The sequence below is a fragment of the Coregonus lavaretus genome, assembly GCF_964263955.1.
Source record: "Coregonus lavaretus genome assembly, chromosome: 11".
NCBI classification, from domain to species: Eukaryota; Metazoa; Chordata; class Actinopteri; order Salmoniformes; family Salmonidae; genus Coregonus; species Coregonus lavaretus.
The window spans coordinates 12,533,562-12,742,612 of record NC_139998.1 but is presented as its reverse complement, the minus strand read 5'-3'; the positions used below and the strand labels follow the sequence as shown (position 1 = coordinate 12,742,612).

At 43.1% G+C, this 209,051-nt stretch overlaps 2 protein-coding genes across 4 annotated transcripts; one reads left to right on the top strand and one right to left on the bottom strand.

The window, feature by feature from the left end:
• The first annotated feature begins 1,741 nt into the window (after positions 1-1,741).
• Positions 1,742-174,792, top strand: LOC311137134 (mitochondrial inner membrane protease subunit 2-like). Of its 3 annotated transcripts, XM_084171476.1 has the most exons (6): positions 1,742-1,778; positions 43,614-43,751; positions 45,920-46,026; positions 152,984-153,049; positions 156,234-156,336; positions 172,964-174,792. In XM_084171476.1, exons 2-6 carry the CDS (start codon positions 43,617-43,619, stop codon positions 173,102-173,104), a joined length of 552 nt encoding a protein of 183 aa, XP_084027602.1. In that variant the 5' UTR covers positions 1,742-1,778; positions 43,614-43,616; the 3' UTR covers positions 173,105-174,792. The 3 variants fall into 3 exon arrangements, 2 of the variants coding, with proteins under 2 accessions (XP_084027602.1, XP_084027603.1); XM_084171477.1 differs by lacking the exons at positions 152,984-153,049; positions 156,234-156,336; positions 172,964-174,792 and adding an exon at positions 46,618-46,924 and having other exon boundaries at positions 1,746-1,778; XR_014613917.1 differs by lacking the exons at positions 1,742-1,778; positions 43,614-43,751; positions 45,920-46,026; positions 152,984-153,049; positions 156,234-156,336 and adding an exon at positions 158,365-158,513 and having other exon boundaries at positions 172,964-173,048.
• LOC311137131 (leucine-rich repeat neuronal protein 3-like) lies at positions 132,078-148,909 on the bottom strand. Its single transcript, XM_084171473.1, has 2 exons — positions 148,691-148,909; positions 132,078-135,529 (listed from the first exon to the last, which is right to left on the bottom strand). The coding sequence occupies exon 2, from the start codon at positions 135,151-135,153 to the stop codon at positions 133,036-133,038; it is 2,118 nt and encodes a 705-aa protein (XP_084027599.1). The 5' UTR covers positions 135,154-135,529; positions 148,691-148,909; the 3' UTR covers positions 132,078-133,035.
• Positions 174,793-209,051: the final 34,259 nt, after the last annotated feature.

Below are 209,051 nucleotides of genomic sequence, written 5' to 3'. Positions count from 1 at the left end.
TTATCGTTTAGCGTTCATTAGTGTGTCCTATAAGTTCTCGTTTTGTTAGTCATGTGGTATGTGTGATTGCGCTTACTGTCGACTAGACTGTGCTTCGTTTCCTCCTCTGTTTTGGAGAGGTTTTTCGCACTTGTTGTGCGCGTTTGTATTTTCATGTTTGGTTTACGCCTGTGTGCGTAATCGCTTGTCTCAAGGCTCTTTTGGATCGTGTTTGAGTTTTGGATTACTAAAGTCTGTTGGACTGAGCTTCTGCGTCCTGCGCTTGATTTCCTGCACCACATCTACACACAGCACCTTCTGACATCTAGCTATTAATTGGCACATTTACTTCTGCATACTTCATTAAATAGTTTCGTTATCGCCCATTTCACCCTCTCTGTTAAGAAGTTCTTATTTGACACCCAGGCCTCCAATATGCTGTAGCTGTGAGGCTCAATTTCTCATTTTAAATGGTTTAAGGAGTCAGGATGAAAGTGCTGTGTGAGTAATAATTCACTCATTTTGTATTTCCATAGCTCTAAGCATGTGAATGAGGAGATATTGTAGCCAATACCCAATTTATCTTCATAGGCCATTTAAGACATTCAGCTGAGAGTACAGTATGTTCTGTCCCAAAAGAGATAAGAATGATAGTGTCCTGCTCTGAGCGCTCTTCAATCTGTTCCTTATTAAACCCATAAGTATCTGCCCAAATTAAACCACCACTAGTTCAAAAGCTTTTGATAACTTTCTAGCAATAGAAAACACATGAACCCAAAATCAGCATGTTTGTAGATTCACCAATACAACAATACATTCTAGGGTTTATAAATGTTAAAGCTGTGTGTTCAGCTGCAGTATATTGGAGACCCCTCTGGCAAGAATGCGGTCTTTTTGTTTGTAGATTTGAACACAATTTCCGATAAACCCCGTTCTCACAGGTAGTCGGCTGAGGCCTAATGCAGCCATTTTTATCTCAATATCAAATCATTTCTGGGTAACAATTAAGTACCCTACTGGGATTTTTTTCAATTAAAAATGTTTAAAAAATGCTTCTTAGCAAAGAGCATTTTCTCAAGCAAGAATTTAGCTAGGACTGTCTGGGATTGGTCTGAGGGAGGGGAAAACTGAAAACTTGCTGTTATTGGCAGAGAGGTTTGGAACTCTCTTTCTTATTGGTCTATTGGGATGTAGCTCAGTTGGTAGAGCATGGCGTTTGCAACGCCAGGGTTGTGGGTTCGATTCCCACGTGTATGAAAAATAAAATAATGTATGCACTCACTCACTGTAAATCGCTCTGGATAAGAGCGTCTGCTAAAATGTAAATGTCTATTGACTAATTTACAGCCTGGTGATGTCACCACGCGGGCCAAAGCTCCGCCCCACCAGAACAGGCTGAAATTTCAGTTGGTCTTTTCAAACATCTCACACTAAAAGGGCATTATCATCATTTTCACAATTTCCCAATATTATTCCAACCTCATTATGTGGAAATGTACATAAAACACGGGGAAATCACGTTTTTGACAGCACTTGGCCTTTAATATAGAGGAGAAAAGTTGTATTTTTATGATCAGATCAAGCACCCATATATGAAGTAAAGTCAATATAGCAGCCTACTGACAAATATGAGATTCTGGGGCAACCCCTATTATACAGTCAATAGGGGGGCCAACAGAGGAGACAGGAAGAAAATGGCACGCACAAAACCAAATTGGCTCTCGCTAGGACCTGGAGGAGCGCCGGTGGGTGTTCCAGACGTGACAGAGTGGAGCACGAGCACGGAAGTCACATTTCTGGTAGGTGAAATGAATGTAGGCTGCTGTTGAGTGAGAACGAAGGATTTTAAGAGGAATAGAAAGTCTCAAAGAGAAGGATGTGTGTTATATTTTTACCTGTTTTAGTAGTAGAAGATTGGCGTTGTTTGCTTTCATGCACATTGGCAACTAGTGCACGCGAGAACCTTGGCTAGCTAGTTAGCTAGCTAGCTAACGTGACATAATCCGTGCAGGGATGACGAGGTGACGGGGTTCGTTTATTTCAAACGTGGCACAAATATATGAAATAACTATATTTCTTTGTAATAAAAGTCTGTCGCACACATGTTGAGCACAGTGCTGCAGACCAAGACAGGGGACTCTCTGGCACATTGTTTACCATTGGAGAGTCTACCCACCGACACAAATGTAAACAATGGTGCATTCATGATATTTTCACAATCAAATGCAAATAGCACGTGATGGCTATGTTGTGGTGGTCACAGCTCAATGAATGCCATTCCAAGTTTCCCATGACAACAACATTGGATAGTGTACTTATTTTTTTCGTGTTAAGGTAAACGTGATCCATTTCATTATTTTAAAAAAACAAGGCACTCTTCACACTAAAACGCCCTATTGCAGTAGTGTAGCATAAAAAACGCACCAGTGGTGAGTGAACATCTAGCCGATTAAACTCAACTCCACGATTTACGATGGATTAGTGCGGTGACTAGTGTGGGCGGACTGGAACTCCGAATCAAATTGTATTGCCGGGGTAGCGAAATGGTTGTGTTCCGAGCTCCAGCAGTGCAGTAATATGTAACAATACACAACAATAAACATTAGGACGAGCAATGTCCGGAGTGTGTGTGTATGTACGGGATGTATACACAAAATATGAACAGTATATGGATAGAATATGTAGTATATCTGAAGAGTAGTATACAGTGCCTTTGGAAAGTATTCAGACCACTTGATTTTTCCACATTTTGTTACGTTACAGCCTTATTCTAAAATGGATAAAAAATATATATATATCCTCAGCAATCTACACACAATACCCCATAATGACAAAGCAAAAACATTTTTTTTTGCAAATGTATTACAAATAAAAAACGATACCTTATTTACATAAGTATTCAGACCCTTTGCTATGAGACTCGAAATTGAGCTCATGTGCATCCTGTTTCCATTGATCATCCTTGAGATGTTTCTACAACTTCATTGGAGTCCACCTGTGGTAAATTCAATTGATTGGACATTATTTGGAAATGCACACACCTGTCTATATAAGGTCCCACAGTTTACAGTGCATGTCAGAGCAAATACCAAGCCATGAGGTCGAAGGAATTGTCCGTAGAGCTCCGAGAAAGGATTGTGTCGAGTCACAGATCTGGGGAAGGGTACCAAAACATTTCTGCAGAATTGAAGGTCCCCAAGAACACAGTGGCCTCCATCATTCTTAAATGGAAGTAGTTTGAAAGACTCTTCCTAGAGCTGGCAGCCCAGCCAAACTGAGCAATCGGGGGAGAAAGGCCTTGGACAGGGAGGTGACCAAGAACCTGATGGTCACTCTGACAGAGTTCCTCTGTGGAGATGGGAGAACCTTCCAGAAGGACAACCATCCCAGCAGCACTCCACCATTCAGGCCTTTATGGTAGAGTGGCCAGACGGAAGCCACTCATCAGTAAAAGGCACATGACAGCCCGCTTGGAGTTTGCCAAAAGGCACCTAAAGGACCCGCAGACCATGAGAAACAAGATTCCCTGGTCTGTTGAAACCAAGATTGAACTCTTTGGCCTGAATGCCAAGCGTCACGTCTGGAGGAAACCTGGCACCATCCCTACCGTGAAGCATGGTGGTGGAAGCATCATGCGCTGGGGATGTTTTTCAGCGGCAGGCACTGGGAGACTAGTCAGGATCGAGGCAAAGATGAACAGAGCAAAGTACAGAGAGATCCTTGATGAAAACCTGCTCCAGAGCGGTCAGGACCTCAGCCTGTGGCGAAGGTTCACCTTCCAACAGGACAACAACCCTAAGCACACAGCCAAGACAATGCAGGAGTGGCTTCGGGACAAGTCTCTTAATGTCCTTGAGTGGGCCAGCCAGAGCCCGGATTTGAACCCTGCGTCTCTGGAGAGACTTGAAAATAGCTGTGCAGCAACGCTCCCCATCCAACCTGACAGAGCTTGAGAGGATCTGCAGAGAAGAATGGGGAAAAGCTCCCCAAATACAGGTGTGCCCAGCTTGTAGTGTCATACCCAAGAAGACTCGAGGCTGTAATTGCTGCCAACGGTGCTTCAACAAAGTACTGAGTAAAGGGTCTGAATACTTATGTAAATGTGATATTTCCATTTATTTTATAAATTAGCAAACAATTATTAAAACCTGTTTTTGCTTTGTCATTATGGGTATTGTGTGTAGGTTGATGAGGAGGAAAAAACTATTTAATAAATGTTACAATAAGGCTGTAACCTAACAAAATGTGGAAAAAGTCAAGGAGTCTGAATACTTTCCGAAGGCACTGTATGTACAGCAATAGTTAAATAGGATAGGCCTTGACTAGAAAACAGTAAATACAGTTGAAGTCGGAAGTTTACATACACCTTAGCCAAATACATTTAAACTGTTTTTCACAATTCCTGACATTTCATCCTAGTAATAATTCCCTGTTTTAGGTCAGTTAGGATCACCACTTTATTTTAAGAATGTGAAATGTCAGAATAATAGTAGAGAGAATGATTTATTTCAGCTTTTATTTCTTTCATCACATTCCCAGTGGGTCAGAAGTTTACATACACTCAATTAGTATTTGGTAACATTGCCTTTAAATTGTTTAACTTGTGTCAAACTTTCAGGTAGCCTTCCACAAGCTTCCCACAATAAGTTGGGTGAATTTTGGGCCATTCCTCCTGACAGAGCTGGTGTAACTGAGTGAGGTTTGTAGGCCTCCTTGCTCGCACACGCTTTTTCAGTTCTGCCCACACATTTTCTATAGGATTGAGGTCAGGGCTTTGTGATGGCCACTCCAATACCTTGACTTTGTTGTCCTTAAGCCATTTTGTCACAACTATGGGAGTATGCTTGGGGTCATTGTCCATTTGGAAGACCCATTTGCGACCAAGCTTTAACTTCCTTTTTCCTTTGCAAGCAACCCCCTTTTTCCTCCAAACATAACGATGGTCATTATGGCCAACCAGTTCTATTTTTGTTTCATCAAACTAGAGGACATTTCTCCAAAAAGTACGATCTTTGTCCCCATGTGCAGTTGCAAACTGTAGTCTGGCTTTTTTATGGCGGTTTTGGAGCAGTGGATTCTTCCTTGCTGAGCGGCCTTTCAGGTTATGTCTATATAGGACTTGTTTTACTGTGGATATAGATACTTTTGTTCCTGTTTCCTCCAGCATATTCACAAGGTCCTTTGCTGTTGTTCTGGGATTGATTTGCACTTTTCGCACCAAAGTACATTCATCTCTAGGAGACAGAACACGTCTCCTTCTTGAGCTGTATGACGGCTGCGTGGTCCCATGGTGTTTATACTTGCGTACTATTGTTTGTACAGATGAATGTGGTACCTTCAGGCATTTGGAAATTGCTCCAAAGGATGAACCAGGCTTGTGGAGGTCTACAATATTTTATCTGAGGTCTTGGCTGATTTCTTTTGATTTTCCCATGATGTCAAGCATAGAGGCACTGAGTTTGAAGGTAGGCCTTGAAATACATCCACAGGTATACCTCCAGTTGACTCAAATGATGTCAATTAGCCTATCAGAAGCTTCTAAAGCATGACATCATTTTCTGGAATTTGCCTAGCTGTTTAAAGGCACTGTCAACTTAGTGGATGTAAACTTCTGACCCACTGGAATTGTGATACAGTGAAATCATCTGTCTGTAAACAATTGTTGGAAAAAAATTACTTGTGTCATGCACAAAGTAGATGTCCTAACCGACTTGCCAAAACTATAGTTTGTTAAAAAGAAATTTGTGGAGAGGTTGAAAAACGAGTTTTAATGACTCCAACCTAAGTGCATGTAAACTTCCAACTTCAACTGTACATATGAAGTGGGTAAAACAGTATGTGAACATTATTAAAGTGACCCGTGTTCCGTGACTATGTACATAGGGCAGCAGCCTCTATGGTGCATGTTAAGAGTAGCTGGGTGGTAGCTGGCTAGTGACAGTGACTAATTAACAGTCTGATGGCCTTGAGATTAAAAAACAGCTTCTATCTCTTGGTCCTTGCTTTGATGCACCTGTACTGACCTCGCCTTCTGGATTGTAGCGGGATGAACCGGCCGTGGATCGGGTGGCTGAGGTCATTGATGATCATCTTGGCCTTCCGACATCACAATTACAAACAACATTGTTCTGTGTAATTGGGGGCCATTCTTTGTGTGCTGAAATCAGTAGTTTTTGATTAAAAACTTCATTTTATGTGACATCGGAGATCCAGTCTGCCCACACTAGTCGCCGCTCAACTCCATCGTAAATCGTGGAGTTGAGTTTAGTCGGCTAGTAAACATCATGCAATGATCAAGTGGGCTAATTCACAAGAAAGTATTTATGTACCTGGCCGCAGCAGCAAACGATCAGATTGTTTCCTCTGGCATTACTTCCCTGCTGCATTTATCTTTTATTTTATTTTACCTTTATTTAACTAGGCAAGTCAGTTAAGAACAAATTCTTATTTACAATGACGGCCTACACCGGCCAAACCCGGACGACGCTGGGCCAATTGTGCGCCACCCTATGGGACTCCTAATCACGGCCGGTTGTGATACAGCCTGGAATCGAACCAGGGGGTCTGTAGTGACGCCTCAAGCACTGAGATGCAGTGCCTTAGACCGCTGCGCCACTCGGGAGCTGCATGAATAATGACTGAGGGTACATTTGTGACCGACCGCCTCGATTCAGTCTTATGTAGCAAAATTTTGTTTTGTTTTTTACATTGGATAAAGGTAGAGACTCAAAACTAGAACATGGTATATCATAAACTGTAGTTAAGGAACAATAGGAAAGTAATTCAGCTTTGATAGTTGAGGAACTTGTAACCACACTTTTGAGAAAATGGCCCTTGAATGTTTTGGTACACCTACTGGAGAGCTCTTCTTTGTCTACAACCATTCAGCATTGTTCACACCCTCTTATGCCTTAGCCCCACCCATCTTTTTAAGGATTCACATGTGAGGCCATTTGTTAAACACACGCTATATCAAATAAAATCTACGTTTATTTGTCACATGCACAGGATACAGAAGGTCTAAACGTTACAGTGAAGTGGTTACTTGCATAGTAGCAATATCAAAAACAGAAAGTGTCCAGATACAAATATTTTATAAATATTTTATCATTATTAGATGACGCTTACCCGACACACTTGTCTAAATTGATGGGTCATGTGAAGGAAATTCTATAACCACCCCCCAGCCACACATCGAGCTAAATGGATGGGTTGCTATTGTCTAGACATGTACACATGTTCATGAAATACAATAGATGGCCATAATCACCCCCAGACACACTTGGCTAATTTGATGGGTTATGTAATAATCCGTCCGAAGTGGTCTTTTGTTTAGACATGTAGCTAGCTAGGTAGCTAGCTAGCTAAACACTGAACCTGGCATAATCCTGCCGCTTTCAAGGAGCTATGACTATGTGATCACGCTCTCCGTAGCCGATGTGAGTAAGACTTTTAAGCAGGTCAACATTCACAAGGCCGCAGGGCCAGACGGATTACCAAGACGTGTACTCCGAGCATGTGCTGACCAACTGGCAAGTGTCTTCACTGACATTTTCAACATGTCCCTGACTTAGTCTGTAATACCAAAATGTTTCAAGCAGACCACCATAGTCCCTGTGCTCAAGGACACTAAGATAACCTGCCTAAATGACTACCGACCCGTAGCACTCGCGTCTGTAGCCATGAAGTGCTTTGAAAAGCTGGTCATGGCTCACATCAACACCATTATCCCAGAAACCCTAGACCCACTCCAATTTGCATACCGCCCCAACAGATCCACAGATGATGCAATCTCTATTGCACGCCACACTGCCCTTTCCCACCTGGACAAGAGGAACACCTACGTGAGAATGCTATTCATTGACTACAGCTCAGCGTTCAACACCATAGTGCCCTCAAAGTTCATCACTAAGCTAAGGATCCTGGGACTAAACACCTCCCTCTGCAACTGGATCCTGGACTTCCTGACGGGCCGCCCCCAGGTGGTAAGGGTAGGTAACAACACGTCTGCCACGCTGATCCTCAACACGGGGGACCCTCAGGGGTGCGTGCTCAGTCCCCTCCTGTACTCCCTGTTCACCCATGACTGCATGGCCAGGCACGACTCCAACACCATCATTAAAGTTTGCCGACGACACAACAGTGGTAGGCCTGATCACTGACAACAATGAGACAGCCTATAGGGAGGAGGTCAGAGACCTGGCCGTGTGGTGCCAGGATAACAACCTCTCCCTCAACGTGATCAAGACAAAGGAGATGATTGTGGACTACAGGAAAAAAAAGAGGACTGAGCACGCCCCCATTCTCATCGACGGGGCTGGAGTGGAACTGGTTGAGAGCTTCAAGTTCCTTGGTGTCCTCATTACCAACGAACTATCATTGTCCAAACACACCAAGACAGTCATGAAGAGGGCATGACAAAACGTATTCCCCCTCAGGAGACTGAAAAGATTTGGCATGGGTCCTCAGATCCTCAAAAAGTTCTACAGCTACACCATTGAGAGCATCCTGACTAGTTGCATCACCGCCTGGTATGGCAACTGCTCGGCCTCCGACCGCAAGGCACTACAGAGGGTAGTGCGTACGGCCCAGTACATCACTGGGGTCAAGCTTCCTGCCATCCAGGACCTCTATTCCAAACCGGTGTCAGAGGAAGGCCCTAAAAATTGTCAAAGACTCAAGCCACCCTAGTCATAGACTGTTCTCTCTGCTACCGCACGGTAAGCGGTACCGGAGCGCCAAGTCTAGGTCCAAAAGGCTTCTCAACAGCTTCTACCCCCAAGCCATAAGACTCCTGAGCAGCTAATCATGGCTACCCAGACTATTTGCATTTACGCTGCTGCTACTCTGTTTACTATTTATGCATAGTCACTTTAACTCTACCCACATGTACATATGACCTCAATTACCTCGACTAGCCGGTGCCCCCACACATTGACTCTGTACCGGTACCCCCCTGTATACAGGCTCCCTACTGCTATTTTATTTTACTGCTGCTCTTTAGCTATTTGCTTTTTATTTTTCTTAATTAACACTTATTTTTTCATTTTTCTTTAAAAAACTGCATTGTTGGTTAAGGGCTTGTAAGTGAGCATTTCACTGTATTGTCTCCACCTGTTGTATTTGGCACATGTGGCAAATAAAATGTGATTTGATTTGATTTGATCCCAACTCATACTACTACCAATCCTAACATTATCATAGCTGTATTACGAAGCTGCAGGTAGCTAAAGCTAACAAACTAGGTTCAATGTTAGCTAGCTAACATTAGGCTATAACTAGTAATGCAAATGGATTTCTGATTTGAATAATATTACTACCCAGATCATACACATAATGTTAGCTAGCGAGCCAGCAAGCTAATGTTTGCTAGCTAACTAAGAGTAAGCTTTAACTTGCAATAAAAACAGCTTTCTGACAACATTTGAAACGTATATCTGAAAATGTAGCTAGACTCTTACCCGCATACATGGACGAGCGCTTCACGGCAAAATTTTGTTTGTTAGTAGCTACATCTTGTTTGGCCAGCGTTGTGTCGAGTCACTCCGGTTCACACTGACCGTGGCGTGTGCAGAAAGTAGCTCATCACTTTTTCCAACTGATCTGTCTATAGCGCCTGCTAAATTCAGGGCATCAATGTTGAGAAAAGTAGCGAAACATTTGTAGTTCTTGATGGCTAACGTTATATCTTTCAAAAATGGCGTGGTAGAAAGGACTGTCAACACATACTGAACAGCTCACGGTCTAGACAGAAGCGTGCTACATGGCAGACCAATCCAAACTCATCTCCCGGCATGTCCAGCCCATCCATTATCTCAGCCAATCATGGCTAGTGGGAAGGTTCCTGTCTTTTTCTGTGGCTATGCCAACTAGGCTTGTAATTTAACAATTTTCTTTGTTTTTTTTATGGATTGAATACAAGTTTGTTATTAAGGAACATGAAAGTTCACATGTTCCTGAAGGCAATTCTGCCAAAAAATGCATTTTGATAAAAAATACATGTTTACGTTCAAATGCCGCTCCTGTGAAGTAGTGACGTACGCCTAGTTTCCTGAAACAAGTTACATTTGATTTATTCTTCACTTCTGAGTTGCAGTTACAGTATTATGTCTCTAAATAAGTAGGCTATACCCTTCAAAGTGATTTAGCCTCCATTGTCACTGACTTCAAACTCTCCATTGAATAGCCAAGGTCATCAGAAGCAGGGATTTGTTATAATGCTCATTCTAGGTGCAGGCAGACAGTGAGTCTGATGTTCTTCTTGAAAGATAAATCCCATTTGTGGGCCTGGGCAGTACCCATGAGTTTACAGTCAAAAACTGACACCACTCCAATAATCACCTTAGTTTTGGCTGAGCGACCATGGTCATGCCCTGCATCACACTAGGCTGCTCAGCGTCTGGAGGAGATGAATAAACAGTGATTAGGGTAAAGGGATTAGTCAGTATACAACTTATTTTATACAACCTTTGAAGACTTCTGAAGACTATCCCACCACCCAGCCTAACTACTCAAAATAGATTGTAATACAGTATATGAATCACAAAGAAAAAATATGAATTAATAATATGGAGTCAGCATAGCAGACATTTCCCCCCTTCTTCGAGGAAGGATACATCTGCCATGCGCCATTTCACACAGCTCGCCGTGTGGACTGGCCACATGGACCCTGCCTGCTGAGCAGAGCTATAGCGGTAGTCACAGACGGAGGCAGTGAGGTGCTACTTCTCCATCTGCGGAGGACTCTTGTCTTTAATTAAGCACTCATCAGGAAAAATCTGCTGCTCGCTGGCTGGCACTCAGTGGTGTGCTGTCTCTCTCTCTCTCTCTGGGCTCTCTCATGGAAAAAAGGGTATCTCATATTGATAATGGGATTCTCTAATTGGTGCTTTAGTCCTGTAGTTGGTGAAGAGATGGGGAGAAAAAAAGAGACAGAGAGCACACCGGACAAAGTTGACTTATTTGTTTGTTGCTTGTTATGAGCCTGTTACTTTCGGTGTAGTCCCTGCAGAATACGGTCTTCTTAGCCTATTAACCAAATAGTTACTGTTTTTATTTTCATAAGTTGACTATTTTTGTAAGCCATGAACTTTTAAACTGTGGGACCCCAGAGGCATGCTAATACCCATGATTACAGTAGTCTAGTAGTGGGCACTGGTCTGCTTGCTACATCTATGTATCTTCATCTGTGTATTCATGAATGTTCCCTTGATGGAACTGCTTGAGCCTTAGCTAAAACAGACCAGAGATGAGCAGCGATTCTAGCCCTGCGTGTGGTAGAGGTCATCTGTTTATGCTGTGCTCCAACGTTCACGTTTCCCAATGCAACATACTGTAGGCATGGCATATTGAGAGAGCATCTGGTGCTTGGCTGGATTCTTCTGCTTGTAGGTAGGCTACTGACTTCATAACTCGCATCAGTGTTTGTTTGCTGCTATTCCTGTAGCCTAAATGTCATCCAAAGAAATTATTAATAATTATGAGGTTATTTGACCTTAGAGCATTCATTGCCTACATTTAATTGATTCTGAAGTTTGATACATCGCTCATTATTATGTATGGTCTTGACATTGTAAAGTCTTGGTTGGTACCCTGCCCTTTTCTCCAGTTCATTCTGTTGCTACAGCCAAGCTATGGCTCTCTAAAGATCCAATCAAGCCCTTTCTCTGGGTCATGGGTTTTGTGGGGATTGGAATGCTTTCCGGTAAAGCTGAGGAGAAATGCTGCGATGGCAGAACTGCAAAGAGTTTGGGGAAAGCTAGTGACGTCTGGCTGTAATCAGTATCCCTTGGTGCCGTAGTGTATCATCCCTGGTGGATTTATTGGTCTGAGATGCCTTTACTGTGTGAACATTACTCATTGGCTGATATGATACACGGAGCCCTGGAAATCCAATCCAGCAAAATAGAACTCATCATTTGATGTAGGCTAGAGACAATGGGGAAAAAACTAAAACAACTGATCTACTTTATCATGCATCTGAATATGGGGCCTTTGTGAAATGGATTTGTTGTGTGTGCCCAATGATCTTTATGGTAACTTTTATATTGGCCTATAACCTAAATACAGTGCCTTCGATAGGTTTTCAGACCCTTTGCTATGAGACTCGTGCATCCTGTTTCTTTTGATAATTCTTGAGATGTTTCTACAACTTGATTGGAGTCCAACTGTGGTAAATTCAATTGATTGGACATGATTTGGAAAGGCACATACTTATATATACACTGCTCAAAAAAATAAAGGGAACACTAAAATAACACATCCTAGATCTGAATGAATGAAATAATCTTATTAAATACTTTTTTCTTTACATAGTTGAATGTGCTGACAACAAAATCACACAAAAATTATCAATGGAAATCAAATGTATCAACCCATGGAGGTCTGGATTTGGAGTCACCCTCAAAATTAAAGTGGAAAACCACACTACAGGCTGATCCAACTTTGATGTAATGTCCTTAAAACAAGTCAAAATGAGGCTCAGTAGTGTGTGTGGCCTCCACGTGCCTGTATGACCTCCCTACAACACCTGGGCATGCTCCTGGACAGTCTGTGGTGCAACGTGGCGTTGGTGGATGGAGCGAGACATGATGTCCCAGATGTGCTCAATTGGATTCAGGTCTGGGGAACGGGCGGGCCAGTCCATAGCATCAATGCCTTCCTCTTGCAGGAACTGCTGACACACTCCAGCCACATGAGGTCTAGCATTGTCTTGCATTAGGAGGAACCCAGGGCCAACCGCACCAGCATATGGTCTCACAAGGGGTCTGAGGATCTCATCTCGGTACCTAATGGCAGTCAGGCTACCTCTGGCGAAAACATGGAGGGCTGTGCGGCCCCCCAAAGAAATGCCACCCCACACCATGACTGACCCACCGCCAAACCGGTCATGCTGGAGGGTGTTGCAGGCAGCAGAACGTTCTCCACGGCATCTCCAGACTCTGTCACGTTTGTCACGTGCTCAGTGTGAACCTGCTTTCATCTGTGAAGAGCACAGGGCGCCAGTGGCGAATTTGCCAATCTTGGTGTTCTCTGGCAAATGCCAAATGTCCTGCACGGTGTTGGGCTGTAAGCACAACCCCCACCTGTGGACGTCGGGCCCTCATACCACCCTCATGGAGTCTGTTTCTGACCGTTTGAGCAGACACATGCACATTTGTGGCCTGCTGGAGGTCATTTTGCAGGGCTCTGGCAGTGCTCCTCCTGCTCCTCCTTGCACAAAGGCGGAGGTAGCAGTCCTGCTGCTGGGTTGTTGCCCTCCTACAGCCTCCTCCACGTCTCCTGATGTACTGGCCTGTCTCCTGGTAGCACCTCCATGCTCTAGACACTACGCTGACAGACACAGCAAACCTTCTTGCCACAGCTCGCATTGATGTGCCATCCTGGATGAGCTGCACTACCTGAGCCACTTGTGTGGGTTGTAGACACCGTCTCATGCTACCACTAGAGTGAAAGCACCGCCAGCATTCAAAAGTGACCAAAACATCAGCCAGGAAGCATAGGAACTGAGAAGTGGTCTGTGGTCACCACCTGCAAAACCAGTCCTTTATTGCTAATTGCCTATAATTTCCACCTGTTGTCTATTCCATTTGCACAACAGCATGTGAAATTTGTCAATCAGTGTTGCTTCCTAAGTGGACAGTTTGATTTCACAGAAGTGTGATTGACTTGGACTTACATTGTTGTTTAAGTGTTCCCTTTATTTTTTTGAGCAGTGTATATAAGGTCCCACAGTTGACCGTGCATGTCAGAGCAAAATCCAAGCCATGAGGTCGAGGAATTGTCCGTAGAGCTCCGAGACAGGATTGTGTCGAGGCACAGATCTTGGGAAGGGTACCAAAAAATGTCTGCAGCATTGAAGGTCCCCAAGAACACAGTGGCCTCCATCATTCTTAAATGGAAGAAGTTTGGAACAACCAAGACTTTTCCAAGAGCTGGCCGCCCAGCCAAGTACAGAGAGATCCTTGATGAAAACCTGCTCCAGAGTGCTCAGGACCTCAGACTGGGGCGAAGGTTCACCTTCCAACAGGACAACGACCATAAGCACACAGCCAAGATAACGCAGGAGTGGCTTCGGGACAAAAACACATTTACTGGAAGAAGTGTGCAGATGCAAAGTTTGGTAACAGAATTACAGTAAAATCTCCCTCAGGTGTTTATGCTACCACATTTTCCAAAAATATCTGCGCCGAATTATGATTCAAAGATGACTGCAGAAAGAATGGGGTGTCAGTTATGACGTGACACCTTGAGTTTGAAAACAATTATTTTGGTTATTGAACTACAGTAGATGAAGTGGATTTACAGCCGGTAATGGAATTACGGTAACAGAGTTACATCCCTGATCTGTACTATACAGAAATGCATAATTATGGATATGAATATCATTATTTTCATGGTGAGTATTCTGAATAGGCACACAAAGGTAGAAATATGCAATATCCTTCTTTTGCATATTTGAGTGTTATTCTACACACTGGCTATTATTCTAATGAGCTCCGCCCCCGAACAAGAGCACATTTTGGTCTGGACTAGACCAAATCTGAACCAATCATAGACACCTATGTTTCACAAGTTTGGACATCACAGCACTGTAGAGTAAAGTAGATATGTACAGTCCAGTATTATACTGTACTTTAGTGTGCTATACTGTACTGAACTATACTGTACAGTACTGTGCTGCCCAAACTTGTTAAACATAGACGTCTATGATTGGTTCAGACTTGGTCAGGCGAGGGCGAGCTGACAATTTCAACTACTTTTCAGCGTCCATGGACGTCCGGTGTCGGTCGGTGCTCAGTGGGTGAGAATGCTTGTTACAGTAAATGAAAAGAGGGTACTGTAGGTGTCTGTGTCATGGTAGGTGTCAGTCAGAGCTGGGAGAAGTGACATCAACTGGAGAGAGAGAGAAGAGAGAGGGAGAGAGCTGCAAAGAGTGGCAGAGAGAGAGAGAGTGAGAGGGAGGGGTTGTCCAGACTGTTTTCAGACTTGTTTGACCACCAGATGACCGAAAGAGAAAGAAAACCGTTGAAGTTGAAGTTCTAGTAATGCAAATTTCGGTCAATTTTACTGCCGACTAACCGACCCCTAATAACCGGTTAACAAACGGTTAAATTCGTTCCAAATAGTAAAATTATGTGACCAACGGAAAATATGGGTACAAGGAAATGGGTGCATGGGTACAAGGAACAGACATGTTTCATTAAGAGCTTTAAAAAATTATAATGCGACAATTGCAAGCCTATCATATTATTATTATTATTAACTACCGTAGCCTGGTTGCCATCTCTGTTCAGCTATTACATCCCACTCCTTGCCACTCCTGTCATTTGGCAAATGACAGGAGTGGCAAGGAGTGGAATGTTAGTAAAAAAGGACTGGTACCCAGACGACAACTATGTAATGAAGCAGCAGGTGTTGGTACCAAAACTATTTTCCAATCGTTTCATTCTGGTAAAATAGCCTTTACACAGCCTGGAGGTGTGTTGGGTCATTGTCCTGTTGAAAAACAAGTGATAGTCCCACTAAGCCCAAACCAGATGGGATGGTGTATCGCTGCAGAATGCTGTGGTAGCCATGCTGGTTAAGTGTGCCTTGAATTCTAAATAAATCACAAACAGTGTCACCAGCAAAGCACCCCCACACCATCACACCTCCTCCTCCATGCTTTACGGTGGGAAATACACATGCAGAGGTCATCCGTTCACCCACACCGCGTCTCACAAAGACATGGCGGTTGGAACCAAAAATCTCCAATTTGGACTCCAGAACAAAGGACACATTTCCACAGGTCTAATGTCCATTGCTCGTGTTTCTTGGCCCAATGAAGTCACTTCTTCTTATCCTTTAGTAGTGGTTTCTTTGCAGCGATTCGATCATGAAGGCCTGTTTCACACAGTCTCCTCTGAACAGTTGATCTTGTGATGTGTCTGTTACTTGAACTCTGTGAAGCATTTATTTGGGCTGCAATTGCTGAGGGTGGTAACTCTACTGAACTTATCCTCTGCAGCAGAGGTAACTCTGGGTCTTCCATTCCTGTGGCGGTCCTCATGAGAGCCAGTTTCATCATAGCGCTTGATGGTTTTTGCGACTGCACTTGTAGAAACGTTCAAAGTTCTTGAAATTTTCCGTATTGACTGACCTTCATGTCTTAAAGTAATGATGGACTGTCGTTTCTCTTTGCTTATTTGAACTGTTCTTGACAAAATATGGACTTGGTCTTTTACCAAATAGAGCTATCTTCTGTATACCCCCCCCCCCCCCCCCCCCCTACCTTGTCACAACACAACTGATTGGTTCAAATGCATTAAGAAGGAAATAAATTATTCAAATTAACTTTTAAGAAGGCACACCTGTTAGTTGAAATCCATTCCAGGTGACTACCTCATGAAGCTGGTTGAGAGAATGCCAAGCGTGTGCAAAGGGTGGCTATTTGAAGAATCTCAAATATAAAACATATTTTGATTTGTTTAACACTTTTTTGGTTACGACATGATTCCATATGTGTTATTTCATAGTTTTGATGTCTAAACTGTTATTCTACAATGTAGAAAATAGTAAAAATAAAGAAAAACCCTTGAATGAGTAGGTGTTCTAAAACTTTTGACCAGTAGTGTATATCTTTTTTTGTGTGTGTATTTTACCCCCTTTTTCTCCCCAATTTCTAGCTTGTCTCATCACTGCAACTTTAAAACTTTTGACCGGTAGTGTATGTGGCAGGGACTCCAGACAATCATGGATTAAGCTAAACACCTCCTTCGCCCACTTTTGAGGATAACACAGTGCCACCAACGCGGGCCGCTCCCGAGGACTGTGAGCTCTCGTTCTCCGTGGCCGACGTGAGTAAGACATTTAAGCGTGTTAACCCTCACAAGGCTGCCGGCCCAGACAGCATCCCTAGCTGTGTCCTCAGAGCATGCCCAGACCAGCTGGCTGGAGTGTTTACAGACATTCATTCTCTCCCTATCCCAGTCTGCTGTCCCCACTTGCTTCAAGATGTCCACCATTGTTCCTGTACAGAAGAAAGCAATGGTAGCTGAACTTAATGACGATTGCCCCGAAGCACTCACTTCTGTCATCATGAAGTGCTTTGAGAGGCTAGTTAAGGATCATATCACCTCCACCTTACCCGACACTCTGGACCCACTGCAATTTGCTTACCGCCCCAATAGATCCACGGATGATGCAATCGCCATCGCACTGCACACTGCCCTATCCCATCTGGACAAGAGGAATACCTATGTAAGAATGCTGTTCATTGACTACAGCTCAGCCTTCAACACCATAGTACCCTCCAAGCTCATCATTAAGCTCAGGACCCTGGGTCTGAACCCCGCCCTGTGCAACTATGTCCTGGACTTCCTGACGGGCCGCCACCAGGTGTTGAAGGTGGGCAACAACACCTCCACTACACTGATCCTTAACACAGGGGCCCCACAAAGGTGTGTGCTCAGCCCCCTCCTTTACTCCCTGTTCACCCATGACTGCATGGCCACGCACGCCTCCAACTCAATCATCAAGTTTGCAGACGACACAACAGTGGTAGGCCTGATTACCAACAACGACGAGACAGCCTACAGGGAGGAGGTGAGGGCCCTGGTGGAGTGGTGCCAGGAAAATAACCTTAACGTCAACTAAACGAAGGAGCTGATCAGGGACTTCAGGAGACGGCAATGGGAGCACGCCCCCATCCACATCGACGGGGCCGCAGTGGAGAAGGTGAAAAAGCTTCAAGTTCCTCACTGACAATCTGAAATGTCCAGCCACACACAGTGTGGTGAAGAAGGCGCAACAGCGCCTCTTTAACCTTAGGAGGCTGAAGAAATTTGGCATGGCACCTAAGACCCTCACAAACCTTTACATATGCACCATTGAGAGCATCCTGTCGGGAAGTACCACCCCCTGGTATGGCAACTGCACCATCTGCAACCGTAGGGCTCTCCAGAGGGTGGTGTGGTCTGCCCAACGTATTACTGGGGGCACACTGCCTGCCCTCCACGACATCTATAGCACCCGGTGTCACAGGAAGGTCAAGAAGATCATCAAGGACCTCAGCCACCCGAACCTGTTCACTCTGCTATCATCCAGAAGGTGCATCAAAGCTGGGACCAAGAGACTGAAAAACAGCTTCTATCTCAAGGCCATCAGACTGTTAAATAGCCATCACTAGTACCCTGCCCTGAATTTAGTCACTGTCACTGTCACTAGCCAGCCACCACCCATTACTCAACCCTGCATCTTACATGCTGACCACACCGCCTGCGTCGCGTCAACGAGCGTCTGCGTAGCCAGGCGCTAAAATATAACTTGTAGCCAGGCGCTAAAATAGAACTTGGTTCTATTTGTGACGCTTGACGCGAATCAAGTCCCGTCTCTCCCATCTCGCCATTGCTTTTTAGGAGCATATACCCACGTAGGTGATTGAAATATGAACTGAGGTCCACACTCCAGTCCAGTTGGTGGTGGTAATGCACCTTAAAGTTGGTTGCCAACCACCATATAAAGTCCAAAGAAGAAGAAGAAGCCTGAAGGAGGAGAGATTACTAGAAACAAACTTGGTTTACCCTTTTATCTGTGGATTAATTGTCGGAGTAGAGGACCTTGTGCATTTCAGGTAAAATAACAACCCAATGTTTATATCCCAGGACAAATTAGCTAGCAACAGCAAGCTAGCTAGTTAAATTGCCATAAATGTTTCATGCTTTTCGACCTGTCCCCAAATTAATATAGTTGGTTCAGAGTTCATTTTGATATTTCAACCTGCGTGTCTTGATCGCGTCTGGTGTGGGTGGACAAAATCAACATGCGCGCGATGGCGCACGCACATGCTTGCGTTGTGGTCAGTATGTTAGATGCTGCTGCCCTATGTACATATACATGGAACACTGGTCACTTTAATAATAGAACACTGGTCACATTAATAATGTTTACATACTGTTTTATAGGGCTGACCCCATTTTCTTGACAGGTCGATTGTTTGGTTGATTGGCTGTTGGTCGACCAAGATTATTTTTAGTCGAGCAATGGGAAATGTATACAGTACCAGTCAAAGGTTTGGACACACCTACTCATTCCAGGGTTTTTCTTTATTTGTACTATTTTCTTCATTGTAGAATAATAGTGAAGACATCAAAACTATAAAATAACACATATGGAATCATGTAGTAACCAAAAAAGTATTAAACAAATCAAAATATATTTTAGATTCCTCAAATATCCACCATTTGCCTTGATGACAGCTTTGCACACTCTTGGCATTCTCTCAACCAGCTTCATGAGGTAGTCACCTGGAATGCATTTCAATTAACAGGTGTGCCTTCTTAAAAGTTAATTTGTGGAATTTCTTTCCTTCTTAATGCGTTTGAGCCAATCAGTTGTGTTGTGACAAGGTGTGGGGGTATACAGAAGTTAACCCTATTTGGTAAAAGACCAAGTCCATATTATTGCAATAACAGCTCAAAAAAGCAAAGAGAAATGACAGTCCATCATTACTTTTAAGACATGAATGTCAGTCAATACGGAACATTTCAATAACTTTTGAAGTTTCTTCAAGTGCAGTAGCAAAAACCATCAAACTCTATGATGAAACTGGCTCTCAGGTGACAGGAATGGAAGACCCAAAGTTAACTCTGCTGCAGAGTATAAGTTCATTAGAGTTACCAGCCTCAGAAATTGCAGCCCAAATGAATGCTTCACAGAGTTCAAATAACAGACACATCTCAACATTAACTGTTCAGAGGAGACTGTGTGAATCAGGCATTCATGGTCGAAATGCTGCAAAGAAACCACTACTAAAGGACACCAATAATAAGAGACCTGTTTGGGCCAAGAAACACGAATGATGGACATTAGACCTGTGGAAATTTGTCCTTTGGTCTGGAGTCCAAATTTGAGATTTTTGGTTCCAACCGCAGTGTCTTTGTGAGACGCGGTGTGGGTGAACGGATGATCTCCGCATGTGTATTTCCCACTGTAAAGCATGGAGGAGGAGGTGTTATGGTGTGGGTGTGCTTTGCTGGTGACACTGTGATTTATTTAGAATTCAAGGCACACTTAACCAGCATGGCTACCACAGCATTCTACAGCAATATGCCATCCCATCTGATTTGGGCTTAGTGGGACTCTCATTTCTTTTTCAACGGGACCATGACCCAACACCTCCAGGCTGTGTAAGGGCTGGTTGGGAGAATGATAGTGTGCAAAGCTGTCATCAAGGCAAAGGGTGGCTATTTGAAGATTCTCAAATCTAAAATATACTTCGATTTGTTTAACACTTTTTTTTATTTACTACATGATTCCATATGTGTTATTTCATAGTTTTGATGTCTTCACTATTATTCTATAATGTAAAAAATAGTAAAAATAAAGAAAAACCCTTGAATGAGTAGGTGTGTCCAAACTTTTGACTGGTAGTGTATATACAAAAAATATGGCACACGAGACACCTGATTCACGCCTGTCTGAGTGGACTAATCCATTGCGGAGGCTGCGGAGATGGCACACCTGTATCACCAGTAGTACATTTACCGTTAATTACCATAATTTATAATCTACAATGTTTGTTTGGTTACGGTAATTTCTGTTAACGCATTCAATATATTATTATTATTATTATTGTTTACAGAGTGCACAACCAAGGCTACACTTGTGAGGAAAAAGCTTTGGTTTATTTCATTCCATTAAAGAGTTTATTCATTGTCTTTTGTTTGGATCGCTCCTGTGAATCTTGAGTAAGGACGTGCACCTGATAACGCATAGAACTAGTACTAGGCTTCCTGGCCTGCGCACAAATGTAGGCTTATAAATGTGCCCATTTGGGGATCTGATACTATTTCTGATTGTCTTAACTCACCATCACTGTGGAGCTTCTCAGTAATTTTTTCATCGCCTCAGAAAGCAAGTAAATTAAGTCTATTTTTACATCCATTGAGATTGACAATAGTTCCTTAACGTAGCCTGTTTGAAAAATCTTTCGATAACCACTAAGGCCTACCAAATTACTTATTATCCTTGCGCAAATAGCCTACAGCTGTGTCTGTCTGTCAGGAGCTCACTGACGTGGGAAACTTTTTGCAAGTGTGCTAGCATGCAGACTCAAGTTAATAGTTGATACAATGTTTCAAGTTCCTTGCAGACAGGCCATGCAAAGCCAATGTGATTTATCAGGATATTTTTTACCTGCTGGCTGCAATGTTTTTATTTGTTGGCTTTATGTTTTTTTATTATTATTTTTTTTTTTATAAAACTGAAATATCTCATTTACATAAGTATTCAGACCCTTTACTCAGTACTTTGTTGAAGCACCTTTGGCAGCTATTATGGCCTCGAGTCTTCTTGGGTATGATGCTACAAGCTTGGCACACCTGTATTTGGGGAGTTTCTCCCATTCTTCTCTGCAGATCCTCTCAAGCGCTGTCAGATTGATTGGGGAGTGACGATCAGGTTCTTTGTCACTTCCCTTACCAAGGCCCTTCTCCCCCGATTGCTCAGTTTGGCTGGGCGGCCAGCTCTAGGAAGAGTCTTGGTGGTTCCGAACTTCTTCCATTTATGAATGATGGAGGCCACTGTGTTCTTGGGGACCTTCAAAGCTGGCAAAATGTACTTACCCTTCCCCAGATCTGTGCCTCGTCACAATCCTGTCTCGGAGCGCTACTGACAATTCCTTCGACCTCATGGCTTGGTTTTTGCTCTGACATGCACTGTCAACTGTGGGACCTGATATAGACAGGTGTGTGCCTTTCCAAATCATATCCAATAAATTGAATTTACCACAGGTGGACTCCAATCAAGTTGTAGAAACATCTCAAGCAGGATCAATGGAAACAGGATGCACATGAGCTCAATTTAGTGTCTCATATCAAAGAGTCTGAATACTTATGTAAAATAAGGTATTTCTGTTATTTAGTTTTATTAAATTTGCTAACATTTCTAAAAACCTGTTTTCGCTTTGTCATTATGGGGTATTGTGTGTAGGTTATTGAGGAAAACATTTTATTTACGCAATTTTAGAATGAGGCTGTAACCTAACAAAATGTGGAAAAAGTCAAGGGGTCTGAATACTTTCCAAATTTACTGTATATTGTATTCTAGTCAAGGCCATCCTATTCAACTATTGCTCCAAAAGGCTTCTTAACAGCTTCTACCCCCAAGCCATAAGACTGCTGAAGAGCTAATCAAATGGTTACCCAGACTATTTGTATATTCTCTACTTTTGCATATTCTTGATACTGAATGTTATCAGATCTTCAACCAAAACCTAATATTAGATAAAGGGATCCTGAGTGAACAAATAACACAACAATTACATACATACTTATTTTATTTACTTCATTAACAAAGTTATGCAACACCCAATGCCCCTGTGTGAAAAAGTAGTTGCCCCCTTACACTCAATAACTTGTTGTGCCACCTTTAGCTGCAATGACTCCAACCAAATGCTTCCTGTAGTTGTTTATCAGTCTCTCACGTTGCTGTCGAGGAACTTTGTCCCAGTCTTCGATTCAGAACTGCTTTAACTCAGCAACATTTGTGGGTTTTCAAGCATGAACTGCTCGTTTCAAGTCCTGCCACAACATCTCAATTGGGATTAGGTCTGGACTTTGACTAGGCCATTCCAAAACTTCAAATTTGTTGCTTTTTAGCCATTTTCATGTAGACTTGATTATGTGTTTTGGATCATTGTCTTGCTTCATGACCCAGAGGCGCAGCGCTTTAGCTTCAGCTCACAGACGGATGGCCTGACATTCTCCTGTAGAATTCTCTGATACAGAGCAGAATTCATGGTTCCTTCTATTAAGGCAAGTCGTCCAGCTCCTGAGGCAGCAAAGCATCCCCAAACCATCACACTACAACCACCATGCTTGACCGTTGGTATGAGGTTCTTACTGTGGAATGCAGTGTTTGGTTTTCACCAGGCATAATGAACAAACATATAAACGCAACAATTTCAAAGATTTTACTGAGTTACAGTTCATATAAGGAAATTGGTCAATTGAAATATATTCATTAGGCCCTAATCTATTGATTTCACATGACTGGGAATATAGATATGCATCTGTTGGTCACAGATACCTTAAAAAAAGGTAGGGGTGTGGATCAGAAAACAAGTCAGTATCTGGTGTGACCACCATTTGCTTCATCTCCTTTGCATAGAGTTGATCAGGCTGTTGATTGTGGCCTGTGGAAGGTTGTCCCACTCCTCTTCAATGGCTGTGCGATGATGCTGGATATTGGCGGGAACTGAAACACGCTGTCGTACACGTCGATCCAGAGCATCCCAAACATGCTCAATGGGTGACATGTCTGGTGAGTATGCAGGCCATGGAATAACTGGGAAAATTTCAGCTTCCAGGAATTGTGTACAGATCCTTGCGTCATAGGGTCATGCATTTATCATGCTGAAACATTAAGTTATGGTGGTGGATGAATGGCACGACAATGGGCCTCAGGATCTCGTCACGGTATCTCTGTGCATTCAAATTGCCATCGATAAATTGCAATTGTGTTTGTTGTCCGTAGCTTATGCCTACCCATATCATAACCCCACCGCCACCGTGGGGCACTCTGTTCACAACGCTGACATCAGCAAACCGCTCACCCACACGATGTCATACACGTGGTCTGAGGTTCTGAGGCCGGTTGGATGTACTGCCAAATTCTCTAAAACAACATTGGAGGTGGCTTATGGTAGATAAATGAACATTAAATTATCTGGCAACATCTCTGGTGGACATTCCTGCAGTCAGCATGCCAATTGCCCACTCCCTCAAAATTTTAGACATCATGTGGCATTGTGTTGTGTGACAAAACTGCACATTTTAGAGTGGCCTTTTATTGTCCCCAGCACAAGGTGCACCTGTGTAATGATCATGCTGTTTAATCAGCTTCTTGATATGCCACACCTGTCAGGTGAAAGGATTATCTTGGCAAAAGAGAGATGCTCACTAACAGGGATGTAAATACATTTTTGCTCAACATTTTGGGGGAAATATGCTTTTTGGGGCTTTTTAATTTATCCCATGAAACATGGGACCAAGTCTTTTACATGTTGCGTTTATATTTTTGTTCAGTGTATATTTAAAAAATATCTCTAAATGAGCTTTGTTGTACAATTTAAAGGTCAAATACACTGCATTTCAAACAGTCAGCAATAATCTAATGTATTTAGGGCTTGTGAAATTATACCTAAACTAAATATAATCCTTCCACAACCGTAAGACCCACTAATTATTATATTATTTTATCAAAATAGTTTAACCTGCTTTTTTGCAAAAATCACTGATCTGGCTTTCAAGTCTGTCTATGAAAATGCCCTTTTTGTTACAAATGTAACCAGATCCATGCATAATGCACATTCACTAATAATGACTAACTTTTTTTAGCAGGCATTATAGAAAATGAACACCGGTCTCATAAACAATCTCTCAAGCACAAGCCCATGTGCTAGTGAGTAGCCTACGTGGATTTATTTGCTAGCTAACAAGGCAGAACAGTTGAATTGTTATGAACACACCCTTCTGTCTGTCTCCAACTGTTTGAACACCATGCTAGCATGTCCGCTTTGTTCATTTTGAAATCAAGTGGCCTACCTTATTTCACAAAATGAGAACGAGTTGCCAATTCCTAATATAATTGTGTTTTATGCCTATTGCATATTTATGGATAAGAGCGTCTGCTAAATGACTAAAATGTAAATGTAAATAAAATACTAGACAGCTAGTATAACAGTCTTTGGCTAAAATGCTGCTAGCAGTACTGCAATGCCGCTCGTGACAAACAGAGCATACATTTTCCAGAGTCAATGTTCATTGATACTCCCGTTTCAGTAGTATCTTCTCTGCGTGCAATTTGAGGAGTTGAGACATAAAGAGTGTATCGTTAGATTATCGGGATTATGTCTCTGTGTTGAGTATAAAGGAAGTTGGAGGTAGTTTTGCGAGCCAATGCTAACTAGCATTAGCGCAATGATTTGAATTCTATGGATATCTGCTAGCATGCTAGTAGATACCCATAGACTTCTAGTCATTGCCACAAGTTCATCTTACTCTGGGGAAGTAGATAAAGGGCCTTATTACGAAAATCCCGAAAGTATCCCTTTAAGTTCTTCTCTTTTACAGTAAAATAATGTCTCAGTAAAATAATGTCTCAATGTGTTTCAGTGTCCATATGCTCGATTCTGTTGCTAATGCAAATAGTGAGTTGAAACCGCTTGTCAGAGAGGAAGAAGTGATCTCTAATTTTTGTTGTTGTGAGTGGCATGGGTAGGGGCTTGGTGTGTGTGTGTGTGTGTGTGTGTGTAAACAGAGGAAGAGGAGAAGCGAGAGGTTTCACTCTCGCCAAAATCTGTCCAAAATAAGCCCAATGTGTGGGTTTATTTTGGACCTAAGCTTGTCGCTTGCCTTCCGGCCTTTGGGACAACGACTCCGATTTGTTAGGGCGGAGACTTGAGCAACTTGTCATTATATACAGATCTCTGGTGTAAGTGGGAATGTGCACTCAGTACAGAAGGCACGAAGGAGATGAGACCAAAAAGACAACATGAGAACAAGCGGACATAAACGCTCAGAAAACCCCCCAAAAAATAAGTAAATAGATTCTTGCGAAACAGGCATTTGGATATCATGCAAAAACATACATTCTAATGTAGGCTACACCCGCACTGTATCTGCCAGCTGTTGGTGAGAGCACGCCTGCCAATACCAGAGTGGGCACATTCGCTATATAACGCAAACATTTTTGTAACAAAACCATCAGTAGAGTTGAAAATGTGATGGGAACCCATTTAACTATTTTTTTATTCAGTACAAGGGAATTTAACCGCAAAAGTTATTTTTATGTGCATTATGTCTTAATGCACAGACATTTATCCCCAACAACTAAATTTGATGGAAACACATCTCTGGTGGAAATATTTGCATATTTATTTTTGCATATTTGAAACTATTCGCATGAAAATCTGTCACCAATTGGATGGAAACCTAACTAGTGTAATACATCATTTTCGAACATTTGCCAAATTGCAATTTGAAGGAAAACACTGTTCTAAAAGACGCACCTGATGTGAGCGGTTTTATCAGGGCCGGCGTTATGGAGCGGGCCCGCCCCTACCGTACCTCCTTGCCCATCCAAATAAAATATAGAAATATTGATAATTTATTTGACTGAGACGCGCGTCGACAGAAAGACGCATCAATCTCAGATGAAGCATCTGAGCGAGCAAAACAGCGCCCCTCTGTCTCAGTATGTGTAGACCATGGATCTGATACTGTCTGGACAAAAAGAGTATGGCATGTCATACTATTTCTGACCAGACCGCATCAGATAGATGGGCTACATATAGTTAGACAGAGGGGCGCTGTTTCGCTCGCTCGGATGCTTTCTCCGGTGAGATAGTTTCAGCAGAGAGGAAGATCTTTCCAGAATAACCCCAATGCATTTCTATGGGCTTAATATGCAGACCTAAGCTGGTTGCCTGCCTTCCTGCCTTTGGGACAACAACTACCATTGTTAGGGCGGAGACATGAGCATCTCGTCATTATATACAGATCTCTGGTTTCAGCCACTTGCAAATTGGAAAAGAAAGTTGGCGGGTGCACAATGCACAGTTCGGATGCTAGCTTGACCTAAAGCAAATTGATGTTTTGCCAGAATTATATAATAACTCCAGTCTAAATAAAAACATTCAACATACTTCACCAGAGAGCATGACTTGGCCACAGAGGATCATTAGCTTTTTTTTTTTTATGCTGTGGATTGTTTCAAATCACAAGCACGTAGGCCTATTTGGGAAGCATGCAATTTGGGCAGTGCTCATGTCAATGGGCCTTTCTGATTATTGAGTTGCGTCTGTCAGTGAAAAGCATCTAAAATATGTGTGAAGATTGTGTTTTGAGTTTAATTTAAAATGTTGAGTCAAGAAGAAGGGGAGGGGTGTCTAGCTTTTTTGGGGCCCTAAGCGTGATTTAGTTGGGGGGCCACCCCCCACCACCTCACAGGCAAAACATTTTAGTGCCCCCCCTTTACGGCGGATATATATATATATATATATATATATATATATATTTTTTTTTTTTTGAAGTTATTTCCTGCAATTCTACACATTTTGCCATGAGGTGAAGATAACATTTTGCAATGTTATAACACATTTCATGCAATTCTACTCATTTTGCCATGAGGCAGAGATTTTATTTTGCAGTTTTACAGCCAATTTACAATTTGCCATGGGGTGGAGAGATGTGTTTTGCAAATTTCCTGCAATTCTACACATTTTGCCAAGACTTATGCCATGTTAATGATATCTGAGTTAGTGACTATTAGGGTTGGGCGGTATCCAGATTTTCATACCGTCCTTCTCTCATCCCGGGAGTTACGGTATTACCTGCTTTAGTACACGAGGGGGTGCCAAAAAACACCCCCCAAAAAACATTAGGTGTCTACAGTGAGGGAAAAAAGTATTTGATCCCCTGCTGATTTTGTACGTTTGCCCACTGACAAATAAATAATAATAATAATAATAATATGCCATTTAGCAGACGCTTTTATCCAAAGCGAATTACAGTCATGCGTGCATACATTTTTTTGTGTATGGGTGGTCCCGGGGATCGAACCCACTACCTTGGCGTTACAAGCGCCGTGCTCTACCAGTCTATAATTTTAATGGTAGGTTTATTTGAACAGTGAGAGACAGAATAACAACAACAAAAATGTTATAAATTGATTTGGACTTTAATGAGGGAAATAAGTATTTGACCCCTTCTCAATCAGAAAGATATCTGGCTCCCAGGTGTCTTTTATACAGGTAACGAGCTGATATTAGGAGCACACTCTTAAAGGGAGTGCTCCTAATCTCAGCTTGTTACCTGTATAAAAGATACCTCTCCACAGAAGCAATCAATCAATCAGATTCCAAACTCTCCACCATGGCCAAGACCAAAGAGCTCTCCAGGGATGTCAGGGACAAGATTGTAGACCTACACAAGGCTGGAATGGGCTACAAGACCATCGCCAAGCAACTTGGTGAGAAGGTGACAACAGTTGGTGCGATTATTCGCAAATGGAAGAAACACAAAATAACTGTCAATCTCCCTCGGCCTGGGGCTCCATGCAAGATCTCACCTCGTGAAGTTGCAATGATCATGAGAACGGTGAGGAATCAGCCCAGAACTACACGGGAGGATCTTGTCAATGATCTCAAGGCAGCTGGGACCATAGTCACCAAGAAAACAATTGGTAACAGACTACGCCGTGAAGGACTGAAATCCTGCAGCGCCCGCAAGGTCCCCCTGCTCAAGAAAGCACATATACAGGGCCGTCTGAAGTTTGCCAATGAACATCTGAATGATTCAGAGGAGAACTGGGTGAAAATGTTGTGGTCAGATGAGACCAAAATCGAGCTCTTTGGCATCAACTCAACTCGCCGTGTTTGGAGGAGGAGGAATGCTGCCTATGACCCCAAGAACACCATCCCCACCGTCAAACATGGAGGTGGAAACATTATGCTTTGGGGGTGTTTTTCTGCTAAGGGGACAGGACAACTTCACCGCATCAAAGGGACGATGGACAGGGCCATGTACCGTCAAATCTTGGGTGAGAACCTCCTTCCCTCAGCCAGGGCATTGAAAATGGGTCGTGGATGGGTATTCCAGCATGACATTGACCCAAAACACACGGCCAAGACAACAAAGGAGTGGCTCAAGAAGAAGTACATTAAGGTCCTGGAGTGGCCTAGCCAGTCTCCAGACCTTAATCCCATAGAAAATCTGTGGAGGGAGCTGAAGGTTCGAGTTGCCAAACATCAGCCTCGAAACCTTAATGACTTGGAGAAGATCTGCAAAAGGAGTGGAACAAAATCCCTCCTGAGATGTGTGCAAACCTGGTGGCCAACTACAAGAAACGTCTGACCTCTGTGATTGCCAACAAGGGTTTTGCCACCAAGTACTAAGTCATGTTTTGCAGAGGAGTCAAATACTTATTTCCCTCATTAAAATGCATATCAATTTATAACATTTTTGACATGCGTTTTTCTGGATTTTTTTGTTGTTATTCTGTCTCTCACTGTTCAAATAAACCTACCATTAAAATTATAGACTGATCATGTCTTTGTCAGTGGATCAAATACATTTTTCCCTCACTGTATTACCGGAATGTTAACAAAATTAGCACAATAATAGTAAATTTCAATGGAGGCTGCTAGCTAAATAGGCTAACGAGCGCAAACGAAACTAAGCAAATTGCAAAGACAGGCAATCCAGCTCATAAAGTTATACATATATAGAGTGGGGGAAAAAAGTATTTAGTCAGCCACCAATTGTGCAAGTTCTCCCACTTAAAAAGTTGAGAGAGGCCTGTAATTTTCATCATAGGTACACGTCAACTATGACAGACAAAATGAGGAAAAAAAATCCAGAAAATCACATTGTAGGATATTTTATGAATTTATTTGCAAATTATGGTGGAAAATAAGTATTTGGTCAATAACAAAAGTTTCTCAATACTTTGTTATATACCCTTTGTTGGCAATGACACAGGTCAAACGTTTTCTGTAAGTCTTCACAAGGTTTTCACACACTGTTGCTGGTATTTTGGCCCATTCCTCCATGCAGATCTCCTCTAGAGCAGTGATGTTTTGGGGCTGTCGCTGGGCAACACAGACTTTCAACTCCCTCCAAAGGTTTTCTATGGGGTTGAGATCTGGAGACTGGCTAGGCCACTCCAGGACCTTGAAATGCTTCTTACGAAGCCACTCCTTCGTTGCCCGGGCGGTGTGTTTGGGATCATTGTCATGCTGAAAGCCCCAGCCACGTTTAATCTTCAATGCCCTTGCTGATGGAAGGAGGTTTTCACTCAAAATCTCACGATACATGGCCCCATTCATTCTTTCCTTTACACGGATCAGTCGTCCTGGTCCCTTTGCAGAAAAACAGCCCCAAAGCATGATGTTTCCACCCCCATGCTTCACAGTATGTATGGTGTTCTTTGGAGGCTTTTTTACCAAAAAGTTATATTTTGGTGTCATCTGACCATATGACATTCTCCCAATCCTCTTCTGGATCATCCAAATGCACTCTAGCAAACTTCAGACGGGCCTGGACATGTACTGGCTTAAGCAGGGGGACACGTCTGGCACTGCAGGATTTGAGTCCCTGGCGGTGTAGTGTGTTACTGATGGTAGGCTTTGTTACTTTGGTCCCAGCTCTCTGCAGGTCATTCACTAGGTCCCCCCATGTGGTTCTGGGATTTTTGCTCACCATTCTTGTGATCATTTTGACCCCACGGGGTGAGATCTTGCGTGGAGCCCCAGATCGAGGGAGATTATCAGCGGTCTTGTATGTCTTCCATTTCCTAATAATTGCTCCCACAGTTGATTTCTTCAAACCAAGCTGCTTACCTATTGCAGATTCAGTCTTCCCAGCCTGGTGCAGGTCTACAATTTTGTTTCTGGTGTCCTTTGACAGCTCTTTGGTCTTGGCCATAGTGGAGTTTGGAGTGTGACTGTTTGAGGTTGTGGACAGGTGTCTTTTATACTGATAACAAGTTCAAACAGGAGCCATTAATACAGGTAACGAGTGGAGGACAGAGGAGCCTCTTAAAGAAGAAGTTACAGGTCTGTGAGAGCCAGAAATCTTGCTTGTTTGTAGGTGACCAAATACTTATTTTCCACCATAATTTGCAAATAAATTCATAAAAAATCCTACAATGTGATTTTCTGGAAAAAGAAAATCTCAATTTGTCTGTCATAGTTGACGTGTACCTATGATGAAAATTACAGGCCTCTTTCATCTTTTTAAGTGGGAGAACTTGCACAATTGGTGGCTGACTAAATACTTTTTTTCCCCACTGTAGGTAGGAGCTACTAAATTACATTTTTGGTGAGTTTGGACATTTACAAACAAATGTGAACGAGAGACATTGTGCAAATTAACATAGTTTGATGCAAAGTTTTGACAGTACTGGCTCTCCAGCAGCATGTCTACATGCTGTGTCTGTCTGGAGTTGCTAGGGCAACGGGCCTGCCTGCTCTGCATTGAGAAGAGGGGGAGGAGCAGACAGGCCAAGAACTGAGAGGAGTGCAAGGAAATCAAGATAGCAGTAGCAGCTTTACAAATAACTAATCCAAAGGCTTCTTAAACACAGCAGAAAGCTAACACAATATGATGCCCCGTCACCTTATTAATTCAGCCACATACTTAGATACCGAGTTAAATTTAGGGGTCGTGTTAATGCAGAATTATGTGTTTTTCACTAGATGTTAGAAAATTGCTGCAGGGACTCGGAGTCGGTGTTCCAATTCATCCCAAAGGTATTAGATGGGGTTGAGGTTGGCTCTGTGCAGGCCAGTTAAATTCTTCCACACTGATCTCGACAAACCATTTCTGTATGGACCTCGCTTTGTGCACGGGTCATTGTCATGCTGAAACAGGAAAGGGCCTTCCCCAAACTGTTGCCACAAATTTGGAAGCACAGAATTGTCTAGAATGTCGTTTTGTGCTGTAGCGTTAAGATTTCCCTTCACTGAAACTAAGGGGCCTATCCCGAACCATGAAGGCCATTCTACTGCCAATGTTTGGCTATGGAGATTGCATGGCTGTGTGCTCGATTTTATACACTTGTCAGCAACAGGTGTGGCTGAAATAGCTGAATCCACTCATTTGAAAGGATGTCCACATACTTTTGTTATATAGAAATAATCATAACTGGCACGCAGATCGGTAGAAATGGTAGGATAAATTGTAAGCTTCCCCAAACTTAAAACTCACGTGCCGATTATGGTATTTTCTATAACAACCATTAAAAAAAATTGTGCAAGCGTGTGCACACATGAGGTTCCATAGTTCCCCCCCCTGTGGAAATTGAATGCCCGTCCAACTGATTCGTTCTGCCGCTGGCCCTGGGTTTCATGTGACAGAGATCAACATCTCCGTTAGAAACTTAGAAAGAGGGGAAATCGAAATATGCAAGAACTAGGATGAGTGGTTAATATGACTAGATAATGCTTTTGGACAACAAAAGGAAGTTGATACAAAAACCTGTAGAACAGGAGAGAAAATTCTGAAGAACTTTATCGGTTTCTAGCTTAGCTGTTGTTAGCTGCTGCGTGCTGCTCCTCTCTGTCTCTCCCTCTGCTCCACTGCTCCCTTGACTGCTGCAGCCTGCATCTGTGAGTTGCCTAGCAATGAGTCTCCACTCTGGCTTGTTCATGGCTCACTCTGAGCCATCTTTAGTTGACGTTAAGCAAGCTACTTTCTAAATCTATAAACTCACTGTACATTACTGTCTTCGGCAAAATAATAATTCCGGTTGACTCCGACACTGTTCCAGTTTTATGACTGACAAGATTTGTTAAATTCTGACACCATTTTAATTCCATTAAATTATGCAAATTATCTATAGACTGATAAGCATGACCATTACATTGATTTTCGGTGGTTAACCATTTAACATCCCTAAGATGAACATAACAGTATGCCAGTGGAAAGGAGGACAGTAGCAGGTGGTCAGAACTATGGTTTGTAACTATTATGATTTCCAATTGTAGACAATTCCGTTCCAGAATTACAAGTTTTAATCACTTAATAATTCATAAACAAACTTTATATCAGTAAAACAACTATAACTAATTAGTAGGTCTACCTTTACTTGTTACTTCTGTGAACTTTCATTATCCTCCCTCCTTTTAGTAACCAAAAAAGTGTTAAACAAATCAAAATATATTTTATATTCTTCAAATAGCCACCCTTTGCCTTGATGATAGCTTTGCACACTCTTGGCATTCTCTCAACCAGCTTCATGAGGTAGTCATCGGGAAATCATTTATTTATTTCTTAATGTGTTTGAGCTTATCAGTTGTGTTGTGACAAGGTTGTGTTGTGACAAGATAGCCCTATTTGGTAAAAGACCAAGTCCATATTATGGCAAGAACAGCTCAAAGCTAAAGCTTAGGCCTATGCTAGTTCCAATCTTAGTTCCAATGTATTTTTGGAAATTTTCAGACACGGGCTTCATAAAGTGATTACTTGAGTAGCTACACTGTCAATACTTTGTAACTACAGTCCATTGTCTTTCTCATCAACAAAATCTCAGATGCCCGCTTTTTCGGAGCAGCACAATAGAATAACATCACCAGATAAATGCTAGTTTATGATAACCTGTTTAGTGTATTGCTACAGCTTGTTACAGAGTTTGCTCCTGCACATTTAGGTATTGACATGAATAGAAATGCTCAAAGAGAGATGTAATGCAAAAAATCTTGTCACCGTGTGTCGACAGTATTAATGCATTTGCCTCAGCCTTGATTAAAGGCTTTTTGCCTCAGTGGAGCTCACTTTAATGTGCTTGAGTGCAGTTGTCACATCACAGTAAACAATGGCACGCTAAGGCGCGCCGTGCACAATTGATAGGCCTACAGATAATACAATAACTTGGCAGTACTGTAAAGGAAGATGTTTCGAGCCAGTGGCAGAAAACGCAAAACCTAGGTTGAGGGTGGTTGGTCATGGTTCAGTGTGGGGAGGAAAAGTTGATTCCCCATGCATTAGCCTATGCACACACACACATATGCTCACACACACACCGTGTGTTACCTTGACATATCATCAGCCAACTCCGGTACCTCGGGCTATACCTCAAGCTGTATAACCTCTGTCTCACTCTTTCTTTGATACTGCATTCACGCTCTCTCCTCGATCCGTAGTCTTGTCATGGCTGAATGGAGAAAACACAATTTACAGTGAGAAACTAGACTTTTAGTTTCCAGATACCAGGTAATGTGGTGGTAATGGTCTCCCGAGTGGCGCAGTGGTCTAAGGCACTGCATCGTGCTAGCTGTGCCACTAGAGATCCTGGTTCGAATCCAGGCTCTGTCGTAGCCGGCCGCGACTGGGAGACCCATGGGGCGGCGCACAATTGGCCCAGCGTCGTCCAGGGTATGGGAGGGAATGGCTGGCAGGGATGTAGCTCAGTTGGTAGAGCATGGCGTTTGCAACGCCAGGGTTGTGGGTTCGATTCCCACGGGGGGCCAGTATGAAAAAAATAAAATAATAATAATAAATAAATTATAATAATGTAAGTCGCTCTGGATAAGAGCGTCTGCTAAATGACTAAAATGTAAATGTAATGTAAAATGTAATAGTATCCTAATGGGTTTACAGATCTATACAGTTTTACTGTATTGTCTAGTAGTGATGAGGGGGAAAAAATCAATACTGCTACATATCGCATTATGATTATTATAATTCTTGCTACTGAAGGTAGCGTTAGCTAGCGTTAGTCGGCTGTACCTGCGCCAAAACTCTGGTATTTTTCATCCTATAGCTTGTTCTCCATCTTCTTTTTAAATAGTGAGCCAACATCTTTTCAGCACTTTTATTTCCCTGACTGATCAAAACTCGTTTACTCATGCTCTCTCTCTCTGCAGCAGACATATAGTGAGCAATATATTTGGAATATCAAATTGCTAATAAAATCGCAGTATCGAATCGCAATACATATAGAATCGTGAGAATTGCAATACTTATCGTATTGGCACCTAAGTATCGTGATCGTATCGTGAGGTCCCTGGCAATTCCCAGCCCTATTGGCTAGGGGTTGATATGAATCAATGAAAGGTTGTCAGTTACCATGAACACAACTCTGCAAGACGTCAGCACAGGAGGAAAGCCGGCCTATTGCAGCACAGCTGCTCTGTGCCACCTTCGCACATCACTGAAGCGCTCTATAAGCCTTATGCAATTCAATTTGTTTTGATATGGATTATGTACTCTATTAAAGTGTAAGAATGGCAATATGTTCGTGTCAGGATGGATTGTTATGCTACAATGGATTTTCTGCCAACCATGCTGGAGTGCCTCTCCCTCTAGCACATGGTAACTGATGTCTTACAATATCCTATGGTGGGTTCGGAAAATAGATTACTGTGTTTAATAGGACGTAAAAAATATACAGGGGTGCGGAAATTGCTCACTTGTTAGGGGTGGATGCTGTAGGGCTCTGTGCTATGTGCACATGCGTGCGCAGGCTATGTAATGTGTGTAGGCTACATACCCACTGGGCACACCACTTCATTTCAATGTGGTGAATAGGGTAATATTTCGTTGATATGTTGATCAATGAGATTACAACCTATTTTCACCTTCTCAAAAAAACAGCCAGAAGTTAATTGAATTCCCAATGTGTTCAACCATCTAAAAGTACAACCAAATTCCAATAGAAAATCAATGTCTGATTTTTGGTTTAGTTGTTACCTAAATGTGTTATCACTGTGCATTTAACCATCTAAAAGCACAACAAAGTTCAAATGGGAAAACAATGTCAGATATTTTGTTTTATTTATTCAACAACTTAATGTGTTATCACTGTGCTTCATCTAATAGCACAACCAAATTACCTGGATTTCAGTTGAGATTACATTAAAGTACATGGTGCAAGGGATCAATGCCGTTGCAGATTATTATAGCATTTGTGAAGATTTCCACATACCTGTGACCTTTGCATGCTATCTTGAACATGCACGCTTTCTATGATTACATAAGAATACATTTGCTACAGTAACCTCAATGTGGCCATGATGTGTTACTCATTTTAAGGTCTAATAAATACTGTTACATTAGTTTGTAAGATAGCCTTAAAGGAAAGGTTCACCCATTTTGAATGTTATATTGTTTTTGTGCATCTCTGAGTGATGTTCTATCGATTCTCTGGGTAATTTCGTGTTTTCATGTGTATCTGAGTTATTGGCGTTCAAGCAGGCAGAAATCCGCCCGATATGACGTAGCACCGTGATGAAGTCGCTCTCACTACACTGGAAGTTAATAGGAATATGACTTTTAGATCGAGAAAACGTCTATTATACATGTCAGATTTCAGTACTGGCCGATGTCATAACTTGGGAGGATGTCTTCTCTCGAATGAGCCATTGATCATATTTCTGCGATATTCCTACCTCTAGAAATGTGTAATTTAACGGAGGGTCTAGCACATTTTTCCTATTTGTCTGCCTTTAGTCCAGGGTGCATTGCATGGTGCCGTTGCCAGAGATATTATAGAAAGGAGATAGGAATCCAATGAACGAGGGAACGTGTAACGCCCCACCCAGCAGACTGTTGACCAATCACGTTCACGTTGTCATGCTGCGTCACGCGGTTGCTAAGCTAATCGTCACGCAATCCCTTCTCAAAGTCAGTGTATATATCGACGTGCCTATTTTCTTCAAATGTACGTAATGTCATGCTTCCAAAACTATACGATACTACAGATAGCAAGTTAATTATCTCACATCTCTGAAAATATTTGTAATCTTGCACTTCTTGTTGACGAGATTTGTGCTAATGTTGGGTTTTTGACCTTGCGCCCAATAGACTCCCATTCACTCCTTGAAGGAGAGCGCGCCTTGTCCCAGAATCGCCCAGATTGCACCGTTCGGCCCATTGACGTAGCATGGGCAACGTTTCCCATCTCCTCAAAAGTATATCTGCCGTTGCGAATGTTAGACTCTACTCTGTGAGGCACATTTATTTTTTATTTTTTATTTTTTAGTTATTTAGCAGACGCTCTTATCCAGAGCGACTTACATGAGCAATTAGGGTTAAGTGCCTTGCTTAAGGGCACATCGACAGATTTTTCACCTAGTCGGCTCGGGGATTAGAACCAGCGACCTTTCGGTTACTGGCACAACGCTCTTACCCACTAAGCTACCGGTTGAATATGGTGACATTGTAGACTGTGGTGCAGTTTGTTTAGGCTAAGTTACATGCTGATGTTGTCTTTGGTATTATTGTGTGTAGCTACGTTTGCTAGCTAGCTAGCCAGCCAGCCCATAGAGAGAGCATTGCATTGTGGATTTTGTAGTTGACTTAAGCTGCAACAGATTTCCACAATGATTTTCCATGTTGCTACCAACATTATTATAACGCCAAAATGAAACATTTGTTCACAAAAATCTTGTTCTCACATATTCGTGTTAACACTGTAAATGAAAATAATTAGTGGTTATGGGTGTTAAAAAAATAAAATAATTGTAGACTATTTACTGTATTACAAAGGTAATATTGAGTTTGGTTGTATTTGGTTGACAACTCAACCAAATATCAACATTTAAAGGAGATGTATCTACTTTTTGGATAGTTCCATCTGAGCCACTGGCTTAATCATATTCTTTAACTTTTGTTTTTGGTTGAGATGGAGAATTGAATCAAACATTTTTACTGTATTGTAAAAGGGATATTGAATCTTGTTTGGCTGTCAATGCAACCAAATATCAATGTTTGAAGGAGATGTATCTTCTGCTTGCATAGTTCCATCTGTGCCACTGAGTCTGGCTTTAATTCCAGTTTGTCTACAAATTAATAACGAAGATGTTGGATTCACGTCTCCATTTCAACCAAGCATCTAAGTTAAAGAATGTGACTAAATCAAATCAAACTTTAAATGCACTTTAAATACAGTTTGATATGATTTAGTCCTATTCTTTAACTTAGATTTTTGTTTGAGATGGAGACGTGAATCCAACATATTTGTTATTTACTTGTACAGTGAGGGGAAAAAAGTATTTGATGCCCTGCTGATTTTGTACGTTTGCCCACTGACAAAGACATGATCAGTCTATAATTTTAATGGTAGGTTTATTTGAACAGTGAGAGACAGAATAACAACAAAAAAATCCAGAAACACGCATGTCAAAAATGTTATAAATTGATTTGCATTTTAATGAGGGAAATAAGTATTTGACCCCTCTGCAAAACATGACTTAGTACTTGGTGGCAAATCCCTTGTTGGCAATCACAGAGGGCAGACGTTTCTTGTAGTTGGCCACCAGGTTTGCACACATCTCAGGAGGGATTTTGTTCCACTCCTCTTTGCAGATCTTCTCCAAGTCATTAAGGTTTCGAGGATGACGTTTGGCAACTCGAACCTTCAGCTCCCTCCACAGATTTTCTATGGGATTAAGGTCTGGAGACTGGCTAGGCCACTCCAGGACCTTAATGTGCTTCTTCTTGAGCCACTCCTTTGTTGCCTTGGCCGTGTGTTTTGGGTCATTGTCATGCTGAAATACCCATCCACGACCCATTTTCAATGCCCTGGCTGAGGGAAGGAGGTTCTCACCCAAGATTTAACGGTACATGGCCCTGTCCATCGTCCCTTTGATGCGGTGAAGTTGTCCTGTCCCCTTAGCAGAAAAACCCCCAAAGCATAATGTTTCCACCTCCATGTTTGACGGTGGGGATGGTGTTCTTGGGGTCATAGGCAGCATTCCTCCTCCTCCAAACACGGCGAGTTGAGTTGATGCCAAAGAGCTCGATTTTGGCCTCATTTGACCACAACACTTTCACCCAGTTCTCCTCTGAATCATTCATTTACATTTACATTTTAGTCATTTAGCAGACGCTCTTATCCAGAGCGACTTACAGTTAGCACATACATTATTTTATCGAACCCACAACCCTGGCGTTGCAAACGCCATGCTCTACCAACTGAGCTACATCCCCTGCCGGCCATCCCCTCCCCTACCCTGGACGACGCTGGGCTAATTGTGCGCCGCCCCGTGGGTCTCCCAGTCGCGGCCGGCTACGACAGAGCCTGGATTCGAACCAGGATCTCTAGTGGCACAGCTAGCACTGCGATGCAGTGCCTTAGACCATCATTGGCAAACTTCAGACGGCCCTGTACAGTGGGGAAAAAAAGTATTTAGTCAGCCACCAATTGTGCAAGTTCTCCCACTTAAAAAGATGAGAGAGGCCTGTAATTTTCATCATAGGTACACGTCAACTATGACAGACAAAATGAGAAAAAAAAATCCAGAAAATCACATTGTAGGATTTTTAATGAATTTATTTGCAAATTATGGTGGAAAATAAGTATTTGGTCAATAACAAAAGTTTCTCAATACTTTGTTATATACCCTTTGTTGGCAATGACACAGGTCAAACGTTTTCTGTAAGTCTTCACAAGGTTTTCACACACTGTTGCTGGTATTTTGGCCCATTCCTCCATGCAGATCTCCTCTAGAGCAGTGATGTTTTGGGGCTGTCGCTGGGCAACACGGAGTTTCAACTCCCTCCAAAGATTTTCTATGGGGTTGAGATCTGGAGACTGGCTAGGCCACTCCAGGACCTTGAAATGCTTCTTACGAAGCCACTCCTTCGTTGCCCGGGCGGTGTGTTTGGGATCATTGTCATGCTGAAAGACACAGCCACGTTTAATCTTCAATGCCCTTTCTGATGGAAGGAGGTTTTCACTCAAAATCTCACGATACATGGCCCCATTCATTCTTTCCTTTACACGGATCAGTCGTCCTGGTCCCTTTGCAGAAAAACAGCCCCAAAGCATGATGTTTACACCCCCATGCTTCACAGTAGGTATGGTGTTCTTTGGATGCAACTCAGCATTCTTTGTCCTCCTAACACGACGAGTTGAGTTTTTACCAAAAAGTTATATTTTTGTTTCATCTGACCATATGACATTCTCCCAATCCTCTTCTGGATCATCCAAATGCACTCTAGCAAACTTCAGACGGGCCTGGACATGTACTGGCTTAAGCAGGGGGACACATCTGGCACTGCAGGATTTGAGTCCCTGGCGGCGTAGTGTGTTACTGATGGTAGGCTTTGTTACTTTGGTCCCAGCTCTCAGCAGGTCATTCACTAGGTCCCCCCGTGTGGTTCTGGGATTTTTGCTCACCGTTCTTGTGATCATTTTGACCCCACGGGGTGAGATCTTGCGTGGAGCCCCAGATTGAGGGAGATTATCAGTGGTCTAGTATGTCTTCCATTTCCTAATAATTGCTCCCACAGTTGATTTCTTCAAACCAAGCTGTTGCAGATTCAGTCTTCCCAGCCTGGTGCAGGTCTACAATTTTGTTTCTGGTGTCCTTTGACAGCTCTTTGGTCTTGGCCATAGTGGAGTTTGGAGTATGACTGTTTGAGGTTGTGGACAGGTGTCTTTTATACTGATAACAAGTTCAAACAGGTGCCATTAATACAGGTAACGAGTGGAGGACAGAGGAGCCTCTTAAAGAAGAAGTTACAGGTCTGTGAGAGCCAGAAATCTTGCTTGTTTGTAGGTGACTAAATACTTATTTTCCACCATAATTTGCAAATAAATTCATTAAAAATCCTACAATGTGATTTTCTGGATTTTTTTGTTGTTGACGTGTACCTATGATGAACATTACAGGCCTCTCATCTTTTTAAGTGGGAGAACTTGCGCAATTGGTGGCTGACTAAATACTTTTTTCCCCCACTGTACAATCTTGTCCCTGACATCCTTGGAGAGCTCTTTGGTCTTGGCCATGGTGGAGAGTTTGGAATCTGATTGATTGATTGCTTCTGTGGACATGTGTCTTTTATACAGGTAACAAGCTGAGATTAGGAGCACTCCCTTTAAGAGTGTGCTCCTAATCTCAGCTTGTTACCTGTATAAAAGACACCTGGGAGCCAGAAATCTTTCTGATTGAGAGGGGGTCAAATACTTATTTCCCTCATTAAAATGCAAATCAATTTATAACATTTTGAACATGCGTTGTTCTGGATTTTTTTGTTGTTATTCTGTCTCTCACTGTTCAAATAAACCTACCATTAAAATTATAGACTGATAATTTCTTTGTCAGTGGGCAAATGTACAAAATCAGCAGGGGATCAAAAATGTTTTTCCCTCACTGTAAATTCCATTTAAAATCAACCAAAGGTTGAAACCCTAGGCCGATAGGAACTGTTTATAACATATTTCAACCACATAATCCTGTGGTTGAAATTTCACAAAACAACATTGATTACTTATTTTCCGATGTATTTTCCATGTAGATTCCACCTCACAATGTGTTGAATAATTAAGTTGAAACAACATTGATTTAACCAATTTGTGGCCAGTGGGTAGTGTGTGTGTTCCCTCAGCCCTGTGTATGTGTGAGTGCCATGGGTGCAGGTTGACTCCACCTGCTCTGTGCTTGGACTTTTAAAGCTGCAATATGTCACATTTTGGGCGACCTTACCAAATTCACATAGAAATCTGAGTTACAGATCTGTCATTCTTATTGAAAGCAAGTCTAAGAAGCTGTAGATATGCTCTGAGTGCGATATTTCTATGCTTTCCGTTTTTAAGTTTTGTTTTTGCGTCTTTTACACCAGCTTCAAACAGCTGAAAATACAATCGTTTTTGTTATGGAAAATATATCTCACAGCGGTTTAGATGGTACAATGATTCTCTACACGATAGTTGCTTGTTTTGTCACAAACTGAAATTAGGCAAACTATATTGTTTTTTCAAAGCAATAGCCACTAGTGTTGTCATGATACCAGAATTTTGATTTCGAAACCGATACCAGGTTTAGTGTATTTTTCCATATAAAGAATTATACACTATGTTTGAATAAAATCAACAATATGTAGGCTACTTTGCCTGATGCTTTAAGCACTACAATTAAAAATGAAGACACACAAATTACTAAAAAGTGAGCCAGAGATCAATATAGCCTAACCAGAAGAAAAAAAAAAAAGATCCCTACCCGACCCTGCTCCTTCCACTGCCCGCTGCTGCTGGCCTTCACAGATTCTGCCATTATGCTCCTGAAGTTGCCGGTAATAGGCTACACCAGCTTTCGGCAACCTTTTCCATTTGGAGTGCCAAGTAATCGTACCATTTCTTTCTACTGATCTGCATGCCAGTTATGATTTTCATATGCACATTTTCGTGGAACAGTTTCATTTAATTTATAATAAAGTCTTCATATCTCAAAATCAATGTCATGTGGTTATTCAAAATTCTATCTAAATGAAAATGATACTTTTAGATTTGTAACTTCTATTGCCTTTGCGAATTTGTAAAAATAGCCTACATAAAGCCAACAAATAATAACATTGTAGAAAATAGCCTGATAAAGCACCAATTTGTAAGTCGCTCTGGATAAGAGCGTCTGCTAAATGATGTAAATGTAAGGGCTATTTGACCAAGAAGGAGAGTGATGGAGTGCTGCATCAGATGACCTGGCCTCCATAATCTCCCGACCTCAGTTGACCAACAGCCTATCGATCAAACAGTCCAATATCATTACATACTTTTTTTTTTTATGTCAATATTTTTCAGAGACAGCCATTTATGATTAATTAATAAATTATACAATCATACAATGATCTTGACTTTGGTTAAAACAATCTAACTACATAACAACGTAATGGTAATCATTTATTTGAATGGTAAATCTCTATTGATAAACTGGGTAAATCAAGATGTAGCCTAGGCCTATACACAATACAGGTGTGCATGCATGAGTTATTGAGCTTCTTTTGGCTGATTTAATGGGGCTACAGATGACAAACAATCAGTTTCTATTCCATGTCGGACTTATTTAATTGGAATGATCAACAACATTTGCATAGAAGTAGCTTATTTTATAAAAATGTGTCTTTAACCGTCATTCACGAGGGTAGGAGCACAGTCAATTCGATGACACAATAGATCATCTTTGGGAGAGATGTGAGAGAGACACCGAAATAAGGGAATTAATTCAGTTTACTGTGTTAATCAGCATATTTTGTGTAATGGTTTGCATATTATCATAAAGTACTAGGGTAGTGAATTGATGTTAGCTTTAGCTGTCAGTTAGCAAAGAAAGTTAGCCTACAAAGTTGGAAGCTACCGGTATCTTATTTCATTGTAAAGTGTTCTTGCTTGTATGGACATTTTTTTGCGAACAGTAATTAACAGTTTTAACATTTCTACATGCTGTTCATATTAAAGTATGTGAACTTCTGTGCAGCATGAGTGGGGAGCTAACATAATGTAGCCCAGACTCCCAGTGCAGGCTAGCAATGGGTAAGTGGAGCAGGTACGGTGCATGCTATAATAAGGGATCGGCTGCGCTGACAGACAGGCTTGATCCGTGAGACACATTTGACAGAAGTACTGACATTTTTTTTTTTATGTACCGAGACTGTTATATCTAGCCTAGCTGTAGAAGAACGCACATCTGCACAGTTTCATAACAACGTACAGTACGATGTACAGCACGTCGTACCATACATAACAGAGACGTTATTCATGTTCTAGTATAGAAAAGTACAGAAGTTTCGGTATAACGTGCAACAATAATAGCCACTGCTATGTCTCGATATGTGTTTTGTTTTGACTAGCATTTCAGACAGCCAAAACCCCCTGTGGGAGAAATACTATCAATCTTTCATCTCGACTTCATTTGAAATTCTTACAAATGGGTGCTAGGTTTTCTGAGTTCACGCTTATTAAGGATAGGAAAGGACATGATACCACCAAGGAATACTTGACGCGCCTCTGAAGCATAAACTTTTTAAAGTATCTCACGATCACAATCAGTAACAACAAAATTTGAGTATCTGCCTGGTGGTTGTGTTATTTAAAGCCACTGATGCATTAGCCTGTCTAGGGTCTTTGGTCTGTCACTCTGTTATTTCACACTTGTTTGGCTGTCCTGCTGTCCTCTCTGAGGACAGAGGAGGATGAAAAATGCCTGCATGCAATATGTGCTCTCTCTCTGAGTGAGAAATAACTGAAATTACATTCTGTTCTTGCCAATACAAACTCCCTACTATCTGATTCTCCATTGGCTGTTGCATGCTGAGTTCTTATGACCGTGTTCCAATTCTGATGGCTGAACTGTGTTCTTCTGTCCCTAGGTGATGGCTCAGCAGGCCGGGGCTGGGCGCAGGTATATCCGGGCGTTTGTGAGCGGCTTCTTCGTGGCAGTGCCCGTCACTGTCACTGTTCTGGACCGCTTTGCCTATGTAGCACGAGTAGAAGGAGCCTCAATGCAGGTGAGACACATGCTTTCTACTTTTCTATCTCTCTCCCCCTCTCCATGCTTTCTCCATCAATTCCTACTGATGTTGTTGTACTTTTACAAAGCCCCACTTTCCATTTGTAGCAGAGTTAATTTTATCTAGGTATCTATCATACAGTACAGAGAGGGAGAGGTTCTCTTGAATGTAATCAATTGGCCTTACCCCACCCCCTACAATTGCCAATATCACAGAAGACATTTAGCCTTACTGAGATTCAGAAGCCATACAATACAACATATGTCATACTTCATGGCCTGGGTTGACACTTAGCGTGATGAAATACATCAAATGTATCTCACAGCTTTTCTCACATTAAGAAAACATAAACACTTGTTTTAAACCTCTATATTTAATGCACATCCATCTTTCATTCTGCTGTCAAACAGAGTTAATCTGGTATACACATGTAGCTATAAGTCAGTCGGGCAACCAAGACCCATTGGTTTCACCTCATTGGCTGGGTTTTGTCCTCCGTGTTGACAGTGTTGGATGGCAGTTTAGCTTCTTGGGAATGGTTGACTAGAGAAGCCATACAGCGTGATATTGTAACATGGGAGCTGAAGGGTTTTATAGAAGCTCTAACACAGCTAAAGAAAGTTAAATTTCTTTGGAATAATCCTAAATAAAGAGATCTTTCAGTCATAGTTTTGTTTGTACCATCCCATATGACGTAATTAGCATCCTAGTATATTTACATGGTTTTCTAAGAAAGTAAGAAAAGTAACAACAAATGTTTGTCTGAAGAAGATCGTTATTGATCTCCCTCCTCCTCCTCCTCCTCCTCCTCCTCCTCCCATACTACTACTTAGTAAGTCAATACATTCAGATACTGAAGGCTGTTTACATTGTTGGAGTTGTTCAGATTTCTCTATGTTATAGTTGTGTAGACAGACAGTTGCCTCACTTTGCCTCTCCTCCTACAAGACCGTGATAGTTTAAACTAGATTCCTTACAAAACCCCTGCATTGTCTTGCCTTAGGCTGCAGTCTTCACAAGATTGAATTGTTGACCAGACAATCTTATTTGATTGAACTTTCCTTGTCTCCTGTGTTTTTTTTTTCTTCTGTTTTCATTAATTCTAGGGCGCTTTCAAGCTAGCAAGATATACATTTTTGAAACAATACAGCATGTAATATGGTAAAATATGACTGAAAGTGAAAATGATAATGTATCCAACTGTATCAGATAAATTCCGCGGCTGGCAGCACTCGTATGGGATATTTATTTTCGTCAGATGGATAAGAGATATTCTGTCAATTACCCTGGCAAGCGTGAAATGGCCTGTGCACATTCTGTTTAATGAATCATTCTGCCTGTGTCATGTCACCCGCCGCTTGGAGCGGGGCTTCGTCACACACTAGCTCTTCGATAAAGTGACACAGTTGTAAGAATAAATTATTTATGTTGGGGGATTTCACAGACTATAGGCCTACTATACAGTGTACGATAGAGTTACAGTCATGGTTGTTGAGAAACCCTCTTGCGTTTCCCATTGAGGGTGAAATTGTTAATTTTGTGGACTCACTGGGTAAGGAGAGAGTTATACTGGGGCATGTTCACAAGGTACAAAACTGAGGGAAACTTGAAGGTACTAAACTTGTCCAACCCTGATGTACTCTGTAAGGGACTGTAGGAATTATGTGCATCATCTTGTTTGTGTTGTTGTTTAGATTATTGACCTCTGTACTGACCCTTGCCCCGAGACATGGCTGTTGACTTCTATGGCTTTAGACTCTATAGTTAGTTAGCCTACAGCCACGTCTCAGGGCAACCCTTCCACTCCAATAGATTTAAAGGTATGACGTGTGTTTCACCCATATCTGTCGGTGTGAATCTGTAGACACAGGAAGACATACAGGTAGGCTAGATACAGAATTTAGCTCAGTATGGCAGGAGCCCGCTTCACTTCTTTAAGAGGAATATGTCATTCTGAATATGTCACTCTTGGAGGAATATGTAATTCTGTGGTGTTCAGTCTGTCTTCTGTTCCCTGGTTGCCCTCTGCTTGGCCCTTGTTGCTGTTCTTCTGTCCAGGACACTAATGACAATGTTGCTCGTTTCCCCTGTTCCTTGTTTCTTTCTGATGTGAAACAGACATAGACTCACCTTTTTTGTGTTTGTGTGTGTGTGTGTCTCCTCAGCCCTCCCTGAATCCTGAGGGGAATGTGACAGGGTCTGACGTGGTGCTCCTGAACCGCTGGAGTGTGAGGAACTACCAAGTACGACGAGGTGACATCGTATCAGTCCTGCAAGTAACCAAGTTTTAACCACGTTTACATCGACTTTTGTTTGTTTGTTTGCTGTCAGACAAGCTGGGACCTTGTTAGTTGCTAAGATCAAGTGGATTTGGATAAACACTCTCTCCCGTTCTGTCCCTCTTTCTCTCTCTCTCTCCCTCCACCTCTGGAGTAGGCCCCTCTGCCCACGGCTGACTGAGCAGTGACGTTCTGCTCCCCTATAACTCCCCTGTGCCGTTTTTAAAATAGAGAACCTGTTGACACTGTTGGCTCCACAGCCGAGACAGAGGAGGGAGGGAGGGAGGGAGGGAGAGAGATATTACCAAGACTCCAATTAGAGCACCACACAGCCACGTCAAGGCTCCCTGCTTTCAGACATACTCTTTGTTCTGAAGCACCGTGGAAAGCCAAATGTGGCCCTGGCTGCTAATGAAAAAGACTCTCTCAGAAATGGCATCATATTCCCGATATAGTGCACTACCTTTGACCATAGGGCTCTGGCCAAAAGCACTACACTATGTCGGAAATAGGGTGTTATTTGGGATGCAGTTAAAATCTCCCCTGAAATAAAGTATTTTCTCTCTCTTTCTCTCTCCTCGTAGGCTCAAGTCCCTGGTCGCAGTTATCCCAGACTACTTATCTCAGTCTTTGTTTTTGCAATGGCTGCTGAGACATCATTGTGTGATAACGCAGCTGTCTGATGCATTTGTGTTGCCTTGATGGGATTCAGGTTTGATGTTGTTTGATGCAGAAGAGCAGAGCAGAGGTCATGAATAGGCAGACATAGAGGTACGGTCAAGGAATATAACTGCATTATGTATTTTCTGTGTTCATTAGTTAAACTGGGTTTGACAACCTCAGGGTAAAGTTTTGCAATGACTGATTTATTTGGGTTCTACATTACTATTGTAATTCAGCACGGATGTCCACAAACCACCCATCAATGCAGGTCTCCCTTAGAAAATAGGTATTCTGACTTCAATGGTGCTACCTGGTTAAATATAATAAAAATAATTTAAAAAATGCTATTAAATGCACCTAATTGCTGCTGTGGGGTTTGATGTGATGTGGGTTCAGACAGACAGCGGCAGGCAGGATAAATCCCTCTTCCATAATTACCCCAAGATGGCAGCCTCTCCCTTCCCTTCCCTGCAGGGGACGTGTTGTGCTTGTGAACAGGATGTTCAGCCATTATGAAGCACTATTCCTGGCAGAGCGGAGTGAAGGAGAAGGGGGAGAAAGAGGGAAGGAGAGAGGGAGAGGGGGAAGTGATAGAAAGAGAGAGTGAGAGAGAGAGAGAGAGCTAGTGTGGAATGCTAATCTAAGGAAATCTGACAGTGGCTTTGACACAAACTAAGTTGTAAGAATAAATGATTTCTGTGGGGGGATTTCACAGACTATAGGCCTACTATACTGTGTCATGGTTGTTGAGAAACCCTCTTGCGTTTCCCATTGAGGGTGAAATTGTTAATTTTGTGGACTCACTGGGAAGGAGAGAGTTATACTGGGGCATGTTCACAAGGTACAAAACTGAGGGAAACTTGAAGGTACTAAACTTGTCCAACCCTGATGTACTCTGTAAGGTACTGTAGGAGTTATGTGCATCATCTTGCTTGTGTTGTTGTTTAGATTATTGACCTCTGTACTGACCCTTGCCCTGAGACATGGCTGTTGACTTCTATGGTTAGTTAGCCTACAGCCATGTCTCAGGGCAACCCTTTCACTCGAATAGATTTAAAGGTATGATGTGTGTTTCACCCATATCTGTCGGTGTGAATCTGTAGACACAGGAAGACATACAGGTAGGCTAGATGCACCAATTAACCTGCATGCTTTTGAGAATGCTTTTTCTAAAGCAAGATTTATGAGGAAGGGCAACATGTCAAGTAGATCTGTATCAACAGCTGTTGTCGGGTGGGATTTCATAAAATAATCAAAAGCGTATTTCTCATCTGCCAAAGAATTTCACCCTGGCCTGTACTGTATTTACATGTCAAATGTGATATTGGACTACTGCTACGGCAAGGCAGACTGAATTCCCTCTTCTAATTGGTACTCATTTTAAAAGCAAATTGTCCAAGGCAATATTCTGGGCCTCTGAGTAATTTCTTATTTACAGAATAGAATACTCCTCGTTTCAGGGCCATAGTTGTGGATGAGGAAAATGGTTCTGTCACCGTGTTTATGAGTGCATATATGGAAAGTTATCTGCCACATTGGGTATTTGTCATGCTTTCAGTGCAGCCTATTACAAAGCTGATTGATTTTATGTTTTGCTGTAAACATAACCATATGGTTTTGAGCAGCCCCAGAAACAGATTTCTGCTAAACAGAATTTTCTTGTGGAAGAGGAGAAATGCTTTTCTCCGGGTTATAAATAGGTGTCATAACAGATTAATAAATCCCCTTTTTCTGGCACCGTGCTTTTGTTTATGACAAGGTTTTAGGATTACCATCCTGGTACAAGACAATAGAAAAACAGATGTTGAAAGTTTTGACTTGTACGTTTTTTACACGTTTATTAAAAATGTGGATGAGTATTCATGGTATGCACAGCAGCAGCTATGTAAACCTTCAAAAGTCTGTCGTTTCTTCTATTCCCGCTTGTTCAGTTGGACTATACTGACTTTGTGTAATTAGCATCAACAGAATCCAGTTGAGCTGTGTTTTAGCCAGCCGTGACCAAGGCCCATTGTTTTGGGATTGGTCTTACAAAAAAAGTGAAGACAGAGGGGAAAAAAGGCAAGCAAAAACCTCAGATGCTTAATCTAGGAGACTCTGAGCTGACAATCTCTCCTCTGCAGACATGTTGCTCGGGAAACAGCGGAACGCGGTCTGTGGAGTTAGGAGTTCCTTCTTGGACACAGGAACAGGGGAGCTGACTGGCCTGGCCACCCTTCCATGAGCCATTAGGTCCCTGTGGGGCACACTCTGACCCCCGGGGAGGGGAGGGCAGGGGAGAAGAGGGGAAGGAATGGGTGGCCAAGGGAGAGGAGGGGAAGGGAGGCAAGGGGAGCAGAGGGAAATGGAGGAGAGGAGAGGGGAAGGTCCTAGAATGGGATGGGAGCAGAGAGCATGTGGGATGTTAATAGGGTTTGTTTTGCCAAAAGGGATCGCTTCAGTCTGTCTCCTATCTAACAGATAGATAGGGATATTTTGACATGTCTGCTGCCTGGTGGTCGCTGGCTGTAATAGTGTTATTATCTGTCATTTGTGTGATTTCAGCTGCGTGATGGCTGGGTAATGGCCTCTGTTAAAAGCAGGACATTGGCCTCTTGAGCTAAGAATCCCTCTCTGCGAACACACACACACACACACACACACACACACACACACACAGATAGTGCTCAGAGCACACACACAGATAGTGCTCAGAGCACACACACCTGCATTCAAAATATGTTTAATTTTATCTTAAATGTTCGATAAAGGTTGGCGTTCCCTCCAACCTGCTTAGAGGCAGCCATTTCATTCAACATGTAAATAAGAATTAACTTAATTAGTAAATTAATTTATTGCCCTGTGAAATCAAATTGAATGTAATTTGTCACATGCTTCGTAGACAACAAGTGTAGACTAACAGTGAAATGCTTACTTACGGGTGTATTTCCAAAAATGCAGAGTTAAAGATAAAAATACAAAATAGAATAAATATATAAACAGAAATAGTGACATGAGGAATTAATACATAATGGAAACAAGTAAAAATAACATGGCTATATAAAGGGAGTAGAAAATAACATGCCTATATACAGGGAGTACCAGTACCAAGTCGATTTGCATGGGTACCAGGTAATTGAGGTAACTATGTAATAGTGATTTGCGGGTTTACTCATAACCCACAGTCCCCGCGGTTATATCTGCAGGGCGGGCGGGTTTAGGGTCATGAAATATTGTGTGGATGAAGGGCGGGTGGCGGGCGGGTTGAATAAAGGAAAACAATACCTTAGAAATCCATAAATGTATAATTCTAGTGCAATTTATATCTATAGGCTACATTGAAGTTTTTCTTTCAGTATTTTAAGCTATCTGACATTAGTGCGTAAGCCTAAGCTTTAGGGCCAACTATACGCTCACCGAATAGCCTACACGGCAATCGCCAAATGCTTATGGGAACAGGCAGAAAAATCGATCTACGGAGGCAAAAAGGACGATGTCGGAGTTTAATTCAATAAGAGAAAAGCTGGGAAATGGATAGTTGAAAATAAAGACAAGGGAGGGAAAGATTTGGTCAAGTGGTAAAAGATGATGATGATGGCAGTGTTATGTGAGATGATTGTGAGGCGCTATGCAAATTGACAGTCACAAGACGGGGACTTCAAATAGGCCTTTGGCACGTCAAGGGAACTGTATCCTTCTGTTCAGATGGGTTAAATGGAAACTGAAATCTGGACACTGACTGTAGGTCTATAACCTCTCACATAGCCTTAATATTAACTCCTGCATAATTAAGCATTTCTTGCAGTAAAATGAGTCATCAAATGTAGGCATTATTTTGACTCGGGTACAGGAGTGGAGAAATATGATTTATTTCTTTCAGCATCTTGAGAGAATGCAAATGCACAGTTAGTTACCATCTGTAGAGGTGCTGTCTTTATCAGCATCATAAAAACGGATTAGTATTTCAACCACATAATATATGCATCCAAGCCGAACTGAAATCTTATCAGAAACATGTTGGGTTGTTTTCAGAGCATTCTATTTCCTTACAGCTGGTCAAACTGATGTCATTTTGTAAATTTAGCACAAAAAAATCGTTCCATATTTATTTTTATTTTTTTATTGCATTTTCTCCCTGGTCCACCCAACGTCTTTGCTCCACGAAGGAAGCAGAGATCACAGAGAGAACTTTACCGATGTCAACTAGATTGAATCATTCATTCTATCGATTTATGACATTCTGGTGAGCAAGGTTTTTTTTTAGTCTTCTAGGGCAACATATAATGACAGGAGAGAAGCCGCATGTATCTAATTATAGACAAGTTGACTAACAAATAGCCTTCCAAAATGTCGGAAATTACACTGAGTATACAAAACATTAAGGACACCTGCTCTTTCCATGACATATACTGACCTGGTGAATCCAGTCAAAATGTATGATCTCTTATTGATGTAACTTCAATCAGTGTAGATGAAGGGAAGGATACTTTTTTGAAGCCTTGAGACAATTCACATCAAATCAAATCACATTTTATTTTTCACATACACGTGTTTAGCAGATGTTATTATGGGTGTAGTGAAATGCTTGTGCTTCTAGCTCCAACAGTGCAGTAATATCTAACAAGTAATATCTAACAATTTCACAACATATACCCAATACACACAAATCTAAGTAAGGAATGGAATTAAGAATATATACAGTACCAGTCAACAGTTTGGACACACCTACTCATTCAAGGGTTGTTCTTTATTTTTACTATTTTCTACATTGTAGAATAATAGTGAAGACATCAAAACTATGAAATAACACATATGGAATCATGTAGTAACCAAAAAAGTGTTAAACAAATCAAAATATATTTTATCAAAAAGCCACCCTTTGCCATGATGAAAGCTTTGCACACTCTTGGCATTCTCTCAACCAGCTTCACCTGGAATGCTTTTCCAACAGTCTTGAAGGAGTTCCCACATATGCTGAGCACTTGTTGGCTGCTTTTCCTTCACTCCGACTCATCCCAAACCATCTCAATTGGGTTGAGGTTGGGGGATTATGGAGGCCAGGTCATCTGATGCAGCACTCCATCACTCTCCTTCTTGGTCAAATAGCCCTTACATTTACATCATTTAGCAGACACTCTTATCCAGAGCAACTTACAAATTGGTGCATTCAACTTATGATAGCCAGTGGGACAACCACTTTTTTTTTTATTATATATATATATATATATATATATTTTTATGGGGGTTGGTGGAAGAAGGATTACTTTATACTATTCCAGGTATTCCTTAAAGAGGTAGGGTTTCAAGTGTCTCCGGAAGGTGGTCAGTGACACCGCTGTCCTGGCGTCGTGGGGGAGCTTGTTCCACCATTGGGGTGCCAGAGCAGCGAATAGCTTTGACTGGGCTGAGCGGGAACTGTGCTTCCGTAGAGGTAGGGGAGCTAGCAGGCCAGAGGTGGATAAACGTAGTGCCCTCATTTGGGTGTAGGGTCTGATCAGAGCCTGAAGGTAAGGAGGTGCCGTTCCCCTCACAGCTCCGTAGGCAAGCACCATGGTCTTGTAGTAGATGCGAACCTCAACTGGAAGCCAGTGGAGTGTGCGGAGGAGCGGGGTGACATGAGAGAACTTTGGAAGGTTGAACACCAGACGGGCTGCAGCGTTCTGGATAAGTTGTTGGGGTTTAATGACACAGGCAGGGAGCCCAGCCAACAGCGAGTTGCAGTAATCCAGACGGAAGATGACAAGTGCCTGGATTAGGACCTGTGCCGCTATCTGTGTAAGGTAGGGTCGTACTTTGGGAATGTTGTACAGCATGAACCTGCAGGATCGGATCACCACTTTGATGTTAGCGGAGAACGACAGGGTGTTGTCCAGGGTCACGCCAAGGTTCTTTGCACTCTGGGAGGAGGACACAATGGAGTTGTCAACCGTGATGGCGAGATCATGGAGCGGGCAGTCATGGAGCGGGAGGAAGATCAGCTCTGTCTTGCCCAGGTTCAGCTTGAGGTGGTGATCCGACATCCAGAATATGAGAGGGCCTAGAACTGAGCCCTGGGGGACACCAGTGGTGAGAGCACGTGGTGCGGAGACAGATTCTCGCCACGCCACCTGGTAGGAGCGACCTGTCAGGTAGGACGCAATCCAAGAGTGAGCAGCGCCGGAGATGCCCAACTCGGAGAGGGTGGAGAGGAGAATCTGATGGTTCACAATATCAAAGGCAGCGGATAGGTCTAGAAGGGTAAGAGCAGAGGAGAGAGAGTTAGCTTTAGCAGTGCGGAGAGCCTCCGTGACACAGAGAAGAGCAGTCTCAGTTGAATGACCAGTCTTGAAACCTGACTGGTTTGGATCAAGAAGGTCATTCTGAGAGCGATAGCAGGAGAGTTGGCTAGAGACTGCATGCTCAAGAGTTTTGGAGAGAAAAGAAAGAAGGGATACTGGTCTGTAGTTGTTGACATCAGAGGGATCGAGTGTAGGTTTTTTGAGGAGGGGTGCAACTTTCGCTCTCTTGAAGACGGAAGGGACATGGCCAACGGTCAAGGATGAGTTGATGAGCGAGGTTAGGTAAGGGAGAAGGTCTCCGGAAATGGTCTGGAAAAGAGAGGAGGGGATAGGGTCAAGCGGGCAGGTTGTTGGGCGGCCGGCCGTCACAAGTCGCAAGAATTCATCTGGAGAGAGAGGGGAGAAACAAGTCAAAGCATAGGGTAGGGCAGTGTGAGCAGGACCAGCGGTGTTATTTGACTTAATAAATGAGGATCGGATGTCGTCAATCTTCTTTTCAAAATGGTTGACGAAGTCATCCACGAGGAGGGAGGGGGAGGAGGAGGAAGATTCAGCAGGGAGGAGAAGGCGGCAAAGAGCTTCCTAGGGTTAGAGGCAGAGGCTTGAAATTTAGAGTGGTAGAAAGGGCTTTAGCAGCGGAAACAGAGGAAGAGAATGTAGAGAGGAGGGAGTGAAAAGATGACAGGTCCGCAGGGAGTCTAGTTTTCCTCCATTTCCGCTCGGCTGCCTGGAGCCCTCTTCTGTGAGCTCGCAATGAGTCGTCAAGCCACGGAGCAGGAGGGGAGGACCAAGCCGGCCGGGAGGATAGGGGACATAGAGGGTCAAAAGATGCAGAAAGGGAGGAGAGGAGGGTTGAGGAGGCAGAATCAGGAGATCGGAGGGAGAAGGATTTAGCAGAGGGAAGAGATGATAGGATGGAAGAGGAGAGAGTAGCGGGAGCGAGAGAGCGCGAGCGAAGGTTGCGACGGCAAATTACCATCTGAGTAGGGGCAGAGTGAGTAGTGTTGGAGAAAAGGATACAAAGTAGTGGTCGGAGACTTGGAGGGGAGTTGCAGTGAGATTAGTAGAAGAACAGCATCTAGTAAAGATGAGGTCAAGCGTATTGCCTGCCTTGTGAGTAGGGGGGGGGGGGTGAGAGGGTGAGGTCAAAAGAGGAAAGGAGTGGAAAGAAGGAGGCAGAGAGAAATGAGTCAAAGGCAGACGTAGGGAGGTTAAAGTCACCCAGAATTGTGAGGGGTGAGCCATCCTCAGGAAAGGAATTTACCAAGGCATCAAGCTCATTGATGAACTCTCCAAGGGAACCTGGAGGGCGATAAATGACAAGGATGTTAAGCTTGAATGGGCTAGTGACTGTGACAGCATGGAATTCAAATGAGGAGATAGACAGATGGGTCAGGGGAAAAGAGAGAATGTCCACTTGGGAGAGATGAAGATTCCTGTGCCACCGTCGCGCTGACCAGATGCTCTTGGGGTATGCGAGAACACATGGTCAGACGAGGAAAGAGCAGTAGGAGTAGCAGTGTTTTCTGTGGTAATCCATGTTTCCGTCAGCGCCAAGAAGTCGAGGGACTGGAGGGTAGCATAGGTTGAATGAACTCTGCCTTGTTGGCCGCAGAACGACAGTTTCAGAGGCTGCCAGAGACCTGGAACTCCACATGAGTCGTGCGCGCAGGGACCACCAGATTATAGTGGCAGCAGCCACGCGGTGTGAAGCGTTTGTATGGCCTGTGCAGAGAGGAGAGAACAGGGATAGACAGACACATAGTTGACAGGCTACAGAAAAAGGCTACAATAATGCAAAGGAGATCGGAATGAAATGAACTTAACATCTGGGAAAGCGAGAGAGCGGGGCCTCCCTCACTTACGTTTCACTGAAACACTCAAATATGACTCTCCCAACTTCCACTTTAGAAATTATAATTCTTGGAAACTACAGTGGTTCAATGTTTTCTAGGAATAGACTCTAACTTAGTTTATTCAGCTAGCTAAGTTGGTACAGTATTCTTCAGTGAAAACCGTCCAGGGCACCGAATCCTATGACGCCATAGCCAACTAGCATGCCAGCCTCCAAAAACACGGTTTAGCACCAATACTCGGTTACATCAAACCACCAGTATGTTAACACGCCAAACAGATCATTCGTGTCTGTGTCTAACGTTGTGTACAGTTTTGGGTTCGTTTTCACAGTTTGAGTGAGTACGTCATCAATTTATTCAGCCAGTTAGTTAGCTAGAATAGTTAGCATACTAGCTAGCCATTACTCTCTGCCAACGAACCAACCTCTCCTCCCACGGCACAAGAGCCAAGCTAACGTTAACTAGTCACCCATGTCCCGAATTCCCTTGAACGACTCTAGTTACCAGTATGTAAAAACAAAACAAAAATAATTGTAGGTTATAACTTACCCTTAGTAGCTACTGTTAGCCAGTTAAGTGCAAAGCTAGCCACTGAATCGATTCAGCCAGTTCGCGTCTGTCCCAACAGAGAGAAAGTGTCTCCAAATATTACAGCTAGGTCGTTCCAGCTATTGTTTAGTTAGCTATCCAGGTAGCAACAAGCTAGCTACATTTCGAGTACAGTAGCTACTAACTACCTAACGTTAACGCTTCAGATAATGAGGATAGAAAAACAGCTGAATGGCATAATTACAGGTACTCTTAAGGGTGAAATAACATTGGAAACAACTATCCACAGTTGCTAATAGTTACCAGTAGCTACCCGCTAGCTAGCTAGCTTTATTGGTCCAGGTAGTGGGTTAGCTAGCCTCGTGCTTCACCGGGCTCAGCCGAATACAATACTTACCTACAATAATTAACTACAATAACCTACAATAACTACCTAGATAAACTGCCTACAATACCTAACTACAATACCTACCTACAATCTAAATACATGGTTTAAGCTTTACTCGACACCATATAAGAAGCCAAGCTTACCTCCCGCTAGAGAAACACAACACAACCTGGAGGTGTGTTGGGTCATTGTCCTGTTGAAAAACAAATGATAGTCCCACTAAGCCCAAACCAGATGGGATGGCGTATCTCTGCAGAATGCTGTGGTAGCCATGCTGGTTAAGTGTGCCTTGAATTCTAAATAAATCACAGACAGTGTCACCAGCAAAGCACACCCACACCATAAAACCTCCTCCTCCATGCTTTACGGTGGGAACTACACATGCGGAGATCATCCGTTCACCCACACCGCGTCTCACAAAGACACTGTGGTTTGAACCAAAAATCTCACATTTTGACTCCAAACCAAAGGACACATTTCCACCGGTCTAATGTCCATTGCTCGTGTTTCATGGCCCAAGCAGGTCTCTTCTTATTGGTGTCCTTTAGTAGTGGTTTCTTTGCAGCAATCCGACCATGAAGGCCTGATTCACACAGTCCCCTCTGAACAGTTGATGTTGAGATGTGTCTGTTACTTGAACTCTGTGAAGAATTTATTTGGGCTGCAATTTCTGAGGCTGGTAACTCTAATGAACTTATCCTCTGCAGCAGAGGTAACTCTGGGTCTTCCATTCCTGTGGCAGTCCTCATGAGAGCCAGTTACATCATAGCGCTTGATGGTTTTTGCAACTGCATTTGAAGAAACTTTCAAATTCTTGAAATGTTCCGTATTGACTGACCTTCATGTCTTAAAGTAATGATGGACTGTCGTTTCTCTTTGCTTATTTGAACTGTTCTTGCCATGATATGTACTTGGTCTTTTACCAAATAGGGCTACCTTCTGTATACCTCCCCTAGCTTGTCACAACACAACTGATTGGCTCAAACGCATTAAGAAGGAAAGAAATTCCACAAATTAACTTTTAAGAAGGCACACCTCTTAATTGAAATGCATTCCAGGTGACTACCTCATGAAGCTGGTTGAGAGAATGACAACCGTGTGCAAAGCTGTCATCAAGGCAAAGGGTGGCTATTTGAAAAATCTCAAATATAAAATATATTTCGATTTGTTTAACACTTGTTTGGTTACTACATGATTCCAGATGTGTTATTTCATAGTTTTGATGTCTTCACTATTCTACAATGTAAAAAATTCTAAAAATAAAGAACAACCCTTGAATGAGTAGGTGTGTCCAAACTTTTGACTGGTATTGTACATATATGGACGAGCAATGACAGAGCGGCATGGACTAAGAGTTTATTCCCCTCTAGTTGCACAGGTGATGTGGGTAGAAATTCGGATTTCAGTTTTCCTGCATTAAAATCACTGGCAACTAGGATCGCTGTGTCTGAATGAGCGTTTTCTTGTTGGCTTAAGGCCCTATATAGATTGTTGAGTGCGGTCTTAGTGCCAGCATCGGTTTGTGGTGGTAAGTAGACAGCTACGAAAAATATACTATAGATGAAAACTCTGTTGGTAAATAGTATGGTCTACAGGTTATCATGAGGTATTCTAACTCAGGCGATCAGAACCTCGAGACTTCCTTAATATTAGAGATTGCACACCAGCTGTAACAAAGAGAGACACACCCCCGCCCTTGAGTTTACCAGAGACGCTGCCATTCTGTCCTGCCGATGCATTGAAAAAACAGCTAGATTTATATTAACCATGTCCTCGTTCAGCCACGACTCTGTGAAGCATAGGATATTACAGTTCTTCAGGTCCCGTTGATAGGATAGTCTCGAACAGAGCTTGTCTAGTTTGTTCTCCAGTGATTATACATTCACCAATAGAACAGAAGCTAGAGGCGGTTTATTCACTTGCCGCCGTAGTTTCATCAGGGTGCCACCACGTCGGCCTCTATATCGTCGTCTTTTACTCTTCAGAGTGTCGGGGATTAGGGCCTATTTGAATTCTTCATCCAAATCGAGGTTAGTGATCGCTGTTCTGATGTCCAGAAGTTATTTTTGGTCATAGGAAACAATGGTGGAAACATTATGTACAGAAAAAGTCAGCGCAAAAAAACATAAAATAGCATAATTGATCAGGAGCCCGTAAAACGTCCGTTCTACATGCCAGCGCCATTCCTTGTCAAATCTCATCACTCTACTAATAAAAATAAATTTATACATTCCTGTTCATCAGAGCATTAAAGGGTAGGAAGCATGAGTTTTTACTCACCAATGTAACAACACAGTGTGGTCTAAGACTTTGTAACTTAGTTTTAGTCATGATCTGGTTACCCATAAGTACAAACATAGTTATGTTTTTGGGTTATTTATTAACTCATTTCCGGATAACTTCTTAATTACCCACAATGCTCTATTTCTCAATGTCATATGGAGGATCTACACTGCTACTGAGTTCGTATGCTAGCTCGGTAGCTAGCTCAAGCTGGCTAACGTTAGCCACTAGCCATGCTAGCATGTTATTACATTCCAGATCAAGTGTTGGCAGTGGTGAGCTACAATCCACCAATCACAGGAAGTGTGATGTAAATAATAATAATATGCCATTTAGCAGACGCTTTTATCCAAAGCGACTTACAGTCATGTGTGTATACATTTTTACGTATGGATGGTCCCGGGGATAGTAGTGGGTAAATAAGAAGCAGATGCAGCATGATCTTCTAGTGGGAACCCGTTAGCACGGCAGGCTCTGGTGTCTTCTTCCCGTGGGCTCAAAATGAAAGAGAGAAAATCATACTAAAACAAATGTGTACCTTGTCTTTTCTCCTTTTATTTTTTATTTTCTACAAACGTTTTGTAACTTTTTCCACATCTGGAATCTATCTATTTGGGATTTCCTTGACTCTGCATCGGCCGGTGAAGCCGCATTTCCCTGGCTTTGGTAGCTAACTCAGCCTGCACACTTTTAAAAGTTCTACCATCGGATGGGCCGCAGGTCTCTGCTATCTCTTTGCTTTGATCTGTTATTATGTTTTAGTTGTGTTGTTAGTTGTGTTCTAGCTGGTCTCCAGTAGTTGGGCTCTAGCTTACAGACCATAACAGTGGTGGTTGGCTAGGCTGACTAGGCTAATAGATAGCTAACATTAGCTGGCTGGCTAGCTTACTGGCTAAGATAACTTCATATAGCTAACATTCTTTAGTAACTGGTTAGATGGCATTATGTATTTTTAAAACTTGGTTTACTTTAATGTAGCTGTAAGCTCTGTAGCTCAGCTGGTAGAGCACGGCGCTTGTAACGCCAAGGTAGTGGGTTCGATCCCCAGGACCACCCATACACAAAAAATGTATGCACGCATGACTGTAAGTCGCTTTGGATAAAAGCGTCTGCTAAAATGGCATATTATTATTATTTATTATTAAGCTAGGTGTTGATAGCAACTGGCTGACTCATGTAGTGCTAACGTAACATTAGCAGGCTAGTAGGGGTAATGTTAGCAGGCTAGGTGGCTAACAACCTTGCAAGTTGATTTGTAACAATAAATTCATTAATTTATTGATTGTAAGTTTGCATAAAATTTTAATCAGTAGTCAAACGATTTGGTTTAATTTGAAGTTATACATTTGAAGTTATTTCTGTTGGAGTTTACATTATAGGGAATAGGCTGGCTTGCCGGGTCCTCACCCTCAGTGGAAAAAAAATTCTGACATGACTTCGTTATTCTTCGGAATTCTGATTGGTTTTATGTAATAACTCGAAAAATAGAAAAGTGAGGTGTAACTTTGCATTGGGACTTTTGATACGTATACGAATGCAAATCCATATGTTACATGTGGGGACATTTATGCTACCCACCCTTTAAAGATATTCTCTGGTACCTTTGTCTACTTTTTAGCCACTAGTTCTGAAAGTAGCAGCCACGAGCCAAAATGGGTTGCCGAAAATTGCGTACTACAGTACTTCACAAATATGCAGATATGTGCACCATGTCATTGCTCTCTCGCTCTGCTGTGTGTGCATCTTGCTAGCTGTCACTCAAATGGCGAGGGGCTGAAGTTCATTGGCTGAAACTCGAATTGCTAGGGGACTGGCCCATGTGGGGGTGAATGTAGGGAAAATGGCGCCGAACAGCTTCCAGAAAACAGTCGCTTTCAAACTAGGGACTACGTGGCTAATTGAGGTAAGACAGTATTTCTGCTCATAGATTATCCATGTATGAACTACACATTGACACATCCAGCCCAAAGCGGATGTTTTATTGAAATAGTCTTCAAACTCAACACAAAATTGTATTTACATTTTTCACTACTTTGGTGTCAATAGTCTGTCACCATTCAATACATACAGTATTTATTTCTCTCTCATTCTGTGAAATAGATTGGACTCAACTGAATGAACTGACCTCATATATCACAGGCCATCCTCTTTTTATAGTCAATTATCTGATGCAGTACTACCATTAACATTTAGGATTGGTTAAGATCCACCCCTTCTTTGTACTTTATAGGCCTGTCTCCACCGGACCCCCATAGTACTGTATACATTATTTTAACAGGTTTCATCTGACTTGTGAATTCCAAGATGTGCTTCAATGAAAGTGGGTTGGGTCATGGTGCTGATAACACCAGGGTTGGGGGTTTGATTCCAGCATGGGCCGCATATACTGAATACTTGTACAGTGCATTCGGAAAGTATTCTGACCACATTTTACAGCCTTATTCTAAAATGGATTCAATCGTTTTTTTCCATCATCAATCTACACGCAATACTCCACAATGACAAAGCAAAAACAGGTTTTTATAAACATTTTCACATTTGTAAAAAAACAACAACTGAAATATCACATTTATATATGTATTCAGACCCTTTACTCAGTACTTTGTTGGAGCACCTTTGGCAGCGATTACAGCCTCAAATCTTCATGGGTATAAGTCTACAAGCTTGGCACACCTGTATTTAGGGAGTTTCTCCCATTCTTCTCTGAAGATTCTCTCTAGCTCTGTCAGGTTGAATGAGGTGCGTCGATGCACAGCTATTTTCAGGTTTCTCCAGAGATGTTCGATTTGGTTCAAGTCCGGGCTCTGGCTGGGCCACTCAAGGACATTCAGAGACTTGTCCCGAAGCCACGCCTGCGTTGTCTTGGCTGTGTGCTTATGGTCGTTGTCCTGTTGGAAGGTGAACCTTCGCCCCAGTCTGAGGTCCTGAGTGCTCTGGAGCAGGTTTTCATCAAGGATCTCTCTGTACTTTGCTCTGTTCATCTTTCCCTCGATCCTGATTAGTCTCTCTGCTGCTGAAAAAGATCCCCACAGCATGATGCTGCCACCACCATGCTTCACCGTAGGGATTGTGCCAGGTTTCCTCCAGATGTGACGCTTGGCATTCAGGCGAAAGAGTTCGATCTTGATTTCATCAGACCAGAGAATCTTGTTTCTCATGATCTGAGAGTCCTTTAGGTGCCTTTTTGGCGAACTCCAATCGGGCTGTCATGTGCCTTTTACTGAGGAGTGGCTTCCGTCTGGCCACTCTACCATAAAGGCCTGATTGGTGGAGTGCTTCAGAGATGGGAGAACCTTCCAGAAAGACAACCATCTCCACAGAGGAACTCTGGAGCTCTGTCAGCGTGACCATCGGGTTCTCGGTCACCTCCCTGACCAAGGCCCTTCTCCCCCGATTGCTCAGTTTGGCTGGGCGGCCAGCTCTAGGAAGAGTCTTGGTGGTTCCAAACTTCTTCCATTTAAGAGTGATGGAGGCCACTGTGTTCTTGGGGACCTTCAATGCTGCAGACATTTTTTGGTAACCTTCTCCAGATCTGTGCCTCGACACAATTTACCACATGTGGACTCCTATCAAGTTGTAGAAACATCTCAAGGATGTTCAATGGAAACAGGATGCACCTTAGCTCAATTTCGAGTCTCATAGCAATAGAATACTTATGTAAATATAAAAACCTTTTTTCGCTTTTTCAGTATGGGGTGTTGTGTGTAGATTGATGAGGATTTTTTTTTTTAATAACAATTTTAGAATAAGGCTGTAACGTAACAATGTGGAAAAAGTCAAGGGGTCTGAATACTTTTAGAATGCACTGTATGTGTCACTATAAACTGTAAGTCTGGATAAAAGCGTCTGCTAGCTAAATTATCATATTACACAGGGCTGACCCTGGGCTGACCAGCCTGTGCTCATAGCATCCATTTCAATTGCATTTCAGTAGCATGCAGTTCAGTAGTACGCATCCTCACTGTCCCTGTGGCAGAATGTATTCACAACATGGACATTGACTTCTAAAACTGCTGGCAGAGAGAGAGAGCGAGAGCGGGACCAACAGCAGTTCTATTTCATGGAGATTTAGTTGTCCTGAACCTGGCCCTGCTTCTTCTTACTGGAGAGCAAATTATGATTATATCAAATCAAATTTTATTTGTCACATGCGCTGAATACAACAGGTGTAGATCTTACCGTGAAATGCTTACTTACAAGCCCTTAACCAACAATTCAGTTTTAAGAAAAATAAGAGTTAAGAAAAATATTTAATAAATAAATTAAAGTAAAAAATAAAAGAGCAACAATAAAATAACAATAACAAGGGGGAACAGGTTAGTCGAGGTAATTGAGGTAACCGCTTGCCGTGTGGTAGCAGAGAGAACAGTCTATGATTAGGGTGGCTGGAGTCTTTGTCAATGTTTAGGGCCTTCCTCTGACACCGACTGGTATAGAGGTCCTGGATGGCAGGAAGCTTGGCCCCAGTGATGTACTGGGCCGTACGCACTACCCTCTGTAGTGCCTCGTGGTTGGAGGCCTGCCAGTTGCCATACCAGGCGGTGATGCAACCAGTCAGGATGCTCTCGATGGTGCAGCTGTATAACTTTTTGAGGATCTGAGGACCCATGAGAAATCTTTTCAGTCTCCTGAGGGGGAATAGGCGTTGTTGTGCCCTCTTTACGACTGTCTTGGTCTGTTTGGACCATGATAGTTTGTTGGTGATGTGGACACCAAGGAATTTGAAGCTTTAACCTGCTCCACTACAGCCCCGTCGATGAGAATGGGGGCGTGCTCGGCCTTCCTTTTCCTGTAGTCCACGATCATCTCTTTTTGTCTTGATCACATTGAGGGAGAGGTTATTGTCCTAGCACCACACTGCCAGGTCTCTGACCTCCTCCCTATAGGCTGTCTCATCGTCGGCGGTGATCAGGCCGACCACCGTTGTGTCATCGGCAAACTTAATGATTATGTTAGAGTCGTGCTTGGCCACGCAGTCATGGATGAACAGGGAGTACAGGGGGTGACTAAGCACGCACCCCTGAGGGGCCGCGTGTTGAGGATCAGCGTGGCAGAGGTGTTGTTGCCTATCCTTACCACCTGGGGGCGGCCCGTCAGGAAGTCCAGGATCCAGTTGCAGAGAGAGGTGTCTAGTCCCAATGTCCTTAGCTTAGGGATGAGCTTTGAGGGCACTATGGTGTTGAACGCTGAGCTGTTGTCTATGAACGGCATTCTCACATAGGTGTTCCTTTTGTCCAGGTGGGAAAGGGCGGTGTGGAGTGCGATTAGAGATTGCGTCATCTGTGGATGTATGCAAATTAGGGTGGTTCTAGGGTTTCTGGGATGATGGTGTTGATGTGAGCCATGACCACCCTTTCAAAGCACTTCATGGCTATAGATGTGAGTGCTACGGGTTGGTTGTCATTTAGGCATGTTACCTTCGCTTTCTTGGGCACAGGGACTATGGTGGTCTGCTTGAAACATGTAGGTATTACAGATTTGGCCAGGGACAGGTTGAAAATGTAATTGAAGACACTTGCCAGTTGGTCAGCGCATGCTCGGCGTACACGTCCTGGTAATCCATCTGGCCCTGCGGCCTTGTGAATGCTGACCTGTTTAAAGGTCTTACTTACATCAGCTATGACGAGCGTGATCACATAGTCATCCGGAACAGCTGGTGCTCTCATGCATGCTTCAGTGTTGCTTGCCTCGAAGTGCGCATAGAAGTCGTTTAGTTAGTCTGGTAGGCTTGTGTCACTGGGCAGCTCGCGGCTGGGCTTGCCTTTTGTAAATCGTAATAGTTTGCAAGCCCTGCCACATCCGACGAGCGTCGGAGCCGGTGTAGTAGGATTCAATCTTAGTCCTGCATTTACACTTTGCCTGTTTGATGGTTTGTCTGAGGGCATAGCTGGATTTCTTATGAGTATCCGGATGAAAGTCCCGCTCCTTGACAGTGGCAGCTCTACCCTTTAGCTCAGTGCGGATGTTGCCTGTAATCCATGGCTTCTGGTTGGGGTATGTACGTACGTACGCACCGTCACTGTGGGAATGACGTCATCAATGCACTTATTGATGAAGCCAGTGACTTATGTGGTATACTCCTCAATGGCATCGGAAGAATCCCGGAACATATTCCAATCTGTGCTAGCAAAACAGTCCTGTAGCTTAGCATCTGCGTTATCTGACCACTTCCGTATTGAGTGAGTCACTGGTAGTTCCTGCTTTAGTTTTTGCTTGTAAGCAGGAATCAGGAGGATAGAATTATGATCAGATTTGCCAAATGGAGGGCGAGAGAGAGCTTTGTATGCGTCTGTGTGTGGAGTAAAGGTGGTTTAGAGTTTTATGTTTAAAATTGTTCGAAGAAGTGGATTTGTTTTGTGTCTGCAAGGCTGCACTTCTAATTCGTGCATGCATTGGGCTCTGAAACTAATTTTCACTACATCTCTATCTTGCTGCTACACTAATTAAATAGGCCCATAGAGGTTAGCACTTTTTCTCAATTAGGAATTATCCCTCATACTGTAGTATACTGTAACTGTGATAGAGTACAGCTGTTGGTGTACAGATGTTATAGAGAATATTTTGGAGACCTATATGCTATTTTTCACATTGAGGTATCCTTTAATCAGGTAGACCTCTCAACGTTACTACAGTACAAGGATGTCAGGAGTAAACAACACAGCACACTACTATTTTTCCCTCTACCTCAGCCTTTTCGCCTCTCTCGTTGCAGGGCTGTTGTCCCTCAATGAGTCAAATGGGCAACCTATGTAAACCTCTTTACTTACTACAGTACAAGGATTTTGAGGTTTAAACAACAGACTACTACTTTTCTCACTACCTCAGCCCTCTGCCTTTCTCCTGTAGGGACGTTCTCCCTCATCCCCTCTCACAAAGTAACTCAGCTTCCTGTTCCATTCCATTTATCAGATGTGATGAATGAATGCGTCCACCTCTGGTAAATGTCAACGTTTAGATAGCTCGACTTGAACTCAGATGTGCCTCTGAAAAGTTGATTGGGGTAAAATTCTGCAGTAAAGAAAAAGAGAGAAATTTCTGAGAGCCATTTAGTGGTTGTATGTGTCAACATGAGCTATGAAGGACGAGAGCAGCAGCAAGCCAGTGTAATAAGAACCTCAGAGAGAGAGAGAGAGAGGCGCAGCGAGCAGATTGAAGCAGGGCTGCTTGGGTGGAATGAGCTATGGGTTTGGGGTTCAGTTCATCAGAACTGCTGCAAGTATATCTACAATGATACGTGCCATAGTCCTAATAATAGGATTGTACTGTAAATCAGAATCTATATATGATAAAACATTGGGCTTGCATAAACACAATGAGGTAGGGTTGCATTCAGAGGGAACCACATAGATGGCAGGTTTTCATGGAATGTGGGAAATACCCACTTGGCTGTGGTGATCTGTTTTCAGCTTAATTTCTTTCAGCCATCCCTTGCTTCCTGGCTTCGTGTCCCTCTCTCTCTCTCCCTTCCTCCTGGTGATTTTCCTGATGTTCCTGTTCAGAACCTGCCTTCACAAGGAGACAACGTGGTTGAGGAGAAAAACACAAATTATGTTTTTCATTACATGGGAGCCCTGTCATCAGCCCCAGCGGGTACTTTGGTTATGCAGCAAGGAGATATTCCTCTTATTCAGCCACCGTGTAATTGTACAAACATCAAAGCTGCTTTCCTGGCATTCACATCCATCAGCAGGCATGCGATGAAATGGGAATGACCTCGACATGAAATATTCCCTCATTTCTCCATTTAACAGAAGCAGCAGCAGCTTGGAAAGCACCCTGCCGATACAGAGTGAGCTGAGCGCAGTGGGCAGGTTACTCACTTGACACATTGAGGGCATAAAAGCTTTAAATTAAAATTGGGCTCTGGATGGAAGGAAATTGGTGTTTCAAATGCCACAGGGACAGGATTTATTATTTAGGCTGTTACAGTGACACATTTCCAAGTCAGAGATGGTATTAGCATTATACCCATGCCCTAAATGAAGGATGGTTAAGGAACCAAACCAAACTAGTTGTGACCTGAGGAACCTTGAGTTCACTTGCTTCCGTAGTAGGGGTAGGCCTACAAACTAAGAAAAATGTGTGACTCCTTGAGGGTAGAGTTCTAAACAAATAACCATTTAATGACACAGTACATTTTGAATCCCCATTGATTTACATATCTTATCCAGTTAAAATGTGCCGTTTTAAACAAGAATTCATCCAAGCTTATTTTCAGCGCTCGACTGCTCTGTGGACTATTTGAGCAATGGCTGATGGTTTATGGTTGTCCCACATGCTACCCACAGGGCTGTGTGTTAAATGTCCTGTCACACACACACACACACGCACACACACACACAGGACTATGTTAAATTGGCTGTCAGTGGCATTTTAGCACAGTTATGCAAATTGGGCTGAGGGTTAGCATAGCGGCGGTGTCAGACCCGTGTGGTGTTTTGAGGGCTACAGATTAAGACACAGCCAACCACTGTCAACACACTAAGCATGTTAATAAGGACCTCACCCTGGATATGACTTGAGGAAGAGAGCAGTCAGAGCAAGGCAGTGTGTGGGTGGATGGGAGAAGAGAGGATGTGGGGGAATGTGTGTGTGTGTGTTTCAGGTGTGAGTGTGTGTATCCGTGTGAGTGTTTGTCATCTTACTTCTCTCATACTTGTTACACTAATGCAGGTCAGGGCCAGACAACATCACCTTGCCCTGTGGTAGCAGAAAGGTGAGAAGGTATGATTATAGCAACATGAATGTTCTTTCCTCTGGCAACAAAGTGCAAAACAAGAACAGCGTTATCAGTAGGTAGGAGAAGGATGATTAATCCCTGTCATTTAGCTAAACTATGCCTCTTCAATGTTCAATGTTTCTTGCTTTGTGAAGTGCTTCTCCTCCAATAGCTAAGGCTTACTGCTCTCTCTCTTTCTTTCTCTCTCTCTCCCTCCCTCCCTTTCCCTCTCAATTTCTCTCTCTCTGCCAGTTTGGCAGGCATACATGAACTTAAAAATAGATTGTATCGCTGTGCATTGGCAGTGGCACATCATTCCAGTGATAATGGTTTTTTCATCTAGCCTCACATGGATCATGGATGTTCATGCACGTGTCCCAGTCACACCACTGGTAACAGCTAGACCTATACAGCTCGCTATAGGGTAGAAAATACACATAAAACAGATATACAGTCAATCTTCAGAGAATGGTCGTCTCTGCCAGGAAAACCTCATTTTTTTCAGAATTATGCCTGAAAGTGAACCTTGGGTCCACGTGTAGCAGAACTGTTTGAGGGCGGCTTTACATTACATTCAGTATCTGTGGGAAAAATGTGTATCAGTGCTAGGGATTAGTACTGATACCCATATAGTATTGTATGTAGCCTAAATGATTCTATATGGAATAGTTTATCGTAGACAGGGTTCTATCTCTATGTATTTTATATTATTCTTTTGTTATCATTCTAGTTGAGGGGCCTGTTTTGGAGCTAGTGGTGTTAACTATAGCGATGGGTGGCAGCAGGCAGGCCTCTCACTTTTAGTCCAGACGTGGGTATTTATAAACCGTCATTGAGGGAGATGGATGGTTCGTCCTCAGGTGGCTGAGCTCCGATACACTTTTTGGGGGGGCGAGGAGTGAAGTTGATGCTCTCCCTCCCTTGCAGAGGACAGGAGCAGCCAGCCTGGCTGTCATTTTAGGTCTGGGGGGGGGGGGGGGCCTGGGAAGGCAGGGGCGTAGTACCCCCCCCTTCTGTATTCATGACTTTGTGAGGACTTCTGGTTGTGAGGACAAATAGAATCCCGCAGGTGAGCTGCGTTTCGGCCACCGAAGGTGACAGCGGCAGGGGGGGGGAGGGGGAGGGGGTGGGGGGGGGGTTAAGTAAGCATTCAGCATGCCTTCTTCCAATCGGCCCTATCTGTCACTGGAGTCACTGACCCAGACGCCCCCTGGGCTGACTTAACCCATTTTTCATCTCACCTCCGCTCAGGGGAAATGGAGGGAGATGAAATCTGCTATGCAGCAGTCAACGGCCCATCGATGAATAGGAATTAAATGTATGAATTCAGCAGCTCTTTTGACAGGTTTTCATTTTTAGCTCAATTTTTTTTTGCTGCACAAATATAAGACATTCTGAAATGCACGTACCTTTTCATGGAGTAACTAGTTTTGACCTATCACAGTTTATTTGGTGAATTGATAATGCGGTCTATTAAAGTACGTTTTTGGCAGGTATTCGTATGCCATTAGTACATTTTATATAATAGGGGCCCTCCACCTTCTGAATAGGTGGACTTCACAGTCTGTGAACTGTGGTTAACCTACAGGCCACTTAACCGTTTCTCATGTTGTTGACTTGCCATTGAATTTACTGCAGAGCTAACTCAGTGTTACACACCCTGACCCCCTCAAAAACAAGATTGTATCGGTTTTTATTATGTCAATAAAGATAAATGATAAGGAGAGGAGACCTGCAACCAAGGTTATAGCCTACCAACGCTGTTAACACACTCCCCTCCCTGCTCTCAGGCTAAAGCTTGTAAACTACATGGTCAGTGTGTGCTTACTGCTCGGGGTGTGGTCCCGAGACTGACTCAATGGAGTGTGTGATGAACAGACTCCTCCAACACCACTGCTAGGCAGACCTGGGTCCTAATATTATTTGAAATCATTTCAAAATACGTTATCTGTGCTTGTTTAAGCATGCCTAGCACAATGGACCAATAGAATAGTCCCAAAACTGCAAACCCTGCCCATATGGCAGGTTACAGCTAACGCTCAAAGTATTTGAACGATCTCAAATAGTATTTGAACCCACGTCTACTGTTAGGGGATCTCTGTTATCTCTCATCTCAGCTGGGCAGCAGATCCAGCCAAGCAGCAGAGGGGAGGAGAAGAGAGGAAGATGACCCATAGCCTTAGGCTGGGGTGTCTGATCCAAATCCACTGCTCAGGACCAGGGACGAGCTCCCACAGCGGCCCTGCTTTAAAGATTATAAATTACAGGCACACCAAGGGTAGCCCCTCGATAACGTGAGGACCCAGGTATCGGCTGAGGAATAATGTTTCAATAAATGTGATGTTCTGTGACACGGATTTCCAATGGCTTCTATAACTCAGAATGTACACTTACAGTACATTGGTTTCATTTCAATAAAATGGAATAAGGTTGTTATTCAATGGGTTTCTCAAACTGTATTATGCATAATAGTTGTGAATCACTTATGTGCCTTATACTCGATTGGGACTCCAGTGACAGTCAAGAAATGGCTGGAGGAATTGACTCTGGTCAGTGAAAAATATTCTGAAATCTTGCATGTTGTCATGTAGCACCCTCTCCTCTCTACCTAACCCTGTGTGTGTGTGTGTGTGTGTGTGTGTGTGTGTGTGTGTGTCCCCGTTGTCGTCTCTTCTATCTTAACTCTGAACCACTCTATGCAAACTGCCACTTCCACTTACTGTTGTTTGTAACATTTCTGTCAGTCATGTCACACATGATGCATCCAGCAGCCAACCTAACCTGCCTGTCTGTCACAACCGCCTCCCTCACTGGAGGACTAGGCCTACTTCTTCTGCCTGCGGATTCACACGTTGCTATGGTAACAAGTGGAAGTTGTGGCTGTGCTACTATCTGCCATCTCTACCTCCATCCATGGATTACTTTTTTCATATGTCACACCCAAATTTGGTGTGCATGTACAGATTGTAGCCATTTAATGCAAATTGGAAAGGCAACGATGATTATGGAGGTGACATTTGAATGAATAGGACTGGAGGGCTGCAATTGACATCAGGAAATTCCAATGCAAAAAAAAAAAAAACTTCACACAACTACCATTTCTTATTTAAATACAGCATTATCTTTAAGCAGGCAGATATTCTGTTTAATTTTTAATTCGAACGTGAACTAGGATTCAATGATTTTAGTTTAGTTTAGTTTTTTTTTTACAGGGAAGTGATAACAACACATTACCTATACAAGCAGTGTGTTAATAAGATATTTCAGCACAATAGATTTCCCCCTTTTCTGTTGAGCTTTTTATTATGGGTAAATGTTATGGTCTCTAGACTCAGTATGACAACAGTAATATAATATGCCATTTAGCAGACACTTTTATCCAAAGCGACTTACAGTCATGCGTGCATACATTTTTGCATATGGGTGGTCCCGGGGATCGAACCTACTACCTTGGCGTTACAAGCGCCGTGCTCTACCAGCTGAGCTACAGAGGACCACACACATTTTGTCATATGACTGAAAATGGCTGGAAATGTGTGCATTATGATTCTATAAAACGTATTGAGTATGATGGTGACATAGGCCTATATGGTCAAACTAACACAATACCATGTAAGGGTACAGTCAGCGGTTTAAATGTTGTTCATACATCACCTTTTCCAGAGGTGTGTCTTATACTGGCATTACTACATCCTGCTCTTGTTCCATTGATTTTCATTTGCATACTTATTTGTAGATGGACACGAAGCCATTTGTTATCTGCTAATTAGACGTAGCTAGGGTCCTTTGAGTTCAAGACAGGAGCAAAACATAAGCTGTGTCAAACAGTGAATTTTCCAGGTTTGCAGTTTGATGTGTCTGTATTTTGACAGGACTGAGTCATACAGTCACTTCTTACTCCAATGTGGATATCTTATGTTAGGCCTAGATGTAATGAAACAACATCAAAAGTGTCCTCCTCAAACATAATGTAAGCGTCTGGCATACATAGATATTCATAGATAAAATCAAAAGATTTTCTCCGGTAACCGTTCTTTGATATGTCAATCATTGTCTTTATGATATGGTTTCCTGTCACAGCCGGCTAGGAATATGAATATTTTCCTTTTTTTAATTGAGCGAAAAACAGTCCTGTGGAGAAAGATTTTGCCCATGAAAGCAGCCTGTTCTTTTTACAGAAACCCTGATCTCCCCCAGGAATAGCCCAGATATCTTATATTTCTTGTATTTTTTAAAATCTATTTAGGGGCCTGTCAAAGACCAATGTCCTTTTCCAGACCTGTGCTTCAAAGGGAGTGTCCTGTTCACAGAATGCTCAGGTGTATTCAGTGGGCTCTGTGTCACTCAAGCACCAAAGTAATTTGGCACTGGATCAAATGTTTGGTCTTAATTAGTAAAATATTTAGTCAACCCTTTATCCTTTTGCTCTGTTTTTTGCCTTGTTGTGTATGCAATAATTATTTCAAATGAATTTTGCATGAGTGAGAGGAGGAAGCACTCATTTATATTTCAAGCACAGCAAGCAAGCACACAGTGCAAATGAATCTTACATTATAATAGGTCACTGAATTCATTTTCTAAATGGCAATTGGTGTGATTTCTCCCGGGAAAAGTGACTGGCGTGTTGGCCTGGCTGGTGTATTGCTCCACCTGTAGGTGTGAATTTCAAGTTATGAGGAGGAGTAGATCAGATGCAGTCGACTCAACATGCTTTGACACAAATCACACCCTGTTCCCTTTATAGTGTCCTATGGACCCTGGTCAAAAGTAGTGAACTATATAGAGAATAGGGTGCCATTTGGGACGTAGCCTAACATGCTATGTCTGTCGGGGAGATGCAGGCAGCCTAGTGTCTAATTGAAATGGTAACCCAGAACCGGAGACTACTGACTGAAATGGCTGCTCTCTGCTCAGCTGAGTCCTGGTCACTCACTCAGTTCTGTCCTGAAAGGAATCGACAGGAAGATATAACGTGCTGTAAAACATTGTGAGTTGGTGGGTGTGGAATTTATGAGGCTGTGATGTAATAGAGTGAAGTGGATGCACCTTGAAAGCCCTAATTTAAACCAGAGCAGTAGTGGTAGACCTATTCACTATTCACCTTTTAGTCAGTCACTGAGGACGGACCGGATGTTTCTGATGGTTTTATTTTCTCCCGTTTACTTAATTAATAAATTAATGGATTGATTGGTCAGAGAGGTCAATCACCAATCTCATAACCTGGTTTCCCATGCAGGTCTTATTCAGTTGCTGATATAGAATAAAAACAAATTCCTATGCCGTGAAGCTAGACTACAATTCTCTTGATGATCCTGTTGAGACACAACAATTTGCCCCCTGTAGCTTTGTAACATTTGCTGAGGTAAACTGTTTATCCATTGAACCGTAGGAGACCATTAGGAGACCGGTGTGAAAAATGAGTGGATGTGACTTTGACTAATTGCCTCAAATGAGTAAGGTGGGAAGTTCAGGATTGTTTCCACTGATTAAACTTCAGCTGCTAAGTAATTGTTTCTCAGAGACTGAGAGGTCTGTAAGTTACGATAACTGTTCTCTGGCCTCCATATTGGAAACACAGCAAATGCCCCAAACAGCATCTTTGGACTAGCAGAACAACTCCAAAAGCCTTGAAGTATTCTCCACCAGTAAACAAAGCTATTACCTCACAAACCCACTCACTACTCCAGCCATGACTGTAACAGGGCATGGCTATATTATTTCCCCCAGCATGTAACTACTATTGCCATGGGACAGTTTGTGTTACTTGTGTACTTAAATCTTTGGAGACCCTTCTGAAATCAATGGGAAGTACCAGCATAAAACACAGCCATTGAGCTGGACACAGTCCTGTGTAGAATGCCATGGAAAGAAACAGCACGGCTTGCTGCAGATATTTTGGATCCCAAATGACACCCTATTCCCTTTATAGTGCACTACTTTTGACCAGGGCCGATGGGGCTAAATAGGTACTAGGGTGTCATTTGGGACGTAGCCATTACTTACCAATGACTGAACAGAAGAGGCCTTGGGAGGATTCTAGAACTAGAACATCCCAGGAGGCTGATGTCATCATTTTAAGGCCATTTGACATAAATCAATCAAGTGTGACCTCTTCCTTTTGAAAATCAGTGGGCCTTTGTACAGGTTGTTGCCATTACACAGGCAATTAAGCCTGTGGTGTTACCTCTATTATTGTAGTGCAGTCTCCCAGCCTGTTCACCTTTAATCAAGGCCCGTTTTGGGAAATGAGTATTGTTCGTAGTTACCGCATGCTAATTTTCAGTAGACTAAAAGATCTAAGATCTGCTGTTACTTGTCAATGCTACTGATTATACTGTTCATCATATACATTTAATGCAAGCTTAGTACATTGTGCTCCAAGCCGAGACTAAGATCCAATGGATCCAGTTCAGTACGACCAGCTTTTTGTCAACGAGGGCTATGTCCCAAATGCCACCCTATTCCATATATTGTGCACTCTAGGTAATGGGGTGGCATTTGGGAGACATCCTTTATATACTCCTATCTAGAGCAGGAGATGTGCCACTGTGCCAATAACGTCACTGGACCTTAGTTTCAAATGCATGCAAATGCAACGCTCTAGTCTGTTTTGGATTAAATATTCATCCTGTAAGGCATGGAAAAACATGTCTATTTTCTCCCTAGAAAGGCTCATTTGAATTTTAGTGTGTCATATTATTGTCTGTTTGGTTCCCTGTTTCTGGGTGTATAGCCCAGTGGCAGGTCATTATGCACCTGTCTGGACTGGGATGCATCCGCAATGGCAGCCTATTCCCTACATAGTGCTCTAATTTTGACCAGAATGCTATGCAAGCCCTGGTCAAAGTAGCACACTATGTAGGGATTAGGGTACCGTTGGTGATGTAGCCCAGAATGTGAGCTGACTCTGAGCAGTCTGACAGGATGTTGTAAGAATAGTTTTGGCATGACTGTGGTTATGTGAAGCTGACTGTGTGGCTGTCTTGACTGTGGTTATGTGAAGCTGACTGTGTGGCTGTCTGACTGTGGTTATGTGAAGGTGCCTGTGTGGCTGTCTGACTGTGGTTATGTGAAGGTGGCTGTCTGACTGTGGTTATGTGAAGCTGACTGTGTGGCTGTCTTGACTGTGGTTATGTGAAGCTGACTGTGTGGCTGTCTTGACTGTGGTTATGTGAAGCTGACTGTGTGGCTGTCTTGACTGTGGTTATGTGAAGCTGACTGTGTGGCTGTCTTGACTGTGGTTATGTGAAGCTGTCTGTGTGGCTGTCTGACTGTGGTTATGTGAAGCTGTCTGTGTGGCTGTCTGACTGTGGTTATGTGAAGCTGTCTGTGTGGCTGTCTGACTGTGGTTATGTGAAGGTGCCTGTGTGGCTGTCTGACTGTGGTTATGTGAAGGTGCCTGTGTGGCTGTCTGACTGTGGTTATGTGAAGGTGCCTGTGTGGCTGTCTTGACTGTGGTTATGTGAAGCTGTCTGTGTGGCTGTCTGACTGTGGTTATGTGAAGGTGCCTGTGTGGCTGTCTGACTGTGGTTATGTGAAGGTGCCTGTGTGGCTGTCTGACTGTGGTTATGTGAAGGTGGCTGTCTGGAGTCTCGTCTGCCTTCATACAGTGACAGGCCTAGTTTACTACCCTGCCCCAGGGATAGTTCTGTTCTAGACTCAATGTTAGCCTTTCAGAGGAATAGACTGGAGCCAGTGGATCATAGACACCATGCATCCTCCTTATAAATTAGATTCCTCTGCTTGTTTTGGCTCCCAAGTGGTTTCTGATCACTAACTCACACTGATAAATGATTACACTATTCCCTTTATTGCAGTACATTGTACCAGGGCCCATAGGGCTCTGATCTAGAGTGGAGCTGTGGAGATTGTGTTAAAATAACGCTTGGTCTGCCTGTTTTTGCATCCTTTTAAAAGCTGCTCCTCAGATTGCTATGCTTGACTCGTAATCATTTCATCATTTCATCAGTGTGAGTTAGTGATCAGAAACCACTTGGGAGCCAAAACAAGCAGAGGAATCTAATTTATAAGGAGGATGCATGGTGTCTATGATCCACTGGCTGCTGTGCTGTGTCTTCAGGCTGAATTCTAAATGGCACCCTATTCCCTATAGGCTAGTGCACTACTTTTGACCAGGGCCCTGACCAAAGCCTATGGGCCCTGGTCAAAAGAAGTGCACTATGTAGGGAATAGGGTGCCATTTGGGACATATCCATAACCTTTGCGCACCATGATAAATGTGATTCTGATAGCTATTAGAGACATTGTGATGCAGAGAGGAGGACAGGAAATGTGGCTTCTAACTAGTGTTTTGTGATGTGATCCATCTCCCACGAGGACTCTGGCTGACTCATGTTTAAGCATGTTTGAGTTCCCAGGCAGTCTGATTTATGGAAGTGGTCTTATTTCGCTGCAGACGGAGACTAGGTCCCAAATGGCACCCTATTCTCTATTAAAGTGCACTACTTTTGACCAGAGACATATGGGCCCTAATGCACTGAATAGGGTGCCATTTGGGATACAGACTGAGAGAGAGCGCTCATCTGGGCCGGCCAGAAGGAAGTCTCTCTGTGAATCTTGATAACGGAGACTGAGACTAAGACTGCAGCTGGAGAATCAGATTGCAGCTGCTGCTGTTCTGTTCTTTTTGGAGGCGTCTCTGTTGGAGCCTGAACACCTCATCTGACTTTCTCTTTCTGTTTGATAGAGTTAGCCTGTTGGCTGCTCAGGACTCTTTCAGCCAAGAAGTGTATTCTGTTTGATATTTCATGTTCTCCTTTTTGGTTTTTTGAACCCGGGGATGTTGTAACTTAATAGTTCCCTCTGGAGTTTATTTATATCTGTCGATCTGAGATTCAGAGTGTTGGTTTGTTTTGTCTCTCGTAGTTGTGTTTGTAGGGGTCGGTCGTAAGTCACGCTGCCTTTGTGTTGTGTCTCATCTACACCCTGTTGGACAGTCTGCACTGTTAATTATTTACTATTCCAAATTTCATATTCCCTTCCCTATTCACGTTCCCTATTCCCTCTTCCCTAGTCCGAGATGAGACGCCATCGAGGAGATATAACATCATCTGTCACAGCGAGCCCAGTAGCAAGGCGTAGCGGGGATGGCTTCCCGCGATAAGACGGCAGAATGAGACGACGGGCCTCTCCTGAGAGGCACTGTTTATGAGTCTGAGACGTCTTACAATGTAATGTCTTTTTAAGGGCCTGTTTTTAGTAACTCTCTAACACAGATCATCTATCGCTGTCATACATCTAGGTGTACTCCCTCCCATGGTTTGTTTCTGTCTGCCAGACTTCATTGTGATTGATATGATGCTGTGTGATGTAATGTTTATGTCTCTTGCCTCGGCCACAAAAGTGTCCATTCTTTCAGGCAGGTGGACAGATAAACCTTGATATATTTACTTACAGTAATCTTTATTTAGCCAGGCAAGCCAATTAGATCAAATTCTTATTTACAATGACACCTGATGTTTTCCTGAATTGAACTGATATTGACACGTTTTGGTAGTATATCAATTAGCTGGTTTCCTGACATTAACGTGGAGTTGGTTTGAACTGTGTGGTTGATAGCACACTACAAATGACTTGATTAGTGTAGAACATGGGTCGTCGAAACAGGCCTCATTAGTATGAAGATAGCATTCTGTTTGTTTGGCAAATTGCTCTTCAGAACTCTATTTACGGTCGTGGTGAAGGTAGATATGAACAGCCTCTGAAGTTTCTGTTTTAAATGTGAGACCATTACACCCTGTGATGCTTGTAATATTTGTCTTCATTTACCGTTTATCCCAGAAGGTAACCAAATGGAAGGGTGCTTGTCTCTGAATCGTGATGAAATTCTGTATCATACAGCGGCGGGCTTATTGAACTCCATTCCCCATCAGTCAGAATCTACAGTATGCAACCAACCGTTGACTCTGGGTGAGAGAAGTCAAGCTAGGCAACACTGTGCCCACTTCAGGCCAGGACACAGGCAAGTAAAGCTAACACTCCTAGTGAGTGGACATTCTGATCGGTTGTCCTTAAGAATCTGTAGTACGTAACCAACCGTTGTAACCGACCGTTGACTCTTGCTGAGAGGAGTCAAGCTACACTGTGTCCAGTCCACATAAGGCCAGGGCACAGACAAGTAAAGTAGAGCTAACACTCTGGTATCCCAGTGAGTGGACGTTACATATGGTTGTCCTTCAGAATCTATTCCACAGTGTGCAACCGACCATTGAGAGGAGTCAAGCTACACTGTGTCCAACTGTCCATGTCAGGCCACACAGGTACTTCAGCAAGTAAAACTACCACACTGTTATCCCAGTGAGTGGTCATTATCTATGGTTGGTGACATAGGGTCGTCCATCTCTGAGTCCGAGCAGTGCTGGGTCTCTCAGGGCTTTAGTGCCGGTCCTTGCTGGCACCCCCACCCACAGTGATTTTTAAATTATGTTAAGTGCCAGGCTGTGGACGCAAGGGCCCAGTCAGAGAGATATGATACTTTTTTAAATTGCGGCTGCCCTTTTTGTCACTGGTTCTAATTTTAATTAGACAAAGGGAGATGCGAGAGAGAGGGAGGAAGAGAGACGGGGAGAGAGAGGGGGCGAGACAGAGATGAGAGCGGTAGTGGGGAGGAAGAGAGAGAGAGAGAGAGAGCGAGGGAGAGGTAGTGGGGAGGGGGAGGGAGGGAGACAGGGAGAGAGAGAAAGAGAGATGGTTTGTAGGTTTTTTGATAACATAGTGGAGGACAGTGATGGGATGAATAAGAGGCTGGTTGGACTTTGTGTTGCGAGCAAACATGACCTACCTGGAGAAATACTCCCTTCACTGCCTTACAGCATTCTATCCTATCCAGTGTATTTTATGACTGTAGTATTATTAGATGCATGCAGAACCATACTGCTAGCAACATGAAAATCGTATGCAGTCTGGTGGTGTCTGGTATAGAAAGTGTAGGCTACAGTACAGAACTGTGTTGTGTGTGCACACATGAGTATTCATGTCAGTGTTTTTTAGAGTCATTAACAGATGTACACACAGGATGAGGTTGATACAAATCAAACCTGTTCTGTAGTACGAGACTCTGCTGCACAGCTGTCAGATGCAAAGAAGCCAAAGAAGTCTGTTAAACGGTTCCCCAGGAAACGCTCCAGTGGCTTTACTTTTATGTTCTCTCTCTCTCTCTCTCTCTCTCTCTCTCTCTCTCTCTCTCTCTCTCTCTCTCTCTCTCTCTCTCTCTCTCTCTCTCTCTCTCTCTCTCTCTCTCTCTCTCTCTCTCTCTCTCTCTCTCTCTCTCTCTCTCTCTCTCTCTCTCTCTCTCTCTCTCTCTCTCTCTCTCTCTCTCTCTCTCTCTCTCTCTCTCTCTCTCTCTCTCTCTCTCTCCTGTATAATCTAGCTCCACAACTAGCCTACGTTTCTTTTTTTCCCCACCAGACACCTGCAGACTCTCTCCAATCTCTGTCTCAAATTGGCTCATGTCTCCAAATACTGATGTCTGTTATGGTAGGAACAGTGGAAGAGAGGAGGATAAAATGACAAAGTGAACTGTCCCTGTTGAATTAATGGTCTGGTGTGCCGCAGTACTGTGTGTGAGCTTGCTTATGTGTGTGCAAGAGAGTATGTCGTGTGTGTACATGGCAGAGGGAGAGGAAAAAGAAAGAAAGAAAGAAAGAAAGAAGGAGAAGGGTTAGCTGCTGATAGTGTGTGACAGGGTCTGAACCCATAGTTTGTTAATGATGGCGAGGCGCGTCTACGGGCCCTGCTCTACAGATGAAGGATGGGGGCGACTGGAGGACAAACAGAGCAGCCCAATGCTTTAATTCACTACCTCCCACTCCATCTATCTCTCTCTCTCTTCTCTCTCGCTTTGCCCTTTCCCTATCTTTCTCCCCTTTTCTCTATTTCTCTCTCGCTCTCCCTCTCTCTCCTTTCTTCATTCTTTCTCCCATTTCTTCTCTCTCTTCTCTACACTCTCTCACTCTCCCTTTTCCTCTCTCTGTCCCCCTCTCTCTCTCCCCCTCTTTCATTGCTCTACGCTCCCCGCCTCTCTCCTCTCCCGTCTCTCTGCTGAATGAGACTATATTTCTATGGTTTTATAGTTTGGCCTTGGATGGACGCTATGAGCCCTGTGTGTGGGAGGGTGGGTGTGTGTATAGAGACAAACTCGCTTTGGATCTGAAAGGATCGTGATTGGCCTTGTGGTCTCTTGTACCATCTCTCTGATGACACAATACCAGTAGCCTGTTTTCTGAGGTCTATCCTTTGTATGAGCATCTTCTGACTTTGTTGAGGGAGCAGCTGGAGGGCTCCTTCCTTATGCCCCTTTGGGTGTACACTCTATCCAAGAGCTAGTCAGAAAATAGCTCCTTTTGACATGAAAGTATTTGTACATGCTGTATTTTTAGTGTTTAAGATTTTTATCAATATATGATGTGCTTTCAAGATGCGTCCTTTGCTTTGACGAAGTAAACAACCCTTTAAAGTGTCAAATGTTGAAAGATGTAAATTATGACAAGATGCAAGCAGTGCTTGTTATTTTTAGAGTTGGACTGAACCTTTAATTTATATGTGCCATCTTTATGTTACGCAACTAACGCAATTCTATCAGGCCAGCCAGTAGTTCGACAACACGTTTCTTGAACATTACTCAGAGAACAGACTTTCATGTTTCTCTCTCTCTCTCTCTCTCTTGCTCTCTCTTTGTCTCTCGCTGTTGCTTTTCCATTAACGGGGGAACTTTTCTAAATGTCAGTGTGAAATTAGGCCACCTAATTGGCAGGCTAATGAGCAGATAGACGAGCATTAAGTGCATTACTATGCAGCCGTAGCCATTTTAGGCACGCTCCCCCAATTGATGCCTGCCTGCTGTCTTCTCCTCTTTACATCATGATTTCCCTCTGTCGTTGGGTCGGACAGGAGGATACCGTCAAAGAGAGCAGTGCCTCACCGTATGGATGGAGATGAACAGGCTGTTTTGACACAATGGTTTTGAGAAACAAAAAGAGGGGACTAGCAAGAGCAAAGGGAAGAAGAAAAAAAACTATTCTCCATTTTTACTGTCTGTGTTGCATGAAGGAGCAGCGCTCTGCGACATTGGATTTCAGGAGCCATGGGCAGAATGCTAACCTGGTGTCCCCGGTGTTCTAAAGCAGTGGTTCTATATATATATATATATATTACAGCTCTGGAAAAAATTAAGAGACCACTGCAAAAATATAAGTTTCTCTGGTTTTACTATTTATAGGTGTGTGTTTGGGTGAAATTAACATTTTTGTTTTATTCTATAAACTACTGACAACATTTCCCCCAAATTCCCCCAAACTGGTAAAAATAACAAAAAAGATGCAGTGTTGTCAGACCTCGAATAATGCAAAGAAAATAAGTTCATGTTCATTTTTAAACAACACAATACTAATGTTTTAACTTAGGAAGAGTTCAGAAATCAATATTTGGTGGAATAACCCTGATTTTCAATCACAGCTTTCATGCGTCTTGGCATGCTCTCCACCAGTCTTTCATAATGATGTTGGGTGACTTTATGCCACTCCTGGCGCAAAAATTCAAGCAGCTCGGCTTTGTTTGATGGCTTGTGACCATCCATCTTCCTCTTGATCACATTCCAGAAGTTTTCAATGGGGTTCAGGTCTGGAGATTGGGCTGGCCATGACTGGGTCTTGATCTGGTGGTCCTCCATCCACACCTTGATTGACCTGGCTGTGTGGCATGGCGCATTGTCCTGCTGGAAAAACCAATCCTCAGAGTTGGGGAACAATGTCAGAGCAAAAGGAAGCAAGTTTTCTTCCAGGACAACCTTGTACGTGGCTTGATTCATGCGTCCTTCACAAAGACAAATCTGCCCGATTCCAGCCTTGCTGAAGCACCCCCAGATCATCACCGATCCTCCACCAAATTTCACAGTGGGTGCGAGACACTGGCTTGTAGGCCTCTCCAGGTCTCTGTCTAACCATTAGACGACCAGGTGTTGGGCAAAGCTGAAAATTGGACTCATCAGAGAAAATGACCTTACTCCAGTCATCTACGGTCCAATCCTTATGGTCTTTTGCAAACCTCAGCCTGGCTCTTCTTTGCTTCTCATTGATGAAGGGCTTTTTTCTAGCTTTGCACGACTTCAGCCCTGCCCCTAGGAGCCTGTTTCGAACCGTCCTCGTCGTGCACTTCACCCCAGCTGCCGTTTGCCATTCTTTTTGTAGGTCACTTGATGTCATCCTACGGTTGTTGAGTGACATTCGAATGAGTTGGCGGTCATCCCGGTCAGTAGAGAGTCGTTTTCGCCCTCTGCCGGTCTGTAGCTTTGTTGTCCCCAATGTCTGCTGCTTGACCTTGTTCTTATGAACTGCCGTCTTTGAAATTTTAAGGACGGAAGCAACCTGACGCTCACTGTATCCCTCTGCCAGTAAAGCCAGAATTGAACCCTTCTTTTCCTCACTCAACATTCCTTTTCAACTCTTTTGGCATGGTCCATAGTTATTTTTTGATTAATATTACTTTTGAGGTACTATTAGCACTGTTTTTGCCATCCAGCTGGTCCTATTGCAAGAGGATAGTGATGAACAAGGCTGTGTTTTTGTATACTTTTCCCCGTTAAATAAGATTTGGTTCAGGTGATCACCTAATCAGTACCTAACTCAGTAGAATGAGGTGTGCCTGTGTTGGAATTCAACAGACACTGGAATGGAATGGCTGTCATACATGTAGAGATGCTGATTTAAGAAAAATATGCAGTGGTCTCTTAATTTTTTCCAGAGCTATATATATATATATATATATATATATATATATATATATATATATATATATATATATATATATATATATATATATATATATATATATATATATATATATATATATATATATATACAGTGAGGGTATGCAAATCAATTTATAACATTTTTGACATGCGTTTTTCTGGATTTTTTTGTTGTTATTCTGTCTCTCACTGTTCAAATAAACCTACCATTAATATTATAGACTGATAATTTCTTTGTCAGTGGGCAGACGTAAAAAATCAGCAGGGGATCAAATACTTTTTTCCCTCACTGTATATACACTGCTCAAAAAAATTAAGGGAACACTTAAACAACACAATGTAACTCCAAGTTAATCACACTTCTGTGAAATCAAACTGTCCACTTAGGAAGCAACACTGATTGACAATACATTTCACATGCTGTTGTGCAAATGGAATAGACAACAGGTAGAAATTATAGGCAATTAGCAAGACACCCCCAATAAAGGATTGGTTTTGCATGTGGTGACCACAGACCACTTCTCAGTTCCTATGCTTCCTGGCTGATGTTTTGGTCACTTTTGAATGCTGGCAGCATGAGACGGAGTCTACAACCCACACAAGTGGCTCAGGTAGTGCAGCTCATCCAGGATGGCACATCAATGCGAGCTGTGGCAAAAGGTTTGCTGTGTCTGTCAGCGTAGTGTCCAGAGCATGAAGGCGCTACCAGGAGACAGGCCAGTACATCAGGAGACGTGGAGGAGGCCGTAGGAGGGCAACAACCCAGCAGCAGGACTGCTACCTCCGCCTTTGTGCAAGGAGGAGCAGGAGGAGCACTGCCAGAGCCCTGCAAAATGACCTCCAGCAGGCCACAAATGTGCATGTGTCTGCTCAAACGGTCAGAAACAGACTCCTTGAGGGTGGAATGAGGGCCCGACGTCCACAGGTGGGGGTTGTGCTTACAGCCCAACACCATGCAGGACGTTTGGCATTTGCCAGAGAACACCAAGATTGGCAAATTCGCCACTGGCGCCCTGTGCTCTTCACAGATGAAAGCAGGTTCACACTGAGCACGTGACAGATGTGACAGAGTCTGGAGACGCCGTGGAGAACGTTCTGCTGCCTGTAACATCCTCCAGCATGACCGGTTTGGCGGTGGGTCAGTCATGGTGTGGTATGGCATTTCTTTGGGGGGCCGCACAGCCCTCCATGTGCTCGCCAGAGGTAGCCTGACTGCCATTAGGTACCGAGATGAGATCCTCAGACCCCTTGTGAGACCATATGCTGGTGTGGTTGGCCCTGGGTTCCTCCTAATGCAAGACAATGCTAGACCTCATGTGGCTGGAGTGTGTCAGCAGTTCCTGCAAGAGGAAGGCATTGATGCTATGGACTGGCCCGCCCGTTCCCCAGACCTGAATCCAATTGAGCACATCTGGGACATCATGTCTCGCTCCATCTACCAATGCCACGTTGCACCACAGACTGTCCAGGAGTTGGCGGATGCTTTAGTCCAGGTCTGGGAGGAGATCCCTCAGGAGACCATCCGCCACCTCATCAGGAGCATGCCCAGGTGTTGTAGGGAGGTCATACAGGCACGTGGAGGCCACACACACTACTGAGCCTCATTTTGACTTGTTTAAAGGACATTACATCAAAGTTGGATCAGCCTGTAGTGTCGTTTTCCACTTTAATTTTGAGGGTGACTCCAAATCCAGACCTCCATGGGTTGATACATTTGATTTCCATTAATAATTTTTGTGTGATTTTGTTGTCAGCACATTCAACTATGTAAAGAAAAAAGTATTTAATAAGATTATTTCATTCATTCAGATCTAGGGTGTGTTATTTTAGTGTTCCCTTTATTTTTTTGAGCAGTGTATATACTACCAGTCAAAAGTTTGGACACAGCACATCATTAAAGGAGTTTTCTTTATTTTTACTATTTTCTACATTGTAGAATAATAGTGAAGACATAAACTATGAAATAACACATATGGAATCATGTAGTAACCAAAAAAAGTGTTAAAGAAATCGAAATATATTTTATATTTGAGATTCTTCAAATAGCCACCCTTTGCCTTGATGACAGCTTTGCACACTCTTGGCATTCTCTCAACCAGCTTCATGAGGTAGTCACCTGGAATGCATTTTAATTAACAGGTGTGCCTTCTTAAAAGTTCATTTGTGGAATTTCTTTATTTCTTAATGCATTTGAGCCAATCAGTTGTGTTGTGACAAGGTAGGGGTAGTATACAGAAGGTAGCCCTATTTGGTAAAGACCAAGTCCATATTATGGCAAGAACAGCTCAAATAAGCAAAGAGAAACAACAGTCCATTGTTACTTTAAGACATGAAGGTCAGTCAATACGGAACATTTCAAGAACTTTTAAAGTTTCTTCAAGTGCAGTCGCAAGAACCATCAAGCGCTATGATGAAACTGGCTCTCATGAGGACTGCCACAGGAATGGAAGACCCAGAGAAACCTCTGCTGCAGAGGATAAGTTCATTAGAGTTACCAGCCTCAGAAATTGCAGCCCAAATAAATGCTTCACAGAATTGAAGGAAAATACACATATCAACATCAACTGTTCAGAGGAGACTGTGTGAATCAGGCCTTCATGGTCAAATTGCTGCAAATAAACCACTACTAAAGGACACCAATAAAAATAAGAGACTTGCTTGGGCCAAGAAATACGAGCAATGGACATTAAACCGGTGGAAATTTGTCCTTTGGTCTGGAGTCCAAATTGGAGATTTTTGGTTCCAACCGCTGTGTCTTTGTAAGACGCGGTGTGGGTGAACGGATGATCTCTGCATGTGTAATTCCCACCGTAAAGCATGGAGGAGGGGTGCTTTGCTGGTGACACTGTCTGTGATTTATTTAAAATTCAAGGCACACTTAACCAGCATGGCTACCACAGCATTCTGCAGCGATACGCCATCCCATCTGGTTTGCCCTTACATTTTACATTTTAGTAATTTAGCAGACGCTCTTATCCAGAGCGACTTACAGTTAGTGAGTGCATACATTTTTCATACTGGCTTAGTAGGACTATCATTTGTTTTTCAACAGGACAATGACCCAATACACCTCCAGGCTGTGTAAGGGCTATTTTACCAAGAAGGAGAGTGATGAAGTGCTGCATCAGATGACCTGGCCTCCACAATCCCCCGACCTCAACCCAATTGAGATGCTTTGGGATGAGTCGGACCGCAGAGTGAAGGAAAATCAGCCAACTAGTGCTTAGCATGTGGGAACTCCTTCAAGACTGTTGGAAAAGCATTCCAGGTGAAGCTGGTTGCGAGAATGCCAAGAGTGTGCAAAGCTATCATTAAGGCAAAGGGTGGCTATTTGAAGAATCTCAAATATAAAATATATTTTGATTTGTTTAACACTTTTTTGGTTACTACATGATTCCATATGTGTTATTTCATAGTTTTGATGTCTTCACTATTATTCTACAATGGAATGAGTAGGTGTGTCCAAACTTTTGACTGGTTCTGTGTGTGTATGTATATATATATATATATATATATATATATATATATATATATATATATAATTATTATTTTATTTTTATTTTCTTAACTTAGTCCGGCTCTCAACTTACTCTTAAAAGTTGTAATCGTAGAATGCACAAGATGCAATTTCGAATTTGGGTAGTGCATCATCAGTTTTCCTATTGCCATGTCAGTCGTTGAATACTTTAGAGAGCTATTTATAACTTGTCAGAAATTTCCAGATCAACTAGCCCATGTCAGCAAAAAATATTTAGCTAGGTTTTTTTGCCCATATATTTTGTTGTAATGTTTGAGTCACTCAAATATCACGTGAATACACATTAGACATGGCAAAATGAATAGAATTGCAAGAAAATTAGCCTGAGTGCAAAAGTTTGGGAACCCCTGCTGTAAATGACTGTAGCCACCCCTGGAGGGAACAGTCAGAGCTTGGCTACTCTACTCTGTCGCCTTTTTATAGCTGGCCTCCTTAAGTCTACTTCATACAGGCAAGGGTAGAAGAACTGGAAACCACATTGACTGGTTTGAAGATCCCCCCCCCCTCCCCCCTCATTTAGGCCTGTAGTTGAGGTATTCAGGTCACATTACTTAATTATCCCTTGATTTACTGGGGGATTATGGAAACCAGACTAGCTGTATTGGAATGTTGAATACTCATAAAGTAACCAACGGCTGCTGGCAAGTTTTAGAAAATTAGTAGCACAGGTTCACATGACATGATACACTGTGGCTACTTGATGTAGGCCTAAACCCTTCTGTAATACAGTACTGCGTGTGTGTCTTTGTCTGTGTTAGGGGTGAATCGACTACATTAAACTAAGAAAGAGCTCTTGGTAGAATATTATGATCAACCAGATGGGTCATTTTTGCCCATACACATAAGCACACAACAACAACAGCTTTGTTGTATCATGGAGCGATTTGTATCATGTCCTGCTGTTTCATCTCACAGACTCACTGTGTTCTTTCTGCTGAGAGCAATACAATGTTTTCCTCCCCTCTACTAGGTATAGGCCTACTATAGTACATACACTACAAAACAATAACATTAATCTCACCCCACAGGGCAACTAAACGGGCTGAAGTCAGCAGATGCAAACGCATAGATGCATACCCTACTGTACACACAGTGGCGAGGTATGGCTAAGGCTTTTAACTCTGAACTCTTTGCCATGTATTACTGTCTTACTGTTTTTTTTGGTGTATTTTTTGTGTATTTCATGATAATATATTTTTTTCATGAGCATTAACATTCCAACACATCCTGCATCTCACCACGGGGTTAATTACACCACCGCTAAGTCAAGTCCAGCCCTTATTCCTGCCAGGGATTAGCTTGTTATTCACATGGAGTCTTAGACATTGACATACAGTACAGGCCAGGCAGGAGGTAGGTAGCTAGATAAGCCATCTGATAGCTGCAGCAGTGGTAGTGGGCTGGTATCTGGGGATGTCTCCTAAATGGCACCCTATTCCCTACATAGTGCACTACTTTTGAAAAGAGCCCTGGTCAACTGTAGTACACTATATAGGGAATAGGGTGTCATTTGCGACATGGCCAGGATTAGTCTCCACTCCAGGCTGTTTTTCCTCTCCAGCAGATTGCACTGGGGCACTTCCCTGCCCACACCCATGGAGTCTGAGGCTTGCATATGAAAAGAGCAGCCTGAATTTTTTGATGTGGTGTAAAATGTTTACTTTAATGTGGGCTGGACTTCTATCTTTAAAGCCAATTTCATCACCTCTGTTTATTTTATTGTTTAAGTAGACTTTCCCCCTAAGTGAGGTGTGCGAACTGTACATTTAAATTTGATCTGTAGGGAAATAGCTGGATATGAAGAGGTTTTACATAAAATATTTTGGTGTTTTTCTTTCGTCCTGTATTCTTATTTGCATAATGAGCACTGGGCCTTGGCTAGTGTTATTTGTTCAACTTGCGATTCAGAACTCACAGAAGCCCTCAGTAATCATGATAAACCAGCAGAATTCCCTCTAATCTTGAAGTTGATTTCAGACTGTTGGGATATTGGGATATTAATTTGTCTAGGAACGTGCAGGAATTTGGAATATCGGCCTCATGCATTTAAAGACGTTGAAGCTTGGTAGTGGTATGGAGCTCTAGCTAGATGGTACTGTACAGCTACTGAACAGACCGCTCAGAGACCATTTCAATTCCACCTCTGAGGAGAGGAGGTGACGGGATACTAGGAATTTAGGATGTTCATCATTAATTTTCTTCACCATGGAGTGGAGTTTAGTCCACTAAGTATTACTATGATTGACACACATTATTCATACCAGTTACAGATGGAACAGTGTACATACAGTGAGGGAAAAAAGTATTTGATCCCCTGCTGATTTTGTAAGTTTACCCACTGACAAAGAAATGATCAGTCTATAATTTTAATGGTAGGTTTATTTGAACAGTGAGAGACAGAATAACAACAACAAAATCCAGAAAAACGCATGTCAAAAATGTTATAAATTGATTTGCATTTTAATGAGGGAAATAAGTATTTGACCCCCTCTCAATCAGAAAGATTTCTGGCTCCCAGGTGTATTTTATACAGGTAACGAGCTGAGATTAGGGGAGTGCTCCTAATCTCAGCTTGTTACCTATTTAAAAGACACCTGTCCACAGAAGCAATCAATCAATCAATCAGATTCCAAACTCTCCACCATGGCCAAGACCAAAGATCTTTCCAAGGATGTCAGGGACAAGATTGTAGACCTACACAAGGCTGGAATGGGCTACAAAACCATCGCCAAGCAGCTTGGTGAGAAGGTGACAACAGTTGGTGCAATTATTTGCAAATGGAAGAAACACAAAATAACTGTCAATCTCCCTCGGCCTGGGGCTCCATGCAAGATCTCACCTCGTGGAGTTGCAATGATCATGAGAACGGTGAGGAATCAGCCCAGAACTACACAGGAGGATCTTGTCAATGATTTCAAGGCAGCTGGGACCATAGTCACCAAGAAAACAATTGGTAACACACTACGCCGTGAAGGACTGAAATCCTGCAGCGCCCGCAAGGTCCCCCTGCTCAAGAAAGCACATATACAGGGCCGTCTGAAGTTTGCCAATGAACATTTGAATGATTCAGAGGAGAACTTGCTGAAAGTGTTGTGGTCAGATGAGACCAAAATTGAGCTCTTTGGCATCAGCTCAACTCGCCGTGTTTGGAGGAGGAGGAATGCTGCCTATGACCCCAAGAACACCATCCCCACCGTCAAACATGGAGGTGGAAACATTATGCTTTGGGGGTGTTTTTCTGCTAAGGGGATAGGACAACTTCACCGCATCAAAGGGACGATGGACGGGGCCATGTACCGTCAAATCTTGGGTGAGAACCTCCTTCCCTCAGCCAGGGCATTGAAAATGGGTCGTGGATGGGTATTCCAGCATGACAATGACCCAAAACACATGGCCAAGGCAACAAAGGAGTGGCTCAAGAAGAAGCACATTAAGGTCCTGGAGTGGCCTAGCCAGTCTCCAGACCTTAATCCCATAGAAAATCTGTGGAGGGAGCTGAAGATTCGAGTTGCCAATCGTCAGCCTTGAAACCTTAATGACTTGGAGAAGATCTGCAAAGAGGAGTGGAACAAAATCCCTCCTGAGATGTGTGCAAACCTGGTGGCCAACTACAAGAAATGTCTGACCTCTGTGATTGCCAAAAAGGGTTTTGCCACCAAGTACTAAGTCATGTTTTGCAGACTTTAAAATGCAAATCAATTTATAACATTTTTGACATGCGTTTTTCTGGATTTTTTTGTTGTTATTCTGTCTCAAACTGTTCAAATAAACCTACCATTAAAATTATAGACTGATCATGTCTTTGTCAGTAGGCAAACGTACAAAATCAGCAGGGGATCAAATACTTTTTTCCCTCACTGTACATTCCACTCCAGCAGTCATTTTGAGTGCATGAAATCAACAAAGACGATTACATCTTGTATGGTTGAGGATTTGATGTTCTTTTTTCAACTTTTCTTGCTGTTCTATTTAGCTGGAGTAGGGTATGTAGTAGCACCTACCTCAGTTTTAGGCTAACCTAGCATGCTATGCTCACTATTCAGAGGGTAGAGTGAAATAGGTCATTTCAGTGCAGTGACTCTGAAATGTTTGAATATTATGATTATTCCATTGTTCACATTCAAAAGACCTGGTAGCAAGTTATTTCCTTGATTAAATTCATGAAAGTCAGTCGGCAGGGGATTAGAATGGTCCACTCCCGACAATCAAATTGTTTGGATGAAATTATATACAGTGGGGAGAACAAGTATTTGATACGATTTTGCAGGTTTTCCTACTTACAAATCATGTAGAGGTCTGTAATTTTTATCATAGGTACACTTCAACTGTGAGAGACGGAATCTAAAACAAAAATCCAGAAATTCACATTGTATGATTTTTAAGTAATTAATTTGCATTTTATTGCATGACATAAGTATTTGATACATCAGAAAAGCAGAACTTAATATTTGGTACAGAAACCTTTGTTTGCAATTACAGAGATCATACGTTTCCTGTAGGTTTGCACACACTGCAGCAGGGATTTTGGCCCACTCCTCCATACAGACCTTCTCCAGATCCTTCAGGTTTCGGGGCTGTCGCTGGGCAATACGGACTTTCAGCTCCCGCCAAAGATTTTCTATTGGGTTCAGGTCTGGAGACTGGCTAGGCCACTCCAGGACCTTGAGATGCTTCTTACGGAGCCACTCCTTAGTTGCCCTGGCTGTGTGTTTCGGGTCGTTTTCATGCTGGAAGACCCAGCCACGACCCATCTTCAATGCTCTTACTGAGGGAAGGAGGTTGTTGGTCAAGATCTTGTGATACATTTCCCCATCCATCCTCCCCTCAATACGGTGCAGTCGTCCTGTCCCCTTTGCAGAAAAGCATCCCCAAAGAATGATGTTTCCACCTCCATGCTTCACGGTTGGGATGGTGTTCTTGGGGTTGTACTCATCCTTCTTCTTCCTCCAAACACGGCGAGTGGAGTTTAGACCAAAAAGCTCTATTTTTGTCTCATCAGACCACATGACCTTCTCCCATTCCTCCTCTGGATCATCCAGATGGTCATTGGCAAACTTCAGACGGGCCTGGACATGCGCTGGCTTGAGCAGGGGGACCTTGCGTGCACTGCAGGATTTTAATCCATGACGGCGTAGTGTGTTACTAATGGTTTTCTTTGAGACTGTGGTCCCAGCTCTATTCAGGTCATTGACCAGGTCCTGCCGTGTAGTTCTGGGCTGATCCCTCACCTTCCTCATGATCATTGATGCCCCACAAGGTGAGATCTTGCATGGAGCCCCAGACCGAGGTTGATTGACCGTCATCTTGAACTTCTTCCATTTTCTAATAATTGCGCCAACAGTTGTTGCCTTCTCACCAAGCTGCTTGCCTATTGTCCTGTAGCCCATCCCAGCCTTGTGCAGGTCTACAATTTTATCCCTGATGTCCTTACACAGCTCTCTGGTCTTGGCCATTGTGGAGAGGTTGGAGTCTGTTTGATTGAGTGTGTGGACAGGTGTCTTTTATACAGGTAACAAGTTCAAACAGGTGCAGTTAATACAGGTAATGAGTGGAGAACAGGAGGGCTTCTTAAAGAAAAACTAACAGGTCTGTGAGAGCTGGAATTCTTACTGGTTGGTAGGTGATCAAATACTTATGTCATGCAATAAAATGCAAATTAATTACTTAAAAATCATACAATGTGATTTTCTGGATTTTTGTTTTAGATTCTGTCTCTCACAGTTGAAGTGTACCTATGATAACAATTACAGACCTCTACATGCTTTGTAAGTAGGAAAACCTGCAAAATCGGCAGTGTATCAAATACTTGTTCTCCCAACTGTAGGTCTGTTTTCCTTGTATAACTAACTCATTACAATCGCTCGTTTAGGGGGTGATAATTCATCATCATATTTATTATGGTTTTAGGCTTTATAGTGCATTAATAATGTCCCTCATTTATCTTCTGTTATGGCATATTCTCAGCTTTACTGTAGCAATGGGTGTGAGACTTTTTCAGAATCAACACGCATCACAGATGTTCTAATTGTTGGTTATAAATCTCAACTCTAATGGTGCTGTCAAATAAACTCTTATTAGTGTGCAAATACTGGAAGCATTCAGTAATGCACTATGTCTTAAAGGTAATTAGTCAATGGTAATTGGGATACAACATTTAATGCAGCACAATGTTATCGCTCCCTGTAAAGGACATTACTGCATCTATTTCAGTCTGTGTCCCATAGATAAAAAACATTTTGTTCTGTCTCTATGGTCTGTCCTCTCTAGTGGGAAAAACAGACACTTTCCCTGGGGACAGGATCGTGTCAAGGGGTTCAGGTCTCATGTTTTATATGTAGGCCTATTAGATATGGGCAATTCCATGAAACGGAATTACACTTTGACTCAGATTTTTCACTTTATGCTAAACACAAAACATTGATTTCAAAGTTTAACAAACTATATGCACAAGGACTACTTTGAACAATTTATACAAAGTTTCACAAAAACACATTTACTGGAAGTACTGTGGTGATGCAAATTTTTTTAATAGAATGACGGTAAAATCTCCCTCAGTTTGTGACCATTTTCCAAAAACTGTTATTTATCTGCTCCAAATGAAGATGAAAGGATCAGCAGAAATAATGGGGTGTCAGCTATGACATGACCACTTGAGTTTGAAAACATATAGATTTTGGTTATTGAACTACAGTAGGCAAAGTGGATTTACAAGAACAGAATTACGGTAACGGTATTACATCATGGGTCCCTGATCTGTACTATACAGAAATGCATAATTATGGATATGAATATCATTCTCTTCATGGAGATGTATCCTGAATAGGTACACAAATGTAGAAATATGCAATATCTTTCTTTTGCATACAGTGCCTTCGGAAAGTATTCAGACCCCTTGACTTTTTCCTCATTTTGTTAGGTTACAGCCTTATTCTAAAATGTATTACATCTACACACAATACCCCATAATGACAAAGCAAAAACAGGTTTTTAGAAATGTCACATTTACATAAGTATTCAGACCCTTTACTCAGTACTTTGTTGAAGCACCTTTGGCAGTGATTACAACCTCGAGTCTTCTTGGGTATGACGCTACAAGCTTGGCACACCTGTATTTGGGGAGTTTCTCCCATTCTTCTCTGCAGATCCTCTCAAGCTCTGTCAGGTTGGATGGGGAGCGCTGCTGCACAGCTATTTTCAGGTCTCTCCAGAGATGTTAAAGTCTGGGCTCTGGCAGGGCCACTCAAGGACATTCAGACACTTGTCCCGAAGCCACTCCTGCCTTGTCTTGGCTGTGTGCATAGGGTCGTTGTCCTGTTGGAAGGTGAACCTTCGCCCCAGTCTGAGGTCCTGAGTGCTCTGGAGCAGGTTTTCATCAAGGATCTCTCTGTACTTTGCTCTGTTAATCTTTGCCTCGATCCTGACTAGTCTCCCAGTCCCTGCTGCTGAAAAACATCCCCACAGCATGATGCTGCCACCACCATGCTTCACTGTAGGGATGGTGCCAGGTTTCCTCCAGACGTGACACTTGGCATTCAGGCCAAAGAGTTCAATCTTGGTTTCATCAGACCAGAGAATCTTGTTTCTCATGGTCTGAGAGTCATTAGGTGCCTTTTGGCAAACTCCAAGCGGGCTGTCATGTGCCTTTTACTGAAGAGTGGCTTCTGTCTGGCCACTCTACCATAAAGGCCTGATTGGTGGAGTGCTGCAGAGATGGTTGTCCTTCTGGAAGGTTCTCCCATCTCCACAGAGGAACTCTGGAGCTCTGTCAGCATGACCATCGGGTTCTTGGTCACCTCCCTGAGAGAAATTATCAGAGATGAGGGAGGCCATGACTTACTATGCCAGAGCCTTGGCTCTCCGTGCATCTGCTTCCAAGAGAAATAGTCTTCACCCTTTCTTAATTCTCTCTTCTTTCTCCTCCTCTTCTTCCTCATTGACTGTAGTTCCTCCTTTTACTCCTCCCCTTCCTCCTCCTCATCCCCCCTCCTGTTCCTCCTCCTCCCTGTCCTCTTCGTACTTATACCAATAGACTAGCTGTAAGTCCAGATGCACTTCTCTCCTCCTCAGTCCTCTCTGAGTCACCCAATCATTTTCAGGCGGATCCATCAATCACTCTATTTAGTGCCAATCAATAGGAGGCTTTTATCTATCAGCTGTCAGGGGCATCATGTCTAAGGTTCTAAATGATGTCACCACTGCCCTTGATTCTAAGCAATGTTGTGCTGCTATTTTTATTGACTTGGCCAAAGCTTTTGACCCCCCCCATAAGGGTTTAGAGCAGGGGTGTCAAACGTATGGCACGCGGGCCGGATCAGGCCCGCAAACGGGTTTAATCCGGCCCGCGAGATGATTAAAAAAAAAAGTATAAAAATGCGCTGCAATTTTTCAATAAAATAAACTGCTGTTCCAATTGCGTCCACTGGATGGCGCAATTGTGTTAAGCAAGCAAACTGTTTATACCGGGGCAGAGCAAGTAGGTCAAGCACGTGCAGCCAATGAGCTACTTTGTTTTGCCCGCGATATTTATTACGGCTTCTACTTTTAACATTATGTGCTTTGGCACCCTTATTGCCCCAATATGTCTCTGTCAAAAAATAGAAAAGTGGACGCAGAGTGCAGAGTGTTCCAAGAAAAATTGTCATCCTATTTATTCACGGAATTGAATGGGAAAGCTGTATGTTTGGTGTGTTCAGAGCATGTTGCAGTGCTGAAATAATATAACCTTCGTCGCCACTATGTGAGTCTTCATGCCGACAAATATGACAACTTTCAAGGACAGCGGAGATGAGAGAAGGTGAATGAACTGTTGGCGGGTCTGAAGAAACAGCAGTCTGTGTTTACTCACAGCCGAGACATCAGTGACGCTGCAGTGAAAGCTAGCTACCTCATTGCTAATGAAATCGCAGTGGCTTCAAAACCATTTAGTGAGGGTGAATTTGTAAAAACATACATGATGAAGGCAGCGGAGATTGTGTGCCCTGAAAAGCGGCAGGCTTTTGCAAATATCAGCCTGACAAGAAACACAGTTGCAGACAGGATTTCCGATCTTTCAGTGGATTTGGACAGCCAGTTGAAGCAAAAAGTAAAGTCATTTATTGCATTTTCGGTTGCAATTGATGAAAGCACGGACATTACAGATGTTGTACAACTGGCCATTTTCATCCGCGGAGTTGATGACACATTGACCGTCACCGAGGAGTTCGTGGAGTTGGTGCCGATGACAGATACAACGACAGCAGCTGATATTTTTACCGCACTCGTCGGCGCGCTGGACAGGGTCGGAGTGGACTGGTCCCGCGCTGTCAGCCTGGCTACAGATGGTGCGCCCTCAATGATCGGGAAAAAAGCAGGCGTTGTGACAATGTTCAGAGAGAAAGTGCAATCTGCAAATGGAGGACGTGATTTTTTGACTTTTCACTGTATTTTGCACCAGGAGGCTTTGTGTTGCAAGTCATTAAAGATGGATAACGTCATGAAGGTGGTCATCCAAACTGTTAATTTCATCCGATCCAGAAGCCTGAATCACCGTCAGTTTGACAGCCTTCTCAGAGAGAAAGACCACATCTATGGCCTGCCATACCACACTGAGGTAAGATGGTTAAGCCGAGGTGCTGTGCTGAGGCGTTTCTTTGATTTACGAGAAGAAATTGAACAGTTCATGGAAGAAAAGGGCAAACCAGTGTTAGAATTTCATTCCGCAGAATGGATGCAGGACCTTGCATTTATGGTGGATGTTACAGAGCACCTGAATAACTTGAACAAACAGCTGCAAGGGCGCAACAAAGTTGTCACGCAGTATTATGACAGCATACGTTCTTTCAAGTTGAAGCTGTCATTGTGGGAGACGCAACTTGCCGGTGGTGATGCAGCTCACTTCCCCTGTCTGAAAAATGTGTGCGCGACCCAACATGTGGCAGACATGAAGCGGTTCAAAGATAAAATAACGGGACTGTTACGGGAGTTTGAGCAACGCTTTCAGATTTATGTTTATGTTTTTATGTTGATGTGCTATTGTTTTTAATTGATTTTATTTGTATATTTAACCTATTCTTGACTCTGTGGTTCTTGCACTTGTTTGGGGAACAGGATTTAATTATTTTTATCTACATTTCTGCCTGAGAAATGACACCCTGATATAGTTCTGTGATCTGTGATATACTTATGTGAATCACTGAGGCATTGTGTGTTTGTGTGTTCTTTGTCCTCAGAACTTTCAAATAACTTGAGGTGTTTTATGATTAATAGTGATGTTGTGCTTTTGGACACTGTCCTCAGGCTCCAGCTTTATGTTTATATGTTTTTATGTTGATGTGCTATTGTTTTTAATTGATTTTATTTTATTTGTATATTTAACCTATTCTTGACTCTGTGGTTCTTGCACTTGTTTGGGGAACAGGATTTCATTATTATTATCTACATTTCTGCCTGAGAAATGACACCCTGATATAGTTCTGTGATCTGTGAAACAGTTCTGTTAATCACTGAGGCATTGTGTGTTTGTGTGTTCTTTTTCTTTAGAATTTTCAAATAAACTTGACGTGTTTTATGATTAATAGTGATGTTGTGCTTGTACTATTTTGGACACACTGTCCTCAGGCTCCAGCTTTATGTTGTATGTTGATCGTATTAAAACAAAGAAAACAATCTGAAGTTGTTGTTTTTAAGTTATTAATACCATGATTTTTCCGGTCCGGCCCACTTGGGAATAGATTTTCCTCCATGTGGCCCCTGAGCTAAAATGAGTTTGACACCCCTGGTTTAGAGTTTGAGGTAGTCAGCTCATACAAGTACTTGGGAGTATGGCTTGATGGTACACTGTCCTTCTCTCAGCATATATCAAAGCTGCAGGCTAAGATTACATTTAGACTTGGTTTCCTCTATTGTAATCGCTCCTCTTTCACCCCGGCTGCCAAACTATCCCTGATTCAGATGACCATCCTACCCATGCTAGATTACGGAGGCGTAATTTATAGATCGGCAGGAAAGGTGCTCTCGAGTGGCTAGATGTTCTTTACCATTCGGCCATCAGATTTCCACCAATGCTCCTTATAGTACACATCACTGCACTCTAAACTCCTCTGTAAACTGGCCATCTCTGTATACACAGCGCAAGACCCACTTGATGATACTTATTTACTTAGGCCTCACTCCCTCCTATCTGAGATACCTACTGCAGCCCTCATCCTCCACATACAACACCCGTTCTGGCAGTCACATTCTGTTAAAGGTCCCCAAAGCGCACACATCCCTGGGTTGCTCCTCTTTTCAGTTTGCTGCAGCTAGCGACTGGAACGAGCTGCAAAAAACACTCAAACAACATTCAAAGACTCAATCATGGATACTCTTACTGACACTTGTGGCTGCTTCACGTGATGTATTGTTGTCTCTACCTTTTTGCTTCGTCTGTGCCTAACAATGTTTGTACCATGTTTGTGCTGCTACCATGTTGTGCTGCTGCCATGTTGTGTTGCTACTGTGTTGTTGTCATGTTGTGTTGCTACCATGCTGTGTTATCATGTGTTGCTGTCTTGTTGTTTTAGGTCTCTCTTGATGTGGTGTCTCTCTTGTCGTGATGTGTGTTTTGTCCTACATTTTATTTTTTATCGCAGCAGGCCTTTTGCCTCTTGGTAGGCCGTCATTGTAAATAAGAATTTGTTCTTAAATGACTTGCCTAGTTAAATAAAATGTAAATTAAAATGTCACAGCCGTTGATCTGCTGCTTTACAGGCAACCACCCAGGCCTGTCGATATCAGACCATGACTAGTTATCTTCATCTTCATCTAGCACAAGTCACTCCTGGATCTTTAGCTTGTCTGTCAATGAAGTTAGACTAGAGGGCCTGTTCTGGAGTTAAGACTACTGTGGCTAAGTGGGGCAAATATTGTACCAGTAAGATAGTGTGTATTTAGTGTCAAAATAGTGTGTAGTTACTTGTAATACAGGTGCTTTTGAACTAGTGGACTGTCAGGTCAGGATTGTGTGGGTAACTAGTTATTCTGGGCAAGCAGTGCTAAAATGTCCACATGAGTGTTTGATGCTGTGGAGGAGGCTTGGGCGGTAAACCGTATACCGAGGTATTTGGAAATAGCCACGGGATGTTTTTTTCAATACTGTCAATACCGTTAACTATTTCTTATACATTTTTTTTATACATTTGAATATTTGTAGCTACTTTTAAGGTAAATACCTGCAGTCAACTTGTGCAATACATTAGGAGATAAAGCAGATCACTTCATTTTATTTCACCTGTCACATAATTTTTCATTATGTAGCTTACCGGTAGTTCCCAGTCACGTGGTTTGTTTACAATTACACAACAAGGGCCTCCCGAGTGACGCAGTGGTCTAAGGCACTGCATCACAGTGCTAGCTGTGCCACTAGAGATCCAAGCTCTGTCGCAGCCGGCCGCGACCGGGAGACCCATGGGGCGGCGCACAATTGGCCCAGCGCCGTCCAGGGTAGGGGAGGGTTTAGCCGGCAGGGATGTTCTTGTCCCATCGCGCACTAGCGACTCCTGTGGCGGGCCGGGCGCAGTGCACGCTGACTCGGTCGCCAGGTGTACGGTGTTTCCTCCAGCACATTGGTGCGGCTGGCTTCTGGGTTAAGCGGGCACTGTGCCAAGAAGCAGTGCGGCTTAGTTGGGTTGTGTTTCGGAGGACGCACGACTCTAGACCTTCGCCTCTCCCGCGTCCGTACTGGAGTTGCAGTGATGAGACAAGACTGTAACTACCAATTGGATACCACGAATTTGGGGAGAAAAAGGGTGTAAAATACCACAAACCCCCCCCCCCCCAAAAAAAAATACAAAATATATATATATATATTTTTAAATTACACAACGAGAGACCAGTCACGTGGTGTTTGTAGGTGTGTTTTGCACCAGGTGAAAGTCAATTGCATTCGTTTTGGAACCGGGCTGCTTCCCAAGCGTGAGCCAGGTGCCCCGTTGAAAGCCCACGGCGAAGTCGGCTCAAAACAAAGTGACGTAGGAGCACGTGGCGTAATGAGTATGATTCTGTGTTTTCACATGCAAAAGTGATTGCTTTTGAGCTTTATCTGCCTTCACAATGAAAACGAGTTAGGAAATTAAAACATTTGTTTTATGGAAAAGAGATGTTTCTGGATGATGCACCATGCTGCCTTGTTGACAAAATGACAGATCGTCACGGATTACTGTTAGATTTGAGAAGGGCGCTCCTCCCTCCTCGCCCGATGACGTAATGGGCCTTTGCCCGGTACCCTGTGGCTCAGCATAATCAAATCCGCCCAATGACAAGAAACCAAGAGACCGGAGCCTTGTGAGTCACTCACTGTTGTGCAGCACACACCAGGTGATCTAGTTACAGTATGGAATTCACAACTAAATGTTTGCCAGCTAGATATCTTATAAATATTAAGTTAACCGTCTAAAATGTGCTAAATGCTCTGGAGTTGTTCATTTTGTTTGCTAATTTAGTAGTTAGTTAGCTATCTAGCTAAGTTGTTAGCTTCTTCCAAAATCAAACTTTGCTTGGTAACAGCAGAGAATCCCCTCGATCATGAGCCTTGCTGTCTAATATTTGTTTTGTGCGTGCCACAAACTGAGTAGTTGTATAACTTTGAGCTGGGATGTCTGTCCTGAAAATAGTTTAGGTCAGAGACTGTATAAAATGTAATCTATGCGCTCGTTAGCGTTCTCTATGGGATTTTACATGGTACTTGTTAGCATTGCTAACCTTCGGATTACAGAGGCTGTGGGGTTAAAATATAGCGGCCCTTGTGTTTAGTGCTGGTATTACCATTCCCGGTATGGCACAAGGTCGGTATAAAGGTATGACAATCTGGATACCGCCCAAGCCTACTGTGGAGTTGTCCATGGTACTGCAAATATCTTGTGTGACACTGCACTCTTTTTGTTACACTGTACATGTCTGTACTTAAATCAATCCAATAAAGGTTTCTAAGTAATCCCGGGCATGAAACAGAACCAATCTCATGGGTGTGCTCAAGTATTTTAGCTTATTTATTTCCTTCAAGGAATAAAACGTGGACAAACTAACTAAACATTAGATGATTCAAATAATGTATGAGAGTTTTAGTTTTCATTACGTATTCACAGTCATACCATCTAGGGCTAAGCATATATTTCATAGGTTGTCCTGTAAAATGGTACACGGAATAATAAATATTCCATGATGCCACCCCTGGGATGGAAAGGATCAAGGCAACTAAATGAAAAGTGTTTTCTAACTTATAACAGAACATGAAAGGAAATGCATGTATTGATGTGTTTTGTTGCTGGTGTTCTCCTTTGGTGCAAAAGAGCAATAGAATTTGAATTCCTTCCAAGTCTTGTAGAGTGTTCAAAATAAATGGTTTCAAAATAGTTTATTTAAATCTCATTATCTAGGGAAGTGACTGAGTTTTGTATAGTATATTTTCCTAAGATTATGCCTTGTGTGCTAAGACTAGCAACATTGTCTTGCAAAAGTTTTCATACCCCTTGGCGTTTTTCCTAGTTTGTTGCATTAAAACCTGTAATTTAAATGGATTTTTATTTGGATTTCATGTAATGGACATACAAAAAATAGTCCAAATTGGTGAAGTGGAATGAAAAAAATAACTTGTTTAAAAAAATTCAAAAAAATAATTAACGGAAAAGTGGTGCGTGCACACAGTTTAAGACAGACGTTTACATACACCTTAGCCAAATACATTTAAACTCAGTTTTTCACAACTCCTGACATTTAATCCTAGTAATAATTCCCTTTCTTAGGTCAGTTAGGATCACCACTTTTTATTTTAAGAATGGGAAATGTCAGAATAATAGTATAGAGAATGATTTATTTCAGCTTTTATTTCTTTCATCACATTCCCAGTGGGTCAGAAGTTTACATACACTCAATTAGTATTTGGTAGCATTGCCTTTAAATTGTTTAACTTGGGTCAAACGTTTCTGGTAGCCTTCTACAAACTTCCCACAATAAGTTGGGTGAATTTTGGAACATTCCTCCTGACAGAGCTGGTCAGGTTTGCAGGCCTCCTTGTTCGCACACGCTTTTTCAGTTCTGCCCACAACTTTTCTATAGGATTGAGGTCAGGGCTTTGTGATGGCCACTCCAATACCTTGACTTTGTTGTCCTTAAGCCATTTTGCCACAACTTTGGAAGTATGCTTGGGGTCATTGTCCATTTTGAAGACCCATTTAGGACCAAGCTTTAACTTCCTGACTGATGTCTTGAGATGTTGCTTCAATATATCCACATACTTTTCCTTCCTCATGATGCCATCTATTTTGTGAAGTGCACCAGTCCCTCCTGCAGCAAAGCACCCCCACAGCATGATGCTGCCACCCCCGTGCTTCATGGTTGGGATAGTGTTATTCGGCTTACAAGCAACCTCCTTTTTCCTCCAAACATAGCGATGGTTATTATGGCCAAACAGTTCTATTTTTGTTTCATCAGACCAGAGGACATTTCTCCAAAAAGTACGATCTTTGTCCCCATGTGCAGTTGCAAACCGTAGTCTGGCTTTATTATGGCGGTTTTGGAGCTGTGGCTTCTTCCTTGCTGAGCAGCCTTTCAGGTTATGTCGATATAGGACTTGTTTTACTGTGGATATAGATACTTTTGTACCTGTTTCTTCCAGCATCTTCACAAGGTCCTTTGCTGTTGTTCTGGGATTGATTTGCCCTTTTCGCACCAAAGTACGTTAATCTCTAGGAGACAGAACGCGTCTCCATCCTGAGCGGAATGACGGCTGCATGGTCCCATGGTGTTTATACTTGCGTACTATTGTTTGTACAGATGAACGTGGTACCTTCAGGCATTTGGAAATTGCTCCTAAGGATGAACCAGACTTGTGGAGGTCTACAATGTTTTTTCTGAGGTCTTGGCTGATTTCTTTTGATTTTCCCATGATGTCAAGCAAAGAGGCACTGAGTTTGAAGGTAGGCCTTGAAATACATCCACAGGTACACCTCCAATTGACTCAAATTATGTCAAATAGCCTATCAGAAGCTTCTAAAGCCATGACATCATTTTCTGGAAATTTCCAAGCTGTTTAAAGGCACAGTCAACTTAGTGTATGTAAACTTCTGACCCACTGGAATTGTGATACAGTGAATTATAAGTGAAATAATCTGTCTGTAAACAACTGTTGGAGAAATTACTTGTGTCATGCACAAAGTAGATGTCCTAACCGACTTGCCAAAACTATAGTTGGTTAACAAGAAATTTGTGGAGTGGTTGAAAAACAAGTTTTAATGACTCCAACCTAAGTGTATGTAAACTTCCGACTTCAACTGTATGTATTCACCCCCTTTGCTATGAAGCCCCTAAATAAGATCTGGTGCAACCAATTACCTTCAGAAGTCACATAATTAGTTAAATAAAGTCCACCTGTGTGCAATCTAAGTGTCACATGATCTCAGTATATATACACCTGTTCTGAAAGGCCCCAGAGTCTGCAACACCACTAAGCAAGGGGCACCACCAAGCAAGCGGCACCATGAAGACAAGGAGCTCTCCAAACAGGTCAGGGACAAGTTGTGGAGAAGTACAGATCAGGGTTGGGTTATAAAATAATATCAGAAACTTTGAACATCCCACGGAGCACCATTAAATCCATTATAAAAAAATTGAAAGAATATGGCACCACAACAAACCTGCCAAGAGAGGGCCGCCCACCAAAACTCACAGACCAGGCAAGGAAGGCATTAATCAGAGAGGCAACAAAGACACCAAAGATAACCCTGAAGGAGCTGCAAAGCTCCACAGCGGAGATTGGAGTATCTGTCCATAGGACCACTTTAAGCCGTACACTCCACAGAGCTGGGCTTTACGGAAGAGTGGCCAGAAAAAAGCCATTGCTTAAAGAAAAAAATAAGCAAACACATTTGGTGTTCCCCTAAAGCCATGTGGGAGACTCCTTAAACATATGGAAGAAGGTACTTTGGTCAGATGAGACTAAAATTGAGCTTTTTGGCCATCAAGGAAAACGCTATGTCTGGCGCAAACCCAACACCTCTCATCACCCCGAGAACACCATCCCCACAGTGAAGCATGCTGGTGGCAGCATCATGCTGTGGGGATGTTTTTCATCATCAGGGACTGGGAAACTGGTCAGAATTAAAGGAATGATGGATGGTGCTAAATACAGGGAAATCCTTGAGGGAAACCTGCTTCAGTCTTCCAGAGATTTGAGACTGGGACGGAGGTTCACCTTCCAGCAGGACAATGACCCTAAGCATACTGCTAAAGCAACACTTGAGTGGTTTAAGGGGAAACATTTAAATGTCTTGGAATGGCCTAGTCAAAGCCCAGACCTCAATCCAATTGAGAGTCTGTGGTATGACTTAAAGATTTTTGTACACCAGCGGAACCCATCCAACTTGAAGGAGCTGGAGCAGTTTTGCCTTGAAGAATGGGCAAAAATCCCAGTGGCTAGATGTGCCAAGCTTATAGAGACATACCCCAAGAGACTTGCAGCTGTAATTGCTGCAAAAGGTGGCTCTACAAAGTATTGACTTTGGTAGGGTGAATAGTTATGCACGCTCAAGTTTTCTGTTTTTTTGTCTTACTTCTTGTTTGTTTCACCCAAAACAATATTTTGCATCTTCAAAGTGGTAGGCATGTTGTGTAAAACAAATGATACAAACACCCAAAAAATCCATTTTAATTCCAGGTTGTAAGGCAACAAAATAGGAAAAATGCCAAGGGGGGTGAATACTTTCTTAAGCCACTGCATAGTGTGTTGTGCATCATTTTATCTTTGCTTTGACCAGCTTGACTTTTCTCCATTGTCCTCTGTTAAGGAGGACAAATATACCTCAATAAGGTTAAATGTTCTCAAGCACACTGGACTGTAGATCTCTCTCTCTCTCTCTGGACTACAGCTGGGAGCTCTAGCTGGTTCTGGTAGCCGTGTGTTGTGTGTTCTCCGCCCTGATGCTCACCTCAATAACTTCCTGTAATAAGGGCGCTGACACTCGGCCCAGCGCAAAGCATTTAGCCTGGCGCCAGGAACTATTGATTTGCAGAGTTAATTGTTATGGTTATCTGATGTTCCTGTAAGACCACCTTTAGAGCCCTTAAATTCCCTTGGAGATAATGACAGAGATCAAAATCAACAAGCACACACAAACACTGACGCACACACTCAAACACATGCACGCACACACGCCATCAAAAGACTGACAGAGCAGCATGTTAAGTTTGACCATGCAGGAATGTCAGTCACCTACAGTGCAGTGAGACAGCCATCAAAGATGTTATAGAAGTTAGAGCTAGGAACACAAGCATTTCGCTACACCCGCAATGACATCTGCTAAATATGTGTATGCGACCAATAAGATTTGATTTGAGTTAAACAACCATGCTAGCCTAGTGAGTGCACTGATTTCATTTCAATGGCATCTGTCAATCATGCTGTCTATTAAGGCTAGTAGTGGTAACTGGCACCTTCTTACGTAAAAATGTGGTAATCTTTACGTACATATGTTTAGTAACTGAGGTAGTACAGCCACTCACCACAGGCCGGAATTTACGATGAGGGGATAAATCCACAATCTGCAACTATTGAATTCCAGCCTTAGTCCTTGTACCTGGCATGTACCCAAATGCCACAGAGTCTTTTATATAATTTGACATAGAGAAACATAAAAGCACCTTGCCTCCATTATTACTAGGATGTATTATTCTATACATTATTTATTGTGGTAATTGGCCCAGCATTCTCTTTATTATATGGTCCCTGAAGGTTTTTCTCTGAATCGTATATGTTTTGAAATTCTGTCTATACTAAGAATACGTTTGTAGCCTTGAATTTGTGAGGAAACAATGTATTACAAATGTATATTCTTGAAGACAACATTTATAGCTAAAAGTAACACCGCCATCTGTATAGTACAGAGGCTGTTCAGCACATTGAGTTGAGTGTGTGCGTGTCCGCATGCGTGTGTGCTTGCGGGTGTGTGGACCACATTATCCTTGTGCATGTGGAGGTTACCTGTGTAGTAGCTAGCCAGCCAGAGCCAGGGCAATGCTCTCTCCTCTCCTCCATGCTGAGAGAGTGGGGTGGGTTTCTCTCGCAAATTCCAGGCTTTATGAATCTACAGTATATTCCTGAAGCCAAAAATTGTTAGCTAACTCACCTGTACATTACAGAGGTTGTTCAGCACATTGAGTTGCATGTGGATGTTACTCTTGTGTCTGTGGAGGTAACCTAGTACCTAACCAGCCAGGAAACTGCTCTCTCTCCTCTCCTTTCCTCCATGCTGAGATAGTTGGGTGGGTTTCACTCTCCGTCAGGTGCTGTGCCATATGGAGGGAGTGCTGGTGTCAGACCTCCGGTGTAGAGTGATTTTATTTAGCTGTTGTTTTATTCTCCGATCTGTGAGGGCGAGCTACCCTTTGAACCAAGGCCTCTCTATTACCGCCACTCTTTTGTTGGTGCCTCTCCTCGTCCTCCCCCTCCTCCCCTTCTTCCACCTCTTCTGGGATCACAGCTCTTTCATTATGGCCACTTCATATTTCACTCCATCTTTCATCATCCGCTGGCTGGAGAGGTGGAGTGGGAGAGAGATTTATGTGATTTTACGCAGCTTGAAACAAACAGGTGTGTTGGGAGATGCACTGCAGAAACCACACAGGTGCAACTTGTGCCCGCTAAAAAGGTCTTCCAGTTCGCCAACCTTGTCATAAATCTTATAAATAATATTTTATGTAATTTGAGTGGTAGGACTTTTAAGGCATGGCCATAACTCTAATATGCAAAATGTAGCCTATATGGAGTTAATATTTGCTATTCACAACGTATTTCTTTTTAACTTCGCCTGATTCACTATCATTAAAATATGACATCAGCCTCTAGTCCTGTTGGCTTGTTTGATAGCATGAAGCCATGCCTTTAGATATACAGAATAAAATGTATATTAGGTAGCTGAAACCGATACTTTTTATGTTTGAAAGTTAAATTATAGCAGTAGAACAGCCTTCTCCTCTTGGGACACTTGTTTAGGTCTTGGAGCCTACAATACAGGAGGTTGTGTGGTACACCACACAGTGACAGCATAGTGTAGGTAGACACACAGCTGCCAAGGGAGTGTGTCTCTGATAAGACGGATGAGGGGGTAAACACAATGACTGAAAGTTGACTGAGAGTGGGAGAGAGAAGGGGAGGCGGAGGGGGAGGGCGAGCAGTACAGGTGATGAGACACTTATTAATGTAAAGAAACAACTCATACTGTAGGACAAGAATCAGGTTCATTCATCATAGTGTGGCTTTAACCATGTCTTTTTCAGCTGACAATAATGAATTTACGCAATATGAATGAATTTATGGGCATTACTATCATAATATAGTACAAGGTGATGCAGAGCAATGTTAGTATGTACAGGTAACTGCCAAAATAATGGAAACACTTGAGTAAATGAGTGATACAAAGTATATTGAAAGCAGGTGCTTCCACACAGGTGTGGTTCCTGAGTTAATTAAGCAATTATCATCCCATTATGCTTAGTGTCATGTATAAAAATGCTAGGGAGGCCATTATTTTGGCCATAGGATGACAATGCCCCCATCCACAGCGCATGAGTGGTCACTGAATGGTTTGATGATCATGAAAACGATGTAAACCATATGCCGAGGCCGTCTGTCACCAGATCTCAACCCAAGCCTGAGACAGCGTTTTCCACCACCATCAACAAAACACCAAATTATGGAATTTTTCGTGGAAGAATGGTTTTGCATCCCTCCGATAGAGTTCCAGACACTTGTAGAATCTATGCCAAGGTGCATTGAAGCTGTTCTGGCTCGTGGTGGCCCAACACCCTATTAAGACACTTTGTTGGTGTTTCCTTTTATTTTGGCAGTTACCTGTATAGTATCTCAGTAGTAGGGTACCGAAGAATAGCCATATTAACAGCTGAGAAACATTATGGAAAGGGTAATAAAATAGGGCAACGTATTTATCTATGCACTTTTCCATGCTGTCCTACGCCAACAGGGTCACTAGCCATGTTTAGCCACTGTTCTGTTGTTGTTTTCAGTTTTCAACGTTACCACCCCGAGTGATTCCTTGAATGTCACCGGCAAAAACTGAACGATTCCTTGAATGTCACTGGCAAAAAAAAAAAAAAAACAGAACTATTCATTGAATGGTTCTCTCTTTGCTTTTGTTGAGTCTGTCCTGAACTTTTTTTGACTCAGTCCTCAATTACTATACAACTCAATGTCAGGAAATGATTCTCTCCGGCCTCCAAAAGTACACCCAGGATGCGTCCCAAATGGCACCTCATTCCTTATATAGTGCACTACTTTTGACCAGAGACCTATGGGTACCCTATGGGCCCTGGTCAAAAGTAGTGCACTATATAGGGAACAGTGTGCCATTTGGGACGTAGGCCCTGAACCAGATGAGCCAAGGGAAGTCGTTATGCTATCGATCTCCGGGGCATTTAACCAGAAGCAGACTGACTCCACGGTTCAGACTAGACTGGCCCATTGATCTAGCACACTGGACTGCTTACGTAAGGTAACAAATCCAATGGTACACAATGCTAAGGCATTCTTTAGAGTGGAACAGCACATTAAGACTCTTGCTCTGTTGTTTCTCTTCAAGGTAGCTACATCTTTGGCATTCTTTCAAACTGCCGTTGCCTGAATTCGCTGCTGATGAAGTTCCAGGAGTTTGAATGTGGGGCTTATATAAGATACACAATTAGGAAATGTTACCAGGATCACCAGCATCAAGGCAGCTCACTTTTCAGGACAGGAAAGGAAAGCATGTTTTGTAGTATTTAGGTGTGCCAGAACTACTAAAGGTTTCCACTATTAGGGTGCTTATCTGGGTATAGGATGTTTGTTGTAGATGTAGTACTTTTCTTTCTCTCTGATGTAGTGTCCATTGTCCAAGTTTGTTATTAATTTGCTTAAAGTTCTTGTGAAGCAACCTTCACAGTTTGCTTAGTTGTTTTTCCTCCTCCTGATCCAGTCAAACCTCTTGCATGTCATGCTTGCTGTACTTTGATCATCCAAGGCTTTATTTTCAAGATGGTTCCCACTGGGCACAGACGTCGATTCAACGTCTATTCCACGTTGGTTCAACGTAATTGAAATGACGTGGGAACAACATTGATTCAACCAGTCTGTGCCCAGTGGGTTCTATCAATAAAGGATGGGTTTTGGCCTTCTCTTTCTGTGTGATAGAAAATATAAAAGAAGCACTTTTCCCCAGCTGCCTCGTCTCAGTAAAGGTCCCTCTTAGCTGCTCTCTCTCTCTCTCTCTGGCTATGGAAAGCTACATTATGCTTTTTCAGAAAAACAGCTCCCTTCTCCCCTCTTGAAAAGTATTCACGGGTAATGTAGCCTACATCTCTCCAGTTCTGTTTTTAGAAAGATACAATTATGTCCTTTGAATGTATGAGTACAAAGGAGACGATGATGTGTAGAAAGCCAAATATAAAGATAATATGTCGCCCAGTCAGTAATGGTGGATTGGCTAGATGCACTCTGCTGGAGGATACTGTGTGCATTGTGCATCTACTCTTAGGTGAATTGAAAAGATGGGCTATCATTAAATGAGTCCTACATAACAGTAGCCACACTCAAAATGCTTGTTAAACAAGGTTAAACAGTGCATTCTGAAAGTATTCAGACCCCCTGACTTTTTCTATATTTTGTTACGTTACAGCCTTATTCTAAAAATGATTAAATTGTTTTTTTCCCGCATCAATCTACACACAATACCCCATAATGACAAAGAAAATATGGTTTTTAGAAATGTTTACAAAAAAAAGACAACAAATAATGGAATATCACATTTACATAAGTATTCAGACCCTTTACTCAGTACTTTGTTATATCACCTTTGGTAGTGATTACAGCCTCAAGTCTTCTTGGGTATGACGCTACAAGCTTGGCACACCTGTATTTGGGTAGTTTCTCCCATTCTTCTCTGCAGATCCTCTCAAGCTCTGTCAGGTTGGATGGGGAGCGTCGATGCACAGCTATTTTCAGGTCTCTCCAGAGATGTTCGATCGGGTTCAAGTCTGGGCTCTGGCTGAGCCACTAAAGGACATTCAGAGACTTGTCCCGAAGCCACTCCTGCGTTGTGTTGGCTGTGTGCTTAGGGTTGTTGTCCTGTTGGAAGGTGAACCTTCGCCCCAGTCTGAGGTCCTGAGCACTCTGGAGCAGGTTTTCATTAAGGATCTCTCTGTACTTTGCTCCGTTCATCCTTCCCTCGATCCTGACTAGTCTCCCAGTTCCTGCCGCTAAAAAACATCCCCACAGCATGATGCTGCCATCACCATGCTTCACTGTAGGGATGGTGCCAGGTTTCCTCCAGACGTGACGCTTGGCATTCAGGCCAAAGAGTTTAATCTTGGTTTCATCAGACCAGAGAATCTTGTTTCTCATGGTCTGAGTCCTTTAGGTGCCTTTCGGCAAACTCCAAGCAGGATGTGCCTTTTACTGAGGAGTGGCTTCCGTCTGGCCACTACCATAAAGGCCTGATTGGTGAAGTGCTGCAGAGATGGTTGTCCTTCTGGAAGGTTCTCCCATCTCCACAGAGGAACTCTGTGCACTGTAGACAGGTCTGTGCCTTTCCAAATCATGTCCAATCAATTGAATTTACCACAGGTGGATTCCAATCAAGTTGTAGAAACATCTCAAGGATGATCAATGGAAACAGGATGCACCTGAGCTCAATTTCGAGTCTCATAGCAAAGGGTATGAATACTTATGTAAATAAGGTATTTCTGTTTTTTTTTATTATCAAACATGTCTAAAAACCTGTTTTCACTTTGTCATTATGGGGTATTGTGTGTAGATTGAAGAGGGAATAAAAAAATATATATCAATTTTAGAATAAGGCTGTAACGTAACAAAATGTGGAAAAAGGGAAGTGGTCTGAAAACTTTCCGAATGCACTGTATGTGCCATTATGTGGGCTACTTTAAATCAGACAGTTAACAAAGACGTAGAAACTGGAATGACGGTTGTGGCTCTGCGATAGCCGTAGCAGTAGCTAATGTCCATCATCGGCGGTCTGCAGGCCGATTCTCTCCCTGATTGACTGATTTGATTGGAGGATAATTTATTGTTTTTCCTAACTGACGAGACAGGTTTTAATTGACAAGCCATCCGTGTTATTGCAGATTTACGGCACAGCGGGGTCTGCCTCTGTGATGAAAGCTGTTGAAGTTGTCACTTCCTCCAAATGGTCTTTGATTTAGAAGGATGCAGAGGGACGGAGGGAGGGACACTAGGCGTTAAGTGGTGTGGATCATGCAGCTCACATTAAGCCTTTATTCCTTGATGCTGATATCTACAGCCAATACTTAATAGTCACATTCAAATAGGCCCGACTGGGGAGACTGTAGGTTGGTACATTTTTGGAAAGGAGTCTCTTTCGACCCATTTTGGTGACTGCAACAGTTTGTCTCCCTATTGTTCACATGATGCATCTCTCTCAGTGAGTGTCAGCCTAATGTGTTATTAATTTGCAGTAAAGAGCTTGTGGTTTACATTTTAATGGAGTTTTGTGAGTTTAAGAAACGGACACTGGTGAAACAACACTGACTGAGCAACATTGTTCCCTCTAATTTTTTCTGGCACTGAGACAATTTCAGGTCTGCTGAGTGCGAACTTGAACGTTGTGAAAATTCTGTTCAACTTCCAGCGCGTGTTTACTGTGAACACTGAGGCTGTACCCGCTTGAAGTTAGTTTTAACAGTGGCTACATTAGGCTACTGTGGCTATCTGATCATGATGTAGGTCTACCAGAGTGGCCTACCATCGAAAACAATGGAGAAAATGCATCCCATAACATTTTAACATGGAAATAGCTGTTCTATCATTCAGCCTACAGTAGCAGCCAATGTAGGCTGTTCAATGTAGGCCTACATTCCATGAGACCTTTGAAAAAATAACAACATGCAGAGCTTGACATTAACCTGTTTTATCCACTTGTCCTTCAGACAAGGAGGTGACTGAAAATGTTGTTGTGTGATGCAAGAAACCGCTTTACAAAATAAAATGCATTATTATTCCCATACCATTATTATATAGTTATGCTACCCTCTGCCTATTGGCTACTTAACTTATTCAAGACTGTCTCAAAATGCTGACTACAAATGATCTATAACTGGGCTAATAACTCACTAACTAGCAAAAGATATGAACAAAATATGCACAAGAGTCTACATGCAGCTCTCGCTTTTATTTTTATTTTACTGGGCTGATGGTGCCTGCATCTGATGGTCAGTCTCAGTGGAGGGAGAGAGCAGCAGACTGAGGGTCCGCCTCTCAACATCCCTCCGCTCTCCCTTTCCTCCACTGACACTGACCAAAAAGGGACCCCGTCTTCCAGCTGATGGGAAAACTCGAGTCGCACCGCATTTGTATTTGTATTTTTAGGGATCCCCATTAACTCTTCCTGGAGTCCAAACACATTAAGGCACTTACATTACACATAAAACAAAAGATATCAGTACATCATATACAGTGGCTTGCGAAAGTACAACCTAGAATTAAAATGGGTTTTTGGGGTATGTCTCTATAAGCTTGGCACATCTAGCCACTGGGATATTTGCCCATTCTTCAAGGCAAAACTGCTCCAGCTCCTTCAAGTTGGATGGGTTCCGCTGGTGTACAGCAATCTTTAAGTCATACCACAGATTTTCAATTGGATTGAGGTCTGGGCTTTGACTAGGCCATTCCAATATATTTAAATGTTTCCCCTTAAACCACTCGAGTGTTGCTTTAGCAGTATGCTTAGGGTCATTGTCCTGCTGGAAGGTGAACCTCCGTCCCAGTTTCAAATCTCTGGAAGACTGAAGCAGGTTTCCCTCAAGAATTTCCCTGTATTTAGCGGCATCCTTCAATTCTGACCAGTTTCCCAGTCCCTGACGATGAAAAACATCCCCAGAGCATGATGCTGCCACCACCATGCTTCACTGTGGGGATGGTGTTCTCGGGGTGATGAGAGGTGTTGGGTTTGCGCCAGAGATAGTGTTTTCCTTGATGGCCACAAAGCTCAATTTTAGTCTCATCTGACCAGAGTACCTTCTTCCATATGTTTGGGGAGTCTCCCACATGCCTTTTGGGAACACCAAACGTGTTTGCTTATTTTTTTATTTAAGCAACAGCTTTTTTCTGGCCACTCTTCCATAAAGCCCAGCTCTGTGGAGTGTACGGCTTAAAGTGGTCCTATGGACAGATACCCCAATCTCCGCTGTGGAGCTTTGCAGCTCCTTCAGGGTTATCTTTGGTCTCTTTGTTGCTTCTCTGATTAATGCCCTCCTTGCCTGGTCCGTGAGTTTTGGTGGGCGGCCCTCTCTTGGCAGGTTTGTTGTGGTGCCATATTCTTTCCATTTTTTTATAATGGATTTAATGGTGCTCCGTGGGATGTTCAAATTTCGGATATTATTTTATAACCCAACCCTGATCTGTACTTCTCCACAACTTTGTCTCTGACCTGTTTGGAGAGCTCCTTGGTCTTCATGGTGCCACTTGCTTAGTGGTGTTGCAGACTCTGGGGCCTTTCAGAACAGGTGTGTATATATACTGAGATCATGTGACACTTAGATTGCACACAGGTGGACTTTATTTAACTAATTATGTGACTTCTGAAGGTAATTGGTTGCACCAGATCTTATTTAGGGGCTTCATAGCAAAGGGGGTGAATACATATGCACGCACCACTTTTCCGTTATTTATTTGTTAGAATTTCTTGAAACAAGTTATTTTTAAAATTTCACTTCACCAATTTGGACTATTTTGTGTATGTCCATTACATGAAATCCACATAAAAATCAATTTAAATTACAGGTTGTAATGCAACAAAATAGGAAAAACGCCTAGGGGGATGAATACTTTTGCAAGGCACTGTAACATTGTTACACCTATCTACAACACAAAATGTGTAATACTATCATACAACAATATTAGAGTGTGTAGAGTGCGTGTGCTAGCACCCGTGTGCATATGCATGTGTCTGGACCTGTGTGTGTGTGTGTGTGTGTGTGTGTGTCTTTTCACAGTCCCCGCTGTTCCATAAGGTGTATCTATTTATTTTTTGTGGGGTGTTTTACCCCCTTTTTCTCCCCAATTTCGATCTTGTCTCATCGCTGCAACTCCCCAACGGGCTCGGGAGGCAAAGGTTGAGTCATGCGTCCTCCGAAACATGACCCGCCAAACTGCGCTTCTTAACACCCGCCCGCTTAACCCGGAAGCCAGCACACCAATGTGTCGGACGAAACACTGTTCAACTGATGACCGAGGTCAGCCTGTAGGCGCCCGGCCCGCCACAGGGAGTCACTAGAGAGCGATGAGCCAAGTAAAGTCCCCTCGGCCAAACCCTCCACTAACCCGGACGACGCTGGGCCAATTGTGCGCCGTCCTATGGGACTCCCGATCACAGACAGTTATGCTACAGCCCGGGTTAGAACCCGGGTCTGTAGTGATGCCTCTAGCACGGCAGTGCCTTAGACCACATATTATGGAGGCCCCATAAGGTGTATTTTTATGTTTTTTAAACAGTTACCTGATGTGGAATAGAGTTCCATGTAGTCATGACTTTATGTAATAATGTGCGCCTCCCATGGTCTGTTCTGGACTTGGGGATTGTGAAGAGACCTCTGGTGGTACGTCTTGTGGGGTATGCATGGGTGTCCGAGCTGTGCGCTAGTAGTTTAAATAGACAGCTCGGTGCATTCAGCTTGTCAACACTTGTTACAAAAACAAGTAGTGATGAAGTCAATCTCTCCTCCACTTTGAGCCATGAGAGATTGACATGCATATCATTAATGTTAGCTCTCTGTGTACATTTAAGGGCCAGCCGTGCTGCCCTGTTCTGAGCTAATTGTCATTTTCCTAAGTTCCTCTTTGTGGCACCTGACCACATGATTGAACAGTAGTCCTGGTGCAACAAAACTAGGGCATGTAGGACCTGCCTTGTTGATAGTGTTGTTAAGAAGGCAGAGCAGTGCTTTATTATGGACAGACTTCTCCCCATCTTAGCTACTGTTGCATCAACATGTTTTGACCATGACAGTTTACAATCCAGGGTTACTCCAAGCAGTTTAGTCACCTCAACTTGCTCAATTTCCACATTATTCATTACAAGATTCTGTTGAGGTTTAGGGTTTAGTGAATGATTTGTCCCAAATACAATGCTTTTAGTTTTTGAAATATTTAGGACTAACTTATTCCTTGCCACCCATTCTGAAACTAACTGCAGCTCTTTGTTAAGTGTTGCAGTCATTTCATTCGCTGTAGTAGCTGACGTGTATAGTGTTGAGTCATCCGCATACATAGACACACTGGCTTTCTCAAAGGGATTGCCATTAGTAAAGATTAGCAGGGGGTGTAAAGCCATAACACATACACTACCGTTCAAAAGTTTGGGGTCACTTAGAAATGACCTTGTTTTTGAAAGAAAATCATTTTTTTTGTCCATTAAAATAACATCAAATCTATCAGAAATACAGTGTAGACATTGTTAATGTTGTAAATGGCTATTGTAGCTGGAAACGGCTGATTTTTAATGGAATATCTACATAGGTGTACAGAGGCTCATTATCAGCAACCATCAGTCCTGTGTTCCAATGGCATGTTGTGTTTGCTAATCCAAGTTCATCATTTTAAAAGGCTAATTGATCATTAGAAAACCCTTTTGAAATTATGTTAGCACAGCTGAAAAATGTTGTGCTGATTTAAGAAGCAATAAAACTAGCCTTCTTGAGACTAGTTGAGTATCTGGAGCATCAGCAATTGTGGGTTCGATTACAGGCTCAAAATGGCCAGAAACAAATAACTTTCTTCTAAAACTTGTCAGTCTATTCTTGTTCTGAGAAAGAAGGCTATTATATGAAAGAAATTGCCAAGAAACTGAAGATCTCGTACAACGCTGTGTACTACTCCCTTCACATAACAGCGCAAACTGGCTCTAACCAGAATAGAAAGAGGAGTGGGAGGCCCCGGTGCACAACTGAGCAAGAGGACAAATACATTAGTGTGTCTAGTTTGAGAAACAGCAGGCCAGGTCCTCAACTGGCCGCTTCATTAAATAGTACCTGCAAAACACCAGTCTCAACGTCAACAGTGAAGAGGCGACTCTGGGATGCTGACCTTCTAGGCAGAGTTGCAGAGAAAAAGCCATATCTCAGACTGGCCAATAAAAATAAAAGATTAAGATGGGCAGTTTGAGATATGGCTTTTTCTTTGCAACACTGCCTAGAAGGTCAGCATCCCGGTTGTGTTAAACAAATCAAAATATATTTTGTATTTGAGATTCTTCAAATAGCCACTCTTTGCCTTGATGACAGCTTTGCACACTTTTGGCATTCTCTCAACCAGCTACACCTGGAAAGCTTTTCCAACAGTCTTGAAGGACTTCCCACATATGCTGAGCACTTGTTGGCTGCTTTTCCTTCACTCTGCCGTCCGATTCATCCCAAACCATCTCAATTGGGTTGAGGTCGGGGGATTGTGGAGGCCAGGTCATCTGATGCAGCACTCCATCACTCTCCTTCTTGGTAAAATAACCCTTAAATAGCCTGGAGGTGTGTTGGGTCATTTTCCTGTTGGAAAAACAAATGATAGTCCCACTTAGCCCAAACAAGATAGGATGGCGTATCACTGCAGAATGCTGTGGTAACCATGCTGGTTAAGTGTGCCTTGAATTCTTAATAAATCACAGACAGTGTCACCAGCAAAGCACCCCCACACCTTAACACATCCTCCTCCATGCTTTACGGTGGAAACTACACATGCGGAGATCATCTGTTCACCCACACCGCGTCTCACAAAGACACGGCGGTTGGAACCAAAAATCTCCACTTTGGACTCCAGACCAAAGGACACATTTCCACCGGTCTAATGTCCATTGCTCTTGTTTCTTGGCCCGAGCAGGTCTCTTCTTATTATTGGTGTTCTTTGGTAGTGGTTTCTTTGCAGCAATTCGACCACGAAGGCAATGCTACCGAATACCAATTGAGTGTATGTAAACTTCTGACCCACTGGGAATGTGATGAAATAAATTAAAGCTGAAATAAATAATTCTCTCTACAGTCATTGTCAAAAGATTTGAAAATGACAAAAATACTAATTTTCACAAAGTCTGCTGCCTCAGTTTTGATTATATACTCCAGAATGTCATGAAGAGTGATCAGATGAATTGCAATTAATTGCAAAGTCCCACTTTGCCATGAAAATGAACTTAATCCCCCCAAAAAAGTTCCACTGCATTTCCGCCCTGCCACAAAAGGACCAGCTGCCATCATGTCAGTGATTCTCTCGTTAACACAGGTGAGAGTGTTGACGAGGACAAGGCTGGAGATCACTCTGTCATGCTGATTGAGTTAGAATAACAGACTGGAAGATTTAAAAGGAGGGTAGTGCTTGAAATCATTGTTCTTCCTCTGTTAACCATGGTTACCTGCAAGGAAACATGTGCCGTCATCATTGCTTTGCACAAAAAGGGCTTCGGATATTGCTGCTAGTAAGATTGCACCTAAATCAACCATTTATCAGATCATCAAGAACTTCAAGGAGAGAGGTTCAATTGTTGTGAAGGCGGCGTCAGGGCGCCCAAGAAAGTTCAGCAAGCGCCAGGACCGTCTCCTAAAGTTGATTCAGCTGCGGGATTGGGGCACCACCAGTGCAGAGCTTGCTCAGGAATGGCAGCAGGCAGGTGTGAGTGCATCTGCATGCACAGTGAGGCGAAGACTTTTGGAGGATGGCCTGTTGTCAAGAACGGCAGCAAAGAAGCCACTTCTCTCCAGGGACAGACTGATATTCTGCAAAAGGTACAGGGATTGGACTGCTGAGGACTGGGGTAAAGTCATTTTCTCTGATGAATCCCCTTTCCGATTGTTTGGGGCATCCAGAAAACACCTTGTCCGGAGAAGACAAGGTGAGCGCTACCATCAGTCCTGTGTCATGCCAACAGTAAAGCATCCTGAGACCATTCATGTCTGTGGTTGCTTCTCAGCCAAGGGAGTGGGCTCACTCACAATTTTGCCTAAGAACACAGCCATGAATAAAGAATGGTACCAACACATCCTCCGAGAGCAATTTCTCCCAACCATCCAAGAACAGTTTGGTGATGACCAATGCCTTTTCCAGCATGATGGAGCACCTTGCCATAAGGCAAAAGTGATAACTAAGTGGCTCGGGGAACAAAACATCGAAATTTTGGGTCCATGGCCAGGAAACTCCCCAGACCTTAATCCCATTGAGAACTTGTGATCAATCCTCAAGAGGCGGGTGGACAAACAAAAACCCACAAATTCGGACAAACTCTAAGCATTGATTATGCAAGAATGGGTTGCCATCAGTCAGGATGTGGCCCAGAAGTTAATTGACAGCATGCCAGGGCGGATTGCAGAGGTCTTGAAAAAGAAGGGTCAACACTGCAAAAATTGACTCTTTGCATAAACTTAATGTAATTGTCAATAAAAGCCTTATTATACTTCAGTATACCATAGTAACATCTGACAAAAATATCTCATAACACTGAAGCAGCGAACTTTGTGAAGACCAATACTTGTGTCATTCTCAAAAATTTTGACCACGACTGTACTATTATTCATTCTTAAAAGTGGTGATCCTAACTGACCTAAGACAGGGAATTCTTACTAGGATTAAATGTCAGGAATTGTGAGTTTAAATGTATTTGGCTAAGGTGTATGTAAACTTCCGACTTCAACTGTATTTATTCATGTCTCTACCGACTCCAGGAGAATCCTTTCTAAAGTCATGCGAGAATTTTTTTTTCTTCATTTTATTTGGAATGGCAAAACAGATAAAGTTTAAACGGGCATATTTACATAAAGAACATCAGTTTGAAGGGTTAAAACAATTCAATATTAAGGCATTTCACGTCTTTCTTAAAGCTTCCATTATACCGAAATGATATCTATATCCAAACTGGTTTTCCAGCAGGCTAATAAGAAAGGCACATCTAATGTCCAAAAGGGTATTTTTGCTGTTATACAGATTAAAACCAACCATTTCCGGTGGATTGACAATGGATTCCTGTTTAGAGTATCCCCCTTTTAAATGAAGCCATACAGAGTTGGTTCCAATTCCAATTTCATCCTCCAGAAGAGGCAGAAGAAATATTACAGCAAATAATATGGCTAAACTCCAATGTACTGATATTGAATCAAATCATATTCTATTGGTCGCATACACATATTTAGCAGAGGTTATTGCGGGTGTAGCGAAATGCTTGTTTTCCTAGCTCTAACAGTGCAGTAATATCTAACAATACACACAAATCTAAAAGTAAAGGAATGGAATTAAGAAATATAGAAATACTGTATTAGGACGAGCAATGTTGTAGTCCGGAGTATGTATGTGTGTGTGTGTGTGTGTGTGTGTGTATGTGTATATATATATATATTAATCAGCATATCAAGAAGCTGATTAAACAGCATGATCATTACACAGGTGCACCTTGTGCTTGGGACAATAAAAGGCCACTCTAAAATGTGCAGTTTTTCACATAACACAATGTTCATTTCTCTAACATAAGCCGCCGCTAATGTCGTTTTAGAGAATTTGGCAGTGCGTCCAACCGGCCTCACAAACGCAGACCCACGTGTATGACTTTGTGTGGGCGAGCGGTTTGCTGATGTCAACGTTGTGAACAGAGTGCCCATGGTGGCGGTGGGGTTATAGTATGGGCAGGCAGGCATAAGCTACAGACAAAATTGCATATTATCGATGGAAATTTGAATGCACAGAGATACCGTAACAAGATCCTGAGGCCCATTGACGTGCCATTCATCCGCCGCCATCACCTCATGTTTCAGTATTTTTTATTCATTTAACCTTTATTTAACTAGGCAAGTCAGTTAAGAACAAATTATTATTTACAATGACGGGCTACCCCCGCCAAACCCGGACGAAGCTGGGCCAATTGTGCGCCGCCCTATGGCACTCCCATTCATGGCCGGATTGTGATACAGCCTGGAATCGAACCAGGGTCTGTAGTGACGCCTCTAGCACTGACATGCAGTGCCTTAGACCGCTGCGCCACTCAGCAGCCTATGATAATGCATGGCCCATGATAATGCACGGCCCCATGTTGCAAGGATTTGTACACAATTCCTGAAGCGTGCTAAAAACGCCTGAGTCACAGAGATGCATTTATAAAGCTTTTATGTTCAGACCAATGTTTATACAGCCCTCTGTGTGCAGAAAAACATTAATGGGTAGAGGGCCATTCTTGCAACCAAGAATACTCCCCCAAAAATGTGCTGCTATTCTCTAAGGAACGTTGTGAGTGGCTTGTTTACGCAGAGCTAGAGCGCTTTAATGGTAGTGGTAGGCATCTATAACAGGTTGTGGTATAACTGGCAGATGAAAGACCATCTCAGGTTGTAGTGACGTTGTTGACGACTAAGAACACTATGATGTTCCCTCAGGAAAAGTAATGTTCTTCTAAGTCTTCGTCTAAGACATGATGGAAGGACAATCTCAGATGGAGCATTTGTTTGTTTTTACTGTCTTGATGGGGTTTCCAAGTCTTAATCAGACTTCTGTTAATGTCCTGCGAAGACATTTAATTTGACTATCATGGTCTGTTGGGTTCAGCGTTATGAGAGTAGCGCTCCAGCAGCACTAGCTAACCTAACGGTATGTCTATGGGATAGACAACCCCTCCTGAGCCACTGGTAATTCCTTCTAATCTACCTCTCTCACCTTGGCTCCCAGTAACTGTATAATCACCGCACTAGGAGGAGGAAGGCGCTGTTTAAATGAACCAGCTTACCGGGTCATTAGCAAAAGTTACATTATTCATTACGGAATGTGTAATCATAGCAGGGCCTTGGTGGCAGGCAGCTGTATAACATAGCGCTACTCGGAATGCTATATACGCTGCTGGAAGAGGGATAAGGGAATTCTCTCAGTCCCACCTTTTGAGAGCTAGCTAAGCTAACCATGCCTGCCCGCTTGGCGCTCAGCGCTCGCTCACATTGGCAGGAGCCATGAAGAAGCGCTGGGATCAAAGGATCCAGAAAGAGGTTAGGGAGCTGTGTGCAAATGAAGTTGGTAATTAACTATGTAGCAACTCGAAATGCTCATCACGCATGCTAGGGTTGTGAATTGTGCATGTGCACACACACAGATTTGTGTTTAGTTTGTTGTTGTTGCTGCTGCAGTTCCCCCCTTCCGTGAAGAGCCTCGCTCAGATATAGGCTAGATATACATTTACATTTTAGTCATTTAGCAGACGCTCTTATCCAGAGCGACTTACAGGAGCAATTAGGGTTAAGTGCCTTGCTCAAGGGCACATTTACGTCATTTAGCAGACGCTCTTATCCAGAGCGACTACAAATTGGTGCATTCACCCTATAGCCAGTGGGATAACCACTTTACAATTATACTTTTTTTTTTTTTGGGGGGGGGTAGAAGGATTACTTTATCCTATCCCAGGTGTTCCTTAAAGAGGTGGGGTTTCAAATGTCTCCGGAAGGTGGTGAGTGACTCCGCTGTCCTGGCGTCGTGAGGGAGCTTGTTCCACCATTGGGGTGCCAGAGCAGCGAACAGCTTTGACTGGGCTGAGCGGGAACTATGCTTCCGCAGAGGAAGGGGAGCCAGCAGGCCAGAGGTGGATGAACGCAATGCCCTCGCCTGGGTGTAGGGACTGATCAGAGCCTGAAGGTACGGAGGTGCCGTTCCCCTCACTGCTCCATAGGCAAGCACCATGGTCTTGTAACGGATGCGAGCTTCAACTGGAAACCAGTGGAGTGTGCGGAGGAGGGGGGTGACGTGAGAGAACTTGGGAAGGTTGAACACCAGACGGGCTGCGGCATTCTGGATGAGTTGTAGGGGTTTAATGGCACAGGCAGGGAGCCCAGCCAACAGCGAGTTGCAGTAATCCAGACGGAAGATGACAAGTGCCTGGATTAGGACCTGTGCCGCTTCCTGTGTAAGGCAGGGTCGTACTCTCCGAATGTTGTAGAGCATGAACCTGCAGGATCGGGTCACCGCCTTGATGTTGGCGGAGAACGACAGGGTGTTGTCCAGGGTCATGCCAAGGCTCTTCGCACTCTGGGAGGAGGACACAACGGAGTTGTCAACCGTGATGGCGAGATCATGGAACGGGCAGTCCTTCCCCGGGAGGAAGAGCAGCTCCGTCTTGCCAGGGTTCAGCTTGAGGTGGTGATCCGTCATCCATACTGATATGTCGGCCAGACATGCAGAGATGCGATTCGCCACCTGGTTATCAGAAGGGGGAAAGGAGAAGATTAGTTGTGTATCGTCAGCGTAGCAATGATAGGAGAGGCCATGTGAGGATATGACAGAGCCAAGTGACTTGGTGTATAGGGAGAAAAGGAGAGGGCCTAGAACTGAGCCCTGGGGGACACCAGTGGTGAGAGCACGTGGTGCGGAGACAGCTTCTCGCCACGCCACTTGGTAGGAGCGACCGGTCAGGTAGGACGCAATCCAGGAGTGAGCCGCGCCGGAGATGCCCAGCTCGGAGAGGGTGGAGAGGAGGATCTGATGGTTCACTGTATCAAAGGCAGCAGACAGGTCTAGAAGGACAAGAGCAGAGGAGAGAGAGTTAGCTTTAGCAGTGCGGAGAGCCTCCGTGACACAGAGAAGAGCAGTCTCAGTTGAATGACCAGTCCTGAAACCTGACTGGTTTGGATCAAGAAGGTCATTCTGAGAGAGATAGCAAGAGAGTTGGCTAAAGACGGCACGCTCAATAGTTTTGGAAAAAAAAGAAAGAAGGGATACTGGTCTGTAGTTGTTGACATCAGTGGGATCGAGTGTTGGTTTTTTGAGAAGGGGTGCAACTCTCGCTCTCTTGAAGACGGAAGGGACATAGCCAGCGGTCAAGGATGAGTTGATCAGCGAGGTGAGGTAAGGGAGAAGGTCACCGGAGATGGTCTGTTGTTGGTCCAAGTAGTGGGTAGGCTAGCCTCGTGCTTCGCCGGAGTCCGCCGGAGTCCGCCGAATACAGTCCTTACCTACAATAATTACCTACAATAACCTATAATACCTAACTACAATACCTACCTACAATCTAAATACATGGTTTAAGCTTTACTCAACACCATATAAGAAGCCAAGCTTACCTCCTGCTAGAGAAAACACAACCTCTCCCGTCAGCATCCCATTCTCCCAATGCCTCATGTGGTGAGGTGACACTTGACTGTCCAGTACTAAAGCCATTCTTTGAGTTGGCACACAGTTTATACAGTTCTAAAGTGTGTATTAGCTATGGTAGCCTCATTACTTACATATATAACCACCATAGAATTAAATAGGACACAATTTAATGTATCCTATGGATATAACCAAAAGCACATCCTGCATACTGTAGAGATTTTGCACATAATTAATTGCCTTTTATTAGATGTTTCCTTAGTATGTATGTAAGAAGTATTATTATTTTTTTAAATTGTTATTATTATTTTAAAAAATGTACATCTACTGCTATTCTTATTATTGGAGAAGCTTCAGATGTAGATGTAGCTGCTTTCTGGCTTCCATCTATCTCTGCCCACGGTGTGGTATTGATGGTCATCCATACAGCAATGATGAATGCTTTGGAGTGCTTCCTTTCCTTCCTGTTTTTAAACTCTGAATTGACACATAGAAGACCAGTTCCTCCTAAATAGTTTTATTAAAGGCCCAGTGCAGTCAAAAATGAGATTTTCCTGTGTTTATATATACAGTGCATTCGGAAAGTATTCACAGTCCTTGACTTTTTCCACATTTTGTTACGTTACAGCCTTATTCTAAAATTGATTAAATTGTTTTTTTTCCTCATCAATCTACACACAATACCCCATAATTCTCCCGAGTGGCGCAGTGGTCTAAGGCACTACATCGCAGTGCTAGCTGTGCCACTAGAGATCCTGGTTTGAATCCAGGCTCTGTCGTAGCCGGCCGTGACCGGGAGACCCATGAGGTGGCGCACAATTGGCCCAACGTCGTCCAGGGTAGGGGAGGGAATGGCCGGCAGGGATGTAGCTCAGTTGGTAGAGCATGGCGTTTGCAATGCCAGGGTTGTGGGTTCGATTCCCACGGGGGGCCAGTATGAAAAAATAAATAATATGTATGCACTCACTAACTGTAAGTCGCTCTGGATAAGAGCGTCTGCTAAATGACTAAAATGTAAAATGTAAATAATGACAAAGAGAAAACAGGTTTTTGTCATGTTTTTGCACATTTATTAAAAATAAAAAACGTAAATATTACATTTACATAAGTATTCAGACCCTTTGCTATGAGACTCGAAATTGAGCTCAGGTGCATCCTTGAGATGTTTCTACAACTTGATTGGAGTCCACCTGTGGTAAATTCAATTGATTGGACATGATTTGGAAAGGCACACACCTGTCTATATTTGGTCCCATAGTTGACAATGCACGTCAGAACAAAAACCAAGCCATGAGGTCGAGGAAGTGTCCGTAGAGCTCCGAGACAGGATTGTGTCGAGGCACAGATCTGGGGAAGGGTACCAAAACAATTCTGCAGCATTGAAGGTCCCCAAGAACACAGTGGCCTCCATCATTCTTAAATGGAAGAAGTTTGGAACCACCAAGACTCTTCCTAGAGCTGGCCGCCAGGCCAAACTGAACAATCGGGGGAGAAGGGCCTTGGTCAGGGAGGTGACCAAGAACCCGATGGTCACTCTGACAGAGCTCCAGAGTTCCTCTGTGGCGACGGGAGAACCTTCCAGAAGGACATGCATCTGTGCAGCACTCCACCAATCAGGCCTTTATGGTAGAGTGGCCAGACGGAAGCCACTCCTCAGTAAAAGGCACATGACAGCCCGCTTGGAGTTTGCCAAAAGGCACCTAAAGGACTCAGACCATGAGAAACAAGATTCTCTGGTCTGATGAAACCAAGATTGAACTCTTTGGCCTGAATGCCAAGCATCACATCTGGAGGAAACCTGGTACCATCCCTATGGTGAAGCATGGTGGTGGCAGCATCATGCTGTGGGGATGTTTTTAAGCAGCAGGGACTGGGAGACTACATTTACATTTACATTTTAGTCATTTAGCAGACGCTCTTATCCAGAGCGACGTACAGTTAGTGAGTGCATACATTATATATATATTTTTTCATACTGGCCCCCCCCGTGGGAATCAAACCCACAACCCTGGCGTTGCAAACGCCATGCTCTACCAACTGAGCTACATCCCTGCCGGCCATTCCCTCCCCTACCCTGGACGACGCTGGGCCAATTGTGCGCCGCCCCATGGGTCTCCCGGTCACGACCAACTACGACAGAGCCTGGACTAGTCAGGATGAAGGGAAAGATGAACAGAGCAAAGTACAGAGAGATCCTTGATGAAAACCTGCTCCAGAGTGCTCAGACTGGGGCGAAGGTTCACCTTCCAACAGGACAACGACCCTAAGCACACAGCCAGGACAACGCAGGAGTGGCTTCGGGACAAGTCTCTGAAAACAAATAAAAAGGAAAATATAATTTATGTTTTTAGTTGTTCATAATCATATCCAGTTTATCAGCAAAGATTAAGGTTCCCTGTCTCAGAGTTTAAGTAATGAAATTCACCCCAAAAAAAATCACCAATCCGCTATTACAAAGTCACCAGTGTTGTTTTAACTTAGTGGGCCACTGAGTGGGGAAATAATTACTTCAAGCTCGAAGCCCAAGGTGCAGTTTGAGGAAAGCTTGAGAAATGTGAACATTTCTATTTTAACGTCGTAGGCTACTCTAAGGAACGAGCAGGAGGTCTGGCCCCAATACAACAACCGGATAATGGGGCAATATTTCAAAATGGGATGATTTCACACAAAAATCTCCACAGATTAGGCTATTTTCTGGCCTGACAAATTGCAGAGGAATTGGGCATTTTAGAAGTGGAAACATTATAATGAGAGATATTTGTTTACTTCAGCTAGAGGTCATTATGCTGTTCTCACAGATGTTTTCCACAAATGAAACTAAACAACAGAGAAATGTACAAAACCCCTGTATTCCATGACTAAAATGTAAATTTGAATTGCATTAAATTCTGAGGCTTGGTTGAGGTTCATGTGATTGATTACATTTTGATCATGTCATCACAGTGGATCTTGATTGCTATTGATAGTACTGCATTGTTGAGGAGAGTTAGCAAGTAAGCATTTCACTGTACCGTTTAAACCTGCATCCTATGCACCTGACCAATAAACTGATTTTGATTTGATTTGACAGATACATTACCCTGTCTGCTGGATAGTTTTTCTTTGACATGGTTTGTTATTGTGCTCTCTGGCCATGCCTTCCCTTTCACTTCTGAATCCAATAGCAGCACTATCTGCCCTCTTCTCACTCCCAGGCTTTCATTCTTCTATACCACAGTTCTCTTATCTCATTTTCTCACATATAGCCTAGGTCAGGGATCATCAACTAGATTCAGCCGCGGGACGATTTTTTCCTTGAGCAGGTGGTCAGGGGGACGGAACATAATTTGTAGACTGCAAATTGACCGCAAGAAGTCCAAACATATATAATATTTGACTAAAACATAATTATTTCAAACCTTGCTTATATTTGTATACGATCACATGTTTCTCTATTATGCGTGGGAATACTTGGGAACAGATTTCCAAAATGTTAATAACTTGGAGCTGTTTTCCTGGTGTTTTTACAGTCTTATGTCCAACAATTAAAATTCAAAAATAATAGTTTTTTTTGGGCTCAGTAAACTTAGGGGGACAAATAAAACCACCGGCCCGCGGGCCGCCAGTTGGGGAACCCCTGGCCTAGGTACTGTACACTTTTTGTGACTTAGAAAATAATGATAATACCACAGCACAGCTTTTGAATTGAGAGGATCTACACCTGCTACTTTACCTGATGTACCTAATATTCTCTGAGTTATTTGTATTTCTTTAGTTATTGGGTGACTATTAAAGGATTATACATTTGCCATTCGAGGCTTTACACACCTGTATTGTGCATTTTCACATAAATCACTGTATTGATGTCAATGGCAGATTTGCAGTTCATGTTACAGCTAAAGGTCAGGTTGCATGTGAATATCTCACATTATTGGATTCCGCCCTATACAGTGGGGGAAAAAAGTATTTAGTCAGCCACCAATTGTGCAAGTTCTCCCACTTAAAAAGATGAGAGAGGCCTGTAATTTTCATCATAGGTACACGTCAACTATGACAGACAAAATGAGATTTTTTTTCCCAGACAATCACATTGTAGGATTTTTTATGAATTTATTTGCAAATTATGGTGGAAAATAAGTATTTGGTCAATAACAAAAGTTTCTCAATACTTTGTTATATACCCCTTGTTGGCAATGACACAGGTCAAACGTTTTCTGTAAGTCTTCACAAGGTTTTCACACACTGTTGCTGGTATTTTGGCCCATTCCTCCATGCAGATCTCCTCTAGAGCAGTGATGTTTTGGGGCTGTCTCTGGGCAACACAGACTTTCAACTCCCTCCAAAGATTTTCTATGGGGTTGAGATCTGGAGACTGGCTAGGCCACTCCAGGACCTTGAAATGCTTCTTACGAAGCCACTCCTTCGTTGCCCGGGCGGTGTGTTTGGATCATTGTCATGCTGAAAGACCCAGCCATGTTTCATCTTCAATGCCCTTGCTGATGGAAGGAGGTTTTCACTCAAAATCTCACGATACATGGCCCCATTCATTCTTTCCTTTACACGGATCAGTCGTCCTGGTCCCTTTGCAGAAAAACAGCCCCAAAGCATGATGTTTCCACCCCCATGCTTCACAGTAGGTATGGTGTTCTTTGGATGCAACTCAGCATTCTTTGTCCTCCAAACACGACGAGTTGAGTTTTTACCAAAAAGTTCTATTTTGGTTTCATCTGACCATATGACATTCTCCCAATCCTCTTCTGGATCATCCAAATGCACTCTAGCAAACTTCAGACGGGCCTGGACATGTACTGGCTTAAGCAGGGGGACACGTCTGGCACTGCAGGATTTGAGTCCCTGTCGGCGTAGTGTTTTACTGATGGTAGGCTTTGTTACTTTGGTCCCAGCTCTCTGCAGGTCATTCACTAGGATTTTTGCTCACCGTTCTTGTGATCATTTTGACCCCACGGGGTGAGATCTTGCGTGGAGCCCCATATCGAGGGAGATTATCAGTGGTCTTGTATGTCTTCCATTTCCTAATAATTGCTCCCACAGTTGATTTCTTCAAACCAAGCTGCTTACCTATTGCAGATTCAGTCTTCCCAGCCTGGTGCAGGTCTACAATTTTGTTTCTGGTGTCCTTTGACAGCTCTTTGGTCTTGGCCATAGTGGAGTTTGGAGTGTGACTGTTTGAGGTTGTGGACAGGTGTCTTTTATACTGATAACAAGTTCAAACAGGTGCCATTAATACAGGTAACGAGTGGAGGACAGAGGAGCCTCTTAAAGAAGAAGTTACAAGTCTGTGAGAGCCAGAAATCTTGCTTGTTTGTAGGTGACCAAATACTTATTTTCCAACATAATTAGCAAATAAATTCATAAAAAATCCTACGATGTGATTTTCTGGATTTTCTTTTTCTCAATTTGTCTGTCATAGTTGACGTGTACCTATGATGAAAATTACAGGCCTCTCTCATCTTTTTAAGTGGGAGAACTTGCACAATTGGTGGCTGACTAAATACTTTTTTCCCCCCACTGTATCTCATACACTATATATATACAAAAGTATTAAAACCCCTTCAAATTAGTGGATTCGGCTATTTCAGCCACACCTGTTGCTGACAGGTGTAAAAAATCGAGCATACAGCCATGCAATCTCCATAGACAAACATTGGCAGTAGAAGGGCCTTACTGAAGAGCTCAGTGACTTTTAATGTGGCACCGTCATAGGATGGCACCTTTCCAACAAGTCAGTTCGTAAAATTTCTGCCCTGCTAGAGCTGCCCTGGTCAACTGTGCTGTTATTGTGAAATGGAAACGTCTAGGAGCAACAACGGATCAACTGCGATGTGGTAGGCCACACAAGCTCACAGAATGGGACCGCCGAGTGCTGAAGCGCTTGGCACGTAAAAATCGCCTGTCCTCGGTTGCAACACTCACTACCGAGTGAGCACAAGAACTGTTCGTCGGGAGCTTCATGAAGTGGGTTTCCATGGCTGAGCAGCCGCACACAAGCCTAAGATCACCATGCGCAATGCCAAGCGTCGGCTGGAGTGGTGTATAGCTCGCCGCCATTGGACTCTGGAGCAGTGGAAACGCGTTCTCTGGAGTGATAAATCACGCTTCACCATCTGGCAGTCTGACGGACAAATCTGGGTTTGGCGGATGCCACGAGAACACTACCTGCCTGTAAGCATAGTGCCAAGTGTAAAGTTTGGTGGAGTAGGAATAATGGTCTGGGGCTGTTTTTCACCTTTCGGGCTAGGCCCCTTAGTTCCATTGAAGGGAAATCTTAACGCTACAGTATACAATGACATTCTAGATGATTCTGTGCTTCCAACTTTGTGGCAACAGTTTGGGGAAGGCCCTTTCCTGTTTCAGCATGAGAATGCCCCCATGCACAAAGCGAGGTCCATACAGAAATGGTTTAACGAGATCAGTGTGGAAGTACTTGACTGGCCTGAACAAAGCCCTGACCTCAACTCCATCTAACACGTTTGGGATGAATTGGAATGCTGACTGCGAGCCAGGCCTAATCCCCCAACATCAGTGCCCGACCTCACTAATGCTCTTGTGGTTGAATGGAAGCAAGTCCCTGCAGCAATGTTCCAACATTTAGTGGAAAGCCTTCCCAGAAGAGTGGAGGCTGTTATAGAAGCAAAGGGGGGACCAACTCCATATTAATGCCCATGATTTTGGAATGAGATGTTCGACGAGCAGGTGTCCACATACATTTGGCCATGTAGTGTATCTCCATGAAAAGCATAAAGCTCTGAATTCCCTCTACATAGAATTTGTTGCCTTCAATTATAATATCCTAATTGCAGATGTGCAATCAACGACAATTAATTACTATATGTTGTGGTAGAAAAATTACCTGCAACTTTTCCCAGATCTCCCCATGTATATCATAATTAAATTGCAGTATATCATCTGCTGCCTATTTGTCATACACATATTTCCCTGAGAGAATGATCAGTGGGTTAATCATATCTACATAAGAGGTCTGCCCACCAGTGTGTGTACGGTTACTGTTGAAGGATTGGGTAATTTAACACTCTTAACACACCCCCGTTGGAACAAGATTAACTTCATTTACTGAGAGGTATGGCACCTAAATGTTTTCCCCCTGTTGATTGATACTGGTGTGCAGCAGACATTAATATCAAAAGGGGTTGAACATGTTATTATGAAACTGTAGTGTAGGAGTTTATTGTTAGGAACAATTTCTCAGTTTAACAGTTAAAATTAGGGTTGCAATAAATTCCCTGGTCTTACAGAAATCCTGGTTTAAAAAAACAGGCGAACGGAGGAGTGAAGAACATGTGATGAAACCTCAGTGGAGGTCCTGTCAGTTCTTCTCTAAGATCTCTGCTTTCAAGTAAGCTACCCTAATGAACCAGGGAATATACTAAAGACCCAAGTTCTCTAAACGAGCGTTCTTATCTTGTTATCTTGTTGTGCAATTATCTGTCTTTGCAGTAAAGTAAAATAAAAAATCACACATCTCTAATACCTACAGCAGTATAGTTGTACCACTTTCTAGATGTCAAACGTGTTACTTGTCTATCCTGTCCCTGTTCCTTCTGACTTATAGCCCTAGTCAGTGTCGTGTATTCATGGATGCCAAGGGAAGCCAGGCTTCCCCAAAAAATGGACCAAGAAAAATATTTTGTCTCTCTGTGTTGCATAATTTTCCTTCAATTCGCAGGAGGCTGAATGTATCTCACCAGAGAAGGCATCTGAAAGAGCGAAACAGCACCCCTCTGTCTATGTACACTACCAGTCAAAAGTCTGGACACACCTACTCATTCAAGGGTTTTAATTTATTTTTACTATTTTTTACATTGTAGAATAATAGTGAAAACATCAAAACTATGAAATAACACATATGGAATCATGTAGTAAACAAAAAAAGTGTTAAACAAATCAAAATATATTTTATATTTGAGATTCTTTAAATAGCCACCCTTTGCCTTGATGACAGCTTGGCATTCTCTCAACCAGCTTCATGAGGTAGTCACCTGGAATGCATTTCATTTAACAGGTGTGCCTTCTTAAAAGTTAATTAGTGGAATTTATTTCCTTCTTAATGTGTTTGAGCCAATCAGTTGTGTTGTAAAACACCAAGTCCATATTATAGCAAGAACTGCTCAAATAAGCAAAGAGAAACAACAGTCCATCATTACTTTAAGACATGAAGGTCAGTCAATACGGAACATTTCAAAAACTTTGAACGTTTCTTCAAGTGCAGTCGCAAAAACCATCAAGCGCTATGATGAAACTGGCTCTCATGAGGACCGCCACAGGAATGGAAGACCCAGAGTTACCTCTGCTGCAGAGGATAAGATAATTAGAGTTACCAGCCTCAGAAATTGCAGCCCAAATAAATGCTTCACAGAGTTCAAGTCACAGACACATTTCAACATCAACCGTTCAGAGGAGACTGCGTGAATCAGGCCTTCATGGTCGAATTCCTGCAAAGAAACCACTACTAAAGGACACCAATAATAATAAGAGACCTGCTTGGGCCAAGAAACACGAGCAATGGACATTAGACTGGTGGAAATGTGTCCTTTGGTCTGGAGTCAAAATTTGAGATTTTTGGTTCAAACCGCCGTGTCTTTGTGAGATGCGGTGTGGGTGAACGGATGATCTCCGCATGTGTAGTTCCCACCGTAAAACATGGAGGAGGAGGTGTTATGGTGTGGGTGTGCTTTGCTGGTGACACTGTCTGTGATTTATTTAGAATTCAAGGCACACTTAAACAGCATGGCTACCACAGCATTCTGCAGCGATATGTCATCCCATCTGGTTTGGGCTTAGTGGGACTATCATTTGTTTTTCAACAGGACAATGACCCAACACACCTCCAGGCTGTGTTAGGGCTATTTTACCAAGAAGGAGAGTGATGGAGTGCTGCATCAGATGACCTGGACTCCACAATCCCCCAACCTCAACCCAATTGAGATGGTTTGGGATGAGTCGGACGGCAGAGTGAAGGAAAAGCAGCCAACAAGTGCTCAGCATATGTGGGAACTCCTTCAAGACTGTTGGAAAAGCATTCCAGGTGTATCTGGTTGAGAGATTGCCAAGCTTGTGCAACGCTGTCATCAAGGCAAAGGATGGCTATTTGAAGAATCTCAAATATAAAATATATTTAGATTTGTTTTTTAAAATGTTGGTTACTACATGATTCCATATGTGTTATTTCATAGTTTTGATGTCTTCACTATTATTCTACAATGTAATTTTTTTTTTTAATTAAGAAAAACCCTTGAATGAGTAGGTGTGTCCAAACTTTTGACTGGTACTGTATGTGTAGGCCATCTATCTGATGCTGTCTGGTCATAAAGAATATGACATTGTTGCTGCCTGTAGCATTGAATGCAAGGGATGCCAGCAAGCATTTGGCCTCCCTTGATAAAAAAAAAAAATGAATAGCCAATCAGCGTTGAGCTAAACTGAGTGAGCTCAACTGTGAATGGTCCTGGCGCACCAAAAAAAAGTGTCAAGGGAAGCCACTCCAATCGCATCAAGAGCATACGTCACTGACAGTCACTGACAGAAACTCGTTGTCCATCTCGTTGTGTTGTTGTGCTCCGGTAGCTAGCTAGCTAGCTAAAATTGTCCCTTTCCTAAATCAGCCAGGGATGGACATAGGGATTTGGACTTTACTTAATTATCCATACTGGCCAATGATTATAATGGCAATTCTGATCCAACCATAAATTCATACATTGTGCCCCTGGCCTGAGAGGATAGAAGTGCAATATGTAGCTAGATGTAGAAAGCTAATGTTAACTAGCTAACGTTGCCCATGAAAGGAAGTTAGGATAGCGAGCAAGCTTTTTAGAACGCTAGCCTAGGACAACAAAAAATGAAAGTGTGTACTGTATGAGTGATAGAATCAAAGACATGAGGATGGCGTTGGCGTTTCTCTACAAGTAGGGTGAGTCAACATGTTTTTTCTACTTGCACGAACGTGCACACACACACACAAATCAGAACCATGGACAGCCACATCATATTTAGCTTACGTTGATTGGACAAGTTGTTTTTGGTATCGTTTAGTTGCCACTGTATTAGACTAAGCAGAGTTGATTTGTTGATGTTGAAATGTTGAAGTTGAAATGGTGCTGGAATAGTGGAGGCAGCTCCTGTTTTCTTTGCGACTTGCGGTAACTCTCTGTGGTTCTAAGTCAATAGTTGTTTAGTGGTCCGAAAATGTCGGCAACATTAACTTGCTTGACCATGCTGTAGGTCATGTAACTGTTTGTTACATGCAGTATGCTTTGTGTACTTCACCGGACAGAGGTTGCTCTCCGGTTTTGTGATTAAACAAAGGTGTGGTTGAATTTATTCTGCCACTGTGTCTTCTTATTTTCTCTGCCTTTAGGCCTATATATCACGGTGTCAAGGCATATGAACTAACAGGTTGTAGAGCAAACAACTAAATTATCACAACACAGGTTGCAATATGGCTTTACCCATGCACCGCTACTGGCCCAAGTAGGCACTTTGTCCTCATTTTGCACTCCATTTGTCTCCTTCCCCTCTCGGTGGGTCGGTTCAATGTGAAGGGCTTAACAAATTAGCCCGAGAGTTGCTGAGCTGTTCCTGTAATGGCGTCCGTGTCTCACCAGGGTCATGGAGGGAAAGGGAGCACTGCACTGCACTGCACTCCGGTGCGAGCAGCCTCCAAGTTTCTTGCTGACCTATTCACTACCTGCGCTCTAATGGGTCATATTTTAGGTCCTGTGGCGGTGACAAATTGCTCCACTCTAAAAGCCCTGTCCAAGGTGCTGAAACTCAGTTGATATATGGTGGAGTCCCTCTGATAAATACCCCCATCAGTCCGCATGTGACGCCGATTCATCACCTCTGAGGTTTGTGTTAGGAATCCATATTGGATTTTTAATGAAAGAGAATATAATGCAGTTCAAAGTCGATGGGTTTCTCTGATGCGCACACACACACATAGAGTTCAGTGTGTATACACACACACACACACACCTACTCCCAGGTCATTGGCAAAACACGTCCTCCTGCCTGAGATTGCATTTTGGTAACAATGTTAAAATGTCCGCCTTCAAGGGCAGTCCCAGTAATTGTGTTTGTCTACATCACTCTGTTTTCCTCTTGCATGGTTTAGACCATGACATGGAAAGATTTATGGGACTCATATTTATAAATTATAACATTTTGCATTTCATGGACAACTGAATGTTATTGAAAAAGGGAGCTTAGATTGTTTACTTTCAGAGTATCTCAATATCGTATTCAGATTGTTCTAAGCAAGTCATCCTTGAAGTTGGGTCTTTCATAATTACAATTACAATGTACTGTTTTTAATGAAAAACATGATCATAAAATTGTTTACATAATATACACTGTTATTGTCAACTAATCTAACACATTTTGCCATTATAAACTGTATATAAGTGGTATTTCTTACTGATGATTCTTGAGTGTTGAGTAAACAACACAGGAAATATTCCTCATTGTGGACCACAAAGACATCTCCACAAGGCGTTATAAAGCACAAAGCCATAACAGAGAGAGACAACACTCTTTGTGCTCTGCTTTATTCCAGTTGCACTTCATGAATGACCGACCAGTAGCCACGTATATCACAATCTAGATACCGGTCTGTGAACGTTTTTGCTGCAATGACAGTTTTATAAAAGAGTCTATGGGTCTGGGTTTAGCTGGTTACATATTTAAGCATGAGTGCTCCGGCTTCTGATTCCATCGTGTTCCAGGAGTTCGAGAACGCGGTGTCCTGTCATTGTCAGGAAATGAGGGCACATGAATCAACATAGTTCTGTGTCCATCACTCGTTCACCTTGTTTAAAATCCAGAACATTCATTTTCCTTCTCCAAGGACGTTACATACATTACATGGAGTTTTCTGGCAAGTCTATTACTGTTGCCCTCACCTTGACTCCAGCCACACAGAGTTCCGTGAGAGAAGAGGCCGAGCTGGGGCGGGTGCTAGGACTGAGCAATGACTGAGATTGGTCCACCATCATCTTCCTGTAAAAGTGTTGGCTTTGCAGAGATGTGTATATGAGAGAGAAAGCCACAGCGACCACAATGAATAGCACAGCACAGGCAGCCATTACCACTGTGTCCCACTTCTCCCTGCTCTCTACGGGGTGAGCCAGTCCCTTTGTGGTGACATTGACACAGTCCCTGTTGTGTCCGAGCTGCATGCTTGTGACTTCCACACAAACCCGGTACTGGGTGGAGGGGTTCAGGTGGGTGAGACTGTACTCCTTCACATCGGATGGTACTCTCGCAGTATATGCTATGGAGGGGTGCTTAGCATTTGCCACTGTGAACCACTTTATATTGGATACAAGACCACCGTGAGTATTATCCCAAGACACTGAAACAGAGTTGGGCTGCACTGATCTAACATCCACATGTAAAGCATTACCATTATCAGAAGGATGTGGAAAGTATCCATCAACCACCACCAACACAGACTTGAGGTCTGCGCCAACAAGATTGTGAGCGACGCAGGTGTACAGTCCTGCCTCACGCTCGGTAGTGTCATAGATTTCAAAGGTCCCCTCTGGATGCATGTAGTACTTATCAGATACACTGTTGGGCAGGACTCTGTCCCCAGAGGGGGTGACCCAGTAGATCTCTGGCTCCGGCTCTCCAAAAGCCCGGCAGTGCAGCGTCACCAAGCTCCCTTTCCCGACGGTGACTCGATCTGGAAGGCTCCCAGGCGAGATGAGCGGGAGGCAGATCTCGGTCATGTCCCGGAAGTGAACCTGGCGGACGTGCTGGCCCTGGTACTCAGGTGGCTCCACACAGAGGAGGGAATCGGGCTCCATGAAGCGTACGCCGGTCCAATTCATGTTGATCCAGCGGATGACGCAGTCACAGCGGATGGGGTTGCTGTGCATGCTGACCTCGCGCAGGTTGGGCAGGGAGTCCACGGTGCCGCGGTGCAGGGCGCTGAGGGCGTTGCTGTTCAGCATCAGCGTCTCAAGTCTTGGCAGCTTGTGGAAGGCGTTGGGATGGATGTAGGACAGCTTTGGGTTGTTGGTGGCCTCTATCTTGGTCAGCTCTGGGAGGTTGTTCAGGGCGAAGCTGTCGATGGACACCAGTGCAGGCATGCTGTTGATGCCCAGCTCTTTGAGATGGAACATGTCCACAAAGTCACCTCTCTGAATCCGCTCAATGGGGTTCTTGTTGAGATCCAGAAACTTCAGGCTCTTGGCTTTCTTCAGAGCAGCCTGGGGGACTCTGGCAAACAGGTTGTCGAAAAACGAGATGCTCTCCAGGTTGTCGAGGCCGACCAGAGTGTCGTCCGGGATTTCAGACATATTCATCCTGGCCAGAACTAAGCTGCGTAGGTTGACCAGGGGCTTAAAGTTCATGCCTGACAGTTGGACGATGGGGTTCTCCCCGATCATCAGGATCTCCAGGCGGGGTAGCGGCTGAAACCATTCATTGCTGATGCCCCTCAGGCGGTTGGAGTTGAGATGGAGCCGCAGGAGCCTCCCCAGCCCCTGGAAGGCCCCAGGACTGATGAAGGAGATCAAGTTGTGGTTGATGTAGAACTCCTGGAGGTTGGGCAGTGACGGGAGACAGCTGTCAGATAAGGCCGGAACCCAGTTCTCTTCCATATGCAGTGACAGCAGATGGGGAAGAGGACCCAAACGGACATCGCTCACATAGGATATGTTATTCTGGGATAAGTCTATCTCTGTGATATTAGCCAGGTAATCCAAAGGTTTCTCGACACTGATGATATTGTTGGTCTGTAACAATAGCACCTGTGTGTCTGAGGGCAGTCTCTCCGGCAGTGTCAATAGGCCTAAGTCATTACAGTCCACCGTGGGAGCCTCTGTATAAATAGAGCTTGGAGAGAACCAGGGTCGTATCTCACACCGGCACAATGCAGGGCAATGAGCAGCGCCCCCCTCTGAGGCCAGAACAAAGGCAGTCAGAGCTAGCTCCGCTAACAAACAAGCTACAAACGCAGTCTCCTTCATCTTGGCCCCCTATTCCCTTCAGCTAGTAATTGGTCCTTATGGAGTCGGCTGTTAGCACTGTTAACTTCACAAATAAAGGCTAATTTGTTATCGCTGCGAGACAGAGTGGATTTCTGCTGTCACCTGGTCCCAAAAGCTTTGGCCCTGTTGTAGTCGTTCTTTCTTCCAGAGAGGAGAGGAGCAACCTTTTCAATTTACCCTTCGCCAGGTTGTCAGGCAAGCTGGATGTGTGAAGGTCAATGTATCCTTCAGAGAGCCGGTCGGTGAAGCGAAGGAAGGGTTGAGGAGAAACGCTCTGGCTTGGGCTGGGGATGGATCACTCCATCTTCCATCATTATTATCCTCAATCACCGTCGCGCCTCGTGTCAATTTACATCTGGGGAGAAAATGGACAGAAAAAATACACTCAGTATAACAAGGCATTATTGAGACACTGAGGCATGTATTGACATTTAAGAATATTGACACATTCTGTGCTCATTTGATTTTATTGCTTTCTCTTCGCCATCAAAATTAGGAGTTATGGTTGACTTGACTATATATATATATATATATATATATATATATATATATATATATATATATATATTTGACAAGTTGGAGACTAATAATGGATGCGTTCCAAATGGCACCATATTCCCTATATAGTGCACTACTTTTGACCAGAGCGTTATGGGCCCTATTCAAAAGTCGTACACTGTAGGGAATATGGTTCGATTTGGGATGCACACAATAGCACTGGAGTCACTCAATATCACTGAAGGGCAAGAGATCTGCTGGAGGATCTGAATTTTTAAACAGCAATTCATATCTTGCTCACCGCAGTAAAAAAAGCCTCAGTTTTACCATCCACCCCAATTAGCTGAATTTATCTCTGCCATGAATATATGAACTATTCACATGTACACATCAACTCTCTCTTTTACACACAACCACCCATGGAGAAGGGGGTAGCTTCAGCTCAAAATGCCGACCGGAGTACAGTATGGGCGCGTGGGTGTATCGAAAGGAAAATAGTGGGTGTGTGGAAAGGAGTGGGTGTGTCGATAGCACTCTGCTATAGGTTAGACGGTTTTGATTGAGCTGTGTTTTTTAAATTCTGTTTCTTACTACACTACTACCGAAGAGCACTGTGTCCCGTTGTTGTTGCCATTCATACCCTCCCCATTGAGTAGACTGTATGTGCATGTATCAAAGTGACATCTAGATGGTTTTCAATATTAGTTATTTCTTGCGTAGGCTGCTATTCTACTTGAAATAAAATCATGGGAGAGGAAGAAAATGGCCACGTTAGCTACCGCCGGCAACACAATCGTGATACCCAGTGGGAAGCTTCCTAGTGGGTATCATGGTCGGGTCTCCGGTTGGCAGGCATGTCCATACAACACCGGTGTACTGGTCGCTGGCTTATCGACTAGCCGTGCAGCCCAATCAGCCACGCAAAATGGTCTTGAGTGGCAACAAATCTGCCCAATTAGCTGATTCGCTTACCATACACCCACTCCGTTTGACACACCCACTCGCCGATACTCCGGTTGCCATATTGGGCTGCAGCTACCCATACTTGCAACCATGATCACTTCAACTGAAGTACTGTACATGCCCTCAAGGCATTTCAGATTCTGCCAAAATATCTCTGATGCTTGCCACAGGTCTTGTTCTGCGACTCCTCTTCCCCCTTGCACATTTATGACGAGTTGAATCAAATTGTTCCTACAGGTGACAGGTCTGCGCTGGAGTTTGCTTGTGTCGTCTGCACATATTGATGTTTCGATGAATTTGTGACCTTGAGTGCAGAAGTCACGGCTCTGTGTGCCGTGGTAGATGAAGCTGTCTATAAGAGCAAGGCTGCTGATGAACATGCACTATGACAGAGCATGCATTTATTAGCTTGTTTTTGGCAGTCAGTCAACACGCAGGTGGAACCAAGTGGCAGAATATTTTTTGGGGTGCCTAATGGTCTCCTGCTCAGCCATCTGTGTAGGACCTGTGTACAGATTTTGTCCAAGCTGTTCTATGCCTGATATTATACAGCATGTTTAACATTCACACACATTGTGTTTTATTTCGAAGCTATTTATGTTAAGTGTTGAAAGAAATATTAAGAGACAGTGAGTGAGTTAAGTGTGGGAATGCTAGCTATCATTTGCAATAACCATTTTCATTTACATTTACATTTAAGTCATTTAGCAGACGCTCTTATCCAGAGCGACTTACAAATTGGTGCATTCAACTTATGATAGCCAGTGGGACAACCACTTTATTTATTTGTATTTTTTTAATGGGGGGAGGGGGGGGTAGAAGGATTACTTTTATACTATTCCAGGTATTCCTTAAAGAGGTAGGGTTTCAAGTGTCTACGGAAGGTGGTCAGTGACTCCTCTGTCCTGGCGTCGTGGGGGAGCTTGTTCCACCATTGGAGTGCCAGAGCAGCGAATAGCTTTGACTGGGCTGAGCGGGAACTGTGCTTCCGTAGAGGTAGGGGAGCTAGCAGGCCAGAGGTGGATGAACGTAGTGCCCTCGTTTGGGTGTAGAGTCTGATCAGAGCCTGAAGGTAAGGAGGTGCCGTTCCCCTCACAGCTCCGTAGGCAAGCACCATGGTCTTGTAGTAGATGCGAGCCTCACACAAAGCTAATTTAATTTATCCTGTTTGATTCCACGATGCTCACGCTCATTTCCGTTTTATTACTTAAATCTGGAATCCATAGCGGTGAAACTGCCACATCCGTTTGGGTATTACAACAAGCTGGATGCTAATTTCCTCAAAACCAAAACAAATGCGCCTAGGGCTGTTTTACATACCTTCCACTCACAATTAGATAAAATTGAGGTTTGAGTGGTGGTAAATGCTTTTCCATCATGATGTAAATAAAGTATGTTTATCTGCAGTTATTGGAAGAATGGTCGAGATAAGGTGAAGATGCATTAGGCGTAGAATGATTGCAAAGCTGCTGCTGTTGCTTTGAAATGATTTGGGATGGAAAGGGTCGTCTCCGACTGGTAGCTACCACTCCTTGCACATGTATAACGTATTGTCTAGTTATTTATCGTATTTAGCTCCCTTAGTGATTTCACTTGTGATTTGTTTAATACAGTATGCAGCAGAGTAGTTTCAAGATGCAACAGCTGTTAAATTAATATCAGCAGAACTCTTATTTAATGTACATTTCTCTCCCTCTCTCTCTCTCTTTCTCTCTCTCTCTCTCTCTCTCTCTCTCTCTCTCTCTCTCTCTCTCTCTCACACTCTCTCTCTCTTCCCCTCTCTCTCACACACACTCACACTCACTCACTCACTCACTATGAATTGCTGTGATGTGTGATGACATTGCTCTAGTCCCAGAATCGGTTTCAGCTGAACAACCAGTATCCGCTATTCAAACAGAGTGAAAAAAATACCTGTTTTTTTAACAGTGCATGGAAGTAGGAGTTGTGACCTTAGTGGCCATGATGTTGTGGTAACAGGAAACAATTGATTGTGCGAATAATTGACATCTGTGGAACCATTTGTGGTGTGGGAACAGAGGGAATAGTCCACACTGTCAGTTTATGCCAGTTAGTAGAGAGTGCATTGCATTCCCAAGTCCCAAAAGCTGCAGTTAGGCACAGTGCAAAGGCAGCATTCTTTAAATAAACTTGAACACTACCAAAATACAGCACACTTACAAAAATCCCCTCAAAGACTACAAAAATTGAATTTTGTTTGTTACTTATAAAATGGAGAATAATAATAATAATAATATATGCCATTTAGCAGACACTTTTATCCATCCATTTTACGTATGGGTGGTTACTGGGAATTGAACCAACTACCCTAGTGTTACAAACACAATGCTCTAACAACTGAGCTATAAATTACAATAACAATGTGTTATGTTGCTAGCATGCTAACAAAGAATATCTGGGAAAGCATTATAGCTATATAAAAGCTGTCTACCTCACAAAAAATGGTTGTACTCAACTATATTTAACCATGCGAGGTTGCATGCCACGGCACTTTTAAGTGCTGAATATTGACATTCTCCAAATGGATTATGGGTGTATGGCAGAAAGGAAGGGGGGGTTGAGATATACCTAAAATATTGATGTACTTTTTCATACAGTGAAACAGGCTCTGTACTGTATAAGAGGCCACAGTGTGGTGTGTTCCTTCCTTCCATCCACCTCCTTATGTGGTAGACATCTCATAAAGTGGTCCCATTCCACCATGTTTTATTCACCAGCCAGTCAGGCAAGGAGTGAGGAGCAGCAAGGAGCAGGCTGCAGTGATACAGGGGTTATGATGAGCAGTGTGCCACTGTGCCAAGGGGATCAGGATCTAGTGTGAAGAGACACCCTGACATTCTGCCACATTTCTGTACCATGGTATTGTGACAGATCTGAAAGAATCTTACTGGTCTTTGTTGTTGTGGCTAATGAATGTTTGGATGGATGGTAATAGCTTCTTGGACTACGGACAAATATTTGCTCTGTTGCTAACTCCACCCCTTTAACATTAATGTGAAAACTAAAATGTTGACCAATGTGCACAGTCCCTTATAAACAAATGTCATTGTCACCTCACAGAGAAGTGTGGTCAATTCAAAAATGGGGGGGGGACCTAAAATGGGTTTAGAGTGCACCCGTTGGCGTAAAGTAGACAGACAAAACAAAAGCATGTGTACTTCAAAACTGATCTGTATTACTAGAGGCAGTATGATAAACAAAATGGAGGATGGAATTAGTGCCCACTTAAAACCTGCTGGGGACTAAGTGCCGTCTTATTTTTGCATTTGGAGCAGCTCAGTGAAGCATCACATCTCTCAACAGTTTTCATCGGTGCCCAATGTCCAATTCAGTCACATCCTCCAGTTTCTCCCAGAAAGCCTTAAATGCACCACCACTTTTAAAGAATCAGCAGGATTGTTTAGTATCAGTCTTGTATTTTATTGTGCAAGGAAATCAAAATGTATTCAAATCCAATCCGGAGTATTATTATTATTATTATTATTACTCACACTCATGTAGTAACTGTACTGATGAATCAAAAATGGCTATGTGACTGCAACTCCCCTCACTTAATATACTACCTATTAGCTACAGTGCCTTGACTTATTCCACATTTTGTTGTTACAGCCTGATTTCAAAATGGATTAAATACACACAATACCCCATAATAACTAAGTGAAAATATGTTTGTAGAAACATTTGCATTTATTGAACATGAAATACAGAAATATTTAATTTACATAAGTATTCACACCCATGAGTCAATGCATGTTAGGATCACCTTTGGCAGCGAATACAGCTGTGAGTCTTTCTGGGTAAGTCTATAAGAGCTTTGCACACCTGGATTGTACAATATTGCACTTTATTCTTAAAACAATTATTCAAGATCTGTCAAGCCATTTTGCAGTTTAACTTTAGTGCTTATTGCAAACAGGATTCATGTTTTGGAATATTTGTATTCTGTACAGGCTTCCTTCTTTTCATACTGTCATTTACAATGTATTCGGAAAGTATTCAGACCCCTTGACTTTTTCCACATTTTGTTACGTTACAGCCTTATTCTAAAATTGATTTAAAAAATGTAAAAAGCATAAATCTACACAAAATACCCCATAATGACAAAGCGAAAACAGGTTTTTAGAATTTATCGCAAATGTATTAAAAAGAATAAACAGAAATACCTTATCTACATAAGTATTCAGACCCTTTGCTATGAGACTCTAAATTGAGCTCAGGTGCATCCTGTTTCCATTGATCATCCATGATGTTTCTACAACTTGATTGGAGTCCACCTGTGGTAAATTCAATTGATTGGTCATGATTTGGAAAGGCAAAAACCTGTCTATATAAGGTCCCACAGTTGACAGTGCATGTCAGAGCAAAAACCAAGCCATGAGGTTGAAGGAATTGTCGGTAGAGCTCCGAAACAGGATTGTGTTGAGGCACAGATCTGGGGAGGGTAACAAAACATACATTGAAGGTCCCCAAGAACACAGTGCCCTCTATCATTCTTAAATGGAAACAGTTTGGAACCACCAAGACTCTTCATAGAGCTGTCCACCCAGCCAAACTGAGCAATCGGGGGAGAAGGCCATTGGTCAGGGAGGTGACCAAGAACCCGATGGTCACTGACAGAGCTCCAGAGTTCCTCTGTGGAGATGGGAGAACCTTCCAGAAGGAAAACCATCTCTGCAGCACACCACCAATCAGGCCTTTATGGTAGAGTGGCCAGACGGAAGCCACTCCTCAGTAAAAGGCACATGACAGCCCGCTTGGAGTTTGCCAAAAGGCACCTAAAGGACTCTCAGACCATGAGAAACAAGATTCTCTGGTCTGATGAAACCAAGATTTAACTCTTTGGTCTGAATGCCGAGCGTCACGTTTGGAGGAAACCTGGCACCATCCCTACGGTGAAGCATGGTGGTGGCAGCATCATGCTGTGGGGATGTTTTTCAGCGGCAGGGACTGGGAGACTAGTCAGGATCGAGGGAAAGATGAACGGAGCAAAGTACAAAGAGATCTTTGATGAAAACCTGCTCCAGAGCACTCAGGACCTCAGACTGAGGAAGGTTCACCTTCCAACAGGACAACGACCCTAAGCACACAGCCAAGACAACACAGGAGTGGCTTCGGGACAAGTCTCTGAATGTCCTTGAGTGGCCCAACCAGAGCCCGGACATCTCTGGCGAGACCTGAAAATAGCTGTGTAGCAACGCTCCCCATCCAATCTGACAGAGCTTGAGAGGATCTGCAGAGAAGAATGGGAGAAACTCTCCAAATACAGGTGTGCCAAGCTTGTGGCATCATATCCAAGAAGACTTGAGGCTGTAATCGCTGCCAAAGGTGCTTCAACAAAGTACTGAAGAAAGGGTCTGAATACTTATGTAAATAGAATATATATATATATATATATATATATATATTTTTTTTAACATTTCTAAAAACCCTTTTGCTTTGTCATTATGGGGTATTGTGTGTAGATTGATGAAGAATAAAAAACAATTTAATCCATTTTAGAATAAGGCTGTAACGTAACAAAATGTGGAAAACGTCAAGGGGTCTGAATACTTTCCGAATGCACTGTATGTTAGTATTGTGGAGTAACTACAATGTTGTTGATCCATCCTCAGTTTTCTCCAGCCATTAAACTCTGTAACTGTTTTAAAGTCACCATTGGCCTCATGGTGAAATCCCTGAGTGGTTACCTTCCTCTCCGGTAACTTGCATTAGGAAGGATGCCTGTATCTTTGTAGTGACTGGGTGTATTGATACACCATCCAAAGTGTAATTAATAACTTCATCATGCTCAACGGGATATTCAATATACCCAGAGATATATATATATATATATATATATATATATATATATATATATACTTTTTTTTTTTTTTTTTTTTATCTACCAATAGGTGCCATTCTTTGCAAAGCATTGGAAAACATCCCTGGTCTTTGAGGTTGAATCTGTGTTTGAAAATCACTGCTGGACTGAGAGATCTTACAGATAATTGTATGTGTGGGGTGCAGAGATGTGGTAGTCATTCAAAAACCACTATTATTGTCCATGCAACTTATTATGGGACTTGTTAAGCACATTTTTACTCCTGAACTTATTTAGGTTTGCCATAACAAAGCGGTTGAATACTTATTAGCTCAAGACATTTCAGCTTTTCATTTATAATTAATTTGTAAAACTGTCTAAAAACACAATTCTACTTTGACATTATGGGGTATTGTGTGTAGGATAGTGATTTAATAAGGCTGTAACACAACAACATGTGTAAAAGTCAAGGGCTGTGATTCCTTTCTGAAGGCACTGTATATCCCAGCTGGGAGCCTGTTTGTGGTCTCTCCATCGGCAGACCATGCCCTCTGTTGTTTTGTGTTACACAGTCGACCAGACACTCGGCCTTGCCCTCCCCACCTTTCTGCACCCAACGGAATTATTGAGATCTCTCTCTCTCTCTCTCTCTCTCTCTCTCTCTCTCTCTCTCTCTCTCTCTCTCTCTCTACCTCTCTCTCTCTACCTCTCTACCTCTACCTCTCTCTCTACCTCTCTACCTCTCTACCTCTCTGTTGTTTAGCATGTTAGTCTTAACTACATCACGAGGCCACAGCCTGGCCGTGTGCATGCTGCTGATGCCTCGGGGTGGGGTGAGGGAAATGGAGTGAGGTAAGTGCCCCTCTCCTCTACTGCCTCCACGTCTTTTCATTGATTTACCATTAAATCTGTCCAAGCTAAAACTGTGTTCCTTCAGCGTGACCTGCTCCCTTGAGTTCCTTATAGTGCTACCTGCTACAATATCACAGCCTGCTATGGATGCGAGAAATGTGCCTGTGCCTGTCATTCGCAGTATGACTACATTCATTTGGCCAGCCCACTGTGTGGTACCCATGCATAATCAAATCTGGAGAGGAGAGCTTCCGTCTTACATCTGCTCAACGCCATCTGCAAATAAGCAGCAAGTCAACAATTCATTAGGGATCGATGTTAAGCTGTCAGCTCCCCACGGCGTCCTACCAGCCCTTTCCTCCTACCTATCCACCCCATCTCATATGGTCTACTGCCACACACAAGCACACACACCAGACACACACACACACACAGGTAAGGTAAGGTGCTCATGTACACATGAACTGCCTGTTATTTGTATATTTAAACCATAATCAAGGAGTTCTGTTGGGTACAATGAACTAGCCACACATTAATTTTTCACTTTGGATTAAGCTATCACTGACAGATCATTGCAGAAATACCTAATGTAATACATTAACTGGAAATGCTTGGGGTGTTAGATGTCACCATTCCATTTTCCACAGGCACAGGTATGACTAGCTCTGCTGCTCTGACTGAAAAATGCATGGGTTTTCCCAGTGTATCAAATCAATCTTTGTTTAGCCCATGAATCCATGTGCTACGGTACATTGATATTCTCATAGTGGGGATTTTGTAGGATATGCAGGTTGTGTGGCTTGGTTTCCATTTGGCTCTTTTCTTTGTTAAGCAAGAAGGTTTTCATAAATCAATTGATTGTTTTCACGCTAGCCTAAATTTGTCTTTGGCTCTGTCAAGGCATGGTACAGATGTCGGATCTTAACTTGATCACTCTTTTGTCGCGGAAAATGTTCCTGCGCACAGGAAATTTAAATGATCCTCATGAAACCCGCAGTTCTCTTTCTATCCATGTGGGGGCAGTCTAGTCATTCGGACCAGTGGATAATAGGCTACTTTTTGTATTTCCCTGGCTAAATTGATGAGCTGATTTGGGCCATCAGAGGACATCCTAAGGTTTCTAGCGAACCTAAGGTTACGAATCAACTGTCAAAAAAAAAGAGTTTAATTGTGGCCTGGGGCACACATACACTGAGTGTACAAAACATTAGGAAAACCTTGCTAATATTGAGTTGCACCCCCTTTTGCCCTCAGAACAGCCTCAATTCGTCAGGGCATGGTGTCGAAAGCGTTCCACAGGGATGCTGGCCCATGTTGACTTTGGGTGGTGGACAAGTCATGATATACATGGGAAACTTTTGAGCGTGAGAAACCCAGCAGCGTTACAGTTCTTGACACACTCAATCCGGTGCACCTGGCACCTACTACCATACCCCGTTCAAAGGCACTTAAATATTTTGCCTTGCCCATTCACCCTCTGAATGGCACACACATACAATGCAAGTCTCAATTGTCTCAAGGCTTAAAAATCTTCCTTTAACCGGACTTCTCCCCTTCATCTACACTGATTGAAGTGGATTTAACAGGTAACATCAATAAGGGATCATAGTTTTCACCTGGATTCACCTGGTCAGTCTAAGTCACGGAAAGAGCAGGTGTTCCTAATGTTTTGTACACTCAGTGCATAGGCCTACAGTGTTGGCATGTGTTCAATTCCGGCACACGCCCTTCTGGCTCAAATAACTCAAGCCCCCTGATTGACTAGATTTAGTTACACATTTCAAATATGGACAGTACAGGGATATTTTACCCCCGATCTTGATAAGAAATGACCATACCAGACACTTTTTCATTTTAGGCCTTGGCTGCGGATCCAACTTTTTCAGGATCTTAGTCTTCTGGACTAAAAGATCCGGAGCTTCCCGAAGCTACTGCGCATGTGTATATTCTCCATGCGTAGAGAACAGGCTACTCAGGTGAATGGTGCTCGTTTAATAAAGTTAGATCAAAGCTGAATCAATGTCTGCAAAATCACATAATGATAGTATTCTACATAACAGAACTGAATATAATAGCATAGTATAACGTTACTGTACGACAAATACACCACCGCATTCAATCGTGAATGATTTTACCGGTGAAACTTTCATGCAGCATCTGCATACAGTGCATTCGGAAAGTATTCAGACCTCTTGACTTTTTGTTACGTTACAGCCTTATTCTAAAACTGATTAAATTATTGTTTTACTCATCAATCTGCACACAATTCCCCATAATGACAAAGCAAAAGCAGGTTTTTAGAAAATAAAAACAGAAATAGCTTATTTACTTAAGTATACAGACCCTTTGCTATGAGACTCGAAATTGAACTCAGGTGCATCCTGTTTCCATTGATCATCCTTGAGATGTTTCTACAACTTCATTGGAGTCCAATCAGTTTGATTGGACATGATTTAGAAAGGCACACACCTGTCTATATAAGGTCCCACAGTTGACAGTGCATGTCAGAGCAAAAACCAAGCCATGAGGTTGAAGGAATTGTCGGTAGAGCTCCGAAACAGGATTGTGTCGAGGCACAGATCTGGGGAAGGGTACAAAAACATTTCTGCAGCATTGAACATCCCCAAGAACACAGTGGCGTCCATCATTCTTAAATGGAAGAAGTTTGGAACCACCAAGACTCTTCATAGAGCTGGCCACCCGGCCAAACTGAGCAATCGGGGGAGAAGGGCCTCGGTCAGGGAGGTGACAAGAACCCGGTGGTCACTCTGACAGAGCTCCAGAGTTCCTCTGTGGAGATGGAAGAACCTTCCAGAAGGACAACCATCTCTGCAGCACTCCACCAATCAGGCCTTTATGGTTGAGTGGCCAGACGGAAGCCACTCTTCAGTAAAAGGCACATGACAGCCCGCTTGGAGTTTGCCAAAAGGCGCATAAAGGACACAGACCATGAGAAACAAGATTCTCTGGTCTGATGAAACCAAGATTAAACTCTTTGGCCTGAATGCCAAGCGTCACGTCTGGAGGAAACCTGGCACCATCTCTACGGTGAAGCATGGTGGTGGCAGCATCATGCTGTGGGGATGTTTTTCAGTTGCAGGGATTGGGAGACTAGTCAGGATCGAGGGAAAGATGAAGTACAGAGAGATCTTTGATGAAAACCTGCTCCAGAGCGCTCAGGACCTCAGACTGGGGCAAAGGTTCACCTTCCAACAGGACAACGACCCTAAGCACACAGCCAAGACAACATAGGAGTGGCTTAGGGACAAGTCTCTGAATGTCCTTGAGTGGCCCAACCAGAGCCCGGACTTGAACCCGATCAAGCATCTCTGGAGAGACCTGAAAATAGCTGTGCATCGACACTCCCCATCCAACCTGATAGAGCTTGAAAGGATCTGTAGAGAAGAATGGGAGAAACTCCCCAAATACAGGTGCGCCCAGCTTGTAGCATCATACCCAAGAAGACTCAAGGCTGTAATTGCTGCCAAAGGTGCTTCAACAAAGTACTGAGTAAAGGGTCTGAATACTTATGTAAATGTAATATTTCAGTTTTTTTTTATTTTTTATAAATGTGCTACAAATTCTAAAAACCTGTTTTTGCTTTGCCATTATGGGTTATTGTGTGTAGATTGATGAGGGGAAAAAAACAATTAATCCATTTTAGAATAAGGCTGTAACGTAACAAAATGTGAAAAAAGTCAAGGGGTCTGAATAGTTTCTGAATGAACTTTAAATATTCAATATTAATTCAAATCCTCCTGCTGCAGGATTGTTTTCCTCCTGCAACGAAATGGGTCAAATTAAGATCCGACATCTGTAGGCTACACAGGAGTTTGAGGTTTGCAAGATTTCAGTAACAAATTGAAACCGTCTGCTTATCATAAATAATTCATGTTTGATAGTAATGCCATTTCACATAATTGATATTAGCCTGCATTTTATGTTGATGATAAACTCAATAGTGTCTATTGAGAGATGCACACATTACCACAATTATTCAAGCATGGAATGGTGTTGAGTGTGAGGTACAGAATCTTGTAGCAATCTATTCATCTCACTTGTTTCTGAGCAGCCAGCCACTCAGCCGGTGTTTTGCTTTAGTACTGTCTATGAAGAGTGACATCAGAGATTGAACGTGTACACTTTCACTTCTTTTCTCATATGTCTCATACGTGTAAAGCACTAGTATTGCGTTCAATTGTGGATTCATCTCCCCACCAGTCTACATAGAGAAACTTGGGAAAGCAGGATGGCCATAGAGGAATACTGTATGACGACTGCTTCTATAAATCTATTCATAGCCAGGCTATTCAGCATGATATTGGTGCATTTTTGGCATATACTTTTTTTAAATGCATGATTAGGCTAATTCTGACCCCATTTATTAGCTAACTTTGTGACAGTGCTGAGTGAGGTCTGTTGCTCCCTAAAGATGCCTCAGTATGATGTTGTTTAATTATGAACAAGCCCTAAATACAGCCAGAGTGATGGGAGATGGAGGGGGGAAAGAGAGTGGGAGAGAGATGGAGGGGGAGAGACGGAGGGAGGAGAGCGTGCCGTTCTGGTAAATTAGGCAGGCAGTGGTGGGAATGTATTTTCCTCTGGTTAGAGGAGAGCTCCCAGCACTCCAGCTCTCGCCTCATATTGACCTGCTTCACCTGGATACCTTAAAGACGCAAACAAATCCTAAAGAAATCCTCTTAGCCTAGATCTTCCTCCTCTTGGCACACACAGCCAAATAGTGTCTAACTGTAGACACATACAGTATTTATGTGTTATGATGTGCTTTCACTGAAAAACGGAGGGGTTTCTTTTTTACCTCAGGCTTATTGCTGGTTTACCTTGTTAAATTCTCGTATTTTCTACTGACGGCAGATTCCCTGTCTTGTCTTCCTTTCTGTTCTAGCCCTGACAAACACACAGAGGCGAGTAGACATCAGGGCTGTTCTTTTTCTCAAATGTACCTGTAGAGCGATGCTGCCGAGATAACACCGCGTCCATTCTGCTCCAGCCTGACACCCACAGCTGTCTCACTGCTTTCAAAATACACCAGAAAAATGTCACCAGAAGGGAAAGCCCGATGCCAATAACAGGCAGTTCCCTCTCTAAAACCTCTGCAGCGCCTACATATTCATCCTAACCATGCCTAAAGTAGCAACAACAAAACCCTGTGTTGGACGACTGAGCAGCTTTCCCTTTCCTCAATCCTCCCCCTCAGCCAAGCCTCCCACATAACTGCAGGCTGTGCCTTCTGCCTTCTCTGCTGCAAACTCCCTCCACACTCAAGGACTACCGCAGTGCCACACTGAAAACCAGCCCTCTATCCCCCCCCAACCAACCACATATGACTCATACACATAGGCGAGAGAGATGGTAACTTACCAGTGGGAGTGAGCCCCTCACAGACTGTATTGAGCGGCAGCAGGTATTCACCTCATGGCTGGGACACAGCAGTCCAGCATGACAGCGTGAGACTCAGATCACAGCCGTTTTTCATGTGTATTTCCAAGAACATGCGTCTTCTTCTCCTTTCGTTGTGAGAGAGGCAGAGGGAAAGAGAGAGCGAGAAACAGGAGCGGGAGGGAGAGATGGGTAGCTCCAGCTCTGATCCTCTCCACTGTGCGAGAGAGAGAGAGAGAGAGAGAGAGAGAGAGAGGCTCAGTTAAAGACGCTGTGTGCAGAGCATAGCGATGGGGCGGGTGCTGTTCTGTCTATCCCTCTGTTTCTCCAGGGCGGTTAGAGAGCAGATCACTCAGCTGATCAACCATCACTCTGCCCCACTGCTGTCAGCTCCTTCGTTATTAATAACACAAACGTTTTGGAACAAACAGCTCACTTAAGACGGAACGGCCGGGCATTCGTGTGGTTGAGTCCGTTTCTGCGATCACATGAACTCTTAACAATGTGATAAAACTTTGTTGCTCCTTGCTGAAACAAGCAAGGTGCTGTAGCAAACAAGTTTTTGGTTGCCTTGGCAATGCCCCCCTCCCTACAGCAGAATGGAAAGAACAGGCTTGGAACCTCTAACCCTGGCAATTTGACTGGTAAAATCTTGGGCAGGCCTCCTAAGCGCTTTTTTGTGACGCCTAAGTCCAAACAGTGTAAACATAAACGACTAAAGCCAGATGTAAAGTACACTACATGACCAAAAGTAAGTGGACAACTGCTCGTCGAACATCTCATTCCAAACTCATGGGCATTAATATGGAGTTGGTCCCCCCTTTGCTGCTATAACAGCCTCCACTCTTCTGGGAAGACTTTACACTAGATGTTGGAACATTACTGCGGGGACTTGCTTCCATTCAGCCACAAGAGCATTATTGAGGTTGGGCACTGATGTTGGGCGATTAGGTCTGGCTCGCAGTCGGTGTTCCAATTCACCCCAAAGGTGTTTGATAGGGTTGAGGTCAGGGCTCTGTGAAGGCCAGTCAAGTTCTTCCACACCGATCTCGACAAACCATTTCTGTATGGACCTCACCTTCCCCAAACTGTTGCCACAAAGTTGGAAGCACAGAATCGTCTAGAATGTCATTGCATGCTGTAGCGTTAGGATTTCCCTTCACTGGAACACAGGGGCTTAGCCCGAACCATGAAAAACAGCCCCAGAACATTATTCCTGCTCCATCAAACTTTTCAGTTGGCACTATGCATTCGGGCAGGTAGCGTTCTCCTGGCATCCGCCAAACCCAGATTTGTTCTTCAGACTGCCAGATGGTGAAGCGTGAGTAATCTCTCCAGAGAATGCGTTTCCACTGCTCCAGAGTACAACGGCGGTGAGCTTTACACCCCTCCAGCCGACGCTTGGCATTGCGCATGGTGATCTTAGGGTTGTGTGCGGCTGCTCGGCCGTGGAAACTAATTTCATGAAGGTCCCGACTAACAGTTCTTGTGCTGACATTGCTTTCAGAGCCAGTTTGGAACGCGGTAGTGAGTGTTGCAACCGAGGGCAGATGATTTTTACGCGCTCCGTGCTTCAACACCCAGTGGTCCCGTTCTGTGAGCTTGTGTGGCTTACCACTTCTTGGCTGAGCCGTTGTGGAAACGTCTACGAGCAATTTCACAATAACAGCACTTACAGTTGACCGGGGCAGCACTGGCAGGGCAGAAATTTGACAAACTGACTTGTTAGAAAGGTGGCATCGTATGATGGTGCCACATTGAAAGTCACTGAGCTCTTCAGTACGGCCACTCCACTGCCAATGTTTGTCTATGGAGATTGCATGGCTGTGAGCTCGATTTATACACCTGTCAGCAACGGGGTGTGGCTGAAATAGCCGGATCCACTAATTTGAAGGGTTGTCCACATACTTTTGTATATATAGTGTATGTAGAAAAGATAATGGACCTATATATTTTTTTATAATATAATCTTTGAGAACTATCAATCACCTATATAAAAGCTAGATTGTCAGGGAGAATAGAAAATTCCCAAAACAATGCATTTAGCAGGATTTAATTTGTTATTATGTTTGAGCAAAAGAACACAGCATTAGCCATGGCAAAATGCATAGAATTCCAAGAAATTAGCTTTAAAACTGCAACATTTTCTCTTAGCTCCATGGCAAAATGTGTAGAATTGCAGGAAATTGACTTCAACATGCAAAAATAATCTCTACACCGCCAAGATGTGGGCAAGGGGGCCTCTAAAATAGTCTCTAAAATTCAGCCACGCTAACCAAGCCCATTGCCAAGCTCCATGCCATGACCACCACGTAAGCTCCTTTTTGATCCAGAAAAAACCCTGGATACACTCGCAATGGCTGCCTGGTATTGTGATGCAATAATTTTCATGGTAATGTAGAATGTTAATTCAAATTATGTTAACTGATGTGGCTTATGCATTGGAATGTATTTTTTGTAATGTCAGTTGAGTTGAATCAACAAATCACAGCACATATTGATCGATACACTTCCTGCTTTTACTTCCTGCTTTGCTCCTCGCAGTGGCCGCCAGTCCACACATTATACCATCATAAATAGGGATGCCCGTTCTATTCATTCTATTTCTATGGCAGCACATGCAGTCAGGAGCGGAGGAGAAAATGTGCTTAAAACAATTTTTATATATATATATATATACACACAGTACCAGTCAAAAGTTTGGACATACCTACTCATTCAAGGCTTTTTCTACATTGTAGAATAATAGTGAATACATCAAAACTATGGAATAACACATATTGAATCATGTAGTAACCAAAAAAGTGTTCAACAAATGAACATATTTTTTATATTTGAGATTCTTCAAATATACACTCTTGGCATTCTCTGAACCAGCTTCATGTGGAATGCTTTTCAAACAGTCTTGAAGGAGTTCCCACATATGCTGAGCACATGTTGGCTGCTTTTCCTTCACTCTGCAGTCCAACTCATCCCAAACCATCTCAATTGGGTTGAGGTCGGGTGATTGTGGAGGCCAGGTCATCTGATGCAGCACCGCGGACATTTGGCTGGCCAATTACCGCCATCCAAAAATCCATGACCGTCACAGCCCTAATCCACACACACAGCTTCGCTAGAGACAGGCCAACCCCTGTTTAGCTTGCGGGTTCTCTGAGCTGCTGGTAATTCTGATTGGCTGAGCAGGTTGTCAATCAGTCATGATCCCCTGTATTCCTGAGGCAAAGAGGGAGGGGGGATGTGGAGGAGGAGAGAGAGCAAATGTGTGTGTATGCGTGGCAGAGAGTGGAAGAAAGAGAGTGACAGAGAGAGTGTGCTTGTGTATATGTGTCAGTGTGTGTGTTAAAGAGAGAGTGAGGGAGGGACACTGAGGGCGGGAGAGAGCAGAGGAGGAATGGAGAATGGATGTGGCTTCTTATTAAGACTGGCATTTCTGTTTGATTCTCTGGGCGTTTGAAGGCAACGTTTAACAAACTGCGGTTTCTGTGGGTCATTATTCAATGCCTTTGTGTAGATGTCCCTCATTTGGCCAGACACTCTGAACTGAACACCTGTGTATCTCTGGCTCCCTGGTAGCCTCACATTTATCTAGAAAACCTGTGGAAAGAATAGAAGAATTTGGATCATTGTAATATAATTGATCATGGACTTGAACATCACGCCCAAGCGAGAGAGTAAAAAACGACAAAGCTTTTCTATATTACCCGTTTATTAGACTCATTTTGTATCCAGAATGTGAATGCCATTGCTTTGTATGGCCTCAAAAGGACTGCCATTGTTGATATCAAATTAATCTTGTCTTTGTTGGCAACTTAGAAGTATTTCGTGGCTTGGAGAAGGAGGTCATCAGCATGGCAATAATGGTTGTAGAATTCATGAACTGAGCATTGTGGGTTATTAAGGGTTCATTAGCAACATAAAGCGAATGAGCTCTGTCTACCATGGTACTGCTATGTTTGTGTTCCCCTGTGGTGTGTGAGGTCCACATGTTGAGAGATAGAGAGGGAAGGAGGAGGAATAAGATCCTGGTACTTGAACCCACCCAACACTCACTGCAGTATAGTCAGTTTCTTAGTCTGCTGGTGAGGAACACTGATTCCAGTTCAATCTAGTGTTGTGAATAGTGTTTTTTTATTAACTTTTATTAATGAGTAGAGTGAATAGGGTCGCTACAGCACAGACAGTACGTCATGGTTTATTGGTGTTATGACCTCATATACATTTATCTATCTTTATCATATATTTCATTGATATACTGTATATTTATTGTTTCAGGTCTCCCAAGAACCCCCAGCAGAAGATCATCAAGCGAGTCATAGCACTTGAGGGAGACTTCATCAAGTACGTACATAATTCGTTTTTTCCCCCATAGCTTTATCAAATCAAATCAAACTTAAAACCCACAACACATTATAAAGGAAAAACGAAACAAAAGGCAATAAAATAACATAAAATAAAGGGTGTCTTAAAGGCCTATGCAGAGACTTCCTATGAGAAGACAACTGCTTGTTTACTCATGAATTCGAAGCTCCATCTTAAACCCCAGTATTTCTTATCAACCAGCTTCAAATCTTCGGGTGCCACTACTCATAACACAATGTCGCCATGTAAATCACTCTGCCAACTATTTGTGACGGGTGCCGCTGAACAAATTACGAGTCACTTGTATTGCCTGGGAGGAGATAGATGAATAATTAACATGGGGGTTTGATGATTGCCCACACTGGCTGAGGCTGGTGTGTGTGTGCATGTGTGTTAGCCTGTGGGGCCAGCCATGCTATAAATCACAGCTATGGTTTTAATCTCGCCATGCACAGAGACAGGAAAGAGGCCTCTCAGCCATTTACAGCCCTCTGAGTGGTGTGTGTGTGTGTGTGTGTGCGCGTGTGCAATGTGTATCCCTCTGAACTGAGCCCCTCCTCAGAGATATAGAGGGCCGTTTCGGAGATTCATCTCCAAACAATGATGGCTTACGGGACATAAATCGCGTTGCAATCGAATCACAGCTTTAAAAAAAACAGAAAGGCCAAGTGTTACGCCACTGTATTGTCAAGGAAATTGTTGGTACGCTGTGTAAAGCTGATGACTGGAATACATACATTGAGGGAAATGTGGAGTATATTCATATGAAGTGTATGAGGAATAGCTACCTCAAGATGGAGATTCTGGTGTTCATAGAGGTACAGAACAACCCAGTGTGGTGTGCCAGGCAGGCTGTCAGACATGGCTGGTGGACAAGATTATGGCTGTGTGTTCCCATGTCCATGATAGCATACCACTTAGGATGCATGTCCAACACATTTGATTCATTCGCAGTGGTATTCTTCTTAGTCTAGATATTGAAACTGAGCCTTTGACTTGACCTATCCAATTTACCTCAAGCTTTTACACATCATCATTATCGTGTTTCATATGACCATTATCATGTGTATCTGTGCCCTATAGGCCTATCCCATTAACCTCCATCAAACCTCCACTGTACCAGGCAGCTATTGTTTAAACCCACAAAACAGAGGTAGAGAGCACATCACTTTTTAACACAACTCAATGCTGAGACTGTCTGAGAGTCTGCCCAAACTCCTGAACGCACCCTAAGCCCTTTGTAGCTGCTAGACACTGCCAGGAAGTGAGTCACATGCAAACAGCATTAATACAGGAGTCTGTATATTCGCTTTGAACTCTGTTTGCTTTCATGCATCCCTAATGGCACCCTATTTCCTATTTAGTGCCCTACTTTTGACCAGGACCCAACAAGCTCTGGTCAAAGTAGTGCCCTATGTAGGGAATAGGGTGCCATTTGGGATGCAAGCTGTTTTTGTCTTCCCACAAAACGGTTATTTTTACTGAGCATAGCAGGGGTAGCTGATTAGGTAACACTTTATAATAATGTTCATTAATAAACTATTTGATAAACTATTAATAAGTACGTAGTGTATACCCCATTGAATAATCATTTATTAATACATGTATATGAACACTGCTTATAAATAGATAACAAATGTCTCCTTAAAGTTATTATAAAGTGTTACTGCAGACTATTCTACTGTACAAATAAGATAGGCCCTATTTGGATATAATCACTAGATTTTGAAGTAGCCAGTATTTTGTTCTTGTATTGTTTGTGTTCAGATACTGTATGTAGGCCTAACCCCTGACATTTCAAAGTCACTGAACTTCAGTTTGCTGGAGAACAGACAGGGCAGCAGGTAACCTAGCGGTTAGAGCGTTGGGTCAGTAACCGAAAGGTTGCAATACCCAGGCAGACAAGGTGAAAAATGTGTTGATGTGCCCTTGAGCAAGGCACTTAACCTTAATTTGCTCCAGTGGCGCTATACTACTATGGCTGACCATGTAAAACAACATATTTCACCACCTATCCAGTGTATGTGACAATAAAAACATTTTTTTTCCCCAGCAGCCAAATCAATATTTTGGTCCAAGGTCTAAGCAGTAGTCATTTAGGCTCCTGTAACATTGCCCTGGAAAGGAATAGGAGAAGAATTGTCATTTAAAAAGTCATTTCCCCGTAATTTACAATGTTCCTGATATGAACCATGCATCAGGGCTCAGTCACAGCTAAGTGCCCAGGTGATTGATGGTGTATACCACCCTGTCCTCACTCCGCAAAATAGTTGATTGAAGCTAAACTAGTCTGGAGGGGAACCGATCAGATAGAGGTTACGTCCCAAATGGACCCTATTCCCTAATATAGTGTACTACTTTTGACCAGGGCCGATAGGGCTATATATAGGGAGTAGTGTACCATTAAGGGACGCAACCAGAGACTAGACCTAAGGGAGTGAGCTGTCCTGTCCATATCTCATTAGTCATTACACACAAAGCATGTTTGTCCTCATCTGATTAGATTAGATTTGACTTCAAGATAATAGTCGAATCTAGAGGGAGGATGCTTGGCAGATGGATGATTTAGTAGAAAGGTGATAAACCATAATGAAACGAAAATGTCCATTTCCTGAATGCAGATGTACAGTGAGGGAAAAAAGTATTAGATCCCCTGCTGATTTTGTACGTTTGCCCACTGACAAAGAAATGATCAGTCTATAATTTTAATGGTAGGTTTATTTGAACAGTGAGAGACAGAATAACAACAAAAAAATACTTATTTCCCTCATTAAAATGCAAATCAATTTATAACATTTTTGACATGCGTTTTTCTGTTTTTGTTTTGTTTTTATTCTGTCTCTCACTGTTCAAATAAACCTACCATTAAAATTATAGACTGATCATGTCTTTGTCAGTGGGCAAACGTACAAAATCAGCAGGGGATCAAATACTTAATTCCCTCACTGTAGGTAGATTAACTTTATTCTCGATTTAAATTTTGCCTTTTGTCTTGTCTAATTTCAATGTGTTTATTGTTGTTTTCAATTGATCCCGCAGCTCAATCAATGTTAATGACTGCCTTTCTTTCATAGCTAGGTTCTGAAGTAAATGTGGGTTGTATTAACCTGGCTAATGTGTTTTATCCATGATCCAAACCTCCGCCCTCCATTTCTCTCTGCAGGACGCTTGGCTATAAGAACCGCTATCTCAGGGTCCCTGATGGCCACTTTTGGATCGAGGGGGACCATCACGGCCACAGTCTGGACAGCAACAGCTTTGGACCGGTAAGCCACTTTTCTGCTCAAATTCCCTCCTGCACATTGATGTGCTCAGTTTTCAACTACACAATAGGAATGGCACATGCCTGAGCCTTATATTTTGATATAAAAGCCTTATATTTGTATATCAAAACATTATATTTGTATATAAGTATAAGGCTTTGGCCCATGCCATTGAAAAGCAAAGCAAAGCACAGCTTGTCTGAGTCGTGTCCAGCAGCTCCACATTGGAACTCCAACAATGGGGCCTAAAAAGACCCTGGGAGTCCTTAATAAGGAAAAGGAAAATAATTGAATAGCCATGCATTGGAGAACAAACCTGGGTTCTACATTTGTAATTTTTGTGCTGCTTATTATGACAAAGTTGTTCCCTCAGAGGAAAGAAACTCTGAACAGTTTCTCCATATGGCAGGTAGGTATAGTCAGTGCTATTAATCTCTGACAGGCCTCATTGGGCATGTGGGCCCGGCAGCCTCTCCTGCCTGTGTGGAAAGAAGGCTTGACGTATTTCATTGTTGTATTTTCCATACATATCCTCATCCTTGTCGGGCAGTAACAAATGTGTCTTGATAAGGGTCTGAAAGTAGTGACGAGGAGTGAGTGATCGGGCAGCGAGGCGCTCTGTGCTTTTTGGATTTTGACAAAGTATTTCAGGGAGCTGTCATTGGATGGAGGAAGGAAGCTGCAGAGCAGAGGCCAGGGAATTATCCATCTGTAGTGTTCCAATCCTTTAAAGAAATAACTTTGTACTTGACATTTAACTGGGTCAGCTGCTGGTTTGTGGGGGGATTTATTTTCTGAAGTGATTGAAGTTGGTTTTGGATGGTTCCATGTCAGTCAGTACTCTCTGTCTGTTGCTGGATCACAACTTTTAAGTATTTGGATAGAGAGGAGTTTGGGTGGTTTGGGGATGATTTTGTGGATTTCATTATTGTAAGCAGTTTGTTTATTGGCCATGAACAGAATACTTTAAGGGAACAGTTAATTTAAGGAAACCGTTTCCTTAACTCATTAATGTCTTATTATATCCTATTTCCCATTGGATCTGCAAGCCCTCTGTTATGATTGTAGGGCTACTTCTTATGTTGGCCTATACAGTGTGGTACTGTATGTATGCTGTATGTATGCACTGTGACCACTATTAGCTTATGCCTGCATGCTTATTAGGCCATCTCACCACCTCAGTAAGAAATGCATTGGTCATACTGACATTGTGTCATTTGTGTTGTTTCTTTGAACACAGTACAGGCATCTGTGGCAGGTTTTAAACGCATGGAAGCCATTGAGGGCATTGCAAAAACTGAGTTTTCATCCAAAACCAAATTGTTTATATGGCTAAATAATTGAACAGCGTACCAGAGGGGTATACAGCTAGATGTACCCAGGCTTTTCTGAAATTAGCTATCTTAATTTAGCTTCACATTCCAGCTCAGGCTTCATCCGTATTACGAAGGTGGATATTGCTCATTCGCCTGCCGCTAACTCTAGCAGGCTTGTAACTGTGCGTGCATATTGCACGTGGCTAGTCGAACGCCAAACTCTTCATTGAGACAATGCTGAAACATCAATCCATGGGCGAGGCAGTGCAACATTTTCATTTTAGCCGAAATCAACATGCAAGAAAAGTTATCTTACAAATTAAGCAGGCTGTGATGTGAAATAGGCTATTACAAGTGCCATCTTTCTATTATTATTTATCGTTAATGCCGTCTTTGATGTGCTTTGGTGTGCTAATCAATGCATACATCACCCTTTTCACCACTCCTGTCTATAGAATTATTTTATAACGTCATACTAAAGTTTTACTGTACGTGAACTTTCTAATGCATCCTGTCATTACTAAATACTGTATGTAATGTGATGGGTGTATAAGTATGAAGATTTTTTTTTACACAAAACATTTGATTAATAAAATATTTAAATCAGTCGTCTTCCTCAAATAAAGGAGATGATGATGCAATGTTTGCATGAGGGAGGGAATCTGATTTCATTGGTCCTCAAGTCGCAGCTCAGACACTTCATTAGCCCTGAGTTTGCCTGCCCTGGAGCAGCTTAGTTCTAAATCATTTGTTGCCATAGAAATTACCTGTATCTGGCTAAAAGGTGAGCCACTTTCGTGGTACTTGTTATCCCGAGTTGAACTCAGAGTTTACCAAAGTTACCTCGCTAACTCCTCAAACCAGGTACGTAGTATACCCTTCTGGGGTACTTGCTACTGTGATTCCTGAAATGCAGAGACTGTTGATGGAGTATTTTTAGAATCTGAAATTATACTTTTGTTACATTGTTTGCTAGCTTTTTAGCTGGTTAGCTAGCTAGCTCTGTCTCATTGACCACCAAATGTTGCTAGCTAGCTAGCCACTTAATATAACTCGAAATGCAAGTTAGCTGGCTAAGTTAGCCATGTTATGAATACAACTCCCATCTGCTGTCGACATCAGGATACGATTTGAGCGCACTAGTTAGCTCCAAAAGTGGTTAGTAGCTTTGACTGCATGCTGACAGTGAATTCAAAGCCATTCAGTGGCTAGCCACACTACTAACATAATTTTACCAGGTTCCCGTAAAGCAATTGTAATGACAGTCCACCACAACATACCGAGAGTTCCCTGATTAGCAAAGGGTAGTCTGTGTTTGATTTAATTGGGTATTAAAAACATAGTTTGAGATCATTGTGAGGGGATTTCGCCAGTAGTTGAATGGGGAATTGAGCTTCCCGGTAAAATGTTGTCCGAGGTTAAAACAGTAACCAAGGGGGTCTGGGCTTAGCCAAGGGTCCATTTTAGAATGTACAGTGCCTTCAGAAAGTATTCACACCCCTTGACTTTTTCCACATTTTGTTGTGTTACAAGGTGGGATTTAATTGTCATTTTTTGTCAATGATCTACACAAAATACTATGTAATGCCAAAGTGGAAGAAAAATGCAAATATTTGTTAAAAAATTATGAAAAATAAAACACTAATATCTTAATTACATAAATGTTCAACCCCGAGTCAATACATGTTAGAATCACCTTTGTCACCGATTACAGCTGAGAGTCTTTCTGGGTAAGTCTCTAAGAGCTTTGCACACCTGGATTGTACAATAGTTGCAGATTATTCATGCTCTGTCAAGTTAGTTGTTGATCATTGCTAGACAGTCACTTTCAAGTCTTGCCATAGATTTTCAAGCCGTTTTAAGTCAAAACTGTAACTAGGCCACTCAGGAACATTCGATGTCGTCTTTGTAAACAATTCCAGTGTATATTTGGCCTTGTGTTTTAGGTTATTGTCCTGCTGAAAGGTGAATGTGTCTGTTGGAAAGCAGACTGAACTAGGTTTTCCTCTAGGATTTTGCCTGTGCTTGACTCTATTCCGTTTATTTTTATCAACAACAAAAAAACTCCTTAGTCCTTGCCGATGACAAGCATACCCATAACATGATGCAGCCACCACTATGCTTGAAAATATGAAGAATGGTAATCAGTGTTGTGTTGGATTTGCCCCAAACATAACCCTTTGCTTTCAGGACATAAAGTTAATTTCTTTGCCACATTTTTTGCAGTTTTACTTTAGTGCCTTATTGCAAACAGGATGCATGTTTTGGAATACATGTATTCTGTACAGGCTTCCTTCTTTTCACTCTGTCATTTAGGTTAGTACTGTGGAGTAACTACAATATTGTCGATCCTTTCTCAATTTTCTTCTATCACAGTCATTAAACTCTGTAACTGTTTTAAAGTCACTATTGGCCTCGTGGTGAAATCCCTGAGTGGTTTCCTTCCTCTCTGGCAACTGAGTTAGGAAGGACTCCTTCAGCTTTGTAGTGACTGGGTCTACCATGCTCAAAAGGATATTCAATGTCTCCTTTTTATAATTTTTTACCCATCTACCAATAGGTGCCCTTCTTTGCGAGGCATTGGAAAACCTCCCTGGTCTTTGTGGTTGAATCTGTGTTTGAAATTCACTGCTCGACTGTGGGACCTTACAGATAATTACATGTGTGGGGTACAAAGATGAGGTAGTCATTCAAAAATCATGTTAAACACTATTATTGCACATACAGTGAGGGAAAAAAGTATAAAAGACACCTGTCCACAGAAGCAATCAATTAATCAGATTCCAAACTCTCCACCATGGCCAAGACCAAAGAGCTCTCCAAGGATGTCAGGGACAAGATTGTAGACCTACACAAGGCTGGAATGGGCTACAAGACCATCTCCAAGCAGCTTGGTGAGAAGGTGACAACAGTTGGTGTGATTATTTGCAAATGGAAGAAACACAAAATAACTGTAAATCTCCCTCGGCCTGGGGCTCCATGCAAGATCTCACCTCGTGGAGTTGCAATGATCATGAGAACGGTGAGGAATCAGCCCAGAACTACACGGGAGGATCTTGTTAATGATCTCAAGGCAGCTGGGACCATAGTCACCAAGAAAACAATTGGTAACACACTACGCCATGAAGGACTGAAATCCTGCAGCGCCCGCAAGGTCCCCCTGCTCAAGAAAGCACATATACAGGGCCGTCTGAAGTTTGCCAATGAACATCTGAATGATTCAGAGGAGAACTGGGTGAAAGTGTTGTGGTCAGATGAGACCAAAATGGAGCTCTTTGGCATCAACTCAACGTGTTTGGAGGAGGAGGAACGCTGCCTATGACCCCAAGAACACCATCCCCACCGTCAAACATGGAAGTGGAAACATTATGCTTTGGGGGTGTTTTTCTGCTAAGGGGACAGGACAACTTCACCGCATCAAAGGGACGATGAACGGGGCCATGTACCGTCAAATCTTGGGTGAGAACCTCCTTCCCTCAGCCAGGGCATTGAAAATGGGTCGTGATGGGTATTCCAGCATGACAATGACCCAAAACACACGGCCAAGGCAACAAAGGAGTGGCTCAAGAAGAAGCACATTAAGGTCCTGGAGTGGCCTAGCCAGTCTCCAGACCTTAATCCCATAGAAAATCTGTGGAGGGAGCTGAAGGTTCGAGTTTCCAAACGTCAGCCTCGAAACCTTAATGATTTGGAGAAGATCTGCAAAGAAGAGTGGGACAGAATCCCTCCTGAGATGTGTGCAAACCTGGTGGCCAACTACAAGAAACGTCTGACCTCTGTGATTGCCAACAAGGGTTTTGCCACCAAGTACTAAGTCATGTTTTGCAGAGGGGTCAAATACTTATTTCCCTCATTAAAATGCAAATCAATTTATAACATTTTTGACATGCGTTTTTCTGTTTTTTTGTTTGTTTTTATTCTGTCTCTCACTGTTCAAATAAACTACCATTAAAATTATAGACTGATCATGTCTTTGTCAGTGGGCAAACGTACAAAATCAGCAGGGGATCAAATACTTTTTTTCCCTCACTGTAGTTATTTTAGTCCATGCAACTTATTATGTAAATTGTTAAACGCATTTTTACTCCTGAATTTATTTAGGCTTGCCATAACAAAGGGGTTGAATACTTATTGACTCAAGATATTTCAGCTTTTGATTTGTAATTAATTTGTAAAAATGTTAAAAACATCATTCCACTTTGTCATTATGGGGTATTGTGTGTAGGCTTGTGACAAAACAATCTCAATTGAATACATTTTAAATTCAGGCTGTAACACAACAAAATGTGGAAAAAGTCAAGGGGTGTGACCTACTTTCTGAAGGCATAAAAAAAAATATATTTTGTGAAATGTAAATCCTGTCTTGATTACATTTCACTAAAGGTGTGTTCCACCGACGTGAAAGGTTCTTTGTTACTAAAATATGTGTCCTCCTTGTAAAATTTAAATTAGTCCATTTTGTGGTGGAAGAACAACCAAAGAGGAAGAAATGTTCACATTTTCTGTTGTGTTGACTTAATTTTAAATGGGTGCACTGAACCTTGTTTTGCTCCTAAATGTAAGTATATTTCTCGCTAGGAAGTGAATAAACATGCCTCTCAGTAAAGCACTTCTCTCATTCACTCACACACACGCTCCCTGGAGAGCCAGGTGCAGCATAAAGTGCAGAGTGAGATGAAGTCGCTGAGTGAGCTGTCAGGTTGGATAGAGCTAAACAAATATCACAGTCATACCTTTTGCCTAAATCAGATTATGTATTGTAGCTTGAAATATGCTGAATGCCTGAAATGGTGTTCAACAGTTGCTTTGTAGACAGGTTTTGGGAGTACAAACAACAAAAATAAATTGTACTTTATCGTATTGTGGGGCTTCAATGTCTTATTATTTTCCAGCGGCATTTAAAATTACATTTAAACTAAAATCTAAAAAGCAAGCATATTCATTGTCCAGATCAGGTCAATAAATGGCATAGTGTTTATCACCCACCCAACTACAGCAATAAGCTTGTGAGTTGTGTACCAAATCCATTCCTATGACAACGTTTAGTGGCTCTTTTCTCACTCCCAGTCCCTAAACTAAGCCTTCTGAGGAAGAAGGGAGAAGTGTTGGTATTCTGGAGCCATTTGTCAGATACCCCTGATGTCTACAAGGCCTTGGCACTCATTTCTCTTGTGTGAGGGAACAGAGTGGACCAGCTAGTTTAGCCTTCTAGGCCACCTCGCCTCACTCCCACAGCCTTGAAATGTCTTTTGAGGATTTTATTGTGTATTTATGAAAGCCTTGGCATCAGTCTCCAGTCCTTTGTGTGTGTGTCAGATTTTTTAAAATGCACCAAAACACCTTGCTTTTGTCTTTCTATATCATCAGAAAGTATTCATACCCGTTGACTTATTCCACATTTTGTTGTCTTACAGCCTGAATTCAAAATGGATTAAATAGATTTAAACACAATACCCCATAATCACAAAGTGAAAACATGTTTTTAGAAATGTTTGCAAGGTTATTGAAAATATGGAATTGGGATTCCTGAGAAAATGTTGTCAGAGGTTGCAACAGTAACCAAGGGGGTCGGGCTTAGCGAAGTCTCTCTCTCTCTCTCTCTCTCTCTCTCTCTCTCTCAGTGCATGCTGGGAGTTTTTTGGAGTTTGAGTGTTTGGTGTGGAGGGCTTGTCCTAACTAATTTGTTTGTTTCCTTCCTTGTTTTCTCTTTTCTATGGTGGAGGGTTAATGCACTGTTTGTTTTAGTGGTACCCACTGTTTTTTATTTTTCAAAGTTAGAGAGGAAGAGGACAGAGGTTTAGTTTCCTGGGGTTTTGAACGGTGAGGTGTGAGCGATGGCTTCGCAGCCTAGCGCGGAGGAGACGCTGTCGTTACGGCATGGAGTCAGGTGTGTTCCCGATAATGGAATTAAGGTGGAGGAGGTTCTGCTCGCGGTCGGCGAACAGGTAGGAGCCGAATTTATACATTCCGCGTCCAGAATGAACAAAGCTGTGGTTGTGTTCATGAAAAGGGCAAATTTGGTGGGTAGGCTCATTTCAAGCGGAATATTTGTAAGGGATGTGTTGGTGCCAATTTCTCCTCTTTCTACCCCTTCGACCAGGGTGGTAGTTGCAAATTTGCCTCCGTTTATTATGGATGATCAAATCAGGAAGGTGTTGAGTCGTTTTGGTAAGTTTGCTAGTGGTTTTCGTGTACTGTCGGCAGGTTTTCAGGCAGATGCCGTCAAGCACGTTGTTTCATTCCGGAGGCAAGTGTTCATGTTTCTGAACAACAATGAGCAACAGTTAAATGTGCACTTTAAAGTGAGGCATGGGGAGGGGCTCTACGCAGGTTTTGCCAGCACAGATAGTCTACGGTGTTTTGAGTGTGGGGATTTGGGGCATAAGAGCTTTGCGTGCCCACATAAAGGCCGTAGACAAGGTGAGGGTTCAAGCGCCAGTGGGGGAAATCGAGGTCAACGTGCAGGGGCCCATGAGACGCAGGCAGCAGAGGCTGGGTCTAGTCATGCGACAGATGGTGGTGTAGTTAAGGCTGGGTCTAGTCATGCTATAGGTGGTGGTGTAGATGGGGCTGGGTCTAGTCATGCTATAGATGAGGGTGTAGATGAGGCTGGGCCTAGTCATGCTATAGGTGGTGGTGTAGATGAGGCTGGGTCTAGTCGTGTGATGGATGGTGGTGTAGCTGAGGCTGGGTCTAGTCATGTTATAGATGGTGGTGTAGATGAGGCTGGGCCTAGTCAGGTTATGGATGGTGGTGTAGGTGAGGCTGGGTCTAGTCATGCTATAGATGGTGGTGTAGATGAGGCTGGGTCTAGTCAGGTTATGTTAGTTGATGAGGAGAGTGTAGTGGGGAAGGGTAAGCGACTAGGAGGGGTGGAGGAGGGTGTCAAGCGGAAGAGGAAAAAGGGGGAGAAGAAAGGAGGTGGGAGGGCAGAGGCTGGTGTGATGAAAGACACCAAGGAACCTTTGCCTGGTGCTGGGGGGGAGGCCCCGACTAGAGAGGAAGGGCAGGTGGTCAGGTTGCCTGGTGCTGGGGGGGAGGCCCCGACTAGAGAGGAAGGACAGGTGGTCAGGTTGGGAGATGGAGATGAGGAGGAGGAAGGTGAGTCTGAGGAAGAAGCCGATGAGGATTTCTTTTCAGACTCCTCCTCAATGGGTCCAGAGCTGACAGCCAGTCAGTCAGAGGGGTCAAAGTACACGGTGACGGAACTGTCAAGGTTCCTGAAGGAGACTAAGGGGAAAAAAGTTAATCTTGAGGCTTTTTTTTGCGATCCGGGAAAGTTTGTAAGATCAGTGCAACATGCAATGAAAAATGAGGGGCATGGTGTCCTCTCACCCAGGAAACGGTTTAGGTTAAGGAAGTGGGTCACAACTGTGCGTAAAGGTCTACCTTCAGACACTGTCTAGATGAAAGTTTTCTTTCTGGCACTGGAGCTTTTTGAGCTTTGCTATTGGTCTCTTTCTTTGCTGGCTTTTCTCCCACTTCTTATGGAGACTTTGGGTAGGCTCGCTTAATATTAATGGTGCCAGAGATGCGGGAAAGAGGAGTGTGTTGGGTGAATATGTAAAACAGTGTTGTTTCTGCAGGAGACGCATAGCGATGTGGTGAATGAAGTTGATTGGGGGCTCTGGTGGAAAGGGGCAAGTGTGCTGAGCCATGGAACAAATGTTAGTGCAGGGGTGGCAGTCCTTTTTGTACCGGGTCTGTCTGTAAAAATGTGCTCCTCAAAAGAGGTGTGTACAGGTAGACTGCTTGTAGTAAAGGCAGAAATTAACAACAGGGGTTTTGTCTTTATAAATGTGTATGCGCCCATCACAGGGAGAGAGAGGGGGCTTCTATTTGGGTGTCTTAGAAAGGAACTCTCACAGGTAGCGCCTGAGGAGACGCTGGTGGTCGGCGGGGACTGGAACTGTACGATGGATTTTACGAAAGACAGAAATGGGGAGAAGCCTCATTCAGGCTCAGTGGGGGTGTTAAGGGACATTATTAATCAATTTGACCTAGTTGATGTTTGGAGAACTAGACATCCCAACACAAGACAATATACGTGGGTGAAGGTCTTTGGGGCTAGGGTGAGTGCAGCCCGGCTTGATCGATTGTACATGTCCAGGAATCAGAGCAATAGGTTGTTGGGCGCTACCATTCTCCCGGTGGGTTTTTCGGATCATCACATAACCATGGCTCGGCTGTCTATTTCACCAGGGCCTCGGCAGGCATCCTATTGGAAGTTTAATGTAAAGCTCTTACAAGATGCCACTTTTTGCTCAGGTTTCCAGACTTTTTGGGAAAGGTGGGGGCAGCGAAGAGAGGAGTATGAGTCTCTGAGTCAATGGTGGGATGTGAGAAAAGTCCAAATTCGGCTTTTCTGCCAACAGTATACAGCTCTGTCATCCTCAGAGGCTAGGAGCGTATTGGGGGAACTCGAACGTAGTATTAGTGAGATGGAGGTAGAGCTGGTGGGGCAAGGCAATGTAGGCCTCCAGGTTAATCTAGCTGAACTACGTAGGGACCTGGGCAGTTTTTTCCAGGTTAAAGCAAAGGGAGCACTTGTAAGAGCTAGGTTCTCCATGCTCAAGGAGATGGATGCTCCCAGCTCCTTCTTCTTTGGTTTGGAAAGACAGAGCGGTGAAGCCAAGGGTATGCATTGTCTACGGCTTTCGGATGGGCGGGTGACCTCTGTGGTGGGGGAGATGCGGGAGCGGACTGTGGAGTTTTATACTGAATTGTATAAGGCAGAACTGTGTGATCCTATGTGTGCTCAGGTTTTGTTTGCCGAACTCCCTTAGCTCTCTCTGGTACAAAGGGATGAAATGGACATTCCCCTGTTGTCCCATAAACTGGCAGAGGCCGTAACCCAGATGTCCCCCGGCCGTGCACCGGGGGTCGATGGACTCCCAGTGGTAATTGGACTGGACTTCTTTCGCGTGTTGCGTGAATGCGTCGGGGTAGGAGAGTTGCCGATGAGCTGCCGTCGGGCGGCTCTGACTCTCCTGCCCAAAAAAGGGGACTTGTGTGAACTTAAGAACTGGAGGCCTGTGGCATTGCTCTGTGCGGACTACAAGATATTTGCCAAGGTCCTCGCTAACAGACTAAAGTCCCATCTGGACTCTATAGTACACAAGGACCAGACATATTGCATACCAGGACGCTTAATCACGGACAACTTGTTCTTAATCAGGGACATGTTGGACTTGTCGAGAAGTTCTAATGTGAGCTTTGGTCTGGTCTCTTTAGATCAAGAGAAGGCTTTTGATAGAGTGGACCATGAGTATCTGTTTAATGTGATGTCTGTGTTTGGGTTTGGGGAAAGGTTTTTGGCCTATGTGAAGATGTTGTATGCTGGGGCATCATGTATGGTTAAGGTGGGAGGGGGGCTCAGTAGGCCAGTCTGGGTGAGGCGGGGCATTAGACAAGGATGCCCTCTATCAGGGCAGTTATATACACTAGCCATTGAACCTTTTTTGGGCCTGCTACGCAGGAGACTGAAGGGAGTGTGCTGGACAGGCATAGCAGTGTCAGCGTATGCAGATGACGTTTCTGTGATGGTCAGGGATGGTCAGGATATGCAGGCACTAGAGAATAGTCTGAAGGTGTACGAGGGAGCTTCGTCAGCTAAGGTAAACTGGGGAAAGAGCATGGGGGGATAGGGCCCCTCTGCTTCCAGGGGGGTTGCATTGGGGTTGTGAAGGGCTTAAAATATTGGGGGTGTACCTGGGCTCGGAGAGGTGGGTCAGGAAGAACTGGGAGGGGCTGTCACAGGCAGTGGTGTCAAGACTGGCCAGGTGGAGGTGGCTCCTGTCCCAAGTGTCATAGAGGGAGGGTGCTGATAATCAACAACCTGGTGGCATCTTCCCTGTGGCATAAACTGGCTGTCCTCAACCCCCCGCCGGGCTGCTCGCAGACCTGCAACGCAAGCTGGTGGATTTCTTCTGGTCGGGCCATCACTGGCTGAGGGCGGCAGTGTTGTATATGTCCGTAAAAGGATCGGTTCAGTCAGCCACCCTGAAGAGGCGACTGATGGCAGCGGGATTACTAAGGCTGGGTGACCTGCGACTGCTGGGAGAGGATGGATGGAAAACCCCAGAAGTCCTAGCAAAACAAACAGGACTAACATCTCTTAGGCTGCTGGAGAGATTCCTGGGGGAAGTCCAGGAGGCACTGTCCGAGCCGGTAAGGAGGGTGTTTGAGCAGCCAAAGGGGGAGGGGCCACCAATGTTTACACCACTGCACGTGACGGCAGAGACTGGGGACTGGCAAGGGGGTCTGGAGGACTTGTTAGATTTTAACACTCCGAGCCTGGGGGAGTTTGAGGGGGTGAGAGGTAAAGCCCTCTACAACCTCTGCATTAAGGTAAGGAACATTAGGATCCTAACAGGAGTGAAGGCACATCAGTGGCAGGGGGCATGTGGAGCGGAGAGTATGGTGGGTTTTAGATGGAGGGGGCTTTACAAACTCCCAGTGCCAAAGAGGTCAGGGGACCTCCAGTGGAGGGTTCTACATGGCCCTGGCCACTAACAGCTGGTTAGCACGGGTTGAACCGGGAGTCAGACAGGGGTGTCCTTTCTGTGTCATGAGTGAAACTGTGATTCATGTGTTTTCTGTGTGCGCCAGGTTAATGCCTTTAATGTCTCAGTTGGAATGTCTGTGTGAGAGGTTGGGGGTGGGTTTTACTGTCGGGATGTTTATAATGGGGTACAGGTATTCAAATAAGGAAAAGGAAAAATGTGTGTTGTTGAATTTTCTGTTTGCTCAGTCAAAGTTAGCTATTTGGCTAACAAGGAGGAACAGGGTCAAAGGTGGGGTGATAACAGACCCTTTACTATTATTTAATGGGATGCTCTCTGCGCGCCTTAGGGTGGAATTTGAGTTTTATAAAATGATAAAAAGTGTGGAGATGTTTCAAGAAATATGTTGTGTTGGGGGGGCTGTCTGTATAGCTGAGGAAGATGGTCTGGATATACGGTTGTAGAGTGGGCGAGGTTTGGGTTAATGGGGTAGAGGAAAAGGTGAGTATGCAGTACAGGGGATATTGGTAATGTTTTTACTTTATTTAAAGGGGTGGGGGAAGGGGTGAGGTTTTAATTAGATGAGGATGTACCATTAAAGAAAGACTCAAAGTCTCCTCTCTCTCTCTCTCTCTCTCTCTCTCTCTCTCTCTCTCTCTCTCTCTCTCTCTCTCTCTCTCTCTCTCTCTCTCTCTCTCTCTCTCTCTCTCTCTCTCTCTCTCTCTCTCTCTCTCTCTCTCACAGACACACACACACACACACACACACAGACAGACACACACACAGACAGACAGTTTTAAGTCAACCCCCCGAAAAACCAGACAATAAAATGTTATTTGCCACATGCACCGAATACAACAGGTGTAGACATTACAGTGAAATGCTTACTTACAAGCCCTTAACCAACAATCTTTGATAATTTTTAGAGCCTTCCTCTGACACCCCCTGGTATAGAGGTCCTGGATGGCAGGAAGCTTGTACTGGGCCGTACGCACGACCCTCTGTAATGCCTTGCGGTCGGAGGCCGAGCAGTTGCCATACCAGGCAGTGATGCGACCAGTCAGGATGCTCTCGATGGTGCAGCTGTATAACATTTTGAGGATCTGAGGACCCATGGCACATTTTTTCAGTCTTCTGAGGGAGAAACACATGCACATTGCTCACATGGAGTGTGTAAATGATGGTATGAAATAAACCAAGACTTGTTTCTGTAGCAGGTTATGAACTCCGCAAAAAATGTTTCCACTCCGAGAATGGTATATGACTGTAATTAATACATGCATTAAGAGAAATTAATGTAACCAAATTACAGGGATTAATGGTAAATTGCCTGTTTTACAAATGGTAGGTTACGACATGGGCATTCATAAAAGTCCATTGCGGAATAAACTATATAGCCTAGGCTACTGTTTTACTTTGCAGAGATAGGAGGGCGGCAATTTTTGTTGTATTGCCTAGAGTGGCATATCGGCTGGGCCTGATCAGTGTTGATTAGTGTATACATTCTGTATCAAATTATACCATGCCAGGTTCGAGAGGATTGTCCATTTGACATTAGTGCATTATAGGCCTCAGAGCCAGAACAACCTTGTCAACTGCTGTTAATACATAATGAATGAATAGTCAGACACATCCAATCTTTTTTAAAGAAGACCGATGTATTTATTTACTAGCAAGCAATGAAAACATGCATTGTATAAAATAACGTTTTTACTGAAGTGCCATAGCCTATAGCGGACTACACCCCAGTGCATCTAGTGGATTAGCTGCTCAAGCATCAAAGGACAGTTGGAAAGAGGAGGCGATGTAGAAAGTTTAATAGACAGACTAAGTTAGCAAAACAATTGCTTGTAATCATTAGTAAACACTCCCGCTATTAGGGAAAGTTTATCTACAATAAAATGAATGTAGGCCTATTTAAATGGTTTTGACAGTTATTTTATTTTCATGATTGTCTTCATCCATAACCATCAGTTACAAGGTTATTCAGTTACAGTCACAGCCCTAGTTCCACCCAGCGCAGCAGCAGCCCTGCAGGGTGATGGAAGGGAGATCCCCTTCACAGTCTCTGGCTGGGTGCCATTTGGGACGCAGCCTCTATCTCCTCTTGCCCCCCTCCCCCCTCTCCTCTGTGGAATTGAAGTGTTTATGCTGGCTGTGAGGGGAAATTACACTCTGATCCCCAGGCCAGGGCTCAACTCTAAAGCTCTCCTCTCACAATGTGCTGCTGCAGCGGAGATGGCTTGATATACACTGAACAAAAATATAAACGCAACATGCAACAATTCTGAAGATTTTACTATTACAGTTCATATAAGGAATCAATCAATTGAAATAAATTCATTAGGCCCAAATCTATGGATCTCACATGACAGGGAATACAGATATGCATTTGCTGGTCACACATACCTTAGAAAAAGGTAGGGGTGTGGTTTAGAAAAAAGTCAGTATCTGGTGTGACCACCATTTGCCTCATGTATTGCGACACATCTCCTTCGCATAGAGTTGATCAGGCTGTTGATTGTGGCTTGTGGAATGTTGTCCCACTCCTCTTCAATGGCTGTGCGAAGATGTTGAATCATTACGGGTGCTGGAACACACTGTTGTACACGTCGATCCAGAGCATCCCAAACATGCTCAATGGGTGACATGTCTGGTGAGTATGTAGGCCATGGAAGAAATGGGACATTTTCAGCTTCCAGGAATTGTGTACAGATCCTTGCGACATGTGGCCGTGTATTATCATGCTGAAACGAGGTGATGGCAGCGGATGAATGGCAAGACAATGGGCGTCAGGATCTCGCCACGGTATCTCTGTGAATTTTAAATTGCCATCGATAAAATGCAATTGTGTTCGTTGTCCGTAGCTTATGCCTGTCCATACCATAACCCCACCGCCACCATGGGGCACTCTGTTCACAACGTTGACATCAGCAAACCACTCGCCCACACAACGCAATACACACGGTCTGCCATCTGCCCAGTACAGTTGAAACCGGGATTCATCCGTGAAGAGCATACTTCTCCAGCGTGCCAGTGGCCATCGAAGGTGAGCATTTGCCCACTGAAGTCGGTTACGACACCGAACTGCAGTCAGGTCAAGACCCTGGTGAGGACGACGAGCACGCAGATGAGTTTCACTGAGACGGTTTCTGACAGTTTGTGCAGAAATTATTCGGTTGTGCAAACCCACAGTTTCATCAGCTGTCCAGGTGGCTGGTCTCAGACTATCCCGCAGGTGAAGAAGCCGGATATGGAGGTCCTGGGCTGGCGTGGTTACACGTGGTCTGCAGTTGTGAGGCTGGTTGGGCGTACTGCCAAATTCTCTAAAACGACGTCGGAGGTGGCTCATGGTAGAGAAATTAACATTCAATTCTCTGGCAACAGCTCTGGTGGACATTCCTGCAGTCAGCATGCCAATTGCATGCTCCTTCAAATCTTGAGACAGCTGTGGCATTGTGTTGTGTGACAAAACTTCACATTTTAGAGTGGCCTTTTATTGTCCCCAGCACAAGGTGCATCTGTGTAATGATCATGCTGTTTAATCACCTTCTTGATATGCCACACCTGTCAGGTGGATGGATTATCTTGGCAAAGGAGAAATGCTCACTAACGGGGATGTAAACAAATTTGTGCACAAAATTTGAAAGAAATAAGCTTTTTGTGCGTATGGAAAATGTATGGGATGAAACATGGGACCGACACTTTACATGTTGCGTTTATATTTCTGTTCAGTGTATTAGGGGATTATTGAAGGAATGTTCTGTAATGGAATGTATAATGGAATGGCACTGTACTGGATCTTCTGTCTGCTGTATATTATGTCTGCTAGTACAATATATTTGGAAATCCTGACCAAATGTATTTATTTTTCGGTGCCAAAACCCGGGAATGAAGCATGGACCAAATATATTTTTAAGGGATTATTACTTAATCTATTTAATATGATTTGTTTCCACATGTACTTATCAGCCAGGAACTAGTGTAGTTCAATTGAAGTAGAGAAGAAGAATAAATTAATCCATTCATTTCATTCTATTTTAATCTTGACATGCCAGAATTAATTAAGGTATTGTTTTGGTAGTTTTAAATGTTTTTTCAATTAGCCATGGCCAGAGGCCTATGTGGTGTTGATATCACCCCCCAGGACATGCATTACCAAGGGAGCCAATCAGAAAGGCTTCCTTCTCTATCGGCGTCTAAAAAGGCACCCTATTCTCTATATGGTAGAGTGCTATTTAGGGAATAGGGTGCCATTTCCTACGCATGAGCCAAACTCAGCCTTACCTTCAAGAAGAACAGAATAATTATTGTGTTTCTCGTTTGTAAATAACAGGCCTTTTGAAAGATAGGCATCATTAATAGCAGTTGACAATGGTCAGTGTGTTTTGTGCTAACCGCTTAATTGACATAGACATGATTGTCAGGGAAAATAATAACAAACCAAATATTTTGCAGTCGGTCCAACATCATTTGTTGGTTTTAATTAGCTTAACGGTTCACATATTAAAGTCTATTTAACTGCTGTCATGACAATACAACTAAAATAATAATTAAATCAATTCCATCTTAAAAAATAAAACACAATTTTCCTTACACATTTTTTGTAGTATCAGAGTTTCCATGTTAAATTTGTCTTGAAAAAGACGGGCAGCACTATTCACAATGGACACGTTTCCGCCATCAAGCCTTCTGCAGACATGTCATTAACGCCATGGAACTGCCCCTTTATTCTAATGATCATTTAGAATGAGCGATAGTATGATAGTTCTTTGACCAGGGTCTTCTCCTCCCTCTTCCCCTCCGCAGGTGTCTCTGGGGTTGGTCCATGGCCGTGCCTCCCACATCATCTGGCCGCCCAATCGGTGGCAGAGGATCGAGCCGTCCCTCCCCCCTGAGCGGAAGCCCTTGTTGAACTGGCACGGGGACACAACAGAGGAGGAGGACTGAGGAGAGGCCTGCTCATGGCTGTATACATACTGTACCTACCTACACACTCTCTCTCTCTATCATACAGTACATGTGAAAATGTCATAGTCCTCTGATGTGGCACAGTTATGACATCTCTTTGTTGTTGAGAAGCTGAACATGTCAATGGATCAGATACTCATTACCCATACAGTTGCGGCCAAATATATTGGCACCCTTGCACTTTTCTTAAATAATTGCCTATTTCTTCTACAGTAAGTTGAAATAGAAAAAGAAAGTTTGGTTTCCAAACCTTGTTATTGGATTTTCAACATTGCAGAACCAATTACATTTTTGTAAATGTAAGTTTAACATTTTATTTAAAACATAAAGACAAATGGCATGGATACAATCGGCACCCCGGAGCTAGTACTTGGTTGCACAGCCTTTGTCCAAGGTAACTGCCAAGAAATGCTTCTTGTAGCCATCATGAGCTTGCTGCACATTTCTACTATTTTCACCTCTCGCCATAGGTTATGGATGTGATTCAGATCTGGACTCTTCACTGGCCACTCCAGAACAGTCCAGGGTGATTTATATGTGTGTTGTTGTCCTACTGTGGAAGACAGGTTTTGGACACTGGGTTGAACATTGCACTCCAAAACACCTTGATAATCTGCTGATTTCATGTCTTGCACACATTCAAGGCGCCCAGTACCAGAGGCAGCAAAGCAACCCCACAGCATCATCGAACCTCCTCCATAATTGATTTTAGTCGTTGGTAAACATAGGAAGACCCCACTGCTGAAGGAGACACAAGTAAGCCTGATTGATTGAACTTCTCAGAAACCCACCTAAACAAGGCTAAATCCTGGGGGAAATGTTCTGTGGACCATTGAAACAAAATTAGAGCTCTTTGGCAATACAGATCAGCGCTCTGTTTACTGGCCTCCAAATGAAGCGTTCAATGAAAAGAACACCCTCCCTACAATGAAAAATAATGGAGGTTTGATAATGCTGTGGTGTTGTTTTGCTGCCTCTGGTACTGGGGACCTTGGCCAGCAAAAAGTCCAGATCTGAATTACATCCAAAACCTATGGCGAGCAGTTGGTACAGGGCACCCATCAAATATTGAATAATTAGAGCAGTTTGCTGCTGAAAAGTGGGCCAAATTGCCAATAGAAAGGTGCAGAAAGCTTATTGATGGCTACAAGAAGCGTTTGTCTGCAGTTATATTGGCCAAAGGCTGTGCAACCAAGTACTAGCTCCGGGGTGCCAATCATTTTGTCCATGCCATTTGTCTTTGTTTTCTACATTAAAATTGTAAACTTATGTTTACAAAAATAAAATTGGTTCTACAATATTGAAAATCCAATAAGTTGACCAAAAGTTTTTTTAAATGTCAACTTATTTGAGAAGAAATAGGGAATTATTTAAGAAAAGTGCAAGGGTGCTAATATATTTGGCCGCAACTGTATGTCTCAGTGGCCAATTGTAAAAAAAATGAATAAAAAATAACACATTTTGCAACCATGTAATGTGAACAACTGAACGCTGAGATATAGATTTGTGTGTTGTGTTGTCAGATTTTCAGACTAGTGCAGTACCATGTTATTATTTGTATGGAAAGATGAAAGTAAAACTGATTGGGCTTTGAAGGAGCCTGTGGCATGAAAGGCTGATTGAAACTACCTTGATTTATACATTAAACACTTGATACATGGACTTCATATTCGATAACTACTTGAAACTTGGCCTACATCAGTGATGTGCGGTGAAGTTGGTGGCTGGGTAAGCACTGGTTATTATCGAAGCCAGATTTACTCACAAATAAACCTTGATGAAGCCCAAGTTCACCATACAACCAGAGTGAAATAGGCTATTAACAGAAATCGACAAATATTTCCACCAACTATAAATACCGATGTAGCCAAGATACACAAGCGATAGCCTCCGATGGCGGCATATTTCATATAATCGGACAAAATGACACACTGCTCAACTCAGCTCAGCCATAGCATCCACAGTTATAACTGACAGGTGGCACTAAAATACCAATAGACACATTTCATCTGAATAATTTGCAACGCAAACTCCATAGCCTTTCACAATGGATTTACAATTCTTCCAATGCACACGTAAACACAAACACACACAATAAAACTGTGAAATATTACACACATATATAATAAATAAGCTTCTAACGAAATTTCCATATCAACAATCGAAATGACTGACAAATGCAGTTCAAAACTTAAAAGAAGTGTCTCAACAAAACAAAATTCTAGCTTGATAAATCAAATGCATCATTGGGATGTTGTCCGGAAATCCAAACCATACAGCTAGACCGCTTTAGGAAATGCACATATTAAAGCCACTAAAGTATAGGCAATGCGAAAATGAGGAAGTAAGCTACAAATGAAAATATTTTGCTTATATGATATCCTACAGGTTAACTCCGTGGTGCTGAATGGACAGCAGCACTATTATCTTGTTCATTCAACAGTAGCCTAACACAAAAAAAAAAATGTAGGCCTACTTTTACTTGTAAATGATGTACATCAGGGTAAACCTCTCGGTGACAGTGTTGACGTCTTTATTCCTTTTGAGTTTGAAAAGTCTCAATTGACATGAGGGCCTAGGATGGTGCAGTTGTACTTCCCCCAACACTCCCAATACATAATCCACCAAGGCCGCAGCTTGTTTGTCATCGCACACATCATCATCCCAAAAACAACTACTTGACTTCGCTTTTAGCCACAATGCAAAATCACAAAGATCTGGCCTTTGTTTGTAGTATCTGTTGTCTCATCTACTTCTACTGCAACAAATGGGTTTGCATTAATCTCATCTTCAATGTCGTTTCGAATCACATCACTGACTGCTTCAATGAAATCAAACTGTATTCTGTTTGATTTACCCGAAAACAGAGTGGAAGTCTCCCAAGTGTCTAGCTAACCTTTCAGCAAAGGTATCCAATAACTATATATAGTTGCCAAGATTACATGACCTTGTACTCGCATCATTACCACAAAATGCAAATTCTTGTTTCCCTAGGTAGCATTTTACTCTAATAAGGTCCTTCAAAATCTCACGGTTTTCCCCAGCAAACAGAGGCCGTCCTAAGGACATCCAGCAACGTTTCCATTAGGTCCCTTAAGGGTTTTGGCATGACGTTATTCCTCTGATTTTCTGAGAACGTCGCGTAATGGTCCCAAGGGAACGTTCTCTGGGGGACCTTAGTCCTCAGGGACTAGACAATGTCAGGACCTTTTTAGGACGTTCTCAGGACTTTCATTTTACTAGTCCTTAGGATGTCGCGTGATGGTCCCAAGGGACCTTTTAAAATGTCCCGGTTTGCCCCGAGACGTTTTTAGGACATTGTGTCATGGGCCCCTGAACATTCTTAGGACGTTGTGTCATGGAGGTTTTTGTCACGTGATGGTCCCAGGTGTTCCAAACCATTATAAGTCAAGTAATGAAATGGTATGTGGGTTTTAAGGTAAGTGGTACGCTGTTCAGCTAAAATAGTGTAAAAATCTTAAATCAACGACAATATGATTACATTTGACATGATCACTTAATCCTGTCTTTTCCATATGACCCCACCTGGGATTTGAACTCTGGATTTGGGTTATGCTGATCGCACCACAAAGTCTGTAGAATTTCAGAAGTCCCCTACACATTCATTACCTATAATACATCTCTGCACTGCTATTTTAGTTTTCAGTTGATCTGACTATTCGTAGGATAAATAAAAGGGGGAATATAAGCAGAAAATGAAAGCTATTACAATATTAGATGACATTACTCTAAAACAGGCTATAGGCTACATGTGCACCACCAAGTCAGAACAGTAGACTAAGATATGAGGGGGAAAGGGACCAAATTATTAGGGTGAGGCACATGGGCTACTAACATTTTACTACACAACATACACTTAGTATTACTTTCTTAGCTACAGTATACATACAGTGGGGAGAACAAGTATTTGATACACTGCCGATTTTGCAGGTTTTCCTACTTACAATGCATGTAGAGGTCTGTAATTTTTATCATAGGTACACTCCAACTGTGAGAGACGGAATCTAAAACAAAAATCCAGAAAATCACATTGTATGATTTTTAAGTAATTAATTTGCATTTTATTGCATGACATAAGTATTTGATACATCAGAAAAGCAGAACTTAATATTTGGTACAGAAACCTTTGTTTGCAATTACAGAGATCATACGTTTCCTGTAGGTCTTGACCAGGTTTGCACACACTGCAGCAGGGATGTTTTAGGCTTCCTTCTTTTCACTCTGTAAATTAACTGGAGTAACTACATTCTCGGTTTTCTCCTGTCACAGCCATTAAACTCTATCTGTTTTCAAGTCACCATTGGTCTCATGGTGAAATCCCTGAGTGGTTTCCTTCCTCTCCGGCAACTGAGTTGGGAAGGATGCCTGTATCTTTGTAGTGACTGGGTGTATTGATACACCATCCAAAATGTAATTAATAACTTCTCCATGACCAAAGGGATATTGAATGTCTGCTTTTTATATTTTTATCCATCTACCAATAGGTGTCCTTCTTTGCGAGGCATTGGAAAGCCTCCTTGGTCTTTGTGGTTGAATCTGTGTTTGAAATTACAGATACAGTGCATTCGGAAAGTATTCAGACCTGCCCTTGATTTTTTCCACATTCTGTTACATTAAAGTCTTATTCTAAAATTGATTAAATTGTTTTTATCCCTCATCAATCTACACACAATACCCCATAATGACAAAACAAAAACAGGTTTTTAGAAATTTTTGCAGAAGTATTAAAATATAAAACTGAAATATCGCATTTACATAAGTATTCAGACCCTTTACTCAGTACTTTGTTGACGCACCTATGGCAGCGATTACAGCCTTGAGTCTTCTTAAGTATGACGCTACAATCTTGGCAGACCTGTATTTGGGGAGTTTCTCCCATTCTTCTCTGCAGATCCTCTCAAGCTCTGTCAGGTTGGATGAGGAGCGTCGCTGCACAGCTATTTTCAGGTCTCTCCAGAGATGTTAGATCGGTTTCAAGTCCGGGCTCTGGCTGGGCAACTCAAGGACATTCAGAGACTTGTCCCGAAGCCACTCCTGTGTTGTCTTGGCTGTGTGCTTAGGGTCGTTGTCCTGCTGGAAGGTGAACCTTCGCCCCAGTCTGAGGTCCTGAGCGCTCTGGAGCAGGTTTTCATCAAGGATCTTTTTGTACTTTGCTCCGTTCATCTTTCCCTCAATCCTGACTAGTCTCCCAGTCCCTGCCACTGAAAAATATCTCCTCAGCATGATGCTGCCGCACCATGCTTCACCGTAGGGATGGTGCCAGGTTTCCTCCAGACGTGACGCTTGGAATTCAGGCCAAAGAGTTCAATCTTGGTTTCATCAGACCAAAGAATCTTGTTTCTCATGGTCTGAGAGTCTTTAGATGCCTTTTGGCAAACTCCAATCGGGCTGTCATGTGTCTTTTACTGAGGAGTGGTTTCCGTCTGACCACTCAAACATAAAGGCCTGATTGGTGGAGTGCTGCAGAGATGGTTGTCCTTCTGGAAGGTTCTCCCATCTCCACAGAGGAACTCTGGAGCTCTGTCAGAGTGACCATCGGGTTCTTGGTCACCTCCCTGACCAAGGCCTTTCTCCCCCAATTGCTCAGTTTGGCCGGGCGGCCAGCTCTAGGAAGAGTCTTGGTGGTTCCAAACTTCTTCCATTTAAGAATGATGGAAGCCACTGGGTTCTTGGGGACGTTCAATGCTGAAGAAATGTTTTGGTACCCTTCCCCAGATCTGTGCCTCGACACAATCCTGTCTCGGAGCTCTACGGACAATTCCTTCGACCTCATGGCTTGGTTTTTGCTCTGGCATGCACTGTCAACTGTGGGACCTTATATAGACAGGTCTGTGCCTTTCCAAATCATGTCCAATCAATTGAACTTACCACAGCTGGACTCCAATCAAGTTGTAGAAACATCTCAAGGATGATCAATGGAAACAGGATGCACCTGAGCTCAATTTCAAGTCTCATTGCAAAGGGTCTGAATACTTATGTAAATAAGGTATGTTTTTTATTTGTAATACATTTGGAAAAACTTATAAAAATCTGTTTTCGCTTTGTCATTATGGGGTATTGTGCGTAGATTGATGAGGAAAAATTCAAATTTAATACATTTTAGAATAAGGCTGTAACGTTACAAAATGTGGAAAAAGTCAAGTAGTCTGAATATTTTCCGAATGCACTGTAATTGTATGTGTGGGTTACAGAGGTGAGGTAGTCATTCAAAACTCATGTTAAACACTATTATTGCACACAGAGTGAGTCCATGCAACATATTATGTGACTTGTTGAGTACATTTATGGTCCTGAACTTATTTAGGCTTGCCATAACAAATCGGTTGAATACTTATTGAATCAAGACATTTCAGCTTTTGATTTTATATTATTATTATTATTATTATTGATTTTAACATAATTCCACTTTTACATTATGGGGTATTGTATGTATGCCAGTTACAAAATATCTAATTGTAATCCATTTAAAATTCAGGCTGTAACACAACAAAATGTGGAAAAGGTCAAGGGGTGTGAATACTATATGTCAAAGTGTGTCAAATATGTAAGTTGATAACATTGTGTGAAAAGCACTTTGTGTGGGGGTGTGGGTGTCCTTAGCATTTCCAAAAGACAAGGAGCTGTGACTGGATCAGTGGTTCACCAATCAGGGCCTTGATGGACTTGGCAACAGTAACAAGGGGTGATGTGTAATGAAACTAGGTTGTGCATGCCATGGGTAAAATATATGTTTCTTTGTGACCATCAGGTGACAAACCAAGAACTAGACAAAAACCTCCATGGGACCATGACACAATGTCCCAAGAACGTTCAGGGGACCATGACACAACATCCCAAGAAAGTACTAAAAACATCCTCGGGGGACGTCCCCGGGACCAACCGGAAACTAGACAAAACCCATCACAAGCATGTTTTCTTTAGTAGGATCCCCTCTGGAAACTGCTGATCCATGTTGAGTCCTCCACATGACAAATTTGTTCGAACTCGTAATTTGACATCAATAGACTGCAACAGAGAACGAGGAAGTTCACTACTACTGAGGTTTTATTGAAACATTTTGGAGCCAGAAACGTATTTACATAAAACCGATTGATGAACTCTTCTGGTAAATGTAGCAAATTGAGCAGTGTGGTTGTTGATTGTGGGATGGGAACAGCTGTGTCAGTCTGGCATGAGAGAGAATCAGTGCAGGTGTCTTCTGCCCGCCCACTGAGTCAACACACACACACACACACAAATACACACAATGCTGTGATGATAAAATCACTAAGCTAAGGACCCTGGGACTAAACACCTCCCTCCGCAACTGGATCCTGGATTTCCTGACGGGCCGCCCCCAGGTGGTAAGGGTAGGTAACAACACATCTGCCACGCTGATCCTCAACACCCTCAGGGGTGCGTGCTCAGTCCCCTCCTGTACTCCCTGTTCACCCATGACTGCATGGCCAGGCACGACTCCAACACCATCATTAAGTTTGCCGACGACACAACAGTGGTAGGCCTGATCACCGACAATGATGAGACAGCCTATAGGGAGGAGGTCAGAGACCTGGCCGTGTGGTGCCAGGATGACAACCTCTCCCTCAACGTGATCAAGACAAAGGAGATGATTGTGGACTACAGGAAAAAAAAGAGGACTGAGCACGCCCCCATTCTCATCTACGGGGCTGTAGTGGAACAGGTTGAGAGCTTTAAATTCCTTGGTGTCCACATCACCAACAAACTATCATGGTCCAAACACACCAAGACAGTCGTGAAGAGGGCACGACAAAGCCTATTTCCCCTCAGGAGACTGAAACAATTTGGCATGGGTCCTCAGATCCTCAAAAAGTTATACAGCTGCACCATCAAGAGCATCCTGACTGGTTGCATCACTGCCTGGTATGGCAACTGCTCGACCTCCGACCAAAAGGCACTATAGAGGGTAGTGCGTATGGCCCAGTACATCACTGGGGCCAAGCTTCCTGCCATCCAGGACCTCTATACCAGGCGGTGTCAGCGGAAGGCCCTAAAAATGGTCAAAGACTCCAGCCACCCTAGTCATAGACTGTTCTCTCTGCTACCGCACGGCAAGCGGTACCGGAGCGCCAAGTCTAGGTCCAAAAGGCTTCTTAACAGCTTCTACCCCCAAGCCATAAGACTCCTAAATAGCTAATCATGGCTACCCGGACTATTTGCATTGTCCCCCCCACACCCTCTTTTACGCTGCTGCTACTCTCTGTTTATTATCTATGCATAGTCACTTTAACTCTACCCACATGTACATATTACCTCAATTACCTCGACTAACCTGTGCCCCCGCACATTGACTCTGTACCGGTACCCACTGTATCTACCCTCCGTACTGTTATTTTACTGCTGCTCTTTAATATTATTTTTTACTTAACTATTTTTTACTTAACACTTATTTTTCTTAACTGCATTGTTGGTTAGGGCTTGTAAGTAAGCATTTCACTGTAAGGTCTACACCTGTTGTATTCGGCGCATGTGGCAAATAACATTTGATTTGATTTGAAATATGCATAATTAATCAGAGAAACATATTTTAATAGTCTGAAATGTAATACTGTAAGATTTCCAGTCCCAGGACCTTCGTTTTCACACCAACGGCATAACAAATTGTCCCAATGCTTGTTTATAATAACAAACTCATTTGAGATTGTGTCTACCATATTTCATTGCACTAGCTAAGCATGAATATCAAATATGTTGCTTGTAACTACAGCCTGAGGACTTAAAGCATCTCTGAACTGTTGAATTATTACTTGCATCTACCAAGTTTACAAAACGCTGAAAAGGCTGGCTCTTTATACGTTTATATTCTGTTTCCTTGCCAACAAACCATGCACGCTGCAGCTGCTCGGGTCCTCTTGGTGAGATATGCCCTTATGTAGGCACACAACCAACTGACTCAGACTCCAAGCAATGGAGTTTTCTTTAGAAAAACATCTTAGCAAACACTGCACAGAGAGAGGCCCATCCTGCTGTCAGTGGATGGAGAGTGAGAGAGAGGCCTTCTTCAGACGTATTTTTATCCACAATTTATGGGCTGTTCAGGATGTGTTGTCTTGCTTAGAAATACATTCAATTATACGAAGGGAGATTTTATGCATTAAGTGATTTAATAATTCTGACAACGGTATATCCTGAGCCATATGTCAGTATGACGTTACTGCTCCCCAGTTCCCCTCGCTTATTTGTATGTTATTGCTCATGTTGTCTATTTTCACTGTTCCTTAGTCCCCTGAGGGTGACATTACATTACAATATTGTAACTACAATAGTATTACCTTACACCAAGGTGCTTCTGCCAATCTTAAAGTAAGAATGCCTTCAGAACAATAACAAAGAGATGAGTCATTGCTAAACCCTGAACGTTACATCGAGCAGAAGGGAATACAAATCTTCCATTTCAATGTCATGTGTTCATACATATTGCAATAGTTTTTGCCCTGGTATTGCCCTCTGTCGGTTTTCCCTACTCTGTAATGAAATCTTGAGGCCGTCTGACGTGCCATGCCTCATTTGGCCGTTTGATTGGTGTTCTCTTTGTTACGGTCTTGACCAGTTTGAAATGCAATTATGATCAATCGGAGCACGGTCCAGGGTCACTACAGCACTTTGGGGCTCTTACATTGCCTCAGAATGTCTTACCCACACCCCCTCCACCCCCTCTCCTCCCTACCCCCATACTCCAAAGGCATTTGGATGATCAAAAGGCGTATAATCTGGTCCTGTAATAGATATTAAACAGTGAGTGGCTGCTGTACGTAGAGTGCAGGGAATTAACCTTCCCTCACCAACATACATGGTAGGAGGCTAGGAGCAGAGCGATCGACTCTTTGACTTTAAATTAACCTTGCCGAGATGGTTTGTTCCCGTGGTACACCTTCATAAAGGCTGACCAGGGTCAAAGCAGCAGAAGCAACCAAAACCCTTTATATCATGTTTGAACCCTAACAAGTGGTCTAACCTCTAATGATGAGTAGGAGTGTTTACTGTGAGACATTAATACTGTATTGTTTACGGAGCTATGGGACGGTGGGCAGGGCGGCAGATGTGTGCTTAAATGCATGGAATAAATGTGCGCTGGGCTCACGCTGATATAATAACCCAGAGTGTTCCTCTCACTAGCCTATTCTGGGATAATTGTATATGGTTAGTCAGTGTGAGCATTGAGCAGCCATTAACCTGCTATTTCTGATCCTCATCAACACTTCACAACAAGCAGGAGATCAGGGTAGAAGAAAGTCTAAAAGCAAAAGTTACAATTTTAAAACAGGTGTTGTTTTTTTATTCAACAGACCGCAGTCATAGATATTGGTCAGTAGAATGTTAACGAACATTCAAGTCTTTAAAAATCTGAAAGAATAATTAGACCTTTAAAACCTATATCAGTAGCTGATAACAATGATAAGTGCAACAGTATGGATTCAATGTCAGCATCTCTAGGTCCATTTTTTCACATACATCATGAACTGCCCTGAGGTTGACCTTCATCTACACACTGGTGGTCTATCTATGTTCCCTTCACCTCCAGTTCTTGCCTTTACTGCTGACTCCGTACTCAGGGGCAAGGTCCTTTAGGCCTGGTAAAAGATGTCCTCCATTTTGAAAAGCTACTGTTGCATATGACACCAAGACTTTGCCCTCGGCCATGGCTGTAGGAGATGGCTGCTGTTTTACGGCCCCCTAACCAATTGTACTATTATGTGTGTTTTTTCGCGTTATTTGTAATTTATTCTGTACATAATGTTTCTGCCACCGTCTCTTATGACCAAAAAGAGCTTCTGGATATCAGGACAGCGATTACTCACCTCGTATTGGATGAAGATTTTTTCTTCAATGAGTCGGAAGCAAATAATATTCTACAGACACCCGACAAGGCCCAAATCCCCGTCATTTGCATGAGAAAGAGACGGAGATATCGTAGACATAGGTCAGGGTGCCTTGTAAGGATCCGACGGCGAGCAAGTAAACTGCCTCTTCCATTAATCCTATTAGCCAATGTACAATCATTGGAAAACTAAATGGACAACCTAAGATTACGGTTATCCTACCAACGGGACATTAAAAACTGTAATATCTTATGTTTCACCGAGTTGTGGCTGAACGACGACATGGATAACATACAGCTGGCGGGATATACGCTACATCGGCAGGATAGAACGGCTGACTCCGGTAAGACAAGGGATGGCGGTCTGTGTATATTTGTAAACAACAGCTGGTGCACGAAATCTAATACTAAGGAAGTCTCAAGTTTTTGCTCACCTGAGGTAGAGTATCTCATGATAAGCTGTAGACCACACTATTTACCAATAGGAGCTGTCTATTTACCACCACAAACCGATGCTGGCACTAAGATTGCACTCAATGAGCTGTATAAGGCCATAAGCAAACAGGAAAACGCTCATCCAGAGGCAGCGCTCCTAGTGGCCGGGGACTTTAATGCAGGGAAACTTAAATCCGTTCTACCTCATTTCTACCAGCATGTTAAATGTGCATCCAGAGGAAAAAAACTCTAGACCACCTTTACTCCACACACAGAGACGCGTACAATGCTCTCCCTCACCCTCCATTTGGCAAATCTGACCATAATTCTATCCTCCTGATTCCTGCTTATAAGCAAAAACTAAAGCAGGAAGCACCAGTGACTCAGTTAATAAGGAAGTGGTCAGATGACGCAGATGCTAAGCTACAGGACTGTTTTGCTAGCACAGACTGGAATATGTTTAGGAATTCTTCCAATGGCATTGAGGAGTACACCACATCAGTCACTGGCTTCATCAATAAGTGCATCGATGACGTCGTCCCCACAGTGACCGTACGTACATACCCCAACCAAAAGCCATTGATTACAGGCAACATCCACACTGAGATAAAGGGTAGAGCTGCCGCTTTCAAGGAGTGGGACTCTAACCAGGATGCTTATAAGAAATCCCGCTATGCCCTCTGACGAACCATCAAACAGGCAAAGAGTCAATACAGGACTAAGTTTGAATCGTACTACACCGGCTCCGACGCTCGTCGGATGTGGCAGGGCTTGCAAACTATTACAGACTACAAAGGGAAGTACAGCCGAGAGCTGCCCAGTGACACGAGCCTACCAGACGAGCTAAATCACTTCTATGCTCACTTCGAGGCAAGCAACACTAAAGCATGCATGAGAGCATCAGCTGTTCTGGATGACTATGTGATCACGCTCTCCGTAGCCGATGTGAGTAAGACTTTCAAGCAGGTCAACATTCACAAGGCCGCAGGGCCAGACGGATTACCAGGACGTGTACTCCGAGCATGCGCTGACCAACTGGCAAGTGTCTTCACTGACATTTTCAACATGTCCTTGACTGAGTCTGTAACACCAACATGTTTCAAGCAGACCACCATAGTCCCTGTGCCCAAGAACACTAAGATAACCTGCCTAAATGACTACCGACCCGTAGCACTCACGTCTGTAGCCATGAAGTGCTTTGAAAGGCTGGTCATGGCTCACATAAACACTATTATCCCAGAAGCCCTAGACCCACTCCAATTTGCATACCGCCCCAACAAATCCACAGATGATACAATCTCTATTGCACTCCACACTGCCCTTTCCCACCTGGACAAGAGGAACACGGGTCTGATTTAGAATATGTGGACAACTACAAATACCTATGTGTCTGGTTAGACCGTAAACTCTCCTTCCAGACTCACATTGAGCATCTCCAGACCCATGGGGCGGCGCACAATTGGCCCAGCGTCGTCCAGGGTAGGGGAGGGAATGGCCGGCAGGGATGTAGCTCAGTTGGTAGAGCATGGCATTTGCAACGCCAGGGTTGTGGGTTTGATTCCCATGAAAAAATAAAATAATAATAATGTATGCACTAACTGTAAGTCGCTCTGGATAAGAGCGTCTGCTAAATGACTAAAATGTACAAAATGTAAAATCTCCAATCCAAAGTTAAATCTAGAATCGGCTTTCTATTTCGCAACAACGCCTCCTTCACTCATGCTGCCAAACATGCCCTCGTAAAACTGACTATCCTAACGATCCTTGACATTTACAAAATAGCTTCCAACACTCTACTAAGCAAATTGGATGTAGTCTATCACAGTGCCATCCATTTTGTCACCAAAGCCCCATATACAGTGGGGGAAAAAAGTATTTAGTCAGCCACCAATTGTGCAAGTTCTCCCACTTAAAAAGATGAGAGAGGCCTGTAATTTTCATCATAGGTACACGTCAACTATGACAGACAAATTGAGAAAAAAAAATCCAGAAAATCACATCGTAGGATTTTTTATGAATTTATTTGCAAATTATGGTGGAAAATAAGTATTTGGTCACCTACAAACAAGCAAGATTTCTGGCTCTCACAGACCTGTAACTTCTTCTTTAAGAGGCTCCTCTGTCCTCCACTCGTTACCTGTATTAATGGCACCTGTTTGAACTTGTTATCAGTATAAAAGACACCTGTCCACAACCTCAAACAGTCACACTCCAAACTCCACTATGGCCAAGACCAAAGAGCTGTCAAAGGACACCAGAAACAAAATTGTAGACCTGCACCAGGCTGGGAAGACTGAATCTGCAATAGGTAAGCAGCTTGGTTTGAAGAAATCAACTGTGGGAGCAATTATTAGGAAATGGAAGACATACAAGACCACTGATAATCTCCCTCGATCTGGGGCTCCACGCAAGATCTCACCCCGTGGGGTCAAAATGATCACAAGAACGGTGAGCAAAAATCCCAGAACCACACGGGGGGACCTAGTGAATGACCTGCACAGAGCTGGGACCAAAGTAACAAAGCCTACCATCAGTAACACACTACGCCGCCAGGGACTCAAATCCTGCAGTGCCAGACGTGTCCCCCTGCTTAAGCCAGTACATGTCCAGGCCCGTCTGAAGTTTGCTAGAGTGCATTTGGATGATCCAGAAGAGGATTGGGAGAATGTCATATGGTCAGATGAAACCAAAATATAACTTTTTGGTAAAAACTCAACTCGTCGTGTTTGGAGGACAAAGAATGCTGAGTTGCATCCAAAGAACACCATACCTACTGTGAAGCATGGGGGTGGAAACATCATGCTTTGGGGCTGTTTTTCTGCAAAGGGACCAGGACGACTGATCCGTGTAAAGGAAATAATTAATGGGGCCATGTATCGTGAGATTTTGAGTGAAAACCTCCTTCCATCAGCAAGGGCATTGAAGATTAAACGTGGCTGGGTCTTTCAGCATGACAATGATCCCAAACACACCGCCCGGGCAACGAAGGAGTGGCTTCGTAAGAAGCATTTCAAGGTCCTGGAGTGGCCTAGCCAGTCTCCAGATCTCAACCCCATAGAAAATCTTTGGAGGGAGTTGAAAGTCCGTGTTGCCCAGCGACAGCCCCAAAACATCACTGCTCTAGAGGAGATCTGCATGGAGGAATGGGCCAAAGTACCAGCAACAGTGTGTGAAAACCTTGTGAAGACTTACAGAAAACGTTTGACCTGTGTCATTGCCAACAAAGGGTATATAACAAAGTATTGAGAAACTTTTGTTATTGACCAAATACTTATTTTACACCATAATTTGCAAATAAATTCATTAAAAATCCTACAATGTGATTTTCTGGATTTTTTTTTCTCATTTTGTCTGTCATAGTTGACGTGTACCTATGATGAAAATTACAGGCCTCTCTCATCTTTTTAAGTGGGAGAACTTGCACAATTGGTAGCTGACTAAATACTTTTTTCCCCCACTGTACTACCCACCATTGTGACCTGTACATCTATAAATCACTGCTAGGCAAATCCCCGCCTTATCTTAGCTCATTGGTCATCATAGCAACACCCACCCGTAGTCTGCGCTCCAGCAGGTATATCTCACTGGTCATCCCCAAAGCCAACACCTCCTTTGGCCGCCATTCCTTCCAGTTCTCTGCTGCCAATGACTGGAACGAACTGCAAATATCTCTGAAGCTGGAGACTCTTATCTCCCTCACTCACTTTAAGCATCAGTTGTCAGAGCAGCTTACCGATTACTGCACCTGTACACAGCCCATCTGTAATTAGCCCACCCAACTACCTCATCCCCATATTGTTATTTATTTTGCTCATTTGCACCCCAGTATTTCTATTTGCACATCATCTTCTGCACATCTGTCATTCCAGTGTTAATACTAAATTGTAATTATTTTGCACTTTGGCCTATTTATTGCCTTACCTCCATAACTTACTACATTTGCACACACTGTATATAGATTTTCTATTGTGTTATTGACTGTAAGTTGTGTTTATCCCATATGTAACTCTGTGTTGTTGTTTTTTACTGCTTTGCTTTATCTTGGCCAGGTCGCAGTTGTAAATGAGAACTTGTTCTCAACTGGCTTACCTGGTTAAATAAAGGTGAAATAAAAAAATTAAAAATAAAACACCTACGTGAGAATGCTATTCATTGACTACAGCTCAGCATTCAACACCATAGTGCCCTCAAAGCTCATCACTAAGCTAAGGATCCTTGGACTAAACACCTCCCTCTGCAACTGGATCCTAGGCTTCCTGACGAGCCACCCCCAGGTGGTAAGGGTAGGTAACAACACATCTGCCACGCTGATCCTACACACGGGGGCCCCTCAGGGGTGCGTGCGCAGTCCCCTCCTGTACTCCCTGTTCACCCATGACTGCATGGCCAGGCACAACTCCAACACCATCATTAAGTTTGCCGACGACACAACAGTGGTAGGCCTGATCACCGACAACGATGAGACAGCCTATAGGGAGGAGGTCAGAGACCTGGCCGTGTGGTGCCAGGCTAACAACCTCTGCCTCAATGTGATCAAGACAAAGGAGATGATTGTGGACTACAGGGGGAAAAAATAGGACTGAGCACGCCCCCATTCTCATCTACGGGGCTGTAGTGGAACAGCTTCAAGTTCCTTGGTGTCCACATCACCAACAAACTATCATGGTCCAAAGACAGTCATGAAGAGGGCACGACAAAGCCTATTCCCCCTCAGGAGACTGAAACGATTTGGCATGGGTCCTCAGATCCTCAAAAAGTTATACAGCTACACCATCGAGAGTCATCCTGACTGGTTGCATCACTGCCTGGTATGGCAACTGCTCGGCCACCGACCGCAAGGCACTACAGAGGGTAGTACGTACCAGGCGGTGTCAGAGGAAGGCCCTAAAAATGGTCAAAGACTCCAGCCACCCTAGTCATAGACTGTTCTCTCTGCTACCGCACGGCAAGCGGTACCGAAGCGCCAAGTCTAGGTCCAAAAGGCTTCTTAACAGTTTCTACCCCCAAGCCATAAGACTCCTTAAAAGCTAATCATGGCTACCCGGACTATTTGCATTGTCCCCCACACCCCACCACACCCCACCCCCTCTTTTACGCTGCTGCTATTCTGTTTATTATCTATGCATAGTCACTTTAACTCTACCCACATGTACATATTACCTCAATTACCTCGACTCTGTACCGGTACCCCCTGTATATAGCCTCCCTAATGTTATTTAATTTAAACATTTTTTATTTCAATTTTTTACTTAACACTTTTTCTTAAAACTGCATTGTTGGTTAAGGGCTTGTAAGTAAGCATTTCACTGTAAGGTCTACACCTGTTGTATTCGGCGCATGTGGCAAATAACATGTGATTTGATTTGATGCTAGTGAGAGTTGAGTCAGAGTTCATGCCGGAGATGGGTCAAAAGGAAGGACAGTTGCTCCAGGAGTCATACAGTGAGGGAAAAAAGTATTTGATCCCCTGCTGATTTTGTACGTTTGCCCACTGACAAAGACATGATCAGTCTAATTTTAATGGTAGGTTTATTTGAACAGTGAGAGACGGAATAACAACAAAAAAATCCAGAAACACGCATGTCAAAAATGTTATAAATTGATTTGCATTTTAATGAGGGAAATAAGTATTTGACCCCTCTGCAAAACATAACTTAGTACTTGGTGGCAAAACCCTTGTTGGCAATCACAGAGGTCAGACGTTTCTTGTAGTTGGCCACCAGGTTTGCACACATCTCAGGAGGGATTTTGTCCCACTCCTCTTTGCAGATTTTCTCCAAGTCATTAAGGTTTCGAGGCTGACGTTTGGCAACTCGAACCTTCAGCTCCCTCCACAGATTTTCTATGGGATTAAGGTCTGGAGACTGGCTAGGCCACTCCAGGACCTTAATGTGCTTCTTCTTGAGCCACTCCTTTGTTGCCTTGGCCATGTGTTTTGGGTCATTGTCATGCTGGAATACCCATCCACGACCCATTTTCAATGTCCTGGCTGAGAGAAGGTGGTTCTCACCCAAGATTTGACGGTACATGGCCCCGTCCATCGTCCCTTTGATGCGGTGAAGTTGTCCTGTCCCCTTAGCAGAAAAACACCCCCAAAGCATAATGTTTCCACCTCCATGTTTGACGGTGGGGATGGTGTTCTTGGGGTCATAGGCAGCATTCCTCCTCCTCCAAACACGGCGAGTTGAGTTGATGCCAAAGAGCTCGATTTTGGTCTCATCTGACCACAACATTTTCACCCAGTTCTCCTCTGAATCATTCAGATGTTCATTGGCAAACTTCAGACGGCCCTGTATATGTGCTTTCTTGAGCAGGGGGACCTTGCGGGCGCTGCAGGATTTCAGTCCTTCACGGCGTAGTGTGTTACCAATTGTTTTCTTGGTGACTATGGTCCCAGCTGCCTTGAGATGATTGACAAGATCCTCCCGTGTAGTTCTGGGCTGATTCCTCATGATCATTGCAACTCCACGAGGTGAGATCTTGCATGGAGCCCCAGGCCGAGGGAGATTGACAGTTCTTTTGTGTTTCTTCCATTTGTGAATAATCGCACCAACTGTTGTCACCTTCTCACCAAGCTGCTTGGCGATGGTCTTGTAGCCCATTCCAGCCTTGTGTAGGTCTACAATCTTGTCCCTGACATCCTTGGAGAGCTCTTTGGTCTTGGCCATGGTGGAGAGTTTGGAATCTGATTGATTGATTGCTTCTGTGGACAGGTGTCTTTTATACAGGTAACAAGCTGAGATTAGGAACACTCCCTTTAAGAGTGTGCTCCTCTATCTCAGCTCTTTACCTGTATAAAAGACACCTGGGAGCCAGAAATCTTTCTGATTGAGAGGGGGTCAAATACTTATTTCCCTAATTAAAATGCAAATCAATTTATAACATTTTTGACATGTGTTTTTCTGGATTTTTTTGTTGTTATTCTGTCTCTCACTGTTCAAATAAACCTACCATTAAAATTATAGACTGATCATTTCTTTGTCAGTGGGCAAACATACAAAATCAGCAGGGGATCAAATACTTTTTTCCCTCACTGTATATAAGTCATATATAAGGAGGAGTCATATATAAGTCTGAAAGGTTCCTGTGCCAGAATGTGACAACCAAATATACCACAGCATAATAACTAACTAGCTGTATTGGCGGCAGGTAGCCTATAGCCGTTAAGTGTTTGGCCAGTAACCGAAAAGGTCGCTGGTTCGAATCCCCGAGGCGACTAGGTGAAAAATCTGTCTGTGTCCTTGAGCAAGGCACTTAAACCTAATTGCTCATGTAAATTACTCTGGATAAGAGCATCTGCTCAATGACTAAAATGTATTTGAAAGGTTAAATCAGCCCTTTTGTTTCTTTGCAAAGCTTCTGGCAAAATCCAAGCCGCTATATATGCCGTTCTGCTACTTTTTATCAATTCCTTTTAGCACAATAGAGCACCATGTCCAACGCTTTTCTCCTTGGGATGGATTAATTATTCTCTGACAATAACAATAATATTGATTCTGTGAGATAACAACTATAGAGGACTGCTTTTTGCATATTTAGAGTTTCATGATGCTAAGTGTTTTGCAGCCTTGGACAAAAATGTTCATTATCTGCAGGCGATGTCCTCGTCTGGAAAGATAATGTAAATGAAAAAAATATATAGTTATGCTCTTATTGCAATTTAAAACTGTACCGATAACATTAAAATGGCAGTATTACCAGCAATTTTGAATTAAGCTTCAATAGATCTGTATCTCCTCCATAAGCCACAACCTTTATAATTTATCAAGAAAGTAGCTGTTAATATGCATTTGTCATCTTAAGTTGATCCAATTATGTAATATTTAAAGATAATGAAGTATGTATTTAGAATTAGATATTAATACACAGTATTATTATCCCATTAAAGCATGAATCCACAGGTTGACAAACTGATATTTGAGGATAAGATGGCCAATTCTAGAAAATGCTGTGGGGTTTCAAAATTCAAAATTCCACAGAGAAGCACCCTCCATATCCTCTCCAGGTCTCATGAAGTGTTCTACAGCATGTTTGTGTTGTTTTTCTTTCAATGTTTTTATGAATATCACTACCAACAATAGAATTAACTAATTTTGGATTATATACCTACAGTAAAAAAAGAGGAGAATATCTTCTTTCTAATGATGTAAACATTATTTCTTAACTCATAATATTGAGCATATTACATTCACTGGAGTATCTGACATAGGCGTTGAAAAAGCATCGGCGAATAGGCTACCATTGCTACAAGTGCTGCTGGTAAGCTTTCTTGACTTGGCTATACATTTTTTCCAACACATGTCTAACTTTTGTTTAAACAGCTGCTCTTAGCAAACATTTGTTTGGAGTTACCTTTCTAGCTAATAGGCTATGTTAAGAGTTTACACTTCCTCTTCCAATTATAATGTGGGGAAGTCAAAATAATGAAAAACTACAAAATGTTTAAATGTTGATTTCTTCTCCTTGCTATTGTCATTCACCTGATAAGACAAGCTATGTGATTTTGTATTATTTTTGCTAATGTATGATGGAGTCACTGGGAGGAGGTCCCTGGGCAAGAAAAGGTTGAAGACCCCTGCTGTATTGGATCCATGTACAACTGAGGTAAATCAGATTTTAAACTGAGCGCAGTGTTACCTAAACACTGTTGCAATAAGCCTTATTGAACTTCTTGTGTAGCAGAGGAAGCATATCTTGGTCCTCTTGTTGTGCTAGCAGTTGGGATAAATGGTGCAATGATCCTTTATGGAACAGGTCTTGATAGGATACATCAGAATTACTTTGTCATGTATAATTATTGCTTAATCTCCCCTATAATACAATTAAGTGACAACCATTTATTTAATATGAATGGCAATAATGTATCACTATCTGTGAGAGAAGGTTGTGAGCTTTCATTAGGTATAACATGGCGGTAGCTCAGTGGAGGCTGCTGAGGGGAGGACGGCTCATAATAATGTCTGGAACAGAGTTCATGGAATGGCATCAAACAGATGGAACCCATGTGTTTAATGTATTTGATACCATTCCACCTATTCCGCTCCAGCCATTACCACGAGCCCGTTCTCCCCGAGGTGTCACCAACCTCCTACAGTATGCTGTAGCTAAAGTAGGTCAATGCAATTGGACAAGTTCAAGTTTGTTTATTAATCATATACTGTACACATGACATATGTGGATCTCCCGAGTGGCGCAGTGGTCTAGGATCTCTGTGCCACTAGAGATCCTGGTTCGAATCCAGGCTCTGTCGTAGCCGGCCGCGACCGGGAGACCCATGGGGTGGCGCACAATTGGCCAAGCGTCGTCCAGGGTAGGGGAGGGAATGGCCGGCAGGGATGTAGCTCAGTTGGTAGAGCATGGCATTTGCAACGCCAGGGTTGTGGGTTCGATTCCCACGGGGGGCCAGTATGAAAAAAATAAAAAAATAATGTATGCACTCACTAACTGGATAAGAGTGTCTGCTAAATGACTAAAATGTACATGTAAAAATGATTACACAGTGCAACGAAATGCTTACTTGCAGGTTCGCCTCTCGACAATGCAATAACAATAGAAAAGTAATTAAGTGAATAAAAGAGAACAAAAAATTAAAAGCTCAATGAATAAAAATAACAGAAGATTTAGCATTTTTATTTTACAAAAAGGCACTCAAACGAATTGAAGTAGGAGTGTGTGTGTGTAGCGTGTAGCGTGAGTGGGAGTCTGTTTGTGTGTGTGTTCACTGTGTTTCAGCTGAGCGGAAATGGAAGAAAACTAGACTCCCTGCAGACCTGGCATCTTTTCACTCCCTCCTCTCTACATTTTCTTCATCTGTTTCTGCTGCTAAGGCCACTTTCTACCACTCTAAATTTCAAGCATCCGCCTCTAACCCTAGGAAGCTCTTTGCCACATTCTCCTCCCTGCTGAATCCCCCCCCCCCCCCCCCCCCTCTCTGTGGATGACTTCGTCAACCATTTTGAAAAGAAGGTTGACGACATCCGATCCTCGTTTGTTAAGTCTGCTGGTCCTGCTCACACTGCCCTACCCTATGCTTTGACTTCTTTCTCCCCTCTCTCTCCAGATAAAATCTTGCGACTTGTGACGGCAGGCCGCCCAACAACCTGCCCGCTTGACCCTATCCCCTCCTCTCTTCTCCAGACCATCTTTGGTGACCTTCTCCCTTACCTCACCTCGCTGATCAACTCATCCTTGACCGCTGGCTATGTCCCTTCCGTCTTCAAGAGAGCGAGAGTTGCACCCCTTCTCAAAAAACCAACACTCGATCCCTCTGATGTCAACAACTACAGACCAGTATCCCTTCTTTCTTTTCTCTCCAAAACTATTGAGCGTACCGTCTTTAGCCAACTCTCTTGCTATCTCTCTCAGAATGACCTTCTTGATCCAAACCAGTCAGGTTTCAAGACTGGTCATTCAACTGAGACTGCTCTTCTCTGTGTCACAGAGGCTCTCCGCACTGCTAAAGCTAACTCTCTCTCCTCTGCTCTTGTCCTTCTAGACCTGTCTGCTGCCTTTGATACTGTGAACCAAAAGATCCTCCTCAACACCCTCTCCGAGCTGGGCATCTCCGGCGCGGCTCACTCTTGGATTGCGTCCTACCTGACCGGTCGCTCCTACCAAGTGGCGTGGCGAGAAGCTGTCTCCGCACCACGTGCTCTCACCACTGGTGTCCCACAGGGCTCAGTTCTAGGCCCTCTCCTATTCTCGCTATACACCAAGTCACTTGGCTCTGTCATATCCTCACATGGCCTCTCCTATCATTGCTACGCTGACGACACACAACTAATCTTCTCCTTTCCCCCTTCTGATAACCAGGTGGTGAATCGCATCTCTGCATGTCTGGCAGACATATCAGTATGGATGACGGATCACCACCTCAAGCTGAACCTCGGCAAGACGGAGCTGCTCTTCCTCCCGGGGAAGGACTGCCCGTTCCATGATCTCGCCATCACGGTTGACAACTCCGTTGTGTCCTCCTCCCAGAGTGCGAAGAGCCTTGGCGTGACCCTGGACAACACCCTGTCGTTCTCCGCTAACATCAAGGCGGTGACCCGATCCTGTAGGTTCATGCTCTACAACATTCGGAGAGTACGACCCTGCCTTACACAGGAAGCGGCACAGATCCTAATCCAGGCACTTGTCATCTCCTGTCTGGATTACTGCAACTCGCTGTTGGCTGGGCTCCCTGCCTGTGCCATTAAACCCCTACAACTCATCCAAAATGCTGCAGCCCGTCTGGTGTTCAACCTTCCCAAGTTCTCTCACGTCACCCCGCTCCTCCGCACACTCCACTGGCTTCCAGTTGAAGCTCGCATCTGCTACAAGACCATGGTGCTTGCCTACGGAGCTGTGAGGGGAACGGCACCTCCGTACCTTCAGGCTCTGATCAGTCCCTACACCCAAACGAGGGCACTGCGTTCATCCACCTCTGGCCTGCTGGCTCCCCTACCTCTGCGGAAGCATAGTTCCCGCTCAGCCCAGTCAAAACTGTTCGCTGCTCTGGCACCCCAATGGTGGAACAAGCTCCCTCACGACGCCAGGACAGCGGAGTCACTCACCACCTTCCGGAGACATTTGAAACCCCACCTCTTTAAGGAATACCTGGGATAGGATAAAGTAATCCTTCCAATCCCCCCCCCAAAAAATAAAAAAATAAAAAAAATAACATTGTAAAGTGGTTATCCCACTGGCTATAAGGTGAATGCACCTATTTGTAAGTCGCTTTGGATAAGAGCGTCTGCTAAATGACGTAAATGTAAATGTAAATGTGTTCGAGCCTATGTGTGAGCGTGTATGAGTGAGTGCATGTGTGTTAAGGTGCAGGGAGTTAGTGCTTGAGACTGTTGTTGTGCAGGCGTTCAGTTCCGGTGTAAGAGTTCAGTAGTCTGATGGCTTGTGGGTAAAAACTGTCTCTGAGCCTGGAGGTCCAGGACGGAGTCCTTGATGATGTTACAGGCCTTCCTCAAGCACCGCTTGGAGCAGATGTCCTGTATGGTGGGGAGCACGTCTCCAGTGATGTACTGGGCCATGTTCACAACCCGCTAGAGGGCCTTGCGGTCATGAAAGGAGCAGTTTCCATACCAGGCCGTGGCGCTGTCTGGTGCTGCGGTAGAATTTTGAGAGGACCCGGGGGGGGGGCATGCCGAATTCTTCAGCCACCTGAGAAAGTAGAGGCGCTGCTGTGCCTTCTTGACCAGGACGGTGGTGTTTTCGGTCCATGTGAGGTTCTCTGTTGTTCTCTGTTGACTCTTTCCACTGCAGTCCAGTCGATGTAGATCTGGGGCTTGTCCTCCTTCCTGAAGTTGACAATCACCTCCTTCGTTTTGCTGATGTTGAATGAGAGGACGTTGTCTTGGCACCACACTACCAGTTCTCTGACCTCCTCCCTGTAGGCTGACTCGTCGTTGTCAGTGATCAGACCTACAACCGTGGTGTCGTCAGCAAACTTGATGGAGTTGGTGTCGTGCTTTGCCACGCAGTCATGGGTGAGCAGGGAGTACAGCAGTGGACTGAAGACACATCCCTGGGTGTTGAGAGTGGGGGAGGTGATGTTGCCAATCCTCAGCCTGTGGCCTGCCCATCAGGAAGTCCAGGATCCAGTTGCAGAGTTCCATATTGTCTTTTTGCATCCTTATGGATTTTCCAGAGCTCGCACCTGCTCGCCTTGTACGCATTGTGCAACAACCGTATCATCTGGGTTTCGCTTTGCTGACGTTGAATGCTGCAGTGCGGGCTCTCAGCATGGCACGGATTTCTTCGTTCATCCATGGTTTTTAGTTGGGGTATGTCTGGATTTTTTCAGCAGTACAACATTATTATTTTTTATGAAACTCGTGACTGATGATGTGTATTCCTCAATGTTAGTGGATGAATCATGAATCATATTCCAATTTGTATTCTCAAAACCGTCTTGGACCATTGAATCCCTCTGTCCAGCTTCACTATTCTCTTCGTTGGTGGCTCCCTCTTCAATAGTTGTTTGTAGGTGGGGAGTAGTTACAGTGAGACATGATCTGATTGGCCAAATTGGGGGCAGGGGATGGCTCTGTATGCATCCCGGATGTTGTGTAAACATGGTCCAGCGTGTTCCGTTCTCTCGTAGGACAGGAGACATGTTGTTGATATTTTGGCGATATTTTTGGACAAAGGCATAATGGAGCAAATTATAGACAAAGCACATTCAAACTGTGTTTTTTTCCCCCCTTAAGGGTATTGACATTTATTTCTGACCCAGGTACCATAAAATTCATATTTTCTCATGACCTCTTCTTGTCTTCACACCTTACTTCATTGTATGACATTAGCTATGATTTTTTTTCGACATTTAGAAAGTTTGCATAGAAAATAGATGCAACAATTGCCTGCTAGGGTGCATTTCCATTTAACTATCTTGTGTCGATGAAAAAAGCTGGACGTAATAACGTCACACCAAAAAAACAATTAAACAGTGTTGAATAAAAATGTAGTGGTTGAAGTGTTTCCATTTTCCATTTAGGCAAATGGGTAATGCCCTCCCACCTAGCCTTTTGTTTCATGTCTCAGGTAGCCTGCGAAAGCCAGCATGGCTAGAATGCAATAATTGACTAATATTTGCCACATTCTAATAATTCTCAACGTATTGCCACGATCCGTGCCATGGTGAAACTTGCACTCCTGTAGATCTGAAATAATTGGATGCCAACCAGAAAAGCAATGTGAGGCAATTTTGAAAGTCAGGACAATCCTTGTCCTGCAAAGAAACTGCAATTTTTTATAGTTAAAATAATAGATTTTGCAAGATGAAGGCATTTAGAATTAATTGTGGAGTGGCGCTTTATAGTTACATGCATCACATGCCCAACGTACCTTCAAAATGATTAGGCAATCATAATTTATTCGAAAAACAGATTCCATCGTCATTTGTCGCAATAAAGAAAGTTTGACAGAAGAATTCACACCTGTCGAACGGATAAAAATGTTGTTTATTTTGCGACATTGCTTTTGTTGAATAAACCTGGGTCAATGGAAACCTGCCTAGTGTTTTGACACCAGTGGCGCACCGTGACTTTTGGATCTAGCCTTCAGTGGGGGGGAAAGATCCTGCTTTTAACTGAAAAAAGCCTAAGCATTTCCAAATCGAAATGTACAACTATTACCTCCCATTGCAAACATATTTTATCACATTCAGCACACAAAGTAACTGGTGATCTAAAGTTTAAATGCAACAATGTTTCACACACATTATTTTCAAACAGATAGCAATCGAGCTGCAAAACACAGTGCCCCTCACCAAATTGTGATCATTTGAAACTTAACTTCTTGTTGAAAGTTAATCTTGATAAAACATTTCACGACAGGCCTGATGGAAACAGCACATTTGTCGGCAAACTTTCCAAATGTCGACAAAACAAAATACACTAGACAAGGTGGGATCTTTTTGTGTTGGTAACATTAATTATGCGAGAAATGGCAGTGGAAACATCTTTATGCACAAATATTTATATAATAACCATCATATCGAGTAAACTTGGAGTCACACAATGATGTGTTTTCTGGTCCTCCGACTATCACTTGGGAAAATATGCAGTTTCTAGGCTACCAGCAGCAGTGCCTAGGTAAAATCAATGGGGAAGCCAAGCCAGGAAAAAAAGTCATATTACAACCTATGTGTTGTGATAATTGCGTTGTTTGCTGCTCTATAACCAGTTAGTTCATATGCCACCGTGATATACAGTACCAGTCAAAAGTTTGGACACACCTAGTCATTCAAGGGTTTTTCTTTATTTTTACTATTTTCTACATTGTAACTATGAAATAACACATGGAATCATGTAGTAACCAAAAAGGTGTTAAACTTTGCCATAATATGGACTTTTTCTTTTACCAAATAGGGCTATCTTCTGTATACCACCCCTACCTTGTCACAACACACTGATTGGCTCAAACGCATTAACCTCTTAAGGATCACACCCTTCTTTTCAATTTCCGCCTAAAATGACATCTATTTTCTATTTCAGTGACGTGCGGTGAGGTCGGTGGCTGGGTAGGCACTGACTATTATCGAAGCCAGATTTACTCACAAATAAACCTTGATGAAGCCCAAGTTCACCATCCAACAGATAGCTCCGACAACCAGAGTGACATAGGCTATTAACAGAAAAATGCAAATATTTCCACCAAATATAAATACTATTGCAGCCAAGATTACACAAGTGATAGCCTCCGATGGCGGCATATTTCATATAATCCGACAAAATGACACACTATTCAACTCAGCTCAGCCATAGCATCCACAGTTATAACTGACAGGTGGCACTAAAATATCAATAGACACATTTCATCTGAATAATTTGCAATGGAAACTCCATAGCCTTTCGCAATGGATTTACAATTCTTCCAATGCACTGCATGCGGCGCGCACAAACATACACACACACACACATAATAATATTATTATGTGAAATATTAGTACACACACTTATATAATAAATAAGGTTCTAATTACATTTCCATATCAACAATCAAGATGACTGAAAAATGCTATTCAAAAGGTCAATAAAGTGTCTTACAAAACAAAATTCTAGCTTGATAAATCAAATGCATTCAAAGGGATGTAAATAGCAAAGGAAAATGCATTTAGGCCTACCTTTACTATTAAATGAAGTCTATTCGTCTGTCCTTCAGGGTAAACCTCTGTGTCAGCATTGTTGAAGTCACAGCAGAACGCTATGTCCATTATTTTATTCTGCATGCACACAGTCTTGTGGGAGACGCATCCCAGAGACCTCTTTCGGTTCCATTTTCACACTGACACAAAAAGTCACACACACATACAAACAGTAGCTGGTAGCACAGTTCTCCCATACAGCACACTGGTAGGCAGCTCCATCCATTTGGGCCTCCAGGCGGTCAGAGAGCAGAATCCTCCCACGCGAATCCACCCCCATGTAGCCACGCACTTAGAATGGTTGTAGTGTACAGGTCCCCTGTTGCTCAGTTGGTAGAGCATGGCGCTTGCAACGCCAGGGTTGTGCATTCGTTTCCCACGGGGGGCCAGTGTGAAAATGTATGCACTCACTAACTGTAAGTCGCTCTGGATAAGAGCGTCTGCTAAATGACTAAAATATAAAAAATGTAGTTAGTCGCATCTATCTTGTAGAAGCCAAGGCTCGGGCCCGCATACGTCCACAAAGCCGATGTAAATGAGTGTAAAAGTCTGGGTAAAAAGTATTAATTTGTAATGACGTTTCAGACAAGTGGACAGTCCAGTCCTCACTGTTCGCCTGTCCGACAGCTAGCAGTATGGGAGATGGTGGTTGTCTTGCCTGTCATGAATAAAGTAATGTCATGAATAAAGTAATGTCTTGTAGAGCTCCTGTATGCTGCCTCTGTCTGGTGTAAACTTTAATTATAGTTGACGTTCCACTCTTCGAACCCACCAAATGGCGCTTGACATTATTCCAACGTGGAAAATTATTTGAGGTACAGTAGTGTCATTTTGTCACGTTGTTGTTACTAGCTAGCTAGCTTTTTGTTCAGTTCAAGGGATGAGCGCACCAAATTATGTAGATGGACAAATTGTGCAAAGTTTCCCCCAGGCAATACCCACACAACATGTTCAGGCAATATGCATGCGCAAAATATTTAATCGGCTCAATGCAACGAATTAAGTTACTTCAAGCTAGGCAAGGCAGTGACTGGAGTCAGGAAAAGCAGCACGCGTCAATGATTTGAATGGATGGAAAGATATGCATGAATAGTGCCTTTCCTGAGGTTTCGATGCAGGTTTAGCAAATTTTGAGTAAAAAACATCAGAATCATTGAGAAAAAAAACATTAGATATAAAAAAAGAATGACAATTAATCATATAATTACATTTACTTTTTTATTAGATTATCACAGGGTAAGCACTGCCTACCCTGCCAAGCCTGACTGCACGTTACTGTTCTATGCAAACTTTCTAAATGTCAACAAAAATCACTGGAAAAGTTAATGGAAACATAGCTACTGTCTTTTTCTCTCTCTCTCTGCCCCAGGACAGGGCACCATGGTAGAATAAAGCTATTAGGCTCTAATGTGCGTCTAGCAGCACAGGTCAATACAGATTTCCTCATCAGCCTGTGATAACTTCAATGGTCATTGACACAGATCAGCAGGGACATCCTCTGGAGTTATTGTGCACCTGAGGATAGTCTAATCGAGATGGCTCTGGTCTCACCATCAACACTTTCTAATAGGATGAATAGAGATGGTTCATGCATCTCGGATTTGAACGGAGAAAAGTCCAAAGTAAAAGCCATTAGCTACTTCTTTACAATTACGCTGCCATGTCAACCCTTTAATAGACGCTAAGTATAGAGTATTAGTATCATTGCTGTATATGCTTTGTTCCATTAATATCAAATGGCTGACAGTAATTGAAGGTCTCTGCTGCAAGTTATGAGGGATGATAACTGACTGAAGTTCAACAATACTTACTTTGACTTTGTTATCATTGTTAATACCAATCTGATAGCAAAAATATGTATTTTTTTGTTTTTCAAAAATAGCACTGCATGGAATGGTAAAAATAATACTTAAACTGGATCTATAAGAAGCACATACCAATATATTGATGTTTACTCTGTTGTTCTAAATAGCAATTCAAAAGCAATTCAAAACATTCATTCATTTCACTTCATATTGACTTAAAGACCAGTGTATTCAATTTGCATATCTTTGCCACACGATGGAGGCCCCCAGACATGGCAGCTTGTAACTGTTCAAAATGGCTCCTCCAGTCTTCCCAGTAAACAAGCTGCCTTGTTTGTAAGAAAACATATCATTCAAATAAGCTTTTAATCTGTTAAAGAATGACCCAGAGGACAGCCCCTGTCATAGCTCCTTATTCCAATACTTCAGGAAGCCCCTTGGATGAGCATCATCCTCTTATTGAACATGACAATCATATTACCAACACAGCAATAGAAAGCAATAGAAATTAAATGGTAAATTGAATTCATATAACTGAGTGAAGAGAATTTGGCATTTACAGTGGAGAAACGCTGAGGAAAGTGGATTTTTTTGTTGTTGTCAAAATCACTTACAGGAAGGTTTTTGGGGCCTGGTGGTTTGGGAAGTCTGAGATATTTCCTTTCACACTCTACTGCTTATTCATGCTGCAACGTGTCTAAACTGAGCACAGGTCATGGTGGTATGAGCGATGCCCATCTGAAATTAAATTCCCCAGCGCTACCTCCAAATGTCAGTGGTGACTATTGATATCATTAAAAGCACTGGGCAGTGCAGAGCACGGGGGGGAGGGGGGGTTGAGGCTTTCAACCATGGAGGTGTGAGAGACCACCTTGACTCCAGCACACCCCACTAGCTCCTAAGGTTGAAATATAGCATAGATAAGATTAAGCTTGATCTATTGATTTTGTAAACAGCAGTAGCGATGGTTCATTTACATCATGGATGCACTGTAGATTCACTGCATAATGGTTCACCAGCCAGTCACAGAATTAATTAAGCAAATTGGGTTGTTTTCAGGGAGGTCCTGGACTGCATGGAGATAAATCGGCATTGTAACACATAGCATACCTAGTGCCTAGATAGGATTCCTCAGTCTAGCCAGGGAGCTCTGGACCCCTGGCTTGCTTCATTATATAACCCCCAGGGTCTTTATGGTATAGGCATCTCCTAGTACCCCGGCCAAACCCAGCCTGGTCTCATAGACTACACGTAACATAGTAAAAGTAAATCCGGAACACTCAAATTAGTATGATGTGTTCCGTTGGGTATGGTTACATAAAGCCCTATTCGGACGGGATAAGTTTTACTGGGGGAGCTCAGGTAATGTAATTATGTGCATGAGCACAATCACCAAATCAATAATTTTAGTCCCGTCCAAATCTGCCATGTCAGTAATATTTACTTGGTAGGAAGGTTATTATCCCAGCCCTAAAAACCTACTGGTTATTGGCAAACTCCAAGGTCCTCTGATAATACTTATCCTGTGTGAATCGTCATCCCTGTGTTTTAAGGGATATTACAGAGTTTAACAGGTGCTGCACCCAGTTTGGGTAAGAACATGGGAACAAATGCTTAAAACAAAGTGCTATGCACGTAGCCTACAGATGAATGATCTGTTTTCTCATATATCAACTTTCCTGGTGCCATACTTCTCTTTTAAAAGATGAAGTGGACAATATTGTGCCAATTAATTGATAAATTGCCAAATACGTCAGGTAATTAAATGTCTGCATAGGTTACAGTTCATGGTTCTTATTCATATGCATTATTATTTTGACCAAACTGAAGGCCATTAGGCCAATATGAGGCTATACCTAGACATCTGAAATGTCTTTACGCCTAGACGAGCTTCCAGGTCTCCGTCATAATGTTCAATTGTGAATGAGGGGGAAAAAAGAATTACAGGGGCAGTTTGGTCAAACTAATCCCATCTGAATCGTACACTGGAAAAACGGACATGCGGGGGTAATAATACATAACCGACGTTATATAGTAATCCTAGTCCCGTGCGAATAGGGCTTTAATAAGACAGAAGGCTATTTAAGGCAGAAACTGGATGGGTCAGCGTATAACGCGAACGTCTAGCAACCCAAAGGTTGCGTGTTTGACAAGACAACCACCATCTCATCACGGATTTAGCATTTTAGCTAATTAGCAACTTTGCAACTACTTACTACTTTTTAGCTACTTTGCAACTAATTAGCATGTTAGCTAACCCTTCCCCTAACCTAGCTAACGTTAGCCACAACAAATTGTAATTCATAACATATCATACGTTTTGCAAATTTGTAACATATTGTATGAATTGCAATTCATAACATATCATACGAATTGTAATTCATAACATATCATGCGAAATGGATATCCACAAATTAATACATACCTTGACACAGATCAGCAGGGACATCCTCTGATTTAGCAGACGCTCTTATCCAGAGCGACTTACAGTTAGTGAGTGCATACATTATTTTTTTATTTTTTTCATACTGGCCCCCCGTGGGAATCGAACCCACAACCCTGGCGTTGCAAACGCCATGCTCTACCAACTGAGCTACATCCCTGCCGGCCATTCCCTCCCCTACCCTGGACGATGCTTGGCCAATTGTGCGCCGCCCCATGGGTCTCCCGGTCGCGGCCGGCTACGACAGAGCCTGGATTCAAACCAGGATCTCTAGTGGCAAGCGTCGTCCAGGGTAGGGGAGGGAATGGCCGGCAGGGATGTAGCTCAGTTGGTAGACCACTGCGCCACTCGGGAGATCCACGTATGTCATGTGTACAGTATATGATTAATAAACAAACTTGAACTTGTCCAATTGCATTGACCTACTTTAGCTACAGCATACTGTAGGAGGTTGGTGACACCTCGGGGAGAACGGGCTCGTGGTAATGGCTGGAGCGGAATAGGTGGAATGGTATCAAATACATTAAACACATGGGTTCCATCTGTTTGATGCCATTCCATGAACCCTGTTCCAGACATTATTATGAGCCGTCCTCCCCTCAGCAGCCTCCACTGAGCTACCGCCATGTTATACCTAATGCTAGTGCCTTAGACCACTGCGCCACTCGGGAGTATACGAAATGTAACATATCATACTAATTTGATTTACTTTTACTATGTTTCGTCTACCCCTGAGTCCAGATTGCCAAACCAGATATTATAGCCTAGTCTCTTCCCATAGCCACTGGAGTGCCATTAGTCTGGCAAATAGCGTTAGACTAGCTATAGCACCAACAGGCATCTCACATGCCACATGCCCCCCTCAGCGACTGACTGACTGGTGCCCCAGCATAGAGCAGAACCAATTAACACTCAATTCAGAGAGAGTGACAGGCGGTCAGCCTGATAAGAGGCTCAGCAACTAGTTATACCAGCAGCATTACCATGCTGTTGTACCACTGGAGTTGTCCCACTTAGGCCCCGCCCCAGTGCTATCTCTATCTCCAACACTGGTGTCAACAAGGCTAATTATGCTAGCTAATATTTACATTTACATTTTTGTCATTTAGCAGACGCTCTTATCCAGAGCATACATTTTCATACTTTTTCATACTAATACAACTCAGTGTAAGTTTTCTGTTATCTCACATTTCATAACATATTTGGGTGTACCCAAGGGGGTAGCTAATCTAGGTGTAAATTATGTACATATATTTATTATATACACTGCTCAAAAAAATTAAGGGAACACTTAAACACAATGTAACTCCAAGTCAATCACACTTCTGTGAAATCAAACTGTCCACTTAGGAAGCAACACTGATTGACAATACATTTCACATGCTGTTGTGCAAATGGAATAGACAACAGGTGGAAATTATAGGCAATTAGCAAGACACCCCCAATAAAGGACTGGTTTTGCAGGTGGTGACCACAGACCACTTCTCAGTTCCTATGCTTCCTGGCTGATGTTTTGGTCACTTTTGAATGCTGGCGGTGCTTTCACTCTAGTGGTAGCATGAGACAGAGTCTACAACCCACACAAGTGGCTCAGGTAGTGCAGCTCATCCAGGATGGCACATCAATGCGAGCTGTGGCAAGAAGGTTTGCTGTGTCTGTCAGCGTAGTGTCCAGAGCATGGAGGCGCTACCAGGAGACAGGCCAGTACATCAGGAGACGTGGAGGAGACCGTAGGAGGGCAACAACCCAGCAGCAGGACTGCTACCTCCGCCTTTGTGCAAGGAGGAGCAGGAAGAGCATTGCCAGAGCCCTGCAAAATGACCTCCAGCAGGCCACAAATGTGCATGTGTCTGCTCAAACGGTCAGAAACAGACTCCATGAGGGTGGTATGAAGGCCCGACGTCCACAGGTGGGGGTTGTGCTTACAGCTCAACACCGTGCAGGACATTTGGCATTTGCCAGAGAACACCAAGATTGGCAAATTCGCCACTGGCGCCCTGTGCTCTTCACAGATGAAAGCAGGTTCACACTGAGCACGTGACAGACGTGACAGAGTCTGGAGACGCCGTGGAGAACGTTCTGCTGCCTGCAACATCCTCCAGCATGACCGGTTTGGCGGTGGGTCAGTCATGATGTGGGGTGGCATTTCTTTGGGGGGCCGCACAACCCTCCATGTGCTCGCCAGAGGTAGCCTGACTGCCATTAGGTACCGAGATGAGATCCTCAGACCCCTTGTGAGACCATATGCTGGTGCGGTTGGCCCTGGGTTCCTCCTAATGCAAGACAATGCTAGACCTCATGTGGCTGGAGTGTGTCAGCAGTTCCTGCAAGAGGAAGGCATTGATGCTATGGACTGGCCCGCCCGTTCCCCAGACCTGAATCCAATTGAGCACATCTGGGACATCATGTCTCGCTCCATCCACCAACGCCACGTTGCACCACAGACTGTCCAGGAGTTGGCGGATGCTTTAGTCCAGGTCTGGGAGGAGATCCCTCAGGAGACCATCCGCCACCTCATCAGGAGCATGCCCAGGCGTTGTAGGGATGTCATACAGGCACGTGGAGGCCACACACACTACTGAGCCTAATTTTGACTTGTTTTAAGGACATTACATCAAAGTTGGATCCGCCTGTAGTGTGGTTTTCCACTTCAATTTTGAGGGTGACTCCAAATCCAGACCTCCATGGGTTGATACATTTGATTTCCATTGATCATTTTTGTGTGATTTTGTTGTCAGCACATTCAACTATGTAAAGAAAAAAGTATTTAATAAGATTATTTCATTCATTCAGATCTAGGATGTGTTATTTTAGTGTTCCCTTTATTTTTTTGAGCAGTGTATATTTCTCAAAATATTGTTAGTCTATAACAGAGCGGTCAGATATCCAGCATCATCCTATTAATATGATCAAGTTGTTGATTGGGTTTGCTTTTCTTCCGATTCCTGGTACACAGTGAAAAAACAAGCAAATATTTGAGTCTCTTTTTCTTGGCGCTTATCTCACCAAGTCAATTCACCGGAACACATAATTCAGCCTAGGACCCAGAGGCCTCTCTCTCTGCTCTTATTCCCTTCCTCCCTCCCCCTATTTTTCTCTCTATCTCCCTTTCTCCCCACCTCTCTCTTTTTTCCCGTCCTCTCCTTCTCTCTTTCTCTCCCTCTGTCTTGCCCTGACCCTAGAGTGAGAGAGGAAGCTACACAAAATGTCCATATAAAGTTATTGTGTTGTGTTCTACAGAGGTGGCATGCATGGGTGTTAGTCAGTGAGTGATGACATAAATGCCTTGACCTCTCATGACCTGGTCAGACAGAGACAGGCCATTACAATCAGTCTCACTGGATGGGGCTCTGTAAAGGTCAGGGGTCAGGAATTGCAACATGCCTCATATAACACACACACACACACACATAGTGGACATCAGTCGGGCTCATGGTCTAGTGATGACGTAGCCCTGCTTGGACTTCAAGATCAGTGTCACCCTCGGCCCAAGAGGTAATTTCCTCTTGGTCTAACGATCAAGACATTGGTTTCTCCTATGGGAGACCTGGGTTCAGATCCTGCCCATGACACATACACACAAACTTAATGGATTTTAGAAAAACAGTAACATATGGTATTGCTAGAAGCTTTATGCATTTACACAGGCAGCCTAATTCTGATCTTTTGCCCAATTATTGGCAAAAGATCTGATTGGTCAAAAGACCAATTAGTGAAAAAATATCAGAATTGGGCTGCCTGTGTAAATGCAGCCATGAAGTCTAAGTCTGAGGATCATTTGAACCTTATGATGATTGAGACAGAACACGTACACAGCTGATGTTCCCTTGTAAACAGTAGTGTACTGCTACTGCCCTCTAGTGACAAATTACACAAAGTCACAGTCGGAGTACAATAGTAATGTCTACAGTAGTGGTATTCAAGGTTTTTCAGCAGGGAACCCATTTTTATGCCAGAATTTCAGGGGACCCCATTTTTTGGGGGGCCAGAATTTCTAGTGACCGCTCCCCTCCCCAAATCTAATGACACAACCTTAAAATGGATACATTTCTATCTATTTTTACATAAACAAAAGAAAGATAACCTTACATTTATTACATTTAAATCTCTCTTATCAAATTATCTGCTCTGGCAGTGGATGCCAAGGGAAGCCAGGCTTCCCTAAAAAATTTACCAATAACAAAAGAAAAATACATACAATAATGTATCTTTCGTCTCTTTGTGTTTCATCATTTTCTTTCAATTCGCAAGAGGCTGAATGTATCTCACTGGAGAAAGCATCTGAGCGAGCAAAACAGCGCCCCTCTGTCTCTGTATGTGTAGCCCATCTATCTGATGCTGTCTGGTCAAAAAGAGTATGACATTGTTGTCACCCGTAGCATTGAATGCAAGGGAAGCCAGCGAGCATTTGGCCTCCCTTTATATTTTTTTCTATACAGTAATAGCTAATCAGCGTTGAGATAAACTGAGTGAGCTCAATTGTGAATGGTCCTGGTGCACCAAAAAAAGGTGTAAAGGGAAGCAAGTTTAGATTTGGCTTCACACCAATCACATCACATCAAGCCGAATGTCATTGACAAACTTTTTTCAAAATAACTGCATCTTGTTGTGTTGTTGTCCTCCGGTGGCTAGCTAGCTAGCTAGCTAGCTAAAATTGGCCCTTTCCTAAATTTGCCATGGATGGAGATAGGGATTTGGACTTGTAGTTTTACTTAATTCTCCGTAATGTCCAAAAAGTTGTA

Bases quoted from the DNA above. Each gene is read 5' to 3' on its own strand.
- LOC311137134 (XM_084171476.1), top strand. From the start codon at position 43,617: ATGGCTCAGCAGGCCGGGGCTGGGCGCAGGTATATCCGGGCGTTTGTG. The intron at 43,752-45,919 runs GTGAGACACATG...GTGTCTCCTCAG, and splicing joins TAGAAGGAGCCTCAATGCAG to CCCTCCCTGAATCCTGAGGG. The intron at 46,027-152,983 runs GCAAGTAACCAA...TTATTGTTTCAG, and splicing joins GGTGACATCGTATCAGTCCT to GTCTCCCAAGAACCCCCAGC.
- LOC311137131 (XM_084171473.1), bottom strand. From the start codon at position 135,153: ATGAAGGAGACTGCGTTTGTAGCTTGTTTGTTAGCGGAGCTAGCTCTG.